Source organism: Balaenoptera ricei, chromosome 6 (assembly GCF_028023285.1).
Source record: "Balaenoptera ricei isolate mBalRic1 chromosome 6, mBalRic1.hap2, whole genome shotgun sequence".
Classification (NCBI taxonomy): Eukaryota; Metazoa; Chordata; class Mammalia; order Artiodactyla; family Balaenopteridae; genus Balaenoptera; species Balaenoptera ricei.
The window spans coordinates 109,156,189-109,367,794 of NC_082644.1; the positions used below are offsets into that span (position 1 = coordinate 109,156,189).

At 45.2% G+C, this 211,606-nt stretch overlaps 6 protein-coding genes and 1 long non-coding RNA gene across 22 annotated transcripts; 2 read left to right on the plus strand and 5 right to left on the minus strand.

Annotated features, from left to right (window-relative positions):
- Window positions 1-41,488: 41,488 nt before the first annotated feature.
- On the minus strand, window positions 41,489-73,357 carry FBXW2 (F-box and WD repeat domain containing 2). 4 transcript variants are annotated; one of them, XM_059925481.1, is made up of 8 exons: window positions 73,252-73,357; window positions 73,045-73,153; window positions 67,654-68,163; window positions 58,793-58,987; window positions 56,606-56,739; window positions 51,937-52,023; window positions 51,154-51,323; window positions 41,489-46,426 (listed from the first exon to the last, which is right to left on the minus strand). In XM_059925481.1, the coding sequence occupies exons 3-8, from the start codon at window positions 68,141-68,143 to the stop codon at window positions 46,138-46,140; spliced, it is 1,365 nt and encodes a 454-aa protein (XP_059781464.1). In that variant the 5' UTR covers window positions 68,144-68,163; window positions 73,045-73,153; window positions 73,252-73,357; the 3' UTR covers window positions 41,489-46,137. The 4 variants fall into 4 exon arrangements, with proteins under 4 accessions (XP_059781464.1, XP_059781468.1, XP_059781466.1 ...); XM_059925485.1 differs by having other exon boundaries at window positions 73,262-73,305; XM_059925483.1 differs by lacking the exons at window positions 73,045-73,153; window positions 73,252-73,357 and adding an exon at window positions 72,765-73,033 and having other exon boundaries at window positions 67,654-68,071.
- B3GALT9 (beta-1,3-galactosyltransferase 9) lies at window positions 73,147-77,537 on the plus strand. The gene is made up of 2 exons (XM_059926681.1): window positions 73,147-73,434; window positions 76,434-77,537. The coding sequence occupies exons 1-2, from the start codon at window positions 73,147-73,149 to the stop codon at window positions 77,535-77,537; spliced, it is 1,392 nt and encodes a 463-aa protein (XP_059782664.1).
- A 1,352-nt stretch (window positions 77,538-78,889) lies between these two features.
- PSMD5 (proteasome 26S subunit, non-ATPase 5) lies at window positions 78,890-97,290 on the minus strand. Of its 2 annotated transcripts, none has more exons than XM_059925486.1 (10): window positions 97,059-97,290; window positions 90,686-90,830; window positions 89,555-89,668; window positions 88,989-89,117; window positions 87,487-87,596; window positions 85,731-85,873; window positions 84,774-84,965; window positions 82,951-83,060; window positions 82,421-82,561; window positions 78,890-79,652 (listed from the first exon to the last, which is right to left on the minus strand). In XM_059925486.1, the coding sequence occupies exons 1-10, from the start codon at window positions 97,229-97,231 to the stop codon at window positions 79,395-79,397; spliced, it is 1,515 nt and encodes a 504-aa protein (XP_059781469.1). In that variant the 5' UTR covers window positions 97,232-97,290; the 3' UTR covers window positions 78,890-79,394. The 2 variants fall into 2 exon arrangements, with proteins under 2 accessions (XP_059781469.1, XP_059781470.1); XM_059925487.1 differs by having other exon boundaries at window positions 79,559-81,426.
- Window positions 97,291-97,391: 101 nt separating this feature from the next.
- On the plus strand, window positions 97,392-118,778 carry LOC132367328 (protein CutA homolog). 3 transcript variants are annotated; one of them, XM_059925493.1, is made up of 7 exons: window positions 97,392-99,722; window positions 105,437-105,585; window positions 111,433-111,492; window positions 113,124-113,169; window positions 113,418-113,467; window positions 117,071-117,414; window positions 118,663-118,778. In XM_059925493.1, the coding sequence occupies exons 2-6, from the start codon at window positions 105,467-105,469 to the stop codon at window positions 117,171-117,173; spliced, it is 378 nt and encodes a 125-aa protein (XP_059781476.1). In that variant the 5' UTR covers window positions 97,392-99,722; window positions 105,437-105,466; the 3' UTR covers window positions 117,174-117,414; window positions 118,663-118,778. The 3 variants fall into 3 exon arrangements, with proteins under 3 accessions (XP_059781476.1, XP_059781474.1, XP_059781475.1); XM_059925491.1 differs by lacking the exon at window positions 97,392-99,722 and adding an exon at window positions 101,409-101,611; XM_059925492.1 differs by lacking the exons at window positions 97,392-99,722; window positions 117,071-117,414 and adding an exon at window positions 101,409-101,611.
- A 4,941-nt stretch (window positions 118,779-123,719) lies between these two features.
- Window positions 123,720-141,572, minus strand: PHF19 (PHD finger protein 19). 2 transcript variants are annotated; one of them, XM_059925488.1, is made up of 15 exons: window positions 139,962-141,572; window positions 139,263-139,463; window positions 138,666-138,747; window positions 136,061-136,156; window positions 135,477-135,577; window positions 134,663-134,811; window positions 132,842-132,937; window positions 132,026-132,094; window positions 131,704-131,824; window positions 129,413-129,480; window positions 127,965-128,123; window positions 127,261-127,348; window positions 126,407-126,492; window positions 125,324-125,419; window positions 123,720-124,143 (listed from the first exon to the last, which is right to left on the minus strand). In XM_059925488.1, the coding sequence occupies exons 1-15, from the start codon at window positions 140,010-140,012 to the stop codon at window positions 123,801-123,803; spliced, it is 1,806 nt and encodes a 601-aa protein (XP_059781471.1). In that variant the 5' UTR covers window positions 140,013-141,572; the 3' UTR covers window positions 123,720-123,800. The 2 variants fall into 2 exon arrangements, with proteins under 2 accessions (XP_059781471.1, XP_059781473.1); XM_059925490.1 differs by lacking the exon at window positions 123,720-124,143 and having other exon boundaries at window positions 125,332-125,419; window positions 127,990-128,123.
- Window positions 141,573-142,387: 815 nt separating this feature from the next.
- Window positions 142,388-163,147, minus strand: LOC132367954 (uncharacterized). Of its 3 annotated transcripts, none has more exons than XR_009503892.1 (6): window positions 163,046-163,147; window positions 146,147-146,306; window positions 145,544-145,590; window positions 145,305-145,404; window positions 143,381-143,471; window positions 142,388-143,054 (listed from the first exon to the last, which is right to left on the minus strand). It is a non-coding gene; the product is annotated as an uncharacterized LOC132367954 (long non-coding RNA). The 3 variants fall into 3 exon arrangements; XR_009503891.1 differs by having other exon boundaries at window positions 143,161-143,471; XR_009503893.1 differs by lacking the exon at window positions 163,046-163,147 and adding an exon at window positions 152,205-152,272 and having other exon boundaries at window positions 143,161-143,471.
- Window positions 163,148-170,420: 7,273 nt separating this feature from the next.
- On the minus strand, window positions 170,421-192,962 carry TRAF1 (TNF receptor associated factor 1). 7 transcript variants are annotated; one of them, XM_059925498.1, is made up of 10 exons: window positions 192,822-192,962; window positions 190,913-190,967; window positions 189,358-190,120; window positions 187,336-187,420; window positions 178,546-178,611; window positions 177,639-178,049; window positions 175,980-176,157; window positions 173,835-173,983; window positions 171,535-171,753; window positions 170,421-170,653 (listed from the first exon to the last, which is right to left on the minus strand). In XM_059925498.1, exons 3-9 carry the CDS (start codon window positions 189,495-189,497, stop codon window positions 171,535-171,537), a joined length of 1,248 nt encoding a protein of 415 aa, XP_059781481.1. In that variant the 5' UTR covers window positions 189,498-190,120; window positions 190,913-190,967; window positions 192,822-192,962; the 3' UTR covers window positions 170,421-170,653. The 7 variants fall into 7 exon arrangements, with proteins under 7 accessions (XP_059781481.1, XP_059781478.1, XP_059781479.1 ...); XM_059925495.1 differs by lacking the exon at window positions 192,822-192,962 and adding an exon at window positions 192,462-192,783 and having other exon boundaries at window positions 170,421-171,753; XM_059925496.1 differs by lacking the exon at window positions 192,822-192,962 and adding an exon at window positions 192,325-192,429 and having other exon boundaries at window positions 170,421-171,753.
- Window positions 192,963-211,606: the final 18,644 nt, after the last annotated feature.

Sequence of the window (211,606 nt, forward strand, 5' to 3'; positions counted from 1 at the left end):
CGGGCGCCACGGAGCAGACAAAGGACGCGCCCCGCGCGGCAGAAGCCGGGCCAAGTCGTCTGCTCCGCTGGGCGGCGAGCGCGACCCGGAGCGGGGAGTCCGTTCTCGGGAGCTTCCCCGCCCTCTTGAACAATGGGGCGCCGGCGACGCGCCCGGGCTCGGGTGGAGACGGAGCTGGAACCCCCGCGATGGGTGAGGGCGGCTGCAGTGAGGATGTGGAGCCCAGCATTACCTCTGCTGCCCGAGAGCACCTGGCCTCGGCCCTGCGAGGTCTGCGCTGCTTTCCCATTTCAGAGATGGGGAAACTGAGGTCCTTGTTGAGGACCTCACCGAACCAAGACCCACGCCCTCATCAGACACCTGCAGTGGGCCAGGTGCTGTGCCTGGCAGGACGGGGGTTCTAAGAGACCCGTCAGGAGCCGGAGGTGCAAGCTTTCTGCGTGGGGGAGACAGGCTCACATGCACACTTTACCCTAAAACCCCGGGGAGAGTGGGATCGGATGGGCTTGAACCTCAGCTCCAAGTTTCCTGCTGAGTGGTTTTGTGGCCTGAGCGCAGTGTTCTCACCTCTAAAAAGGGGTGGATAGAGAGCTAACACCCCCAACGCCCCCATCCCCCTCTTACAGAGCTGATGTGAGAATTAAGTAATGATTTGAAAGGGCTTAACGCAGTGCCTGGCCCACAGTAAACCCTCATTTATGCTTACTACACTCAGTGTACTGTGTTAGGACAAGACCCATGCCGCAGCCCTGCGTGTACCCAAAGCCGCCTGCCTCTTGGGGTGGGTCTGATAGCAGAGCTTGACCCTGGGTGACACTCAACCCTGTGTAAAGCTGGAATTCCGGTGCGCAGCCTCGCACCATCGCCCAGGATTCAGAGCTCGCTCACGCGCTGCAGCCTCGGCTCAGCAGCTTCTAGTGGCAGCCGGGCAGGGCGCGTTTGTCATCTGACAGGGCTTAATCCCAGCCCCACCGCCAACCCATTCCTGGCCTCCCCTGCGTGATGCTCGCTTTGTGTATGGCTTTCCATTAGTCACTGGCCTCCAGCAAGAACGGGGCGATGAGATTTGCGTGCGAACCCGTGTATATGTGAATTAAAAATGCATTTCTTTACCTGCATGAGGAGTGGGTGGGGAGAGGATAGTTTTGTGCTTGTGTAATGAAAACATAAACATGTTTGTGAGTGAGTCTGTGTGTATGAGTATTATGTGTATTTGTATGAGCTTATGAGTATGGGAGCTAGTATCTATTTTTGCATATTGTATATTTTAAGTATTTGCATGTGTTCTGATGTGTGTTTTATGTGTATTTTCTGTGTGTTTTTGCATTTGTGAGTACCTATGAGTGTGTCTTGGTAGGTCCATCTATATATGTAAGGGGAGGGGGCAAACTGGGAGGGCTGTGTATGGGTTCTGGTTTCAGACCAATATTTAGGAAGCACAAATCAAGATTCTGTTTTTACTTCTCTTGGGGAAGGGAGGGGACAGGTCATGCCTCTTTCCTATATTCTTTTGCTGAATCTTTCTAGCCCTTCAAACCCCAACCCAAATACCATATCCTCTAAGAGACTCTTCTGGATCTCTGAGTGGGAATTAATCTCCCCCCTCCCCATTTTCCCACTGCTGTTTGTTTGTTCATTGATTATAGCCCTGATCTATCAATCTATCTCTCCCCTGCCTCTTCCTAAAAGGATTAAGGATGGCTTTCAGAAATACATACAACAGGATAAATAGAACTGCCCACGTGATTTTATTACTTCTCACAGGCTTGCATCAGCGGGAATACTAGAACTTGTGATTTCTGTGTCTGTCTCTCCCATTAGGCTGTTCTCTCTGTTCTCAGTGCTTAGCAGGGTTAATATGTGTGAGCACTGACCCATGCTGGTTAAATTGAATTAAATTGAAAAGAGATCCTGTGGTGCCCTGGGAAGAGCTTGTATCTTTAGCGTCAGACAGATCTGGGTCATGATTCTGCCAGCTGTGCAACCTTGAAAGAAACCTTTCACCGCTCTGAGCCTCAGTTTCCTCGTCTATAAAATGGGACCAATGAATTCTGTCTCACTTAGTTGAGCTGAGGCCTGAAGAGAATGTTTTAACAGAGCCTGGCACACAGAAGTTGTCCGATCTGTGGAGGGTCATTTCATTTATACCAGTGCTAACTTTGAGTCTTGTTGGCCTAAGGACCACAACCAGAAACAACTTCCCCATCAGGTGACATGGCCTGACAGTCACCCTACCAGATATCCCAAGTGACAGCTGAAAAATGCTGGGTTGGCCCTAAGCTGTGCTATATCAGAGATTCAATGGCACTAGGAGAGAAAAGCTGATGCAGCTTCTTTGCCTGGAGAATCACAGAGAAAAGACTAGAAGGCCTTGTCAAAGTAATCCAGGCCAGTTCCCTGCCTCAGACAGGGATCAGCCCCACCATGGGTTCTAAAACGAGTTAATTACCCTGTAATAAGTATAGAAAATGTTGAATTTTTTGGAAAGGCGATTTAAGTGTATTAACGTTGATCCACTCAACATTTAATCCTTAAATTTCCTGTTCTGCCTTTATCTCTAAAGTGCAAGATAACATTTTTGTTTGTTTGTTTCTTAGGGATAGTATTTTATTTTTGTGTTTAAAAATTGGAAATGCTCCAAATATCCAAATCAGGGAAAGTTGTTATTACATCTCTTCAATTTAATCATATAAAGTCATTGTAAGGGTGGCTCTGAAGACATTATAGTGAATATTAATAATCGACCATTGAGCTCTTACTACATGCTAGACATTATACTAAGAGCTACACATTAATTCTTTTGTTTAATCCTAAGAACAACCCCAGGAAGTAGATACTATTATTATCCCTATTTTACAGCTAAGGAAACTAGGCCACAGGGAGGTTAAGCAACTTGCCCAAGGTCACTGAGTAAATGATAGAGCCGGAAATCAAACTGAGGCTGGCTGGCTCTAGCCGGCACCCTTAACAACTCTGCTCTAAAGGGAAAATGCTTATGAAATAATTTTAAGAAAATTTGAAAATAAAAATTGGAGCTATGACCCTCTGTGTAACAGAATGTCGTTTGGTGCTTTTCCTGTGGCTCCAGAATTGCAGCTGAGGCCCAGGGCTCTAAAGAGAGCTGTCAACCCATCCATGGTATCCGGGGCCTCTGGACTTAATGGGGGGTGGTTAGGAGGCGCAGAACAGCAGGGGGCAGAGAGGGCTGATTCCTCTTTATATCTTCGGCACCGAGCACAGTGGCAAACACAGAGAAGTGAATTGTATGTTGAGCTAAACAAGGCCTTATGATGTGGCAGACACCGTTCCAGGAGTTTTGCATTCGTAACCCATTTATCCCCCAAAGGTAGGACTATCATCTGTCCTTGAAAGAAGGAGAAACGGAGCCTCTGAGAGGTTAAGGGACTTGCCCAACATCTGCCCAGCTCCAAAATCCAGGCTCTTCTCCAGACTCCACAGGCCATTTATGTGGCTACTATGCCTTCCTTGCACATAGTAGGAGCTCAATGAACACAAAGAAAGAACAGGTATACACCAAATTAAACCCTCCTGCTAGAGCAGCATTTAAGAAAAGAGAAGCTTTGAGAGTAAGGAAAGAAGGCATAATAATATAATCAGCAAAATAACTTCATCTCCAGATTTCAATAAAACACAGATACTTTCCCCTTTCTGGTTTCATTGACACAGCAATGCTGACATGGACTATTTCTTTTTTCTTTTTTTAACATCTTTATTGGAGTATAATTGCTTTACAATGTTGTGTTAGTTTCTGCTGTCTAACAAAGTGAATCAGCTATATGTATACATATATCCCTGTATCCCCTCCCTCTTGCATCTCCCTCCCACCCTCCCTATCCCACCCCTCTAGGTGGTCACAAAGCACTGAGTTGATCTCCCCATGCGATGCAGCTGCTTCCCATTAGCTAGCTATTTTACACTTGGTAGTGTAAATATGTCAGTGCTACTCTCTCACTTCATCCCAGCTTACCCTTACCCCTCCCCACGTCCTCAAGTCCATTCTCTACGTCTGTGTCATGGACTATTTCTAATCCTGCCAGAGCCTGGGCTCCTATAAGATGTGGCCAGATGCAAGGTTTGGCATCATCTGCAGACAGCTTTAGTTACTGGGGCCACTATTAGCAAAGTCTGCTCAGCAGAGTCACAGAAAGAGAAATACAAATGGCTAAGACACATAAAGCACTGTGTATTCAACTTAAGTCATCAAAGATTTGCAGACAGACAATAAGTTACCATTTTTTTTAACCTATTGATTTGGCAAGAATTTTTTAAAACTGGTAATACTTGTTGCTGGCAAGGGAATGCCTCACATAATTGATGAGAATGTAAAATGATACAACCTTTCCAGGAAGCCTTAAAAGTGTTTGTACTCTTTGACTCGTTATTTCCACTTTTAAGAATCCATTCAAGAGAAATAAACAATTAGATGTAGATAAAGCTTTATGTATGAAAATGTTCACCAGAGTGTTATGGATAATAATGAAAATTAGAAAAATCTAAACAGATAACAGGGAATTCCCTGGCGGTCCAGTGATTAGGACTCCACGCTCTCACTGCTGAGGGCCCGGGTTCAATTCCTGATCTGGGAACTAAGATCCCACAAGCCAAGTGGCTCGGCCAAAACATAAATAAATAAACAGATAACAGTAAGGGAGAGGTTAAATACTTTGTGCTGTTATGCCCTCCCTATGTTGGAACTCTATACATCTATAAAAAATGATATTCACGAAAGAAATGCTTGCAATATAAAATTGTGGAAAAAATAGGTTATACACCTCTGAGAATAGCCAAAATCCAAAACTCTGACAACACTAAATACAAGAGAGGATGTGGAGCAGGAGGTATTCTTACTCACTGCTGGTGGGAATGCAAAATGGTACAGCCACTTTGGAAGACAGTTTGGTGGTTTCTTACGAAACTGAACATACTCTAACCATATGATCCAGCAATTGTGTTCTTTGGTATTTACCCAACAGAGTTGAACACTTACTTACCCAACGGAGTTGAACACTTATGTTCATACCAAAACCTGTACGAGGATGTTTACAGCAGCTTTATTCATAACTGCCAAAACTTGGAAGCAGCCAAGATGCCCTTCAGTAGGTGAATGGATAAACTGTGGTGCATCCAGGCAATGGAATATTATTCGGCACTAAAAAGAAATGAGCTATCAAGCCATGAAAGGACATGGAGGAAACTTAAATGAGTATTACAGAGTGAAAGAAGCCGATTTGAAAAGTCCATATACTGTACGACTCCAGCTACATGACATCCTGGAAAAAGCAAAACTATGGAGACAGTTAAAAGTTCAGTGGTTGCCAGGGTGCGGTGGGGAGAGGAAGGGTGAATAAGTGGAGCACAGAGGATTTTTAGGGCAAACGAAACTACTCTGAATGATATTATAATGATGTATACATGTCGTTATATATTTCTCCAAACCCATAGAATGTACAACACCAAGAGTAAACCATAATAGACTGAGTGAATATGATGTGTCAATGTAGGTTCATTAAGTTTAACAAGTGTACTGCTCTCTCTTAATAGTGAGGGAGGTTATGCATGTGTGGGGCAGGGGATATATGGGAAATCTCTATACCTTCTCAATTTTGCTGTGAACCAAAAACTGCAATTAAAAAATAGTTTTATTAAAAAATAGGTTACATGGTTATTTGTACTATGATCTCAATTATGTAAAATAATATGCAAATATATATTCATATATTGCTATATTCATATATTGTTTTACATAGTATAAATAACACATGAATATATTATTAATTATATATAATATGAATATATTATTAATTATATATAGTATTAACTATATATTAATATGAATATAACATTTTATATATACATAAAATAAAAGACTAAAAGGGAATATATCAAAACATTAACAATCTCTGTCTCTGAATGATTGTATTACGGGTATTTACATTTTTTTCTCCTTCATACTTTTTCAATTTTTTTTTTTTTTTTTTTTTTTGCAGTAAGCACATATTACTTAAATAATCAGAAATAATCCACAATAGAACTCATTTGGATCTGGGGATATGTTTGCCAACCACATCCTGGATCTGCCTCCATGGTATCTCTTCTCAAGATGATGAGGAAGAGAAAGTTTTAAGTTGTAAACTCACATTAACAGCAAAGTGCCTTCCCCAAGGAAGCTAAATGTTGAAATCCTGCTTCAAAGTCCTTCTGATGCTAAAATAAGCTCAGAAAAGCATTTGCTGCAGTTCTTGGAGATCCACTGAAGGACGTCATTCACAGTGGGCACCAAATCAAACCCTCACTCGTCATCAGCACTGGCTGCAGAGCAAAGAATTTGAACCATCTAGAGAAGGAATGGGGTCAGAGCTTCACAGATAACTCTTTCCCTTAGGTTGCTATAATTACAATACAGGGGATTACTGACAGGTGCAGAACACACAAAGCTTTCCCAATCATTGTCTTGTTCGAGCTTTGCAACCACTCTGGAGAGAAGGTGGTGGTGGTATTAGTAGTAGTAGTAGTAATATTAGTAGTAGTGTAATAGTAGTAATAGTGACTAACATTTACTGAGCACTTATTATATGCCAGACATCCATGCAAAACACTTCATGCACATTATCCCTTTTAATCTTATACTGTGAGGCAGGAGTGATTATCCCCACTTTATAGGTCAGTAAACTATTGCTTAAAGAATTCAAATGACTTGCCCAAGGTCACCAAACTAATAAATGGAAGAACTAGGATTCATAGCCATTTTTTTCGTCCTCAAGTCCGGAGTGATTTCCACAACTGCTTACTGAACTTCCTCAACTTTAATTTTTATTGCTATTGTTATTAAGAGAGACATTAGTGCAGAAGTAAAGAGTGCCTGGCTCGAGGAGCAACTAAGCCCGTGCACCACAACTACTGAGGCTGCGCTCTAGAGCCCACGAGCCACAACTACTGAAGCCCACGTGCCACAACTACTGAAACCTGCATGCCTACAGCCTATGCTCCGCAACAAGAGAAGCCACCGCAATGAGAAGCCCTCACACCGCAACAAAGAGGAGCCCCTACTCGCTGCAACTAGAGAAAGCCCACACACAGCAACGGAAGACCCAACGCAGCCATAAATAAATAAATAAATAAAATCTAAAAAAAAAAAAGAGTGCCTGGCTCAATCCTGGTCTTTCTAGCTGTATAACTTTGGACAAGTCACTTTAGCTCCGTGTTTCAACGTCCTCCTCTGTAGAATGAGGATCATAATATCTATCTCACAGGTCGAGGTCAAAAAAAGCAATGTATACAAAGTGTTGAGCTAAAGCCTGCCCCATAGTAAACACTCAGAAGACATTGGAACATATCTGATTTTCCTAAACCTGGTCTTTTCACATAGAGGGTCAAGGCCAGGAGAATACAATGACCTTGGGGGTCAATGCCCAGTATTCATACTCCCCATGACCTCGGCCCCCTTGAAGAGCCTCCTTCACTGGAGTGAGTACCTGTCATTGGAACGTATACCTAGTATCTAGGGCTGGGAGAGTGGCAGGAGTGCACACCTGACTCCCCGGCTGTCCCTGAGAAACCCAGGCCTTTGGGACTAAGATGCTCTTTGTTGAATTATTTTAAGGTAGCCATGTTGGTTTCGTGCTGACTTCTGAGGGCTGGAAGATAAGGAAACCCAGTCCTAGGGGGGACCAAATGTTTCCTGAAAAAGCCACAGAAAGAGCAAATATCAGAGCAGGAAGAGGACTCAGGAATTAGCCCCTCCAAACCTGTCCTTGGACCAGTGATAAACCAAGACCCAGAGAAGGAAAGGGCCTTGACCAGATTCCATGCTGCACATTAGTGACAGAGCCGGGGTCAGATCCAAACCCTCTGCCTCTCAGGCCACCAACAGACCCAAATCTTTCCTTACAAAGGAGGCAGCTGAGGGCCAGCGAGGGACCAAGTGTCTGCTGGCTGGGAAATCCAGGGCCTGCCCCCCCCACATCACTGCCCTTCTGGCTTCTGGTACAGGGCTTTTTATGTCACCAGGCTCCCTCACCAGGAACTTTACTCCTGGAATCAAAGAAATGGTACCCTGCTGTCAGCTCTTTACCAATGGCCAAGGCAGTATTTTAAATGATAACAATAATCAAGGTCTGCTCTCAGGCAGTATTTGAGACCTCAAGAATGGCAAAATCTGCCAAATTAGGCCACATGAAACTGAAGGAACTAGAAACAACATCTTTCCCATTCCATCAGGCCTAAATTAGAACAGCTCTGAAGAGGACCCTGGGAGATCAGGCCAGCTCTCAGGCCTGTGGGTTTGATTTTCTTCCTCAAGCAGTCACTGAACTTTTCTTGTGATCATTGGGTGTCTATTAGGTATGTGTGATGCCTCAATGCAGCCTGGAATTCGGAATTGATTGTAATCCTTAGCCACATACAGACACCTCTTTAGAGATAGGAACTTTGGAATCTCTGCCATCTGGTCCCATGTTGTGGAATTAGTCTATGAATCAGCCAAGGTGGGTTCCCAACCCAGAGTCTATCTCCCCTCAAGGTGAAATAGTCTAGCGGGAAGAGTTCATAATCTAGGGCCTGGCTACGCTACTTCCAGTCTATGTGACTAAGGCAAGAATCCACCTCTCTAAGCTTCATTTTTGACATCCGTAAAGTGAGTATATAATGCCTGGTCTATTCATTGTGCTGCTAGGAGGATTCAATCCATTCATTCATTTATTCATTCATTCATTCAGCAGAAATGTATTAAACACTGATCGAGAGATACCCTAGCGAGCAACACAAAAAAAGGGAGAGTACCTTGCACTCATGGTGCTTACAGTATATCAAGTGAGATAACCAATTAACATATAAACAGGTAAATAAGCAAGGTATTTACAGCTTATGATAAATACTACAAGGGAGATGAAAGGGTGCTGTGACACAGAGAAACTGGGAAACATTCCCTTAGGGTGGTCAAGGAGAGCATCTCTGAGGATGTAGCATTCAATCCGAAATCAAAAGAAGCTGGTTCTGCAAAAACCACAAGGAACAGCAAGTGCAAGGCCATGAGGTGGGAAAGGGTCTGAAAGGAAGCCAGAACAGACAAAGCATATTGAGGGAGAGCGTATTAAGTGGTACGAAATAAGGTGGGAGCTGGAAATGCAGAGCTCTGTAGCCATGTAAGTAGGTTGGATTTTCTTCTAAGAGCAGTTTGAAGTCCAGGGAGAATTTTCAGGAGGAGATGGAGGTGGATTAGAAGGTGGCAAGGGCGGGAGCATGGAGAGAAGGCTGAGTGGTCCAGGTGTGAGAAGGCGGTGGCCTGCACTGGCCTAGAGGAGATTCAGGATCAATTTTAGACGTGGGGTGTCAAGACTTGCTATTGGGTTGGGTGTGGGGTGGGGGAAAGAAAGAAAACAAGAATGATTCCTAGATGGGGAAATCAATAGGATCACTCATTGCACAATCATCAATGAAGCACGTAGATCTGCGTGACCCTATGCTTGGTGTTGTTGACAAAGACAGGGACGAAGAGCATAGCTTAGTCAGGGAGGTAGACCGGAAAATAGGCAAATGCATGCATTTAAATAAGTTTAGTAGATGTTAGAGAACATCTAACTCTGCTAAGGGAAAAGGATCAAAGAGGTCTTCCTAGGGGAGAGGAATCTGAGCTGGGTCTTGAAGGAAGAACAGAAATGAGGAGGAGAAGGGCTCTGGGGTCATGGAACAGAGCTCTGAAATAGCAACAACAAAAACAACAATAATAGTAATGGTAGGTGATATTTGTAAAGCCCTAACAATGTGCTAGGAACTGTTGTAAGTGCAAGTTAAGGGAATTCCCTGGTGGTCCAGTTGTTAGGACTGTGCACTCTCACTGCCGAGGGCCTGGGTTCAATCCCTGGTCAGGGAACTAAGATCCCACAAGCCAAGTGACACAGCCAAAAAAAAAAAAAAAACCCTTAAAAAAAATGGGTGTAAGTTAACTTATTTAATCCTCACATAAGAACTCTGTGTGGTAGATACTATTATAATCATGTCCACTTCATGAATGAGGAGACTGAGGCATACTTAACCCCTGTTCTATCACTTGCCCAAGGCCACACCATCTCATACCAGGCTTCAGTCTCATGCAGTTTGGCTCCAGAGGTCAGGCTCCTACCACCACAAAAACTGCCTCTCCCTGGGAGAGCACTGCATGTGAAGGGGTTGACAAGTGCAGAAAGTATAGCGCGTAGGAAGGTAGGAGTGGATGGAAGGGGAGATGCATGACCTGAAAGTATTTTGCAAACTAGTAAGTACTGTCCCCCAGCGTATGATCACCACTGCGATTAAACAGTGTGAGAGACAAAGCTTTCTCAGCAGTGTCTCTGGATTATTGGCCTTGGGGGACTGTGGCTGCTTGGGGGGCTTCCCAAAGAGAGGGGATCTCAGGAGAGGATGGGCTGAAGTGAATCCGACCCTGAGTTGGGAAGCAGTAGGTGTGGGTTCCAGCCCCAGTTCTGCCCCTGACTTATTACACGGTTTCAAGTGAGTCACTTTTCAGCCTGGTCTTCAGTTTCCCCGTCTGGAAGACGGAAGGAAGGAGGAGTGGGGATTCCAAGGGCCTGTCCAGTCTTCACATTTTGAACAATTGCTGTTGCTATTGGTGCCCTGCTTCTTGACTAGACAAAAAAGGAATGTCTGCTTGGAGCCCTTTACCAAAGCAAAAATGACACCTCAGATGGGAGTGGCACCTTCCAGAAAGCAGGACCCATGCTAGATGAGAAGCCTATGACATATGTCTCCTGAGTCCACAGATCTCTGAGTTAAACCCCTCTCATCCCTCCTGTCCCTGCCAGGATGCTGGTTTCCAGCACCCCGCCCAGCCCAAATCCAGCCCATTCCTATCCTTTTTAATCTTCCAGGGGTGGGTCTGAGAAGCACAGACAGCATTTTAGACAGTATATTTCTGAGGATGCAGCCAGAAGATGCTTTTACATCCTAGGGGGTCTTGTTTTGAGTTTTCTGCGAACCAAACCCTCGGGGCTTTTTTGCATGTGCTGCTCCAGGCTCCATCTGCGTGATTGGTTTGGGTCCACTGCCCTGGAGTAAAAAGTGTGCATCTGGATGCAGCATGGGATCTTTCTCCTCATGTCTTGGGATCTCCATAGTGAGAACAGATTCACAGGCCTGCAAGAGAACCTTTTCCATCAAAGCAATGCAATCCAATGCTGTCTTGCTGACGTTGAATTTTGTAAACTGTAAAGCACATTCATACAGTATTAATTCACATATTATTCCTTTTGTACCTCATAAAATTCCTGAACTAGTTTGGACAGGGGTAGGGTTGCAAGATAAAATACAAGATGCCAGTCAAATTTGAATTTCAGATAAACCATGAAGAATTCTTTTACCATAAGTATATCACAAATATTGTACGGGACATACCTATACTAAAATATTACTCATTGTTTATCTGAAATTCAAATTGTTGCGAAGTCTAACAACCCTGGACAGGGAACATTAACCCCATTTTGCAGGACTGGGGCTCAGTGGGGTGAAAGTATTTATCCAAACTCCCTGAGAGCATGGACTATGTCTGATTCATTTTTAAAATTTTAGTATTCATTTATTTTGTAAACAGGAGAGGTATATTCTCATGAAACCAGTGTATCAGTTCCTTTAGTGGTGATCTGAAAGATTTATGTACTATGAAAAGTCTTCTCCCCTGAGAATCTAACCCCCATGTTTGCATAGGTATGTGTATTACACAGAGCATTAAAAAGGTAATGGTTCATTTTTAAACCCCAATTCCCAGCCTGGACTTAGCTCAGAGGAGATACTTGGGAAATGTTTACTCAACGACTGGGTTTTCTGAGCCTCTCACTCTTATAAGAACCCTACAGGGTGAAAGAAAGAGCTGGCTCAGGACAGAGAATGGTCCCAGGAACCCAGTACTAAGCTTTCCTGTTCTTCCAAAGTGGTTGTGCTTAAGATTAATTCAGATGAATTTCAGGAAAGCAGAATGAAACTATAAAACATCATGAAATCACCACAGGGCATCATGAAAAGTCTCCTTTTCACAACATCCCCTTTCCACTCCAGATGCAGGAACACAGGGAGGCTGCCACACCCAGGGAGGTCTTGGGCTAAAGGCCACCCAAGGAGTCCCTACACTGTCAGTGACAGAGGCACAAAGTCCCTCTCCTGGTGTGGAGAAAAGGGAAACTTCTACACCATTGGTAGAAATGTAAGTTGGTGCAGCCACTATGGAAAACAGTATGGAGGTTCCTCAGAAAACTAAAAATAGAGCTACCATATGATCTAGCTATCCCACTCCTGGGCATATACCTGGACAAAACTATAATTCAAAAACATACATGCACCCCTATGTTCATAGCAGCACTATTCACAATAGCCAAGACATGGAGACAACCTAAATGTCCATGGACAGATGAATGGATAAAGAAGATGTGGTGCATATATACAATGGAATGCTACTCAGCCATAAAAAAGAACAAAATAATGTCATTTGCAGCAACATGGATGCAACTAGAGATTATCATACTAAGTGAAGTGAGTCAGAAAGAGAAAGACAAATACCATATGATATCACTTATAAGTGGAATCTAAAAAAAGGGTACAAATGAACCTATCTATAAAACAGAAACAAACTCACAGGCATAGAGAACAGACTTGTGGTTGCCAAGGGGGAGGGGGAGAAGGAGAGGGATGGACTGGGAGTTTGGGGTTGGTAGATGCAAACTATTACATTTAGAATAAACAACAAGGTCCTACTGTATAGCACAGGGAACTATATCCAATCTCCTGGGATAAATCATAACAGAAAATAATATAAAAAGAATGTATATATATATGTATAACTGAGTCAATTTGCTGTATAGAAGAAATTAGTACAACATTGTAAATCAATTATACACCAATTAAAAATAGTTTTTTTTTTTTAATTCCCTCTCCTGCCCCTTGGATGAGCAGCCGTCAGGGGCGCTGGAGGGACAGCCTCCAGGGTGACTCTGGACCAGATTCAGCTCATCTCTCTCCTGATGGACATCCCGGGCTCTGCCCACGGAGAAGCTTGCATGCCGATGTCATCTGCCCAGCCAACGCTGTGACTAAACACAGACACTCGGAGAAGACTTGAGCTTCTGATGATGGACGTCAGGGGTCTTGGTTCCTTGCCAGGCTGCCCACTAAGAAAGATGTCCCGCTGAAGAATTGGAGCCTGGCACGAGCCCTGGCCACAGGTCTGAGGTTCACTGGGTAGCCTCCTGTAATGTTAGGATTCCAAGAGAGGCCCTTAGAAAGCATCTAGGTCTAATCCAAATATTCTCGTTTTTCCAGAAATACACACCAAGGCTCAGAGAGGGAAAGAACTTAGTCAAACTCACACAGTAACTTGGCAACAGAACCAGGTCTGGAACTCATATTTTTTCGAGGTGCTGCACTCCTGATTCAGTCGATCAGCTTTTCAGTGCAAAGCAAAGACCAGGTGGGACAGATGTGGTTACTCACCGGTGCACTGGCGCTGTGGGTCACCGAACTTTAACCCTGGCACAAAATTAGCATCTTAATCCAGTCTGTCACTCCCTGAAGGCCCTGCAGGCCACAGGCTAAGGATTAGAAATAAACTCCTCTCTGCCAAGGCCCTGAAGTTGGAGATGAAATGGCTCGCAAAGATCATCTGATCTAGTTCCCTCAGCAATACAAAGTCCCCAGCATCCGTGTTGAGGCCAGTTCCAAGTACCTGTGAGCTCAGCGAGCTTGCAGGTTGGCAGGCAGGCCCCATGGACACAGAGGGTTGCGAATGGGCCGTGGAGGGATGGACCAGGTGTAAAGCTAGCCGAGGTAAGCAGCAGCATGATCTTTCGGCCTCCAGCAGCTCTGTTCAAAAGTACGATTTACATCCACCTCAAGTCTGTCCCTATGAGCTCCTGCCCAATGGGTCCAGTCTGCTGCTTCTTCAGACTTGGGTGGAGGAGGTGGCCCAAGTCACCCCGTAAGTGAAACTACCAAGTTAGGCAGGAACCCCGATCTGCATGCCGTCCAGCCAGGGCTCTCTCCCCTGGTTTATCCCACTCGGGAGAGGAATGAGAAAACCGAATGAAGAAGAGCGGGGGCAGCTCTGCCTGGGATTCTTGGACGGATTCCCCTGTATTTGCCAGCTCTCAGCAGAGAACAGAATAGCCTTTGACCCTGCGCTTGTGGAGCTGATGTTCTGGTTATGGAGTCAGACAGTATGTGGCTAAATAAATGAATAAAATAGTTTGAGGAAATGACAGTGCTAAGAAGAAAACACAGGCTGATGACGGGATAGTAAAAGGACCCAAGGGGCAGCATGACCTCTTGGGAAAGGTGCCCACTGAACTGAAGGCTGAATGAGGACAAGGAGGTGAGCATGGGATGATCTAAGGAGAGGGGACACGGCATGCAAAGTCTCTGGGGCAGGAACAAGCTTAGTGTATTTGAGGAAGAGAAAAGCCAGGATAGAACATCGTGAATGATGGGAAGCGGGGGAGGAGATAAAATCTGAGAGGTGGTCGTGGTCTGAGCCACAGCGTATTGCACTGGGCTTGGCTAAAGATTAAATCACGGTGCCAAGTCTCCTGCCAGAGTAGCAGAGCCTCCACAGAGCAGGGATCACAGCATCATTTTGAGGATAACGGTGAAGGCCAGGTGCTCACACGCAATGTGGCTGGGATGGGGTCACTGGAAAACTCCACTGGGGCCTGCGGTTCTAGTCTCAAATCCAACCGGAAGCATCCATCCCAGGGTTCTGTTGAAGCCCAACAACCCTGAGGGGCCTTGTCTGCAACTCTCCTGGGGGCACTGCACTCCTGGGGGAGTCCCACAGGTCAGAGGCAGTAGAGAAGGAAGCCTAGGTTTTAAGAGATTTTGTGAAAGGCTGGACTCAGCTTCACCTGCTTCCTGGGGCCCTTGCTCTTGCTTTCAGGGTCTTCACTGGGACTCTTCACTTCCTTCCCCCATCAGGCCTGTTCTCAGAGCCAGAGATGATACAGTCATTCACCCTGGGGTATAAATGGCACTGTGCCCTCTCCTGTGTTTTATCAAGAGTCAAAGTCCTGATCCAGAGGAATGCATCTGAAATTGTGTAATTTCAGTCATCAGCACTCCAAGGTTGGGGTGGGAGGGAGTGCTTGTTGAGTCAACAGGTTGATGGCAAGGCCCTGCCTGGAGCTTGGGCTCCTCACTCCAGGGTGGGTGCTGTGCTCCCTCCACCATGTTGCCTTGTTCTGGTAAAACATTGATTCCCACCCCAAACAGGCATTTGACTCTCTCGGGAATTCACAGGAAATTCTAGAGAGCGCCCAGCTCTGTGCTAACTGCCAAGGTACAATTCCAGCAGAGGTAGTTGAGGAGATGGAGTGGCCCTGGATAGACTGAGGGTCTAAGGATCGGGATATCAGTTGAGGATGTTCTCACAGAAAAGAAAAATCCAGCCCCTTCCAGAAAATTCTGCCTGGCTCAGCAAACTGTCCTGTCACCTCATTGGCACTGCTTCTGCATTTTTTTCCCATTTCAGACTGGAAAGAACATGTGGGCAATCTCCACGCATTGGTTTTATCTTCCTTCAGGATGATCTAACCTTCAGGAAAGGCCAAGAAGCCCTATTCCTATCCTTTGCCTCCTCAGTCCGCTTCCAGGAATTTATGCCAAGGACATACTTACAAAGATTGATTGAAAACCTTGTTTTAATAAAAGTTGATAGTATATATATAATAGCAGAAAGTTAGAACTACCCAGGCACCAAATGACAGGTGGATGAACAAACTCTGGCCCATTCACTTGAAGGAATACTATGAGAAGCTTAAAAATGATAAAGATAAATCTAGTCGAGACATGGAAAAATATATGTGAAGGAATGTCCAATGAAAATATTGGAAACCCAAACTGTACAAGTCTATCTTTTTTTTTTTCTTTTTTTTAAGCCTCCTAACTGTGCCCTTGAGAGGCCCTTGAAAGGCCACCTGTCTACTGTTCTAGTTTCCTCTTGTTCATGGCTGAATTCAGGGAGACATTGCCCCGTGTGAACTGGGCCCCATGACTAGGGTTTTCTTCAAGGATGAAGAAAAACAGCCAGTACCAATTCCAATTTACTTTTTACCATCTCTAAGACTTGTCCTTAATAAACAGTTAGCTCTCAGGCTTCCCTGGTGGCGCAGTGGTTGAGAATCTGCCTGCCAATGCAGGGGACGTGGGTTCGAGCCCTGGTCTGGGAAGATCCCACATGCCGCGGAGCAACTAGGCCCGTGAGCCACAATTACTGAGCCTGCGTGTCTGGAGCCTGTGCTCCACAACAAGAGAGGCCGCGATAGTGAGAGGCCCGCGCACCGCAATGAAGAGTGGCCCCCGCTTGCCGCAACTAGAGAAAGCCCTCGCACAGAAACGAAGACCCAACACAGCCAAACATAAATAAATAAATAAATAAAATTTTAAAAAAATAAACAGTTAGCTCTCAGAATCTACAAGTTTCCCATCCTCGGATACAGAGATCTGACTGGAGGCCTATAGATGAAAACCTGAAGAGCTCAAGAAAGATTTAAATAAAACTGAAATAAAGCCCATCTTCTTTTTCATGGGTATTGTGTGCTTAGATAAGGTAAATAAAATAATCCCTGTGAAAATGCTTTCTAACTTTTAAGTGTTATTCAATATAAAATTACTATTCCCTTTCTTCAAAAAGTAAAACATCACTTTAATAACTGCTAATTGCTCAATTCTGCATTAGGTGGTTGGGACAGAAAAATGATCGTTTGCTACCCAAGATTCAGAAGAGTGGGGATGGAGTCTTGACCAGGCCTCCCCTTCCCAGGTTACTCTGGGAGTTGGGTTACAGAGAAGAAGTAGTGCATGCTCACACCCAAAGGAGGGGAGGTTGCTTTCTCCATCACACTTGTGCTGGACCTGGGGAAACTGCCCATCCGGCCCAAGCGGCCTGTCCTCCTAGAAAACTGCCTTGCTCCCGCAAGTAATAACCTTAACTGTATCAGTTAGGATTCTTAGCTGCAAACAACAAAAATCTACCCTGGATAGTATAATAATAACACCTATTATTATTGTTATTTTCATCATTAGTGTCACGGCTGTTATATGCGGGCACTTGCTAGGTAGGCCTGGTGGTAAGGGTTTTCAATGCATTATTTCTTTTTATCTATAACTTTGAAAAGGAGGCAATTCCTCTGGTGAAAATGAAGTAATCGAGCTTTGGAAAAGTTGAGAAACTTGCCCCAAGGCCAGAAATTTAGTAAGTGGTGGAGACGGTTTTCAAAGCTAGAACAGACTACAAAGCTGGAGGTCTGCATTGCCAGGTCCTGCTCTCTCGACAACAGAGCTCCTTCTGGGCTTCAGCAAGAATCCACCAAAGTGGCGATGGGGCCTCCATGCTCTGGGGCCTTCATACTTCAGGGCAATTTCCAGAGGGCTGGCTAGAGGTGGCTGTTGACATTCCCACCAGCAGAACCATGGAACCAGCTTTCCCAGCAGCCACATGAACTGGCAAGAAGCAGAAATGCTCTCATGGCCTCAGGAAACATCTGCAAGTCCTCAAGGAGGCAAGACCTGCTCCTTTATCGCCTTTCCAGAGGAGATAGTGGGCCTGTCCCATCTGTAGAGACTGGACAAACTTACTGCTTTTACTTTCCAGGCCGGGTTTCTGCAAATGGAACAATTCACTCCTACTACACTTTTAGGATTGGGCACTTGGCAGCAGACCCTGTACTGGGCAGTGGGGTCGCAGTCCTGGAATCAGAGCCACCAAATGCCTTCTAGGGCTCACAGGCAATGATGGAGACAGTGACAAGTAGCATTTGCAATTCAAGGTGATTGTTGCAGGAGAGGGGATGTGGGGAAAGGGGAAAAGTATGAACTTTGGAGTCAGAAAGACCCGTTTCCTCACATCCTGGTAGTGTGACTTCGGGCAAATTTCCTAACCTCACATAGGTTGTTTCTTCATCTGAAAGAAATGTAAATAATTATGTTTTTATTGCATAATTCCCGTAAGAATGAAAAGGACAAAGTACATCAATACTTAAAACTGCCTAGCACATAGTGGGGTCTCACTGAATGATAATTACTAGTATTAATATTACTAGCATTATTGTAAAGGCTCTAGGAGGGGCAACTATAAATGGTGTTTTTAAGGAGACAACAACAGAAGAGACTTATAAGCTGGGTTTTGACAAGTAAGTAGGAGTCTGTTGAGTGGCTGGTGGGCAGGAAGAGTTTCCTAGTTAAAACAACAGCAAGAGCAGCTTCGTGAAGGAGCATGGAATGTTCAGGCAGCATAAGAGGACCAGTCAGGAACTACTGAAATATTCCCATCAAGAGATAAGGGCCTTGCCTCAGGCAAGATGACGCTCTGAAATCCCCTTTCTACTGTTCTCAAATAAAGGGCCCTCATGGACTTAGTGTAAATTCATAGACCAGCATTCTTACAATCTGTGCTGCCTTGAGGGAAGCAGCCTCCACGCCCCTGGCCGGCCAGTCTACAGAGAATAAATGAAGCTCAGAGCTTCCTCCAGGTATCCTAGCCTCTGGCTCACCTTCCCCGGAGTTGTACAGGCTTGGGTTTCGTTCCCGGCGGAGCCGCTCTCCTTGCTGTATAACCCCGGCAAGCCCCTCGTCTCTCTACCCTCTCAGTTGTGTTATCTGAAACGATGGGAATAATGACACAGTATGTAGAGGTCCTTACACACCATCTCAGCTCCCAGCACACAGCAGGTACCCTGCTTTCAAGAACAAGGGGCTGGGACTTCCCTAGTGGCCCAGTGGCTAAGACTCCATGCTCCTAATGCAGGGGGCCTGGGTTTGATCCCCGGTCAGGGAACTAGATCCCACATGCTGCAACTAAAAGATCCCGCATGCTGCAGTGAACATCCCGAGTGCCACAACTAAGACCCGCTGCAGCCAAATAAATAAAATTAAAAAAAAAAAAAAGAACAAGGGGCTGCTCTGGCAGCTGAACTTATCGCAGAATCGGGGCAGGACCGACATAGTCCTGGGGAAGCCTCGCAATATCAACCGCTACAGATAGAAAAAAAGACTTTCACCAAAATGGTATACTTTAGATATTGCTCTGCAACTTTGCTTTTTTCAATGAATAAGAGATCATGTCAATAGACATCTTCCTCACTCTTTTTTTAGCTGAGATAGAATTCACATCCCATAAAGTTCACTTATTTTTTATTTTATTTATTTATTTATTTACTTATTTACGGCTGTGTTGGGTCTTCGTTGCTGTGCATGGGCTTTCTCTAGTTGCAGCGAGCAGGGGCTACTCTTTGTTGTGGTGTGCTGGCTTCTCATTGTGGTGGCTTCTCTTGTTGCGGAGCACGGGCTCTAGGTGCACGGGCTTCAGTAGCTGTGGCACGCTGGCTCAGTAGTTGTGGCGCATGGGCTTAGTTGCTCTGCAGCATGTGGGATCTTCCCAGACCAGGGATCGAACCTGTGTCCCTTGCATCGGCAGGAGGATCAGCCACTGCGCCACCAGGGAAGTCCCAAGTTCACTAGTTTAAAGTGTACAATTCAGTGGGTTTTAGTATATTCACAAGGATATGGAACCACCACTACTGTATGATTCCAGAACAATTTCATCATCCCCCAAAGAAACCCTGTACCCATTAGCAATCATTCCCCATTCTTCCCTCCTACCAACCTCCAGTGACGACTTAGCTTGTTTTCTGTCTCTATGGATTTGCCTATTCTGGATTTCATATAAATGGAATCATCTGAGGCCTTCTGTGTCTGACTTCTTTCACTTAGCATAATATTTTCAAGGTTCATCCATGTTGTAGCATGTATCAGAACTTCATTCCTTTCTATGGTTGAATGAGATCCCACGGTATGGATATTATACCACATTTTGTTTATCTATTCATTATTTGATGGACATTCGGATTGTTTTTACTTTTGGGCTATTCTGAGTAATCTCCATTCTTTTTAATGCATAGTGTTCTATTGATTGGATGTAACATAGTTTATTTAAGTACTTCCTACTTAAGAGTAGTTCTGGTCTTTGCCATTTGGGGCCGGTGCAAAATGCTAATGCAAAAAATGTTGCCACAACATCCTTCTGGTCTTCCATAACAGGTAGTCAAAACTTACCCCATTTCCTAAGGAAATTATTCAACTGAAGCAAAAAGTTATGTTGACAAAGATATTAATCGAAGCAATTTTTGCAGTAACACAAATGGAACTACTTAAAGAGTCCACAAGAAGGAGCCCTTTCGATAAGTTCTATTATTTGATGAAATAATGTACAGTCAGTAAAAATGAGAATTATGAAGGCAATGGAGCAACAAGTGAATTGCTAATGATGATCTTAAATTTAAAAGAAAATACAACAAAATGCAAAATGGCATCACTTGCCCACGCTGGTTCTCACAATAGCAAGACATGGGGCTGGGAAGCACACCCATGCCCTTTGTCCTCAAGTGTCCCGTCTCTGCCACGTCACCATGACAAACAGAAGCTGGGCTTCCTCTCTAAGGAGCAGACTGGGGGTCACTGCCACCCTGCACTGCTGAGGATGCCATGAGAGGATCACTCAGCAGTGGAGGAGCGGCAGTCACAGTGCCTTCCCTAGATTTAAGATGCCAACTCCTTGTGTTGTCAGAGGGTGGGTCATAGCTGGCTGGGTAGCTGTGGTGAGCATCATGGATCAAGGTCATCTTGGGGCTGTGGAACCAGTCATTCGTGGAGGTAATGGGTGACCTGCTGTGGTGGGTACCCTCTGAACTTCCCATGTGCTATGCTGGAGTCTCTTGCCAGCATTCAGCATCTGGGACAAAGGGTGCCTTCTTAGAGTGCTGCTTGATACTGTACTGTCCAGAGTAGTGATTGCAAATACATTCAACTGTAGCAGTTGTGAATGTATTCATGTGGATCTCTTTTTTTCAATGTATGCTTTCTATTGTCATAATCATGTATACTACAGTCATTGCCATTAAAGTTACACAATGCAGCTACAGGACAGACTTGCGGTCGCCAAAGGGGAGGAGAGGTGGGGGAGGGATGGATTGGGAGTTTGGGATTAGCAGATGCAAACAATTATATATAGAATGGATAAACAACAAGGTCCTACTGTATAGCATAGGGAACTATATTCAATATCGTGTGATAAACCATAATGGAAAAGAATGTTCGTATATGTATAACCGAATCACTGGGCAGAAATTAACACAACATTGTAAATCAACTATATTTGAATAAAATAAATTTAAAAAAAGAATATACAATGTAGCAAAACCAGTGATGAACATGCAGTCTTTAAAATATTAATGGGAAAAATTTAGCCCCAATGGAGGATGTTGGCTGTATGCTTGTAGTTGTGATTTTTGTGATTTTTTGTGATGGGTTCTATCAATACACTTAGATTATATTGATTATCTATTATGTCTTAGGTTATAAGTTATAATAAATAGCAACAGATTACAGGTGTTATTTCTAAACATTCTAAACTTAAAATATACTAAATATATAATTTTTGTGAAATCAAAGTTTATATGAAGGAATAGAAAAGACCAATATTTTATGGTATTCTGTGAAGTGCATAGTGACTTCCAATCAGCTCCATGCTCTGCTACTAGCCTTTGCTCAGCTCCATGAACTGTGAAATGACCTCCAAAATCTCCTAAATCTTCGGCAGAGGTTTAAGGTTGTGTTTGTTAGGGTCACAGCTAAGCTGCTATAACAAAGAGATACTAAAATAGAGTGGCCCAAAAGCGATGAAATTAACTTCTCCTAAAAACAGGTCGGCCAGTCTGGGCTGGTGAGGTGACTTTGCTATGGACAGGTACGGGGTTCTCTGTTGCTCTGCCATCCCCTAGGGGGTCATTATTTGCTTAATCAAAGCTGGGTTGCTACTCCTGGGAAAGAGGAAGGAGCCAGCATCTAAAATAAGGAGCTTAAGTTAGACATGACTCAGAAAATGCGCATATCACTTCCTTTTATATCCTACTAGTCCGAACTTAATCATGGCCACATCCAGCTGCAAGGCTCATAAATGGACTCTCTACTCTGCCCAGGAAGAGGGAGAGGAGGGATTTGGGAGAACAACCAGGGATCGGCAGAAGAGATTTTTTTTTTTTTAATTAAAAAAATGTGTAACAATAGAATTATATTACTTCACACAACTGCTGACATTTCTCTATGGTTCCTTCCACACTTGATATGTACATATCTTTTTACAAAGTTGTAAGAATAGTGTCTATGCAATTTACGTTCTGCTAGAATAAAATGACATGATTAAAATAAATGATATACTATTTTTCATCTGTGATGTTGGCAAAAATTTTTTTAAAACACAGTAGCCAACGATGGGGAAACGATGGAGAAATAGCCACTCTCAAATATTACTAATGAGGATGTAAATTTGTGCAACTTCTCTGGAGGGCAATTTGATGATACATCACAAAGGCTTTACAAATTTAAGGGGGAAAATTCAGAGGTGTGTATACAGATTTGTATAAAAGGCTAGCCACCAAAGCCTTATTTATAGTGCTAAAAAACTGAACCAATCTAAATAATCAACAGCAGGAAATTGTTTAAATGAATTATGACCCATCCATCCATACGATAGACTACCACACAGCCATTAGAATCATGATTTTGGTAAGTCAGAAAGAGAAAGACAAATACCATATGATATCACTTAAATGTGGAATCTAAAATATGGCACAAATGAACCTATCTACAAGATAGAAACAGACTCACAGACGTAGAGAACAGACTTGTGGGTACCAAGAGGGAGGGGGAGTGAGGGAGGGATGGACCCGGAGTTTGGGGTTAGTAGATGCAAACTATTACATATAGAACGGATAAACAACAAGGTCGTACTGTATAGCACAGGGAACTATATTCAATATGCTGGGATAAACCATAATGGAAAAGAATATATATATGTGTATTACTGAGTCACTTTGCTATACAGCAGAAATTAACACAACATTGTAAATCAACTACGCTTCCATAAAAAAAAAATTTAAAAAAAGAAACTTTGAGATACCTAAAAAAAAAAATCATGCTTTTGTAGAACATTAATGATATGAAAATTATGATAATATATTAACTGAGAGAAACACATTGCAAAAGAGCGTATGTGGTCTGTGTTGATGAAAATAATCAACAAACAATCTACAATAGGAACAGAAAAGAGTTTTATTTGAGCCAAAGTGAGAACTATAGCCAGAAGACAGCCTCTCAGATTACTCTGAGGAACTGCTCTGGAGAACCATGGTTTTCAGCACAGCTTTATGTCTTGTCAGAACAAGGAACATCAAACACATCAGGGGAACTTCCCTGGTGCTCCAGTGGTTAAGAATCTGCCTGCCAATGCAGGGGACACGGGTTCAGTCCCTGGTTGGGGAACTAAGATCCCACATGCCACAGGGCAACTAAGCCTGTGCGCTCTGGAGCCCACACGCCACAACTAGAGAGAAGCCCGCATGCCACAACGAAGATCCCACGTGCCACAACTAAGACCCGAGGCAGCCAATAAAAAAAAAAATTTTTTGTTTTTTTTTACAGGTTTATTTCTGGACTCTTTACAGTGTTCCATTGATCTGTACATCTATCCCTCTGTCAATACCACATTGTCTTGATTATGGTTGCTTTGTAGTAAATTTTAAAATAGGAAACTTTGAGTGCTTCAACTTTGGGGTTTTTTCCCAAGATTGTTTTGGCTACTCTGGGTGCTTTGAGGTTCCATATTATTTTTAGGATCAGCTTGCTAATTTTACAGAGAAGCCAAATAAATATTAAAACAAAACAAAACAAAAAACACGTCAGGGATATATTTCTTTCAAGGTTTCAAAAAAAGCAGATCAGCACATGCACAGCAAGTCAGGATGGCCTTGACACCCGGGAAGGGAGTCTTACTATCGAAGGAGGACCGGCATTGGTGTCCCAGGAAGGAAGGTATTTAATCTTGATTTTTAACAGGGACATTCTTTACTTCTGGTCAATGTGCCCTTTCCTTTAATAATTAAAGCAGATGTACAATGTACAAACAGGCTGTTTTAGTTAGCAGAAAATTCAAGTTAACTCATGTATAAGCCAGAATTACTTCCCCATCCCTCGATCTGTGAAGATTTCTTTTATCATCTAATTCCAATTTTTTTTCACTTAAAATTATCCAGAGTTATAAAAAGGGCTTGAGGAATATTCACCAAAATGTTAACAGTGGTGTAAGCCGTGATTTTTACTTCCTTATTTCTTCTTTTTAGTATTTTTCAAATTTTTTGCAATGAATATATGTTATGTTTATAATAAAGGGGTTATTTAAAACGCTGAATCAGACGTACAGAATCCTAACACATTAGAGCAGGATGGCTCCTCGGCAATAACTCCCTCAAATTTCTAAAAACAATTTCACCTGTGACAACTTAGTCCGTGTTGAGGTGAATACAAAACAAAACGTGTATGGAGGACTCAAAATAACTTAAAACACGCACGCCCACACTCCCCAAACTTCCGATACAACCAGTGCTAATGGGGAAACATACCCTGGGAAAACAAACATTGACATTGGCAGAGATAGGAGATGAGAACTTCATTCATTCATTAAAAAACTATTTGTGAGCACCTGCTATATGACGTTTTTGACACACTAGATCCTGGTAATCAATGATGAACAGATATGGTTCTTGCTCTTCTTGTCTTACAGTATTTAAAGTCTGCTAATGGTTGCCGAATGTCTATTATACACGCTACATTTTCACAGACATCTCTCTGTCATATTACACCAATAGTATTAATCCCCACTTATCGAGTTAGGGCCTAACTGTTATGCATGGTTACATAGGCATTATTTCTAATCTCACAGCGACCCTATGAAACAGCTATCATTATCCCCATTTTACAGATGAGAGAACTGAGAACCAGAGAGACAAAGAGAATTTCTCAAGATTGCACAGATAATTAGTGGCAGAGCTGTTTTCCAATGCATGTCTCTCTGCCCTTAAGCCTAGGGTCCTGTAGCCTACACAGAGCTTCGCCCTCCAGCACCACTCATCCCAAAGCCTAAATAAAAGCCCAGGACTCCATAAATTTGGACCTAACCAGACTTACTGAATTTACTGAGATGAGGCCCAGGAATCTTCTGCTCTTTTTTTTTTTAAAATCAGTTGTCAGATTTATTTTGAAAGTGTTTGTCAGAATCTTCTGTTCTTAATAAGTTCCCTATATACGTCATACTCATTCTAAAGTTTAGGACCACTGCCTTAATCTCTTAATCTCCCTCAAAATCCATTCTGCAGAAATTATTTAAGTGAAATGGAAGGGTGGAACTTGTAAAACAAAACATAAGAAGAGGCCTTTGTGGAGACAGAAGTCTGTCTGGATCTGGTATGTGTACCTGGGAGCGAGGAGGTGGGTACCTGCAGCCTGGGGAAAAGGCTGATGCAGGGAGCAGAGAGGATAGGCCGGAGGAGAGGCCTTTAAGGTCAGCTATTGCCTCACCCAGGTGTTGTCTTGGGATAAACACTGCCTGCCCCTTCCCATTAGAAACCAGCAGCACAGGTAGCCACATGGGTCAGCCTATCAGAAAAGCAAAAAGCCCCCAATGAGAAAAAAAAAAAAATGGAACTAGAAATGACACCCTAGAGAGACTGCCCCCTCCCAGTCCTTACTATTGAATATTTAAGGACAAATCCCTGCCCAGAGAATCAATCCCACCTAGAAAGGTGGTATTAAACCAGAGGGGTCAAGAGTGATTCTGGGGGTCCTGGGGTCCTGTGTTCTGGGGCTTATCCCCTCCTCTCTCCTTAAACCCAGCTACAGAGACAGAGACTAGAGCCTGGTCTTCAGCCCTTCCCTCTGAAAACATTACAGAGGAGCTGCTGTCCCAGGGGACCATGAGCTCATAGACCAGACTAATGAGCCACCTGAGAAACACAACCATTGTAAAAGAGGACAAACATCTACCAGGACGAACATCTACCATCTGAAGCAAGATGATTGGAATAGACTGGCCAAGAATATGCTTGATAAATACACTTAGGAAAATAACGGCTTTTAAAGTATAAAGCAAGAACAGGAAATCATTTTTTTACAACTTGAATGGTATATAATTAACATACAATAAGATGCACATGTTGAAAGTATTCAGTTTGATGAGTTTTGACATAAATATACGTCTGTGAAACCATCACTATTATCAAGATAATGAAGCTCTCCATCACCTCCCCCCAAAGTTTCCTCCTGCCCCTTGTAATCCATCCTTCCCTCCACTTCCATCCTCATACAACTGTTGATCTGTTTTCTGTCTCTTGAGGTTAGTTTTATTTTACATAGAGAATTTTGTATAAATAGAATCATATAGTTTTCATTCTTTTGAGTATTGTTTATTTCACACAGCATAATAATTTTGAAGTTCATCCATGTTATTATATAATGATAATTCTTCCTTTTTTATTGCTGAGTAGATATACCTCAATTTGTTTATCCATTTAAAAACAGTAAAACACATCGGTTAAGGTACTCCTAAAACTTTTGCACATTGAGTCCACTTCTTCTAAATCACTTTTCAAGTCAAGATTGTCAATGTCTGTGATTTTCCACATAATATCTTCCCCTATGATATCAAGAGCACTGGTTTTGCAGCATTTCTTTAAAAAAAAATAATGAAATAATTAAACGCCTATACTACTGAGCTCTAAAGCCAGATTTGCAATTATATGTGATGCTAACTTACTTTTTTGGTACTTTTTCTTATTGTGGTAAAGTGTATATAAAATAAAATTTGCCATTTTAAACATCTTAGTTCAGTGGCATTAATCACATTCACAATGTTGTGCAACCATTACCATTATCCAGTTCCAAAATTTTTCATCACCCTCAACAGAAACTCTGTATCTATTAAGCAATAACTTCTCATTCTCTCCTGCCCCAGGCCTATGTATAACTGAATCACTTTTCTGTACACCTGAAACTAACACAACATTGTAAGTTAATGACAAGTGTTGAAAAGATTGTGGGAATATGGAAACCCTCATTCATTGATGGTGGGAGAGTAGACGGGGGCAGCCATTCTGGTATAATCTGACAGTATTTAGTCATATGAGGCATTCACGCCTCCCCCCCTGCCCCAGTTGAGAGACGCTAATGGGAAACCCAGGAAGGCAGCCTGGCCAGAGATCCAGCATCCAAGGAAAAGAGAAACTTGGGCCAGGGCTGTCCCCATGATCTGCAACAGTGCTCCACCCAAGTGCATCCTGTTCCGGAAAGTCCTGTTTCCCCCCAGGGCACCTTTACCTCCTACCTGGACCACACCACCTTGTGATCTCATCCAGGTTCTGGAGGGAAACCTTGAGGCACTCAAATGCCCAGGAAGGCATGAGTGAATCTCTGTGATGGGGAAGCCACGAGATGGATGGGAAAACCTCTGGTTTGTGGATCAACAGACCTATGTTTGCTACCAGCCCCTTGGTCTCGGGCAAATTTAGCTCTCTAAGCCTCAGCTCTCAAATGTTAGTGGGGACAAAACATTAGATGACATCTGTAGAAGTGTGTGGCATAGACTGGATACTCAATAGTAATTCCACTGACCACATTTTTGACACGCCAGTGCTGAAAGTCTCTGGGGACACAGGGGCTCTTTTTTCTTGTTACCCTGAAGGATAGTTCTAAGCAGTTTTCCCCATGCTAAATCCAAATCTACCTTCCATAATGTTAAAAAAAATTAAATATTCAAAATAAAATTAAATAGAGCTTGAAAAGAAAAACAGTTTTACACTCAGAATGAAATAATACACTTGGAATAAAACCGGCAGTTTCTGCCCTATTCTTTCCCATCCCTGAGTCCTGCTCTACAGGGAGCCACAGAGCTGATTGCCTCCTCCCCCCACATACTTAACTCCATATTTTTAAATAATGTGTGTTTATACAGCTATTTCTTTCTTAGGAATTTATCTCCTACGTGAGGATTTAGCACTGTTGAATGAACTGTCCTTTCAGCATCCTCATCTGCTAAATTAGTCACCACTCCTCCATACACAACTGCTTTTAACTTCAAAAATATTCTCAGGAGTCTCCCATTTATCGATGCGTTCTCCTCAGCTCCCTTTGCCCTTGTGTGTTTATAGACTGTTTTTTATTCTTTACTATCATGTTGGGTCTATAGAAGGGGAGAAAATAAAGGCAAGATAAACTTGTCATCTTTTTAAACAGAAGCCCCATGAGAGAGCTTCTTGGAACAAAACTTTATTGAAAAAAAAAGAAGTCATTTACATCATTTTTGGTGAGTAGTTAATTCTTGGTCGTTAAATCTGAAACTGTGGTTAAATATCTTTTGCCCTTGCTGAATATATATACATGAGTTGAGATTCTCCAATCTGGTTAACGTCAAAACTAAAATTTTGAATTGGATTACTGATGAAGAATTTATCTTCATCTTTAAAAAAACACAACTAATATTGAACTGAACATTCCTTTAATATTAACTGATCATAAACAATTCCTTCTCTTAAGGAACTGATTCTCAGGTATGCATTTTTGTCAATTGATTTGTTATCACTTGTAATTCATTGGAATTTAAAATTTGTAATTTAAGAGATGAATAGCCCTATTTGATTCCTACTATATTTCTTTTTAGTAGCTTTTAACTTTGGCATTTGCCAAAATCAGAGATCATTTAACTTTCTCTAGGCTAGACTTTTTCTTTTAAAATAAGGAATGGGGTGGAAATATCCGGACCCCAAGATAGCTAGAGACCAGTTAAAGAGTTTTCTATGGCTTTTTTTTTTTTTTTTTTGGGCTGCACCACCGTGGCATGTGGGATTTTAGTTCCCTGAACAGGGTTCAAACCCGTGCCCAGGCTAAACCACTGGATCGCCAGGGAGGTCCCAAGACTACTGTTGCTTTTTATTCTCTACCCAAAAACATGTTTTACAAAAGTCAGATATTATCTCACTGGTTTCAGCCCTCCCTTGGGAGAGGGCTTTTGTTTTTTTTCTCCATACTAGAGCAGATCTAAACCTTTCATCAATTTGGAGGGGAAAGCCAGTTTTGTCAATCTGCTTCAAAACTGGGGGGAGGTGTCCTGGCCCCATTTATAACATCAGAGACAGAAACAGAGTTCCAATCATGATTCTTTTATTTCATTTCCAGCAGGTTAAATGGGCAGGTCGTTCTCTGCTATTTAGTAGCAACTTTAAACAGTAAGAAGGCACAATTTGGGGGCTAAAATTTCTCACAGAAACTTTGCAAATGCTACATGGTTCATTTGTGGCAATGATGTAAAATGGATCTTTCTGAGAAAGGTCCATATGTATTTTAGTTTGAGAACAATCATAATTTATGCCCACTTTTTTCCTGAGAGACAGGAAAAGATTTTAAATATATCCTGGGTGTCAGGAAGCTTTCAGTGTATAAAGGGACATTTGACTGAGGGATTCTTAGAAATACGACTTGATGGCAAGTGATAAATAGCTTTCCTTTAAAATAAATTCAGGGCTTCCCTGGTGGCGCAGTGGTTGAGAATCTGCCTGCCAATGCAGGGGACACGGGTTCGTGCCCTGGTCTGGGAAGATCCCACATGCCACGGAGCAACTAGGCCCGTGAGCCACGACTACTGAGCCTGCGTGTCTGGAGCCTGTGCTCCGCAACAAGAGAGGCCGCGACAGTGCGAGGCCCGCGCACCGCGCGCACCGCGATGAAGAGTGGCCCCCACTCGCTGCAACTAGAGAAAGCCCTCGCACAGAAACGAAGACCCAACACATCCAAAAATAAATAAAAATAAATAAATTTAAAATAAATTCATACAAGAAAAAGCAGTTGTTTCAAAGAAAAACATTAAGTGTGCAGAAATGATAAAAACTCCAGGGTGGTATTTGAATACCAAAAGGTCTTGAAAACATTGTTTAGTTCATTTATTTTTTCCAGAAATATTTATTGAGTAAATAAATATTCTAGCTTTCAGGCAATCTTTTGGGCACAGAATACAGAAGTGAGTGAAAAATTGTTTGACAGCTCCAAAATATAGAGCTCATAGAATGTTATATCTGGACAGGCTCTGAATAGCCACCTAGCCCAAGTCTCCTCTTTTTACTGACAGGGAAACTGAGGCTGAGAGAGCAGACATGACTTTCCCAGCTCACACATTTTGTTTGTGTGAAAGGAAAACGAAGGAAGCCTGCCAATTCCCCATGCAGTGCGTCACTGTGTCTTCATCCCTCTGAATCCCGGTTCTCTGGCGTCTGTTCCTGGGACTGGCATCTCCAAGACTTTTGTCATGAAGGTTCTGCCCTGGCATCACCCGTATTGGAGGCAGCACAGTTTACACCTGGGGGAAGTCACCCTCAGGAGAAGGACTGCTTTGTTCTTATCTCAGGTTCTACTCCCATGATCAACATTAGCCAATCAGTGCCAACTGCCAGAAAATGCTGGCCTTGCTTCATCCTGAAGAAGCTACCCCAGTGTTTGTTGGAGGGAGGAATGAATTTTAACTACATTTATGGTGACCTGGTCTTCTCTTTTTTCTCTCATATGTGTCCAGGAAATCAGGATGCCTCTAGTTTTTTACTACAGATTTTGCTTACAGTCACATAATTCATTTTGATTCTGTACATCATACAGTTCTATATGATAAAACCAAAACAGAATTAAGGAAAATTAAAATTGTGGCTGCAGGGTCTTCCCTCGTGGCGCAGTGGTTAAGAATCCACCTGCCAATGCAGGGAACATGGGTTTGAACCCTGGTCTGGGAAGATCCCACATGCTGCAGAGCCACTAAGCCCGTGCGCCACAACTACTGAGCCCGCGAGCCACAACTACTGAAGCCCGTGTGCCTAAAGTCCGTGCTCTGCAACAAGAGAAGCCAGCGCAATGAGAAGCCCGCGCACCGCAATGATGAGTAGCCCCCGTTCGCCGCAACTAGAGAAAAAAAGCCCGCGCACAGCAACGAAGACCCAACGCAGCCAAAAATAAAATTAATTAATTAATAAAAGAAAATTAGTAAGTTAAAAAAAAAGAAATCTGTGGCTGCAGAGGGGAGCTTGCCAGAGATAAAAGCACACCTCTCAGAGATCAAAGGACATTTATAATAGCCCCTGGTTTTGTTAATCCATCTCAACCAAATCTCATCCATGTCATTGGAATCGATCACCATGGAGAAGTGCAAGAGCCGTATTATTTGTTGCGCTGCCTGCCTGCTGGTAACACTTCCGTCATAAGAGCAGAGATGGTGTTCCGCAGTGATAGCAAATGGCTTTATTTTCTATACAGCTCGTGTGCTATGTGAGATTCCTGAGAATTCCTCCCTGTTGGCTCAGGGATGTGTCAGTTCACTGGGCCAAGATGACAAACAGCCACATACCAAGGTCTGAAATCAGAAACCCAGTTCCCGTGGATCCTGCAGAGTTCACTGTGTGCATTTCACCTCTTTCGGGGGAAAAATTATAAGAATATTCTACAATTTATACAAAGCATAGAGATGTGCAAATTTCTGGCTCTTCAAACCTGATAATTTACAAAACCAGCTGCAGCAAATTTCTGGGAAGAATCTTGCAGTATTACATCACAGTAGGGTCAGGAGAGGTAATTTACGGCCTGACATGTCTCCTTCCTGGCACTTCTTCTTAAAGAAAAGTGACTTTGCTTACTACAGCCAGAGGACAGCCCTCAGCAAGCACATTTATGGAAATATGCACAGGAGCCCATTTGTACTGCTCACTGACATTGAGGAGACGGTGCTGCAGAGCAGGTGCCGGGAGTGGAAGGCTACGGTCGGGGAGCTCAGGCATTTACATCCGGATGGGGGGATTTTCCTGTTTAAAAACTTAGTCTTCCCCAGTACTGTTCAACATAAATCCCAGTTTTACATGTCTTCATGGAAGCATCTCCTTGGGGGTGAGTGTGCTGCAGTCTACTTATAAGGAGCAGGACTGGTTTAAGTCATGGAAATCCAAGAAAATGTTGGTTAAACCAAAGCAAGTTGTTCAAATTTCAGCACACACTGTCCTGGAGAGATGTGGTCCCTCCTTTGACGTGCCCCTAGATCCAGATGCTGGCTTTCCTTTACCACTGCAGAAAGCCCCTCCTGAGGGACGAAACAATAGGGCAAAGTAGTAAGTCTGTAATTTAAAATGTGGGCTTTGTGCTAAGTAAATTATACTTGACAAAAAAAGTTCCTAGATTTCCTCTTAAAAGGAGAGAGAACCCTGAGTTAACTTTTGACAGAAGGCCCAAAGTCAGGTCCAGATGCTCCAAGTCATCTAATACAGCTAAACCAGACTCTAGTGGGACTTCTCAAATACAATTACTATTGAGCGGAAAACTCCCTAGAAGAGCAGAGAAAGTCAGCAATTTGAGCAGTCACTTGGCAGAAACATCCAGCTTCATCCATTTGAATCTATGGGAAAGAGATGATCCTAGGTCTTAACAGGTTCTCTATAAATATTTGAAGGACATTCTTTTCTAAGGACATTTAATTAAAAGTACAGTATTTCAATTTTTCTTTCTTTTTGTCTTTAGAATAATGTTATTGGAAGCAGAAAAGAAAAACCTTGTATTTGAGACCTAGATCATTAAATACTTCTCTAGAAAAAGTCTTTGACTTTGCTATATCAAAGCTCTTCTCAAAATCATGTCTATCAAAATGTTGTGGTGCTGAAGATGTTAGATGTCTATAAGCAAGTAAGAGATGCCTACTTGAATGCTGATTGTATTTTTGAAAGGATGATTTTTCTTTTATAAGGATTTCACGGCATTTCTTGAGGGAGGCGCTCCTGGCATTCCGGATGGGGCAGTTCTTTGTTGTGCTGGAACATGTCGTGCATGTCAGGAAGTTTGGCGTCACTAGCCCTGAGGCACAGAACAGTCTAGTAACCTAGGTCCTGGGACAGCCACCTACAGATCCTACCACTGGACAAAGTCAGCAGTACCAAGTGCCTCTGATCCAGGCACTGTGGCCGGCATTTGGGACACAGACATGAAACAGAAAAGCACACCAATTGCCCTCAAGGAACTTACAGTCTAATGGGGAAGGCAGACATCAAACGACTCAGATGAGGGGCTCTGGCCCAGTAGGGCCCACTGAGCTCGGCCAGCCTAGAAGTCAGGAAGGCCGCCTTGTGAAGGACTGTGCCACTGACCCCCAGGATGCGTAGGCGGTAGCTCACAAGGCATCATCTGTTGTGTTTAGTTCTTACGTTGCTTCTAGCTTAGTCTTCCCTTCTAAAATAATTTCTAACTCTTTTCTGAATTCTTCATTTCATTTTTGAGGTTTTCTAATTCTGATTTATGCAGTTCTTTCATGTCTTAGGCCACTTGTTCAATGTATTTTCGTTTGTTTATTTTTTTTTAGTTTTTTTTTTTGTTTTGTTATTTTTATTTATTTATTTATTTATTTTATTTATGGCTGTGTTGGGTCTTCGTTTCTGTGCGAGGGCTTTCTCTAGTTGCGGCAAGCGGGGGCCACTCTTCATCGCGGTGCGCGGGCCTCTCATTATCGCAGCCTCTCTTGTTGTGGAGCACAGGCTCCAGACACGCAGGCTCAGTAATTGTGGCTCACGGGCCTAGCTGCTCTGCGGCATGTGGGATCTTCCCAGACCAGGGCTCGAACCCGTGTCCCCTGCATTGGCAGGCAGATTCTCAACCACTGCACCACCAGGGAAGCCCTCGTTTGTTCTTAAATAACTGTTTTGAACTGTTTCTGACATCTCCGAGGTGTGCTTTCATTGTCTATGGGGCTATCGTTCTGCTCCCTCTTATCCTTTTAATAATTTTGGGTGGAAATTGGCCTTGATACTTTCCTATTGTTTATTTTTATGCGAAATTATTTTTCCTGACTTTTTGGAATGAGGCTATATTCAGGAAAGATTTTCAACCTTCACAGAGCCCACTCTTTTGTTGTTTTTGTGTGGAGTGTAAAAATAAAGCAGCTTGATTTCTGGGATTTCCTGCCTCTGTCCTTACCCCTTCTTGGGTCTGGTCCATCTCATTCTTTCCTTGTCCTCAAACTCTGGTAGTGTCTTCCATGTTCCTCTGTCAGCTACAAAGTCCACCCTCCCTTGCCCCCCCGCGCCCAATGAGTAACACAGCCTCTCTCTCTCTCTCTCTGTGTCTCTCTCGGTTTCTCGTCTCTCATCTCAGTCCTGCTCAATTCTGATTTTAGTCCCAGAAGACAGCAGGTCAGCCTCATGAGCTCATAAGGGCTACGCTGCTCCAGTACTTTCAGGTGTTCTTACCATAGGCACTTGCACTCACCTACCGTTGGGGAGGACAAACCCTCTCCCAGCTTCAGCTGACATTTTCAGGTTGGTTGCCCAACCCTCCAGTGATCACCGTTGCCCATTTTGGGTTCTGTTCTCAGGTCCATGATATACTTAGCCCTGTTCCTTCTTTCTTTTTTTCCTTCTCCTCTTACACAAATGCTGTTCCTGTGGCAGTTTTTGGTTTGCCCCTCTAGTTTGTATTTTGGGGCTCATGGGGTTACCTTGTTACCAATTTTGTTGTAAGTATTGTCTGATTTTTTGGTCTTGCTATTTAGTTGTTATTTTTATGTGGGGATTCGAAAAGATTGAAGAACTATGCCGCTACCACCAACCACCTGCTCCTTTTGTGTTGAGTGTCAGCTGTTTACAATGATTTTGTCTTCAAATTCTGGTAGTGTCCTATATGTACTTGCATTGATTGTAAAGACCCCTGTGAGTAATACAGTCCAGACAACCACATGTATCCTGCAGCCCTCTAACAAAGGCTGGTAATTTACAGGATGTTTGCATCTAGACTCATCTTAGCTTGGGAACTTGATGGAGGGTTACTTCCTCTGGGAAATCTTGGTTATCACCCCAAGAAGAACTTCTCCCTTCTTTGAGCTTCCTTCATTACACCTCTTGGGATTTTGTGTGTACTATCCCAGAGAACCGGGAGCCCCTAGAAGCAGGGCCCATACACAATTATCTCTGTATCCCCAGGCCTTAGCACAATGCCTGGTACAAAGTAGGGACCTAACATTTCCTGATAGAAGGAATTTGAGCTAAATGATGCCTGCAGCTATATTACATACTCATACTAAAATTTTTAAAAATTATTCTTAAAAATAATTTATGTTCATCATAAAACACTTAGAAAATACCACCCCCCCACAGAAAAAAGCATACAGAAAATATTCACCTATAATCTCATCCCCAAGAGAGAACCATTATTACCCTTCTGGTATATTTCATTTTGTTCCTGTGCATATTTAACTCATATAATTTGAATCATGGTGTATGCCATTTAAAAAAAATTTTTATAATAACTTAATTTTTTTAAACATCTTTATTGGAGTACAATTGCTTTACAATGTTATGTTAGTTTCTGCTGTATAACAAAGTGAATCAGCTATATGTATACATATATCCCCATATCCCCTCCCTCTTGCGTCTCCCTCCCACCCTCCCTATCCCACCCCTCTAGGTGGTCACAAAGCACCGAGCTGACCTCCCTGTGCTATGCGGCTGCTTCCCACTAGCTACCTATTTTACATTTGGTAGTGTATATATGTCAATGCTCCTCTCTCACTTGTCCCAGCTTCCCCTTCCCCTTCTCCATGTCCTCAAGTCCATTCTCTACGTCTGCGTCTTTATTCCTGTCCTGCCCCTAGGTTCATCAGAACCATTTTTTTTTTTTAGATTCCATATATATGTGTTAGCATATGGTATTTGTTTTTCTCTTTCTGACTTACTTCACTCTGTATGACAGACTCTAGGTCCATCCATCTCACTACAAATAACTCAATTTTGTTTCTTTTTATGGCTGAGTAATATTCCATTGTATATATGTGCCACATCTTCTTTATCCATTCATCTGTCGATGGACACTTAGGTTTCTTCCATGTCCTGGCTATTGTAAATAGTGTTGCAATGGTACATGACTCTTTTTGAATTATGGTTTTCTCAGGGTGTGTATGCCATTTTTAATCCTGTTTTTTTCACCTTAAGTTTTTCCATTTCCCCCACAAATTATTCTTCATAGCATTATTTGACAGCTGTGTATTATTCCAGTGTATGATAAGAGACATTTTAATACAAAATTAAAGGTATTTATTTATAAAACAATAGGGAAGAGTTTATGTAGTCTGCCTACTGATGTCTTGACATGAAATGCGCTATAATAACTGAAAATAAAGTAGAAGCCAACTCCAGTTTTAGAACACATTCAGAGTGGCTTTAATTTTAAGTGCAAGAAAGTCCTTAGTATAATTAATGTATTCTACAGCAACCGACTTCTGCTCAACTCATTGCCAGATGCTATTCCCAAGGATTCCACTAGATGGCAGAACAGGCTAGGTAACAGCCATGGTTCTCAACCTTCGTGGGCGCAGGAACCATCTGCCTAACTCCAGTCTTAAGAGTTTCTGATTCATTAGGTCTGGGGTCTGGCCCAATAATTTTCATTTCTACCAAGTTCCCAGGGGATATGAATGTGCTGGGAGGATATCACACACATTGGGAACACTGGATTATAGGAATCAATGCAGACCAATCCAAAGTCCATTCACCCACACATCCATCCAGCCCCTCCTTCCGAGTTTATATTAAGCCAGTTCTAGGGAATATGGGCACAGAGAAGAGTAAGACACAGTTCCTGTTCACAAGACATAGTCTTATGGGGTAGAAAAAAAGAAATTAAGAAAACAATGCTTAGTGTTGTCAGCTTAAGCTGACACATAGCCTTCCTAAGTGTTTTTTTTTCTGATTCCCTCTCGAAGAGTTCAAGCAGGAATTCCCTGTCGGTCCACTGGTTAGGATTCAGCACTTTCACTGCTGTGGCCTGGGCTCAATCCCTGGTCAGGGAACTAAGATTCTGCAAGCCCCGCAGTACAGTCAGAAAAAAAAAAAAGAGATCAAGCTTTATGACCTTAAAGCTTGAATGATCAACAAGCTCAATCTGCTGAACTAACAACCTCAGGAATGTTTGCTCTCATGCACAACCTCACAGATGGAAAATCTCACCAAATTCACAGAGGCCTGAAATATAAAAGCACACCTGACAACACCCTCTGCATTAATGAGTAAAAATAAAACGCTAGGATGACTAGGTTCTTGGAATCTGCACTTGGTTGCCTTCTGAATTGGTTCATTTTAAATTTCAACACATTAGTTTTGGAGAAAAATCTTTTGATTCATGATTGCCCACATTTTCCTTTAAATATTATTAATCACCTGTGGTATATCTTCATTAGGAAAAGTTTAAATTAAGACAGCTCTATATATCCAGTACTGTTGACTGGCCCTCTTCTGAAGTTCTAGACCTACTCTGACAGGCAATGCAGTTTGTGACATATCATGTTAATTACTGGGATGTAAACAGCAATTGTTGATAGGTTTACTTAACACGAATCCTTTTTATGGAATGAAAGAAAACTTCAATGCATGCCTTGGGTTGAATTCTTACTTTCAAGTGATGCCTAGATTAGCGAAATTTTATTTGTGACTATAATTCATCTCAATGTTTCCCAAGTTTTTGAAAATGTCATAAAAATAAATGGGTAAAAGAAGAAGAGTTCAGAAGAAATACAAATAAGGACATAAAAATATCTGTCTTCACATGTTAAAGAAATGACAATTAAAGCAACCTTGAGATACCTTCTTTGTACCTACTAAATTGGCCGTTTCAAATAACCACTCAACACTGATGATATTGTGTTGAAACATGTACACTCAATCCAGTAAGGTGACAACATAAATCCCTTTAACCCATTTGGAAAGCCACATGATAAATATGAAGCAAAAGCCATACATAAAGTGTTCCTTCCTGGAAACAAAGGAGGTTTCTAGGAACCCAGAAATGTTCTTTCTTGACTTGGACAGTGGTTAGACAGGCGTTCACTCTATAACTACTCAATAAACTGTGTGTGTTTTATGGTCTCTTCCATGTCTATAACAGAAAAATGTTAAGAAAAAAATTTCCTTTGCTTTTACCAATAAGTCATCTACTGGGAACTTGTTCTAAGGAAATCATGTGCAAAGAAGTTCTCTGTAGCATTACCTAAAAAACAAAACTAGAAACTACCTAATTATTCACCAAAACAGGAATGGTTTAGCAAAGTATATGTAATAAAGGAATATTACAAAGTATTATGGTAATTGCAAAGACAGAGCACAATTCTGACAACACAATACAAAACAATGATTTGTAATTACATAAATCTATACATATCTGCATAAGGATTAGAAGAGAATATTAAAAATTGTTATGATAAAGGAGTCTGGGTAATTTTCTCCAAAAGTTTGTGTTATTGTTAGATGATCTTTGCCACAAACAGAACAGAACATGTGGTTAAAATGCAAAGGACAGGGGCTTCCCTGGTGGCGCAGTGGTTGAGAATCTGCCTGCCAATGCAGGGGACACGGGTTCGAGCCCTGGTCTGGGAAGATCCCACATGCCGCGGAGCAACTAGGCCCGTGAGCCACAATTACTGAGCCTGCGCGTCTGGAGCCTGTGCTCCGCAACAAGAGAGGCCGTGATAATGAGAGGCCCGCGCGCCGCGATGAAGAGTGGCCCCCACTTGCCGCAACTAGAGAAAGCCCTCGCACAGAAATGAAGACCCAACACAGCTATAAATAAATAAATAAAATAAATAATAATTTTTAAAAAAATGCAAAGGACAGGAACATCCCACTGGCAAGGACTACCCTTGTCTAATCACAGAGTGATCGTCAAACATTCTGTTCAAGTGTACTCAGAACACTTTAGATGTTTATAGAACACGGCAGAACAATGCACCCCTATGTTCATAGCAGTACTATTCACAATTATTCACAATAGCCAAGACATGGAGACAACCTAAATGTCCAAAAATGGATGGATAAAGAAGATGTGGTAGACACATACAATGGAATACAGTTAAGTCCCCTACATACAAACCTTCAAGTTGCAAACTTTCAAAGATGTGAATGTGCGTGCATCCTCTACAAGTGGTTGTGCTTTTGTGTACTTTACTGTACAGTCCTGAATAGAGTACAGTAAGTAGTACAGTATCTTTTTTTCAAGCCCAGGATGTCTGGAAGCAAGAGGGTAAATAGAATTGAATCCAGCAAGGAACCAGAACCTGTGCCATCAACATCAGGCATGAGCGAAACCGCACCTTGTCCTCCAACTCCTATTGTTGACGATCCTTCAGCTCTACCATCTCCCACCTCCTCTCCCTCCTCCAGTGAGTAACTCTTCTTGCCTGTTCACTCAATGCCAGCCCTTGTATGCCAGCTGTTGTACTGTACTACTGTACTTTTCAAGGTACTGTACTGTAAGATTAAAACCATGTTTGTTTTTTATGTATTATTTGTGTGAAAAGTATTATAAACCTATTACAGTACAGTACTGTATAGCCGATTGTGTTAGTTGGGTACCTAGGCTAACTATGTTGGACTTACGAACAAATGGAACTTAAGAATGCGCTCTCAGAATGGAACTCATTCGTGTGCAAGGGACTTACTGTACTACGTGGCCATAAAAAAATAATGAAGTAATGCCATTTGCAGCAACATGGATGGATCTAAAGATTATCATACTAAATGAAGACATAGAAAGACAAATGCCGATTGACATATATACACCAATATGTATAAAATAGGTAATAAGAACCTGCATATAAAAAAATAAAATTAAAAAATTAAAAAAAAAAGACAAATACCATATGATATCACTTATATGTGGAATCTAAAATACAACACAAATGAACTTACCTACGAAACAGAAACAGACTCACAAAGAGAACAGACTTGTGGTTGCAAAGGGGTAGTGGGGTAGGGGAGGGATGGATTGGGAGTTTGGGATTAGTAGATGCAAACTACTATATATAGGATGGATAAACAAGGTCCTACTTATAGCACAGGGAACTATATTCAAAATCCTGTGATAAACCATAATGGAAAAGAATATGGAAAAGAATTTATATATAACTGAATCCCTTTGCTGTACAGCAGAAATTAACACATTGTAAATCAACTATACTTTAATTAAAAAAAATACGGCAGAGCAGGGAAGTCTAAGAGAGGGAGAGCTGTGTGTAATTGGTCTTTCATTTTGCTTCAAGGCCCTGACATTCTCAAAAGTTATTTTTCCTCCATAACATGTAGCCCCTAAGATAATTCATGGAATTTATTAAAATATCAAGAATTTATTGAGCATCTTATAAGAACTCAATCTTAAAATGTTACTGGAGAGACAAAGCATTCACCTAAATTTTGAAAAATGTATGGCTTAAGAGTAAAAGTTAATGGTTTACCAACTGCAAAAGGTACTACATGATGAACTGCCAAATGAATTGCACACCTACCTACCCTGGAACAAAACACTGAGTCAGGCCCAGTGGGGGTGGTGGTCACCAGAGGCTTTAAAGATGGTGGGAGGTTAATGGGATCCTACAGGCTGGCCCAAGGACAGGTTGGAAAGAGCACAGAGGGCTTCCCCACAAGGATGCGGGAAGACCCAAGGTGCAAAGGCAGGAAACGAAAGAGCAAGAGTCCTTTGAAGAGATGAGTTGGGACTCAATTACACTGATAGATCTAGACACCCCCTGCTGATAACAGGGAGTCATTAAGGTTGTTGAACAGAGATACGTGCTCAAAAGAGTGGTTGGGGAGAGGCCCTGGAAGCAGAGTCCATGGTGGCTCAAGAGGTGCACATGAGTGGTGAAGGCAGAGGGCAGAGGGCAGAGGGCCAGGTCTGGATTGAAGAGACTGAAGTAGAGAGAATGGGAAGGGAAACAAGGAAAGGCAGGAAAAATCCAGGTCTGCAGAGGCTAAACATCAGGGCCCCAGCCTCATCCTTGCTACTTACTACTCCTCTAAGCAATTAGCCACTCTTTCAAGCCTCAATTCCTTTTATTTTTAAAATAAATTTATCTATCTATTTATTTATTTATATTTTTGGCTACATTGTGTCTTCGTTGCTGTGCGCCGGCTTTCTCTAGTTGTGGTGTGTGGGCTTCTCACTGCGGTGGCTTCTCTTGTCATGGAGCACGGGCTCTAGGTGCCCAGGCTTCCGTAGTTGTGGCTCGCGGGCTTAGTTGCTCCGCGCAAGCCTCAATTTCTCATCTGTAAAACAGGAAGGACAATCTGCCCTGTCATGGCGCTGCTGGGGATCAAAAGTACAGGACCATGTTTGATGACAAGGAGTCCTACAAGTGTAAATTAAGAAGAAAGAATGAACCAACTTGGGGATGTGCTGAACAGAGGAGGGCAAAAGAGAGGAAGCTGATCCCAAGGTCTCGACCCTGCATAAACGTACTTTCCCTCCATCTGCATCTATTCATGAAGGTCACCAAAATCCTTCCTGTATTTTACTTTTAAATTTATTGTTTTCCCTCTTGGATCTCATTCAGAAATTGTTACATTGTTAGACTTACATTCTAGAACATGCAGAAACAGTAGAAGAACAGAGTCACTTCAGATCACTCGAGGGGCAGTTCATTTCTAAAGATGCATTCTAAAACACTCGCTTTTGAAAAGTTTCCTTAGAATTGGTTGGGGGAAAAAAGTAAGAAAATAGTCTTAACTACAGAATGTAATTTTTAAGGAAATGCAGCTTTATTTCTTTCAAGTACAAACAATAACTTGGGCTTGGCTAACCAAATGTTGCCTAATCAAGGGAACCTGCTTTAATGTATAGATATAAATGATTTACAGTTAGCACAATCACTCACAGGTAGAAGAATGCTTCTATGATGCATGAAAATAACTTCTCGTCTTATAGAGACATCTTGTTCCACAATCACTCCACTATTTGCTTAAGCAATCCCTTCTCCCCCGCCCACCCACCCCACAGACAGTTCAAATATAAACTTCATTTCATTCCCCCTAGATCACAACATACATCAAATAAGTGAAACATAAGTTCCATGTTGCCACAGATGTTGGATTGGTGAGGCCAGCCTTTTTCAACCTGAGCATTCTCATCAAGAGTACTAAGTCTAAATGAGTGAGATATGTTCACAATGTGAGTATATGGACACCAAACAACTGTGAGCTTTTATCATCTGAATTCATAATTTGCCAGGTTTAAACATAGAAAAACACATTTTTATTTGAGCATATTCATGACGAGTAGAAGTAGCTGGATTCTTTAAGCTGCAATAATTAAGTATGTTTACACTGGTCAAGACTGTAATACTAGCTTTAAGCAACTATACCATTCTGGGGGAGACTGGAAATGCATTGAAACAACTTGACAGCAAAACACCTTTTTGCACTGAGCGCGATCATTCAGCCTGATTAGGCTGAAGGGAGTGACACAAAGACTATCCAGTAATCCATGTGAGGATTTATCCTGAAAGAAATTCACTTTCCTACAGTAAGTACAGGGAGCTACGGATCAGGACACTGCCAAAGATGGCTGGCAGGCATTTCTGTCAAGAATGCTAACCTGTTCTCTCCATGAGACATCTTATCTGGGGACTGCAGAATTCTCGAGTGTCTTGGTTGTCTTAAGTATCTTGGCAAGCACCAGCATAACCAGGTAGGAAGGCTGTGTCAAGGGGACAGACCTAAGGGGCCTCTCCCCTATACTGACAACTCTATGGCCCTAAAGGCAAAGGTCACAGTGTGCCCTGGCCCAGGCTGCATCCTAGGGCAGCAATCTGACTACACACTTTCCTACAGAGGATGGCAAGTGGTTCAGACACCAAGGCCCAGTAGAGGCCCAGACAAGGAGGCGGCACGGAGAACTAGAAGAGGGACGATGGGAAGATTCACCTCTAGGCTCCCAAGAAGCCAGGGCAACAGTCGTGGCTTCAAGGAGTTGGCTGGGTTTGGCCAAAGCAACATGTGAAGCCAGGCTCTACTCTCCTTAGCTGCTTCTGTTCGGTTGAAAAGCCTCACCTAACAGAAACAAATTCTTCATGTCTAATGTAATACTGTTTCCAGAAGTATTTCTTTTCTCCCTAAGATTTACAAATGCAGAGCAGTAATCATTCTCCTGAGAGCAAATACTAGAATGATTACATAACCCTCATTCACATTTTACTGAGCATTTTTAGTGGCCAGCACAGATTAATTTTAAACTATGAAAAATGAAGTACACAGCTTAAAATAGCAATATTCTCCATCTTCCATTTAAAAGCTATTCAAACACGTGTACTTCCTGTGGAACGTCTTCAAAGTCTAGCCCCTGTCCTGGAGGAAGTCCTTCTTCCTACTTCTCTGATAGGTCTAAGAGGTCAGGTTTGACAACACTTACTACTTCAAATAATGGGGCTGGCTGGAGGAAACTAGCTTCCTTTGGAATGCGAACAAAGTCTGTTAAAACCACACTCGCTCAGCTCTCCTGGACCCCGTCCTCCCCCGGAGCCTTAAGTTGTTATGGTTCCCTACACAAACCGGAGAGGAAAGAACCCCTCCTTCCACCGCACCAGGGCCACTCAAGAAATCCAACACTCACAAAGAAAGATGGAGTCTATCTGCTTATGATTAAGAATTTTTCAGAAATGAGAATATTCACAAAAGAAGGGGCAAAGGCAAATCCCTTGCCTCTGAGCTAAGGAAGCAGAAGTCAGTGTGTAGGGGAGAGAGTCCCCTAATTCCATGAAGGGAGACTGAGTTATCCCCTACCCACTGTTCTCACTGACTCCCCACCTTGCTTTATTTCTTTTTAAAGGATAAGTTAAGTTTTCCATTTGTACAAAAGCTGACAATACTATGAATAAAGCTAGCATCCATAAAGCAATTAAATAAAATGCTCAGGTGAAACAAAGATCTCTGTGAGGAGGATCAAAGTTAGGACTCTAAGCACTGCTGTCAAAATCAGCTGTACCACCTTGATGATAACTTTGGTATTCACCTCTGAAAACTGAAATGGGACATGCCATACAGGTTTCAGGTTTGTCATTTTCAAAAAATTTTTCCCACAAATGACTATAGTTATAATCGCTTGGTCTTTGAAGCTACTGGATATATCTGATGGTGAGGTGGGAATAGGGATGGTCATTAGATCAGTAATCTCAGTTTTTTTGTTCTGGCTGGATGAAAAGGAGTTAAGTTGTTTACCCTTATCATGGCCCAAAGCCTCCTGAGGTTCCTGCAAGATAGATTCCAGCTTCTAATCTGGTTCCACTTCTTGAAGGACCGAGCAGAGCTCACACACAGAACTCAGTGTGAAATGGATTTGGGGGATGGAGAAAGATAATTGTTCTTTTACGTAATTCCCTCAGAGCCTCAACATGGATATTAACTAAACCCGTCCTTGAAACCAACCATCAGAATTCTCTGAAACCCTAACTTTGCAGCATTCAGAGGTCCACTGTCAGACTCTAGGCTGACAGGATTCTGGGAGAGCTGTGTCCCCACTGTACTTTGAATCATTCTCAGCTCTGCCAGCAACCCTTTTCCTACCTGAAAAACGTATGTGCTTTATATCAGAGTTAAGAAGAATGAATACCTCATATTCCCAGGCAAAGGCTCTCACTCCGGTTCCCGTTAAGTTCATCTTCAAACTAGTTTCCTGTCGGTCTGTGAATGAAATGCCCCCCTCACTCCTCTGTAACACAACGGGGAAGAGTTGAATTCTTCCTACTACTTGCTCCCTCGACTTTCTCCCTAATGTTTGTGACAGTTACGTTAAAAGAGTTCCACTGCTGAATCACAGCATTATCTAATTTACAGGAATGAGAGGGTGGAGAATACAAACTGGCAGCCCGCAGACGTGCTTTGTTTAGCCCACTACATCTTGAATGATCTTCGAGTTGTTGTCAACATTTTTAAAATTAGGGAATTACAAATACAATTCTGGAGTTCTACCTCCTGAAAAATCAGAAGACCTGCCAAACACTGGACTTGTTTCTGCCTAACACCTAGGGCTCCATAACTGCCCTGCCAGACAAGCTTCCCCCGGTGCAGCCCCATCCTACGCAGCATGCTGCACTCGCTTACGTCTACCTGCGTGGCTCCCCTGGGCGTGTGACTTTTCGAACCTTAATCTAGGGCAATTCCTTCATTTCCAACAGAAAGTTAACCTGCCTGAGGCTACACACCAAGTCAGAGGCACAGGAGGACGAAAGTCAGGGTCAGGGATCTTTCTTTCTAATATGGCACACTGCCTCTCTAGAGGACCACAGCTGCTCTCAGCATTTCTTCTACCAATCACTTACATTTTTAAAGTGGAACATGTAACATTTTCTACATTCCCTCTTATCCATTCTTTTTTGTACGTTTGGATTTCCTTATAGATGACAACTTTCTATCAGTGATTTCATTTATATATTATCTCCAAACCTAAAGAAGCAATGAATCAGCCATCAGACAAAACTGAAATATCAACTTTTGCACACCTCAGCAGACACAGGACCAGAAGGAATCTTAGAAACCAAGTGACAGCCTAACAACTAGCTATACAGACAGGGAAAATGGGGACCAGAGAAGTATATGCCTGGGGTGCAGGTTTCCTAGGTAACAGAGCCAGTCTTCAACCTGCCAGCTCAGGGCTCTTTCTACTGTACCATGTCACCTTTGTGCAGTCACCTAGGCTGTGGGGGACCAAGGACCAGCTTGCTCCACCTAGAAACAAAAACTACATTAACTTCCTCACATCTCAGACATGGCCCATCTTCACTCTGTCAAGAACTAGGGTTTAGAATGTGTTACAAACCATCAATTTATACAACTGGATTTGCACTGGAAGACAACTTTTCTTTAGAACTGGTATTTGGTGGAGAGTATGAATGTCACAGAACCTGGTGGTCTTTATAACACGGGTTGTTATAAAAGCTAAGCCCCATGTGAGAAAAGTTGCTGTAACAACATTATAGCACCTTTGCTTCAACTTCAAAAGAGAAAAAGGCAATGGTAAAAAGCTTTAATAATAGACTGAATGTGTTTTCATAGGCAACCAATTAGCAGATTAATGAGCCATTTAAATATCTTTACTTAAAACCAATATTCAAGAAAGATGAACCCCAAATGCAGCCTCTTATACTGACCAACATAACTAAGTACGAATGAAGTCAATGGTGCACCCCATCAGCATGCTGCGGTGTAGGTCAACAAAACGAGCCCTCCCCCACCCCGAGCCCTGGCCCCCTGGCAAACAGAGATAAATGATTGTGCACTGCGTGATGATACCATTAGGTGAGAACTTTGGTTCATGCAGTCGGCTGCCACAGAGGTTGCACTCAAAACCCGCAGCCCTGGCGCCCGAAGTCAGTCAGCGGCGCAGCTCGCGGCATCAGCCGTGCTCCTTCCACAACACCAGGTGAATACTGTGGTCAGGCATGCTGGTGGCAAAGACCAAGCCCGTGTCATTGTGCCCATCCAGTCCATTCAGCCAGGACACTTCGCCTGCCAGGAAGCTGGAGCCTCTCTTGGATTTCCTATACTCTGGGAGAGGCCAGCGGCTAATCAGGCTCTCTGTCCGCAAGTCCATGATATACAGGTAGCGGTTATCAAACAGCAGGGCAAAGATATCTCCAAAGCCAAGCAAGGCCAAGTTTGCTATCTCAGGAGTCTTGATGACCCTACAAGGATGAAAGTTAATAAACATGAACCAGAAGGCAACTGTGCTTCTGTTTATGCTACTGTAATCTTTTCTGGAGACATTTAAAACCAATGCAAAATTCAAGCAAATTTAGAATTAAATGAAACATTTTTATAGAAAGGAAAATATGAGGACAAAAAGCTCACCCTCCTTTAGAAAAAAGGCCGGGGAGAAGAACCCTTCATAACGATAAGGTAATATAACACAGGCATATAAGGAAATGAATATTTATAAAAGCACAAAATGCCCATCTAAGCTGGAAAGGATCTTACAGATTATCTCGTTTAATACTCTCACTTCTAAGATGTGAAAACTAAAGTACAGCCAGGGTAAATAATTTGGCTAAGCATTCACAACTAGTTAGTTACCAGTCAGAACAGGAGGGTAACACTCAACTCTTACCACTAGGTAAAAACTACTATACGGTCACCCCTTGTTATCCAAAGGGATTGGTTCCTGGACGTCCTCAGATACCCAAATCCGAGGATGCTCCAGTCCCTTACATAAAATGGTGTAGTACAGCTGGCCCTCCACATCCATGGATGCAGAGCACACGGATATGGAGGGCCGATGGTACTGGCCTAGGGGAACCTTCCCAAGCCCAGAACAAAGACTAAAAACCAAGTGACTCAGACTCAGTGCTTCTCTATTCGGCACGTAGCAAACACAAGTTCCTCTCTAAGAACAGCAGAGGCTGAAAATATAAAGTTCCCCCAAATAATTCAGAAACATTTATTAATAGATTGATAATAAGTTAGAGAAAACTGGGAGAGAGTTGGGAGGACAGCCTTAACCGTCTCAGGTTGGCAGTTCCTAAAACATCGACGACAAAGGCAGAAAGTGGGAGGGACCTTGCCAAACAGGAACACAAATGAAAAAAAAACAAAACAAAACGAAACCCTCCGTCTCTCTTATCTGCACATTTAGTAAGGCGAAAAGTTGACGTCCTCTTTGGAGGCACTAGGAAAAGAGCTATAAGACAAGGGATATTCAAATTCTGCTGTGACAATATATTTGAGCCTAGGTGAGACTCCAGTTTATCCTACATCTTAACAAGGACACTACCAACTAGTGTTATGTCCAAGAGGTCAACCAGAAGGGACAGGGCCTGGTAACCAGGACAAGCAAGGAGCAGCTGAAGAATATGAGCTTGAGGTGGGGAGAAAGCAGTGGCAGGGACAGGGAAGCTATACACGATCATCACCTTTCAATAGTGAAGGACGCGTGAGAGGCCAGGCATTAGGCGCTCTAGCAGAGAGAACGAAGGTCAAAGGGAAAGACCGTTACAAAGGAGCAGATTTCAGTCTGGTATCAGGAAGGGAGGGGATTTAGCAGTGAAGAATAAGACCTGTTCCTCACACTCAACCAGTCCAAAACAACCTTCTTAACCTGTTTCTCGTCTTCATTTCCTTGCTTGCTCATTCACCCAGCTGCTCAAGCTAGGAAACATGGCAACCATGCAAATCTCAAACCACAAATCCAATCACCAAGATCTACTGATTTTACCTCCTAAACTTTCCTTTAATTTATTCACTACTACCTGAATTGCCCCAACTCTGACCCAGGACATCACCTTTGCCTGCACTACTACCAAGAGTTTTCAATGGGTGCCCCCACATCTGCCCTTGGCCCCTCCCAATCAGTTAACCTCACACTAAAATCTAATCCTATCAGATTTTAAACTTTTAAACCCTTCAACGGCTCTCTACTGCACGCACGTCTGCCACTCTGGCCCTCTTTCAGTCACTCAGATGCACCGGGCTCCTGCGTCTCAGGGCCTTTCAGCAGGCTGCCCTCGCAGTCTACAGTGCTCCTCACTGCACTCTCGCCCCGGCACTTAGTTAAATGCATCTACTCATCCTTTAGAGCTTGGCCCGAATCTCCTCCTCAAAGAAGCTTTCCTTTACTCCTCAAACTAGGCAGGGTCTCAAAGTACCCCGAACCATGTTGCTCTTATCCCAACCATGAAAACACCTGCATGTAGTCAGCTGTTTAATGTCAGCCTTCCCTGGTTAGCCATTTCCACACGTTTGGTAAGTATCTCTGCTGGTTCCCAGCGTATATCACAGTGCCTGACACACAGGTTAAATAAATAAGTATCTGCTAATGACTAGAGCAGTGGTGGAGTAAGCGTGGGAAAACACAAATTCCTACAAGAGAGAGCCAAAGGAAACTGGGGAAAGCAGCAGGAAAGTCTAGTAAGTCCCACATCATCAACACCAGCAGAAAATGACCAGAAACTTGGAAAACAGAGTGGCTAGGGGACAGGACTTAAGCCTGAGGAAGTTGAGCTGACTCCGAAGACCCCAGCACAAATGTGCTGCAGGACAGAACACAGGTCCTGACAGGCTCACAGCACCTTCTACTTTGATTACTTTAGAACTGTAAACAGACATCCCTGCTGTGCACTCTGGGCCCTTAAACCTACAAGACCCCACCTGCTGTACTGAGATAACCTAGCTCAAGGGATTGCACCATAACTTAGCTTTATGCAGCAACATGCTACTATTTGTGCTTTCTTTTCAATCAGCATCAAAGCTTACAGAATGCAACCTGGTCCTGGCAACTGAGGCCACAGGATTTGTACCAAGATTTCAAAAGGAGGCTGTTATATTCATGTTTGAGGGGAAAAAGCAAGAGATAAAATAGCCCCTTTTCAAAAAAAAAAAAAAAAAAATCTGAACTTAGTACTTGCTAGCAGCAAACAATCTTGCAGGTTTATTGGTTACAGCTAGTATATCCAAACATCAAAAATTAACAGAACTTTCATCTGGGACTCTGGACTCTATATGCCATTCTGAGTAGGAAGCACACACGAGAATATAGGATCAAATTAAACCTTTAGAGACTCTCAAACTCTAAGCATTAATCAGATTATAATACCTCTATTCCACCTCGCCTCTTCACCCGTCTCCCAAATTTTAATTCAAAACAAAAACAATATTAAACTATCAAAGATCTGATTTTCCCACGGTGACTAAGGTCGTATCTGCGGGGAACTGGTTCCAGGACCCCCTTGGATAACAAAATGCATGGACGCTCAAGTCGTTTGTATAAAATGGTGTAGTATCTGCATATAACCTACACACATCCTCCCGTATACTTCAAATCATCTCTAGATTACTTACATCTAATACAATGCAAATGCTATGTAAATAGTTGCTGGTGCACGGCAAATTCAAGTTTTGCTTTTTGGAACTTTCTGGACATTTTTTTAAAAAAATATTTTCGATCCTCAGTTGGTTGAATCTGTGGGTGCGGAACCCATGGCCAAAGGTACTTCAATTTCTTACTTTGCAAAGAATCAAGTTCTTTCAAAAGTTCCTTCTCTCTGGCTTGCTGGTTCCTTAAGCATATGCCTGCCCGATGATCCAACCACGGATGGATGGATGGATGGGTGGATGGGTGGATGGATGGATGGATGGATGGATGGATGCTGGACTAGGGTGAGCTGTGGGATATTGGGCAAGGCCCTTATCCTCTTTCAGCTTCAGTTTCCCCATCTATAAAATGAAGAGGTTGGACTAATGTCTTCTGGCATCTGTTCCAGTCTTTTTTTGTCAAAATGTAACTATCAATCATTTCTAGAAATTATTCTGAAAGCTTGGAAATCTAACTGGTGAGAAATGTAGGTCTAACTCCAGGAAGACATAAATGAGGTTGTAACTTTACGACCAGAGAGACTGGGCCCACCGAAGTCCTGCTGGCTAGTAGGATCAGACCTCATACAAGTTCACCTCAAACAGTCATGCATAAAACCAATGAAGAAAATGTTCAGTTTCTGTCCCCAGGCCAGCACTTCCTGAAGCATGCTATGGAACACTAATTCTGTGAGCTGTTAACATGTGCTCCTCAAAACAAGGGCTCTGTGCACAATACATGTGAGGTACAGTAGGTTAAACAAATTAAAACAGGTTTCTTTATGTAGGACTTCTCACACCTATTAGTAATAAAAACCTGTCAGGTCCTCTGCTAGGTCCTCATTACAGGCATTTCATTTAACCTTTACTTTACAGGTGAGACAATTCAGACACAGAAAGGTTAAGAAACTTACATAAAATCACACAGCTCATAAGAAAGAGAACTAGGTCTTAAACCAAGGTTTATTTATCACCGAAGTAGGTTCTCTTAATCACCATGTCACTGGCTTCCAACAGCCTCCAATACGCTAACAGATACCACCAGTATCCAAGAGGGGTCTATGATATACAGTGAATCACAAAATTATTTGTCTATAGACCTCTATTTCTTTCTTTGGAGAGAAACTCTGCAGGTTGTAATTTTCTCCAAGTTTCTCTGTCTTTCTGCTAGTCAGCGGAAAGCCACTCAATCCCTCAACACAGAATTTCAACTGACCAGGAAGTAGAACTTAAAATATTAGAACTAGAGGAGATCTGAAAGATCTTTTCATCCAAACTCTTCATTTTCCAGAGAAGCTGGAAGGGGAATTCAGAAATTCTTAAAGTGGAAGTAACTCAGAGTAAGAAGAGGGCTTAGAACCTAGACCCTCTACATTCTAACATATAACTCTTTCTAATTTAATTACCACCTTTAAAACATTTTTATGTGTGAGATTTTCAGCACAGAACTGATGGAGTAAACATTTCCCCAAAGCAAGTTACTAACTGGTTTATGGAAATATTTAGTTTTGTCTTTATTATTAAACTGCAACAAACTGTTAAAGGTAAAGGTCCAAGGGAATATTACCTGAGAATATCATAACTGGCAAAGTCCCACTGGTAGAGACCCAGTGCTGAACTACAGACAATGTATTTGCCATCAAAATGAAGTCTTGGCTGCAGGCAGATACTTCTATCCTCAGAGACAGACAACGTCTTTAAGCACTTACAGTTAATTTCTCTCCCAATTGGCCAAATCTACAGATAAGAGAAAATTAGGAAAGATGAGAGATCACATCACCATAGAAAAGCCTGTCCTTAAACAATGTGGCTTGTGTTTGCTGACGTCAAATACAAAGTGAAGTAAACTGGAAAGACCACAGGTTTTACAGCTGAAGCATGGGTTCAAATTCTGATTTGGCACGTATGTGTTGTGTAATCTTGGGTAAAATATTTAACCTCTTTGAACCTCAGTTCCTGCCGTGAAGATGGTTAGTGCCTACCATATGGAACAGTTTAAAAGATGCAATAAAAATACATGTAACAGTGCTCTGTAAACTTTTTTGCAAATTGCTATTATTATTATACAAGTAAATGTTTATGTTTTCATACTTTAGATCTAAGAACTGAGGAGAGCAGGAGATATATGTCTTAAGAAAAGGTAAGAACGCATCGAAGATAAATTTCTGTGGATTTTTTTTCCCCCTTCATTTACAAATCAGAGTTAGAAACTGCCTAGAACACAGGAAAATGAACAATTCTCTTTCCAGTGGGTTTAAGAGGGCTTAAAGACATTCCTTCCTCCCTTGAAATATTCCCCCTGTGCTACACTCTTTCATAAGGCAAATTAATGGCGGAAAAAAAACCTCACCTTGATCTCATATTTGTCTGCACTTAAGAGGATGTAGTCTCCAGGGCTGTGCAAGAGAGACTTGACTTTGCACTTTTGCAAGACCACCTAGAAATAATAAATATCCATGTTACAGAAAGATCCTTTTAGTACTGTTCTTATCCCTTTTAATTAAAATATGAAAAAGAGCTCAAAATGATATGGTATGTGAGTAATCTATAACTCTATGTTAACTATAACACAAGTTAACCTTTACTAAGAGTTTTACTATTACCAGATTCTTTACTTTATTAGCAAGACCTAAAAGTGTCTAATGCTGCCAGCATTTACTCTTAGCTTTAGTCTGGAAGCAAACATTAGGACTGACTTTAAAAATTATAAAACATGACTTCATAAAAAATGTGAGGGATAGGAAAGAAAAAAGTCCATTCACATAGTAGATACAAATGACCTGTTTTCATAAGCGTGTGCATCATAAAGGGAAAAGCACTCGACTTGGGACCAGAATCTGTCATATGTTGACTCTGCAGCCTTGGGAAGGACCATCTAACCTCTTCGTTTCTCAGTTTCCTCATCTTTAAAATAGGGGATGGGGCACCTATTATCTCAGATAATTGTAGTGAAAATGAAATAAAACAATGAAAATAATAATGTAACAGAAGCTAACATTCCATTAGCATGTGGGATAATCTGTGAACACTAGCTTCTGGTTATTTTAGGAATAAATCAGCATAAAGTGAGAGGGGAGGCCAGGCTCACTCATTCAGAAGCCTGGGTTGCAGATTCAAATGAAACTGACAGACCTGCTACTGAGTGCCAGGCACCCTGCTGGGTTCTGTCCCATCATCTCATTTAGTACTCACAGGAACATTTAGCAGATGATGAAACTCAGGCCCTGAAGGGAAGAGTAACTTATCTAAGACATCTCAGTCAGTGTCCTGGCCCCAAGTCCACTGTTTTTAACACAACACCAACTTGTCTTATATAACTTTTCTATTTAAAATTGAATGCACCCAGTACAGAATTTTTTCCCCCAATATTTTTATTGTGGTAAAATACACGTAACATAAAATGTAGAATCTTAACCATTTTTAAGTGTACAGTTCGGTGGTATTACTGGTCTTCTCACACAATCACTCACCCAGTCTAAAACCCACTAGTCATCGGATTCTTTCTTCTTCTTTGTTCCCCATGAGTAAGTTCAGTTGGCTTTACCTTAAAGACACATCCTTCGTGTACGCCCTTCTCTTTCTTTATTGCCACCCAAGTCCAAGCCGTGGGTCTCTTTTGCTTAGACTACTGCAAAAGCCTAACTGGCCACCCTGCATCCATTTGTGCCCCACTCTAACCCATTTTTCACTCAGCAGTTATCTTCTTAAAACATGAATCACACCAGACTCTTGCTCAGAATGCATCAATTGCTTTCTACTATACTTACAATAATCCAGAATCTTTAATGAGGTCTAGTAAAGCGTACGTGCTGGCCCCTCTCCCACACCTCCCCCAACTACACCACAGCTCCGCTGGCCTTCCAGGGCATCAGCTTATCAAATGTTCTAGGCTCTTTCCCACCCCAGGGCCTGTGCACATACGGTACCCTCTGGAACACTCCATTTACACAGTTACCTCCCATTTATTCTTCACATTTGGCCCCTTCTCTAAAAGCTTTCCCTGAATCAAACTGAATTAGACTCTGCACTTTTCCTCCATAGCACTTAACACAATTTGTGAACTTGTGAAATTACTAATAACTATTCCTCCTACTAGACTAACATTCGCATCAAGCCTGGGTCTGTTTTGCTCACTCTTGCATCCTTAGCCCCTCACAGAATAGCATGATAAGCTCAAGAAAAGTGTTTCTGCATGGCATTTCCACTTTTTAAATGCCTTTTGATCCTCACAGCAATCGTTTTTTTGAAAACCAGAAGACATCACAACATTCTTCTAAAGATCCTGTACATTTTTGTTTCACTTCTTGCGAGCATTATTTTCTCCTCCTTCCTCCTTCCCTTTCTTCGCAATTTATTTAAACTAAAAAACCAAAAAACACTGTCCACCCATTTCTCCCACTCCCCACATCCCACCCCCTGCCTCTGGCAACCACTAATCTGTTCTCTGTATCTATGAGCTTGGCTTTTTTTTTCCCCTGTAGAGTCCACATATAAGAGAGATCGTATGGTATTTGCCTCTTTTTTGTCTTACCTCACTTAGCATAATGCCCTTGAGGTCCATCCATTTGTCACATATGGCAAGATTTCATTCTTTTTTTACAGCTAAATAATATTTCAATACATATATCCCTTCATCCATCTATGGACACTTTGGTTGTTTCCATATCTTGGCTATTGTAAATAACGTTGCAATGAACATGGGGGTGCATGTATCTTTCTGAGTTAGTGTTTTCAATTTCTTTGGATAAATACCCAGAAGTGGAATTGCTGGATCATGCGGAAGTTCTATTTTTCATCCTTTGAGGAACTTCCAAACTGTTTTCCGTAGTGGCTGCACCAATTTACATTCCCCTAAAAGTGAACAAAGCTTCCCTTTTCTCCACAATCTCACGAACACCTGTTATTTCTTGTCTTTTTGATAATAGTCATTCTAACTAGTATGACGTGATATCTCATTGTGGGTTTTTTCCCCCTAATATTTATTTATTTAGTTGGCTGTGCTGGGTCTTAGTTGTGGCACGTGGGATCTTCATTGCCACGTGTGGGATCTTTGTTGCAGCATGCGGGATCTTTTTTATAGTTGCGGCATCTTTGTTGCAGCATGCAGGATCTTTTTTATAGTTGCGGCATACAAGATCTAGTTCTCTGACCAGGGATTGAACCTGGACCCCCTGCACTGGGAGCGCAGAGTCTTAACCACTGGACCACCACGGAAGTCTCTCATTGTGGTTTTGATTTGCATTTCCCTGATGGTTAATTATGTTGAACATCTTTTCATTTACTTGTTAGTTGTTGTCTTCATTTATCATCTATAGGTCTTCTTTGGAAAAATGTTCAGATCTTCTGCCCATTTTTTAATCAGATTGTTTGGTTTTTTGCTATTGAGTTGTATGAGTTATTTATCTATTTTGGATATTAGCCCCGATCTGATATATAATTTGCAAATATTTTCTCCCATTCAGTAGGTTACCTCTTAATTTCGTTAACAGTTTCTTTTGCTGTGCAGAAGCTTTTTAGTATGGTGTAGTCCCACTTATTTATTTTTGCTTTTGTTGCTTTTGGTGTCAGATTCAAAAAATCATTGCCAAAACCTATGTCAAGATGCTTACTATGTCTTCTTCTAGTCTTAAGTTTTATGATTTCAGGTGTCAAGAAGTTCAAATCTTTACTCGATTTTGAGTTAATTTTTATGTATGGTGTAAGACAGTGGTTGAGTTTCATTCTTTTGTATGTGGCCCTTCAGTTTTCCCAACACCATTTACTGAAGAGACTGCCCTTTCCCCACTGTATATTCTTGGCTCCTTTGTCATAAATGAATTGACCATATATATGTGGGTTTATTTCTGGGCTATTTATTCTGTTCCATTGATCTATGTGTCTGTTCTGCCAATACCATAGTTTTAACTACTATATCTTTGTCATATAGTTTGAAAGCATGATGCCTTCAGCTTTGTGCTTTTTCAAGATTGTTTTGGCTTTTTGAGGTTTTTTGTGGTTCCATACAAATTTTAGGATTATTTGTCTTATTTCCTTGAAAAATGCCATTGGAATTTTGATAGGGATTGCACTGAATCTGTAGATTGCTTTGGGTAGTATGAACATTTTAACAATACCGATTGTTCCAATCCATGAGCATGAAATACCTTTCCATTTATTTGTGTCTACTTCAATTTCCTTCATTAATGCCTTGCAGTTTTCAATATACAGGTCTTTCTGTTATATACTGGTTAAACTTATTCCTAGGTATTTTATTCTTTTTGATGCAATTGTAAATGGGACTGTTTTCTTTATTTCTCTGTCTGATAGTTCATTATTAGTGTACAGAAAGGCAACAGATTTTTGTGTATAGATTTTACATCTTGCAACTTTACATGTAGTTTACAAGTTCTAACAGTTTTCTGATGGAGTCATCAAAATATCATGCATCTGCAAATACTGACAGTTTTACCTCTTCCTTTCCAACATGGATCCCTTTTTTTCCTTTTCTGCTCTGTCTAGGACTTCCAATTGTATGTTGAATCAATGTGGCTAGAAACCAGCACAATGTTCTTTTAAAGAGCCTGTACATTTTTCTTCCACTTCTTGCAAGCATTTTCTTTTTTAAAATGAAAATTTTAAAATTTTCTCATTTAAAAATATGCTTATCCTAAAGGGAAAAAAGTACTCAATTCCACAAGAAATAATCATCTTCAACATTTTAGTGCAAAAACACATTTAGAAACTGTCGTCATACTCTACATAGTTTTTTGTATGTAACCTGTTTTATTTGCTCCCTCTACCCACCTAATATATTGTGGGCATCTTTCCATGTCCATAAGTCACTCATTCATTGAACTATTTACTGAGTGTCTTTTACATGTTGGTCACTGTTATATACCATCATGCTTTGTGGTTGTATCTATCCCATCTTATGACTCATCTACCACTTATGAGGCAGCATCTACCATCCCCCATCCCACCCCCAGCTCCCCCACCCTCAGCAAGACTGATGTCAACATTTCTTCTGTAGGTCTTCCTACCTTGGTGACCCATTCTGTGTGCCCGGTGAGTGTGTTCAGGCATGTCCCAGCAGATAAAGCCCATACTTTCACAGTGAAGTCTGCAGAGCCACTCACCAAGATGTCCAGTTCATCATTGTAGTCGACGCTAAACACTAGTATATACAACACACACAAAGTTAAAATACGCCTTTGCCTGTGGGTCTTTCATAGTAGAGTTCAATTACATTTATTCTCCCTAGCCGCCCAACTGTATAATTTCTCAACCAGAACTACTGTAGTAATGATGCTTTCTCAACTAGCAATTTTATGCTAAAAAATATATCCATTTCAAAATTCTTGTTATTATCATAGCTGATAATTCTAAGGATGAAAAGCTCCTGGAATAATACAATCTCTTATACTTGTACTAGCTTCAGAGTGAGAGGTAAACCAGTGTAGGAGATAATGGCATTTCTTCTCAGGACTGCCTGCCTGGTACTACATGTAACTTATCTAGCCTATGCAGGAAAAACAGAACATAGGTGGACCTACTCATATTTGTACTATTTACTGCAGTAAGATAAAATGTCAAGAGTATAAGCTGCAAAACAATACCCATACTCAAGAAAAGACAGTGTAATGAGAAAAACAAAACAAAGATCTTAAAGGTCAGACTAAGCCATTCTCTCAAACTGTCTGATTTTCTTTAGAGCTCTATCCCCAGCACCTAAAACAGTGCCTGAGTATCGCAAGTACTCAAATATTTGTTTTTAAATGCCTGCCAAGCTCTAAAGGAACACTGGGGACCCAAAGATGAAGACACTGCTCTTTTCTTTAAGGAACTCAGACTAAGTGAGGGGTGGAAGAGGAAGTCCAAAAAAAAAAAATAAATGTTTACCTCTTGCTAGGGAAACACCAAGGAGAATGACTAACTCTGCCCAGGGGTATCAGGGAGGACTTCAGGGAAGAGGCGATATTGGAGATGGGCCCTGAATGATGAGTAGAATTTATCAAGAAAAGAAAGAGAATACTGCAGGTAGAGGGAAGAGCAAAGGCATGGAGTTAGGTAAAGCCACAGCAATGTCCAGGGAACAGCAAAGAGGAAATTTTTTAGAACAGGGCTCTCAAAGCTGACCAGGTATAAAATCACCTGGAAGTCAATGTACAACCCTGGACACTGTGGAAATATTACACTCAGTTTGATATATAAGTTCCACGTTAAATCATATATCTTCAAAATATTAATTTCTACAACAAACAAGTGGTAGCAGAGAAGACTGAAGAAAAATGTACAGGATGACAAACAAAATGGGGGGGGACTTGGTTTTTTGCCATAAAACAGCTAGGTTTACATTAAAGAATTACTGAGTACCAGGTATGGTGCAAGGAATTCAGGACCTAAGTGTCAATAAGACAGGCAGGATCCCTGTCCTTCTGGAGCTTACAGGTTGGTGGGGAAACAAGGTTATCATACTTACTTGTATTGATATGATAAGTGTTACACACGTATTGGGAAACCTACAGCAGAGAAACTCAACCTGTTTAGGGAGTCCAGGAAGGCTGCTCATAAGTGTCTCAAGAGCATAGACTATGATTCTCAGGGGCTAATGCAGTGGGTAAAGGGCAGAAAGGAAGAAGGGAGCAGCTGCACAAGAGGCTAGGAACTTCATCAACATGATTTCTGCACAGAGCTCCAAAATACAGTGAAGCAGAGGGAGAAGCTCAGATCTGAAGGCTATGTTCAAATGACCAGTTTTTTACAAACTAAGGCTGCTGTAAAATTATTGTCAACCAAGCTCCAATTTGATATAATCTGTATAGTCACTCCAAATGATTTCCAGTCCTAATTCTACAAATAAAGAGGACTGAATTTACAAGTGTAGCACTTATTCAATTTGGAGGTACGGAATCCGATCAAAACAGAGGGGGCTGACTGTTCAATAGGATATAAATGAAACAGGGGAAAAGAAGAACTGCCTCTCCTAGCATAAGGGTATAAAGGACATAAGAGTTAAAAAATGGGCCAAGGAAAAGCAAAATTAGGGGGAAAATTCCAAAAAAGAATAACTTGAATAAAGGGATTAACTGTAGTGACTGAGAAAGAAATTGGGGGAAAGACAGGTTAAATTAAAAAACAAAAACAAAAAAGGGATCACATTCTTGGCTCCTGGCTTTAAGGAATGAGGGTAAAGTAGCTGTTGAAACCCTTGAAGAAAGGCAACCCACCCGCCCCCGTGTGCCCCCGGAAGTGCTGGGTCCTGGCTCCGGAACTCCATTCCCAGCAGGCCACAGTGTTGTCAAAGGAGCCTGTCACAAGCTTCTGCTCATCAAACTTCACCGCTGCACAAGTGTGGGTCTGGATGCCATAAACACACTGCCCTGTGCTCACATCCCATAGTTTTGCAGACAAGTCATCTGACCCTTCAAGAGAAAAACAGGGAGGTTAGTAAGAAAACAAACACTAAAGAAGGAAAATCAATTCCCCAAACCATGGTATTCTTAAAGGAGAACCTTAACAGTCACCTCCTCTAGCACTCTCACTTAATAGCTGGGAAAACCAAAGCATGGAGACAGTAACACATCTTGCTCTGGGTCACCAGAATACTGTTAACAGCCCTGAGACTGAGTCCAAGCCTTTTGGTTTAGTCCTTTTCCCTTAACTTTCCAGGTTATAGCGTGGTGTTAGACTAAAGCACCCTTTGGTGCTTCCACTTGTAAATTTTCCCAAATCTTTGGCTATCATGAGCTCTCTGACTTAAGCTTAAAATGGTGGGTACCACCTATGACTGGATGTGTACACTTGCATGCCTGTCCATTACCCAACAATTTTGAACAAATAAAGAATGTTGAATAGTAAAGTTGTCTGCTGGAACATGTTCTACTCTAAGGCAAATCATAGATAAGCCTCCAATCACTGGTTAACTTCTGCAAAGGCTAACTGCTAATTTCTTGAGCCATCTTGAAATATGTGAAGGAACTTCAAAGAAAACTAGACATAAATTATTCTCAGACGTTCACAACAACTCAACAAAGAGCTTGTAAAGCCTCTTAAGATCCTGCAGAAAAGAGGGTAGGTTTTACTTCTGCCTCTGATGAAAATATTATACTGATTATGGTGACAATTCAGGACCTTGTCTTAATCACATTTAAAATCCTAACGATGAACTCACGTCTCACAATTTACCTGTATAAAAGTAAGAATAAGAATTGACGAAGAGGGAATTCCCTGGCGGTCCAGTGGTTAGGACTCTGCGCTTCCACTGCAGGGGAAACAGGTTCGATCCCTCGTCAGGGAACTAAGATCCCGCATGCTGCACAGCGCAGCCAAAAAAAAAAAAAAAGAACTGACAAAGAAAAAACCATTCTGAAGCTACAAAAATGCAGTCCCTGTAATAAGGACATGGTATCTTGGAAAAGCACCAACTGATCAGTTTTCAAAAAGCTTAAATGACTAAATAAAGTTAGCCACAATGCCACCTTTAAGGGTTGATCAAGAGCCACTGTTTCAGACAATGGAAAAATAGCTATCAGTTATGAAACAGGCAGAGTATGAGTTTCAACTGGGGCAAACCCTATGAGAGCATACTGAAATGAAGACTATATTTGTTGTTATTTTACTATTTAAGGATTCAGTTTCCTCTCTATAAAATGAAAGACGAGATTTGGCTGGTGGTTCTCAATGGGCATATGAGGCATCAGAATCATCTGCGGAGCTTTATCAAAACACACGTGCAGGGGCTTTCCTGGTGGCGCAGTGGTTGAGAGTCTGCCTGCCAATGCAGGGGACACGGGTTCGAGCCCTGGTCTGGGAAGACCCCACATGCCGCGGAGCAGCTGGGCCCGTGAGCCACAACTACTGAGCCTGCGCGTCTGGAGCCTGTGCTCCGCAGCAAGAGAGGCCGCGATAGTGAGAGGCCCGCGCACCGCGATGAAGAGTGGCCCCTGCTTGCCGCAACTAGAGGAAGCCCTCGCACAGAAATGAAGACCCAACACAGCCATAAATAAATAAATAAATAATTAAAAAAAAAAAAAAAAAACACACGTGCAAGGCCCTATCTTCAGAGATTCTAACTTAGAACATCTGAGGTAGGATCTAATTACTGTAAAAGCTTGCCAGGTGATTCTAATGTATTAGCAATGCATTGAGAACCAATGATCTAGAACAATACTGTCCAATAGAAATATAAGGCAAGACACATACACAATTTAAATTTTTCTAATATCTACTTTAAAAAGTACAAAAAAAGGGGGACTTCCCTGGTGGCGCAGTGGTTAAGAATCCGCCTGCCAATGCAGGGGACATGGGTTCGAGCCCTGGTCCGGGAAGATCCCACATGCCGCAGAGCAGCTAAGCCTGTGCGCCACAACTACTGAGCCTGCGCTCTAGAGCCCTCAAGCCACAACTACTGAGCCCACGTGCCACAACTACTGAAGCCTGCGCGCCTAGAGCCCGTGCTCCACAACAAGAGAAGCCATCGAATGAGAAGCCCACACACCGCAATGAAGAGTAGCCCCCGCTCGCCACAACTAGAGAAAGCCCACGCACAGCAATGAAGACCCAACGCAGCCAAAAATAAATAAATTTATTTTTAAAAAGTACAAAAAAGGGAAAATAATTTAATATTTTTAACTCAGTATGCCAAAATTATCATCTAACATGTAATCAATATAGAAATTAATGAACTAGTTTACATTCTAAGTCTTCAAAATCCAGTGAGTACTTCCTATTTCACATCTCAGTTTGAACTAGCCGTATCTCAAGTGCTCAAAAGCCATACGTGTTGAGTGGCTACCACACTGGACAGCACAGGTCTAGATAATCTTTAAGGTCCTCTCAGCTTTTTGGTCCAGTTGGCATTTTGTGACTATATTTCTAGGAAGCAAAGCAGGAAAAGAAATCATTTCAGATCCTATCTGAGCTTGGTTCTGATTTATTGCCAGTGTTCAGCCAGGGTCTCATTCATTCATTCATTCAACCCATATTTAGAGAACTTCTGTGTCAGGCAGGGCTCTTGCTCTTACGGTGCTTAGTCTTCCTAGGAAGACAAAAAGGCTAAACAAACAATAATAATTCAGTACAGTAAGTGGTGGGCAGTACAAAAGCCCATAGCAAATACAAGGGGGGGGGGTAAAAGGAGAAAGCGCCCCAGATGAAGCTCCGCTGAGTTTACAATCGTGCTCCTCAGTATCGAGGTGTTCCATGAACATGCCTCAGGAGATGGAGCAACTGGCTCCACAGCTATAGCCTCTGCTTTGTTGTTAAGCCAGGCTGTGGTGTAGGACTGTTGGAAGAAGGAATTTCATGGCTTAAAAAAACCCCCAAACTTTCAGGTATTAACTAGTTGAAATCTAAAGGATGAATAAAGTAATCAGCACCCTCTCCCCAACCGAAAAAAGCAGTATATGCCAGAGCTCAGCCTAAATTTCTGTAAAAGACTAGACAGTAAATATACTAGGCTTTTTGAGCCATAGAGTCTCTGTGGTAATTACTCCACTCTGCTGGATCCAGCCCCTGCAGTTTGTGGTTTACCAATCGCTGGAATATAACTATTAAAGCACCTATTAAATACCTCTCTATATATTACATAAATATATGTGAAGAGGCATTGGGGTCGATTCATAAAGAACTACTTGAATCCATTCTAAAAACTACCTAGGAATTATTTACAATGCTTGTCAAAATGCATTGCCTAAAACATGGACACTGATAACAGTTTGGTATGACTGGGAAATAGTGGCAAGGTCAGGCTGGAGAACTCGGTCGGGAGGATGTTTAACTATGACCTTATCTGCATTTCTGAAAGATCACTATGGCTGCATCAAAGGAAATGGTTTGAAGGGGAGCAAAACTGGAAGCAGGAAGGCCAGTTATAAACTAGGAGGGAGGATAGAGAAAACGTGGCCTATACATACAAAGGATTATTATTCAGCCTTAAGAAGGAAGGAAATTCTGACATACGTGACAACATGGAGGAACCATGGAGACATTATGCTACGTGAAATTCAGTCAGTCACAAAAGAACAAACACTGTAAGATTCTACCCATGAAGTACCTAGAGTAGTCAAATTCAGAGACAGAAAGTAGAATGGTGGTTGCCAGGGGCTGCCGAGGAGGGAATAGGGTGTCAGTGATTAACGAGTACAGTTTCAGTTTGGGAAGATGCTATAAGTTCTGGAGATAGATGGTGGTGATGTCTGCACAACAACGCACTTAAAATGGTTAAAATGATAAATCATATATACTTTACCACAATCTGATAAAAAAAAAGGGAAGATTATCTAAATTAATTATTTAAACTAGTTTATATAGGAAAACATTAGGCCATTCAGTTTTACACCCTAATAAACATCAGAAAACAATCAGGTTGGGTAAAGAGGTTGTAAATACAGCATAGAGGAAAGTGAAAGGGGACTAAATGTAGACTATTTTTCATTATATAAAAGGGGGAAAAAGCCCTCTCAACTCAGAAAACAGGGTGAAAACAGTCTTTGATATAAAAATTACAGAGATGGGTAATGTAACAAAGGTAAGCAGAAAAATGAGCCGTAACCCAAATAGAGTAAGCTATCTTATCAAGTTAAGTTTAAATATTTAACTGGTAGAATCAGATCTCAGCTCTCAAACCACCCCTCTGAGTTATTTGACTCTGTTAACCAACTGAATAAACATTTACCAGTGCCTCTTCAAGTCAGGCAACTTTCATTCTCCTTCTTGAAACTCTCTTCATTACCCTTGTTTCTTTACCTCTCCCCTTTCTGAGTACACTCAAAGGATCCCCCCTATGCTCTATCTTCTCCTCTCTACATCTCCTTTTAAAATTTCACTTACAGCCATAGCTGTGATGTGACTAACTCCTAAATCATTCTCTCTAGCCCTGAGCACTCTCCAAAGCTCTCACCCAGCATTTCCAGATACTGTGGGAATCTCCACTTTGACATCCAAATGAATTCAGTTCATCCTAAATTGAATTCCATCTATCCTCTTCAATTTATCCCTTCATTTTCTATTCTTTTACTACTACTACTATCTTCCCAGTTATACACGCAGCTAGAAGCCTTCAGCCATTTTTGAAATCTCCCTATTCCTTACCACATATCCGATTCATTGCCAAATCCTGTCAATTCTATTTCAATAGCTGCTCTTCTCTGCAACTGCTACTTTTAAAAATCTCTACCCTTACTATCCTATATCTAGACCTATTTAAGTTCATTTAAACTGCAACAGACTAGTAATTTAAATTGGAAGCGCAAGATGTGTCTATGTCAAAGGGTATCAATAGAATTAGGATCATCTCCTAGGGGGAACACTTCAGAAATTTCTAGGGTGGCTTCACTGTCACAATGAGAAGACATTACTGGCATCTACTGGGCAGAGTCCAGGAATGCTGGACATCCTGCAATGTTTGCAGAGCACAAAAAGAATCTGTATTCTGCATGACATTCCATAAAGTTCTGCCAGATATTCGTAAGTGAAAATCTTAGTTATCTGACTGAGCCTAAAATCTGTTTTACAAAGAGTATTAGCAGTTTAACTGTATACCTAATTTTCTATGAGTGTAACTACCAGATAAATTGAGGAAAGACGTACTTTCCTGGGAACTCTAAGAGTCTTTCACCATTTGAAAAGATGGCGTCACAGATGGCATCTGTGACACAAACACAACATTCTGCATTCACAGCTGTCATGTTCACAATGATAGTACACATAGGTGTAAACATCTGATTACTTTACCACCTTCTAAGCCATGCTTGAGCACGTGTTCAATATGTATTACTTTAAATCACAGTCCTCTTATTTCTCCTCTGGATCAAAGTTTGGGTGTTATATTGATTTTTAAAATGTGTACTTATAGATAAGTTACTTCCATGATTTTTACTTCATGATAGGAGAATACTGTAAAATATGTCATCAAAAGAGGACCTGGGTCTGACAGAAACAAGAAACACTAGTTTATCTGAAATGGAAAGCTCTGAACTCGGCCCTTTTTCTGCTCAAAAATCTTTCATAGTTTATAGAAAACTGTCCAAATACATGTTCCTGGCATTCCAGGCTTGTGAAAACACAGCCTAAGCCTATTTCTTCAGATTATACTCTAGGAGTCTCTCCCTAATTATATTATAAGATTTCAGCCAATATGGGTTTTCTTTATTTTCATCCTCCATGCTTCATGCTTAGCCCTTTCGAATGCTGATATTCCTACTGGAAAGCCCTGTGTATCTCAACTCTCCAAAAATCTATACGTTCTTCAAGACCCAACATAAACACTGCTCTACTTTCCCAAATGGAAGAAATCATTCCTTCTTCTGAACAACTATATAATTTTATTCCCTCATACAATTCAACGGTATCACTTTTTTGGTTGGTCTCTTTTTAATTAAGATATAACTGACATATAACATTATATTAATTCCAGGTGTAATGTAACGATTTGATATCTGTATATACTGTGAAATGTTCATCACAGTAAGCCTAGTTAAATATATCATTTGATCGTACCTCTTTTATAGCTCTCGTTTTTCCCATTCGACTGTAAGCCAGAGGTCACAACACAGCCACTTACAGGTTGAATATGACCCAACCACAATATTATAAAATTCTGAATAATACTTAAAAATTAATACTTTTTAAAAAACGAGGATATTTCACAAAAATTTAGACTTGGGGCTTCTCTTGAAAAGTCAGATCTGACAACTCTGAGCCTGAATCCCACATGGCAATAATTTACTACAGCAGAGCAGCAGCTATCCACTTCAGTGTTTTCTTATCAGCCACAGTTCACACGGAGACTTTTACTTAATCAGGTTACCTTCCTGATCCCAGTGTGCACGTTCTCTGAGGAAAGAACTGCTCTAATTCAGCTATGCATGCCCTCACACAGTCTGTCACACAGTAGGCATTTTATAAATAAATACCTACTGAACAGCACAAAGCACAATAGTTTCCTTCCTTACCGTTTCAGAAATAAGGAGAATAACCACCTCATTCAATCCATACCATGTTAATTTTTAGCATTATCTATCTTTTTGGTAATACTGTTTTATTGCTTGCTTAAGGGCTAATCTGAGAGTCACTGTAAATTTATTGCCAAATTCAGAATTTCCCAATTCAACCACAGTGAAAATACAAGCTCTTAAGTAACAAAGTGATACAAACACATGTTTAATTCTATTAACAAATATTTCTCACTAGTAACAGTCCCAGGAATGCTGCTTTAAACTAATGCTTTGGATCATTTTCAATAAACAAAGCATAATTTTCCATATGCAAACCTGGTGAATTTAATCATATTAAAAATAACACAGCATATAGACCCACCTGAAGAATAATCTTAAAATGCAGGGTTGGGTCCACAGTTATCTGCAGATATTAACTCTCCAGGTAGTTAAGGAATTCAGTGAATGTATTCCATTTACTTCTGTGCCAAGTAACAGGTTTTATGGCATTTTAAATGCGAAGTTTAACAAGAAATTAAGAAAAAAAAAAAGCTGGAATTGGTTCTGAAAATGAGTCAACTGCCAGTATTGCCCCAAGTGTGAATAAATGCCAAACTCAAAGGCAATATGGCATCTTAATCTTTAAAAAAAAATTACCTGCCGGTGATCATGAGGCGAAAAGGATATTGAAAAGCCATCACCACAGCTGGGAAAGTACATCAAAGTATAAAAGAACAGATGATGTTGTTCCAGTAATCAGGCTTTTTATAGGACAGGGAAAATAATGTAAGCACGGAGTAATTTCAGGACGGCAAACAAACAAAACCATGAAATGCCTTAAATTTAATGTTTATTTTATAAAACTGACAAAGTGTCTAGCATTTCAGAGAATGCCACCATGTGAGAAAATGTACATCCTCAATGAATAAAGAAATGCCATTTTAAAACAATATTGAGAAATCATACCTCTCTTAATTATTAAAAATATTAAAACTGAGTCTGGTAGGACTCTGAGGGAGAAGCAGGTTACTATAGACTTTGCTGTGGGCATAGCATCAATCCACTATATCTGGAAAGGACACTTAAGAGGAGCTAGAAAAGCATTCATACGTCTGGATCTGGTGATTCTACTCTGAGGCTTCTGCCCCAAATAAATAATTCAAGGGGAAAAAATAATGCAAACAAAAATATTTGTAAAAATAGAAACAACCTGAATATGCATAATACGGAAATGGCTAAATAATTATGATATATTTACACAAAGGAACAGTATATACTATTAAAAATGACAACTATGTAATTTAGGTAATACTCAAGTGCTTATTAGAAATCATCCTGGATGATTTCTAATCATCCAGAACACGGAGTATCCCTATACTATATATATTATATACGTTGGAAGTGAATAGGCATTGCTATCATTGATTAAGAACTGCCTAGAGCCATTCTAAACTTTGCTTGAGAATTATTTACAACACCTATCAAAATGTATTGCCTAAAACATAGGCACTAATTATAATCACATGTAGAAACACATGCCCATTATAATTGGAAGATACACATAATTCTAATTTTAATGATTACATTTGTTATAAAAAGTTACCTAACTACTTGCTTAGTTTTAAAATACCCAACTGTCTTCAATCCCATGCCCAAACTCTTCTAATTCTTCTCACCACAGGATCTTAGAGCAGGAGAGAAATATCTCCTTTTCCATATTTTATAGACAAGGGAACAAACACAGAGAGGTTACATAATTCTTCCAAAATGACCTATTTGCTAGGACTAGACAGCAACTTTTCTACTGTTTTTTTTCCCTAAAATCATAGCTGATAGGAAAAAAAAAAAAAAAAAAACCCCAACATGGAGGACTGTACATGGACGAAAAGCACAGAAACAAGTAGAGCTTTCTGACACACATCACGTTTAAAAAAATGTCTGGAGCTTTCTTCTCATAAAATTTTATAAAAATAATTGTCTTCTCAGAGTGAAAAAGGATAAAGAGGAGAAAAACCAGTCAGGGATGAAGGGATAATGCCATTATAGGTATCTTATATAATTAACAATTGCCGTTCTCAAGCCTGAGGAGTATTTTGTTCTATTTGTAAGATTACACTCTATGAAATGCAAAAAAAAGTTCCAGGCTCTCTTACCTGTACAGAGGAGTCCATCTTTGTAGTAAAGTGCATACACTCTGGCACTGTGTCCAATTAATGATGAGGTCTCAAAGGCTTCATGGTCCTCCAGTTGCTTCATTCTCAAAATAGCCTTCAAATAAACCTTCTTCCAGTGCAAAGCGTCCTGAACAGAATCATCTATCTGCCAGCCCAAATTTTTACAGGCAGTCTGCCACACCTCTGTACAGGCACTTATCACCTTATTCCACTGTTTAGAGACGAGGCAGCATGTGAGTAAAGTCTGAGGATCGAGCCATTTTAACAAATAAAAACTGAGCTCCAGGGGAAGGAGTTTGAGGAAGTCCCGCTTGAGGAGAGTCTCCAGGTTATTGGAGAGATGCCTGAGCTGGACTGCCCCACTCAGACTAATCAGGTGATCCAGAGTTTCATTTTTCTGCAAGTCCGTCAGAGAAAGAAATGTAACAGAAATGTTATCAAGCCATGTCTCAAAGTCCTTTCTCTCCATAAGGTTATGGAAAAATTTACCTGTGGCACATCAAAATATTGTATTAGTTCTGCTCAAAATGACCATTCAAGCAAGACTGCTAACAAATGAAGTATTAAAAATTAGTGTAAAAAACTTGGCATTACAACATTATGCTTAGTTACATTACAACTTTACAGTTAATACACTGTATTTATCTGAAAAATTTCCATGCACACAAAAGAAAATACATTTGTGAAATCATACTTTAACAAATCATGACCTCCAAAACATAACTCAATGAAATTTATGCTGGTGTGTGTGTGATTTGCTCCTTTTGAAGTCTAGCACATGCTACATGCATCTTCACAGTAAAAGATTTACAGAGTATTCATTCCTTATGAAACAGTGTAGTTCTATACAATGGAACCCCCATCAAAACCATCATAATACCATTTCCTTAATACACTCTATTTGGGCACTAAAATCACAAAAATAAGCACAAGGATGTGACAACCAGAAAGCATGTCTCCGGAGCAGTAATTTGAGACATTGGTCTTCATGCTAGGTACAACCTGACCTGTTACTAGAATCACAGAACTGACTACTGGTTTTTGCAATAGATGTTCAGGCAAAAAGGTCTGGGGAAGAAAAATAAGCAGATGCAGTAAGTTATACGGCTCATGTATTCTGGTTCTTCCACTTCCTTTACGGCACTGCCTGTTATAACGTGAATTACCAAAGGCCTTATCTGGCCTTACATAGTCTGTTTTTATAAGCCTCATATGAGCTGGTGACAACTCTTAACCTCATGTACCCCAGAGAGCCATGAGCGTCCTGGAGGCCTGCACAAATAAGACAAATTAGTAACCCTGATGCTTAAAAAACACCCAAAGAAAGGGACCATCATCTTCACTTTGCAGATGAGGAAGCTGCAGGTCAGAGAAGGTAAGCGATTTGCCTATAGCCAACAGAGCAGACTGAAAGCCAGTGCTCTCAAGATCAGTACTCTTCTGATCAGGTTGCAGGAGAACTGCAACCTGGCGATAAAATCTGGGAGCACCGAGCCTGATGATATACCACCTTCCCCTTTAGGGCTAAATACAACAAAAAAAAATTACAAGTATCCAGCAACACATACTATGTCAAGGTGTCAACACACTCTTTAACAACGGGGACTAAACTAACAGGAAGAGAACAAAAACTAAAGCAAATCATGTAAAAACCATCTTTCCCAAGATAGGCCATGTTGGTAGATATTAGTGCTGGGTGATGGGTACATGGAGGTTTTTTATTCTATTTTCATATGCTGAAACATTTCAATGATTAAAAAAAAGAATAAAAACTTTCATTCTAATCTGATCACTCAGTTTCCCATCAGATTATCATACTAATTTAAAAACTTTATGTCCAAATTAAGGGCTTCCCTGGTGGCACAGTGGTTAAGAATCCGCCTGCCAATGCAGGGGACAAGGGTTCAAGCCCTGGTCCGGGAAGATCCCACATGCCACGGAGCAACTAAGCCTGTGTGCCACAACTACTGAGCCTGTGAGCCACAACTACTGAAGCCCGTGTGCCTAGAGCCCATGCTCCGCAACAAGAGAAGCCACCGCAATGAGAAGCCCTCGCACCACAACGAAGAGAAGCCCCCACTTGCCGCAACTAGAGAAAGCCTGCGTGAAGCAATGAAGACCCAATGCAGTCAAAAATAAATAAATAAAATAAATTTATTAAAAAAAAAAACTTTAAGTCCAAATTAAGGTAAAAGAGGAAAATAAACTCCTTTCCATATATGTCACCTAGATCAAGATCTACACAAATATCCAGATCTCATCGTCCAACTTTGTTAATGTTATGGTATGTAAAAATAATTTTCATTAATTTCCCAATATCTAATTTGGCGGGAACGTCATCAGACAAAAAGCAGTCAAAGCAAATAAACCTCTTCCAATCACATCATCTGTTGTCTAATATTTCTGAACAGTGAATGGACTTTAACCCTGAGGGTTTGGGCTAGGTAGGATTTATTAATTTAAGGATTTACTTGGCTGCCGAAAAACGATGATTTTACCAAAAGTTTTATCAACTTAACACAAGATAACAAGCCTCCTGGGACTTCCCTGGCAGTCCAGTGGTTAGGACTCTGCGCTTTCACTGCCAAGGGTCTGGGTTCGATCCCTGGTCGGGGAACTAAGATCCCACGAGCCACTCGGCACAGCCAAAGAACAAAACAAAACAAACAAACAAACAAAAAACCAAAATAACAAGCCTCCTCCTTTTTCTGTATCCTAACAACCTTTTATCTATAATATTTCTGGAAAAGTTTTACTTTAAAAAAATCATTCACAGCAAGACCAAAAAAAAAAGTTTCTGTGGACATTGACAAAATGTCACAACAGCTAATTAGTTAATACTGGTCAATTAAAAACATAACCAAAACATCTGCCCAGGCATCATTTTTTACAGTGAAGAAGCAGGGTGGCTTCCTCTATCTCACCTGCACCGCCACACACACACACAGTATGCCACAGGTCCATCACAGAAACGCTGACATTTATGTAAGATGAACTGGACACAACGCAAATTTATAATACCCGTAAAAACAATATCATTACAAAATAACTAAGAGACATCATACAGCATGCCAAATCAATGTACCCATGACACCACAGAGATTATGGGACGAGTTTTCCAACGAGCACCTTTAAAAACCCAGCCATTTCTGATATTTATATACTCTCCTAACTCCTCATAAGAATTTTTCTTCCCACTCTTACATTAGAAATTGCCCTTTAAGCTACTGAACCCTTTATGGGAGGCTCTTTTCCAGTTCTTCATCTTTCACTGTCATGAAAAAGGCATCTTTTTAAAATAAAGCAGGCCCCATTAACTTTGCAGAATGCACTATTTAAAAAAAAAAATCACCTTTTGTTTCTCTAAAAAATTAACTGACTCTGGAGAGAACTTTCTTAAGGTCACTGGTCTAAACTGAACTCTTAGAGAGCCTCTAGGAATATCATGTACTGGCAGCAAAGGTCCCATGGGGAAAACTTCAGGAAGTGGGATTTCAATTCAACTGAAGGAGGAGCTTTTAAAACACCAGAGCTTTCCAATAATGGAACAGCTGCCTCCAGAGTGGTGAGCTTCCCATTACTGGGAATGGTCAAGGACAGCTGGATACAGAGGCAGAATGAGGTAAATGAAAATGCTCTGGAGTCAGTCAAACCTTTTACTGATTCAGCCACTTTCTATGTGATCATGGACATGTTCAACTAACTTCTAAGCTTCCGTTTTGTCATCTGTAAAATGGAAGCTAGCTCACCTTGAGGGCTGTGAGAATCAGGACCAGAGTAGGGACATGCCTAGCACAGAGCCCTTGTAAGTTTTATTACTATGAATACCTGGCAGGAAAGCTCCACTAACATCCCTTTCAACCCTATGACATTACCACAGTTTATCTTAAGATGGCGTAAAATATACAGACCAAAAAACTCAAGTGCTCAAACTTACTGGGAATTAATTTTCTAATTAAGGGTAGTTACTGACTTGAGGCTATGATTTCCCACTAGGTGCATTTTCTCTCCACCCTCTCCACACTCCGTGGTGTCTCATCCTTTTTTCCTCCCCTCACTTAAGACTAAACATTAAACTTGCCCTTCTGCCCTCAATAGTAACAATCACAAAGCTCTGAAACAGGTGGATGATGAAAAGATTCCTAAACTGGGACATGGGAGACCTGGGTTTGGTCTCTGGTTCTGCCATTAACTCCCTATGTTCTCTTAGGCAACTCTCATCTTTGCACTGGTTTGACAGACTAAAGTACTACTCATAGATATTACCTCACTTGATTTTCACAACCTCCTGGAAGGTATCAGAACTGCCCTTAACTAATAAATGAGGAAATTTATGGCCCCAAAGGTGGAGTGACTGTCCCAGGGTCCCACAGGAAAGAGCAGGTGCAACATCTTTCCCAGCCCCCACCCTCCAAAACCAAAACCAAACCAAACCTATACTCCCAGGTCTTACTAAAGATACAACATTCTCGATTAAACATGATGAATGCATTTTCCTCTCCTCCCTCAGGACCCGGCCTAATCAAGAGAGAAAGCAAGACACTTGTTGCCCTTGGCTTCATCTTCCCTCTCTTTTCTTATCAAGTATAGCCAGCAGTTTCAGAGTACAGAGGCTCTGAACTTATCTAAATGAACTTACATACTTATATTTTGAATATTCAAGAAGCTAGTAACACTGGTTGCTTCCAGAGAATGCTGGAGGGCTGAGGAATAGGCGTGAGGCCCCCTTTATGAATTTAAAACCGTGTGAATATCAGTTCTATGTAAATCCGCCTTCAGTTTTAAGCTGAATTTTTAAAAGCTTTGAAAGAATACAAATAGTGTTTCTAAAATAAGGGCTCTGCAACCCCACTTGTTGCTGGGTGACCCTGGGCAAATCGCTTCCCCGATCTCAAGCCCAGTTTCCTCACTTATAAAAGGTAACCACGAACCGGTAACCCTACAAGGGTTTTTACGAGGAATAAACAGGATAATGCACTTAAAACGTTTAGCACAGTACCCGCACACTGTAAGCCTACAAGAAATGCCGGTTACCATTATTCAGCATTAACCTTGTTATCTTTCTTGCAAGCAGCAGTCCACATACACACCTGTTTCCATGGCATACCCACAATTATGGCGCAGTCCCTCACATTAGTACAGCGCTTTGTACTTCATAAACCACCTCTCCACAGTTCATCATCTTTCAAACTCATGGCAGCCCTGGGACATCACTGTTAACTCATTTCGCAGCTAAGGAAACTGAGGCACTAGGAGGCAGTCACTCCGAGACTCAATTCTCCCATCTCTAAAATCAACTCCAGATCCCTTCAACCCGTTCGTCGCTCCCGGGTCCCCTGCTCCCGGAGCCGTGTTCCGCGCGGCACTGACCTGAGCGAGCGCCCCGGGGCCCGGGACCTCGCGCCGGGCTCACACCGACTAGGCGCGCTCGGGCCGCCAGAGCCTCGCAGCGGCCGGGTCCGCTCCGCAGCCATGGCGCCTGCAGGGAGAGAAAGACAAACAGCCCGAGGCGCGGCGGGTCAGCAGAGGCGCGGGCGCCAGGCAACCCCCTCCCCGACCCGGCCCCGCCTCACATACAGAACTGGACCTGCGGCCGCCGCTCTGGGTCCGCAGGCTCACAGGGGAGCGGCTTCCGGTGCTGCCTGCGTCATCTCCGCGCGTCCCTCCACCCGCGGCGCCCAGCGGACGCGGCTGCACTTCCGGCCCCGCCTTAAAGGGGAAGTGGGAGAGCTGAGGAGCGTAGAGGGAGGCGGAGCATGCGTAGGTCCGCTTAAACCTGTGACGCATGGACCAAGGCTTGCTTCCAGGCCCCGCAGGTTTATGTCCGTCATCCAATCTGATCTTGCACCGACTGTGCGGCACTTTTTCTTATTATGCTCACTTTACGGAGGAGAGAGGGAGAATTTAAGAGACGTGTCCAAAGTCAAACAACGCATAGACATAACATTTATATAGACAGTAAGACACCCGTATGTCCAGTTAGTGGTAGAGCACATCTAGGGTACTTGAAACATGGGAAATAAAAAGTTGATTCTTTGTGGTGGAAACTAAGTATGGAGTCCAGAAAGTCAGGTCTCAAAAGAGCAGATTTGATTTGGTAGGCAACAGGAAGCCTCTGTGAACTTCGAAGCCAGAGAGTGACTGATGACATTACAAGAAAATTTAGGAAGACATGGGTACACAGATTGGATAAGCTTTATGAAAGAAAAGGCAGTGCTAAGGTAATCAAGAAAACCAGGCACCCCTATCTATTTGCAGCAAATGGTCTCAACCCCAGGATGGTAGGCGTTTTATGAATGAAACTGAAAATTCCAGATGGAGCTGCCCCAGAGACAACATTGTTTCAACCTCTCATGGACAAAGAAACCAAATTGTCTAAGTTTAAGCCTAGAGGCTATCCAGGAGCAAAATTTATGGCTCATTAAAAAATGAAAAGAAAATTGCAAAATAGAATTTGTATTTAATTAAATCCAACACCTGTGTAATCATTCAATTTAGTATATGTAAAAATTCCCTCTCATTTGAATTTTTTTAGGATATATATTCCCACTTCGTAAAAATCTCCAAGATTGCACAATGATTGTTGAGAAAACATAGCCAACTTTAAAATGTAATGAATTACTCCTAGCCAAATAACTACAAAAACTGCTATGAATCGCAGGTAGGAAGATCAACACGCAAAAAGAAAAACATGAAATATGGCCTGGCGTAGGGACAGAATGTTCAGTACAACTGCTTATGTGACAGGAACATAAAAATATGCTGGATGTTTTCTTTCTTTCCTTCCTTCCTTCCTTCCTTCTTTCATAAACCTGCTGCTCAAATGGTATTTGGAGTAATTCCTACACATTGACGCAATAGGAAAATTGCAAACATCAAATGCTTAGTTTCTCTGATTCAGGCTAAAATGGACTACACGTTGTTTTCCATTTTGAGATAAAGTTGCCTGGGAAAGGTAGATGGATGACATATAATTTATTTAGGAATGTTCTTCCATGGCCTATACTAGGAATTCAAAATCCTTCTTGATGAGACATACACCAAACCACACCATAAATTTCTTTGGGTAGAAAAAAAATGCACCCACTAGGGATGACAAGTTTTCCTTGATATTTAACACATTTGTTGCATGTGCAGGTACCAGGGAGCAGCATCTACTCCAACTGTTTAGTTTCTTGAGATGCACTCCTTCTGTGATGATGCTATTAAGAGATGATATGCGTGAACTAACTGTTCTTTCAACTCCCACACATACTTCACCAGGCACTTCACCAGGGTCATTTTCAAGAGGTAAACAAGGTTGGAAGCATTTGAAGAGGTTTGCTTTCTAGTCTTTGTTCTGGATTCACTCTAGCTGTAACGTGATCAGCACTTGCTGTCCTATGGAGCCAGCAGGTATTCTGGGACAAAAGCTCAGGTTGATTGACAAGAAACCTTATCCTTAAAGTCTCAGGCACAAGGTACTGTACCTCAATTGCTGTTAGACTGAGTGATCCTGAGATACATTTGGGCATACTTTGGCATCTGGACTCCATAATTTCCAAAGCCCTGAAATCGTTCACAGACAACATGCAGGCAAGTTTCTTATAATCTTTGAAGTATTTTATATCTATTAAAATAAGCTTTTAGTAGGCCGAAGTTTCTTCTGTGTGTAAATCATCAGAACTGAGAAAATGGAAAGGAGTTCAGATTATAATTGTGAGAGTTTGTTTTGCTCTGTTGGTTTCTCCTATTCAATAGACACGGGAAAGTAAAAGATGGAACTCAGGATTCTCTAATGGTTAAGAGTGAGCTTTGAAATCTGTCAGATTTCAGTTCAAATCATGGCCCTACCTCACCCTCTTATTCACTGAGTGATCTTGGGCAAATTCCTATACTGCCTGTACACTCAGCTTCAGTTTGAAGATAACATATCTGAAAGGGATATTACCAGGGCTGAATGAGTTAAGGCATGTAAAGTGCTTAGCACAGTGCCTTGCCCCCAGCAAGCGCTCAGGAAGAGGTGTCATTAGGGGAGTCTTTGTTGATTGAAGCTCCAGTGAATAGAGATTTAATTCCTCCAATGTCCCGGCTCTGTTATATTGCAATACTACATTGTATATGCTCTTCCAAATGGAAAGTTTCCATCTCCTTTGATGAGATGGAGTAAGCTTGGCACAGGTATGTCCTAGATCTTTGAAGAGGTGCTATACAGGTAGCAGGAATCTGCCCATATTGATAGACGCGTCAGATGGATTAGGGGACATTGTCAAAACAATGTCAGAATTTATTATTAAATTGAAAAGTCATACTAGAAGAATGTAAATGTTTGATAGTAGCCATTGTTCAGTAGCCAACAAAAGCTACCACTCCATTGAAAAACAGCCCTTGACCTTTGTAGTTAGAGAAGAAACTGATCCAAGTGCTTCAATTCCAGAAAGAATATCATATATTTTCCTGTAGGCTTTTAGCACAATGGCACTTGTTACTTTATATCCATGTGTCTATGTCTGATTTCTCTTTGCTTCCCCAGTGTCTAACACAGTGCCTCATATATAGTAAGTAGGCTTTCCTCCAAGCAAGAAAACAACCAACATTTTATTCATGATGCCTGCTGTCCAGGGGGCCATGATATAGTGGGAGAGACAAACAACAGAACTAAATAATAAACACTTAAAACAGTGTAGCGCTAAGTGCTGTGAGAGGTACATATAGTGTTCAGTGGGGACAAAAACAGAAATGGAGATGGAGCTTGAATGAATGTGTGTTCTTTTATTTAGGTGACATTCTGCAGACTTCGGACTCACCAGTGGTGTTTCATTCTGTTTAACGTTATTCTATTTCATGCCTTGCTTTTTGGGGCTGATTTTGTGGAAGAATATTTTCTGCATGCTTTGCCTTATGGAGATATGAAAGTTCTTGAAATTAAGGATAAGGCAAGAAAATTGAACATGGAGCCCCTAAGAAGTAATCTTTCCAAATACTATATCCTGAGCCAGTCGGAGGTGTGTAAAGGGAAAAACATATTTTTGCTCTCTCTTATCTTCAGTAGCCCAGGAAATGGAACAAGGCGGGACCTCATCAGGAAAACCTGGGGTAACGTGACCAGTGTCCGAGGGCATCCCATTCTCACACTGTTTGCTTTGGGAATGCCTGTTTTGGTGACTGCCCAGCAAGAGATAGACAAAGAGTCCCAAAAGAATAATGATATCATTGAAGGAATCTTCTTGGACAGTGCTGAGAACCAAACTCTGAAGATTATCACCATGACGCAGTGGGCTGTGACTTTCTGCCCTAACGCCCAGTTCATTCTCAAGGTTGATGAAGAGATGTTTGTCAATCTACCAAGTTTGGTAGACTACCTCCTCAATCTGAAAGAACACCTTGAAGATATCTATGTAGGAAGAGTTATCCATCAGGATACACCCAACAGAGACCCTAATAGCCAAGAATTTGTCCCTTTCAGTGAGTACCCAGAAAAGTACTACCCAGATTACTGCAGTGGTGAGGCCTTTGTTATGTCCCAAGATGTGGCTCGGATGATGTACGTAGTTTTCAAAGAAGTCCCCATTATGGTGCCTGCTGATGTGTTTGTAGGAATTTGTGCTAAATCCATTGGCCTAATACCCATACACAGTTCAAGGTTTTCTGGGAAAAGCCGTATCAGATACAACAGATGTTGCTTTAAGTTCATTTTCACATCCTCAGAAACTACAGATGCTGAAATGCCCCTGGTATGGAAGGAAATTAACAGTGGGAAAGAATGTACGCTGTTTGAAACCTACTATGGGCTCATTTCCTGCAAACTTCTGACATACCTTGACAGCTTTAAACTTTTTCACATGGGTACCATAAAAAATAATGTCATGTATTATGGTGATTAGGATTTCTTTGTTTTTCTTAAAAGTGTGTTCTTTAAAAATTACCTCTTACCTTGTTACAGAAAGTGTCCCTCCTTCCTTGTGTTTTATGTAGTTTCTCTGAATCTTTAATTGTACTCAGCAAGTTGCAGTGTTCTTAGTGCTCTGATGTACTACATTGAATTGAGATCTCATTTTAAGAAATTTAAGTTGGTGTAGCATGATTCTTTTCAAAGTAATACCTTTTGTCTAGAAAAGAGAGAACATTAAATTTAATTATAACCAAGAGTCTTGTTTCTCTTTACAATTAATGGATTTCTAAAAATCACATTCTATGGAACTGTCATGACTCAGTGATAGCAGCTGTGACTGATTTTTGAGAATTTTCAGAATTAAAGGAAAACACTAAATAAGGAATTTAACAAAATGTTCATCTTGTCTGTAAGAGGAAACATTTTAGTAATCTGGGTGGTGGAATTACACTTAAAAGTTTTAGGTACCTAGTATATATTAACTTAAATCTCACTAGTGTAAAGACTTGGATCTCTAATTTTTTGTGAAACAATTTTCATCAAGTCCTAATTAGGCAGTATTTTACAAACGGGATGCAACAAATACACATTTCATGTTATGTATACACTCTATTAGTTTCCTAAAGATGCCTAACAGAGTACAACAAACTAGGTGGCTTAAAACAACAGAAATTTAGTGGTATTAGCAGTAGGAAAATGGCCCATATGGAAAGATGGAAAAAGGGGACTCACGGATACCAGAGATGGCGGAACAGAGATGACTAATCTGGGGACAAGAAAATTCCAGTCACTTGAGAATCATTTTGTAACAGAGCAGGGCTGGTTTATCAACATCACCACCATGGCTTGAAAGAAACCTATCTCTCCATTCTGAACCATCACACTCTGATAACATATTCATGTAGAAACCTCTGGATTGGTGATCGCTTTGCTGTTTAGAGAGCAGAGCACTGGAAAACAGGTGGGAACATTTTTTGAAAATGAAAAGCAAGTGCATCCTTTGTTAATCAGTAAGATGGTATTCTGGCTTAGGCATAGTGACCCCTCCATTCTGACTCTAGTTATTAGGAGTCAGTTTCCCTCTCTCTGATCAACTCAGTATTGACCTGATGGATCTCAGAAATTAAAAGCAAAGCTCTCAACAACGATGACCCACCAATAAATAAAATAACAGTTTGGGGACCTTTCTGGTTTAGCATGTTATCACTCCTCCCCACCCAAAACCACAACACAGTAAGATGCCTTGATAAACAGCAAAAAAAAGTATCAAGGAACACTAGAAACATTTTTAAAAGATTTATTATCTATTTTTCAAAGGAATAATAGTAACAAAAAAGCAAAAGAGACCTTATTAAAAGTATTTATTCTTAGTATAGGGAACATAATTTTAAGATTGCATATTACTTGTTTTTCAAAGAACATTTATATCCAAGACTTTGAAAGTGGAATCAGAAGGGAAAAAAAGACCAAAAAAATAAGGGAGTGGGTGGATAGAAAGAATTCAGAAACAATTTGGTTCCATTTTAGTTAAAGTGGATTTTAAAATAAGATGGTGAGTAAGTCCATGAAAATTTTCTGGGAGAAGAACAAAACTTCCATCTTCTTGCAAAGATTAAGGCAGTCAAAGGAATCTGAGAAACATCTGGTTCAATTACGATCAGGTTTGCCTGCTTTCCTGGCTTTACACTGAATTTCAATGTAGAAACACAACAAATGTTGGTGATAAAATTACATTAGACACTCCATGATAATTCTGGTGGGAGGGAAGTCTCTGTTTTGTAAAATACAGATGGAGTCAAATGCCTCAGGAGAAATTTTGGTCAATAAATGGTCTAGACTCTAGAAGAAATCACTCTGCTCCTTCCACAGCTGTTGTGGAAATAGGTTTCACATAGTATGGACCTTCGCTCAGGTAAGCTCTGAGCCTCAAATAATTTGGGTTCCCAAAGATTTCTGCAATTGTCTTAGAATTGGCAAGTGCTTTCACCAGTTCATATTTGGCATCCTTTGAAGCTCTGTCATGCTCTACGGACCGGTCCATCACATATTCTACAAAACCTGGACTGTTAAACATAAGTTTCTGAGCCCAGGGTTGGTTTGCAATGGCCTGAAATAGAAGGGGAAAAGAACACAATTCCTCTGAGCCTTAAGTTAAGTTTGTTAATGGGATGGCACAAACCTTAGAAAGAAATTTGGCAACATGAACCTTAAAAATGTTACATTTTGCCCAAGTAAATTCCCTCCTGAAACTCTAACTTAAGAAAATCATCAAAATATTAAAAAAATCTGTAAACAAAGATGCTCATCACACTGTGAAAGGTACACTATAAATCCCTAATAGTGGGAAGATGAGTTAGTAAATTACGGTATATAGCAATAATAAATTAAATAAACATTAAGAATAAAGTTTATAAAGGATAGGTAAATCTGTTATATGAAAAAAGTAGATCCAAATTATACATATGGCATAATTACAACAGTGGAAAAATCAAGACAAAGACTTAAGAAGAAAAGACTACCCTAAAGAAACTCTCATACATGTGCATAAGAGGATATTTTCGAGAATGTTCATTGTAGCATCATTTGTAATAGATGCTATCTAAATTTTCATTTACTGGAGAATGACACACTGTGGCTATACAATGAAATACTAATGATTTTCTAATTGCCTCTTTAAATATAGATAAATCTTAAAAACATAACATTAGGGAGAAAAAGGAAATTGCAGAATGATATGAAGAGCACGATACCATTTGCAAAGTTTAAGAATATTTAAAATACTGTAATTTAAGTATATATGCATAGATGGTAAAAGTATAAAATCACACGTGCACTTGTAAACCCTGAATTCATGACAGTGATTACATTCAGAGAGGGAGGAAGGGGAATTGGATTGGGCAGAGGTAGCAAGGTATGACTGTATGTTTGAAATATTACATCAATAAATAGATAAATACTAATACCAATACTAAAAGGAAACACCTTAAAGTCATACCAAACAGGTATGACTCTATGTGCTTTAAAAACTTTCTACTTCTCAACCTTTTCCAAATTTAAAAATAATGAATAAGCAACGTTTATAAAACATATTTTTAAAAACCTCACTACTATATTTTAATGAAGAACAAGGCACAATCAAGTTTACAGCCTACGTCTTCCTCTCAAAATGTGTTCTGCAGACCATCAGCTTTAGCATCACCTGTGAACTTGTTAGAAATTCAGGATCTCGGGCTCTATTCCAGAACCAATGAATGAGAATCTACATTTTAACAAGACATTACAGTTTGAGAAACATCAGCCTACGTAACAATAGTTGAGGATGGGTGGGTTGAAATAAAAACAGCTGCCCAAACCAGTAAATCAAAAATTATCTCTACAACTATGGCTAAGTGGAGCATAAGGCAGAAGAGTGGGAAAAAAATAAATAATGAGAATACCAGTGCAGGAGCCAAAATGACCATCACAGTGACTACTGACAAGGGTGAAACAGTCTAAAAACAACATTCTTGAAGTTGACAGGTATCCTGTATCCTTCAAGACGCAGATCCTGTATCACATCCTGCAGGAAGCCTTCCCACTTTTTTGTTTTTTTAATTTTCTTTATTTTTGGCTGCATTGGGTCTTTGTTGCTGCGCGTGGGCTTTCTCTAGTTGCGGCGAGTGGGGGCTACTCTTCGTTGTGGTGCGCAGGCTTCTCACTGTGGTGGCTTCTCTTGTTGCGGAGCATGGGCTCTAGGCGCGTGGGCTTCAGTAGTCGAAGCACGCGGCTCAGCAGTTGTGGCTCGCGGGCTCTAGAGCGCAGGCTCAGTAGTTGTGGTGCACGGGTTTAGTTGCTCCGCGGCATGTGGGATCTTCCTGGACCAGGGCTCGAACCCGTGTCCCCTGCATTGGCAGGCTGATTCTTAACCACTGCGCCACCAGGGAAGTCCAGCCTTCCCTCTCTTGTCGCCCCCACTCTCCTTGTTCCCTCCCTCTCTAGGCCAAGCATGCTGCCTGAGATCCCATTATTAAGATTACTAAAGTGATGACTACATTTCCATGAGCCCAGGGAACCACAGCAAGTGCTGAAGCTACAAAGTTAAATCAGATATGGCTCCTATTTTCAATAAACTCTGTTGAATAGGTCAATAAATAAACATTTTCAACAAAGTGTAATAAACAGAACACAGAGGTATGATCCTTACCAAAACTATAATTATACAATTAACTTTATAATTATATTTACTGCTTGGGTCCTTCAATAGACGATGAGCTACATGAAAGGAAGGTCTTTGTAGCTTTTGTTCACTATTATATGCCCAGAACCTAGCAAAGAAAAGAAACTCGACAAATATTTGCTGAATAAATGAATAAATGCAAAGTAGGAAAGCCAGCACTGCTTAACTCAACCTTGTGGGTTTGGGCAAAGCTTGCTGAAGAGACACCTGAGTTAGTCCTTGAAGAATAAATAAGAGGTTAACAAGCAAAGTCAGGGAAGAGTGTTGAATGTAGAGCGTACACGAGGGTCCAGAGATATGAAGCAAGCAGTCTGCTATCACTAGAGCTGCCAGTGCCAGAAGCGAATGGCAGGAAATAAGGCTGAGGAAGACCAGGGCTAAGGTAGTAAGGGCTTGCTTGATGGCAGATAAGGAATGAGGAATTAATTCTGTGATCCCACAGCACCCTCGAACATTTTGCCACAGCACCTAATACCTTTTACTGAAACCATCTGTTTACATATTTGTCTCCCTAATTAGTCTACGCTAATAGTAGAGGGCAGAAACTTCCTATGCACTTGTGCATCCCCAGGGCATGGCAGAGAGACTGGCTCATTTTAAGTACACATGTGTTGAACTGGCAGAGTCCCAGAAGGCATGGAAAAGAAGAGGATGCTTACCGTGAACACTTTTAAGGCAGCACAGTGTAGTTCAAGGAAGGGTTGATTACTGATGCCACGGAAGAGCTCCAGCGGGTCCCGAGATAAAGAAGAAAACCAGGATTCTGTCATCCTCAGGAGGTCATCAGTCTGCTGATCAGGCTACAAGACAGAAAAGGAAAACCTCAAGACATTAGGAAGTCAGGAAACCTGGGTTCTGATCATACCCTGTCATTAACTAGCTGTGTGAGCTCCGCCAAGTCTGGAGCATTCTTCCCCAACTCAGCCCAGACTTCCCCAGTTTTGTCTTGTTTCTTTTCTGATGGGGTTGATTAAGCAATCTCTAGGGTCCTATCCAGTTCTAATACTCTATGATTCCACTTTAACTTTTAAAATGTCACTAGTCATATAATGAGGGTTATCTTCTTTCACTAAGAGTGAGAAAGATGGCATTTATTTGGTCAACATTTACAGTAAGTTAACTAGTATTATACAGATTTATTCTCCCCCAGATATACCACTGTTCTTCATTAATTTCCCAATCTACTTACTGGTAAATAAAAAAGAGATGAAATTGCATCCAAACACCTAATTTTGAGCTCTGTTGAGGCATTCTTTGCTTGATATCCTATTCTCATCAGCAAGCGTTCAAAGCGAGTTCCTTTGAAGAATAACAAGATATTTTTTATTGGGGTAAAATACACATAACATAAAATTTATCATTTTAACCATTTTTAAGCATACAGCTCAGTACATTCACACTGTTGTGCAACCATCACCACCATCCATCTCCAGAACTTTTTCATCATCTCAAACTGAAACTCTGTACTCATTAATCAACAACTCTCCTTTCCAACCCCCCGTCCCCTGGTAACCACTATTCTATTTTCTGTCTCTGTGAATTTGACTATTCTAGGTACCATGTATAAGTGGAATCATACAATATTTGTCTTTTTGTGTTTGACTTATTTCACTTAGCATTATATCTTCAAGGTTCCCCCATGATGTAGCATGTGTCAGAATTATATTCCTTTTTAAGACTGAATAATATGCCTTTGAATGTATATACCACATTTTGTTTATCCATTCATTCATCAATGAACACTTGGGTTGTTTCTACCCTTTTTGGTTATTGTGAATAATGTTGTTAATGAACACAGATGTACAAATATCTATTTAAGCCCCTACTTTCTTTTGGGTATATACCTAGAAGCGGAATTGCTGGATCATATGGTAATTCTATGTTTAATTTTTTGAGGAACCACCATGTTTCCACAGCAGCTGTACCATTTTACATTCCCACCAGATATGCACAAGGGTTCCAATTTCTCACATCCTGTCAACACTTGTTCTTTTCTTTTTTTTAAAAAAAAATAATAGCCATCCTAGTGGGTGTTAAGTGAACAATGAGATTTTTAAAAGTATGCTTTCATATACTATGACTGCCACCAACCTAAACCAATATAAAAATAAACATGTAGTCAGAAACCAAGTGACAGGCCTAAAACACATTCATATGCAATACAGCATATATAAGTTAAAGTGTAGAGCTCTGGAATCAAAGGACCTGGATTTGAGTAGCAGCTGCCCCAGTCTGAATGATCTTAGAAAATTTTCTTAACTTCTCTGAGTGTCACCTACCTTATCTGTAAAATGAGAATGACAATAGTATGTTCTTTGCATGATTGTAAAAGGATCATATGTCGTAGGTACAAGCAGTTAGAAAAGTACACATGGATACTAGCTGTGATACACAACAGCATATATAATTTTCAACATATATTTCACAAGGGTTTTAACAGTGCTGTACATTTTTTTGTGTGTAGAATTCATAGTACTTGCAAGATACTCATGGATGTGCCATGAAAGTATCACTCTTAACATAAAATCTTGTAACATATTTTTGTTTTCCTTCCTTGACATATAAATATAAAACAAATGTGTCTTTTCATTAAATATTCACAACAACTCTGAGAAGTAGCTGTTATACTCTTTTTATATATCAGGAAAGTGAGGCCTAGAGTAGTGAAGTGAGTAAGTGAAGCTCAATAAGCTAAGTTAGTGTTAGAACTGGGACATGAATCCAGGTCTTTCTGACTCCAGACTATGGCCTTTGTACTATGAATACTATTTAAGAAAGATGTAGAGGGGAAAGAGTGCTTGGTCCAGCCAAGTTAAAAAAAAATTCCGTAATAATTATGAGACTTTTTAGGGATTAGTCCAAGGTCATGGTAAAAAGACTGCCATCTGTAAAAGCAGTTTCTACTATGCAGTTAACATACAAGCAAATGAACTTACATGATGAATTCTTGTCACCGCCCCCCCCCCAAAAAAAGAGATATCCTTAAGGAAAGCCAAAACAAGTCATACCAACCTGTTTTCTGTAAAACTTGTTTTCCTTCAACATTGGATCCTAGAATTCCAATCGTGTCCACTGCTACACCAATCATGGTGGGGTCTTGACTTTCTGTCATTTCAAAGACTTTTTCCACAAAGACAGGATAACGCTCACAGATCTGCTGAGGACTATCCATGATAGCCAGGTTTCCAAAAAACTTCACAAATCCTAAAGATATTTACAAGAATATATTTTAATAGAAAAAGAAGATAGCATAAATTGTGGGCCCTAGGTTTTCATGGGACAGTAATAAACTTCAGGCCAGAAAGAGGAGAAAGGTTACAGTACTGTGTTGCCTGGAAATCAGACAGACCATAAGGAGATACTGCAGGACCTGTGATGTGTGGTCCTGACGGAATAGAAATCCCAGGGTGTCAACGGAGCTGGGTCCGAATACTGAAGCATTGTCATATGCAAGAGGGAGAACAAAGAACAAGGACCAGCAGATAGAAATCATAGGAAGGCAAGTTTGGAGTCATTATCAGGAAGAAATTTTTAAACAGAGATGTTCATCGATGAAATGAGCGAGGCTATCTAAAATTAATTTCCAATTTCTGGAAGTGCTCAAGAAAAACTAATCAACCATGTCCTAGAACAGAATGGCTAGAATAATTCTATATTAGATAAAGATTCCAACTCAAGATTTGATGAATCGGTGAAATATACTGTAAGTATCATTACTAGTAGTTTTATTATGATTCTTTTGGCTAAGGTTCAAGGGAAACAGCCTAATGCTCTAAACAGCAATATTTCCAGAAAATTAGAATCAACAGTGCATGGCTCCCAGAGCAATAGATTCCACCTCATTAAGGGGCTATGGGTATCATCTTAAGGGAATCAGCTCTAAAGAAAACAATCCCTGGACTCCCCTGTCAGAGATAACTCTGAAACAAAACATACACTGTCATTTCCACAAGTGTCAGTATTTCTTACCTGGCAAATAGAAGCTAGAGAAAGCATCTGAATCTGCCCCAACAATTATATTAGAAATCTGGTCAATTACTCCTTCTTGAGCGAGGTACTGTCGTCCATGATGAGTATATGCCAGTGATGTCACCATTTCTATACAGGTGGCTCTGAAATGCCAAGATTTTGCATATGATTAGTATAGTTTATGAACTGTTTTCATATAGGTTATTTTATTTAATTCTTCCCACCAAGTGTGAAAGGTGACTGATCCTGGCTCTACTTTTCAGATCAAGACACAAGGACGAGAAAATTGTAACTTGTCCAAATCACATTGTTTTTACAAGGCAGTTAAGACTTAAATCATGACCTTCTGACTTGAGGTCCATTATTGTTTCCATTATAACACAACTACCTCCTCAAAGAGTTTTTAAACCTTTGTTTTATTTTGAAATGTCAAACATGAATATTTTCTCACAAAATTATAATGCCTTTACCACATATTTAAAAAATAATTCTTTGGCATCATCTAAAGCCTAACCATGACCAAATTTCCTCAATTAACTAAAAAAAGTATTTTTATAGTTGATCCTAAGGTATTTTAATTGACTATTTGCAAGGTTTTTTCCTATGTCACAAAGTCTGATACTAAGTTAAAGAAATTTAACAAAATAATTTCCTTATTAGGAAGGCTTTGAAACAATGTAACTCAAATGCTCTGAAACAGTATGACTGAGGACTGGTTTATGCATGTGAGTTCAACAAATTCAATCACATTTAAAGAACACAGGACAATCAGAAAATCATTTAAGATAAGGAAAACAAAGTCCTGTGTACACAAAGGTAACTATAGTGCTCTTATAACAGCAAAATACTTGAACCAAGTATTCAACAGTGGGGATGCATTAGTAAATTGTGGAATATCCAAGGAAACACTTGGCAGATATTCAAGGGGACTTAAGGAGTAGGTGCTGGGAGTAAAGAGACTGGAATTAACATTTCTTTGAGAGCCTATATTGGCCATTGTATTGGTCTCTATGGTGAATTCACTTAATCCTCATATTATCTTCTTTACAGAATTGTCATTGTTCCATTTAGGAGATAAGGAAACTCAGGTGCAGAAAGGTTACAATAATTTGTCTAAGGTCAAACACCTACTAAGTAGTAGAGATGCATGTAAGCCCAATTCTTACTCATTTTCAAAAGTCCATGTTTCTTCTATCATGCCGTAGTGCTATTATTTAACAACATCAAAAAATGTGCATGTTGGGAATTCCCTGGCAGTCTAGTGGTTAAGAGTCGGCGCTTTCACTGCCGAGGGCCTGGGTTCAATCCCTGGTTGGGGAACTACGTTCCCATAAACCACACGGCATGGCCAAAAAAAAAAGAAAAAAATTATATACATATACATATATATATATATATATATATATACATATACACACACACACACACATATATATATATAAGATGTGCATGTTAACACATCAAGTAATACAAAATGATAGTTACCATGTGATTGGCAACTTTTAAACAGCACACATGCCTAAGGACAGGGAACACTGTTATTCAAAAGTAGCTGAATTGTCATGCTAAGTTCCAGTACGTTGTCACCATGTAAGTTGAGCAATTTTCAAAAAGCCCCTTCTTCAGGACATAATCGGTCATGAGACTGCAACCTGAGCACAGGCTCCACTAGGGGAGATCACACTTAGTTCCGAGGTTGTCTCCTGGCCCGCCAAGAAAGGACATTTTGCTTTAAGAACTCTCTCCGTCAACATACCTGACTAGCACATCCTCCCCGGTCAGTTCTCGGAGGAGCTGCGTTACCAATCCACTGGTGGTACAGTAGTTTAAAGATTCTGGTGACACAGAAGAAATCTCCACAATTAGCTGAAAGAAAACAGAAAAAGCAGAAAGGTCAAAATAGCCCAAAACTTGTTAGATGGCATTTTAAGTTAAATGCAGGACTAGGAAGTATATTACGTACTATTATATACTAGTATAAATTATATACTTAATATAATTGAATTTTTAAAAATCCATTATTTGTCTCCACAAGCAGGAAAACTTCATTGAACACACAAGAAATTACTCCGGCACAGAAACACTCACCCAGATATACCTGGGTATATCTGCCCTTTTTTAAAAAGAAACCATCAATCAGGACAAAAGCCCCTATCAGCAACAACAAAGAGATTGTAAAAATCATTCATTCATTCATTCTATCAGTTGGCCATTCACTTACTCGTTCAACAAGTATGTTCTGAGGGCTTACTGAGAGATCTAGGACACCGAATGTTTTAAGCAGAGGAATGACAGAATCAGATTTCGGTTTTTAAAAGATCATTCTGACTACATGCGGCGATAGACTAATGGTGACAAAAATGGGAGCAGACCAGTTTGGATGCAAATACAGTAGTCCAGGTGAGAGATACTGGGAGCTTAGACTAGGGTGGTGGTGGCTATAGCAAAGCAGAGAAATGCAGGCGTTTACGTAAAACTGACACAATGTGATGACTGAGTGGATACATGGCAGGGAGGACACGGCCTCACACAGAATGAGCTGGAGGTCCAACAGCCAGCCACGTGGACTGGGAGACGGGGCCAGTTTGTTGCTGCTGTTTTGATTAGGGGCATGAGGTGGATGGAGAAGATCAGGAGTTTGGTTTGAACATGAGCATAAGGGGCCTAGCTTGCCTTCACAAACTCCAACCATTAAAGGTTCAATAGAGGCTAAGGAGCCAGGAGACCAAAAAGAAACAGCTACAGAAGCAAAAGGAAAATCAAGATTGCATAATATTAACAATGGAAAGTAAGACATTGTTCTGAAGAGGGAATTAGACTGTACACGGTTCTGTTTTGAATATACAATCTATTAATTGCATGGCCTTGGGTCAATGACTCCATCAACAGCGAGATTAATGATAATGAAGTGTCAGGTTTACTGCGAGAACTGAAGAGAATACATATGAGAGGATTTAGCACACTGCTCAGTACAAAGCTTCTTCTTACTACCACTACTACACTAATTTTTTCAAAGTCTAATTTCAAAGGTATCTCCTCTATTATAGTACTCAGAGTGCAGTGTAAATATTTTTTTATATGACTGTCTCACACACTAGGCTGGGAGTTCATCCCTACATCCCGAGCACCTGGTATATATATGGCCTAACATAGACTATATACTCAATAAATACATGTTAAATGAGCCATCTCGCCTTCTGATGTAAGCCTTGATGCATTCTGAATTATAGGCACCAGAAAGTATGCTTTTAGTCTTACCTCATACACCCTGTATCGAACAATGTCATTTGTTTCCATTACACTTTTCAAATCATCCAGCAGATTACTTTCAAATAAAGCCTCCAGTCCAGCCTGGGTCAGTGATATTCTTGACAGGGATTTAATGGCCTTATAAGGAAAGAAAATATCTCTTAAGTCATAAAAATACCAAACTGTACTTTCTACTTCACATAAGATTTATGTGAAAATTAGTGTATGGAACGCAGCTTACCCAAGGAGCATTCACTACATTTTAGCTATAATTACTTATAACTGGAAAAAATACACAGTATTCCCAACAGAAAATAGAAAAAGCTTCTTATCAAGCAACCCAATGTAAGCTCTATGATGGTTAATTTAGAAATGTGCATTCTAGAAAATAAAAGGGGTTTACTAGTTTTATTTTGACACCACTTATTTATTTCATACCATCGATATGAGGCTGCAAATTCAATTACGCAAATCATTCATTCTAAACTTCCACCTCTCAATCCAGAAGGCCTTTCTCTGTCTTTTAGGACATTAATGTCTCTGCATGTTTAGGCTGATGATTGTAGCTGACTCACCGCTTTAGCTACAGATAGATTCTCTCCACCAATACAATAAACGATTTGTTTTAGTAATTCAGCATTACTTAGAATCTCAGTAACAGCATCAGAATTTTCAACAATTCTTCCAACCTGAAAGGAAAAAAACAATCAGAAATACTCTTCCAAGGTAGGGCAACATGGAAACACATGATGGTCAAATTTCCTTAGTGTGCAGTTATTTTAGGAGTTACTGACTACAGCTATGAGTCATTAAAAAATTCCAAATGACCCAAATTCATTAAAGCCAAACACACAGATGGTATAGTCACATCTTTGAAAAGAAAGAAAAAACAAAACAGGTGAGTTAAGACTTGAGACACCTCAGTGAGTGAAAACAATACAAATCTTAGTTCTACCAACTTTCAGTTCTTGATCTTGACCAAATTAAATAACTTTTTTTGAGCCTAATTTCTTGTCTGTAAAATGGGAATACAATACTTAACTGCAGGATAGTAATAAAGATTAAATGAAACTAAATAGGTAAAGCACCTCCTACAGAGTTTTGCACATAAATGGTCAATGGATAAATCGATCCTTTCTCCTTTTCTTGAATAAATACTTTAGAGAAGGAAAGAAAAAACAGTATTTGAACATCTAGTGGATAACTAACTGCTCAGCTTCTATCCCTTCAAGATAATCCTCGGCAGCAGCTCTTCACCCAAACACTAGCATGTTTGGTTACCAGGGTGGTAAGAGTTACTGTCTTAATTTGTTGGTATAGTGACCTTTATAATAGTACTTCACTCATGCCACTACAGTAAGACTTACCATGGCAATCTTTCTCTCTAGACTAGGGGATCCTTGGAGGAAAGAAACAGGCTTTATTTATCTTGGTAGCTCTAACAGCATATGGTACAATGCCTGAAAAAAAGGAACTCAGTATTTGATGACTAACTGATTCAGAAGGTACTCAGTGGAACTTCTCACTTTAGCTTGTATCTGCCGGTTATAATTAGCTACGCATACTAGAATAGACTAGATACTCCCTACAGAGAGAGCACGTGTTTTCTTCACCTCTCTGTCTCTGGCTCCCAGCATAGACCCTGGCCCAGGGCAGGTGGTCACTAAATGTTGATTCCCTTATTATGTGCTAGTAAAATTTCATACCTGGGACAGAGTGAGGATTTTTACAGAATCATTGGGGTGAGTCAGTCCCCTCTGCAGGTCAACCCTGAGGTTCCGGGCCACGTGAACTGGCTCCAAAGCTTGCAGCAATCTCTCCAGGATGGATACACACAAAGTAGTCTGTTCCCTAAAAGAGACACCACAGATCTCATCAATTCATGTCCTACCAGGTAAGAAGCAACAACCTAATATCTGACACCTAGCTTAATGAGGCTCTCCTCCACACAGACTTCCCTTTGAAACACCAGCTTCTACTAGTTTATTCAAATTTACCTAGTACCAGGCTTCCCTGGTGGTGCAGTAGTTAAGAATCTGCCTGCCAATGCAGGGGACACGGGTTCAAGCCCTAGTTGGGGAAGATCCCATGTGCCGCGGAGCAACTAAGCCCGTGCGCCACAACTACTGAGCCTGTGCTCTAGAGCCCACGAGCCACAACTAGTGAAGCCCACGTGCCACAACTACTGAAGCCCTCATGCCTAGAGCCCGTGCTCCACAACAAGAAGCCCACGCACCACAATGAAGAGTAGACCCCGCCCACCACAACTAGAGAAAGCCTGTGTGTAGCAATGAAGACCCAACGCAGCCGTAAATAAATAAAACAAAACTGAACAAAAAACAAACTTACCTAGTGCCTATTATGTGCCATGCCTGTGCCAGGATAATATATATAAGACATAGTCTCTAAGGATAAGATATATTCTCTAATCTCAAGGAGCTCAGTTTAATGGATGACGCAGAAAAATAAAAAGGCAACTATAATCCAAGTAGATAAATGCTATAGGTTAGGTCTGGAAGCTGAGGGAGCTCAGAAAAGAACACAGGGTTCAGGGAAGGCCTCTCAGAGGGTAACACCTGAGCTAAAATGTGGGATTTATCTAAGAGAAGAGAGGTGTTCCGGGTAGAGGGGGTAGTCACACATAAAAGACACAGAGGAATGAGACAGTGTTATGCATTCAAGGAACCACAAGTCGCTTGGTATGATGGGGTGGGGAGAAGGATGAATGACAAGAAATGCAACAGGAAAGATGCACAGAAGCTGGATTCTGATAGGTCTTTTATGTCCTGCTATGGAATTTAGCCTCTTCCCAGAAGGCAATGGAAAACCATGAAGTGGTTTTAAAGCAGAGAAGGAACACAATGAGCTCTGACTTATAGAAATCGCTCTGCATCAGTTTTAGAGAAAATTTTCAGTTAAAAGGTAGTTGATGGTGAGAGGTGATGAAGGAGCAAAACAGGGAAGTAGCGGTGGGAATGGAAAAGAGGGAAAAGATTCAAGACCTATTAAGGAGGCAAATTAAGCAGAACTTGATGACTCCCAGATGTAGATACAGAGGTGTTTCACTAATAACCTCCTTGTCTCTTAATAGGCAGTACAAATAAATGAGCACTCATATATTGCTAATAGGAGTATACGGTTAAATTGGTGCCTTCCTAAAAGGTGATGAAGCAGTACATAGCAATACACAGCAAAAGAACATATCCTTTTAACTTAGCGATTGCACTCTGCACAATCAAGGGTAAGGGAGTAATTAAGAATGTTTTTATACCCAAGATAAATGAAAACATATGTCCACACAAAAATTTGTATGCCAGTTTTTCATAGCAGTGGAAAAAACCCAAATGTCCATCAATTAATGAATGCATAAATATGGTAGATCCACTCAATGGAATATTATTCAACCATGAAAAAGGAATGAAGTACTAATACATGGTACAATGTGGATGAACCTTGAAAATATTATGCTAAGTGAAAAAAGCCAGACACAAAAGGCTTCCTTTTGATGTGATGATTTCATTTACATGAAATGTCCAGAACAGACAAATCCATAGAGACAGAAAGCAGATTCCTGGTTGCCAGGGGCTGAGGGAGAGATGAGAAGGGGAATGGGGAGTGATTGCTAATAGGTACAGGTTTCTTTTCTTTTTTAAAAGAAATGTAATTGTCTATGCCATAAAATTCACCATTTTAACCATTTTTCAATGTATACTTATGTGGCATTAAATAGTCACATTGTTGTGCAACCATCACCACCACCCATCTCCAGAACATTTTCATCTTCCCAAACTGAAACTCTGTATTCATCAAACACAACTCATTTCCCCCTCCCCTCAGCCCCTGGCAACCACCATTCCACTTTCTGTCTCTATGAATTCAACTACTCTAAGTACCTCATATAAGTGGAATCATACAATATTTACCGTTTTGTATCTGGTTTATTTCACTTAATATGTCTTCAGGGGCTTCCCCGGTGGCACAGTGGCTAAGAATCCGCCTGCTGATGCAGGGGACACAGGTTTGTGCCCTGGTCTGGGAAGATCCCACATGCTGCGGAGCAACTAAGCCCATGAGCCACAACTACCGAGCCTGCGCTCTAGAGCCTGCGCGCCACAATTACTGAGCCTGCGTGCTACAACTACTGAAGCCCACACGCCTAGAGCCCATGCTCCACAACGACAGAAGCCACCACAATGAGAAGCTCGCACACTGCAACGAAGGGTAGCTCCCACTCGCTGCAACTAAAGAAAGCCCGCGTGCAGCAACAAAGACCCAACACAGCCAAAGAAAGAAAGAAAGAAAATAAAGAAATAGAGAAAAAAAATTTTTTTAAAGAATGTCTTCAAAGTCCATCCATGTTGTAGCATGTGTCAGAATTCTCTTCCTTTTTAAGGCTGAATAATATTCCATTGTGTATATGTGTATAGCATATTTTGTTTATCCATTCATCCATTGATGGACACTTGGGTTGCCTCAATGTTTTTGTTTGTTTTAGCCATTCTAGGAGGTGTGCAGTAGAATCTCAATGTGATTTTCATTTACATTTCCCTAATGACTAATGATGTTGAGTATCTTTTCATTTGCTGATTTGTTATCCACACATCTTCTTGTTCAAATATTTTGCCCATTTTAAAACTGGGTTCTTCTTACTGTGTTTTGAGAGTTCTTTATATATTCTGAATACAAGTCCTTTATCAGATATATTCTTTGCAAAGACTCTTCTCCATTTGTGACTCGCTTTTTCATTCTCTTAACTGTGACCTCTGAAGAGCAGAATGTTTAATTTTGATGAAGTCCAATTTATGAATTTGTTCTCCTATGGATCATTCTTTTGGTGTCACATTAAAGAAATCTTTGTTTAAGCCAAGGTCACAAAATTTTTTTTTTATGTTTTCTTCTAGAAGTTTTATAGTTTTAGGTTTCATATTTAAGCTTATAATCCACTCTCATACACTTCTGGTAGGAATGTAAAATGATATAATCACTTTGGAAAACAGTTTGGCAGTTTCTTCAAAGTTAAACATACACCTACCATATGATCCAGCCATTCCACTCCTAGGTATTTACTCAAACAGAAAAGAAAAAAAATGTGTCTATGTAAAGACTTGCACACAAATATTCATAGCAGTGTTACTGTAATATACCCACACGGAGATAACTCAAATGTCCATCAACAGGTGGTTCATAAACAAACTGTGATTCATCTATACAATGGAGTACTACTCAGAAATAAAAAGGAATGAAGCATTCATTCACACCACATGGATAAATTTTAAAATAATTATGCTGAGTGAAAGAAAGCAAACAAAAGAGTACATGCTGTATGACACCACTTATATGAAACTACTGAAAAAAAAAAAAAAAAAGGCAAACATCTATAGAGACATCTTTGCTACCTTGATTGTAGTGATGGTTTCATGAGTATATACATGTCAAAACTTGTCAAACTGTATATTTTATTATGTGCAGTTTATTTTAGGTAAATTATATCTCAATAAAGCTTTTTTTTTTTTAAAGCAATGGTAGGTTAAACTGTATATTGCACAGATTTAAGGTCACATGCGGCCCTTCAGTACCAAGAAGCCAAAGAATTAATAATGTACAATCAGTCTTGCTTGCCTTCCATGTTGTAAAGCAGTAATCTTAGGACTTTCTCTCATAAAAACTCCGGTCAAGATTCTAGGTTTCTGGACTTCCCTGGTGGTGCAGTGGTTAAGAATCTGCCTGCCAATGCAGAGGACATGGGTTCGAGCCCTGGTCCGGGAAGATCCCACATGCCGCGGAGCAACTAAGCCCGCGAGCCACAACTACTGAGCCCACATGCCGCAACTACTGAAGCCCGCGCGCCTAGAGCCCGTGCTCTGCAACAAGAGAAGCCACCACAATGAGAAGCCCACACATCGCAACTAAGAGTAGTCCCCGCTCGCCGCAATTAGAGAGAAAGCCTGCACACAGCAACGAAGACCCAATGCAGCCAAAAATAAATAAATAAATTTATTAAAAAAAAAAAAAAGATTCTAGGTTTACATCTATTAGAAAAGATCTCGAACCAATATATAGTGCAGGAAAACAGCAATATATCTAGAGACTGCCAATCCACTATCCAGAGAATTATTCCCACAAATTGCAATTGGTATCTACAATGTACTAAGTTCTGAATTACCTTGTCTTTAAATTTCCATTAAAATTGTTTCCTAGAGCGCTGCTCCTTCATTCAGCAAACCACCACCCCACAGACCTTATTCTTCAAACTCCCCTTCATTTCAGTTCCTACTGCATCTCTAGTGTTAACTTATAGATCACTGAAAGTCTCTCCACCTATAATATGAAGTGGTTGGACTAGGTGGGCTCTCTAAAATTTATGAGTTTAATCTTTTATTTGGCATATATTGTATTATGTGCTGTACCCTAAGAGGGATGCAGAGATGAATTCTTCAAAGAATTTACAAACTAGACAGAAACACATATGGAATTACAACATAAGGCAATAGTGTCAAGTATTATTAAGAGAAGTAATGATAATGTCCTTCAGGAGATCTAAGGCCAGTCACTTGCAACTGGAGTGACCAAGAAAGACTTTTTGGAGGGGGTGGCGCTTCACCTGGGCCCTAAAAGATGGACAGATTTGGAGGGGAAGGCATTTCAGTTAGAAGGACTGGCATGAACAAAATTAGGAAAGTGCCAAGTCATGCTCAAGGGAAAGTAGTGCCACTTGGTAGCTGGAGCAGATGAAATATGTGTAGAGTGGAAAAAGATGAGGCTGGAAAAGTAGGATGGAAATATATTGTAAAGGTCCAAGTGCCAGACTAACAAGTCATGATTTTACACTGGAGGCAATGCGAAACCATGGCAAAGATGTGAGTCAAATATCCTGAGAAGTTCCCTGTGGTTGCAACGTGGGAAGGACACACTAGAAAAGGAAACTCAGAGGTAATGAGAAGTCAGACTAATGCAACAGACCTAGCGAGAGGGAGAAAATGAGGGCCTGAATTAACATGGACAAATAGAGATTTCACAGGCAGACCTCAATAATGTTAATTAACAGAATTAATGAAGGGAGAACACATATGAAAAAGGGAGGATTCTTAAAAGGTCAGAGCCAAGAAAGCCCTCTGAAATCATCCAGTGTTGATTCAGTGATTCATTATCTTTTCAAGAAGAAAAGTCACTTTTAAATTTCTGGATCACAAACATTTAAAAAGTCTTTTAAGTTATCAGATGATCAAATACAAAGTGTTTTTAAATCAAATACTACAGATGTACATAAAATGAAAAGTAAAAGTTGCCATCCTACCATTCTAAGTCCCACTACCATATTAATAGTTTCTGATGTATCTTTCAGATATTCCAAAAGCTACACTGGCCTGTGTTCAAGTGGGTGTGGGGGGTGGTAATCCTTTTTAAAAATTACGCATAACGGGATTATAAACTCCTACAATTTTCTTCTTTCATTCAGCAACATATATTAGAGATCCTTCTATGTCCACATATATAGACCTACCTCAATTTTCCTAAGAGCTGCATAGTATTACAGTCATGTGTCATAATTTAAGAATCCCCTTTTAATAGATATTCAGGTGGTTCCTAGTTCTTTTGTTTTGTTTTGTTTTTTTGCTGCCTCCTTCTGTTATGAATATTCCTGTATATACAGTACATTTTGTGTGTAAGTATACCTGCATGTTAAATTTCTGTGACAGGAATTACTGGATCAAAGGTATGTGAATTTAAAATATCGATGGATGCTTCCAAATTGCCAGGATAGGACCCCTTCTTAAGAGGTGGGAAAAAGTCAAGAACTTGGATACGTGATTGTGGAGTCCTCCCCGTAGGTGGGCAACCTTGCTTTCCTCCCCCTATTTCAAGGATGAAGGCAGTGAGGCCAGGAGACGGCCACCTCAGAGCCTGGGCTTGAACCCCGTCTCTAGACTCTCAGCCCAGGATCCTTCCCTCTCTGAAATTTCAGCGATAGTCAACCTTCACTGCGACTGGGAAAAGCCTCCCCCGTCACCACCACCCCCATCCCCGTCTCCATACTTGGGGGTGTCGCTCTCCCCCGCTCAAGCTGCAGGGTCATCTCACCGATGGTGCTCGTTGAGCAGGGAGAAAAGCGGGCCAAGGCGCAGTTCCGCCGCTTGCTCGCGGAGCTCGCTGAGAGGCACCGACTGCAGCACCGACTGCAGAGCGCGCAGCTCCTCCAGCGGCGCTTCCAGCCGAGACACCTCCCTCAGCAGCGACACCGCCTGGGCCGCCATGATGCCCCCTCCGGCCGGGGCTCGCCAGTCAGCCCGCCCGGCTCCCAGCTCCCGGCGCGCTTTTCCAAGCCTCGCGAGATCTGCCCGGCGCAGACTCCCTTCCCCGAGTTTTGGCTGGGCCAAAACGGCCCAGGCGGCACCAATAGAGTTGCGGAGCTGCCGGGCAGCGCGCGCTCGGGGGCTGCCAAGCCTCGCGAGAGCGGGGCTGACTAGGGTCGCTGGTGGTTACGGGGTCGCAGTGCGGCGTCATGTTGGGCGCTGCTCAGTTGGTCCTGCAGTCTGACTCTCCAGTTTGTTTGCTTCTGTCCCACTGAGAGCGAAGGCTGGGTAAATGCCCGGCAAGCGGAGTGGTGAGAATGAGGACCAGCCAAAGGTTGAACGGCCTTGGGGGCGGCCCCCTGGCTCTAAAACGAGGCTCTCGGCAGCGGCTATGGTGGACGCTGCTGCGGCTTGGGCAGGGGCTTAGGCTTCCCGGGGCGGGGCGGAGGCGGTGGGCATCCTGCTCCCGGGCTAGACACGTATTAAGAGGAGGCGGAGGGTCATGTCTCTGGAAGACGAGATGAAAATTCTCGAGAAGCTGGAAGAAGAGTTTGCGCACCCTTAAGCAAAACGAGAAGGCGGTCAGGACCAGCATGGAGAGTGTTTTGCCCGTCTGCTCCCAGGTGCTGTGCATTCCTCAGGACGTAAACATCGAGAAGATGGAGACGAAGTAATCTTTGGGGTCTAGGATTAGACCAAAGGAGGAGGGGGCAGCCTCTGACGCTGAAGGCCATCTGCAGCCAGGCCAAACAGGTTTACAGGCAACTGGTGGAAACCCCTGGCAAGGGCAACCCAGAGAAGTTTCATGCGAGCAGGGGATGGTTGGAGAAGTTTAGAAATCGCTATAGGCTGCTGAATTCGAGGTTGATAGGTGAGGAAGAACCGTTAAATACCCAGTCGGCACCCACGTATTCCAAGCAACGCCAGAAGCTGATCAGAGTTAGTGGCATTGTACCTCAGCAGGTCTTCACCGCCAAGCAGACGAGCCTGTTTTGGAAGTGCTTGCCTTCGCGTACTTTTGGGGAAAAAGACAAAAATCCGGAAAGCTTAGAGGAAGCTAAGGACCGGATTTCTTTCATTTTTTGTGCCAGTGCCGCAGGTGACAAAACCATTGCTGCTTTATGAAGCAGCACCTGTTTTATGGAAAAAAATATAAAACGCCTTCCTATTTTCCGGCGATCACTAACAGTATCATTAACAGCTGCCCTCATTTTGGATTGGCTTCGTAATTGTTTTATTCATTGAACCTGGAGTTATTTAACAGAAAAAAATCTTGCCTTCAGAGTGTTGCTGTTTTTGGACAGAGGTCTCAGTCACCCAGACTCCATTCTTTGCTCATCCCAATGATGATATTGTGTTTCTCCATCTGGAGGGCAGTAGCTATCTTAAGCCCTTGGATCAGGGTATAATTGAAGCATTCAGGAGGTAATACACCAAGCATATATTTGACTACTTTGCCGACTTTTTGAAAAAAACCCTTGCCTCACTTTGAAAGAAACATGGCAACAGTACAACTTTGCTGATGCTTTGGTAGTAATAAAAGAGGTGATGGATGATATAAAAACCAGCCTCTCTTAATAAAGCCTGGTGGAACCTTTGGGATGATGTTGTGAATGATTATGCATGTTTCCCTAGAGCTAATGAAGAAGTTGAAAAAAATCATAGTCTGAAAATGGACGGGCTTTAAATTCATCGATATTGATGAAAGTGAAATTAATAAGCAACTTAAGTTTCAAGCTTTGGCAATAACACAGAGAGTCTATATCTGTAGATGAGGAAGAAGGCAAATCTCTGGAACCAGAGATAAAGTTGAATCCAAGGAAACAATTCTGTCTTACACCAGGTGTCAGACCTCATTGAAGCTGCAATTGATATGGGTTCTTTACTGGATTGAAGTTTGGCCTTTAAAAAAGATTTCAATAAATTGTTGTATACCTATAAAGAGGCCCAAAAGAACCTTCAAAATAAAGCAAAGGAGATGAAGAAAGAGAAGGAAGACACAAACAATAAAGAGGAAGTAGTGTGGGTGAAAGGGATGGGTACAGAATCTGACTCTGAAGAGGATTCTGAGTCCATATCTGAATCCAGTAAGGAGGAGGAGAGAAAGAGGGTAAGAAGCCTCCAGAAGAAGAGCTTATAATCTCAGGCAGTGGCACTGAGGCTCTTACTAGATCTGAAGAATCTGCCAAGGCCATAAATGCAGAATTGGACTTTTGGAATCTAACCTTGGAATTGAATCTGAAGAGAGTAGAGGTGCCTGAGTTGAAGGAAGAAGAGAATCCAGAAACGGTTTCTTCCAAATAACAGTTCATCTCTTGCCATCCTTCCCCTGCTGCCCCAGCATCGTCTTCATCATGACCATCTTTATAATCACCAAATCAACAAACATTTATTGAGCATAATCTCTGTGGGATCCTCTGCTAAACTCTGGGACATCATCTCAGGATCTAAGGTAAAATGGTCATTAACAGTGGCCTTTCTTATTAATGTAATAGATTTAAAAGATCATAGCCTTGATTTATTTTAGTGGACTTTGAATATAAAGGTTTTTTTTTAGGATCACTCAGCCTCATTTTCTCTAACCCTGTTTTTTTCACACACGCTAAGTTTTTCAATCACAAATGGAGATTTTCTGAGTTAACCTTGTTTGGTAGTTGACATGAGACTACTTGCTCGTGAAACGGTGACATGGTCTTACATTTTATAAAGCATTCTTATATTAACCCTCTCGGTTAATCCTCACTTTAGACCTATGAAGGAGGTATTAGCCATTCCTTTACCAAAAAAACCCCAAAAAGCTCAGAGAGGTTAAGTTATTTGCCTGAGTCCACATAGCTATTGATGTAAATGATAGGACTAGGGCTACAGCTGACTTTGTTAGACACTTTGCCAGGAAGTGTATCAGGCCTTTAAGAATTTATAGTCCCAAGGAATGAGACAGACAGGTAAACAGGTAATTAAAAGAAACACAGAGGCTGTGAACTGGCAGCCTGCAGGCCAGTTTAGCTAACAGGTGTGTTTTGTTTCGTCTGCCCAGTTTAAAACAATTTTGAATTGGTTTTCAGCATTCCCCCCCCTCCTTTGTTTAAGGTACTATTTACATACAACACAATTAACCAATTTAAGTGTATAGTTTGTTGAATTTTTTAATGTTTGTGTAACCACTACCACAGTCAAGCTATAGAATAGTTTCCTTGGCTTAAAATTTACTTATGGCCTTGTGTATTCAATTTCTTCCCCTGAAGTGTCGTCATTTAAAAATTAAGATATTTCACATTAAAAAGCTGGATTAAAAAATTGGAAACGCTGACAACAGTGGACTCTGCATCCCCAAAGGGCAACAGTCAGTCCTTAGCTTGCTGCTTTTAAAGATTTGTTTAATAGTTGATGTTAAGTGCTGCAACGGAAGTGTGGACAGAGTGCCTTAGTGGAAAGAGAGGACTGTGGGGATTAACCTTGCGAAAGACTGCACAGAGCCGCTGGCCTGGAAGACAAATGAGTTCATAGGGAGAGCAGTCCGGAGCAAGAGTGTGTGCTCTAAGCCAGAGAGGATTGGAAGGGAGATCCTAGGAGGAGGGAGTGATGTGTGGGGGACAGGGAAGGGAAGGCAGCCATGTGTGTGCTTCATTTATTTGGGTTTTTTTGGTGGGATGGTCCTCTACAGCGGTCCCCAACTTTTTTGTCACCAGGGACCGTTTTCGTGGAAGACGGTTTTTCCAAGGACCGGGGTGGGGGGATGGTTTCGGGATGATTAAAGCCAATTCCATTTATCGTGCACTTTATTTCTATTATTATTACATCAGCTCCACCTCAGATCATCAGGCATTAGATCCCGGGGGTTGGGGACCCCTGCAAAGTGGAAGAGTTTTGTGTATGTGTATTTGTGTTTGGGCTGACGATTTTATATCTAAGAAACTTAGGTCTTTTAATCTGTACATCTCTGGGGATTTTATGTTTTTTTTGTATGTGTATGTTAGAATGGGAAGGGAAAATTAGTATTTTTACTTTTGCAGGGGTTGGAGGTTTGCATATGGTGCTTGGGTTGTATATTTCCAGAAGGAGAGTTGCCCAGTGAAAAATTACTCCCTCTTTCCCCGCCCCCTCCACTATCTCCTTCCGGCCAGCCTGGCTGGGACCTGGCTGGGCAGTGGGGCAGGCAGCAGGTGGTAAGGGGAGAGGGCAGTTCAGGCCCTTCGTGCCCGCCCATCAGCCAGCAACTCGGCCTCAGGCCACAGTTCCAATAGGCTGTGCTGCTAAATTACCAGCGACGCCATGGACAGGCTGGGCTCACGGTGCCCTTTGCCAGGCTGCCCGCGACCCTCTGTCCTTTTATGCCTCTTGGTGAGTGTTCCATGCTACAGTGCTATGAACCCTCTCACCTCTAAACCTCCAGCCTGGGGACTGAGGGAAGAAGGTGCATTTCTCTTTTACTCTTCCTGGGATTTTGAGCTGGGGGCGGGCAGGTAGTGGGTGGACGGTAAAATCCTTGGAGGCACCACCCTGTGTCTTGGAGATTGTGGTGTGAGTGTGAAGATTACCAGCACCCCTTTATGCCCTGCCTTGTGAGGAGGAGTGACTGGGCTGTGTTTCACTGCCAGGGTCCTTGGGGTGGTGAGGGGTGTCTGCTGGTGAGTTCTCATGTAAGGGTCACATGATAGGTTCTTTCCCTCTTTCCAGTGCAGTTACCATCTCATTTTTCTGGGGGCTTTGTTTTCTCATCTCTGAAGTATGTTAAAATGTTAAGGTTGGCAGTGGCTACAGAGTCCCCACAGTGGTGCTGGTGGTCGCAGTGGGCGGGGGCTGAGTGGGGTGGGGTGCGGGGGTGGTGGAAGGGAGAGCTGTGTGGGAGGGCCGCAAGCGTAGGGTAAAGCCCTACGCTAGCCCAGCTCTGCTGCTCACTTTCTGGTCATTTCTTCCCCTCTCTGGCCCTTAATTAACTGGCACAAATCAGTGGCTCAACATTTTGGGGACATGTCTTGATTTTGTGTGTGTGTGTGTATGTGTGTGAGTGCAAGTCTGGATTTGCACCCAAGGAAAGTGTATAAACACAATGTCAATTTCAGAGTATTCACAGATTCCTTAAAACTAGATGGATTACAAATTTAGAACCACTGGGTGGTTTCTGAGGCCCCTTCTACCTTAACACAGATCGTAAAGTCAACCATAATGTCTTAAAGTCTAGGCAAATACTGCAGGACAAAAAAAGAATGAAATAATTGAAAGGGTACATACAATATTTTAAAAGAATGTAAAATTAGAAAAGGTATATAGTAAAGACATAAATATGAAAATGCTATAAACTTACAGTAAATCTTTTCCCGTTATAATGTTTCTATTAGGGAATATGGTGATGTGTGTATTTTGCATTCATGTAATATCACTTTCTAATATACTGTAGTCCACTTTTGGTTCCAAACCAACCTTTCATGCTTCTGATTCTTTGTTGATATGGTCCACAAACATTTCTCAAGCCCATACTCCTTGTCAGGGGGTTATAAAGTGCTGGGGATACAGAAATGTATGAGGCCAAAGAGCTCACGTCCAATGAGGGAGACATGTAAACAACTGTCTGTATTTCAGTGTGATTGATGGTACAATAGAAGGATGTTTAGCAGCAGTCCTGACCTCTACCCACTAGATGCCAATGGCATCTCCTCCCCAGTCATGACAATCAAAATTGTCCCTAGATGTTGCCAGATGTCCCCTGGGGGGAAAAATTGCCCCAAGTTGAGAGGCTCTGGATTAAGTGAAGCTGAAATAAGCCCACTGTATCAATTCCTGGTCATGCTCCTTGCGGTTCAGAGAGCCCAGAAAAGGAGGCAGGAGTCTTGGATTTAAGTCTTGCCTCTGTCACAGAATTTCTGTATGTTCTGCCTCAGTAACATTATCTGTTAAATGAAGGGTTATCTTAGATAATCCCCGAGGGCCCAAAGTACCTCTTAGTATTTTTTGACTATGAGTTCATACAAGAGTTTCAATACATTTTAGGTGAGTTTATAGTTAATCCTATTAGCTCTGTGTTACACTGATAACTGCTGGCTGAAATGCCCTAGATCTTCCTTAGGAATGGTTTTTTTGGTTGAGGGACAGACCATTACTCCTTTTGTTTAGAGTCTGTACAGGAAGCCACCTTAGAGTCATGTAGTTGACTCCTTACAGTTTTTTAGTTTGTCCGATTCTCTGCCAAAAGCTCTGTGGGTGACCCAAAAGCCCTACTTACTTCACAAGGCTATTTTGTCTCAATATCAACATCTTGCTGGTGTACTAATTCACCAGTCTACAAGTTATTTCTTGAGAACCTGCTGTGTGCCATGAACTGTCCTGGGGACACAGTGATGAGCAAACCACAGTCCCTTTCTTTATTGGATTAGTGATTATATATTGTTTTTCCTATCTTGTTTGAACCCATGGCAACTCTGAGGCAGGCAGCACAGATGTCATAATCTCCGATTTCTAGGTAATGTTTATAGAAGGCAAAGGAAGTAACTTGTTGAAGACCACAGGCAGCAGTACTGGCACTAGGATTTAAATCCTGCTCTTTAGTGCCTTTATTTTTTTCCTATATAATCTAATTGAGTTGTCACCGAAAGCTTCATTGAAAAGCCTGGTTCTTTTTTTCTTGTGTGGTCACTGGTTTAGTTCAGAGGACTAGTGTGTTGGATTGGAGGTGTTGGTGGAGGTAGTGGGAGGGAATGAGAAACCCACCCCAGACAGGCTTCTAGTCAAACTGAAGCTAAAGACATAAAAACGCTACTCAGGCCCTGCCAAGAAGTAGGAGCCAGGCAGGGCCGGGCAATAACATAGGAGTGGGAGGACAGAGGTTTATTTGAGCGAGATGTGAGCCCCGGGCTGGGAGGCAGGAGAAGCATGCTCTTGTTCAGTCTTGCCTGAGTCACAGTCGGACTCCTTGCAAGTTGCCTCTATCCCTATTAATGACTCCTTTGTATCCCCCCAGCAAAGAACCCTGGAATAGAAGATGTCCTCCAGTTCTTTTCATTTCCTCTTATTTTAAAAGTTTGTCATTAAAGAAGCAAGAAAAATGTTATTTTAACTGTCTTTTCCTCTCACGGTGTCACTGCCATTTTCTTAGCTCAAGATCTTAATGTCTTTTTCCTGGAACATTGTAATGGCCTTTTGAATAGACTACCTTCTGGTCACTCCCCATCCTCCTTCAGCTTGATCATATTATTACTCTTCTACTTTAAAACGTGCAAAAGCACCTTATCACTTGAGTACAAACCCTACATTCCTTAGCCTGACCCTTTATAGTTCTAGCCAGTCTCATTTTCCTCCCAATCTCTTACCCACAGACTAAGACCCATGCGGACTAGATAGCTTATCTGTCCCTAAATACCTCTTGAGTTTGTACATATTATTATATCTCCCTCTTTTGTAATTCTGCTTATTATTTCAGTTCCAACTTAGATAGTACCTTCTTTTCAAAGCCTTTTCCTGTCCCCAACAGGTAGAGCCTTCCTCCTGGACCCTCCAATTGTCTGTCACAGTAGCACAGGTCACATTGCTTTAGAATTAGCCTTCCTTTTCCACTAGACTCCCTGTAGCACCTGGCACATACACAATTGAACGAAGGTGAAATTAACTCCCTAAAACATCGACAGGTGTAAGAACTTATCATTCATAATAATCTCCATAGGATGATAGCAGTTCAGTGGATGCCGGTTGGCGTTACCTCCAGTAGCAGTTTTGTACAGTAGGAATGGTTTTCAAGTTATCCAGACTCGACTCCTAATCTTGGCTTCAGTTAAAAGCTGTGTGATTTTTTTTTTTTTTTTTTTGGCCACACTGCATGGCTTGTGGGATCTTAGTTCCCCTACCAGGGATCGAACCTGGCAGTGAAAGCACTGAGTCCTAACCACTGGACCGCCTGGGAATTCCCAAAGCTGTGTGATTTTGAGCAAGTTTCTTGATTTTTGAGCCTCTATTTTTTCTTTTCTTTTTTTTACCATTTGTAAAATGCAGAGGCAAATAATCTAGACATGAAAACTTTAAGCACTAAAACTCAATACAGATCCCAGGAATTAGTTTATGGATGGGAAATAGGGATGAAAATATGATGCCCAGCTTTGGTTCCAGTCTGCTTGAACTGGCAAATAGTGAGTTGGCCATGTCACTGCTGATCTCTGCTTCTCTTTTCCCACCATGTAGATCCTGACTGCTTCTTTCCTGACATATCCCATGCTCAGGACCCTTAGCCAGCAGCTCCTTTCAGTTGTCACTGGCAGCTATGTCTCCGGCACTTACTCCATCGTTTTTGTCAACTGTCCCAACGAGCAGATTGCCAGAGATATTGCCAGGTATGGTGAAGGGGCTTAGGTGCTGCCCCAGGAGGCTCAGGAGCTACCAGGATGCTCCAGAGGGGCCACTTTGGGGTACTTCTCTTGCTTTTGACAACCCCATCCAGTGATGAACTACCCAGCCGTCTGCTTGGGGTGATATGAGAAGCATGGCTGAATGACACTCGGATGGATTCTACTGCTGGGCCTGAAAATGCTGAGTGGTACATGGGGGCGTAAAAGGGATATGAGACCCAGAGAGATAGGTGGCTTGCGCAAGGTGTTAAGATAAGAGAACAGTGGAACTCCGCAGGTTGAGAATTTAAGAATCCTAATTCCTGACCCAGCTCTCTTTTTGGAGGTAGTCTTTGCTCAGTCCCAGAGGTGCTCACCATGACAAGAGGAGGAGGAGCCCAATTCCAAGTATATGGCAGATTTCTAAAAGCAGCTGTGCTGTGGTGGAAAGAGCACTGGACTTGTAATCAGAGCAATTTGAATCTTGGCTCTGCCACTTGCTGTGTGACCTCGGGCAAGTTGCTTCCCTTCTCTAAGCATTAGTTTCCTGAATTATAAAATAGGATAATGCCACCTACCTCACAGGGTTGTTGAGAGGATTAAATTATATGATATATGTACAGTCCTTATTCCAGTAACTCAAATGTAGTAGATGCTCAAAAAATGTTTGTTGTATCTGAATTTCCACCCTTCACTCCTCTTTTATTTTTTTAAATTTATTTTTCTTTTTTGGCCGCGCCTTGCGGCTTGCGGTATCTTAGTTCCCCGAACAGGGATAGAACCCAGGGCCACGGCAGTAAACGCGCCGAGTCCTAACCACTGGACTGCTAGGGAAGCTCCCCTGCCCTTCACTCCTTTATAGCTGCAGCTTTGAAGAGGGTTAGTGGGGCTGAGGGGTAATGGATTTGGCTCCTGGCTCCCTTTCTTCTTGCTCTACAACTCAGCATTCTTGAAGTTTGATGATAGCTTAAGTTATAGTGTTTTATGTGTTGAATTTGGTCTTTGGGGGCACATAGCCTCCAAACTGATGGTCACAGGTTAACTTTGCATTTGATTCCATCTTTCCTGCCCCTAACCAGAATGTCTATTTTTTCCTTATTATTTTTTTTTTGAATTTTTCTTTCTTTCTTTATTTATTTATGGCTGTGTTGGGTCTTCGTTTCTGTGCGAGGGCTTTCTCTAGTTGCGGCGAGCGCGGGCCTCTCACTGTCGCGGCCTCTCTTGTTGCAGAGCACAGGCTCCAGACGCGCAGGCTCAGTAATTGTGGCTCATGGGCCTAGTTGCTCCGCGGTATGTGGGATCTTCCCAGACCAGGGCTCGAAACTGTGTCCCCTGCATTGGCAGGCAGATTCTCAACCACTGCGCCACCAGGGAAGCCCCTATTTTTTCCTTTTTAACATTACTTTTGGAGAATAGCTCTTGTCTAAAAGAACATGTGATTACTCCAGAAATATGACCTAGTATTATATTTAGCAGCTAGGAATTGAAATCCCTTCTGTGCTTCTGGTATACCCAGGATCTGTGCTGAACTCACTGGACCCCTGGATTAGCCACTCTGGGTCCTGTCAGGGAACAACTTCAGCTGATATCTGTGAGGTGTTGGGTATCAGGAGGAGAAGGATTCTAAGGCCTGGATTCTAAATACAGTAGTTGAAAGGCCAGTTCAGGTAAATGGATCAGTATCAGCTTGGAGAGGGGTCTCTATTGTCTTTGCATCCAAGGTTGCTGATGAGAGGTCAGGAATGGGGTCTTATTCCTTCATAGGTAATGCTTTTTCTCTCTGGTTTTTCTCCTAGTTTTTAGGAGTTTCTCTTTGTCTTAATGTTCAAGTACTACTTTGTTAAATATAGTCTCTCTACTCTCTATTCTTTCTGCATCGCGCTTTCCTGGAACTCCTTATAGATAGATGTTGAATTTGTTTTCTGTGACTGAACTTTATAGTTTTCTTTAGACTGAATTTTATAGTTTTCCTTTTCAAGATTTCAGATTGTTTTTAATAACCAACTGCTCTTGTTTTGTAATTGTCTGATCTTGTTTTATAAATGCAATAATCTTGCTTTATCTTTCTGTGGATAGTAATTATACTTATTTTATGCTTAATTTTATTCCAGCTTTATTGAGATATAATTGACATATAACATTGTGTAAGTTTAAGGTATACAACATGATGATTTTATATGTGTATATATTACAAAATGATTACAACAGTAAGGTTAGTTAAACATCCATCATTTCAGTTACTTTTTTTGTGATAAGAACTCTTTAAGATCTACTCTCTTAGCAATTTTCAAGTATACATAATTGTACTTATTTTAAAATCTTGGTTTCAATTATCCTTCTCATGTAAATTCTTTTTTGTTGTTGAATTTTAGTCTCTCATGGTGTTGACGTTCCTTAAATACTTTGTAATTCTTAATTGTGACCTCTCTTGTCTTCTTAGCTATGCTTATGGGGAAGTGCAGAAACAGCTGCAGGAATTGACCTTAGGTGGCACTCTGCAGTGCGCGTGTGGGGCAGGTGGACATTCTACTGGCTGGGGTACCCAAGTAACTGGTCTTCTGGGCGTGCACTCTCCCTTTTGTCCTTGGCTGTCGCCAGCCACTAGGACAGTGTTTTGCCTTTTTTCCAAAATTCCCACGCTCGCTGCTCTGCCTGTATCAAACATCCCATTACTGTTGCCTGGGCCATGGGAGATTTAGGGGGTCTACCTGCTCCTGCTGTGGCATTCCAACTATTTACCTTGATGGTTGCCTCCAAGTTCCTGCCTGCTCTGGTTCCCATTACATCTAGATTACAGACTGTTGCTTTCATTTTCTCTCCCCCCACTCCTGCCCCAAGTTCAAAAAGGCACATTTATTTATTTACAAAGGAACAGTATAAATGTAATAAGGAACAAAGGAAATAAAATAATAGGCATACATATTTACATAGCAGGTGTAGGCAAAACTTACTAAGAAGATTCTTGAAATACTTCTACAATCTAGTATTCAACAGTTAAAATCAGTTTCTAAGAATAATTTATCACCTCAAGAAGAATTTTTAGGATGGTCAACTTATATGATTCAAACTATGACTACGTTAATGAAAAAATTATAATTTTATATTCTTCAAAATTCTCCAGGTTGCTGGAGGCCAAGAAAACCAGATCACTGCCAATGTTTAAAAGATTCAAAGGCTCTTAAGTTAGGAAGTCCCCCTACATGCTCCCATGCATGACTCAGGGCTACCTTTTTTCTTTAGGGCCTCCTCCTAGTTGCTAGTACATAAAGCGTTCTCCTTACTGTGCTCTGGCACGGCAAAGAAATGTTTTGTTGTTTCTCGTGTGGCGTGTAAAAGGGAGGTTGCAGTGTGTGTGCAGCCCGCCAGCTGAGCTGTGAGTCTCAAGTGGAGTTCTGAGTGATGTGGCAGTGGAGCTCTCCCCTCAGCTGTTCTATTCTGTATTTTTTATGAATGATTTGGGTAGAAGAGAGGCAAATAGGTTTCGCTTCCAGGATTTGTAGAAGGAGAGTAAGTGGGTACATGGTGGGGAGGGCCCCACAAATGTTAGCCGGCAGGAACCCCAGCTCTGCCTATGGAACTAGTGCTGGGACCAGGTCTTTCAGCTCCAGTTTAGTGCTCTTTCTTCTTTAGTGCTCTTCAGCGTTCAGTCTGCTGCCTCTCAGTTCTGGTTCAGTTCCATTCTGGTTCCTGGCAGTGTTCTTAGAGCTCTTCATTGACAGATACATTCTAAACTGGAAGAATCTCTTATTGGGGCTAGGGTGAAAACCTGAATGTTGAACCAGGAGACCTGGATTCTAGTGTCCTTTTTGCTGCCAACACCACATATGACCTTAGACAAGTCTTCCTTCTCTGGGCTTTGATTTCATACGTAGAGAGAGGGAATTGGGTTAGGCCAGGGTCACAGACAAAGATATCACAAGCAGGCAACTTATAAATGAGTGAAGTGGACTGGGGTGTCGCGCTGAAGAATGACTGTAGTTAGCAACCCTTACTCGTCCCAGGTGTTGAGAGGGAGAACAGTGGAAACTGACTGACCCGAGAAGCATATGTCATGCCTCGAGGGAGTAGCCCCTGCTCAGCTCTAGCTAAATCTGACCTTGTAGGACTACAGGTCCAAAATGTTATAAGATTCATTTTTTGGTGAGAAGCTAGGTAATGTGTATTTTTTTAATGTGAAATACCCTGATAGTAAATATTGGTAGCAAAATCAAGATCTTTTTTAAATGCCGAGAGAGCCAAACCATGTATCTGGTCTGTGAGCCTCTAGTCTGTGAACTTTGCAGTTTCTAGAGACCCCAGAAGCTCTGTCTTCTGCTTTACTCAGATGAGCATGAGGGCTTGAGCTTTCCATCTGTGACTCACTGCTGCGCTTTAGTGTGTGTGTTTGTTTTTGTTTTTTGTTTGTTTGTTTGGCCACAGGAGCTTTTTGAATAGCACAGTCCTCCATAACTTTACAGTCTTTTACCCAAGGACAGGTTGCTGTGATTACTCACTGAGGAGTTCACACTACCAAAGAGATTGGAGGCCCGTGAGGCAATGGATTATTTTTTTCTAGAGGTTTAAGTCACTCCCTGTGTTTGCATGCCACCTTCAGAACCAATGAAGTGTAATTTCTCAGCAGACCATTTGATTGAGTGAGCAAGACTTGCAGCAGTTGCTTAAACAAATTTGTGCCGTGTGCCTCTTCTTACAATCAGAGATTTATTTACCACCTGGAACTTTCCAAGGGAATGAGGGTGGTGGTGATACCACATTAATGTGGAGCCTTAAATAGAGCACTGTTCAGCCTGGAACTCAGGGGAAGAGAAAGTAGGTCAGTTCTCTTGGCAGCGGTCAAGGGAAGGAGAGATCAGTAAGCAGGGCTCAGATTAGGGTTATCTGGCAGGGGCCACACACTTCAGAGAACTGAGACCAGGCCCCCTTGGCTGACTGAGACTTGAGAGGGGGTTGTCAGGGCCTGCCTGATTCCGAGGGCTTGAGGTTTGATACTTGGGGACACTTCTTTGCATCGATGACTTGGTGGTGCTTTTGTTTCTATGACACTTGTACTAGTTCAGGCACTTTTTATTGTGTTCACCAGGGCTCTGCACAGGAATCAGACTATCAGAGCAGGAATTCCAACCTGTGGTCTGTCAAAGGAAGTTTTTAGAGGTCTGCAGAGGTGGTGATGATTGTGCTCTTAGGGTTGTGGTAGGAACCTTCACAAAAATAAAAAGTGAAAAGAGCCTGTATTTGCCAAAGACAGACATAGGATAGGATGCCTTTTTTTGCTTTTCCTTGGAGTTATATCAGTTCCATGTGGTCACATGATATCTACAGACCAGAAACCCTGTCAGCCTAGTACATATCCGAGAGAGAAAAGGAGAAGAAGGTGACATAATAAAAGGAGTTTTTGGTGGTGGAAAGAGTTGGAAACCACCGACTGAACCAATCCTCTGATTGTACAGCAGGAGTCAGGTTGAGTGAGGGGGTCGTGCCTGTCTTGGATAGGTGCTCAAATACTTATTTCTGGAATGAAAGAAAGAGCTTGCATAAGGTCACACAGCCATCCTTCTGCAGGGCTGGATTGGAATCCAGGTCTTTTTGTTCTCCGTCATTACTAATAAATTCCCATTCCCCAAGCAGACTAGGCCTGTCCTTTAAAACTGCCTTCCCTACTTCTCTCCCCACCCAGGGAAGGACTTATAAACAACTCTGTCTTCAGAGGTTCTGTGCACAGTAGTTATGAAACATGTTGGTTTGAGTTGGGAGGGGCACTCTAAATGGTTATCTATTTAGAATTAGGTTTCCTGAGTAGTTCCCAGGAACTCCTGGACACTTGCCCCAGTAACTGTCACTCTCTCTTTGCTTTAGGGCTATACTGGATAAGAAGCTGACTGCCTCTGTGAACATCCTGCCTAAGGCATCCTCACTGTGAGTTTTGCTGTGGCCCGTGGAAGGGTGCGGGAGTGCTAGGTCAGGTCCTGCCTGGTGGAAAGAGCACTGAACTAATGGGGAACTGTCAAACAACAACTCAAAGACATTTAATTAATCAATAGTTCACTGTCAGTTTCTATTCAGAGGAAATCAACCAGTGGGTTTATGTCATTCAACAAAAGCAAAAACAGGCTGTGTTTAGAGAAGGGAGAAAAAAATCTACAGTTTAGGAACAGTGAATCTTGTCTGCACATTCTTTGTTTAAATCAATTAGCTTGCTTTTAGCAAAGAAGTCAAACTGGGCATTCCATCCCTGAGTAAGCCAACTAGGGATATCCAAGATTATAATTTCCATTACTTTTGGATTCTCTGGAAAACTTTGAGAGTTTAGCATATGCGACAGGCTGTTTCTGTGTATTGTCTGCCTTTCATTTCATCAGCTCCTTTACTTAAGCCTGGTCTGCACCATTTCCCTCATCAAAATATGTCAGTATCCCAGTACTAGCTGTGCAGGATTTGTCTTGTGCCTTAATCTCACTGATCAGCCTGTTTCTCATCTCCTTCCTCCCCTGATGAGCGAGAGAGAGGGAGGGAGGGAGGGAGAGAAATAACGTCTGCTCTAAAGGTCAGAACAGAAAAGTGCTATATAATGAAAGCTTTCCCCTGCCCAGCAGTGTCATTCCCTCAGTGGCTCACATCACCTATAGCTAGGGCTCCCAAATCTGGCTATGCTTTAGATTCCTGAGCTCCCTCCTGGATCTACTCAATCAGTCTCCCTGAGGATGGGGCTTGAATCTGAATTTTTAAGAGGTTATGTAAGTGATTCACATAAAGCCAGTCTGGGAGCTACTGCTTTGGAGCTAGAACAGAATTTTAGCCTACTGTTCCCCTCATATGTTCATCCTTCCTTGTAATTCATCCTTTTACCACAGCTCTGTGAGATGAGGCCAATGGCCTAAGTCATCTTAGATTTGCCCTGGGTCAGCATAGGCATTCTCAGGCCGAATTTCTTTCCCTTCCCATGATGCTGTTCTTGTACTCTTTTTCTAAACATTGTCACTGACTTTGTTTTTAACTTTTGGACCCGTTTCCATATTTTATAAGGCTTACTTCTTCCCTGAATCTTCCTGTGCTTTTTCATTTACCCATTGGTGGGCACTCAGCTTTGAGAGTCAGTGATACAGAGAGCACCAGTGCAAAGGATGGGGAGGTGCCTGGAAGCCAAGAGTATGGGATGAGCATTTAAAAAGCTGGAGATGCCCAGTGTAGAGGAGAGAACATATAGGAGTTTCTGTAGGGCTGTCCTGAGGTGGTTCTTCATGTGGAAGTTGGGGAAAACAACTGGGTGGCAAATGTTGGCACACCATAAGAAAAACCATCTCATGTGAAAACCTTTCAGGAGATGGTGAGCCTCTCACCTCCAGGAAAGTTAAGGCAGGTGCTAGAAGCGTGCATTAGAATGTTTAGACTAGATGACCTGTAGGGCCTTGGCCAACTCTAGGCTTTTTTATATGGGCTTGGAAAGATTTTAAAGTTTCCACCTTAGTAAGTCACCTAATTGGGCCAGGTTTATTTCACTGAACTCATCTTGTAAGCATGATAATTTTTGTTGTTGTTCTCTTCTCCAGATACTATTGGAATGGAGAAATAGAAGAAGCCACTGAAATCCTGCTGGTGAGTGAGGATCGGGGGATGCGGCCTTGATAGGGAAAGAGTGAGAGCAAGGTTCCAATTAAAAATTAGCAAAGATCAATTAGCTAAGGTTCTTGCCCCACATACGATGCCCTAGGTTCATTTGTAAGCTACTAACAGGGCCTGGGGACCCGGAGGAATGCTGTCTCCTAAACAGCCAGATGAATGAGCAGCTGCAGAGCTGGGGCTGAGCTCCTGAAGCAGTGATTTTTTTTTTCTTTCTTTTACAGTTAATAAAGACAAAGACTTCCAAGGTCCATATGCTATCCAGCTACATCAGGTAATAGTGCAATCTCTTCCCAGCTGGGACATGCTGGGAACTAAGTGAATGAGCTTGAGAAGTAGGAGACCTAGAGCTTAGTCACCAGCCTCCCATGTGACCCTGGGTATGGCCCTGTCCCTCAGACTCTCCATCTGTAAAGTGAGTGAGTTTTAAACCAGCGGTTCTCAAAATTTTGGTCTCAGGATCCCTTTACACTTTTAAAAATTATTAAGGACCCCAAAGACCTTTGTTTATATGGGTTATATCAAAGTTTACTGTATTAGAAATTAAAGCTGAGAAATTTTTAAAATATGTATTTTTAGTTAATTTAAAATAACAGTAATAGAACAATTACATATTAACATAAATACAGGCATACCTCAGAGATATTGCAGCTTTGGTTCCAGACCACTGCAATAAAGTGAATCGTGGTTTTTTTTTTTTTTTTGGTTTCCCAGTGCATATAAAAGTTACGTTTAGCCTATAGTGCAGTGTATTAAGTGTGTTAATAGCGTTGTCTAAAAAAACAATGTATATACCTTAATTTAAAAATACAAAACAGAAAACAATTATAGTAACATCAAAGATCACTGATGACATCACCATAACAAATAAAATAATCATGAAAAAGTTTGAGATTTTGCAAGAATTAGCAAAATGAGACACAGAGACACAAAGTGAGCAAATGTAGCATCAATAGACTTGCTTGATGTAGGGTTGCCACAAACCTTCAATTTCTAAAAAAACACAGTATCTGTAATAAAGTGTAGTGCAATAAAACAAGGTATGCTAGTAATGTATTTTTATGGAAAGTAACCATATTTTCCCAAAAACAAAAAAGTGAGAAGAATGGCATCATTTTACATTTTTGCAAAATCTGGCTTAATAAGAGAGCTGGATCTCGTCAAAAGCATCTTTAAGTGTTGGGACACTTTTAAGCTCATGATGATAAATTCAGGTTTTCCAAACTTCTGATTTTTGCTTAAAAACATGAATTTTTTTTTTAATTTACAATATTGTGTTTAATTTCTGCTGTATAGCAAAGTGATTCATATATATATATATATATATATATATATATATATATATATTCCTTTTCATATTCTTTTCCATTATGGTTTATCAAAGGATACGGAATATAGTTCCCTGTGCTATACAGTAGGACCTTGTTGTTTACCCATCCTATATATAATAGTTTGCATCTGCTAATCCCAAACTCCCAGTCCTTCCCTCCCCAACCCCCAAAACATGAATTTTTTGATTGGCATTAAATGATATAAATTGTCTTCATTTGAGTGATGGGCCCACTTTGTTCATATTTGAGAAAATGTCTACCTAATACTCAAACCTGAGTAACCTTAATTTGTAAAACTGACAAATGATGGTTACTCAGGCTTGAAAGTAAAAATGGTATTCTTTGGGAAAAGTCTAGTTTAGCTTGTGTCTCAATCAGAGAAGTTTAAGACAACATTGAACTTAGGTATATAGCGGAAGTGCTTTATGTATGCTTCCCATTCTGTCACACAGAATATTAAAAAGGCACACTCAAGGGTCAAACTTTAATAAAAATAGTAATTTTTACCATATTATCAAGAATGTTCTTAAGTGAATTTGACTTTTTTAAAATGCAAATATTGTGGTGATAGCTACAGTGATAGCTAGTACAGTTTGGTGCCATTGTCTTGATGCATGCTAAGGTGCCACCAGTTTTACCCATCATTGCTTTTGCACCATCAGCGCAAATGTCAACATAAGTGAAAAGATAAATAACAGTTAGTATTATTATGAAAATAGTTTTGGCCTCATGGACCTCCTGTAAGAGGCTTGGAGTTCCCCAGTGGTCAGTGGACTCCATTTGAGAACCACTGGTGTAAATCCTTATTTATCATTCAGAGTATAGTTTTGTAATAATTGGCATCACCTGGAAGCTTGCCATAAATGGAGAATCTCACACTCACTCCAAACCTACTGAATCAAACTACAGTTTAACAAGATCCCCAGGTGATTCCTATGCACAGTAAAAGCTTGAGATTCTCTGGTCTAAACCAGTGATTTTTGATGTTGGCTACATATTATAATCACATGGAGACTTTTTCAAATTACCAATTTGGGCTCCACCTCAGATTCTGACCTAATTCATCTGGAATGGGGATCAAATATGGTGTTCTTCAAAGCACCCAGGTTGACTCTCCTATGCAGCCAGAATGCAAGTCACCTGTCTGGATGATAAAACCCTTTCCTTTCACATCTTAGGGAACCAGGCAGGATTCTATGGTTATATGGCTAATACTGGGTCTCAGATCTATTGGTAGAGAAGGCCCTCATGTTACTGCCTTAGCGCAGGTGTGGAAATAGGGCATCTTTGGTAGAACCAGTGCTGTTGAGAAATTACAGCCTGACTGGTGAAAGACAGCTTCAGGGTTAAGACAGTGAACCCCAGAGCTTGACCTCCAGCGTCAAATCCTGGCTCCTCCACTTGCTAGTTGTAGCATAAGTGCACGCAAATTACTTTCTGTGCCTCAGTTGCCCCATCTATAAAATGGGGACTATACTAGTACCTTGGGTTGTTAACGCATATTGGAAAGAATTTATGTCAAGTATACACATGCATTGCTGTATCAGTGACAGCTCTTACTACTAAAGTGTTATTAAAATGTCTTATACTGAATGCTATTCAGACATACATACACTGAATTCTGTATGTCTGCTTATAAAAACACATACACTGGTCTAGGTATCCATGAAATAAGAAAATTCATTTTTCTCAGGCATTAGATAAAATTACCCAGCTTACTGCTAATGTTTAAGCACCTATACATACACATGTTGTGATTTAGTAAGCATCCTATCTCATGAGAACTTTACAGTGCCTAATTCAGCAAAAAAGAAGCAGAGGATTATTACTCCTGTGTGACAGATGGGACCAAGGCCCAAGGCCTTATGTTTTTTCAGTTTGGAAAGTGAAGAGAACTGGCATTTTATGCCGAGGACTAGGTGAAAGAAATGGGGAAAAGGGAGAGATTGCTGTGGGTTTGGATGGTCAAGGAAGATCCCTGGGGAAAGGTCAGTGGTTGAGTTGAGCCTTGAGGAACAGAGAGGCTTTTGATTTATCAGCAGGAACAGGGAGAACTTTCTAGGTGGAGAAGAGAATACAGAGGTACAGGGGAAGGGGGAGTTGTTTGGGGAAGGCACAGTGATGAGTGAAGGATAGTAATAAAAACAGTAGCTAACATTTACTGAATGCATACAGTGCCAGTGTACCAGGTATGTGCCTTATATACCTTGTCTCATTTAATCCTCAGCAATCCAGTCACATAGGTACTATTTTTATCCCCTCTTTTGCAGGGCCTTTAGGGAAATTAAGTGATTTGTCCGTGCTTACATAGCTAGTAAGTGGCAGGCTTAGAATTTGAACCCATGTCTGTGAGACTCTAGAGCCATCCGGCCTAACTCATCACTTGGTGACGGATGGGTAACAGGTGTAGGAGTGGCGGGCTGTGGGGCTAGAGCAGGGGGCTGCAGGCGTATTGCGGAGGGCCTCAAGTGAGGCTGCCCAGTTGGGTTTTATAGCATAGGCTGACTAATCCTGGTCACTCACAGAGCTCTGCTTTCTTTCCAAAGGTTGGTGCATCCTTTTGAAATCCCAGAGGTCTTCAGTCTTCCCATGGACCAAGGAGATGTGCACTATTTAAAGTGGCTGGAGGAGGGCATGGAGGAGGAATGAGTGGGGGCTCTTTGTGCCTCCTGCTGGCTGACTCTAACCTTCATCAGCTGTTCTCTGGGGGAGGGGAGGCTTCTTTCTGCCCCCTCACATCTCTGGATTCCATGCTTTTGTCAGCACAGAGGAGTTAAGTAACTTGTGGAGGGTGACGGTCCAAGGCTTCTGAGGCTGGAAGAGGACGCTGGGCCAGTCAGGCCAAGCAAGAACCCAGTGGATCTTGTCTCTGAGTGCATCATGCGTAAAGGTGGCTGGGGGTGGGAGGGCGAGGGTGAGTGTGTATGGGGGCCAAGGGGAGGCGGCAGTGAGGGTGAGGTTTGTCATCTACGTTCACTGAGCCTATATTGAGTGCCTAGTATGTTATTACTCTCCTGCCTCTCATGAGGAATGGACCTGTTGACCTGTCACCCAGAAGTGTGTGGGGTGAATGCCACCTCCTAGGGGAACTGGAAGTGCTTTATCCAAAAGCATGAATTGCTAATGGTGGAATTTCAGGGACAAGCAGGATTTTATTTCTTCTAGCTAAAGATGGTGTTTGTTATTCCTGAGTCCTGAGGAACTAGGAGTGGGCTTCCTGAGTGCACGTAGGACTAGGGGAGTATTAGGGCTTAGACATAGCCTCACGGATTGGGAGTAGGTCTTGACTCTTTCCTAGCCTGAAGGGGCAGACATCAGAAGGTTCTGGTGCCTTGCTCAGTGGAGACATGGGTTCTGAGCCCACCATACTAACCTTTCCACTTGAGCATTGAAAACTGAGCATCCTGAAGTAGGAAGAACCCAGGGGGACTGCTAGACAAGTGTTTTTCAGACTTGCCCCACAGAACCCCAGGGGTTCACAGAAGGTACCCTGGGGGCTACTCATACTTCAACCAGTGCAACTGTGCTTTTATTATTTTTATGTATTGAGCTAAGTTTCTGTTGTTAAAAGTTTGTAAACCAGTGGCCTAAGCCAGTCTCCATTTTATAGGAAAGGAAACTGAACTGCAGTGAGGTCCAGAAAGTGGGTGGCATGTTGAGTTACAGACGGGATAGCCAAGGCTGCTCACTCTGTCTGGTGCTGTCCTAAACCTGCTCCACGGGTGTCTTCTCCATGGGGAAGATCCCTGTGGGGTGAGAAGAGAGACCTGATCTAGGCTACTTCCATGGCTCTGTCACAAGGTGACTCCACTCTGGGGACACCATGGGCAGTTTGGGTGGGAGTCCACAGACATCTGCGGTATCCTAGGTCTTCCTTCTCAAGAGGGAAGGGTGTGTGGGAAGGGTGTTGCCAGGCTCTGGTTCTGACACCTTCTGTGCTTCTTGGACCTTAGTTCCTCTAGATATAAAATGAGGGAGGATCTGCAAGGGCCCTTCCATGAAGACCTTGTAGCGACTTCAGGCTGAGCCCCTTTCAGAGGTCCAGAGGATCCTGTTTGTGATAGTGGGGAGTTTGGTGGGCTGCCTCAGGAGAAGAAAGAAAATGATAATGGTGATGTCCTTTTTTTTTTTACGACAGATGTCTCTGGTGCATGTGAAAATCTTGTGTAAAGTAAACCCTACCGAAAATGTACTGGGGACCCCAAATGGACTGTCCGTATTGCTTTCACGATAAAGTCAATTTCTTGGTCTGGATTTCAAGGCCCTTCGGAGCCTTGCCTCAACTCAGTTTTCCATCCTCACCTACTCTGGCATGTGGGTGCTCCAGTATGCTGTGCTGTTACTCCTGTGTTCAGGCCATCCCCTCTGCCTGATCACCCTTCTGCATGAGTGCTTAAGAAGTCTCCTTGGCAAGGCCTGACGTCCCCGGTTGGAAGGAATCTCTCCTGCCTTGATGTCCTGTTATCCTTGTGCGTCACAGTCAGTCCCCGGTTTCTAGATTGTGAGCTGCTCGAGGTGAGGGATATGTTTGAATCCATTTGGTCTCTTGCACTGGGTTTGGCAGATATTTCCTGAATTGATGTTTCAAGGATTTGAATAGCTAAAGCTTTCTCTATGGTCCACAATTACTTCCTAATTTATGGAGGTGGCAAAATCCAATTTTCTTATCCTTCAACTTTTTTTAGGTGGGACTAATTCCAAAGGAGGTTTTTCTTTCTATCTCTGGCCTTCATTGGTTCATTTTCTGTGCTGACTGTGCATTGAAAACTGTTTCTTGGTGGCCTTCCTTTGTCACAGTGTCACAGCTGACTATAGGAAATAGGAGAAGACAGGGACAAAACACCAGCGCTCTCTGCCAGGTACTGCCCTAGGTTCTTAACATTATTTTATCCTTACAAGTCAATGTTATCCTCATTTTGCAGTTGAAACCTGAGGTCAGAGAGCAGGAGACACTTAAAGTAAATGGCAGAACTAGGCTCCTAACCCAAGTCTCTGATTCTAAATCTGATGCTCTTACTGCCTCTTTCAAAGAGGTTGGATGTATCCCTTTGTAGGCCAAAGACCCAGAGAACCTGCTGTAGCCAACTCTAAGGAAGAGTTGTTTGTTCCTAAAACATCTGTGTGGTAGTTGGTATTGATATATTGCATTACTTCTCCCCACAGATCTGGATGTTGGTAATAATATCTTCAATTCTACAGATGAGGGAACGGATTTAGAGGAGTTTAATGATTTTTAGGGTCTGTGTGACTCCAACTTACATGGTTTGGCCACTCTACCACACTGTCCTCCCAGATGATGCTGTGGGAGCTGGGGCTAGGACCTGCATCAGGGTTTCCACGCGGGAATTCCTTCCCAGCATTTCTCAGGAAACTTATGTTTTTTGATCCCAGAATCCCTGGGAGAGTCAGTTGAGGAAATGTGAAAAAGTAGTAAAATTTTATCTGTGAATACTAAAGCTTAAAAGCATAGAGACGTTGCTGGTTTGAGGGAATCCAGCTTCATCAAATAAAAAACTAGAGCAAGAAATGCTAACATAGAGTTGAAGACTAAGAGAACTAGGACAGGAGCATGTAGAAGAGAAATGGTTTCCACCTAGTCAGTCTTGCCTGTGATTGTCGGCATGTCATAAGAGGGTGTGTCTAGCCCTGTCTGCCGCAAACTGTGAGTTATTCTTGCAAATAAGATAAGTTTATACACATAGTGTACTTTATACAAATCCTATGAGCAGTGTTCCAAGAAATAAGCTTTGGAAGCAAAATAAACTCTTAATTTGGCAATTTTGACACATGATTCTATATACTCTTAACCTCGTTAGGATATTTGAATGTTACGTTATTTGAATACTATCCAGTAATGTTCACCGGTGTTTTCCAGTGTTTAAGTATTCCCTAGAGGCTGTAGTTCTTTCTAAATTCTACTAAGCTTAATATTCCTATTTGTTAATTTTTTTTTTCAGATATCTGTAATAACGGGGAAAGTATGAAGAATGTTCACAGTATTTTAAGACTAAGTTATGATTTAGGGAATTTGTGAGAATTCTAATTTCTTGCTCCTAAATTCTAAAGGTAGATAGATGTGTGTTGTAAATTTGTAAACACTAACGTAGACCGCACAGGAACAGGGACTCCCCAGCTTGGGGAGGACCACTGCCCTCAGGAGGGTCTATGGGCCTATTCACTGTAGAACTTGGACTAGAGCCCAGATCTCTGGATGCTTGGTGCCATTCACTTTTTATTCCATTACACTGATTTCAGCCCAGAGAATAATCCCATCCTCTACCCGGCCCCAGCTCCAACTGTGGTTTTGTTCCAAGGGCAGTTATAAGGTTGCAGCAGAAAGAGTGGTAGGAAAAAGCGGAAGCTGTAGTTAAAGAAGATTTTTAAGGGCAGACGTTAACACTCGGGGTTTTACATGCTACACTAACCTCTGAAAACAGAGTTCAGTTGAACTCATAGCCTTCACTTCCCTGTAGCTTTTTCCTATCCCTTCATGCTGCCTCTTTTTCTCTCTCTAAACTACTACCCCCGATTTAGAGAAGTTTATTTAAGGTGGTAATCCATCACATTTATATGTGAGAGGGTTCCCTCAATATCTGGGGTGCTGAATACAGCAGGGATTCTCTCCCAGGCATGTGAAGGGTGAGGAACTGGAGCAAAGGAACCTGACAAAGTAGTGCAGGTTCCAACCAGCAGAGCCAGGCCAGGAATGCACTTCAGATTTCTACAACTGTGTGCTTGCGAACTCTGAAGTTTTACAGTGCCTGTACTTAAGCATCTTCACAGGGTCACATTCTAAATTCAGTCCCCAGCTTTCACTTCTCTGTGGCCCTCAGCAAATGTTTTTTGCCCCCATGGGTCAGGTACTCACAGAAAAAAGGTTCCACATCCTTCTGGTGGCAAAGGTGAGAATATTGCTGAGAGAATGTGGTGGTGGTAGGAGTGGCACGGTGGCCAGAGAGAGGATGGGGTCTCACCATTCCTCTTCACCTTCCAGGAAACCAGAGCTAATTCGTCCTGGTACCCAATAGCTGATATTTCACTAGGGGAATGACAGGCAGTTTTTCAAAGTGAGCCTTTAAATTGTAAATCAGACACATTAATTATAATTTTAATATAACAAATGTTATTAAAAGCAGCAATTCAAAACCATAAATCTTTTCGAAGGTGCACAGGGTTATGATAAGGTCAGTTGGCAGTAATGCAGCTATTTTCAGGTATGAATGAAATGCTGGGGTGTGGAGTCGGTGTGACCTTGCCAGGCCTTCACACTGACCTCCAGGTGAGGAAGACACTGTCTCCCTCCTTCCTCCTCTTCAAGGCCAGAGCCTCTGGAGCTTGAGGAGAGGAGGGGCAGGTACACTGACAGGCCGTGTCCATCCTGCACTTTCTCAGAAGAGCCCGGAAGGCAGGCCTGGGAGGCTGCTGTGTTCTCCGGAGCCAGGCCGGAGGCCCCCGGTTAGATCCGGCCCCATACTTCAGGCGGCTGGGGGCTGCCTTCTCAGCTCCCCTTCCACCTGGCCCCAGTTGGGGGCTTCAGTGGCAGCAGCTGTGGAGCTGAGAAGGGAGAGAACTGGGCCCAACCAGCTTGTTCCTGCCTGGACCATGCTGGGAAGCAGAAGGAGGTGGGTGGGCTGTGTACAGGAGGTGAGGTCCCAGTTGAAAGGCACTGTTGGGGCTGAGGTTTGAGGCAAGGGGCATCTGAACTCTCTCAGGGACCCCCCTGAATGCCCACAGATGGGGAGGGGGTCAGCCTAATGGAAAAACCAGCTCCAGGCCCGCTGCTCTCAGCTCATTGTTCATCCCCCTTCACCTTGCCGCCGGCATCCTCCAAAACCCAGCCGAGCTGGAGGCCACGGCAGCAGCTGGCAAGGATGGTCCCCATCTGGTGCAGCCCTCGCCCCAGTCAAGGCACTTCTTTCCAATCAAGTGAGTCAGTTTCTAATACCTCTGGAAGCAGCAAAAATGAGGGGTCTCCTCCCCCTCCCATTTTTGGTCTCCCTCCAGGTGGGTCTGAGTTTTAATGTTGGTTCTAAGAACTCTGTATACTCCCACTGACAAAGGCTTCCCTTTGAGGGGACTTAATGACTCAGGCCCTTTAAAAAAAATCCCAGCCTGCCCCACAAGTGATTGTCAGTTTCAGAACGGGGCAGGGGATAAGGCAGAGGGTATGAGTCCCCCGTGCCTCCCTCTAGGGTCACAGCTGGTTCACGGGCAGGTGCTGGACGTTCACATTGAGTTGCAGCACGTGGCCCCCAGCAGAGGACCAAGGAAAAGCCAAGGGCAGGAGCCACGCTGGCACCCGAAGGAATGTGTGGCTGTGTGTGTGTGTGTGTGTGTGGTGTGTGTACACCTGGAGGCCGGGGCCCGTGTGTGTGCCTGGAGGTGAAAGCACACACGCAGATGGAAGCTTATGTGTGGGGGGGTGAGTCTGGGGGTGGGAGGCAGAGGAGACAGTCAGGTGTAGCAGGACACGGCTTCCCTTCCTCCAGCCTCAGGTTTGCAAGGCCAGGCCCAGCTCCATGGTAACAGAGAGAAGGATGTGGCCAGGGGAGGGAACACGGGTCTCAGAAGCTGACGCCTGCAGCCTGCACTCTGGGCCTTAATAACTGGGCTCTGGTGCTGGTGCCTTCGGAGGCAGAGACCCAGCCTCCTCACGCCTCAGATCCTGAGAGTCCCAGGGCCTCTGCCACAGAGGCTTTGCAGAGGCATTCTCTCTCCCACCCTCACCACCTCTTGCCAAGGGCAGAAGGAGAGGCAGGAAAGTGAGAGGGAAGGGCTCCTCAAGGCATCCTCTTACCCACCTTCACCCAGTCTTTCTCAAAGGTTTCTGTTCTCATTATGTGGTCCCTGGGATGGGTCAGGTGTAAGGATGTCCAGTGGAGGGTTGGGTGTGTAAACACACCCAAAAGGGGAAGGAAAGGTAAAGGGACGCACTGGGGACAAAGACTCGGGCCTCAGGAACAGGCCACAGAGCCAGCAGGACACTAATTCAGAGGAACAGGTAAACAGTTTGAGGGAGTGTGTGGAGACACTGAGAAGTAGCCAGCGGGACCTCAGAGACACAGGCAAAGAGGTGGTGAGCCTGAGGAGGCCGGAGAGCAGAACGGGCACGGCGGAGGCACAGCCCTGGCAGGCAGGCAGGCAGGGCTCTGGCCAGGCACTTGCAGCTCCGTCTTGCTTCCCTCCCCCACCCCAGCCTGGAGAGAACTGGGGAGCCTGTGGCTTCCGCTGTCTCCCCTTTGGTTTCCAGGACTGCTGGCATCCTGTGGGGGCTGGTCAGTAAGGGGTAGTCCCTTCCCACTCCACCAGGTACTGAACCTTGCCCTCGGGCGTGACCCTCCGAGCCAGCACCTGGTACTTCTCCCCACAGGCTAACCGCCCGGCTGCGCCAAAGTAGTTGGTGATGGATGACTTGAGGTGGGACAAGGACGAGTCATCTTCACTGATGCTCTCGAACGTGTGGCTGTCGATGCCCTCGTCGGGCCGCTCGGGGCCTGAGGCCCCCTCCGCGCTGCTGTCGGAGGGGCAGCGTCCACCCAGCTCGGCCGCCCGCCGCTTTGCCCGCAGTGGCATGTACGCTTTGGCTGCCAGCTTCCTCTTGCGGCTGCCCACTGTCCGTCTGCACCGGAAGGGGAGGAGGAGGACGACGGGAATGAAACGGGATTATCCCACCAAGTCCCTGTCCCTGAGCACTCCGGGCACGAGGCCCTGGGCACCGATGATCCCCCTGGATCCCTACAACAGCCCTGAGGAGGCTCCAGAGGAGAAACCACCAGCCGGGGAGTGGCAGAGCCCGGATGCAAACCTAGGCGTGTCCAGCTCTAAAACCGTGTTTCTTACGTTGAGGAGCTCAGTGTTGCCTGAGTCCAGGAGCACCGTCCTCTGCGCTTCCCGCAGCCACGCAGTGCAGAGGCCCTGCTTACTCTTGCCTAGTCCGTCACCTGCACTCACTGTAGCTGGAGGCGTCACACAGGGGTAGGGACGGGGAGACAGACATGTATCCCCTCTCCTCCCCTCTCCCCTCCACAGGGACAGAAAGAGGTGGAGGGGGGGAAAGAAACACACACAAAAGAAGAGGTACACGTTCACAGGTACTTCGAAACAAACCAAGACCCAAAGAGCTAGTGAGAACCAAAGAAATAAAAGAAAGTACAGAGGCAACAGCAGAGAAAGAGATGTCTGGAGACACGACACGCTTCAATGGGCATTCCATCGATACTTTAAATTCTACGTTTTGCAAGGGCCTCAAGTATCCTAAATACAGTTAAAAGAGCCTCAGTTAAAAAGTTGTCTGTGTGCTTTGCAGCACCACCCTCCCCTTGCTGCTGAGGACCAGCTATTGCCAAGCAGGCTGTACCCTTAGCTAGGCCTCCAGGGATTTCTGTCCCCTCTCCTAGTCCTTACACTTTGCAGGATGCCATTTCCCCTCTACCAGGCTCTTTTCCTTAAAGACCCACAAGACAGACACCAGGTTCAGACAGCCAAGAACCAGGGTCAGGGGACCCTGCAGTCAGAGGCACAGACATTGCAAAATCGTGGCAAACAGAGGCCAAGAACCCCAGAATGGAAGAACCCTGGATCTGAAACTGCCCAGCAAGAGGTGTCACATAACCTGTAGCAGGCTAAGAGGAGCAGCCCGAATGCCCACAGCTCGGAACCGGATGGTCCCAGACCCTCACACACCTAAAGGCGGCCAGGTCCTGAGACTCCGATGCACAGAGTGAGCCACACATCACAAATGGGGTTGGGGGTTCTGGGGGGAGCGACGGAACTTGAATCCATCGTGCTGGGAGGCTAACCTGGAGTCGTAGGAAAGGCTGGTGGAAGCGGAGCCGGAGGTGCTGGCAGCGTCGGTGGAGTCCACGTCGGAGAAGAAGGTCTGGCCTGAGCTGGCGCTAAGAGGGAGGAGAGGGTGAGCCAGCCGCTGATCCTCGGCGCCCCTTGGGACCTCCCAGTCATCTCCTGGTCCCTCTCACATGCATCCTTCGTCCCAGCCGAAGCCACCTTCCCACTGAGCTTCCCGCCACCACAGCTGCAGTGGCACCTCCTCTCTCCTGAACGTTTCCTACCTATCCAGCCTTCAAAGTCCAAGGAGTCACAAAAGCCTTCCCTGACCGCCCTCCCCTGGCATTGACACCAGCACTGTGACGGTCATTAGAGATGATAACGAACGTGATCCCAGGCGCTGGTGCAGCACCTTACAGGCCGGGAGTGCTTTCGTGCACAGGATTTGGAGTCTCCTGACAACCACGCAGGACCAGGTGAGGAGGTTCAGAGAGGTTAAAGACTTTTGCTAAAGTCACACAGCTGGCGATTGCTAAGGAGGGGCTGGAGCCCAGGCCTGACTGACTGAAGCCCTTGCTCCCTCCTCCATGCCTACAGGAAAGCACGAAACGGCCTTTAATAGTTCTGGAAATAAAACGATGGATGCAGCCCCTCCCCTTGGGTGTACCAAGCACGAGGCTCTGTGGGAATACACAAGGAGCGTCCGCCACAGCCTGGGGAGGGCTAGGGAAGGCTCCCTGGAGGAACGTGAGTGTGGGGTGATCGCAGCAAGTTTGGTATCAGGCGTGAGGCAAGCGGAAGTGGGAGAGGTAGGGAGGGCTGGGCTCGGCAGGCCTTGAGCGCTGCCCTGCGGAGCTGTCCCCGGGAGCCCTGCAGGCTTACAGCGTGGGTGTTAGGCTGAAAGCCCTAATGCAGACAGACCTCTCAGGCAGCCTTCTGCAATGCGGACCCCTTAACTCAGTGACCCCAAGGGAGCTTCCCCTCCCGCCAAAGGCTCTCTGCTTCACATCTTCCAGGGCTGGAGGAATGGTGGTCTCCCTGCTTGGTTCCATCCCAGTCTCCAGAGCAGACCTCTCTGTCGGGTCCCTCACTGTTACCTTTTTAAACTCTGTATCTCATCCAGCGTGAAGTCAAATATGCTGGCCAGGTGGTGGTTGGTGCTCCAGGCCGAGGTAAAGTCACTCTGTGGACACAGGAAGGAGGGGTGGTCAGCTGGAAAGCATCACTTCCACCTTCCACAGCGCCCTCCTCCCCGCTGAGGGCCGCACAGGCTGCGCGGGGCCAGCTGGCCTTCTGAGGGTCACGCTTGTCACTTCCTCTTTTTTCCTGTCCTGACCAGGGAGCCGGGTCATGTCAGCTCTAGTCCTGGCTCTGTCTCTGGCCAGTTGTCTGACTGTCCCATCTCTGGGCTTGAGTTACCTCAACTGCAAAAGGTGGCTAGTAACCCCTTCTGAGTTTCATTCACTCTTAGAGGTGTCAGGGGGCGCGGCAGAATGGAATGACAGTTGTGAAGGTGCCTTATAAATGGTCCAGGGGAGACAACGTCTAATGTTACTGCCCACAGCGAGGGCTTCAGTGAGGATGCAGGGCTACTGAAGAAGGCAAGAATGGTCTGGAGCCCTGGCTCTGGGCTGGGCTCTGCCACTGCCTGAGGTGTGACCTCAGGAGGGTCACTGCCCTCCTGGGCCCTCAGTTTCCCCACCTGGACAGTGGAGGCAAGGATATTAGCTGCCCTTGCCCAGCCCCGCTCTGGGTTCTTGGGAGAACTTGGGGTGATAAAGGAGGAGTCTTGCAGTGCCTGGCCCTTCCTTGTTTAACCAGCTGTAAAAGGATCCTTTCGGGGACGTGGGAGAGTCCCCTGAGCCTGGGGGACTTAGTTTTCTGCACAGGAATCCCTAGTATGTGCTGACCCTGAGTGTGAAAGTGGAGAGTGAGAAAACGAGAAACTAACACTGGGGATAGCATCTTCCAGCAAAAACTTTGATCTTTTTCTTCTATAAACTCGCCTTTTCTGCTGCTGGAATTCATGAGGCAACAAACTGTGGAGACAGAAAAGGGAAAGGGTGGCCCAGTCAGAGCCTGAAGGCCCAGAGGGTGGCCCCGAGAGAGGAGTGGCTGGGCAGGGGTGGGGTCACAGCGTGGGAGTGGGCACAGGCTCTCCTTTACAAGGAGACCTGGGGAGGGGGGGTGTCCTCTGGGGCAGCAGGTATGCGAGGGTGGTGGGGTATAGTGGGCAGGCAGGAGAGGAGGTGCCTCTCCTGCCTCGGGCATCCAGGTGCTCTGCCCCCCACCCCCCGATGCCAGGAAGAGGGCGCTGGGCTCAGCCGGGAGCGCTAGGGACCCCTTACACACTGACTGCCCCTTGACCTCTCTGCCTCAGCCCTAAGCCAGCAAGACTGGGTCCCGTGATCTGGCTTTCCCTCCAAGCAAGGCCACAAGGGGCTGTGGCTGAAGGAGCGGGGACGTGGGATGAGGTCCCGGCTCAGCCACTGACTGGCCGGTTCAGGGTGCCTCCCGCTGGGACTAACTGGCTGGAGGCCTGCCTTGATCACTTGGATGCCACCACACAGCCCATCGGAGGGGGCTGCAGCTGGAGCCGGGAGCAGAGAACCCGAGGTCGGCTGCGGCCCCGGCCCCGGGGCCCCAGGCACTGACCCAGGCTTGCTCTTTCCTCTCTTACGCAGCTCAGAGGCGCCGTTCTCAGTGGGCACCAGGCCCTTGTCGGGCAGCAGCTTCCCGGGGGGGTTGGGCGGGACGCGGATGCGCAGGCGGAAGATGCACTTCTTCTTCTTGATCTCCTTGCCGCAGAGGAACCTGGGGGTGGGCAGGGAGAGGAGAAAGCTCTGGAGCCTGTCCGTCCATCCTCCTGGGGAGGAGAGTCAAGTGTTAAAACCTCCCTCTCTGCCTCCCAGGACCCAGAGCTAAATTCCAGAGTGGCCCGTGGAGACACTGATTCCTCAAAGCCTGTGGGATCAGGGGCTCCAGGTGGCGGCCGAGAATGTAGCTGGTGGCTCCTCCCTGTCCTTCCTTGTCTTGTGTGTGGTTCTTGCTGCTCCTCTCCCTTTTCTTCTCTGCCTCAACCAGCCCCAAGGCCTCTGCCTACAGGAAGCCCTCCTCCAGCTCCCCGTGGAATGCTATGGTCAAAACACTGGATTCCACACCACTCTGTTCTCTGCTCTCCCCAAGGAGACTGAAAGCACCTCCAGGCACTTCCCTCACCCTTTCATCACTGGCTGAGCTGCCATGAGGCTGCAGAGGTGACTTAACCACAGTCCTACCCTCAGGAGACTGTCTACAGAGAGGTCAGGAGGCCCCATGTACTCAAGTAGAGGGCTGTGTCTGGGCCCCAAACCATGACAAGATGAAAGAGAGAGTGGATAATTCTGTCTAGAGATGTCTGGGGAGGTTTCACAGAAGCAGGGACTGTGTCTTATTCACGGTGTCCTCAGTACCTACACAGGGCTGACACAGAGCAGTTCAATAAATAGTCATTGATGGAACAAATGAATGAAAGGCATTGAAGAGCATCCTAGGTGACGAAAGAGTGTGAGCAAAAGCACTGAGTAGGAAAGCAAAGGGTTCAGAATGGCTGGCGCCCAGAATAAATAAAGCAAAGTGTCCGTGGCAGAAGGTATGGGCAGGGTCTGATCATAAGAGGCCTCGAATGCCACGCTAAGGAGCTTGGGCATTCTCCGTGGTGGTAGCGAGGGGCATGCCAGCCGTGTGTTCTGAGAAGAACTCAGTAGAGTGGATGGGCAGACATGGGCTGGGGACAGGTGATGAATCCGTGCTTCAGTGCCTGGCCCAGAACCATAGATGGCTAGTGCAGGGGAGACCTCAGAGAGCAGGGGTTGCAGCCCCCTATGGAGCTGAGTCCAGTATCAAAATGTGTCTGGCTGCTGGAGTGGTCAGGGGAGGCATCCCAAAGGAAGTGGGTGCTCCCTGATCTTGAAGGACGGGTAATATTCATAGAGTTAAAGAGAAGTGGAGGGAGACCCAGGTGGGAGCATAGCTTGTACAAAGGTTATGAGGTAGGAAGACGCTTTAACTGAAATCCAACCTGTCAAGGGGCCCACAGCACTCCCTCCCTTCCCTGCACGCACCGGCTTTTATAACTGTTCAGAGCGTTGAGGAGATGCGGTCCTCGGTCCGTCACGGGGGTGCTGGTGAGCTAACGGGGGGCAGGGCAGAGGACAGTCAGACCTGGCACATGGCATCTGAGAAGGCCTCATCCCCTGTCCCCACCCTCCCCTCAATCTCCTGATGCTCTGAGTCCTCCAGGTGAGGACCACTGACTTGTTCCATGATCTCAGACAAGTCTTTTCACCTCTGAGCTCACGTCCCCATCTGTAAATGAGGAGAATAACTCCTGTCCTAAATGTATCAAGAGCTTTAAAAATGTCCATGCCCTTGACCCAGTAATGCTGCTCCGTGGAACCTATCATACACACATGACACACAAATAAAGCTTTATGTACAAAAAAGTTCACCGCATCATTTTCCTAATGATGGGAAAGAAACTACATGCCCAACAGGAAGGAAACAAGTAAGTAAACTATGGTGGAAACCATGCAGCCATGAAAAATGTTGATTAAAAACTCTTTCATAACATGGAAAAGTATTTATGATACAATGTAAACTGAAAAAAAGACTTAAAATTGTATATACTGTCTCTTTGTTTTGTATACAGATTCATTTGTATTATTTTTTAGATTCTACATACAAGTGACATAATATTTGTCTGACCTACTTCACTTAGTATAATATTCTCTAGGTCCATCCATGTTGCTGCAAATGGTAATATTTCATTCTTTTTATGGCTGAGTAATACTCCATTGTATATATACACCACATCTTCTTAAACCAATCATCTATTGATGGGAAATTGGGTTGTTTCCATGTCTTGGCTATTGTAAATAGTGCTATGACCACTGGGGTGCAGGTGTCTTTTCGAATTAGAGTTTTCATCTTTTCTGAATATATGCCCAGGAGTGGGGTTACTGGATCATATGGTAGCTCTATTTTTAGTTTTCTAAGGAACTTTCATTCTGTTTTCTATAGTGGCTGCACCAATTTACATTCCCACAAATTTATGGTTACCAAAGAGGAAAAGGAGGGGGAAGGGATAAATTAGAGGAGTATGGGATTAACAGATACACACTACTATACATAAAATAGATAAACAACAAGGATTTACTGTATAGCACAGGGCACTATATCCAATACCTTGTAATAACCTATAATGGAAAATAATCTGGATAAAATATATATATGTGTGTATGTGTGTGTGTATATATATATATACACACACATACACACATATATATATATGACTGAATCACTTTGCTGTATGCCTCAAACTAACATAATATTGTAAATCAACTATACTTCAGTTAAAAATTGTAAATACTGTATAATCTAAGCCATATAAAAAGAAAAATAGACGTAAATGAGAGGATTGAACTATGTGCACCTATGTGTGTTAGCAGTGGATGTTTCTGAGTGGTGAGATGCAGGAGTGTGGATGGTTTTCTTTTAAGTATACTTTCTTACACTTTGAAAATTTTCTACCAGGAATATGTACGATTTTTTTAAATAAATCAGGAAAAAAATTATTAAAAAAATACCAGCTTTACCTATCTTTTAGGGGTTTATAATATGTATGCCTTTTATAAATTATCAAACACTGTAAATGAAGATGTTACTATATGAAGAACTTCTGCCGAGCATAAAGGTTACTTTAAAAAAAAGCCCTATTTCACTAAAGGATTTGGGGCAGTCAGCAGAGAAGATGCCTCACTCTGGATGTGGTGGAGAGGATTCAGAGGGTGTCATTAAAGGGCGCACGGCCCTGCCGTGGAAGTGGTTGGGGAAGCCCTGGCTCAGCTCTCCACCTCTGACATGCTGAAAGTCTCTGGTTTGTGACTTCACTCCGTGAATCCCAGCTCCCAGACCCCTGGTGATCTCTCCTGCTATTCAGAGTACGACCGGCAGAGGGCAGGCCCACTTCACTTTCCATCCTAGCCAGGTAATCTGGGGTGGGTCACACATCTCTGTAGGGAGATCTCCTCCAGCCAGACTCGACCCCCAGCTCCCTACAGCTGAGCTGGTGAGGCCCTAACCCACCCACTACCAAAGCCTGGGTTAGGAAGCTCCTTGCAGGGAACAGGCTCAGATGCCTGGACTCAGAGATGCAACGGCTCAAAGGCTCTGGGTCTTTGTCTCCACTCAGCAGCCCTCACGGACAGCCAGCGTTCCTGAAGAATTGTGCTCAGAGACCCAGATCCTGGTGTGGCGCTGTGTGACCCTGGGCAAACCTCTCACCTCTCTGGACTTAGGCAACCCCACTGTGGAACGGATTCTCGCCATTCTGATGTCCCATGGTCTTGCATACCTTGCCAAGCTGCAGGAGCTCCCAGTGGTGGTTGACAAAGGCCAGAATCTCCTCAAAGTCAAAGTACTTCTTCTTGCTCTGCACCCCCAGGTTGTAGAGGGCCAGGTGAACCACATCGACCCTGGGCAAGGGTGCAAGGAGGCGGGCCCAGAGTGAGGTGGCAGCCTGTCCAGCCAGGGCTGGAGCATCCTGGGTCCAGGCTGAAGGGCAGGGGCAAGGCTGGGACCTGGTGGCTGGAAATGGAATTGTTCCCAGAGGGAGGAGGGAAGGGAGAAACTGGGAAGGGACAGGAGTGGGCCTGGGCCAAGCCCCACCCTCTCACCATCGCAGGGGCAACCTCTCGATGTACTCTGGGCCCTGGTTGCACACGGAGCAGAAAAACAGGTAGAACCTGTGGGTGGTTGAAAAGGGGGCCTGTGGTAGGAGCAGCTCTGACACCCCACCCTGGTCCAGCGCCCTCACCCCCCGCCTGCTTTCCCATAGTCAGCACTGCCCTCATTCCCTCTGAGGAGGGGATAAAGATGGGGCAGAACAGGGACCAAGAACTACTCCCCTACCCCTTCTAACCTGTACCTCAAACCCTTTCCCAAATATCACTGCCCTGGAGTGTGGCTGAGTTCAGACTGAGCTGAACTAGGCTGGGCTGCAGGGACCACCCTCTTCCCCTCTGCCTGACACACACACACACACACACACACACACACACACACACACTCAATCACAAACCACGTGAGACACCAACCAAGACACACACAGTATCCTGTTTGACACACATAAGCCTTCCACTAGCTTAGCCCCCTTGGTTAGAAGCCAGATCAAGTCATCCATTTCCCCCATGCCTCCTCCAACAGCCCCGGGGTCAGGGCTGGCGCAGGGCCTGTGTCTCTCCCCCTTCCCCAGACACTTGAAGCATCTGGGGCTTAGGGAAGGTGGGGCTGTGACTGGGGATGTGGCCCAGCGTGTCCCTCTACTGGGAAGGCCTCCTCACCCTGAGCTGCCTCTGTAGACAGGGACACACTGTCCCAAACCCCCAAAGGGGGTCTAGGGCCTGGCAGGCAACCTGAAGGAGTTGCTGCAGCTGCTGCCCCCATCCCCCCACCTCACCCCCAAGGCTGAGCCAGACCAGATTAGCACCTACCGGTCTCCGAACATCATGGGCTCATTGAGACACTGGGTGCAGGCCTCGTGGAACCACTGCCTGCACCGGTAACACTGCAGCATCCGCAGGTACCATCTGGAGAGCCAGAGGAGCCAGGGTCAGCCAGGCCCACACTCCCAGCCAGGGATCAGCCTCAGCAACCTTTCCCAACACAAACTCGCCCTCCAGCGGGGGAAAGGGAAGAGAACTCACAGTTACTGAGCACTGGGCTGTGCCAGGGGAAGCCCTGCCTGGCAGCAGGGCATAAGCTATACCATTTGATCTCACCGTCTGGTCAAACACGGGCTGCTGTCCACATTTTACAGGTGAGTCAGAGGTTAAATAGCTTGTTCAAGGTCACTCAGGAGGCAAGTGGTGGATGGTGACTCAAATCCTAGCCTCCCTGACTTCAAAGCCCATGCTCTTTGTGCCACACTGGAGCCCCCATCTCTGGTCTGTGCCTCACACACTGCTTCCCAAACACTACTGATGGGGAAAGGTTTGCCCTGGAGACTTCATGGGAGAATAAAGGCTCCTATAAGCCCCTCACCTGGTAATGTATCTACCCTATCACAACCATCCAACAACTACTCATTGAGTAAGAATGAAAACCAAAAAGGTGTTTTCTTAATTAACAGTCAGTGCTTTGTTCACACCTTATCAGGTGTGGTCCTTGGACCACCTGCATCAGAATCACCTGGGGTCCAGGTTAAAATGCAGAAGATTTCTTGACCCGTTCCAGGCCTACTCAATCTTTGGGGTAGCCCCTGGGAGACACACTTCTGACAATCACCCGAGCAACTCTGCCCAGTAAGCACTGAGAACCACCACCTCAATGCTGCAAAGGTCTCTGTAAGCATTTCTCCATCTGTTATCCCAAAGGCCTCAACACCCACGGAAGGATGATGGGGCCAAGGTTATTAATCCCACTTGAGAGATGAAGTACTTCAAGTGATTTGCCCAAATCACCCAGCTAGGTCGTAAGCACAGCCTCCAGACCCTTAGTGCTTGTCAGCAGAACTTGGGGATGAGACTCAGGACTTCAGGGTGTCGGGTAGGCTGTTTCCTGAGGGCAGAGGTTCCATCTCTCACTTCTGTGGTTCCTCCCACAGTGTTGGTGCAGTCAGCCCAAGGGAACAGGCTCAATCAGCCATGGCTGCATGGAGGCCCAGGCCACAAGGAAGAATCAATCAAAGACTCCCATCCTACATAGAGTCAGGGTAAGAACCCCCTCCACTGCGTCCCCAAGGTAGTCCCCCCAACCCCTGCTTGCACACCTCCAGGGAAAAGGACCTTCCCATCTCATCAGCAGCCTGTCTCACTGACTCTGGCAACGGGAAGGTTTATCTCAACGTCCATGCACCAACAGTAACAGCTCACACTTGTTAAAGCGCTTACCAAGTGCCAGGCACTGTGTGAGCCTTTACCTGAATGACCTAATTCACCCACCGCTCACAACCACCCTGTCGCGGGAAAACTACGATGAGAACTGAGGCTCAGGGGTAGCACAGCTCTAAGGGGCTGGGAAAATTTGGACACTGGGGGCCAGTCTGGTAACCACTCTTCAATACTGCCTTCTTTTCCACGGTGCCCAAAGAAAACACCTCCACTCCCCCGCACCCCCCTGCGGAGAGCGCTAGCCCTGTGCTCTCGAGCCCCGCGCGCGCTCAGGTGCCATCCCCGAGGCCTGAGGGAGGATACGGGCTCTTCCCTGGGGGTCCGGCTCCCCCAGCCGGCCGCGCCTACCCGGCTTCCCTGGGGCCCCGCCCCGCGCCCCGCCCCTCGGGGAGGCCCCGCCTCGCTCCGCCCCCGCGGCCTTACTCTCCCGGCCCGCCGCAGTAGCAGTAGCATTGCTGCTGGTTGGTGCGGTGGGGCGAGTCCCACTCCAGCTCCTCGGGCTGGTAGGACAGCACCATCTTCACAGCCTGCAGGGTCCTGGCGATGGCGCCCTTCTTCAGCGCGCCGCCTTTCTGCGGGAAGATGAGGGCCGAGTTACCCGCGGGGGTCCCGGTTGGGCCACACGTGGCTCCCTATCAAGGCTAGTGCCGACCAGGTGGGAACAGGATATTCCAGTGTAGTCAGAAACGCACAAAGCCTCTTCTCATCAATCCCAGATCCATCCCCTCTCTATCCCCAAGGAGCTGCATTTTCAGTAATATTAATAGTAATAAGCACAACAATAAAAGTAACAATAATAACCAACACATATTGAGAGTGGGCACTTACATGGATTTTCTTTCTTAATAGTAAAGCACTATTTGTTGGGGGCCTCCTACTCCTGACACCAAACCTGTATCCATTTAAAGAGTACATTTTTTTTTTTTTGGCCGCACAGCATGTGGCACCTTAATTCCCCCACCAGGGATCGAACCCGCGCCCCCTGCATTAGAAGTGCAGAGTCTTAATCACTGGACCACCAGGGAAGTCCCCAAACCTGTATGCATTTAACAGCCAAGGAAACAGGCTCAGGGAGGCTAAGGAACCTGCACAAGGACATACAGCTTGTTAAGTGGCAGTCGCTGTCTGCCTCCAAAGCCAGGCTCTGTGACCAGGAGTGAGGCCCGAGCCCAGGGAGTCTCTGGGCTTCCAGACTGGAGGATGGGGAGAAGCAGGGTGGGAAGGATGGAGGGCTCACCCGCACAGCCAGCGCAAAGATGCAGCGTCGGCAGAACCAAGGTGTGAGCAGGGGCCGGTCGGCACTGCCCGCTATGGGGATGTGGCACTGCTGGTGGTAACCTATGGCAAAGGAGAGGGGGTGAGTGCCCGAGGCCAGTCAGCCCAGAGGCGGCAGGCTGGGGAGGGCTGCGGCAAGTCCGAGGAGCTGTGTGCCTGCCAGCTGCCAGGGGACTGGCTGGTGACGTTCACCAGGCAGCCAGGCTGGTGTCCAGGCAGGCCACTAAGAGCCAGCGTTGGCCCAGTGCGGGAAGCACCAAAGGTCTGGCTTCAGCCTCTGTGCCCCATCTCTCCTACCCATCCTCTCCACCCACGGGGGCTCCAAAGTGCATAACTTCTCTCACTTTCCAGAAGCCCCAGCTCTCCCCAAGGATCACCTCCCTGGGCCCTCATTCGCAGAGACTGGCCCCTTGTCACTCTGGAGCTCCAAAAGAAACAGGAAGCCAGCTAAGGCACAAGTGGTCTGAGGCGGTGCAGGTCCCGATCCAGTGGTGAATGGGGACCCACAGGTCTGGGCCTTCTCCATGCCCTGCTCATCACACTCACCCAGGCCACACTTCCCACAGATGAGGATCTCATTCAGTGGTCCTGATGTCTTCCCCAGGCAGATGTTGCACTTAGGTTCCTCTCCTGGAACACCAGCTGAAAGAAAGAGGCCCTCTAGGGTCAGGTCGGGCTCACAGGAAAGAGCAGTTTTAAAATTACATTCCACGTGCTGAGCCTCTACTGAGTGCTGGGCCCCATAGGCCAACTCACTGAATCTCCCCAACCAGTCTGAGCTGCCTATTACCATTAGCCCATTCTAAAGATGGGGAAATTGAGGCTCAGAGAGGTTAAGTCCCATGCTCAGCTGGTAAGTAGGAGGGGGGGGATTCAAACCCGCAGCTATCTGACATCAAATTATTTGTCCTTTTTACCACATCATGCTGCCTCTTCTGCTTAATTTAACTTGATTTGTTAAAGTTTTTTATGTTAAATAATTTTTTAAAAATTTTATTATGGAATAATAACAGAACGTTACAATGAAACTCCACGTTCTTATCAATAATCATGAACTCACGACCAATCTTGTTTTGACTATATTCCCACTCACTTCCCCACCTCCTGTATTAAATATTTCAGTACATATCGCTGAAAGTTCAGGACTCTAAAAAAAAAAAAAAAAAACTACAGCACCTTTATTGCACCTAAAAATTAAAAATAAGTTCTTAATAGCAACAAATTCAGTTAGTGTTCACATATCCAATTGTCTCAAAAAAGTCATAACAATTTTAAGTTTGATCAATTGCTTTTAATCTACAGGTTCCCTCTCCATCTTTTTTTTTCCTTTGCAATTTGGCGTTGTTGAAGAAGAAATATGTACTTATGACTAAAGGGTTTGAGTGAATAAAGTACGATACATTTTGATGTGTGTTTCTGTCTCATTTCCCCTAGCAGACGGAAAGTTCTGTAAGGGCAGAAAAGGTATCTGTTCATCTCTGTGTCCCCAGGACCTCTTATGGGGTGTGGCACATAACACGTGTTCAAGACATGTTTGTTGAATAAATGGTCTCTTGCCTCTTATCCCTGAATATGCTCCCAGGAAGGCGGGACCCACTGTGGGTCGCAGTTAAGTCTTCACTGGCTTAATGAAGTGATGGATCAGTAACTATAGCGTGCTCAGCCTTATGCTCTCATCTTGGGCGACCCCAGAGGGCTGCTGTCCTACCTGTGAGGAGCAGTGATCTAGCTGGGGAGCCACACGGTTCCCCAGGTGAACACTGCAGCACCTCCTTGGTGCCTGGCACACAGTGGGCCTTCTATTCAGGGTGTGCTACTTCTATCCATGGTTTGGACTGTCTTTCCTCACCAGCTGGCTCCTTCTGCTTTCAAAAAGAAGGCAGCCTAGGAGAGGAGACCCTCGTTGCTTTGGATTTTTAAATAATACCTTTAGGGTGAGAGGGGCTTGGAGAAGCATCAGCCTGCATTAGCCACAACATCTTGGAGAAAAAGGCAATTTGGAAGCTCGATTAACTGGCTGGGTTCTGTGGCCTCTGCTTGGCAGGCTCTTGAAATCATCTCTTACGGTAACAAATTCTTCAGAAACAGCCTCCCTGTAACTCAGCAGCACTGGGCTAAGCATTTAACCACACTGTGAGGCCAGTACGTTCAGTCTCCTTTTTCTCAGATGAAGAAACAGGCTCACAGAGGTTATGTCACTCACCCAAAGATATGCAGCAGTAAGTGGCAGAGCTAGAATATCTTGGTCCGAGGAATACTGGACCCTAAAACCTGCCTCTTCCCCACATACCGCCATGTCGGTTCTCCTGTTAGAGCATAAATGGCAAAAAAAGAGTCTCTTCTCTCACGGTAACTCTGATTGGTAGTGGCTGCTTGGAGCTCCATGTTGAAAATTTACAAGTGTTGTGATTGATTAGTTATGTCTGTCATGTACATGGCAAGAGAGAAAGGTGGCAAGAATGCCCCCAGTCTGTCATCTCTGTAAGACAGTGTCAGCTCTCTGAGGGCAGGGATGGTACCCAACCCAGCTCCCTTTCAACTCTGAAAACTGGCCCAGCTCCATCCCAGTAAGTCCATCATCACCTTGCCTGGTTCATACCTGCTTGTTTGGTCTTTCCCCCACGGAGAGAGCTGGCCCAGCTCCATCCAGGTAAGTCCATCATCACCCTGCCTGGTTCATATCCGCTTGTTTGGTCTTGCCCCCATGGAGAGAGCTGCCTCCCTAGTTTTCTTACCATGCTGATAGGGGACACTGTGCTTATACCGAAAGGTGACAATTCTGATTGCCTGGGCCCTTCCCTGTTCCCTAGCCCCAGAGTGACCCAGAGCTTTGGGCAGCAAGGAAGCAAACACAGGCCTGGGACCCAACCCTGCTCTCCCAGCACCTCCCTGAGCCACTTTCTCCATCTGCCTGCCTCCCTCATGAGGTAGGAGTACTCAAGGGGATGATAGATGTCATAAGTGTGTTTCCACATAAATGTACAGCTGGTAATCCGATCAGCACCTCAGGTGCACCTGGGGCTCCAAATACAAGGCCAGATGCCAGAAGTTAGAGACAGAAGGAGAGAAGGAAAAAATGGAGGGAGAGGCGGAGAGAGGATCGGGGGTTGGGTGGGGGGTGGGGGGTGCCTGAAATCACAGGAATACTCACCATGCTGTATGTCCTTCCACAAGACCCAGTATTTGGAGTTATCTTCAAAAGTTACAAGGCAGCTTTGCTTAGAACTGCTGACCTGAGGCAGAGAGAGGGAGGGGCAGTGTGAGACAGTAGCTGGGGAAAAGCCACTTGAACACGGTCTTCCTCTCCCATTTCTGTCCCCACAGGTCAGAGGGTTTAGACCTCTCCTTGTGCTGTAAAAAGGAGAGCCAGGCTAGAAGGGGAAGGAGGATGGCAGTTCCGGAGGTAGTGCACACCCACTCACTGGAGTTGTGCAGTCAGGGACCGGGGGATGGCAACTTGGCGGGAACGCCGAGGACAGAACAGGCCAGGTGATTGTTTGTGATCCTCTCCAACCTGATTTTGTTTTGTTTTGTAGGCTCACAGAGCACTTCTCTAAAGATGTTGACCCTAAGGATGGCACCTGCTTTTGCAGGCTCCGCCTCCTTCCACTTTCAGCTTTGGAGCATAAGGACAAGGCGGGAATTTCCCAGCAATCTCCCACCCTCCATCACTGGTCTGAGGCCGAGACCAGAGGATGAGCAGAGAGATGCTGAGCCTGGGAACTGGGGCCAGGGAGGAAAGGTTTACCCTCTTGATCTTCCCGAGATAATACAGTCCATCTGTCCACCGGCACAGCACATACTGGCCCTCTGTCAGCTTGGACATCAGGTCTTTGAAGTTGTTCTTGGCTTTTGCCAGGGCCCCCTTGTTGGGGAGGTGGCTGGTGGCACCATAGGAGTCCCGAGTCCCTGGGTCCAGACCTCGATTCTCCATCAGCTTCCACTGACACTGGAAGAGAAAGAGAAAGGGGTTTTTACTCCTTACTTCAGGAGAAGGGGAAGGAAGGAAAGAAACAACCATTTATGTAACCTGTGCTATGTGCCAGATGCTTTTATCACCTCACTGGATCCTCCTGACAACGCTGTGAGGGAGGCATTATTATGCCCATTTTACTGGTCAGGAAACTGAGGTTTGGCAAGGGGAAGTGGCTATGGGGTCAGAGGCAGAGCCATGGTCCATAATCAGGCGAGCTGATTCTAAGTCCTGCTCTCTCCCCACCCATACCATGCAGCCTTCTACATAGAAAGGCTCTCTCAACCAACCAGGGAGCAAAATCTCCCCGCCCAGGGGGGGCCTGAACCTCACTCCCTGGCTTCACAGCCAGAGGTTTTATCCCTAAAGCAAACATACTCCGTGTTCTCTAAGTGGAGGACCTTCTCCAGCGGAGCAGCGGGAAGTTCTCAGACCCTTGACCCCTACCCTGAGAGCTGGCCAGAGAAAACTCACCTGGAGAGGAAAACTCCTGGGTGGCTTGTGAACTGGTATAGACTTGGCCATCTGTGTCTTCTGTAATCTCCTTTTCTGTTCTCAATTATGGGATGATTTAATGGAAACCAATTCTGGGACATTTAAACTCACTTATGCTTTTACTCAGATGCAAACCGGCTCCAAGCAGTGAAGTCATTGCCATGCCAACCTCTCCACATCTGTCTCTCACCATCCTACAAAATGTGCCGCTCCCATTGCTTTCACTTCTTCCTGCTAATGGTACTACTATGGTCCCCAGACCCCCAAGCATCTTAGATTTCTCCAACCGATGAGTTGCCACAGCAGCCAAGCACAGTGACTTCTGGCACCCTACTCCTCTTTTCCATCCCCCTGTCCTGGTCTCAGTTCAGGCCTCATCTTGCCTGGGCCATTCATTCATTCAATAACTGTTTCCTGAGCCTTGTGCCCACTCACCTATGCTGGGCACCTGGGATTCGGAATGGAACCACCAGCGCCCAGTGCTAAACAGGCCACTCCCTGTTTCCTGCCTCCCCACCAGACTCTTCCTCAGGGCCATCAATTCCCATCTTCTTATTCTCCCAGAAACCTTCTGTGGCTCCCCAGTACCTCCAATGGCATTCAAAGCCCCCCCACGGCCCCCTCCTCCTCAATCTGGGCTCACCTGGCTCCAGGCCCCTCCACACACTCTCCACTAAGCCAAAAACACAGCATCCCTCTGTTCCCTGCACCCGCTACTCTGGTCCCCTCCTCCTCTGCCAAGACGCTGGGCACCTGGTGTTATGATTACCTGTAGACAGGGAGAGAGTCCTTTTTCCCTGTAAGTGTGTGTGTACTCCTGTGAGATTGTGTTTGATGTCTACAGCCTTATGTCAGTGAGCATATGAAATGGAATACATGTGTGTGCATGTCAAGGGCCCTGGGGCAGGCAGGGCCTTGCTGGGGTCTTCACTCTCCAGATGGTGGCGCGGCCACGTCCCCTCTTGCCTCCCCTCCCGCCCCCGCCCCGTCACCCCCCCCCCCATTCCTCTCTTTTCTCCAGGGCAGACCGCGCAGGCACCGGGCAGGGTGTGCAGTCCAAATCTCTGCCTTCTCCCTGCCACCTGGCTCCCGGGCGCTGCAAGGTCCCTGCCCGCCGGGCCTGGGGCCCGGGCCCGCGGCAGGTTCACAAACTGACACTTCCTCCCCCGCCGCGCCGTTGGGAGCAGGCCCGGTCGCCGCACCCCCCCTGGCGGGGCGGGGGCCCTCGGGTGGCGGCCCCCCCAACCGCGCCTCCATCCTCCCGGAGCGGGCCCCCGCGGGCTGTGATTGGCTGATTCAAACCCATCTGCAAAGAAATGCCTGTTTGCGGGTTCCCGTCGGCGTCCAGTTCAAATCCGCGGCACCCGGATCGCGGGGCCGGGCGGGGGCAGGAAGCGAGGATGATTCATGCGCAGGGGCCTCTCCCAGGGCGGCCGTTGGCTTTTTAAAAAGGGTGTTTGGGAGGGGAAAAAGCTTGCAGAAGTACCCCCTTCGGGTTCAAGCGCTCCTCTCTTTAGTCGCTCCGACGCCAAGCCTCCCCCATCCCAATCCTGCCGCAGCCTGACTTCGGACGTGAGCAAAATCCCAAACGCCCCCGTCGGTCTCCAAGCCACCCCCCCCCCAACACACACCCAACAGAAAAAATAAAGATTTTAGGCACAGGACTAGCGACCTGTCACACACGCCCCCCAAAGGCTCGGGGACCCGGGCGGGGCTCCCGCCACCCCGCGGACACCGTTCACCCCTCTCCACCCCCCAGGCGCGCGGCTTCCCAGGGCTCCAACGCACCCGGAGGCGTTTGACCCGCCAAAGTTCAGGAAATTTCCAAGAGGGATGATTGCAGGGAAAGGCGAGTGTGGCGGGGAGTCCCCCGGCCCGGGCCGGCCGCCCGCAGCGCTAAACTTACCGCGAGGCTGCGTGTCCGCCGGTCCCACTTGGAGTCTGGCCACCAGGCGCATCGGCGGCGGAGGTGGCTGCGCTCGGCCCGCGGCTGCCCGGCCGAGTGTCCGCCCGTGGGGCCGGGGTCGGGGTCTCGGCGGGGGCGGGGCGGGGCGGGGGCGCCGCGGGGAGGAGGGGGGGCGGAGGAGGAGGGAGGGGCCGGGGCGCTCAGGAAGGGGCCCCCCGGGCGCGGGGCGCCATCTTTTTCGCGTTTTCCCGCGAATTATTGACGTCCCGCTTATGTAATTAGCGGGGGCCGCGCCGGCCTCGCCATTGGAGCCCGCGGCCGCGGGGCCCCGCAGCACCGCCCGCCCGCCGGCTCGCCCGCTCCCGCCCCCGGGCCGCCCCCGCGCCGCGCCCCGGCCTCCGCCCCCGCCCCCGCCCCCACGGGCGCGCATCCTCCGCCGCCACCGCGCGCCGGACGCAGACAAGCGGCGCGAGCGCACACGGACGCGGAGCCTGCGCCCCGGCATGACCGCCCGGCGGAGGCGCAGGCACAACGCGGGCACACGAGGAGGCGCGCGCGGCACTCCGAGCCGGCACACACTTGTTGAGGAAACACAACTCTGCGCGCAGGGCACAGACGTCAGCTGGCACAGACACACAGGGGGAGGTGCAGATGCACACGGACTCCCTGCGTAGACACAGACCTAGAACAACCCAAACGGGATTCGCACGACAGAAACACACAAACATCCTGCACTTGCGGTGTAGAGAGCACACACAGAAACAGATCCACAACGCGCACGGCACAAACACAAATTCACAACACATGATACACACGACACAACACACAATAAAGAGGCAATTACAGAGTATGGACATAGATACATAGGAGAGACACACCGTGTACACAGCATGGACACACAACAAAACATACACATAAAGTAGACAAACAGGCATGGAGCCACAACGCAGTAACACAGGCGCACAAGAGAAACAGAGTACACCAACAGCAAATTGCACACAAACGTAATGCACGGAAACACAACACAAAGATACAATTGCAAATACATACCACACACACAAACACAACATTTAAATAAGTGGCACACAGTGAAAGACATCATACAGAGTCATAGGAATAGCAGATTGAGGAAAGGGGCGTGGCTCCAGTCATATCCAGTCCTTGCCCTGGGGAGAATGGGCAGAAATGTCCCCATCCAGACTTACTCTTTGGGGGTTGGGGGCTGGAGAATACTTGCCAACCCCTCTCCTTATCCCTCAGCCCTCTTCTCACCTGCTAGCATCACACTGCACAGACACCCGTGAGGCTGTGGAGTGTGGACATCATGGGTGTAGCAGGTGGACCATACTCCCCCAGCCCCCCGTCCTTCCTGTTGACTGTCAAGTTGCCCACCCTTGGCCCCCTGCCTCTGGGCCTTGGGGTGTGATCTCTCTGGCTGGCTGGGTCTACCTGTAGGATGCACAGGGCAGAGATTACAGTTGGAAGCACTCACCTCTGGGTCTCATAGGCCAACTCCACTGATTACCAGCTGTGGGACCCTGAGCATAGCACTTCAACTCTTAAAACCCAGTCTCCTCATAGAGCTGTTGGGAAGGTTAGGGTGAATGTATGCACAGCCCCCAGCAGCCAGTGGGTATGCGGTAAGTGATTATCGTGCTTTGTCCAGAAATTATATATTCATTGAGTGCCCCCCTGGGTAGGACTAGAACTGGGAGCTATGGGGCCCACAGTCTCATGGGGAGTCAGGTGTTGGCTCAAGCAGCAACAACATACATATATAAATATGAGGGGTGTGGTGCAGCGAGCTGGACATGGAATTGGAGGAGTCCTGGCTTCAAGTCCAGCTCTGCCTCTGAGCCAGAGTAAGACGTTGGGTGAACTAGTCCCCCTGTAGGCCACGTTCCCTATCTGTTCAAAGAGGGTAGTGGTACTACCCCATCTCACAGGGCCATTGCAGAGATGAGGACAAAATAGCATAATGCAGGGGCGGGTGTTTTTGTCAGTGAAAAAGTGATGGGCAAGATGAGGAGTGGTTAAAATACTACAAAAGGAGAAATGATAAATGCCACTAGAAAGGTATAGTTTCACCTGACCATTTAGAGGCAAATCCAACTTTGAATTGAGAACTATCATAGAAAAGGTGGCATTCAGAGGGAATGTGGGGATAGGAGGGAGGCATTCCAGGTCTAGGGCATGGTGTGTGCAGGAGGCCTGGGACGGAGTGAGTTGTGTCTGCTGGACCGGAGTTCAGGGTGCAGACGGTAAGGCTGGAGGAGAAGGTGGAGCTGAGCGTCCTGGGCTGAGCTTGGTTTTCAGCCCACGGCAAATCAGGGCCACTGAGCAAGGTTGTAAGTTATGTGTATCCTAGAGAGCCTCGGGGAGTTTAGAACTGAGAAGGGCCATGATCTGAGTCTGCTTTGGGATCTGGCAGAAGTAGGTTGAAAGCATGGACAAACCAGAGAAAGACAAACAATCATTTTTTTAAAAAATGGGTTAAGACTATCAACAGGCAATTCACAGAAGAGGAAACCTAGGTGGCCAAAAATGTAAAGATATGTTCAACCTCACGGGTCATGGGAGAGATGCAAATGAAAAGGGCTGTGAAACGCCATTTCACATCCTCCAGACTGGCAAGGAGTAAGCATTATATCAATGTTGGGAGAAAGGTGGAGGGGGTAAAGAGGTGGCACCCTTGGAACCCTTGTACAGTCTTGATGGAGGTGTAAATTGGTACAACTTCTCTGGAGAAGAGGTTTGGCAACATCTAATAAAGTTAAAGATACTCTTGTCTACAATTCAGTGACTTCACTCACTCAGCACATAATTATGAAAAATGAGGAATTGATTAATTGTCCATCAACAGCAGTGCAGATAGATAAATTGTGATCTATCTGTGCAATGGAATAATATACTGGGAGGGAAAATAAACTGAGGCTGTAGCCTCAACATAGATACAGTCTAGAAAAAAAAAGAAAAAGGGAACATCAAGTGGTAGAATAGTGTGATACCAAAAGTTTCTTTTTTTTAATTCAAAACTATGCTATATATGTATTTTTAGGGATACAGTCAGATAGTGAAAGTGTTAAAACATGCATAGGAAATCAAAGACACTAAGTTTAAAATAGTAGTTACCTCTGGGAAGGGAGGGATGAGAATGAGATCAGAAAGAGGAACACAGGGGATTTAATTTTATCTGTAATGTTGTATTTCTCAGAAAAAAAAATCTGAAGCATATATGGCAAGGTGTCAAGATTTGACAAAGCTGGGTGTCTTGTCTGTAATTCTTCGGAATGATCCTTCTTCTCAAGTCCAAAACTTTTTCTCTATCCTCTGTACGTTTGAAATATTTGGTAATTTTAAAGATGGGGGCGGGGGCTGGGAGATTACAGCAAAGGAGGTTTAGTCACAGCACTAACCTGTCACATGTGCAGGGCCATCAGACCTCACAGTGTCCTAACATGTCTGTTCCCTGAGACTTGTCACGGCGGGGTGAACTGGGCATGGCAGGCATCAGATCTGTTCACAGGGGAGAGAACAAAAGCTTGGAGAGGTGGAGTGACGTCCCCAAAGCCACGCAAAGTAGGGAGGAGTACTCTCAGCTGTGTCTCAGGGGAGACCAGCAAAGGCCAAGGAGTGTCGAGAGAAGGTCTCCCACCTTGCAAAAATCCATCTTCTTCCATCTGCGGCCCTCTTCTATTTTTGCTTTCAATTAAGGACACCATGGAAAATACAGAAAAGCACAAGGAAGAGAATAAAAGTCACTTGTGGTTTTCACTGTCTTACTTTTTAAGTCAGCTTTATTGAGCTATAGGTAATTCACATACAAAAAATTCACCTATTTTAAACGTGCAACAGTACCTTAATTCGAGAGGACCTATTTGTTTGAGTCCTAGACCAGTTAGTATATATGAAAGTGCTCTACAAAGAAGAAAACGCTTATTCACAAATTTGAATAATTATGATTATAATAAAGGTTTTGGAAATCATTAAGACAATAATTATTTGGAAATAATTAAGATTTCATCTGTGAAAGTAGGTGGCCGGTAGGCGGGCCTGTGTTTTGTTGCCTGAATTTGGGGGTCAGTTTATAATGGCCTCAGCATGGAGGTGCTGAGAGCTTTCAAATTATAGTAGAAAGGATGACTGTTAACACCATTTAAAAATTAAAAAAAAAAAAAGAAATAGTTGACAGGGTCAGACTGTGGCCTATTGAAGTGTTTGTGGCCTTCGTTGGCTGCCAAGCCATAAACACCTTTACCTGTGGCTTTTGTGGGGAAACGAGAGACATCAAGTGTCTGTCCTCTTTGGGAGTCCAGGAGCGCCTCCATTGGGATGTAGGAGATCCTGTTGACCCTCCCTGCAAGCTTGCTATGGGACCAGGGGTGGGTCCCTTCTCTTCTCTGATTTGGTCTCCCCATCTGTTAAAAATAAAGTACGGCTTTATTCACACTTGCAACATTCAGCAGCCGGTTAGGGCAATGTGCTGTGGGCAGGCACCCCTAGGAATAAGGGTCAGGGCAGAGGGAGATGTGCCATAAAGATAAATAAATCCCAGTCTTTGGCATCAAGAAGCCCAGATCCAGCAGTAGGGTTGGCAGACAGACACATCAACAGGTCACTGTGATAGTCTGTTAAGAGATAGGATCAACCAACACTCAGGATTGTCAGAAAGTTTATTTTTTTGCCAGTACAAACTTTGTATTTTTGTTTCTCATTGTGTTTTAATTTTTATTACTGTAATTACTATTAAAATTTTTTTCATATATATTAAAAAAAAAAAAAGAAATGGCTCAAGACAAGGAGTGGTTGGTTCTGAGTAAATACCCATGATCTCTAAAGTGCCTCTGACTACAAAAGTATTTGATTTTATGAACTTAATCTGAGCTTTGTTTCTCCCTCACTGGGTAACCTTGAATAAATCACTTCTCCGGTCTGGGCTTCAGATTTACTCACTGGTCAAAGCATAACGTTTAAACAAATGAGTAGTTCCCAATCTTGCTACACAAAGGATCTTATATAAAGATTTGAGGGACTTCCCTGGCGGTGCAGTGGTTAAGACTCCAGGCTTCCACTGCTCGGGGCACGAGTTCTATCCCTGGTCGCGGAACTGAGATTCCACATGCCGTGGCACCGCCATAAAAGAGATTTGATCCACCAAACATCGCATTTATTATTTGAGAGTTATTTTGTCTTCTTTTTTATGAATTAGGTCCGTATATTAAATTCAATCAGAGATTTTGATTGGTGTGATACAAATAATGTGATTATAAAAGATAGAATTAGATAAATAGATAAGTAAATTGAATAAGTAAATAGAATTCTAGCCCAAAGCAAGGGCACTGTGTCTTTTGTTAATCTATGCCATTGTACAACAGATACTTCTGGGGAAGGGTAAAGATATCTTTCAAATTATCCCCATATTAAAATACAGAGGAGAATTTTATTAGTGAATTCCAGTATTTACAAGGCATCTTTTCTAGAATCAAGCAACCCGTGAGTCTGTCAACTTGGTGGCTGAGCGCCCAGCCCCAAGCTGAGCAGATAGGAAACAGACAAGAACTGGTCCCCAGGAGCCAACCCCTTGCTGGGCATTTCATGAAGGAGACAAACTATTAACTGCTCAAGAAATAATCAGAGGAGAGCAAAAAAGAAGACAGTGGATATCACATGATCATTTGTATGATTCAGCTAGTAGAATGGAGGTTTGAACCCAGTTAGGTCGGTGTATTCAAAAGCCAACGGCCAGCAAAGCACAGGGAGATCAGCTCTGTGCTTTGTGACCACCTAGAGGGGTGGGATGGGGGGGTGGGAGGGAGACACAAGAGAGAGGAGATATGGGTATGTATGTATATGTATAGCTGATTCACTTTGTTATACAGCAGAAACTAACACACCATTGTAAAGCAATTATACTCCAATAAAGATGTTTAAAAAAAAAAAGACCAATGGCCATCCCACTGCCCCACCCTGCCTCCTTGCTTCATGATAGGAAGATAATCATGATAATCATCAGCACACCAGAGAGCACACACTAGAGAGCACACCACATGCCAGGCACTGCCCTGGGTTTCACATGTGCTATTCTTAACCCATTTTACTCATGAGGAAACTGGTAAAGGTGGGAGAGCTGAGCCACAAACCCAGGCAGGCTGGGTCCAGAGCCTTTGACCACCATGCCCTTCTGCCCCTATGAATGCTGCTATTTGGTCTTGTAGCTTCTTATGCAATTAAGACACCCTAGATACATCATACAATGATATTTCATCTTGCACTAATACTTCATATATGAATGGCTCTTTGGAGTTTACACAGGGTATTTTCACATCTCCCATTCCATCCCCACAGCAACGCTACAAGATGAACAAGGCTAGGATTACAAATCCCCCATTTTGTAGATGATGAAACTGAGGTTAAGGAGGTTGAGTGAGGTACCCAAGGTCATGCAGCTAGAAGGTATTAGACACAAGTCTCAGGGTCAGGTAGTCACAACTGGAGAGGACCTTCCAAGTCACGTTACCCAACTCCTCATGTTCAGATAGGCAAACTGGTACCTGGAGAGCACGAGAGGCTTGCTCAAGGTCATCCAGGAAAGACTTGTTCAAGGTCAAGTGGTAAATCAGCAAATGAGCCATAGTTTGATCAAGGTTTCTGCCTCCCTGCTGAGAGATTTATACCCTGTTGCTTTTGTCAGATCTCCAGCAATCCTCTTGGGTTTTCCTACTGCCAAAATTTATTTTAAAAGCCTTCTTGTTCAGTGTTCTGTGATATATGACATTCTCCTGAATTTCTGAGGGAGTCCTTGCCTGGGTGGGGGAATGTCTAGGTGACAATCAACTTGGAGAGGCCGTGAGTCTACAGCGATTTAAAGAGAATCTTCGCTCTTTTGCTGCTCGCAGAAGAAACTCCCAAAGCTGGTCTCTCTCTGTGGTCTGTTCTGCTCCCTAACCTTTGGGCCGAAACTGGGGCGATGGCTTTGAGAGGTTTAGCTGGGACCACTTGGATCTGTGTCTTACAGCTGCCCCTTCCAAGATTACAGTTCAAGACCCCATACATCTCCTGCCATGGACAGGAAACGTCTAGGCCAGAGCTGCGTGGAGGGAGCCCAATTTGTGAGACACCCTGGGTAGGAGCCTGTGAGCCAAGAGCTGTTCACTTCAGATGCGGCTCAGACCACTGGGGTCTGGATCCCACCTGGGGGGCTTCGACAGGCCCAGGGTGTGTGTGGTGGCTGAGGTGGGGGCAGTTAGAGGAAGGGAGAGGGACTCCGGAGCGGTGGGCATCCAGGAAAGAGGCCCTGGGACTTAGGTTGGTGGGAACAGTAGGCACAGTTTGTATAAACATTCAGCTGAAAGAGAGATGCTGCAGCAGCTGGACATAAAAAGGTCAGGGGCGGGGGATGGCCACCGGAAAAGGGAGAGGCAGGGACAGGACTCCGCAGCGAGGGGTTTTGTCTGTGCAGGTCGCAGCGGAAGCAGAGAGAGCACAGGCTCAAACCGTGAGTAATCTGTTCGCAAACCCTTCACAGCCAACCTGGCTTTGGCAATGAACCCTTGGTGAGACCGAGGAGCCATGTCCTCGTCTGCGGTCAGGAGATGACCCAATGCCAACTTGAGTGTTTCTCACTCCAATTGCTGGTCCATCCTGTCCGCAGTCACCCCCCCTCTGACAATCCCAGGAGGTACCAACCTGGGATGACCCTTCCATGAGGGTTAATTTTAGCACCCAGTTATTTAATCAAATGTGGATCTAGGTGGGGCTGTGAAGGGATTCTGTAGTTGTGATTAACATCTACAGGCAGTGAAGATGACCCTGGTAATGTGTGAGAGGGCCTCATCCAATCACTTGGAGGCCTGAAGAGCAAAAACGGATGTTTCCCAGAGAAGAAGAAATGGTGTGTCAAGAGCACAGCATCACCTCGTGCCTGCGTTGGAGGCTGTCAGCCTACCCTGGACTTGGCAGTCCCCCCATCCCGTGAGCCAGTTTCTTAAAATAAAGGTATTTCTTTTAAAAACTGTATATACATATTTATTTTATGGCTATCTACCATCTATGTATCTATCTATGTATCTATGTCTGTATCTATCCTCTCTGTATCTATCAATCTACCTATCTTTGTACCTATGTATCTTTGTATCTATCAATGTATGTATGTACCTATGTACCTATCTATCTCCATCAGTTCTGTTTTCCTGGAGAATCCTGACTGATGATCCCTCTTTCAGAGGCTTGAGAACAGATCACTGATCAGACCCTTCCCAGACCATCTCCTGGCACATATTGGGGTCCCTTTATTCCTCTCCCTCCTGCCCCTCTGTCCGTGTACTCCAGCCCATTGCTCCTTCAGCAGTCCACACCCATGGGTTTTACCTCAGCCTCCTTCTCTACACTCATGACCCTTAAAAGGCCAGAAGGACCCAGATGAGAATGGAATCCCGTAGAAGAGCAAGCTTGGTAGCAGCTTGAAGGGCTGAGAGGTCTGGACCAAGGGCGCAGCCATGGGAGCCACAGGAACCCCAGCCAAGGGAATGCTGCAGGCAGTCTGATCTGGGGACCTCTGCTGAGAGTGATTTTGACCTCCAAGGGTCCTCTCACCACTCACTCAAGAGTCAGCCCCAGGAGGGAGTATCTGATTGGTGGAGGTTGTATTTCACATTTGCCTATCCACTGTCCGGGCAGGAGACGCTGGGGAAGCACTGGGTTTCACTAGGCTTACATGGTGATGGTGCCATGGGAGGTGGGTGCTAGTTTTCCTTCCTCACAATGGGGGAACTCCCTCAAAAGAGAAATCAGGTTCTAAGATGGGGGCAGATACTAGACAGATTATAAGTTGCAGCTAAACCTCTTGGAGCTATTGTTCAAGTTAAGCCAATAACGGTTAGATGGTGTTGCTTAAAAAGGAGCAGGGTGGAGTGGACAGAACGTAGGTTCTGAACGTGGATGACCCAAGGTTGAATTCTACCCCTTATTACTATTGTGACTCTGGGCAAGTTACCTAACCTCTACGAGCCTCAATTTCCTCCTCTGAAAAATGGGGATAATAACATTACCTACAGCCCCCAAAATTACACGTGAAAACACTTTGTAAACTCTAAAGTATTTTGAGCCCTTGGGGGCAGTGGGGATGGGGCAATCATGCCTAAGGCATCTTCTCAGCTTGGTGTCCAGCCCAAGCCTGGTACCCAGTAAATGCCCAGGAAGTGTTTGTTGAGTGAATGGATAAAGTGATCATGGGATTATTATCATCGTTCTAACTTGACCATCAGCTTTGCAGAAAAACCCAGGCAGATGCTGCTGGACTCTGATGTGAGTTTTGTGAGCTGAGCTGAATCTTTTTCTTTTCTTTTCTTTTCTTGCTTTTTTTTTTTTTTTTTAAACAACCCTTTTGACGTTTTCATTTTAATATGTGAAACCTGGCTACTTGTCTCAGGGAAAGTTTATGGAAAAAAAGCTTCCAGCTGGCTTTGGGGCAGCCCATAAAAATGTACTGAAAACTTTGACCAGTTAGAATTTAGGAGCTGTTGGATGACAGAGATCAGTGACGCCATAAACCCTGGTGAGGCCCACAGTATTTCAATAATTAGCTCTCTGGGCAAGAGGATGCGTTCTTTATTCCTTCCTGGTTCCTAGTCAAAGGATGGGGCCCAGAATCTGCTAAAGAGAAACCACAGCTTTCAAATAACCGACAAACACATCTCTAAACAGGGGCAGCTTGTGATTCAAATGGTTTCAAACGGCGTGGGGGAGGGAAGGGTTTTGAAGAGCTTTAACAGTAGCAAGCTGATCAGAATACCCACACCTCTCCCTCCCGGCCAGCTTTCCAAATCCTCCCCCTCCCTCAGCTCAAGTCTGACCTCCTCCAGGAAGCCCTCCTGGATAACCCCAGCCCATTATGGATTTGTTCATCCATATGACTCTTGGACTTAAAACCCTCCAGAAGTTCCTCTGAGCCTCAGGGCAAAATTCAGTCTCCCTAGCTTGACATGCAAGGCCTTTTGTGATTTGGCCCCTTCCTGCCTCTGTGGCCTCTTCTCATATTCCTTCCCCCTACTCTTGACTCAGCTGCACCAGACAACCTTCCGCTCTATCTCTTCCCCCTCTCCGTTCGGGCCTCAGAGTCTTGGACTGTACCCTTGCTTTGGCTGGGATTCTCCTTCTCCTTCTTTATGTGGCTGGATGGTATTTATTCCCAAAATTCAGCCCGGGCCTCTCCTCCAGAGGATGGGGTGGTGGAGAGTTTGAGTCCCCCAGGCTGGCTTAGGGGGTCTCCATTTGGGTTCCCAGAGTACTCGTCACACTTACCCCGACAGTCCACTTACCTCCATCCTCTCTGCTCTCCCGGGAGCCCTCCTCATCTCAGTATCTCTCCAGCTGATACCAGACCTGGCCCAGAGAACATGGTCCTTTTTAAGCCCTGCTCCTCACACCTGGCAGTCCTCTGGGATAACCTGGGGAGCTTTAAAATGCTGACGCCTGTGTTCTCCTCAGAGATTCAGATTTTATTGGTCTGGGAGGTGGCCTGGGCCTGAGGATGGGTTGAAAAGTTCTCCAGGTGGTTCTAACGTGCAGCCAAGGGCGAGCACCACTGTGATTGACAGCACCTGACTCAGGACTCCCCCAGAGACTCAGAGGAGCTACACTCTGGGCATCTGTCAGGGAGCATGATCTTGAACTCACAGCCCCACTGTACTTGCCAAAAGCTGTGTTGAAAGGAACACTATTCATCCATTTACCTGGATCGGTGGTGCTGAGCAGCTATACAATCACTCTTGGGCCCCAGACAGCCATCCAGCCTGTCAGGAGAGACACCTGCACCTCAATACCTGTTAGAAAGACTGAGCCCCACCCCAGATCCAAGGAGCCCGGCCTGGGACCCCGCACTGTAAACAGTTACTGACTGCTGCTGACGCACACCAATGTGACACAACTCAAAATATCCTAAACCAGGGCTGCAAGCTCCTGACAACTTGCAAAGCCAGGTAGGGAAGTTGAAAACAAAAAGGGCCTCAGGGAACCATGGAGGGATCATCGGAAAACTACTCAGCTCAAGCCAATTCTCACCCTTAGGGAATGTGGGTCCCATGTAGTCAAATCCTTTTTTTTTTTTTAAACAGACTGTCAAAATCTAGCTTTTTAGGTGAAATTTCCTAACAGTTTAAAGTTGGCGATGAATCCAAACCGTTTAAGTATACTTCTCAGGCCAAACAGAGCTTACCTGAGGACTGCATGTAGCTAGCAGCCTGCCAGTTTGTTCTAAATGTTTCCTATAAACGCTGCGTGGGGATTAAACCAGAGAACGGAGACCGGCAGGCCTGTCCTGCGCTGTGCTCTCTCCCCCGAGCTGCTTTCCGCTTTGGGACTTGGGCCAGCATGGAGGGGAGCACAGGAAACAGCCCCCGGGGCCTGTGCTGTACGTGTAGTCGGTACGCCGTTTGGGGACATTGCTCCCTACGTTCCACCGTGTTCTCCTCACGCCAGCTCCCTAGGAAAAGGCCTCTCTGGTCTTAGGGCCCAGGAAAGTCATGTTTTCCTGCAGCCGCTGATTCGTTGGTATCTTATGGACCCTGAACCTCGTGGGATTAGATTTTGGCCGCTAGAAAGCTCAGAGGACAATTTGGGGCTTGTCTCCTGTAACCCAGAGGACCACGAGCTCTGCCTTTTGTCTGCCTGTCTTTTTCCCGGGTTCCTCTGACCTTTCCAGCTTCTGTTTTCCATTTGGCAACCGTCACATGACCACGCCTCTAAAATTTTTATTCTCTTGTACATCAAGAAGTTATGTTAAGTGCTTTCTGGAATAAGGCATGCTATAAATAAAGAAGCCCATACAAAAGAGTAAGTGCTCAACAAGAAAAAAAAGAAAGCTTGTTGAATCAGTGACTTCTTGAATGATTCATCTGCGGTCCCTCCCAGGGCCGTGCACGGAGCAGGTGTTCAGGAAATGAAAGGCAGGGTGATAGAGAGGAAAGTGACGGTTTAGAGATGGTGAGACAGTAGCCCTGTCATTTCCTAGCGACTAGGACCTTGGCCAAGTTATTTAAGCTCCCTTAGCCTCAGCTTCCTCATCTGAAAAATGGGGATAATCTCAGAACCCACTTTCTGGAGGTTGTTGGGAGGACTGAACGAGGTTTTGTATGTAAAAGGCCTGGTGCATAATAGACACAATAAATGGCAGCTGTGATTATTAATTATGAAAACCCCCTTGTGTGGCGATGTCATTATTTAATAGCCTAATTAATAAGGTGTGCCCCATGGATAAGGGTACTCTTGCTCTGCTCAGGTTGGCTAGACGCTGAAAAAGAAGCCACATGTAAACACTGGCGGAATAAAATGGAAATGCATTCCGAGAAGCCCTTGATTTCCTCAGCTCTCTGTCCCAGCTCTCTGCTTACCAGGCCCCGGGCACCCCTGGTTTCAGCGGTGATGCAGGTAGCTCCCTCTCCAAGTCTGCAGCTGCCCCATCACTCTCTTCCCAGCACGCTCAGCTCCTGTCCTGCCTTCCACATCACTCAACTCTCCAGCCGTCCTGTACATCCCTTTCTTGGAAGCCGCTGGCAGTTTTCTCCAAGACTTCCAGCTCCTTCTTTAGCTCTGACTGTCCCCTCTCCTGATGATTACTTAAGGAAGCAAATTCATCATCGACAATCACTTGCTCTCATTGCTCAATGGACGCACCTCCACCTTAGGAAGTCTGTGCCCTGTGGTGTCCAGGAGGAGCACTCAGATGACTGGACGTAGTATTGGGGAGCAGGGCATTCCCCTGAGGGTGGGACAGTCAGGAATGGAACCCTCTACTATCGGTATAGGGAAGGCAGCTCATCACACATCCTTGCCATGGAATGTCGCATCTCCCTAATCACTGAAAATTTATTCAGAGGGGGCACCATAGTGTAGGCAGAGTTTCCCAAAGTTTGGTCCTGGACCAAGAGCATCAGCATTAACTGGGAACGTGTGACAAATGCAAATTCTCTGGCTCCACCCCAGAACCACTGAGTTTAAAAATCTGGGGGTGGACCCAGCACTCTGTTATTTTTTTTTAATTAATTAATTTTTTTGGCCATGCCACGCAGCTTGTGGGATCTTAGTTCCCTGACTAGGGATCAAACCCGGGCCCCTGGCAGTGGAAGCTCAGACTCCTGTTCACTGGACCACCAGGAAATTCCCCTAGCACTCTGTTTTAACAAGCCCTCAGCCTGGTTCAGCTGAGTGGCAGTTTGCAGACCTCTGGAGTGGAGGCAAGTGCGAAGCCTGGATTCCAGTTCTGAGCCTCAGTTATCTCCTCTGTAAACAGGGACCATGCTTCAGGCAGGGGCCTTCTGTCAGGGAAGTGAGATTAGTGTGGGACTCATGCCCGCACATGGTTGGTGCTCAGCCATCCCTCACCCAGTCGTTCATCAAACCAACCACTGAGGGTCAAGTATGACCTGACACTGCTCTGTGATAGGCCCAGAATCAGTCATGGACCCCAGGACTCCTGACTCTGTCAAGGAGGGGAAGTCAGACAAAGTTACGGGAAACCTGATTAGAAAGGTTGGTGGGGGACCTGCATGCCCAATTTAGGATGTTTTATTTTATTTTATTATTTTATTTCACTATTTCTTTTTTAAAAAAATTGAATTATAGTTGATTTACAATGTTGTGTTAATTACTGCTGTACAGCAAAGTCCTCAGTTTATATATATATATATATATAATTTTTCATATTCTTTTCCATTATGGTTTATCACAGGATATTGAATATAGTTCCCTGTGCTATACAGTAGAATTTTTATTTTAAATGTTTCTATTACTTTTCTACAACAAAGCAACCAGATGCTGTGATTCCAGCGGCCCCTGGGGCCACTTGGTCTCTTCTCTCCAGGCCACCTCCCAGTCCCTGCCAGGGCCATGGAGGAGCAGCTACAGAGCATCGGGGATACCCGCCACCACCCCCGCGCTGACCTTGACATTGCACAGGTGGAATGCAGCCTCAGGAGGCCCTCTTATCAGGCACTGAGGCCCTGGCTGCCTGCAGAAGGCCTGGCACGGTTCAGGAAAAGGCGCCTGGGAGAGCAGAACCGCGTGTTTGGAATGCTGGAGCTGCTCAATGCATTCCATATGGCTGCGGGTGCTGGCGGCCTGGCCCGACCCAGGGGACCGAGGGAGGGGGAAGGACTCTGGCAATCAGCCGCTCCCCCATTAGGCCCTTGCCAGCCCCTCCCTGCAGGAAGGCACATTTATTTGTGCTCATTTATTGTCTGTCTCCCCTCTGCCCTGTGCTGGGATGTTGAACACTGATTGCCAAGACTAGCCCGGTGCCAGGAACATAGATGTTGGGAAGATTTGATGAGTGAACACCTAATAAACAACTTATTCGTAGAAGGCTTTAGGGATTCTTCCTCTTAAATAAGCCCAGCACACAATCCCCCAGAGCACTCAGCTTCAGCTAACGTTCCTGGGAATCTTCTGTGTGTCTGGACCTCACATGTGTCATCCAGCTGCCCCTCATAACCCCACCAGTTGGGGACTGTGTCACCCAGCTTTGCCCATGAGGGCAGTGGGGCTCAGAGCTGGTGATGTGACTTGCCCAAGGTCTCACAGCCAGCAAGGGTAAGGATCTGAAAGCAGGTTAAAGGATTCCAGGTCCAGTGCCCTTTCTGTCCAAGCTCCAGAGGGAGGGAAGTCCCGCTGAAGCTTTAATCTACCCTGACTTCCTGGGGTTTGTCCTCACTCAGATCCCAGAGTTCCTCAGACTCGTAAAGTAAGGAACTGACCCGTTAAGAAAACAAGGCACAGAAACCTCCAGCAACCTTAAAATTCTTTCCCCCAGTTTTACTGATGTATAAATAACAAACTTGTCAGAAATTTTGAGCTTTCAGATTTAAGGGAGAACAATTGCCTTAAAGAGGATTCTGTGATTTTCATGTTGTGTTTATGTAATAGCTCTAGAGGCATGATGGTTTGATTAATAGGCTCTTTGGGTAAAACCGTGGAAGTCCTCCAATCAAAATTAGGAACTCAATAAAGAATAAAACCCAATACTATTATTCAACATTGATCTGAAAGTTTTAGCCATTGCTGTAATGTGAAGCAAGGAGGTGACTTAGGAAAAAGACTACCACTTCTTAAGGATTCTGAAATTGGATTTATATTAAATATCTTATTTTACTGAATACTCATAGCACCTCAACAAGATAGATAGTTATTTTATGTATTTTATATTAAATATATTATTTTACTGAATACTCATAGCACCTCAACAAGATTGTATTAACATTGTTTCCATTTTTTTCCTTATAAGGGAATTGAAGTTCATAGATGATAAGTAACTTGCTTATGTTTATCCACCAAATGATCCTTGTGGCTCCAGAATGTTGCTGCTATTTGTAAAGGAGTCAAAATTATGCTGATTTAAACAGGATTTGTTTGTCCATCTTGAAAACCAGTAAAATTAACTGAAAAAGCTACCAGAATAAATAAGAGAATTCAGCAAGGTGATTGGATATAAAAGGCAGTCACCATCCTATACATCTGTACCACCCTACATACTAACATAACCAATTAGAAAGCATAAGTTGAAAAAATTTCTGTCATAACATATCAGTAACTAGCCTTAACAAGAAATGTGAAAGACTGATAAGAAGACAACCACACACCTTTACTGAGAAACAGAAAAAGATAAATAAATGAAGCTTCATTCCTACTGTGGTCTTGGATAGGAAAACAGGATGTTGTAAAGATGTCAACTTTTCTCAAGGTAATTTGCAAGTTTAATGAGACTCTCATAAAAATCTCTGAAATATTTTTTATCATGTTTGTTCCATCTGCAAGAATAAAAAGTCAAAAAATGTTGAAAAATACAAGTAATACAAAAAAAGGGTAAATTTGATGCGTGAAGGAAACCAACACCTGTCATGTCACATTTTAAAACATACTCTGAAACTTTAGTAATCAAAAATAGCATGGTAAGGATATAAGAAATGGTAATGGATCAGAAGAACAAAAATAGCCCAGAAACAGTCCTTATCATTTACAGGCTTCAGTGTGTAATAAAGGTGGTGACCAAATCACCAGGTAAAGGAAGAATGATTCAACCTCAAGGCTAAGACAATTGGCCAGCCATCTGGAAAAGAATTAAGTCAGTCTCATCTCTCACTTTATATCAAATAAATTTCTGATGGAGGAAAGAGTTAAAATATGAGTCCATAAAACTTAGAAGAAAATCTAAATAAATATTTTTCAACTTAAAAACAAAACTTTTTTAACCTTGTATTTGGAAATAATTTGACTCACATAAAGTTGCAAAAATAGTACAGAATTCTTGTGTACCCCATCACATAGTTTTCCCTAATCATAACCTCTTACATAACCATAGTGCATTTTCAAAACCAAGGAATTGAAGCTGGTATGACACTATTAAGAAACTACAGACCTGGCACATATATGTAATGGAATATTACTCAGCCATAAAAAGAAATGGAATTGAGTTATTTGTAGTGAGGTGGATGGACCTAGAGTCTGTCATACAGAGTGAAGTAAGTCAGAAAGAGGAAAACAAATACCGTATGCTAACACATATATATAGAATCTAAAAAAAAAAAAAAAAGGTTCTGAAGAACCTAGGGGCAGGACAGGAATAAAGATGCAGATGTAGAGAATGGACTTGAGGACACAGGGAGGGGGAAGGGTAAGCTGAGACGAAGTGAGAGAGTGGCACTGACATATATACGCTACCAAATGTAAAATAGCTAGCTAGTGGGAAGCAGCCGCATGGTGCAGGGAGATCAGCTCGGTGCTTTGTGATCACCTAGAGGAGTGGGATACGGAGGGTGGGAGGGAGACACAAGAGGGAGGGGATATGGGGATATATGTATACATATAGCTGATTCACTTTGTTATAAAACAGCAACTAACACAACGATGCAAAGCAATTATACTCCAATAAAGATGTTAAAAAAAAAGAAACTACAGACCTGGGACTTCCCTGGTGGTCCAGTGGTTAAGAATCCGCCTTCCAAGGCAGGGGACACGGGTTCCCCTGGTGGGGGAACTAAGATCCCACATGCCACAACTAAGACCCAAGGCAGCCAAAATAAATAAAATAAATTAAAAATAAAAAAGAAACTACAGACCTTATTTGGATGGGGACATTTTAAACAATAAGAAATACAACTCCGTTTAAAAAATTAAAATCTTTAGTGTATTAAAAAAATCATAAAAGAAATCAGAAGGGCAGATGACAAATTGAGAAAAGTACTTGCAATAAGTGTGACCGATGAATAGTAATTACCATGCTTTGTGATAAGTTAATAAGAAAAATACTAACATGTATATAGAAATTTGGACACAGGGCATGTGTAGACAATTCACATAGAACGAAATGTAGATGGTTAGTAACCATGTGAAACCGGCTCATCCTTCCTAGATACCAAAGGCAACTGTGTTAAATTTAAAATGCCATTTCTCATCTAGTAAATTAACAAATATTTTAAAAATATAGCAATACTGAGTGAGATGAGATATATACTTCAATACATTACTTGGGGAAATTTAAATTAGTACATCATTTCTGCAAAACATTTTTCAATATGTATCAAGAGCCTTAAAATTGTTCACATCTTCGAGCCAGGCATAGCACTTCTAAACATCTCTCCTCTGGCTGTTATCAGAGGTAACACCAAAGACTTGTCAAGATTGTTCATCATAGGGACTTCCCTGGTGGCACAGTGGTTAAGAATCCACCTGCCAATGAAGGGGACACGGGTTCAAGCCCTGGTCCTGGAAGATCCCACATGTCGCAGAGCAACTAAGCCCATACGCCACAACTACTGAGCCCGCGTGCCACAACTACTGAAGGCTGTGCACCTAGAGCCCGTGCTCCACAACAAGAGAGGCCACAGCAATGAGAAGCCCACGCACCACAACGGGGAGTAGCCCCCGCTCGCCACAACGAGAGAAAGTCCGTGCACAGCAACGAAGACCCAACGCAGCCAAAAATAAATAAATAAATTAATTAATTAATTAAAAGAAAAAAAAGATTATTCATCGCAGTGGGTAAAAGCTGAATTATCTGACAGTTAGGGGATGGTTAAATTACTTCTGTCCCTTCCACATAATGGAATATAACACTGTCATGACAATATTCTTTCATAGATTTTTAATGGCATGGAAAAATGTTAATAATAATATGAAATGGAAAATTAAAGATAAAGATTGGTATATGTATATGATACCAATTTTGAAGACTGTGAGTGTGTGTGTATGTATCTGGTATATATATCTATATATCTATATATGGCAAGAAATACACCACCACGTTAATAGTAGTTATCTCTGAGTAGTGGGATACTCTTCTGTATTTCTCCCTTCTTTTTAAAAATAATGAGCAGCTATTGCTTTTATATTGTTATTTTAATGGCTTTATTGAAATATAATTTACTTATCATAAAATGCACCCTACCTTTATATTATTTTAAATGATTATGTATTTTGTTCATTTAAAAACAAATTTATATTTATTTTATTTTGTTTTTATTTATTTATTTATTTACTTACTTACTTACTTATTGGCTGCAACGGTGGCATGAGGGATCTTAGTTCCCTGACCAGGGAGTGGACCCGGGCCCCCTGCAGTGGAAGTGCAGAGTCCTAACCACTGGACCACCAGGGAATTCCCAACAAATTTATATTTGGAAAATAGAACAGTGTTTAAAACTAAAAACAAGTCTTCTAGACTGCAGCTGTATCAGTTAGGGTTCCACCAACGAAAGAGAAAAAAATATATAAATGCCATTGAATTGTACACTTTAAATGGGTGAATTGTACAGTATGTGCGTTATATCTTAATTATACCTTCCTAAAGCTGTTACCAAAAACTTCCTAGCTCTGCCTCTCACCAGACGTGTGACCTTGAAAAGTGACCTCACCTCCCTCAGCCTCAGTTTCTTCATCTGTTAAATGGGGATGATGACAACAGTGACCTCATGAGTTGTTGGGATGTTTTGCTGAGAGGACACAGTAAGCCCTTGGTAAATACTAACAATAGCGATTGTTTACAGAGGAGGGCTCCCCAGTGCCTGGCTCGGGGCTGGGCACTTATGTTCATGACCTCACTTTGTCCTCTGACACCCCCTACGCCGATTGTGCAGCGGAGGAGACCGAGGCTGAGGGCTCCAGCAGACAGGCAGCATCGAAACCCGGGTGTTCTGGAGGCCGGCACCTGAGTTCTAACCACAGGGCAATCCTGGTTTTTGTGTCGTGTTGCCTTTCCATACGTGTGGGTGCTTTCATTACCGGGACCCCCTGCATCAGGAGATGTCAGCTGCTCACCTGGAAGCTTCATCCACCTCCCTCCCTCCTTCCAAATGGATTCTCTCCTTTTCTCTGGCTTAGAATACTTTCCAAGGTAGAAAACGCTCCAGAGAAATGCCACCCAAGAACTGGTGACTTCCTCGAGTCCCTGAGCAGGTCAGGCCTTGGGGAGGAAGACTCAGACTCAGCTCTGTGCCCTCCTCGCTTGGAGAGACCTCTGAGCCTCAGCCTCGTCACAGAAAACATGCGGATTATGATAGTATTTCCTTGCCAGGGATGTTGCAAGGCTGACTGAGAGGCCCCAGCCCCAGGGTGTTAGCTCCTCCTGAGACCCCGTTGGCAGGGAGAGGGCAGGCCTGGGGCTGGCCCCCACCCAGCAAGCCTCAGAGCTAGCTATGCGGAGCCAGCGAGTACAGCTGCTAAAAATAGAAGTCACATCTAGCAGGGACATGGGTTGGCCCAGAGGCAGGGCTCAGCCCAGGCAGATGGGAGTGGCAAGGGGGGGCCGGGACACTCGCCCACCACCAAGGCCCCTCACCTGCAGTGTGTGTGTGTGTGTGTGTGTGTGTGTGTGTGTGTGTGTGTGTGTGTGTTGGGGGTGTGATTCCCTTACTCAGTGCAAGGCCCCATCCCCAGCTACAACAGAGGGGTGGAGACTGCTCCTTCATCAGGGCAACGAGAAAAGTCCTCTAGGGATGTTCAGTAGACATATAATGTGAGCTACACATGTAATTGTCAATTTCCTAATACAAACATTAAAAAAAGATCAGGGGAAATTAATTTTAATAAATTTTATTTAATCTAATATAATGAAATGTTGATCATTTCAACATGTCATCAATATAAAAATATTAAGGAAATCAATGAAATTCTCTTTTTCATACTATGTCTTCAAAATATGGTAGGTAGGGCTTCCCTGGTGGTGCAGTGGTTAAGAATCCCCCTGCCAATGCAGGGGACACGGGTTAGAGCCCTGGTTCGGGAAGATCCCACATGCCGCGAAGCAACTAAGCCCGTGCGCCACAACTACTGAGCCTGAGTTCTAGAGCCCGCCAGCCACAACAACTGAGCCTGCGTGCCACAACTACTGAAGCCCGCGCGCCTAGAGTCCGTGCTCCGCAACAAGAGAAGCCACCGCAATGAGAAGCCTGCGCACCACAACAAAAGAGTAGAACCCCCGTGCTCCGCAACTAGAGAAAGCCCGCACACAGCAACGAAGACCCAATGCAGCCAAAAATAAATAAATAAATAAATTTATTTTTTAAAAATATGGTACGTATTTTAGACTCATGGCTCATCTCAATTTGGAGTGGTCACGTCAAGTGCCATATTAGCTTTCGACCGCTGCTGTAACACATTAGCACTTAGTGCTTTGAAACAGCACGGATTTATTATCTTACAGTTCTGGAGGTTAGAAAGTTGGAAATGAGTCTCAGCGGGCTAAAATCAAGATGTTGGCAGGGCTGTGTTCGTCCTGGAGACTCCAGGGGAGAATTCGTTCCTTGTCTTCTCCAGCCCACCTTCCATCCATCCATCCATCCATCCATCCATCCATCCATCCACCTATCCATCCAGCCATCCATCCATCCACCCACCCAGCCACCCAGCGAGCCATCCAGCCATCCACCCACCCATCCATCCATCCCTTCCTCCATCTTCAAAGTGCATATCCCAAACTGCTTCTGTTGTCACATCTTCTCTTCCTCTGCTTTACTTGTCACTTTGCCTTCTCTGACTCTGACCCTCGACTCCCTCTTATAGGACCCTTATGATGATATTGGGCCTGCCCAAAGGATCCAGGATAACCTCCCCATCTCAAAATCCTTAATCACATCTGCAAAGTCCCTTTTGCCATGTAAAGTAGCATACTCACAGATACGAGGATTAGGGTGTAGACATCTTTGCAGAGCATTATTCAGCTGGCCACACACGCTTTACAGCCACGCGTGTCAGCAGCTGCTGAACTGGACAGTATTGCTCTAGGGAAGTAAGGGGAAAAATCTAGTTAGAGCTTCTACCTTCACCCTCCTGCTCAGTCACTAAGCCCCTGTGGGATCTCAGGCAAGTCATTTCACGTCCCTGGTTGTCCATACTTACCTTGCGTGTAAAGTGAGGTTGACAGTAACCCAAGCTTGGGAAAATGCAACAAGCTAGGAGGCACGTTCATGCTTATTTAACTGTAAAATGGGGGGCAGTTCAATTGGCAGGTTGGAGGGGCTGCTGCCCTGTGGTAGGAGAGTTGAATACCAGGAGGGTTCTCAGAGGCCATTGGGTTCTCAGCTGCCCCATTTTACAGACGGGAAAACTGAGGCCCAGAGTGGAGAAGAGGCTTGCCAGAGGTCCCTAGTGAGTTGGTAGCTGAGCCAGGGAGGGGATCCAGTGGGAAAACTGTTCCCTGCCACATCACACTGCCCATCCGTCTGAGTTTCCTCACTTATAAAATGCAAATAGTGATGGCATATTATCAGGGCTGTTGTGAAGATCAAAGGACCTCCTAGGTGTGAATGTGCTCTGCGAACAGCTAGAGGGTTGTGTAAAAGAAGGTCACGATGACACCTGGGCACAGGTGTTTATGGTCTCCCTCCAGGGTGAAGGCTGGCCGCACCCTCTACCTCCCTGGCCTGCAGTGCTCTGGGCACCTCGGAGGGTGTCAGTCCTGTCTTTCCATCTTTCCCCTTTCCCACTTCTAGAACCAAGTCTCGGAGCAGCAGGAGGCAGGCCTTCCCCTCGTGGACAAGGGGCCCTTAGCCCTTTCCTGAAAAGTGACCTCCTCCGGGCTTGGCCCTCCCTAAGCTCTGCTCCTCCTGCGGGGACTGTGCTCTGGTTGGGGCAGGGGACAGGTAAGCGCTCTTCCAGGCCTGGGTGGAGGAGCCTGGCTCCCCTGCTGGCTGGCCGTGCAGACCTGGGCACGTTCCTTGGCCTCCCTGTGCCCATCTGCATAGTGGGTGACGGGGGTTAGACCAGAGACGCTCACAGCCCCCTGAGACCTAAGATTCTGGGGATCCCTTCACTGTCTTCACAGAAGCCCAAAGACAAACTATTCCTGATTCAAACTCTCACCTGCACTGGTGGGCAGGGCAGCGGGCTGGCGGGAACCAGGGCGAGAGGCAGGAGTAGAGCAGGGACACAGGGTGGCCTCCATCTGTGTCAGGCTCTACCCCCCTGCCAGGCTTCCAGCCCCACCCCGGACCTCGGGCAGAGGGCAGGGCTGTCCTGCGGAGCCGCAAAGAGGCCTCTGGGACGGAAGGAACTGGTGCCGGCATCAGTGAGTGGTGAGGCTCTGAAAACACCTGACTGCAATGCAAAAAGGAACTCTCTGGATCTTAACAACCCAACACACGGTTTAGGCAGGTTCCATGCCAGAGGGAGGAAGGGGTGCATGTTCCCTCCCCCTCAAGTCCTGATGATGCTGGGCTTTGCAGAAACAGCCTCTGAGGTGCACAGCACCCAGCCCGTGGAAGATCTGTTAATGATTGTCTCCTAAGTGCCAGCTCTGTGCTGTGTCTCGTGACCCAGAGTGAAGCCCAAGTGTCATTTTCTACGTGAGGTCACTGAGGCCCCACGAGGGCAAGGAGCTGGCCTCTGGTGGGTCAGTGATCAAGAGACAGAGCCAGGGCTAGTGGGAAGAGAGCTGTAGGGCCTTGACTCAGGGCTCCTCAGTGGGCTGGAGCCTGAGGGTTAAGACCTTGATAATAATTGTAGCAGGAATACTACATGCCGCTCACACTAGGGGCTCGGTCTAAGTTCCTGCCATGTGTTGGCTTGCTTCATTCCCACACATCCCTACAAGGTAGGAATTTATCATCACCTTTTTACACTTGGGGAAATGGAGGCACAGAGAAGTTAAAGAACTTGCCCAAGGACACAGAGCTACTAAGTGACAGAGCTGGGACTTGAACTGGACTATTGGACTCCAACACCTGCTCTTGACCAAATGCAAGTGCGAGGCTGTGGGGAGACAGTCTGAAGTGATCTGCATGCCCTGACCAGGGCATGCTGCTCACATGCCGTGGGGAAGAGGGCCTCCTTCGGTCTGACTCTTTGCGCCCAGAATCCCACATGGTCAGCACTGTATCTTTCCCCACCCACCTGTCCACTATGCAGATGGGAACGTGAGCTCAGAGTTGCCTTTGTGTGGTTTTTTGTTGTTGTTTTGCCGCACCATGCAGCATGTGGGATCTTCCCTGACCAGGGATCGAACCCGTGGCCCCTGCATTGGGAGCATGGAGTCTTAACCACTGGACCGCCAGGGAAGTCCTGGGAACGTGAGCTCAGAGATGGCAGGTGACTGGCCCAAGGTCCCACAGCAAGAGTACGGAGTCCCTGGCAGGCTGAACACTGGACACTCGATGGTCTAGGGGGTTGGGAGTGCACTCATACCCCCACCCCGCCCCCAGGAGACATCCGAGGGGCAGGCAGCTCCCCAGGGGGCACAGTAGCAGCAGAGAGGAGCTTTTCTCCCACCCCCCAGTCCCAGACACCCATGTCCCAGGTGGATTCCACTCCACGGCTGGCCCTGGGATTTCTCCCCAGATGGAGCTGTGCTTGTGAGAGGGAGCAGGGATAGAAATCAGTTGTTTCCATAAAGAGAACATTCAATATTGAAATCGACAAGTTAGTGGGTACAGCCCAAGGGCAGGGGTGTGTGGCAGCAGACCCAGGTCCTAGGAGGCTCTGCCTCTAGGCACCTGGCTGCCCCGAGGGAGTTGCTCTTCTCTGAGCTCCTGCTTTTCATCTGTACAAAGAGCACAGGGGCCCTACTGCTGGAAGAATGGGTCTAACTGCCCAGAGGGAGGCAGGAGGGTGAGAGCAACAGGCGGGGAGGGACGATGGCTCAGCTGACCTCCTCCCACCAGAGAGGAATCGCAGGCCACCACAGCCGAGCCACTGACCTGCTGGGTGACCTTCACCTCCCTGCCTTTCCATGATTGGCTGGGACAGCTATGATGACATTCGCACCATACACCCCGGATTTTCTACGGAGGAAATGCCTTGAGACAGGTGGGCGTTGAGGAAAGGACCCGAAAAGGAAGAAATGTCATCAGCCAGATGACCGTAATATCCCAGCCCCTCTGGAATGGTCCCCAAACTCTGCGCCACATGAATGTGCTTTGCTTAAACGAACACAAGTCCCAGATGCCAAGGCAGCAAATGAGATCCAGCTCCTGGCAAAGGCTCAGTGGCCCACCAGCAGCTCCCCTGACTTCGTCCTTCCCCTTCCCCGTGGCCTGTGTCAATCCTACCCAAGAGGTCCCGCCAGGTGGAGTGCTCCAGGCAAGCACATCTCCCCTGGAGGAGAAGGGCTGGTGGCTGGTCCAGAAGGGACATCACATCCATCTGACCCTCTCCTGCTCCCCAAAGCACTGGAGAGGACACCACCATGGGTAAAACCTCTCATTGTGGAGGCAGAGACCTGCCTGCTAGCTGTGTAACCTTGGGGAAGTTGCCTGGCCTCTCTGAGCTTGTTTCTTCATCTATAAAGTGAGGAAAACAGTGCCTTCCTCCTAGGTCAGTTATCAATATTAAGGGTGGTACTTGCAGGTAATGCAAGTAAAGTAGGTGCTCAATAAGCTGTAGTTCTCATCATTGTTATGGTTGTTTAAAAATGAACCTGCAGTCTGTGCAGACCTAAAACCGATCTCACCTTTCTGTACCATTTCCACAACATTGTGCTGATCACGTCATGGGATAAGGGTTTGAATCTGGCATAGACTGATCTGGGTCCAAGTCCTGGCTCCCAGCACTTGTGTGACCGTGGGTGGGTGATTTTTACCCCTCAGAGCCTGGGTTTCCTCCTCTATAAAATAGGGGTGATAATGATCACACCTCCTCTTGGGGTTTTTATGCAAGTTTCATGCAATGATGCCTGTGAGCCCTCAGCTCAGTGTCTACCGGTAGGCTCGGCACTCCATGACTGTTTGGGATTCTTGTTTCTGTTATTATTAGACTGGGACCCCACAGTGTCCAAAACTAGTGGTTTCCACAACCTTGGCATCCTCATAGCAACACTGTGAGGCTAGGATTTTCACCTTCATGCAGAAGTGGAAACTGAGGCTTAGCAAGTCTCTGCTCTGGAGCTCAGTAGGGGAGCAGGGGTCAGTAAGGGGAAGTGGGTCCTGTCTGCTCCGCTGGGGTACAGCTGCTTGAAAGCAGAGGAAGCATCACTCTCCCTGGCCCAGGTGGGCACCGCGTCCCGCCCACTGGCTTCTGGACCCACGGTCTCTTTCAGACCCACAGAGCAAATCCTCTCCTGAGATCTCCGGGAGCCCTGCCCAGACACCAGATGAAAGGCAGAGAAGAGTCCAGGAGCCCTGCAGTCACGTGATCTCAGACAGGCTGCTCCTCTTGGTGCCTCAGTTTCTCCATCTGAGTGTGAATCACATCAAAAGTGTGAATACTGATCCCACCACTGATTCAGACTGGGCTTGAACACATATCTCCCTCTTCTTAGTTTCCGTGGCTTCGCCTATGAACGGGGGCTAATGGAAGAATGGGATAAGGCGGTGTTAAGTGAACAAAGGAGAGCATAAAGCTGTAATTAGTATGATTTAAATGCATTTTTCAAAGTCTGTGTGTGTGTGTGTGTGTGTGTGTGTGTGTGTGTGTATCTACTGTTTCAAAAACACATAGAAAATTTATTAAAATGTTTCTAGTCGTACTCTCTGGACACTGGGCTCATGACTGATTTTTACTTCCTTTTGTATATTACATTTGTAGTTTTCCAGTTTTTCTACCATGAGTATGTGTCTCTTACAATCAGAAATGAACAATTAGGGGCTTCCCTGGTGGCGCAGTGGTTGAGAGTCTGCCTGCCAATGCAGGGGACACAGGTTCGAGCCCTGGTCTGGGAGGATCCCACATGCCACGGAGCAACTAGGCCCGTGAGCCACAATTACTGAGCCTGCGCGCCTGGAGCCTGTGCTACGCAACAAGAGAGGCCGCGATAGTGAGAGGCCCGCGCACCACGATGAAGAGTGGCCCCCACTTGCCGCAACTAGAGAAAGCCCTCGCACAGAAACAAAGACCCAACACAGTCATAAATAAATAAATAAATAAATAAATAATTTTAAAAAATGTTAGCTGAAAATTAAAAAAAAAAAAGAAATGAACAATTAAAGGCATAAATAGTCGTCCATATGGCTCAGGGTGGTCCGAGGATCACCTGTGGACACCCCCGAGGTGGCCTGTGAGCCGCCGGGTGACAGCAAACGTTCCCTTTGCTGACTGTGCTCACACGCCCCTCCTGGGCACCATCGGGGTGACATTGTGGTTCCCACGGGCAGGCCCTCTGGCTGGGAGCAGAGGGACCCGTTGCCTCCCAGGGCTTCCCGTGAAGATGTGACCTCATCTTGGCTGAAGACACAAAAGGAACGGAAGATTCCTCGTCAATCTAAAAGAAGGAAAGTAACTAGAAGCAAAGACCTGGCTTCTAATTCCACTGCCTCCCTTTCTCCCACCTGACATTAGGCAGGGCACCTGGCCTCTCTGGCCTCAGTTTCCCAGTCTCTAAAAGGGGATTACACCATGCTTGCCTCACAAGGGTTTTGTGAGGATCCAATGAAACAGCAGCTTTGCCTGCGTCTTGCCTCCCCTCCTCTTGAATCATCTGTAAGAGGTGAGACATCAGGTGTTTGGTGCACTTAACATAGGGCTTTGGTGGAAGGTAAATTAGTAACGGTTTCAAATCATCATCTCATCCTGCTGTTAACAGCCTGAAAGGTCACACGCAGGTTGATTTGGGAACCTCCCACCCAGTGCTGCTACTTTCGGGCAGTTGGGACCACCTTAGATGCCTTCTTTGCTCCAGCCCATCCTGCCTTCCTGCCTTCCCCTCCGCGGTTCCGCCTCCCAGACCTTACCTGAGGGCAAGACTGCATCCCATCTCTGGGTCTTTACTGTCCCTCACACGCCTATCCTCTGCATCTCAAAAATATTTTAAGGGTGAGTTTACAGGCCACCTCTTCCAGGAAGCCCTCCGTGCTTCAACCAACAGATCTGGGTTCCTGTGCTGTCTCTGAGCCTCTCTTATGTATCAGTTTCAATGAGCTACTTATACCTGTTTCACCCACTGCACTAAGAGTTTCTTGAGAGTAGGGTGCACATCTTACCGTTCCCCACGCCCTAGGGGCCAGCACAGTAGGTCTCAATAAAGCTTTACTGAAAGAATGGCTGCAGGTCACAGTGTCTGAAGAGAGTATGTGTCTTTTCCCATCAGATACAAGCGATGAAAGGGACAGAGTGATATTTGTCCCTAGTAGTGCTTGTCCCACAAATTGCTTGTTAGCTTAGTGAGTAGGGATGATTTTTTTTTTTTTTTTTTTTTTGGCCAGGACACCAGCTTTGAGACAGATGTCCCCATCACTTGCTGGGCCAGACCTTTGTTTCTACACACATCAAGGAAGCATGTCAGCCTCATGACAGGTTGTCAGCAGCGGGGACGAGAAAAAGAAGCCCTGACACGTTTGTAGCCTATCACGTGTGGCAAGATGCCATTACACTACAAAGCACTCGGGCTCGGGTATCATATTTGGGCCTCGTGAAAACTTTGTGAGCTGGGCAGGGCCAGGCAGGATGCTTCCCCGTGTTTGTAAATGAAGAGGTTGAGGCATGATGGGATACCAGGTCTGGACTAGGGGTGGGTCTGGGTTTTCTGATATACTGACCCCACTGGGCCGTGCTGCTCCGTCACCTCTTATGTGAGCATCATCTTCACAAACGCTGGGCTAGAGAGGACAGGCAGGGCTGCTGACCCATTTCACAGATGAGAACCCTGAGGGTGTGAGGCGTGAAGCTCATCACAGCCTCGGCAAATAGAGGAAGAGTAAGCTGCAGGGAAGGCTGGTGGGGAGAGGAGCGGGGGGTCTGCCCTGCATCTCTGAGCAGCAACGTGCAGCCTCAGGGCTCTGGAAAGACGGGCGAGGGTCCCTACAGGAACTGGTTGTGTAGGGACCTCCAAGGTGAGAAGACAAGCATGGGCCGCAGCCAGGCCAGGCCAGGTGGGCAGTGGTGCCCGGGCCTTTCTCTCTCTAGCCTCTCCTGTGTAGCATCTCCTTTGAGGTCACAGAACTCAGCGAGGGAGGCAGGCCGGGGCGGTTCCCCCATTACAGACAGAAGACTGAGGCAGAGAGGCATGTTCCTGCCAGCACACCAGCCTTGGATGCCACCTGCAAAACTGACAGCACCACCCAGAGCTCACAAGTCACCACCAACTCCCACAACCATACCCTTTATGAAAAGTGCAAAAGAGATTTTAAAAAAATTCTTTCTTTGGTTTTATACATATAAAAGGACAACATCTGCGGGTGGCTCAGCGGTCCTTATCCGTCAACTAGAGATGTGGTTACCTTCGTTCATCGGGTGACACGGGATTCTGGAAATGGCCGAGAGTGGGGCCCCCAGGCAGGCAGTGTGGAGAGTCTGTGCCCCTCTCCTTCTCCACGCTCCTTCCAGCTGCCTCTGGGAGCTAGGGACCTGGTTTCACCTGGAGGAGGTGGAGGGGCGCTCAGCTGGGGGACGTGCAGGACGCAGGGCCTCTGCGTGGCTCTGCATGGAGAGCAGCGGACTGCCGGGCCCAGGGTGGCAGGTGCCGTGCAAGCCAGCTCAGCCCACCTGGCGGTACTGAAGGTGAGTCAGGAAACTGGAGGGCATCAGGCTCCTGAATGTGTCCAGACCCCCTGCGGCACTAGGCCTCATCTGGCCCAGGAGGCCTAGAGTCAGAGACTCTGGGTTGGAAGGAACCATGAAGGTCTTCAAAACCACCCCTCCCCCCATCTGATGCCCTCCCTGCAGCATAGTCCCCTGGTTTTGCTTGTTCACCTCCAGTGCTGGGGAACTCGGTCCAGGCTGGGACAGATTGAATTCACACTGGCACCCTGTCACTTCCACCCCCTGGTCCTGGTTCTGATCCCAAGCAGGACGAGAGCAAGCTCACTCTCCATGGCGGCCTGCAGAGGTCTTCCCATCCCTGGAGCTTCTTTGCTGAGGTCCCACATCTCCAGCTCCCCATCCACACCCCAGACTGGTCCCCACACCCTCCCCATCTTGGCCAGAGTCCATCTCAACATTCAGGGCCGGGTGGCTCTCAGGGCTCCAGTGCTGCACGGTCAGGGCAGGGGGATCAGTCCTGCACCACCTCCTTTGGGACCCTCTACCCTTGTGGGGCCAGTCCAAGGTCCTGCCACACTAAGCTGATAGCTAGCCACGGTCAATCTGTCAGCTCGGCTCACATCATGCCAGCCCCGGCCCATCATTGTGCCTTGGGATCTTGGGCACCAAGGGCAGGACCTTAGTCATCTTGCTGAACCCCCGTCTGAGCGGGTGCTCCCTCGGGACCCGGGTGCGGCTTGCTCGGCCCCTCCTGACCTAAGCGTTTGTCTCCACGATGCACTTGAGGAACATGGTGTCGTCCTTCACGTAGGCATGCTTGGGTGACTGCAGCTTGTTGAGGGGGAAGAAGAGCGGGCAGCCGCTGGCCACATTGGTTTCGCTCTGGGGCCGCTGGAAGGATGCTGAGTTCAGGTCGGGCCGGAAGGCGTCGATGGCGTGCTCACGGTTGTTCTGGTCGAGCAGCATGAAAGTGACCTGCGGGGCAGGGGCCGGTGGGAGGTCAGGGGCCGGGTCTGTGCCTGTCACCCGTGCAGCCCCTCTAACCCTGAGCTCACACTGATCAGGAGTCAAAGAAACACGTAAGGACCACACATGGCGTACAGTAAGAGCCCGGAAACGGAAGCACCTGGTACTGTGAGCAGGCTTCAGGGGTGTCCTATGATTAGAGCTCAGGTGTTATAACAGGAAGGGGGGATTCAGATGCCACTGTCAATTGTGGTTGGCTGTTGGGGGCTAAAGGTGGGACTAAGCCCGGACAAGGAGGCTGGACTCCATAACCCAAGGTGTCCCTTCCTGCACTGAGATGTCTGTCTGATCCTGCAAACACAGCTGGACCCTCCCAGGCAAGAGCAGACAGGCCTTCCACTGAGCGGAAGGCAATCAACACCCTGAAACATGAACCCAGCTTCTGGTCTATACAGGGGCCCTGCGTGCCTCCGAGAAGCCAATGATCTGAAAGTGACACACAGCCTCCTCCCCGACACTCATCACTGAAATGCCCATCGCCCACTGCAGCAGTTCTCAAACTTGGCTGCACTTTAGAATTCCCTGGGAAGGTTTGAAAATTCCCGATGCTCAGGCTTCACCATCTACGGTAGTGAGACCCAGTCATTAGTATTTTGAAAATCCCCCCAGCACATATGGGAACCACTGACCTACTGACTCATACCCAGACCACTGTGGCACTACCGCTCCCACCCCACCTGCTTGCCCTTATCTTCCTCCACCCCAGCTGAGGTGTGGAGTCCACACCCTCCCCTTCCCTCCCCAACTCCCTTGCTGCTGCCGTTCACCTGCGGGGAATCCCTGCCACACTCCCACCTCCGGCCGCCCTTATAAGCATTTTTAACAAACTTTATTTTTTAGAGCAATTTTAGGTGCACAGCAAAACTGAATGGAAAACACAGAGATTTCCGAGTACGGTATCCCCACACGACCTCCTACACTGTCAACTTCCCCACCAAAGCGGTACATTTGCTACAGTTGATGAACCTATGTTGACGCATCTTATTCACCCAAAGTCCCTAGTTTAAGGTTCATTCTTAGCATTGTACATTCTATGGGTTTGGACAAATGTATAAGGACGTGAATCTTATCATTATAATATCATTAAGAGTATTTACAATGCCCTAAAAATCCTCTGCGTTCCACCTATTCATCTCTCCTCCCCTCCGTGAAATCCTGGCAACCACTGATCTTTTTACTATCTCCACAGTTTTGCCTTTTCCAGAATGTCATATAATTGGAATCATACAGTATGTAGCTTTTTCAGATGGGCTTCTTTCACTCAGTAATATGCATTTAAGTTTCCTCCATATCTTTTCATGGCTTGGTAGCTTATTTCTTTACAGCACTGAATAATATTCCATTGTCTAGATCTACCAGAGTTTATTTATCCATTCACCTACTGAAGGACATCTTGGCTGCTTCCAAGTTTTGGCGATTATGAATAAAGTTGCTGTAAATATCTGTCTGCAGGGGTTTTGTGTGGACGTAAGTTTTCAACGCATTTGGGTAAATACCAAGGAGTGTGATTTCTGGGTCACATGATAAGAGCATGTTTAATTTTGTAAGAAACCACCAAACTATCTTCCAAAGTGGCTTTGCCATTTTATAGTCCCACCAGCAGCGAGTGAGAGTTCCTGTTGCACCACATCCTTGCCAACACTGGGTGTTGTCAGCGTTTGGGATTTCGGCCATTCTAAAAGGTGTGCAGTGGCATCTGCCGCCTCCTTCCCTTTTTCTAAGAATGCTGTCAGTTCAGGCTAGCCCCACAGGACCTCCTCCAAGAAGTTTTTCTTATTCACCCACCACGTGAACTTCATCTCTACGTGTCTTTCAGGGTCGCTGGTCCAAACATTTTAGCTCCTAGACTCAGAATGCAGCAAAGAGCCTTGGCTACTAGATGTGAACTCAGGCTCTTGTTTTATAAGAGGGGAAACTGACAGCACGGAGGGCAAAGGATCTGCCGAGGTCACACAGGCAAGTTCATGGCTAACTCAGGACCAGGACCCAGGTTTCCTCCACCCCAGCCCCACTGTCCCCCAGGCCCATACCTTGTTCCGGAAAGGCCACGGCAGCAGAGCGTCATACTCCCCTCTCATGATCACGATGAAGAGGGACAGGTGGGTCCTCTTCCCCGTCCCGTCCCCATTCAGGTAGAGCCGCAGGCACAACTTGTATCCATACTTGGCAGTGTAGAAAGCTGAAATGAGGAAGACAGAGTCAGTGCCGAGGCAGCTGGAGAGTGCTGGACTTTGCAGATGAGGAAACTGGGACTGGCAGTTAGGCATGCCCAAGTCATGGCTCAAAACTACAAAAACGGGACTTCCCTGGTGGCGCGGTTGTTAAGAATCTGCCTGCCAATGCAGGGCACACGGGTTTGAGCCCTGGTCCGGGAAGACCCCACATGCCGCGGAGCAACTAAGCCCGTGCGCCACAACTACTGAGCCTGCGCTCTAAAGCCCGCAAGCCACAACTACTGGGCCCGCGTGCCACAACTACTGAAGCCTGCGTGCCTACAGCCCATGTTCCGCAACAAGAGAAGCCACCGCAATGAAAAGCCCGCGCACCGCAACGAAGACCCAATGCAGCCAAAAAACAAAAAAACAAAAAAATGAAATCTGGGGATGGAGCTCAGCGTTCTTCTCCGTTATAGAGCATCAAATCTTGGAGATCATCTGGCCTGGTGGCTGTCAAAGGCCATCAGAATCACAGATTGCCCCTGGAGCTTCTGACTCAGTAGTGCCGGGGTGAGGACTGAGAACTGGCATTTCTAACAGGGGATAGAGATGCTGCTGGCCCTGGGATCACACTTCTGATTTAACCAACCTGCATTTTGTAGTCGGGAACCCAAGCCCAGCAAGGGGAAGTGGCTGGCCACAGTGTCACAGTGTACTGCGGGCAGAGACAGAATTAGGGGCCAGGCCTCCTACCTCCCAACACGGACTTCTTTCTGCTGCGCTAGGCCAAGCGGTTGGGGTCTCCTGGAGGCTGGGAGAGAGTGGGGTGGCTCACAGTTCTGCCGGCCACTGCTGACAAAGGCCCCCGGGATGAATCATCCCCTGGTGATTAGGCACAGGGGCCTGTGGGCTCTCTCCCTGGGCAGCTGAAAGAGCCATCTGAGTGTGGGTTCCAGTAACCGTCACCATGAGGGCCCTTCTGGGAGGGGCTGAGCGGGGACAGGGTGTGGAGGGCATGCAGGAAGGAGTGGAGGAGGGACAGGCTGACAGTCTGACTCATCCGTGCCCCTTGTGTTTTGGTAGAACAGGAAGCCAGAGACACTGCTTGCTTTTTCCCTCTTTGGAAAGAAGCCAGGACAAAAAAGCTTACGTGTAGGAGACGAGGCCACCCCCTGAAGGGGCTGTCCCTGTTCCTGAGCAAAGGGGGCTGGCTTCGGGACCCAGCCTGCTGTGTGGTGTGGGGCAAACTCCCATGCCCCTCTTAATCCCAGCACTGTTGACCTTGGGTGTGTCAGAGGAGCAGATGGCCAGGAAAGGCATGAGGCTGGAGCAGATGTGAGTGGTGGTTAAAACTGCCATGGGCAGAAATCCTCCTTAACGACCCACCCGTTTACTTAGATGCACAGGAGTGAGGCCAGGGGAAAAGCACACAGGTCTGAGCACAAATATACACATTGTTACATAAACAGGTATCAGTTAATTAAGAGAAACATCAACAGAGTAACTGCCTACTTTATGCAAGACACTGTGCCAGGCCCAGGGGCCCCAGAAACGACTCAGAACTGCCCCAGTTTACACAATACTCAATCACGTGCTCCCCACCGTGGTACACAGAAGAGTTCTCCACTTGTTCTCCATTGGAGTTCTCCATTTCAGGTCTCTGAGGGCGGGGCCCCATGGTATTTACCTGTGAAAGTCACCCTGGGCTTCCCTCGCATCTACACAAACTTTGGTTCACAGCGCACTCTCTTTCACAACCGATATCCACACAATGTAGATCATTTTATTCCTAGTTGCAGACCGTGACGGATGTCCAGGGAGGTATGCTTGGTGCAAACAGCCCCTGCTCCACGCGGCTGAGCAGGGAGGGGCCTACTACCTCCGCAGGCCTGGTAGGGCCGGGGGCCTGAGTGGACACTGGCCTAACTGGACGCAGCCCGCCTGTCAGAGCGGAACAGCCCCCCACACCCCCCTACCCGCCTCCCCCAGCTGGCGTCTGTGCCCCCGGGGAGGCCTTACCTGGGGAGAAGAGGCTGACGGTCCTGCCGCAGGCTGACTCATGGCACCGCCTGGTGACACTGGTGACCTTCCATAGGAAGGTGCCGTCGTAGGAGGCCTCTTCCATGAGGCGGAAGCTCTGCTCCAGCTTGCCCAGGGCCTGGTCTTTCTGGGCCAAGGTCTGCTGCAGCTCCACCACCTGTGGCGGGGAAGCCCATTCAGCCAGGGGCACCAGAACCCAGCTTGGCGGTGGGATGGGGATGGCGGGATGTAGAGACAGAGCTGCCCCCAAATTTGCTTTCCTTGCCTTCCTCAGCCATGTGCATCTGCCTTTGTACATGCCGTCCCTCCTGCCTGGGATTCCTTTCCCTTCCTTCTCCACTGGCCAACTCCTGTTCGTCCGTCAGGAATCTGGCTCACAGAGTTCTTCCTCTGCGAAACACTTAACCACTGCCCTAGCTCAGCTGGTTTCTCTCTTTCATCTTCGATCTTATAGAGGCTTTACAACCATCTGAGATATATTTTTCTGCCCTTCCAACAGGATAGATGGTCTTCCCTATCAACGGCTGGGCCCATGCTCATTTTATCTGTGTCCATGCCTTGCACAGTGCCTGGCACGTAAGAGTAGAGCCAGGAAATTCATTAATGAACTGAAGACACAGTCACTGCCCTCGGGGAGGCCATCACCTTCCAACTGGGGCAAGAGTTACATAAACAAATCCTTTACTTCGCCACTCAAACCCAGTGCCTGGCTCTTCTGGTAGGTTCCTCCACTGACATTTGAAAGAATACAAATTTATTCTTGGGTGTACTCAGGCAGGGAAGTCAGGAATGGAAGTGAGTGTCCTTAAAGAAAATTGACTCCCTAATTTTATGGATGGGAAAGTTGCAGTCCTGTGACTTGCTCAGATCTATACAGCAAGTTAATGGTGGACCTGGAACTAAAATCCAGGCCTAACTCAACATGAGACGGTGAGGTAATGTTGCTGCCCCCCACCAAAAAGCAACATTAACATGGTGACTGGTTATATTAAGAAAAGTATAAGCTCTGGAACAAAGGAGGGGACAGTCTGGCGCAACCAAGAACTGTCAGATAAGTGGATTATCTGGTGGTTTGGGACCACCACTCTGAGTGTGTGGAATCCTTTAGAGGCTGAGCCAGAACATATGAGGACAGCATGAAACAATGTGCTCTGATGAAGGGGTGAAGGCACTGGGGGTGTTTAGCCTAAAGAAGGAAACACTCAGGATATTATTACTGACTGCTCATCTCTGAAGGGCTTCCATGGGGGCTAGAAGTCAGATGTTTTGGGGGCCCCGAGGGGCAGGGAAGACATAGGAGGCTGATTTTAGTTAAGTATGAGGGAGAACTTTCTAGCGGTGCAAAATGTCCAGCTGTGGAATGAGATGCTTGCGGTGGGAATAGCCTATTGCAGAAGTTCAAGCGAAGGAAAGGAAGCAATGGATGGGGGAGTTTGACCTTGACTATAACTTCTGACTCAGTCCTCTTCCTAGAAGGTTTTGGGATGCAGGAGAGACATTTTTGAAGGAGGAGTGAGTGGTCTGCGCAGGGAGAATGCTTAGGAGGAAGGCTGGTCCTCTGCTCTGGAGACAAAATGGGGCGGGGCGAGGGGCGGCGCCCTGAGCTGCCTTGAGGGTAAACGTGCCTCCCATGCTCACCCTCCGTTCCAAGCTCAGGATGTGCTCACGGTCCAGCTGGCTCTGGTGGATGGAGGCGGCCAGGGCCAGGTGGGAGGCCTCCACCTCCTTGTTGAGGACGGCGACGATGTTCTCGAACACGCACAGCTTCCCCTCCAGCTCCGTCAGGAGCTTCTCCTTCATGAAGTGCTGCAGGGCCAGCTCCTCCTGGCTCTCGGAGCAGGGGGCCCGGTAGCAGTCCACCTCTAGGTCCCCAGCTGCCTCCACAGCCCCCTGCAGCTGCAGGTCTGACAGATTCCGCTCCAGGGCCATGGGCCCAGACCCCAGGCCAGAGCCCAGCTGGGCCTTCCACTGTTTCATGAACCCTAACAGCAGGTTCAGGTGGGTGGCCTGGGAGGTGACCTCATGCTCCTGCATGAACTTCGGGCCCCCCTGCCAAGAGAGTGGGGCTGATCAGTGAAAAGAGAGGGGGAGGGAGGACCAGGGAGCAGTGGAGAGTCCTGCCACCAAAGGTTGCCAAGGGAAGTCATATCCATTCACCCGGCCAAGGGAAGTGTACAGCAAGAGGGATTCGGAGAAGGACCCTGGCATCAGACATACCCATGGTGAGCTCTGTCCATCCCAGCCTCCAGAGCAACAATTCTGCCATGCCCTTGAGCGCAGTGATGATTCAGGACCATGGAGAGAGGCAAAGGGGCTTTTGGGGGTGCGGGCGGTGGTCATTTTTGTGATGCTACAATGCTCAGGTGAGACATTAAGAACTTCCCTGAGTACGAAGATGATTTACCAGTGATTTTGTTGCTTGGGAAAGTCATGTAAGGTACATCCAGAGGCGTAGCTTGATGTTGTGGGAAAATCCCGGAGGGGCTGAGTGGGAAGGTCTGAGACTGCAGTGTACAGATCTCCTCTCTCACACTCAGATGCTTACCTTGAAGGAGCAGCCAACACCTGCAAAGGGACACCCAACTCCAGCCTCAGCCACCTCGGGGTGATCCTGGAAATAAGAATCATGTCACTGGATGTTATGGGGCTCCCAGTGGCACTGGGGCTCTCTGCAAAGCACCAGCATCCACCAGGCATGAGCTGGGCTGGGCCACAAAACTTTGCACATGCTGTTTCTTCTGCTTCAGCCCTCCCGTAACCCTCCTTCAAAACAAGAGCAGGGCCCCTGCTGTGATCCTGGGAAGCACTGCCAGCTCTCCTGATGGGACATGTTCCACTCAGCCCTGTAATCATCATTTACTCTTTGGTTGCCTCCACTGGTCTGGGGGCTCTGTGAGGGCCCCTAACAAGCAACTTGACAATACTGTTAACCTATGTATAAGTCTGAGGAGTTTACAAAATGCTTTCATAGTCATAATTCTTCCTAGGGCCCCTAACAACACTTGGGGATAGCAGGGTAGGTTTTTTGTTCCCATTTGATTGATGAAGAAACTGAAGCTCACAGAGGGGCAGGGATTTACTCAAGGAGGAACAGCTAGGAAGCAGCACAGCTCCAGGGCTCTTCCCACCCCACATCTCTATCTCTTATCAAGAGTAAGCCCAGGAGAGACTGGGAGAACATTTTTTCCAAAACATAGACCTGGAAAGGGCTTATATCCAGAATATATAAAGAACTCTTACAATTCAATAAGACAAACAACCTAATACAAAATGGGTAAAATACTGAACAGATACTTCACAAAATGAGATATACAAATGACAAGCCTATGTAAAGATGTTCAACATCACCAGTCATCAGAGAAATGCAAATTGTAACGAAATGCCACTGTCCACTCACTAAATGGCTAAAATTTACAAAGAACGATAATACCGAGCTTTGGTGAGGATGTGGAAGAACTGAAACACTCATAGGTTGCTAGGGGGAATGCAAAATGGTACAACCGCTTTGGGAAAATCTATGGAAGTATCTCATAAAGTTAAATCATACTTACAAAGTAACTTACTTACAGACCGTGCTTATCAAGTTATCAGACAACCCACATATTCCACTCCTAGGAATTTACCCAAGAGAAAGTGAAAATACGTCCGGGTGTATGTAAATGTTCACAGCAGCTTTACTCATAATAGGCCCACACTGGCAGCAATCCAAGTATCCATCAACTGGTGGATGGATGAACAAAGTGTGGTATATCCATACTCCAGGACACTACTCAGCAGTCAGATGGACTAAATTACAAATATGTGCAATAACATGGAGGGACCTCAAAACATGCTAAATGAAAAGAGTCAAACACCAAGGACTACATACTAGGATTCTATTCTTACAAGATTCTAGAAAAGGCAAAACTATAGTGACAGAAAATAGACCAGTGGCTTCCTGGGCTGCAGCTGGGGGAGACTGACTAAACAAGGAAACAAGGAAGCTTTTTCTGGTGCAGAAACATTCACCCTCCTGACTGCAGATCATACGATTGTATACATTTCCCAGCATTCATCAATCTGTACACTTAAAATGAGTGAATTTTATTACATGTAAATAATATCTTGATTTTCCAAGAGTTTTGTTGTTGTTTTTAAGAATAACCTCATGGGGTGATGTGAAGGGAGATTTGGATGAAAGGAGGGGAGGACAGAGGTCTTTTGGGCTGGGCAAATACAAAGCCACACTAGTTATTATTCTCTAAAAGTAAAATAAGTGAGAGCTGTGGGCTTAATGAGTACAGTTGGTTTGGGACACAGAGCAGAGCCCCGCAAAAGGCCACCCCCCACTTTGTCCCATTGCCCCGGCCTTCAAGCACAAGTTGTTCCCAACAAAGAATAGAAAACAGATGTTTTACTGGGGAGGGGTGGGTAGCCTTGTCAGGGAGACTGCAATGGCTTTGGAAAGTGCCCTGTGATGCAGCCTCTCCCAGCAGGTAGCTTCCCGACATGAGGGAAAGATGGAGCGCCTGAGGCCAGTGAGGAACCTGGCGAATGCACGAGGGGTCATCTCTCAGGCCCTGAAACTCCCTACAAGCCCATGATTCGAATCCTCTGCAGTTCTAAGGGTATATGCTTGATGTGAGAGTCGGAGGGAGGTAAAAAGGTGAAAGTGATAAAACTAACGGTGGGAGTCCAGCATTGCCCACAGGTGGAGGGGCACATGTTCCTTTGGCAGCTGAGCCCTGTGGTGTTGTGTCTGTGCAGTGAAAGCCCACGCAGGCTGGCAAGTGCTACATGCGTGGAGCGGGCCTCCTTATTACCATGTACAATGGGAGTGGGCTGGGACCAGCCTCTCATGTCTGGCAGAGGAGGGGCAGGGGGTAACTTGAGAGGCCGCTGGTGGCCAGCCAGGCTGCCCAGAGTCCCACCATCAGTCACTCAGTCTCTCATTCCTTGGGGTGCTTTCCAGGGTGAAGGGGGTGGGCTCTGGAGTCAGCCTGTCGGGGTGCAAAGCACATCTCTGTCACTTCACACACTAGCTGTGTGGCCCTGGGAGAGCTATTAACTTCTCCAGGTCTCAGTTTCCCAGTCTGCAAAATGAGGATAATAACAGAACTCCCCCTGATAGAGTTATGGCGAGGATTAAATGCCATAATACATGTAAATTCTGACATGAGTGACCTATTGTGCTATAACAAAATACCACAAACTTATTGGCTTAAAACAACCCCCATTGACACTTCCCTGGTGGCACAGTGGTTAAGACTCCACGCTCCCAACGCAGGGAGCCTGAGTTCGATCCCTGGCCAGGGAACTAGATCCCACGTGCACGCCACAACTAAGGAGCCCACCCACGTGCTGCAACTAAGGAGCCAGAGAGCCACAACTAAGGAACCCGTGAGCCACAACTAAGACCTGGTGCAACCAAATAAATAAACAAACAAACAACAACAAAAAAACCAACCCACATTTTTTGGGTTGGCCAAAAAGTTCGTTCTGTTTTTTTCATGTTATGGAAAAAACCCGAACGAACGTTTTGGCCAGCCCAATATTATCTTACAGTCCTGGAGATCAGAAGTCCTAACCTCAAGTGAGCAGGATCGTGCCCCTTCTGGAGGCCCAAGGTGAGCACCTGTTTTCTTGTTTTTCCAGCTTCTGGAGGCCGCCCGCATTCCTTGGCTCAGGGTCCCTCCCTCCATATTAAAAGCTAGCAGCAGAGCATCTTCCAATCTCGCTCTGATTCTGATTCTCTTGTCTCCCTCTTTTGAGGACCCTTGTGATAACAATAGGTTGACCAAATAAGCCAGGGTCATCTCCCCATCAAAAGATCCTTAATTTAATCACACCTTCAAAGTCCCTTTTGCCATTGTTATGGGCTGAGTAGTGTCTCCCCACCCCAAATTCATATGGGGAAGTCCTAGCCCCCATGAACATGACTGTATTTGGAGACAGAGTCTTTAAAGAGGTAATTAAGTTAAAATGAGGTCATTAGGGTGAGCCCTACTCCAATATGACTGGTGTCCTTATAAGAAGAGAAAATTAGGACACAGACATCCAGAGGGAAGATGATGGGAAGATGCTGGGAGAAGAGGGCATCCACAAGCCGAGGAGAGAGGCCTCAGAAGAAACCAACTCTGTCTAGAACTTCTTGCCTCCAGAACTGTGAGAAAACAAATTTCTGTTGTTCACACCACCCAGTCTGTGGTACTTTGTTACGGCAGCCCGAGCAGACTAATAGAGCCATGTGAGGTAACATATTCACAGGTTCCGGGGATTAACACGTGGGCATCTTTGGGGAGCATCATTGTGCCTGACGCGGTGCCCAATCAATGTTACCCATGATTAGTAGTAGTAGTACTATTATTAGCAAAATTATTCCTATGGATTAAGCACTGCCCTTGGGACATCTTTTTCCTTTTGCTAATGGCTGTCACATACATGCATCTCATTTAATCCTCACATCTCAAAACTCTTAAAAACTAATTCTGTAAAACCCTATTTTCCCATTAGATTTCCTTGGGGGTGGCTAGAGGTAAGGAACATCCCTAAATACATTTGTATTTATACAGGACCAAAGCATTTTTGCAGGTTACCTCATAGGATCCTTACAATAATCCTTTGAGGCAGGCAGGGGGGGATTAGTTTCACCTTAATACAGGGTGGGAAACCCGGGCGAGCAGCTTGCTCCACGTCACACCAAGCTTGCACATGTGAGAAGCCGACTGAATCCGGGTCTTCTGTCCCCCAGTTACGAGCCCTTCCGGGCTTGCTGCTCTCTCCACACCTGTGGGAGCACGGCCCCATCGTATCTCCCAGGGCCACGAGGAGGAGGTCGGGGCTTTGAGGTTCTGCCTCTCTCATGTAGGTGAGGAAGCTGAAGCTCAGAGATGGCCGGTGACTTGCAGGATGCAAGTTTGGGGCAAAGCTGTGGTAGAGGCCAGGGGCCTGGAATCTACGTCCAGGGTCCTTCCTCCCCACCAGGAGTCCTCACCTTGACTAAAGGGTAGCCTCATCTGAAGTCCAGGGACCGAGCGGACTGGAGAGGGAAGGGGCTGGGGTCACAGAGGAAGAACGGGGCATCTGTCCTGAGCCAAGCCTGTGCCTGTGTGGTGCCACAGGAGGCCCCTGTGTGAGTGGTCTCATTGCTTGCAAACTGCTAAAAATAAAATTCGCAGTGGAATTTCCTCTGAAGAGGAAACAGAGAAAACAAAATCCCAGCCCTGAGGGAACACTTGTCCTTCTGTCCACGTCCGAGAAGTCTGGGGGTGTGTGGTGTTCCCAGCTTCCCTGCTTACCCAGGCCCTTTGTGACGGGGTCAGCAGTGAGCTCCATCAAAGGGCCCCCACTTGGGGACCTGGGGGCCTCCGAGAATGTGAGTGTCAAGAGGGTGCCGGGAGCATGAGAGCTGCCTCCGTGAAGCTACTGCACAGAGCGGAGGGTCTGCAATGTGCCAGGCACTTCCCACGCTGCTATGCTGGGCACTGAGGCTGGCCAAGGTCTTGGATGTCTAGAGGGGCTGTTTTTGCTTGGGTCTCAGCTAGTACTGAGGGAGAGGCACTCTACAGTGACAGGGTGGACTTGGTCCGCTCGCCACTTCCTGCCCCCCTCTGTACCTGAGTCAGTTTCCTTTCTGGCAACCTCTGCTTGGGTCAACTGCCACCTCCTCCAGGAAGTCCTGCCTGATTCCCCTAGTTGAAAGTAGTCTTGCCCATTCCTGTTTCCACAGCATTTTGTGGATTCCAGCACTTAAGGCTGACTGTGTATTTAAACCTGTGTAAAACATTTGGGGGTGATCCACCATCTGGAGGCAGCAGAGAGAAGATGTCAGCAGCCTAAGGGGCAAGGGTGGGAGCCTGGCTCTGCCCCCCCTTTGCTGTATGACTGGTGCAGGCACACCTCTTCACTGAACCTCGATATATTACCCACTGGTGAAATAGGGGTATCACCACTGCCCATGACACAGGATGTCACAGGATCGATAAGGTTACAGATGCAATTGTCAAGCTCAGAAGTGTAAGGGGGTTCATTTCCAGGCATTGCATTTCAAAGGACACAGATATGCACAGAGGCTGAGGACAGACTCAAGAGGGACGTGGTCAGCGTCCTTCCACAGACTCAGGACCGCCTCAGGGGACAGGAGGCTGACTGACTTGCTTTTTGTGGCCCCAAGGGAGACAGACTTCAGCTCAGTACAAACAAAGAGGAAAATGGTACAATAGTTCCCCATGGTGGAAGTGGTGGTTTCATGCAGTAGTGAGCTCCCCGTCACTGGAAGGACACAAAGCCACTTGGCAGGAATCCAGTACAGAATGGAAATTGGACTGGACAGCTTGACCTCCTATCATTTTCTGATTCTAGAATAATTTAAGGCACTCTTGTAAGCCACTGGCAGCAGATGCCAGCTTGCTTTTGACCTTCCTGGGTGACCTCAGAGGGAAGAGAGTGAGAGAAACAATCCCATTCATAGGGTCTCAGGCAGACAGAAATGACTGCTATTTCCCAGCCACCGGGTCGTCCCCTACTTCATTGTCACTTCTGTAGGAAGGTCATTCTAGGCAAGAACCAAGACTCTAACCAGGTCAACAGTAATCCTTTAATATCTGCTTCTTACATGAGCTAATCAGTCTATAGGGCTTTGAGCACTTCTTAGAGAGACATTAATCTAATGAAGTCAGAGGAGGAGGACAAACTGATAAGCAGATGGCATGGAAAGTGTTGCAAGAATGGGCACCTCGGGGCTTAGCTCAGCTGGTCTCCGGCCCGGCCTGTCCACCCCACCTTCACTTCCCAGGTTTCCCCAGATGCACAAACTGCAGAATCACCACGTATGCAAAGTGTTGATTTATAATCAGCTGCTTTCCTTTGGTCAAAAGTCCCCCCAAAGTTCCCATTGGGTCAGAAGCTGGAGGAGTCCCTGGTCTTTCCACTTGTGGCTTTGTGCAGGTGTCAGACCACTGGATCACCCCACCCCCCCAGCTTTCCACTGGGGGTGTACCCTCCTCCCACTCTGTAGCCTGTTCCAGTGCCTGTAATTCCATTATTAGGATCACTTCATTTGGTTTAAGGCAGCAAGTTTCAAACTGTGCTCTGCAGGGCCCTAGGAATCCCCAGTGTCTCTGAGGGGTTGGGACAGGAGAAGGAAGTGGGGTAACAAAAAGGACAGGGTCCCAGGCTCCCCTTTAATCAGAACGCTTCTACTTTCATCTGATTTCACATTAACAAAGATGAAAAAATTAAGACTACTGGGTTGAGAGATATTAAAATAGCTCATCTTTATGTTATCTAAGATTTGCACAATGAATCTGTATTCATTTTGTTAAGAGGCAAGAATAAAACAAGTCAAAACAATAGTCCTGATGCCTTCGGGCAGGCAGGTGCCTTAGAAAGCATCTAGCCCATGCCCACTCTTTCGAGGGTGGAGTACAAAGATGCTCAAATAGGGAGGCTTGGAAAGTTATGCCATGGGTGTTAATCCTATTAGCTCTTAACCACATTGTAGAGTATAAAGTTCTGGGGAAGTGCACTAGATCCTTACTATTATTCCCTTGAGGACCTGCGGGGGGGAGAGGGTTGCTGACAAGAAGACAGGAAAGCCCTCAAAACCAGCTCTGGTGGGACAGGAAGTTCCTCCAGCTCTCCGCAGGAGAGGGGCCAGAGCGGAGAAGGGGTAAGGAGGCGTGGGGACCTGCCTGCCTCTGGTTCCACAGCGGGAGGGAGAGCCGCCGCCCTGCCAGCCACCGACTGGCAATGGGACGTTGCAGGTGCTGCAAGGACCCTGCACAGTCACCCTAGCATCTGCATTTTCCAGGCGGAGACAGCGGAGTCATCTCAGCCATGCACTGAATCACAGAGCCGTCCTCAGACACCAGGCTCCTGACCCCTGGGCCATGGTTCGGGCAAGGGTGGGGCTTTGGTTGAAAGGAGCCGGTGCCTCACAGTGCGGACAGTGCTGGTGGCCGAGCTGGCGAGACCCTGGTCACGAGGGAGCTTTGCAATGAGACGTGCCTGTGGGTGTCGGGGCCCATGTGTAAGAGGGGGTTGGGTTTACGGCAGGGATTCTTAAAGCTTTGGAGTCACAGACCAATACCAGTTTGTTTGCTTTTTAAATTAGGAGGGTAACATAAAGATTGCCATTTAAAAATTTTACTAAGCAAAGGCTTTACCCCGAATTCTATCAGCTATCACGATCATTTCCTTTATACAAAGACATGAATAGGAAGGGCATCATCTCAGAGTAAAGGTTGACTCTATGAATGGAAAGAATTTACTTTTATAAGGAAAACTCATGACAATTTCCTTATTTTGTTTTAATCATTTTTGTCATGAACTGGTGGGAATGGACCGGTGCTGGTCAACACGTGGGAACCTCTGGGCTGGACAGATTACCTGCGAGGGTCCTTCTCCAGCTCAGAAGGAAGGGCTAGGGTTCTAAACTGATGCCTGAGGGTATCTCTTTGGCCCCTCACACTACCAAAGTTGCATCTTATTCCCGGAAGCACGGTTTGGCAGAGCCGGAGAAGTGAGATGAGGATGGCCTGTCCCTGTCTGAGGGCAAACAGGGCCAGAAAGAACTGCCTAGGTCAAGAGTTGGCAAACTTTTTCTGTCAAGAGCCAGGTAGTGAATATTTGGGGCTGTGAGGCCTCTGTTGCAACTATTCACCTCTGCTGTTTCAGGACAGAAGCAGCTACAGGGACTTCCCTGGTAGCACAGTGGATAAAGCTCCACGCTCCCAATGCAGCGGGCCCAGGTTCGATCCCAGGTCAGGGAACGAGATCCCACACGCATGCCGCAACTAAGAGTTCGCATGCCACAACTCAGGAGCCTGCCTGCCGCAACTAAGACCGGCACAACCAAATAAATAAAAATAAATAAATATTAAAAATAAAAAAGCAGCCACACACAAGACATATATACGTGAGTGAGTTGTGGCTGTGAACCAATATAACTTTATTTAGGGACCTGTAAGTTTGAATTCCTTATAATTTTCATGTGTCACAAAATCTCATTCTCCTTTCAATTTTTAGAAACCTCTTACGTGTAAAAACCATTCTTTGCTCATAAGCTGTACAAACAGGCGGCAGGCTGAGTTGGGCCCACAGGCTGTGGTGTGTTGACCCCTGTCTAGATGCTGTTCTCACCCTGAGTCTGTCACAGGTCGGCCAGGTGGCTTGGGGTAAGTTGCTTCCTCACTGTGAATGTCAGTCTCCTCACTGCTGACAAAATGAATTCAGTCTAGACTCAGACAAGGAAGGAGCCACCTGGCAGGGACTAGGTGGGCAGATGCCTACTTGGCCTCCTCCCCTGCCAGCGGAGACAACTGACAGACAGTCTTTCTTGGCAGTGCCAACTTACCTGCTCCTGAGACATAAGGCTTCCTGGCCTTTCGGATGGTGTGTCATCCCCTTTGCATTTGGGACAGATGCGATCCTCACCATTCCTGGGGACACATGAACAAATGCCACTGAGTGAGGCATTCACGACTCCATGGCACCAACCTCCGTCCCCAGAGCTCCAAAAGCCTAGGCCTTGCCCAGTGTGGCAGCTGATACCAATGAGCATGCAGCTCCACAATCCCAGACCCACCATTCCCAAACCAATGTTTTCCTGTAGTTTGCAGTGAGCTTCTCTGGCAGCCAAACCTGATCTGAAGTGACTAGAGGCTATTAAAGCCCCTACTTATCCCACTTAGTGTGAATATTTATGTTTGCAGAAATATTCATTGCTTGATTATAAGGTGCATCCCCAATCCCCGCTGGAAGAATTACACAGTAATGCACTGACTTGCTTTTCTAAAATCTGAAAAACTTCTGCATTCCAAAATACATCTGACCCCAGGGGTTCAGATAAAGGATTGTGGATGTGCAGCTATATTAGTTCTTCTCAGCTTCCTCTATTTTATTTCGGTGTCTTATTTTTAGTAATTACAGATGACCATGGCCTCTCAGAATAAGAAGGGGCCTCCGAGAACACCTAGCCTGAGGTTCTCAACCAGGAGTGGGTGCCAGACTCTGAATGGGGTGACACATGGGCCTATGTGCTTTAACAAAGCTCCCAAGCGATCTGATCCTCAGTGAGAGCCACTGGTCAGGCCCATTTTACAGGAAGGAGAACGAGGCCTCAGAGGACGTATGGATCAACCAAGGTAGAGTGAGGCAGGGGCAGAGCTGGGCAGAGCTCTTCAGGCCTCAGGCCTGGATCCCTCGCCCGCCTCTGCCAGGTTTTGGAAAAACAGCGAAGGAAGCCAAGAGACCCATTGCAAAAGCCTGAGATGAAGCCCGGATGGTAAAACCAGTCAAGCTTTGCTCCTCCCCCGCACCTGCCCTTTTCACCACCACCTCTCCCCTCCTTCTCTCAGCCTCCTCCTTTGTGAAAGCGTTGGAACTCCTCAAGCTTGCCTGAGAAGTTTCCCACCTTCTTAAACTGTAAAGTCCCAAACAAAGGTCATGCTGGGGGTGCAGGGCAGTTTAAGAACACATTTGCCAGGAAACTGACCTGGGCAAACTGACCTCATCTGTCCATTAGGCCTCATTGTCCTCATTTGTAAAATAGGGTAATAATAGTATCCACCTTTCCAAGGCTCTTCTGAAGACACAAGGAAAGAGTGCTTGGCACACAGTTGGTACATAATAGCTGCTTAAGGTGGGATACTGATGATCATATTGATGTCACACCTCTCTGAGTTATTTATATTTTAAATATAAATATACACATATTTTAATATATAATATACAATGTAAATTATATACGTATATTTTATACACATGCAAAATGTGTGCATTATATATAGATATTTATATGCAAATATATACATATTTTATATATACATACATAAATATATAATACGTGAATATACTAGATATTTTTGTCCCCTTTAAAAGCATTCCCAGCAAACAGTCTGAGGTGATGGGTGATATTGTGGAAGAAGATATATTTGTACAGCAGTTTGTCATTTACCGGGGAGTTTATATTCATTATTACAAGAATTCTTTGGAATGTTATTGACTGGGCCTTGTAACAAACCTGGGAGGTAGAAAATCACTTTACAGGCATTTTACAGACAAGGAGGCTGAGTCTTCGAGACATCAAGCAATTTGCACAGGCCACACAGTAAGTAGCCCAGCTGGACCCAGAGGCTCTCCCCCAGACCCCGGATGGCCTTCTGCTAAGGGAGCTGACGTCTTTCTGTGACTACTTCTCCTTCTACCAACAGTCAGACAGGGCAGTATCCGGGACCGCGAGGAACAGGTGTGGAAGCTGAGGCCAGAGAGATGAAGTCACCTGCCCAAAACCACGGTTCCTCTCACCCTTGCCTCCCGTGAGGGGTCCCTCCCTGGCACCTCCTTCCCACCCGCCTCTTCTCCTCCGACCCCTCACCTCACGTTCTCAGAGAGACAGACGGCGCAGCAGAGGGGCCTGGGCTCTGGTGGGTCCTGGCAGACGGTGGGGGGGCACCCAAAGGGGAACTCGTTCTCATCGGGGGCCGGGCGGGGGCTGCTGGCCGAGCCAGAGGCCATCTCGGGGTCCCAGGCTGGCTGGTGGGGGGGCCCTGTTCAAGCTCCTCTGTGGAGGGGACCAGCTCCGTGGAGTCTGTGCTGGGAGAAGAGGTGAGTTCTGTCCAGGCCACCCTCTCTGATGAGCAGGAGTCTGATGATTTTATCTTCTCGCTGGCTTGTGTGGTTCAACGTCACAGCTGAGTCACAGCAGGATGAGACAGGAATTACCCTTTGTGGTGAAAAAAATCCCCTGGATGGTGACTGCAGGCTCTAGGAGTGTCCAGTCATTCTTTTGAGCAAGAGGGAGGGGAGAGCAAGTCAGAGAGAAAAAAGAACCGTGTCACGGACTTTCAGGAACCACAGTTAGAGTTTCCCCTGTCGGAGGACCTCAGGCTGCCACTGGCTTCCTCCACTTCCTCCCCAGGGGACAGGGGCAGAGAGAGCCCCAGTCGGTGACTTGTCTATGTTCCCTGGAACCTCCGAGCAGCCTAGGATCCTCGGTGTGGGTGTTCAGTGCCCCAGTGGAAATCCCCAGGGTTCTGTAGTCAGGTCCAAAAATGCAAGTTCCATGCATATTAGCTCTGCCCTGTCCAGAGTATCTTAGGTAAAAGTCACTTTTGCACAGCGAGTCTTGGTTACCCCATCTGTTAAAAAAAAAAAAAGGAATTGCAACAGGATTATCTCCAAGCCTTCTCTGGGGTCTAAAATTCTGGGACCCCATGGCCAAGGCCAGCAGGAAGGCTTCTGATGGCCCAGCCCTGCCCGTGGCGTTCTTCGTCAGTATGTGTGACACCTGGCCCTCCCCTCCTTTGAAGTCCGAGGCCTCAGGACCATGGACTGCTCCGGGCCCTACCTCCACGGCCCCACTCAGGAAGTCATAGGTGGCCACAGACTCGGATCAGGCGCCACCACTTCCTGGCCCTGAGGAGAACAAAGGTCTAAATAAATACAAGGTCACGAGGAGTTGGTCTCAGCAGCCAAGTGGGACGCAGATCCATGGTTGTGTGGGAAGCATGGCTCCTGGCACACCTACCATGCCCCAGGCAACATTTTCCTTCTTATTCCTTAGAGCAACCTGTTAGGAATTCCGCAGGCATGTGGAGGCACAGAGGAGAAAGATGCCTGGTCCAAAGTCACACAACACCTGGTGGTACAGCACGATGACCACCAGATCTGTGGGACTCTAAGCTCTGTATTCTTCCTCCCATTCAAGAGGGGCAAAAACAAGGCAGCTTGGTGGAGCCTACAGAGCCCAGGATGGAGGTCAGAGCTTCTAGCCTTTGTTTTCTCACCTATCAAATGGAAAAGATGATCCCTCCACATCTTTCTATTCTGCTGGGTTGCTACTAGGGGTTTTGCAAACTTTCATAGTAGTTTCAAATCACAGGCTTTGCGGTCTGACAGATCTGAGTTGGGATCCTGAGTCCATCACTTACTAGTTGTGGGTCCTGGGACAAGGTCAGTAACTTCTCTGCGCCTCAGTTTCTGCATCTGCAAAATGGGATTAATATTAATACCTACTTCACCTGACTTGTAATAACTAAATGAGATCATGGGTGAAAGCATGGCATGGTGCACGGCCCAAGTGAAGTGCTCGAAAAGCTTTGATATTGATGATGGCCACAGCCCTTCCAGCTCCTCAAGGTCACGAAGAAAGATTAAAATGGTAAGTTATGTTTATATAGTGTTTTCACATCCATCAACTTTAGCTGAGCCTCACAAGTGGGCAAGGCAGGTCAGACACTGTCCTCTGACCCTAGTAAATTCAACTGTCCACCTTCCCGGGAGCAATGCTGAGTCTGCCAGGGGTTGCTGGCAAAGAGGGCATGGCACCCTACCCTACTGCTGCAGTGGAAATCAGGACCTCCACCCTCACCCGGGCCAGCCCTGGCCTGGCCCTCTCAGCAAACGACCTTGAGGCCTACTTCAGAGAAAGACTATCAGAAAGCCACTCACTTAACCACATACGCCAAACCTGCAAACTTCCCTGCATCCCCACCTGCTCCCTCCTTCCCTTGGTTTGGCACAGGAACCCAAGATTTCTCTCTCCATCCAAGTTCTTGGGTCCCTTTCTCTCTGCTCCCTTTTCTCTCCACTCTGTCTTCAATGCCTCCCAGCTCCTTCCTATCGCATCAAAATACGTGCAAGCTGCTCTAATAATTAAAAGTGAAAAGTAACAGATACTTTTAGTGCTGTGTGAAGTGCTTTTACAGGCACCATCTCATCTAATCTTCACGTGAACCCTATGAGGCAGGTATTGTCATCTTCATCCCCATTTTACGGAAAAGGGAACTGAGGCACCAAGAGGTTCAGTGACATGCCCAAGGACTCCCCGATAGTGAGTGGGGACTCGGGAGCCCTGAGCCTGTGTTCTAACCACACATGGTGCTTTAAAACGCCCTTTACCCTCATTCCACATTCCTCTCCAGCATCTACACCTTCTCACTTTAACATAACCTCTAGAAAATACTGTCTACACGGGTGCTCCGCTTCCTCACTCCAATCTCCATGGAACCATCTCCCCAAGGTTCTCAAGGTCGAGGTTGCCAAATGCCCGGGGCTTGTCCCAGTTTCTATCCAACCAGCCCTGTGGCCAGCACCTGACACGCCTCTTGGCGCCTCCTTTCCAGTTCCCTTTCTTGCTGTGGCTTCCTGCACCCCTTCCGTGCTCCCCCCCGCCCCCACTTCTGTGGCTGCTCCTCCTTGTGTCTCCTTGACCCCCTTCTCTTCCACTCTGAACCGCCATCAGCCCCATCTCCGAGGCCCCACCCGCGGGGCCCGAAGACGCAGAGTCTCTGCGCTGCACACCCGCATCTCCCCAGCCTTCCACTTGTCCTTCGGGGCGCACCTGGACCAGACCCCACTTTCCCTGGGAGTCCCTGTGGGCCGCCCCAGAATGAGGTTGGGCTCCCAGCTTTGCGATCCCACCGCGTCCCGCAGCCGGAGAACAATGCCCCCCCGCCCGGCTCAGTGATGCCGGATGACCTGTCCGTGTCCCCCAGCCCCGTTCGTGCGCCCCCCGCGGGCTGGTGACGGCCGTCTCGCCACCGCCACATCTCCGGATGCGTGCGCAGCGATGGGAGCAGAGCGGCGCCCGCGACTATTCAAGGATGAGCCACCGCAGGGCTGCCCCGGGCGCCCGCAGGAAGGGCGGGGGCAGCGAGGCCGGGGCAGGGCTCTGCAGCCGGGATTCCAGGTCTCGGAGGCGCGCGGGGGGGCCCGCACTTGGGCAGCCCCCGCCCCAGAGAGCGGGAGCCGGGCTGTCCCGGGCGGGGAGCGCTGGGGCGGCGGCCGGGAGCCTCCGCAGTCCCGGGGCGGGTGGGGGCGGGGTGCAGTGCAACCAACCTTAGCGCCGCCGCCGCCGCCGCCGCCTCCCAGCGGCCCGGCGGGAGCTTCCGGTGGCGCGAGGACTCGGCCCAGGCGGCGGAAACCGGGGAGGGCAGGCCCGGGGCCCGGGGCCCGGGGCCGGTTCCTGCAGCGGGAGCCGCCTTCCGAGGCGGCCTCGGGGGCGGGGCGAGCGCTCCCCGGATGGGGAAACTAGGCCCGGGGCGGCATCCGCGGCGTCGCAGGCTCTGTTTTTCCACTGAAGACTGACCTTCCGTTCTCCTTCTCCCCGCGCGAGTTCCTGGCACGTGTGTGGGACTCAAAGTATTCGCAGACTAAACGAACACAGACCTGGGACTTGAACCCCCATCCTGTCCCCTGCCTGCCTGCAATCCCGCGTGGGGTGGGGCGAGCAGCAGCAAAACCCGAGTCTTAGCCCTCTTAGATTCCTGCAGAGATCCTAGCACAGTGTCAGGCTCGTCCAAGCTTATTGGGTTGGAGCAATCAGCGAAGAGACGTACAGAGGGGTTCTGAAGGCACGGCGCTTCCACAAAACTGGGTGTTTTCAGGAACCGTTTCTGGTTTTGTCTAAACACACACACAGCCACTTATTCCCTATGAATTTTGTGTATATCAATCGAAATAGTTATGGTGCTTAGTGTTGGGATAGAATTTTTGTCTAAAAGGTACGAACAACCTTTATTTTTGCGAATTTGATAAAGGCTCCTTCTCCATCAAGACCTAACATCTGCAAGACTGTTAGCTGAGCAAGGAGCGAGCCTGCCTACTTTGTTGGTTTTGTTTCCTTTTTGTCACTCAGAGGTACCCATTACATTCTCTATGTATTTGGGTCCCATTTTTTGTCTTGACACCCAACTGGAGTTGGGAACTGTGTTTTAGTCCTTTGATTTTGTTTGTTTTTAACCTGGGATGTATTTAAGCCTCTCACTCACCTGGGGCAGAACTCCCAGCCTCTGCCTGAGGAGCTGATGCTGCAGGACAGACCCCTCCTGGAGAAAGGAGGGCCTCGGTCCTACCTGGAGGGGAGGCGCCTGCCTGCAGACAAGCAGAGGGTCTCAGGGGCCTCCAAGACGGGCAATCTGTGGGACACTGACCAGAGGTGGCCTCTGTGGTCACGTTCTATTCTAAGAGAAAAGGATTTAGAGCTTTGAGTCTCTGATTTAAAAATTCATTGATTCTCAGTGCAGTGGGACCTCTAAAAGCCCTTCTCTGCTCCCACCTCTCTCCCACCCACCCCCTTCCTCTCTGCCCTGGGCCAGTGTAAGTGAGCAGGCAACCTGACTTTACTGTCTTCATGTGCCACATCCTGTTTTCAGATTAATGAGCTCATTTGGTGGAAATTTACCAAGGGAAATAGTTTAATTTTGGAAAGTACCAAAAACTTATCTGTAGTCACTCGACTTATTTTTGGGGGCTCTTGAAATAGAGGGGGCATCACCAGAGGACCTCTGAGCACTCAGCAAGCGGCAAGCCTGCAGAAATTGAAAGCGGAGCCCAGTGAGGCTTAACCTGACTCAGAAAGGAATCGAAACCCTTTGGAGACCACTCATCTCTACCCAGTAGAAAAAAAAATTTTTTTTCCAAAAATAAGTTTAAGAAGAAAAGTAGTCCATCTGGCTAAGGCCTAAGATCTGGTGGTATGAACCTGGGGCCATGATTGGGGAACAAGAAATCACACACAGGGAAGTAGGGAATGTTTGAGCCGCAGCGGTCCCACTCACATCCATAACCTGCTCTGCTTGTTCTACGAAGCACCAAAAGGTATCCATTCTCCAGTATTGCCCCAATCTTTCAGCTGTCAGGCCCTTGACGTTGAAGTTGCCTGCTAGCCTTGTAGCCTTTTGAGCTTGTGGCTCCTGCAAGGAACTAAGGACTGAGTGGCTAGGAGGACTATAGAAAATTAAAGTTTGGTGAGCCATTCTGCATTGAAGATGGTAGAACACGTGTGACAAGCCCCGTGAGTGTCTGACCACCTCCTGGCCTGTCTTATTTCCTAGAGGAGAGATTTTTCATCCCTTCTAAGATGCAGAAGAGAAAAATGGTGAAAACTGACAAGGCGCTGACAGTTCAGTACTGGAATGAAAGGAATTGTGTCTTCCTTCTCTGCCCCCATCTGAAATCCATAGTGATATTTTGGGGGACATATTTATATTTTGGAATGAGCACTGGACTAGGAGTCAGGATACTTGTGTTCTTTTTTTTCTCCCTGCCACTAAAGTGTTTGGGGGGGTGGGTAGATAAATAGATGAATGCTTAAGCAATAATTCAAGAAATAATAGTCCATAGTTTTTTTTGTTTTTGTTTGTTTTTTAGTGGAAAATGACCTTAAAGGTCATAGAATGCATTGGGTTTTTTCAAAATTTGTGTTAGCTGTGGGACTGTGTCTTCAAATGCTTTTTCACATAGAGCCCAAACGTACAAACCAGCTAGAAGCAAGGATTTTCTGTCAAGCGGAGCAGGCAGCTGGGAGCCTGTGCGCTGGGCTTCTCTCCTCCCCATCCTGACCTCTAGGCTCTAGGGACACGGTTAAAAAATCATGGATCTAATGAGATGCTCCCAGGTCCCAGAGGTGGAAACTGGGATTCTCTCCTGGGCTGGCTTGCCTCTAGTGTCCCAGCCAGTCAACCTTTTCTTCAATAACTGTGACTTTCCATGTGTTATAGTCCAGATGGGCATTGGAGGAGGGAAAGATTACATTGGCCTGGGTCATTAGCCTTCCAGGCGGTGAGGGGGCAGGACCAGATTGGAGCCTAAGCATCTAGAGGATTGAGGTCAGTGGTCATGGTAAAAATAACAGTGACAGTAATAGTGGCTGCACTTTATTTAATATCAGTCACAGTGACACTGCTCTAATCAAAGCACATCACATGCCTTGCTCCATTTACTAAGATCATCAAGAAGAAGTGAGGGCTTCCCTGGTGGCACAGTGGTTGAGAATCTGCCTGACAATGCAGGGGACACAGGTTCGAGCCCTGGTCTGGGAGGATCCCACATGCCGCGGAGCAACTGGGCCCGTGAGCCACAACTACTGAGCCTGCGCGTCTGGAGCCTGTGCTCCGCAACAAGAGAAGCCGCGATAGTGAGAGGCCCGCGCACCGCGATGAAGAGTGGCCCCCGCTTGCCGCAACTAGAGAAAGCCCTCGCACAGAAACGAAGACCCAACACAGCCAAAAATAAATAAATAAAATAAATAAATAAATAATAATTTTTTTTAAAAGAAAAGAAGAGGTGAGAAAACTGTTTTTCTCCTTTCCAAAAGCCAGGCCCCAGATTATAGCAGTAAATGAGGCAGACCGAGCTCCTGTTCTCATGACAGCTGCCTCCTAGATATGAATGCACCAGCTGAGCATATTCAGTCAGCTAATGCCAGCCATTTGGGCTGCTTCTGTTTGTCAGCAACCCTTAAAACTTGGAGCCCATAATGGGCTACTACTTCCTCTACTCATAAATACCAAACATTCCTCGTTTTGCCCCTATATTCCTTCTTTTCATTGCCAGCTGCAGGCTGTGTCCCTGTCATAGTCACAGCTTGTGTTTAGTAAAAACAATTAGTGCACAGCTTTCCTGCTAGCATCATCTACATCTCCTCTGTAAACTTCTGGTTCCTGAACCAGGAAATTTAATTAAACAGATGATTACATGTTATCAGTCACCTAGTAGATTAGAAGACCAAATTGTCCTGGGTTCCTCAACCCAAATTCAATACCTCCCTGTGGTAACTCACACACAGCTGATATCAACAATAAAACAAAGAAATATACCAAATGATCTTGTAAAAGCTGTAGCCTATAGTACACCTTCTCCGCTTTGGTGTGATGATTTAAAATGTCCCAAGTTTCCTTCTGTTAATCTCCATCTGGTTCTTACTATACTTATTATAACTGGCAATTTATAAAATGTGCCTGTTTACACCATTTTTTCTGCCCCACTAGACTATGTGAATTATATGAATATGAGAAATTAAGTTAATTAAAGGTGTTAAAGTAAAGCTGTGTCTGATTTCTTCATTGCTCTTTCCCCTGACTTAGCACAGAGGAGGCAGTCAATAAACATTTGTTCAGTGAATGACTAATACTCAAGACACTATCCATAATCATTTTTACTTAAGGTAACAATCATTAATGATGATTTCACCATCGTCACAAAATGTTTATTAAGTATCTTTGGCCTGGCCCTTTTCAGGGTGTTGTGAAGTTAGAAATAGCATTCTAACGAAAATTTGAAAAGAAATCTGGGGTTCTTTTTTGAAGGGAGTTTCTATGTCCGGTGATTTTTCCCTATCTCAGTAGATTTCCAGATTTTAAGGAAAGAAACAAAGCACCTCAGAAGTTTTTTGAATTGTAGGCTCCAGAGCTGTCCCTAGGGGTTTTCCAATTATTTGTGGGGCTGGCCACTTTGAAAGTGCCATGGGGATTTCACTTCGTGATGGGGTACCAATGACACTCACGGGGATGGTAAAGTGGTCCAGGCAAAGAGCTTGGCAGATGGACCCTTTGATAAAGACAAGCTCTTAAGAGGCCAATAATGAGGAAGGCAGACAACTTCCGGTCAAGGCTAGTCAACCTGCTGCTTCTCTTTGCCATCTCTGGCCACTCGTGTGCCTTGTTCTAAAAGTTTGCTTTTGCTACGTGTCAAATTCCTTCTTTCATGGACTCTGGCAATAAAGACTCTTCTGAAGGTGGGTGCCTCCAATGCCTTTTGCTGGGCTACAGAATTATTGCTCTTCCTTCACACTTACATTTGTGAGGTTGGGTTTCCCGGGCTCTTTGCTGGAGCAGATCAAGAATATCTTGATGTTCTAGCCCCAAAGCAGTTGATATCTGCCTGAGGAGCAATGCATCCTGGGGGTCCTCCTCTCCCTCCGTCCTGAGGACTCAGCCTGAGAGAGAAAAATCAGTGAGTGAACAGAGTCCTTATTCAGGAATCAAGAGATCTGCCTCTGACATTGACTTCAAGACTGTGGGGAAAGTCCCTCCCATCCTTGGGCCTCCTTTTTCTCATCTGCAAAGTGGGAGAATGACCTCAGAACAATCCTTCAGGGCAAATTCTTTAACCATTCAAACCCTGGTGCTGGGGAAGGGGTACAAGTCTCCTACCTGTTGAGGGGCTGCTCTCCTCACCTGGACCAGGAACCCCTATAATGGATGCTGGAAGCTTCCACTAGATGCCTGGTCTTTTTGGACTCCAGACTTCTTTTTTTTTCAAGAAAAAGCAATGAGAAAAACCTCCTCTGATGGATTTTTTTCAGAGCTCAAGCCAGATGAATTCCCAGCACAAGCCAAGACTTGGGAGCAAGAATGTGGGGCAGGGAGTAAGAGGCTAAGAACCAAAGGGCTGCAGCCTGTGTTCCCTCAAAGAATACCCAAGCTGGGGGCTGGGGTTGTGAACATGGGGTTGATGTTTGTTCATCTCTTCTGAGCTTCTTGTCTAAAAAAGGGGAAACGGGGGCTCCGACTGGGGAAAGAGCTTGCACTGTAAATCAGAGGTCCAGAGGCATCCTCTTCTATGTTCTGGTGTCTTTTGACCCCAAATGTCCTAATAACACCCCTGTCCTTTCTTGTTCCTGCATTCATTTCTTCTTGGACATCTCTCTACAAGACTGAATTTCCTGAGAGCCAGGGAGCAGGGTGTATTCATCTTTGTAGTCCCCTCGTGCCCAGTCTACATCTCGCACACTAGTAAGTATCTATTAAGAGAGACTGATTTGCCATCTTAAGAAGATCCAGGAACATTAGGAAAACATCCATCCTACCTTTCACATCTGTAGGTTCCCAAAATGTGTTTAACAGTTATATTTTTAGCTTCTACCATGAGGCTATTTGCTCATTTTTAGAAGAACCATAGTATAGACATCTAGAAAAATTTTCTTTTTCTGGGAGATCATTGCCTTAATCATTTTGGAGCTAGGATGCAGGAATTTTTAAAATGCAAAATCAAATACACAAGAAAAGTTAGTCTGTCTGGCTGCCATCCTTGGTTGCTATCTTCTGTAACCAGCGTCCAGCTACACAGCCAGAGAGCCTTGGGGAGGGCCCACAGTGGTCTCCATCCCCTCTGATTGCTGAAACCAGAGCTGCCTGGGGAGGCCAGGGCCCTGGCATCAGTCCCTGCCTGGTCCTGCTTCTCTGTTCACAGAGAATGTGTTTGCACACGAGCCCTCCCAAGCCACCTTGGAGTCCCTCCAAGGACAGGCCTGGAAGCTGGCCAGGAGGGAGGGTGCTCCTGGAAAGGACCCATCTCTGGGAAGCAGAGACCGTGGCATACAGGCACACATATGCAAATACTTGCAGGATGGCCACATCTTCCAAGGTTTCAAGAGAACCTGGAAATCTGGATTTTTATGTGCAATGTCTTGATTTTTAGAACATTCCAAGAAACAAACCCTAACCAAATAAGCATCCCCACAAACTGTGTCTGAGAGCCACGATTTACAACCTCTGGTAGAGCCTGGCATGTCACACACATGACCTAAGCAGGTGAGCTAATGCCCTGCACGTAGCTCACTGGGACTACACACAGCTTATATGCTTATCCAGGTTTAGACCTTGTGCGCACCTGATAGAGACCAGTCATCAAACATTTACACACGCTTGCTATCTCCTAGGATGTCCTTTTAATATTTTCACTTTCCAGCTAAGGAGACTGAGTATCAGGAATCTCCAGGGTCATGTAGCTGGTGGGTGGCTGGACTCACATCCCAGGCTGCCTGGCCACAAAGCCAGCATTTGCCCCCCACTCACCTCTGGGATGCCTGCACTCTGAACTGGAATGTCTGCTACTCTGCACCTCTCAGTAAACTCAGTTCGCTGAGTTCAGGGGCTGTGTTTCATTTGCTGTTGCATCCCCATCACCTAACAGAATGTAGAAGGTGCTCAATAAATACCTGTGGGATTGCCCACAGACACACAAACACACATACAGATGTAAACCCACACAGTCACGTAACTCCACCCCAAGAACTGCCCAGGAACATCCCAACTCTCAAGCTCCCACAGGCACACGCCCACCCCCATCTCCCACCTCCCACAGCATCCCAAGCCAGGCCTCCCCAGCTCCCCCTGCCAGCCTTGCCCAAAGCCTTCACAAATTGTTTCCTGGAAATCTTGAGGCGGCTGTGGTGTTCTTTTTCCCTAACTCAGGAGACAACTCAGCAGTTTTGTTTTTCAAAGTCTGGGACTCATAAACCTGGAATCCTTTCTTCGTTTTTTTCACTAGAATTTTCCTTGGCCGGGTGCCTTTCCCCAGGGCGGTGGCCAGGAGGTCACACTCAGAGCGCCCTCTGCTGGGCACCGTCCTCCCGACCTAGTGGGCAGTTGCAGAGGGGGAAGGGACACAACTGCTTTACAGATGGGGAAACTGAGTCAGGCGGTGGTACTGGGGAGAGGTTGGGGGGTGTGGGCTCATTCCAAGTGTGTGCCAATGTGCACTACTACTAAGTGCTTTTGTGATTTTTTTTTGATTGTTGAAAATAATAAAAGAAGAAACAGCTCCCAGAGCTCAGACATGGCAGAGAAAGGCCCTCTGTTCTCCCCAGGACCTCTTGTGGGACAGATGGCAGAGGTTTGGGAACTTCGTCAGATTCAACTTTATCCTTGAATCCCCACCACATTTAGTAGGCAAAGAAACTGAGACATAGAGAGTTGCTGGGGGAAGAAGGAGGGAGAATATTTATTGAGCATCTGCTATGTGCTAGCTATGATCACAAACTCTCATTTAATCTTCGCAGCAACCTTGTGAGGTAGATGACTTTATTTCCATTTTACAGATTAAGACATAGAAGCTGAGTGAGGTCTCAAGATCAGAAAAGAAGGGGAGAGCTGGGATTGAATCCAAACCTGCTGTTTTCTTGGCTTTGCTGCCTCCTGGATTTTTCCCATTTGGCTCCAGTGGGCCCAGGGCGGAGCCTTTGTGGCTGGGCTCATAAAGGCAAGGTTTCCATGGCCCTCCTGCTCAGAAAGGGAAGCCCCTCTCCTCAGCCCCTTCCAGAGGGCAGTGTTGGGGACCATGGGGAGATGGGACGAACAGCCCCATCAGGCTTGAAGCTGAGGGTCCCATAGCTTGGAGGAGGGTCCTGGCAGCTGTGCCAAGGCCCCTTAACTAACAGTAAAAACAGGATTGGATGTCTTTATAAGCTGAACTTGTGAGAGGTTCCAAAGGGCAATGGTTTTCCTGGAAAAGAAAGCAGGTCCTGGAAGGTCTTTGTTTTGTTTTTCTTCTTAATGGGGCCCTGGTTAATGACTCAAGGAAATGAAGAACACATTTCACCAAGAATTAGTCACTGCCCTCCCCAACCCTCCATCCTGCTGCCCTTTCCAAACCTTCAAAACTTCTCACTTCCTGCAGGAAAAAATCCAAACCCCTGGTGCTGTTCATCTTTGGTCTGGCTTAGCCTTATCTTCTACACGTCTCATTGAAATAAGCCACCCAGGGGTCTCTGTACACAGCTCCCTCTGTTCCCATGCTGGGCATTTGCTCTCATTATTACCTCTCTCTTAAAAGACTTCATTTCAGCTTGTCCAAATCTTAGTCATTCTTTAAGACCCAGCTCAGAACTTGCCTTCTCCATGGAGCATTCTCCACTGTGCCCAAAAGGAACCATCCTGCCTTGTGCTGATGGATGCAGGTGTTAGTCTCCCTAACAGACTGAGACCCTTGAGAAACAGCATTGGACTCATCATTGATCCCCCTATATGGGCACACATGCATGTGTATGTGTGTGTGTGTGTGTGTGTGTGTGTGTGTGTGTGCACCCTTTATACCACCTGGCAGTAGGGTGCTATAGAAAGATCTCGAGACCCTCTGCTCTGTCATTAGGAGATTAGGGTTGAATAAAGATTGAATGTGTTGGAGAGAGCTGCTGTGCTTCCCCCTTCTCAAACCAAGAGAAAAGAACTTCATGGAGTCTACTTAGAGAGCATAATTCGTGTCTACGGTGGTTTGAGATGGGGAGACATAGTAGACTTTCATCTGACAGACACCAGAGAAATTGAAAGGATGAGAGATGGGTGTCATCTTAGACAAATAAGACAAGGAAGAGATAGCACTGCTCAGATCAGCCTGAACTCCCAAAGTTGGTTTGTGCAAAAGATGCTGTTCCCATGGACGAGAAGTGGGCCACACACTGGAAGAACTGATGTGAAGGCCTCTTCGGTCTGTCCAACAGGGGGACAAACTGAAGGTACCGCTGGAATCCTAGGGCTGCAGAAGGGGTGACCAATGGGATACAAGGTAGTGTGATGCTTGTGTAAGGGTGAGAGGTCCTCAGAGCTTGGGAGCAGTGTCTGAAAATTCCATAGATGTGCCCACACGAAAGTAAGCTTTAAAGCCATCTTACAACAGTGCTGTTGAGTAAGAGTTCTCCTGCTCCCCTTTATTGTCTCCTCACTACCAACCCCTTAGCCCTGGAGAGGTCAGAGGCCACAGTTAGCAAACTGGGGAGGGCAGTCTGGGGAAAGAAAAGCAGCTGTCCATGCCCCCATTTCCAGCTATAGGGGTTCCACCTGCAGCAAGCCCTGGTTGGGAGAAAAGATTGAACTTTAAATCAAGTCTGGATTTTGCCTTTTTTTTTGGGCTGTGCTGTGCGGCATGTGGGATTTTACCCCGATCAGGGATCGAATCCCGTGTCCCCTGTAGTTGGAGCGAAGAGTCTTAACCATTGGACCGCCAGGGAAGTCCCTGGATTTTGCTTTTGTATGGGACCGATTTATAAAATAGAATTTGTTTGGTGACTGAAGTGGTCACAGGAGTTTTTATGTCCTGAGAATGATCAGATGATCAGAAAAATCACAGGAAGCTTGAGTTTTCATCAAAGGTCAGAAAAAGGGCTTCTCTCCCTTTCCTCTGAACAAATATTTAGAGGGGGTTGGGAGACAAATTAAAGTTGATTTATGATTATACACTTCAAGTCTTATTTACTCAGTGTATTGATTATATTTGCTACTGTAAAATGGGTCTTCCATCACATTTTTCCAATTTGTGGTGTTTGCTTCCGTCACTTCTTCCAAAGAATTAAGTACCTGTGCTCCCCTCACTTAACCATCACCTGAACGTTCAGCTGTGCTTCAGGCTTCAGGTCCCTACCTGCTGGGGATTTGAAGGAGCCTCACATGCACAGGTCGAGGGACTCAATATCCATGTGCCTTCACTGCTAGTTCCTGTGTGAATCAGATTCTTCACGTGGCTGGCTTCTCTCATGTGTCTGTGTTCTCCACTCTGTGTGTCTCTGTCTCTGCGTCTAAATTTCCCTCTTCTTATAAGGACACCCGTCACATTAGAGTAAGGACCCACCCTACTCCAGTATGACTTCATCTTACCTTGACTAATTACACCTGCAACGACCCTATTTCCAAATAAGGTCACATTCTGAGATGCTGGGGGGTAGGATTTCAACATATCTTTTAGGGGGAACACAGTTCAAACCATAACATCTTCCTTTCTTATTTTCCTAAATTTGCAACTTCTCCTGCTTTCTCCAGCCGTATAAATAGCACCTGCAGCAGCTCGAGCCAAGAATCCATGAGTAAACCTTGAGTCCTTCGCCTTCATCACCCCCATCCCAATTCCTTCAGCAAACCCTTTCAGCCCTACCTCCAAAAATATCCTGAATCCATTCATGTCTCTTCGTCTCCATTTCTACCATTCTAGTTCAAGCTACAATCACTTCTTGCCAAGACAGCTGCAATAGCTCCCAACTGGTCTCCCTGCCCCTTTCTTATCTATAATGTGGTCTCACCTGCCTTGCTTAGTACTCTCTACTGAATCAAATCCAAACATTTCATCCATGTTTACAAAATCTTATTGATCTGGCCCCTCCCACTCCTCTGACCTCCTTTCCCATCACTTGCTTTCTTTGATCTAGCCGCATCAGCCTGCTTGCAGTTTCCTGAACCACTGGCCTCCCCTCTGGAATGCTCTCCTCTGGGCCTTGGTATGGCCGCCCCTTCTTGCCTGAGCATCTCATCTTAAATGTCATGTTATTTAGTGACATCTGAGAGACCTTCCCTGACCACCCCATCAAGAGCAGTCACCCAGTTATTCTCAGTTGCAGACCTTTATTTTAATTCCCTGCAGAGAATTTAGTAAATGGATTATTTTTCTCATTTATGTAGATATTTATCGTCTTTCTGCCCATAATCCCTAGGAGAGCAGGGACCCTGTTTGTCTGGATTACACCATCTAGAACTGTGTCTGGCATATAGAAGGAACTCAATAAATATTTACTGAATAAATCATTAATCCTGCAGAGAAGATCTTTGTGTATGAACTTCCCTGCCCCCTCTGCTTTTGAGAATTTATATAAATAATCCATCAGGAGGAGGATTACCGGATCAAGGGATATAAACATATTTTGGCTCTTGAAATGTATTGTCAAATAGGTTTGCAAAGATGTGAGGTCAGTTTTCATCTGTTAGGCAACCTTCTGAATCCCCCGTGCCAAGGTAGTGATTTCTGGTATGTGGAGGAGGGAGGTTGGGAGGGCGTGTGCTAGAAATGGCAGGGGAGTGGGTGCAGGTCAGAGCTGCTGCCTCTGGTGGGTCAGGCCCCGCAGCAGCAGCAGCAGCAGTGACCAGCCAGCTCAGCAGGGCCCTCATCCAGTGCCCGTCTGGAGGGGCAACAGCCTGGTCTTCCAGGCCTGCCTGGGGCAGACAGGGCCTTCTGTTGCATGAACTTGGGTCTGGCTATAGGAGCCAAGGTGGGCAGAAGAGAGCAGTGCCCCTGCTCTTCAGCACAGGGAGGCCATCCTGGAGGCGGGGTTGGGAAGTGGTGAGGGGGTGGGAAGCTGAGGATGCAAAGTGGGGCTTGGACCCGGTTCTGGAGGCCCCTTTGTGGAGGCTATTTCTGGACTGAAGCTTTCCTGCGTAGGACACGGAACACTGGGCGATATGAGTACCTCCATACGTAAACCAACAGGAACAGAGAGACCTGTCTTACGCACTTCCACACACAGCCAGGCCCATGCAGCTGTGCCCTGCCCCCATCTTGTAGAACCGCTACAAGAGCTAAAACAGCAGCTGTGTGTAAGGTGCTCGGAATATGGCATGTGACGGGCATTATCCAAGTGTGGGCCATTATCAGTGTTCACCCATATTCCTCATGGGACTGTAAGCTTCCTGAGGGCAGAGGTCAAATTTGAGGTGGAATTAGTGCTAATGAGTCAGGCTGCCTGAGTTCTAAAGCCCGGCTCCACCACTTATTAGCTGAGTGACTTGGGTAAGTGACTTGGGTTCCTCAGTTTATTCCTCTGTACCAAACTCATGGGGTTGTTTTGTGGATTAATTGAGCCGATGAACGTAAAGAACGTATCACAGTGCCTAACATGTAGCCGGCACTTGGCGAGTAAAAGGATAAATTGATGCCCAGACCTGCTCGGGCCACATTCTACAAAGGCAATTTAGTTTTCTTTTAGCACCTCCTACCTCCTCTTTTTTTCTTAAGACCTCTTTCTCTTTGCTGCCCTGTGTTTCTCTTGTCCCCAGAATTCCTCAGTCTTTTCTGCAACCCATTCCTGAAAGGCCTTGTGCACGACTCTCAACTAAAGTGTTGGCTGTTAAAGGGTTGCTTCCCTTCATGTGAGAATCCCTGACTTTATAGAACAATCTAGAGCCTTGTTAGGTCCAAGAACCAGCAACATAGGCATCAACTGGGAGATGCAGAATCTCTGGCCACCCCAGACCAACAGAATCAGAGCCTGCATTTTCATAAGCTCTAAAACAATACTTCTTAAATTTTAATGTGCCTATGCTTTTCCTGGAGATCTTTTTAGAGTATAGATTTCAGTGCTCCAATTCTAGAGTTTCTGATTCAGTAGGTCTGAGGTGGGGCCCGAGAATGTGCATTTCAGCACTTTGCGAAGCACTGCTCTAAGACTGCCAGCCTACAGGACCAAAGGAATGAAGCTTTAATAGAGAAATTTGAGGCACTAGGGGGAGATTGTTTTTTAGGATAGCAGACACTTTCCTAATCTTTTAAAAGCACACCATGCAGTCTCTGCCTGTGGTATCAGCACAAAGATGCTTTTGATTATTAATGCCATTTCCATATTTGTTCAAAATTCTACAGCTTAAGAGTTCTTTCACTTGTTTGATCTGATTTCATCCTGCAACAACCCTGTATGTTGGGCCCAGAGAAGTTACTACCTCATTTCCAAAAGAGAGAACGGAGGCACAGGGAGCTGTGGGAGTTAGAGATCACAGCCCGCCGGCCGCCACAGGCTGCACTCCCTGAGTGGGCACGTAGGTGTTACTTCTAATCCTTACATCCCTTCACGGCTGCTCATCCTGCGCTCACTGGATAGAGAGGCAAACCGAGAGGCTGGACAAGCTTCAGGAACTTTCCCAAGGTCCCTAACCAGGGCAGGTCTTACTTCTTCCCCTTGTCACTTCCCCATAATAACCACTCCTTTGTCTGTGTCTGTCTTTTACACACACACACACACACACACACAATGTGGCCAAACCGAGGGGCCGTTACAATTTCCACACCCAACATTTCATTACTGAACAGGCCAAAATTTGGCCTTTGCCTTTAGAGGTGAAAGGAGCTGGCAAGAGGAGGATGAATGACTACCAACCCTGCCCCAAGGCCCCAGCGGACCCAGGAAACCTCCTCTCTGGTTTCTCCTACCCTGGCCATATCTCATTTCTCTTTCTCTGTTCTCAGAGAATTAGAGTTCAGTCCTGACGCTAATTTCCCAAAGATTCTCTATCTGGAAAAAAATTTATTAAGCCATATAATTCTTTCCTCAGCTCTGATTTCCTTGTCTTAGTCAGCTTCAAACCCCCTTTCCACCCACCCCGACAATGCCAAAACAATACACACACATACACACACACACACACAACTACAGCCAAACACACACACACACAACTACAGCCAAACACACACACACACACACACACACAACTACAGCCAAACAAAAACCACCCTTTCCAGGACAGGTCTGATTTCTCTCATCTCATCTGCTAGCAGTGTTAGCCCTGGGCCCCACCCCTCGGGCTCTGGCCTCTGCCTGTCTGCCCCTAGGCCCAGCTGGTGGGAGCAGACACCAGGCCCTAATATGGGGAAGAGGAGCTTGGCACTCTGCTTCCAGCCCTGATTCCCACATGGGACCCTTGGAGAGTCCCTGCTCTTTCCTGGCCTTTTTCCTCATCTGTGAAACGGGGAGAGTTTGATTAGATGATCTCTAGGGAATCTTTATCTTCAGTATTTTATGATTCTATGTAGGAGGCTCACAAAGGAAAAAAACCTCAACTCTACTGGCAAATTAGAGTCTTTTGAGGGGAGGTAGGAGGACCTGTCAATTCAGAGTTTTACAAATTGTGTTATATCCACGTGGAAGATGATTTCAGGACACATTTTGCAAATCTATGAAATTTCTCTCTGATGCCACCTTCCTTCATTTTCCTACACCAACGCCAGTGTTCCCACTGCCCCAGTACCTGTCCCCAGAGCCCTCGTCGGCCTCACTCTGCCTCACCTGTGGTCCTAGCACAGGGACAGCTTAGAGAGCATATAATGAACACACTCATTGCTGAGGCCTAAGGAGGCAGAGACTTTGCTAGGATTACACGATGACCATATTCCTGCCCTTTCCGTGTGTGAGAAGGCGGTCAGCTCAGACGCTGAAGCATGGCTGCCGGAGCCCAAAAGATGCACATTTGAGTTGCGGCCCTACTGCTCATGAAGGTATGAGACCTGGGGCAAATTGCTTTGCCTCCCGGGGCCTCAGCTGCTTCCTTCCTTACAGTAAGGATGATGACAATCATCACAGGATGGGTGTGATATGCCAACAGAACACTCCACGAAAGGCAATCAGCATGATGCCAGGCAACAACTTTGTTGAATTCATCACTTAACATGTGCCAGGGCTGTATTATTAACAACGGCAAGTTACACGTATCGTGCCAGGCCCTGTGCTCATCACTTTATGTGCATGACCTGTGTTATCTCATTTAAGTCTCACAGAAATCCTCTGAAGTGGGAATTATTTTCAGGTGTGAAAATGGAGGTGTAAGGAAGGAAAGCTGATGTTTTCCTTTCCATTAATGGCCTCTTAGAGTTGCAGGGACACTGGACGTCGTTGGGGCCAACCTCCTACCTTGAAAGCTCCTGCAACATTCCTGGACGGTGGTAGTGATGGGGAACCTGGTCCCTCCTAGAGAGCCTACTCTATCTTTGAACAGCTCTGGCTCTAAGGAAATGCTTCTTTGCAGGGAGCCCAAATTGATTTCTCTGTAACCTCCACTCAACTGCGTGGTGGAAAGAACACTCTGAGCTCAGAGTCAGAGGCCTTGGGCTTGTGTCCCAGCCCTTGCCCTGTGCAGCACTGTGACCACTGGAAGCCGCTCCTCTGGGCCTGCTTTCCCAGGTCCTTCCTGGTTTGGACATTTGAGGATTATATAACTCACGATGGTGTACGTAATACACACATATCTGATTATAATGATGGAAACAGTGAAGGAGTGGACATCATGTTCCAAGGAATGGATTGGTTTCTGCCAACATGTCAGTCAGGGTGGGGACCCTGCCAACCAAGAAGAATCCAGAAGGTTCTTAGAAATGGAGTTCTCATCTTTAACCAAAACCCCGTCCCTTCCTCCCTATTTCCCTCCCCTCTCCTCCCACCCACCACCCTCTCTCCTTCATTTTTTCCTTTCTTCCTCCTGTCTTCCTTTCTTCCTTTCTTTCTGATTCAGAGGCATAAAGGGATATTTTAATCTCCAGTCAAAGTTAAAGATCGTGCCCCTGGTGACACGTTTCTCACATCACATTAAACTCGCAGAATCAGTCTGATTTCAGGAGTAGGGAAAACCTAGGAGGCAGGTTTTCCTCTTTGTATCTCTGAGAACCTCCCAGATTTGGCTGCTAAATTCCCAGCTCTGAGACAGAGGCTTTCAGTCATGAGGTCAATGTGTGCACTTGCAAGTGGCCTCTGAAATAGTATGCAGATTTTTCCATTGTGTGCACATATGTTTGGTTTTTTTTTTAATTTTTTTTTGCGGCACCTCGCGGCATGCGGGATCTTTGTTTCCCAACCAGGGATTGAACCGGCGCCCCCTGCAGTGGAAGCGCAGAGTCTTAACCACTGGACTGCCAGGGTAGTCCCAAGTATGTATTTTCTAGGAAGAAGGGTCTGTGAAAGGGAAGAGTAGCCCTTGACAGCTGGGAGCTAGACTGGGAGCTGGGCCTTAGTGTCCCTTGGAGCTGGCCTGGTTCTCAGAGCCAGGCTGTGGTGTTCTCTGTGTCTGATGTCACAGAACATCGGCATCAGACAAAATGGATCAAGACAAAACAAACAAAAAAAAGAATGCTCCATAATCATGTTTGAGCAGGGAATAAAATAAGAATATAATCTGAAACGCAAGAATGACCAAATATCCCCCTTTCCTGACTAATGTGAGTGACTGTTTCTTCCTTTCCTCCCAGTTAGATAAGAATTGATACATTCAATCACAGGATTGCCTCTGCTTCCTGACAGCATCCATCCCAGAGCAAAGCCCACTTCCCTGAACCACCCCCCCCAAATAATCCATCACAAGCCCTATAACAAGTTCTTTCTAACAATCCTATAACAAGTTCTTTCTACCATCCAATGAGTGAGAAGCTCCATAAACTCAACTTTGTTGAATTACCATCAGCTTTTGCCTGGTTTACTGCAGTAACCTCCTAACTGGTCTATTTTTACCCTTGCCTCATTTTCATTGGAGCAGTAGCATAATCCTTCTAACAGGTAAGACAGACCACGTCACTGCTCTGCTCCAGACCTTGCAGTGACTCCCCTCTTCCTCTGAGTAAAACCAGCACCCTGTCCATGACCTGCACAGTCTTGTCCTGTGACCTCTCTGACCTTGTCTCCACCTACTTCCCCTCTGCTCAGTCTGCACCTGCTACGCCAGCCTCCCTGCTCTTCCCAGAACATACCAGGCGTGCTCCTGTTTTCAGCTCGGGCACTAGGTGCTCCCTCTGCCTGGAACACTCATCCCCCAGATCACCACATGGCTCACTCTTTTACCACCTTCAAATCTTTGCTCGAGTCTCACTTCTCACTGAAGCCCACCTTGACCTGACCACTCTGTTAAGCTGCAACCCCTCTCTCCACCACTCCCAGTCTCCCTCAGTCTGCTCTGCTTTTTCTTTTTCCCACAGCTCTTATGACCTGCTAACATTCAAGGTCAATCCCCTAATTATTGACTTTATTATTTACCGCATGTCTCTGGCTGCTGGAATCTAAGTTCCACAAGGGCAAGGATCTAGGTACCAAGCTCCTAGAACTGGGCCTGACCTGCGATGACCCATCAGTACATATTTGTTGGATGTTGCTGAATAAATTAGCATCACGGGGGCTGGAAAGTAAAACTGAGCATGACTTTGGCTTAGAACTCCTCTGAGAAACAAGGAGTCAAGCTGCCTGCTTTAAGCTTGGCTGGTTGTCAATTCCACATATTTTCTTAAGACAGGGTTTCCTAAACTTCAAGTATGTACATGCCAATGTCATGATTTTTGCCCTAAGAACAACCTATACTTTTATTTACTTAAAAACCTCCTTAAATAGACTTTTTGACAAATAAATTTATTTTCGAAGAGAATTTTATATCATGGCTTTGTTGTGCTCGTTGTATATTTTTCTAATACAAGTTAAAATAAGCATATAACTATTTACCATCTAAATTGTCTTGCTTACCCCCAGTGGAAACCTGCCTTGTGCTTTTTCCTTCAACCAGAAAGACCCTCCTGTCCCTCTCTACCTACCCAAATCCTGCTGTCCATCTCCAGGAAGCCTTTGGAAGCTCCTCCAACTCACATACTCATTCACTTCTCTGAGCTCCCTCCACATTTATAGGAAGAAATACATACCTAACATTTGGGTGCTTACATGCCACGTAGTCTTGTTTTCTGCTTCATAAGATTATAACATTTCTTCTTGGAGCTCTAGATAAAAGAGGCATTAGACTGTTTCAACTCCCTTGTTTCACAGGCCATCAGAAAGGTGAAGAGCCTTGTCCCAAACCCCTGCCAGGGGCACAGCCACACTAGAACCCGGGTCTCCCAATGCCCCACACTCACTGGTGAATCCACAAACACTTGCTGAGTCCCTAGAATGTGTCTGGCATTGTGCCAGGAACAGGAGACAGTGATGAAGAGAAAGGGCCCAGACCTTGCCCACATGGAGCTCACAGGAGAGCCAGGAAGCGGCACACCAAAGAACTATATATGAGTAAATAAATAATCGCAAGCGCCTTGGAAGAGAACTGCAGGGTTGAGGAGGGGCCCTGCTGTGTGGAGGGTCAGGAAAGCCTCACTAAGCAAGTATGTTTAAGTACTTAGGAGTTCGCTGAAGAGGAGCTGGTGGATTTCTCAGGGATCCAGGCTCACTCACAAAGGCCTGCTTTGATGTTTGGAAGCTCAGCTGCATTGTGGGTTAATTAGGCCGCTGTGGCCGACCTATTTGAAACAGTGCTCAAGGAGAAGGCGATGTGATGGCCCAGAGACGCTGGTGCCTCGGGGGTGCTGCAGTGGTCCTACCCACCCTGCTTTCAGCAAGAAGGTGACAGGAGGCACTTCAGGCCTGCTCTAGAGGGGCCCTTCATCCCTCGCTGGCAGAGAGTTTGGGCATATTGGACACACTGGTTGTTTTTGCCAAGGGAGTGCCTACAATGTGAGTTTTGACATTCACAAAAATAAATCCTTAGTTCCTGCAAGTGGAAAATCTTAGTTTAACTTAGGAGGCACACTGCAGGGCCTTGTGTAGTTTCACCTAACTGGTAAGGGGCAGATTTTTCAAAAAG

What these genes read in the sequence shown, in the direction of transcription:
- FBXW2 (XM_059925482.1), bottom strand. An exon ending in CCGGGGGCACACGGGGGCGG is followed by an intron (nt 56,740 to 58,792) that starts GTGGGTTGCCTT and finishes TGTATATACTAG; the next exon opens with TGTTTAGCGTCGACTACAAT. An exon ending in CAGACAAATATGAGATCAAG is followed by an intron (nt 51,324 to 51,936) that starts GTGAGGTTTTTT and finishes TCTTATCTGTAG; the next exon opens with ATTTGGCCAATTGGGAGAGA.
- B3GALT9 (XM_059926681.1), top strand. Translation starts at nt 73,147, where the DNA reads ATGGCGCCTGCAGGGAGAGAAAGACAAACAGCCCGAGGCGCGGCGGGT. An exon ending in TAGAGGGAGGCGGAGCATGC is followed by an intron (nt 73,435 to 76,433) that starts GTAGGTCCGCTT and finishes TCTTTTATTTAG; the next exon opens with GTGACATTCTGCAGACTTCG.
- PSMD5 (XM_059925486.1), bottom strand. Translation starts at nt 97,231, where the DNA reads ATGGCGGCCCAGGCGGTGTCGCTGCTGAGGGAGGTGTCTCGGCTGGAA. An exon ending in CTGCTCAACGAGCACCATCG is followed by an intron (nt 90,831 to 97,058) that starts GTGAGATGACCC and finishes TGTCTCTTTTAG; the next exon opens with GGAACAGACTACTTTGTGTG. An exon ending in TTCGATACAGGGTGTATGAG is followed by an intron (nt 87,597 to 88,988) that starts GTAAGACTAAAA and finishes GTTTTCTTTCAG; the next exon opens with CTAATTGTGGAGATTTCTTC.
- LOC132367328 (XM_059925491.1), top strand. Translation starts at nt 101,543, where the DNA reads ATGGACAGGCTGGGCTCACGGTGCCCTTTGCCAGGCTGCCCGCGACCC. An exon ending in ATTGCCAGAGATATTGCCAG is followed by an intron (nt 105,586 to 111,432) that starts GTATGGTGAAGG and finishes TCTTTGCTTTAG; the next exon opens with GGCTATACTGGATAAGAAGC. An exon ending in ATGCTATCCAGCTACATCAG is followed by an intron (nt 113,468 to 117,070) that starts GTAATAGTGCAA and finishes TTCTTTCCAAAG; the next exon opens with GTTGGTGCATCCTTTTGAAA.
- PHF19 (XM_059925488.1), bottom strand. Translation starts at nt 140,012, where the DNA reads ATGGCCAAGTCTATACCAGTTCACAAGCCACCCAGGAGTTTTCCTCTC. An exon ending in GTGGAAGGACATACAGCATG is followed by an intron (nt 136,157 to 138,665) that starts GTGAGTATTCCT and finishes TCTTTCTTTCAG; the next exon opens with CTGGTGTTCCAGGAGAGGAA. An exon ending in GAGATACAGAGTTTAAAAAG is followed by an intron (nt 125,420 to 126,406) that starts GTAACAGTGAGG and finishes CCTCCCTCTTAG; the next exon opens with CGCCAGCTCAGGCCAGACCT.
- TRAF1 (XM_059925500.1), bottom strand. Translation starts at nt 189,497, where the DNA reads ATGGCCTCTGGCTCGGCCAGCAGCCCCCGCCCGGCCCCCGATGAGAAC. An exon ending in TGTCTCTCTGAGAACGTGAG is followed by an intron (nt 187,421 to 189,357) that starts GTGAGGGGTCGG and finishes ATGTGTCCCCAG; the next exon opens with GAATGGTGAGGATCGCATCT. An exon ending in GTGTTGGCTGCTCCTTCAAG is followed by an intron (nt 178,050 to 178,545) that starts GTAAGCATCTGA and finishes CTCTCTTGGCAG; the next exon opens with GGGGGCCCGAAGTTCATGCA.